General features: G+C 43.6%; 7 protein-coding genes across 7 annotated transcripts; 4 read left to right on the forward strand and 3 right to left on the reverse strand.

The window, feature by feature from the left end:
- The first annotated feature begins 8679 nt into the window (after window positions 1-8679).
- alpl (alkaline phosphatase, biomineralization associated) lies at window positions 8680-21967 on the forward strand. The gene is made up of 12 exons (XM_079297004.1): window positions 8680-8860; window positions 11229-11396; window positions 12510-12629; window positions 13822-13937; window positions 15190-15364; window positions 16919-17094; window positions 17487-17627; window positions 17761-17830; window positions 17970-18104; window positions 20043-20234; window positions 20354-20473; window positions 21091-21967. The coding sequence occupies exons 2-12, from the start codon at window positions 11324-11326 to the stop codon at window positions 21354-21356; spliced, it is 1584 nt and encodes a 527-aa protein (XP_079153130.1). The 5' UTR covers window positions 8680-8860; window positions 11229-11323; the 3' UTR covers window positions 21357-21967.
- A 15325-nt stretch (window positions 21968-37292) lies between these two features.
- LOC306775052 (guanylin-like) lies at window positions 37293-39458 on the reverse strand (the record flags this gene model as incomplete). The annotated part of the gene is made up of 3 exons (XM_079265263.1): window positions 37293-37363; window positions 38906-39092; window positions 39387-39458. 3 exons carry the CDS (start codon window positions 39456-39458, stop codon window positions 37293-37295), a joined length of 330 nt encoding a protein of 109 aa, XP_079121389.1.
- Window positions 39459-42564: 3106 nt separating this feature from the next.
- LOC306797557 (guanylate cyclase activator 2B-like) lies at window positions 42565-43227 on the reverse strand (the record flags this gene model as incomplete). The annotated part of the gene is made up of 3 exons (XM_079296894.1): window positions 42565-42623; window positions 42743-42935; window positions 43153-43227. The coding sequence occupies 3 exons, from the start codon at window positions 43225-43227 to the stop codon at window positions 42565-42567; spliced, it is 327 nt and encodes a 108-aa protein (XP_079153020.1).
- Window positions 43228-62950: 19723 nt separating this feature from the next.
- nmur3 (neuromedin U receptor 3) lies at window positions 62951-66919 on the forward strand (the record flags this gene model as incomplete). The annotated part of the gene is made up of 2 exons (XM_079266411.1): window positions 62951-63776; window positions 66501-66919. The coding sequence occupies 2 exons, from the start codon at window positions 62951-62953 to the stop codon at window positions 66917-66919; spliced, it is 1245 nt and encodes a 414-aa protein (XP_079122537.1).
- Window positions 66920-69112: 2193 nt separating this feature from the next.
- Window positions 69113-77758, reverse strand: lactbl1b (lactamase, beta-like 1b; the record flags this gene model as incomplete). Its single annotated transcript, XM_079296624.1, has 5 exons — window positions 69113-70091; window positions 71221-71326; window positions 72326-72573; window positions 74317-74474; window positions 77753-77758. 5 exons carry the CDS (start codon window positions 77756-77758, stop codon window positions 69113-69115), a joined length of 1497 nt encoding a protein of 498 aa, XP_079152750.1.
- A 33308-nt stretch (window positions 77759-111066) lies between these two features.
- ephb2b (eph receptor B2b) lies at window positions 111067-222545 on the forward strand (the record flags this gene model as incomplete). The annotated part of the gene is made up of 16 exons (XM_079297056.1): window positions 111067-111118; window positions 155236-155300; window positions 166887-167571; window positions 193059-193214; window positions 195008-195343; window positions 207078-207202; window positions 208428-208590; window positions 210524-210632; window positions 211881-211948; window positions 213518-213640; window positions 213795-214042; window positions 217521-217736; window positions 218090-218239; window positions 220131-220324; window positions 221190-221345; window positions 222318-222545. The coding sequence occupies 16 exons, from the start codon at window positions 111067-111069 to the stop codon at window positions 222424-222426; spliced, it is 2955 nt and encodes a 984-aa protein (XP_079153182.1). The 3' UTR covers window positions 222427-222545.
- Window positions 222546-261210: 38665 nt separating this feature from the next.
- On the forward strand, window positions 261211-271896 carry lrrc38b (leucine rich repeat containing 38b; the record flags this gene model as incomplete). Its single annotated transcript, XM_079297117.1, has 2 exons — window positions 261211-261883; window positions 271649-271896. Exons 1-2 carry the CDS (start codon window positions 261256-261258, stop codon window positions 271894-271896), a joined length of 876 nt encoding a protein of 291 aa, XP_079153243.1. The 5' UTR covers window positions 261211-261255.
- Between the last annotated feature and the right edge of the window lie 16462 nt (window positions 271897-288358).

Here is a 288358-nt window from a genome sequence, read left to right on the forward strand (position 1 = left end):
CTTCTTTTTTTGCAATTAGAAGTGACATGAAAGGGTGGAGCAAAGTACAACCAAACACTGAATAAGACACTGAATGAGACCAAAAAAATTCACTTAAAATTAAATTCATGAAGTGAAAACACTCGGTGAAAGGGTTAAGCGTGTAAGACGAAAAACAAGGACTACTTCCAGATCAGGCAACTCTGTTAGCGACCTGTCAATCACAAGGTAGCCCCGCCCTAAAGCATACCCTGCTTTATGGTCTATTTGACTCTAAATGGATCATAATGTACTAGATGAACATCGTGCTGTATTGAAGAAGACTTTGAACTAGAGACCATAAACTCATGTTTACTAAGGTAATAAATCAAGAGAGAAGTAGAGTCATTTTCTCATAGACTTCTATACATTCAGAGGAGTCGCCCCGCTGGCTTTGTGAATGGATGCACGCTTAAGGCACTTCTGCATTGGCCTAACTTTTCAGACCCGGAGGTTGCCCACGAGTCTCCCCTTTAAGAGACATGCTAATCCCATGTAGTTTGGGAAAAAGTCTTTACATTGCATTAATTAGGTTTGACTCTTGTGGATCAAATTTTCAGTTTTTTATGCTTGTGTTGCTAAGAAGACACCCCAGAAGATGGGTCACTCAGGTATAGTTCCATCATTGTTCAAAGTCAAAGAATAACTTTATGATGTTAGTTGTAATGAATAAATATATTTTAAAATCAAGTACATTTCTCGGGCATTTATAGTTTTCTACTGTACCGAACCGTGGCTCCACTGTATCGTACCGAACCCAACCGTGGATTGTGTGAACCGTTACACCCCTATAAACCACATAGTACATTACATTACAGTCATTTAACAGACACTTTTTATCCAAAGCGACTTACAATTCTATCACATTTCTACACCGTAGGCACAGCTACGGGAGAAATTTTGGGGTTAAGTGTCTTGCTCAAGGACACATCGACATGAGACATGAGCAGAGCTGGAGCCGGGGATTGAACCGCCGACCCTCTGATTGACAGACGGCCCTGCTATCCACTTAGCCACAGTCGCCCCTAGTAACCGTTTCATTGGAGTGAAACTTGACGTCTCTGTATAAAATGCCCTGTTGTGACGTCGAGGATGATCACAAGCTCATGAACCTTTCCAACCACAGACTAGACCTGGGGCATTCAGCGGGTGTATGGTTTTCATAGGTTTATTGACAATGAGGTGGTTTCTGAGCAGTTTCAAGAACAGAAGTACTCGCCATCCAATCGACAAAAGAACACAATTCTTACAGAAGTCCCAGCATTTAGTTTTCAATGTGGTATTTTGGAGGGATTTGTATGTATTTTCATCAATTCTCGAGTGCTAAATATTGTCAAATTTAGCATAAAATCTGTGTAACAAATAGTATCAACCCAAAAATGACCAATGGGGACACGCGAATGGACGTCGTATACTTCCATCATAATGGTCTAACCCCTTCAGATTGCCCCGTCCTGCCTAACAATAAAAGACTAAAATGGGTCTATAAGGTTAAACAAGAGATGCCTTGTGAATTACTCAAACTGAATTTCACCACACAAAAGTATTACGCGCCAAAAAGTATCCCTGATTGAATCTTGCGGTCGGTATCTGCTGGCAGAGACCAGTGTTGCTGTCGCACACACACATTCCTCAGCACACAATCGTTGTTTTTCAACACTTTCCTGGCATTGCGGCCTGTGCAGATGTGCGTGCACATGTTGCCACACAGACTGCCCTTCCCCTTTCCTGTTAATGATATCTGGTGACTAATAGACACTTCTTCTATGATGTTTTGAGTTACGGTTTCCCTTATTCTCATTATCGTGAAGCTAGAAAATAGATATAAACGTGTACAATATGACATGTAACCTGCCGCAATGGCAGGAATAATCTGTAAAAACTACAGAGCACTCTCCTCTGGTTATGTCCTAACTATCTGGAAGTCTCGCTGAATGGCAATTTGGAGCCATTTGAAACTACAAACGATGCAAGACTCGTGATAATAGTCTTTGGGCAAGCCCAGATGTCTTCCCAAATACAAGCCGACAGAACGAGGGGTCACAATCAGGAAGCGGCGCGAGGCCGCGGCCCTCGAGAGAGGCTGTAAACCACAAACATGCGTCAGCAATTCATCACTGATCCTGCGAAACCAGACGATTATGTGCAGTGCAGTCGGGGGAATAGCTGGAGCGTGTTTGGGATTGGGTGCTGCGCGTACTGTAGCGTACGGTGTCTGACAGTTTGTTTTCTGGAGAGAAAATCTGAGAAGTGGGACGAGAATTTATGGAAGAAAAAGAGAGAGAGAAGAGGGTAAAGACATGAAGCTGGCAGGACGCGAGTGATGGGAAGGAAACGGCGGGTGATTTGCAGGCGTGTTTGACGTTCGCTGGCAGTAAAAAAAAAACATTCTGCAAGATGTGGTGTCAGACCACAGAGGAACAGTAGTTAACAGGACTACACGCCCAAAACAATCGGTGGGGAAATCTAAGCCTCGTATTGTGTCAGTGGAAGTCAGTTGACCTCCGTGATTCATGTTTCTGTTTAAACACAACTTCTGCTTCTGAGTTCTCGTAACTCTCTCCGGCACGTAGAGACGACTGCAAACTTCCTCTTGAGGCTTGAATCAATCAGTTCACAGTGAATCACAAAATGAGAACACAGCAGTTTTGGGAAAACATTCCAGAAATACGACGCCAAACGTAAACATGACCACTAGGGGTGGGGGAAAACATCGATACAGCATAGTATCGATACACGGACGCCAAGTATCGATCTTCTATGATATAAACTATTAAAACAAATAGTTTATATAATAAAATAAAATAAATTACTTTTTCAGTCCACTAGATGGTGCCGAGTTATTTTCTGGTGAGGTCAGCAAAGGTCCTGGGTCAGCGTGATTGGTAGGAAGTTGGTCAAAACAAAGATAGAGACATCTGGCCTCACAACGAGGTTAAATCTGCCAACAGTAGCCGGCTCATGGGGAGAGAGCAGCGCATAACTGGCTCTCTGCCCTCGACGTCCACGCATCGCAAGTTATACTGAGTTATATAACTATTATATAAGTTATAGTTAATATACTGAGTCCACACGTTTGCATTTAGTTAAGTTGGACTATGTAGTAATACAAACAGTTCAGTTTGTCAGGTTCATGCAACATTTATGACATTGTTGGTCAGTCTGTCTGCTTGACAATCCTATTTTGCTGCAATAAAAATGATTGAAGTGAGATGAACAGACTGAAAACTGTATCTTATTAGATAAAACATGTTGACACAGTTTTCCTTTGGGGAAATCATTCGAAGTTGAAAAAAGTAATAAATCGCAATATATGCCTATGTTATCGCAATACTCAGAATATCGCAGTATCGTGATAATATCGTATCCCAAGTATCGTGACAATATCGTATCGCGGGACCTCTGGTGATTCCCACCCCTAATGACCACACGTCTTACTACAAACGAGATGGAGCAGGCGCGGCTCAAACAACGTCACCTCGCCTGCAGGGAGACCGGCAGGGAGACCACACATGGATTATTATGCGTGGGCTTGTTTACTTGCGGCGGCCATGTTCTGCCATTGACCAGTCTACGCGAGGTCTCGACCCGGTGCACCGTGCAGCATGACTCAATGGGACGGTGACTCAACGTGAAGACATTCCTAAATACGGCCGCTTCAGCTCCGACACGTTATCTTTTTTTGTGTTCAGTCCCCGCTGTGTTTCTGCCTGAAGGCCTCAGATAAGAGGGAGTCGTCTCCGGCGTTTAGCTCCTGACCTTTGGCAGCACCGCGGCTTTTCCTTCGGAGGAAACCACCCTGATAAAAAAGCTCTGGAGAAGGATTGTTGCACTAAGCCGAGGGCACGTTTACCATAATCGTAACACCTTTTGGTTTATTTTTAGTCGTGCACGTGCGCCGTTGCTTTGAACAACCAAAAACAATAATAATGACAATATAGAGCGGGGGTTTACTCTCACATGGTTATTAACACAGGCTGCAGCTCTGAAATTCTTCACATTCCTGGCTGACAGGACTCTGGAGTGACTCTCCTGTGCACGTTTCAGGTATTATGACGCATGTGCGATGATCAAATATCACCCAGTCAGGTCTCGGTATCACAGTCACGCACAAGGTCGGCAAGCCCCTCACTAGGGATGCAAAGTACAGTGAAACACACTCTATTTCCATTCCATATATATATATATATATATATATATATATGATGATATATTTCAAAAGAACTGGCATTTTTTTATGTCCCCTAAAATGTAATTCAAGAGCTCCGACTCTACTGTATTTCAGGGTTTAAAGGAGGGGCACACGGAAGCCTGCTAACAATGAGATATCCCACCGCCACGACACAGATAACAAGAGATTACCTGTTCCTGCCGTTGTTATGGCGCCCTGCAGAACACTCTGGATCACACCGAGGGAATGAATAACTGCACCAGGCTCCCCGAGCGCAACACAACCGGGGCCACCTAATGTTATAAAACCCACCGAATCGCTCAGGCTTAAGATGGGTCACTTAGGGACCTGAGTCTCTCATATTTCACACCTTTGCAATAAAAAAAAAAAGAAAGAAAGAAAAGTTCCCCCAGAGGTTTGACTTTGTAGCACCACATTTGGCCATTTTCACATGCAACACAAAGCAGGACTTGTCCTCGAAGGATGGCGAGTAAGAGGACGCAAAACGTCTGCCTGGGATAACAAGAGACTTCATGTCTTGCCCAGCTGACTTTAAAGTGATGAAATACACATTTGAGCAATAAATCGGCTTTATTAAAAAAAAAACAGCATCTAGGCATGCATCCAAAAAAAATGATGTTTTTCTACTTTGATTGCATTAACTCCCTCTTCCTCGGAAGCACTTCTGCTTTTAGAAAATGCCACATTAATTATGCTTTCTACCTCTTTTTACTGATTAACAAGACGATGCCTCATCGTGTGCTCTTGTGTTGGCTTTTGTTGCCAAGCATTACTTCCACAGAAGCCCTGACATGGTGCACCTGCCATTGTTTTTTTCTGAGTTGGTTTATGTTCAGCGCTGGTGTGTTTGCTCAAAATAAGTTTTTCGATTTATGATCTTTCACGTTCGCTGCTTACAATCTGCTCTCCAATACCTCAGATGATAAATGAGTTCATAAAAACCCAGGCAAACATGTAGACAGTGAGAGTAAATGTTATTTGTTATGCCATTAAATCAAGCAGAAAGGGGGGGGGGGGGTTGTATTGTGTTGACACACTAACTATGGCGTGGTTATGGTTGCATAGAGGCTCAACTGTTGTACGAGATGTTAGCTCGTTTGGTGGTAGAAGGGGAATTTGAAGTTGTCTATGTGAGTCACTGAAAGTACCCCGAGCAGCCTACATGGAAACCTTGAGGGTGTTTGTGAAACAAAGATGAAGAGAAAAAAATAAAAATAAAAGTCAGAGGTAGCCTGAAAGTGCAACAAAAACCATTTCTTAAAAAAAGACAACTTCTAGCTAGCAGCAAAACGTTTAGTCCCTGTTGGAAAATGACAGACTTTCATCAGTACGGCAACTGAACTCCGTGCACACCAACGCAACATACTTTGTAAATATGTAAGATATACAAACACACCGTTACATTGGTTCAAACAGGACAAGTCGTAAGCAGAACATTTAGTAAACAGCCGCAAACTAGCTCGTACTAATCAAGAATTGAACACGTGATGTTGTGTCATGCCTGAATAAAAGATGATTCCACCTAATTAAACGTTTGCTGGGTGGATTCGCAGTGTTATCCGAGTAGAGGACGCGTTCTTACCGTGCTGTCAGCTGGTCCTCTGTGACTCCGGTGTGCCTTCTGACCGGGGGACCGCAAGCGAGCCTGAAACAACCAAAGAGATGCGCTTCACTGTCAAGATAGTTCACCCCCACTACCGTCACCCTCCACTTCTAAACTTTGTCTGCCGCCGCACCCGCTACCCCGGAAATCACCTCGCGCTCGCGTCAGACGTAAAATAAAATAGAAAAACACACCGCAGACGACTGATCTCTCAGGATATCCTGTTGCTGAAGTGTGAAAAAGCTCTCGAATATGATAAAAAAAAGAGCAGCCTTGTTTTTGAGCACATTTTGTATGAACTGTGAACCACCAAACTGGAGTTTTGCATTGTTTTAAAGCAGATTTGGTGATCCATTTTGATTTCCCACCTGATATATACAGCAAACCTATGCATCACTTTAAAGCACAGTCCCACTGGTGGAAGCTCACTCTGACAGAACACTGAATCAATACAATATTAATAAATACATTAACTGACCTGCTTTCTGCCTGTTAAAATGTTTCAAAATTGGGCGTTTATTGAAGTAATGTTTCTTTAGCTACCACAATGGGGTATTTTGAAGGGTATATTTTTTCTTTTTTTCACTGCATTAGTGTACATAGGTCTACCTGTATATATCAGGCAGCTGCCGAATGTTACTTTGTCTGTATTCAAAATGTTACATCCCGTCTATGTGCATTCATCGAATATAATGTGTAGGTGCATGTAAATGAATGGATATAGACTAGCTGTGTATGTGTATGTGTGAGTGTACTTGTGCTGTTTTATTTCATGTACTGTATTTTCTGTATATTTGTGTTGAGGACCCAGCTGAAAAGGACATGGTTCATCCATCTCAACAGCTTTATCCTGTTAATAAATGTCGATAAACCGTTAACGCAGACTTTAACTTTCATCCATTAAGCGGTTTATGGGTAAAAGGCAGAACTCCACCATGTAAAAAGCTTTCGGGCAGAAAGAAAGAGGAGTTGGGTCATAGGAAAGTCAAGCCTGTTGGATCTTAAAATGATGAGACTACTGTGGGTAAGATATTCAATGACAGGCTGCTACATGCTATGCTAAGGCCCATTTGTCTTGGTGCTTGGTTGAATAATTATACGCTAACTTGCCCGTTATGGAGTTATGTACAGTAAGAAGAGGAAACAAATCAATCAAATAAAGGAAGGTTGTAGATGTTTGAGCACATTTTAGGATTGCTTCTCATATAAGCCTGTTAAGCTGCCACAGTGACCTCCACAGGAAACAGCAAGGAGCCTAAAATGAACAGAAGAATCAGCTTGTCCATAATTTGAAGCCTATGACTGTTTATGATTTAATGAATACAAATTCGTATAATTTTTAAGAGAAATTATAGTAGGTTGACTAAAACAAACGACCATTGGTTATGTATTTGGAGGTTATCAATCTGTTTTGTTTTAGTTCCTTAGTTTGTGATAAGTTGTGCAAAGTAACTGCACATTTACTATTAACTACTATTACTACCAATACAAGCACTGAGTAAGTGTATTGAACATATATATTATATACATGTAGCCGAGGGCTTATGTAGCGCATTAGGATAATAATAAAATAACAAACAGGGGGCTCCGTATTCTGCGTCAAGATGGCAGCACCTTTATTCACTTCTCACACACTTCGCCAGAACCTCTCTCCTCTTCCACTCTTTCGGTCTCATCCTCCACAATGAAAGCACCAGAAACATACACAGGAACACTGCTTTAGAGAGCGCTGAACGTACGCAACATAATAGTGCAGGGCCGAGATCCTTCTTGTGGCACTGGCACCTCTGCGTCACTCAGCGTCAGTCTGTGTCACTCGGCGTCAGTTTGTGTCACTCAGCGTCACTCAGCGGCAGTCTGTGTCACTCAGCGTCAGTCTGTCACTCAGCGTCAGTCTGTGGCACTCGGCGTCAGTTTGTGTCACTCAGCGTCACTCAGCGGCAGTCTGTGTCACTCAGCGTCAGTCTGTGTCACTCAGCGTCAGTCTGTGGAACTCAGCGTCACTCAGTGGCAGTCTGCGTCACTCAGCGGCAGTCTGTGGCACTCAGCGTCACTCAGCGGCAGTCTGTGTCACTCAGCGTCAGTCTGTGGCACTCAGCGTCACTCAGCGGCAGTCTGTGTCACTCAGCGTCAGTCTGTGGCACTCAGCGTCACTCAGTGGCAGTCTGTGTCACTCAGCGTCAGTCTGTGTCAGTTCAGCGGAAAGATTCAGCTGTGGCAGGCGAGCATAATTCGGCAATCGTCAAGAAGCTGCGGAGCTGAGGGGGCGGAGACACATTTCCTGAGACATTTCCTGAGAACACCCGTTGTTGTTACGACAGATCAGCTTCCATAAATCAGTTTTATGATTTTAGTTGAGTCACCGGAGCCCCCTGTTCTCTGTATGCATCCTTAGAGTAAGTACGTTGTACTTTTTTGTTTCTCATTCATTTTATTTAAGTATGATTTTGCTGGTTTTGCAACAAAATGGAACATAATACACTTTCCAAATTATTACTTTTATAGTCATTTACAACAATCGGCTAAAATAATGAAAATAAAAGTGCCACAAGAAGGATCTCGCTGTCTCTCACATAATATCTTACATATATATATATTGATAATAAACTCCACCAACAAAAGCTGTAGATAGGCTACACCTTCGTACTTTAACTTCAGTTTTGAATGCAGTACTTTGACTTATGATGGAGTATTTTTATATTGTGGTATTTCCACTGTTGTGGTTATAGTAGTATAAAATGCAGAATGCACTGACCGATGCAGAAGCACTGCATCGGTCGTCAGGCAGGCGGAGCTCTCGGTCCATCTACTCCCACATCATCATCATCATCATCATCAGCAGCAGCAGCAGCAGCAGCAGCAGCTCCCTCGTGGGATACAGACCGCTATTCTCAGACCCCCAGACCCCCAGAGCCAGAGTCGAACAACTGTGGCCTTATAAAAAGGACTGAAAGCAGCGACCAGGACACACACTTCAAGGGGAACGACCGAATGAACTGCACGCACATTTGGATGTAGCTTTCTGTCCCGGAGAAACGCTACTTGCAGTAAGTAAAACAACAATACAACTTTATTTTATTTTCTTTGCGTTGGTTTCACACAGATAACGTGTTGCTTTGGGAGAAACGCGCTGCCGGAGCGTCAGCTGACATTTTAGTAACAGGTTGTTACATTATGTTGATGCATCTTTCCTCTCAGCATCTCTGCATAATGCTGCCAGTCTATCCTTGTTCCGATGCAATGATCAGTAATCCAGTCTAGGTTTGTAAAGCTTTTTTTTCTTGGTTCTGTTTCATCGAGACCAGCTCTGTTTTTATACCCAGTTTTTCACCAGGATGAAGTGCTCGTCCTCAATGGGCTTTAGAAACACTGGTTTAATTCATGTTTTCATTCATGCATTCAAGTCATAGCCTAAATGATGTCATGATGTCATCTTTGAAAGCAACATGAAAGTGCTTTAGACATTGGGAGATGATAGAAGTGCTTGCAGTGGAGTCATGGGTTTCCCTGCACACACTACTAATTCCTCGCCCCTTTGATGTGTAGGAGGCTGCAGGAAAACACCCTCATGTCCCCATTTATCCGATTTTGTTCTTTTTTTAATGACAGGATGTAACATGGACTTTTTACAGATATGTTACATTTTGGGAAGTTTGTGAGGCACTATACTTTAAACTGACAACACCCAGTAAGTTTCTGACAAAGTGATGCAAAAAAAGAAAGAAAAATGTCTTTATTTGTCTAAACAGTTGCAGTCAAACAGAGAGAAAACGAGTAAGATGCCCCCCTCTCCCCAGTGTGAAATTCAGTTAGTTATTCTGTGTGCATACAAGAGGCGGGATGAGGTGGCCTGGTGTGAGAAGCAAACCAAGTTGCCTTTGGAAAAAAACAAAAACAAAAAACTGGCAACTAACAGACAAAGGAAATGACACCATCTTGCCTGCCTGAGGAGCAGGCGCAGACCGATAAATGTGGAGTTTTGACAGAATATTTTTGGAGCCCATGCAGCCTCTCATCAATCAGCCCTCCACTCCCGAGCTTAACTAGCAGCCTAATCCTCACTTCAGCTGGAGCTGCTGCCTGCTGAAGTGACACATCCGAGTTGCCCAGGGGCTTCAACGCCATGCAGCTCAGGAAGGAGCTCGGAACTTATTTGGGGCCGGGGTAAATTTCACCTCATTTGACACCAGCTGGATACGCCGGAGCAGCCAAGTGTCTGGTGACACCATGACTGAAGTGGGACTTCATGTGATCCTGACCACCGTCCTGTCTGGTGGCCTGCTGATGGCCGTGTTGGCACTGGTTTGCTTCTTTTGCTGCAGGTTGGCTGGTTCGCTGCCCCTGGGCGGACCTGGCGTCTTTTAACTAGCCATCTGGAGAAAGGTAAAAGCAACTGGCTCCAGGCATGGCCTTTCTGGATTAATACTGTATCTCGAGATTATATCCATTAATGCAATGTTTTCTTTTGGTTCAGACCAACAGGAAGTTGCTTGAACCAGTAACTATATGCCAGCTAGCAGTGAGCGTTAACTTTTGGATGTGTTGACGAGGGGATCGCTCAGAGTTTGGAATTTCAATATTTTTCAGATGGTATAGTTTTTTTATAGTATGTAGTGTGTAGTAGGCTAGGCTACAAGAATAGAAGCTTTGCACCCATCTTTGTCAATACTAAATCAAATAACACTCAGAAGCCTTCTGTCGGAATCGCACCGGTGAAAGATTTGTTGTGATAAAAGTATCTTGAGGTTTTTTTCTCCTTACTGCCGGACGTGTCCAGTCAATCATCCGCTGTTAATTGGCTTTGTTATGGCCCTTAAACCTCTCGGTGCGATGGAGCTCAATCCCATTAAAGTGACCTTGACTATGAGCACAAGGAAGAAAGGAGGAGGGTGTGAATAATCACAAATGAAAGGCTGACTGGCCAGGACCCAAAGGGCCTCCTGTTGAGACGACTTACATTCGCAGCAAGGCCTCCAGCTTAACTTTACCAAGCTCTCCTTGTGCTTCTGCTGCAAAGCCTGATGGACCCGACACTTTTACAACACACACACACACACACACACAAACATCTTCCCCCAACACGATGGCACAAAAACAGACCGACCGCTGGCATTCTCCAGCCTTAATTTGCTGTTTCTGTATTTAGAAAGCCTATGAGTGAGAAGGTGAATAAGGCAATACTACTAATGTCTGTTAAGTTCCCACTAATGCTCCAGTGGAGTTGCCAGTTCCATATCTACTATATATTGGTCACATACAGAGAATTTGAATCCATACAGCGTAACTGAGAGGTGTGTTTTTTGCTGAAAATGTACTCATCATCTGAGTAAGTACACATTAAACTGGTTTGTCAGAGTCTGTGTGTCACAAGATGACACAGACTTAATAACCAGTGTGTTCTTCTTCTCTCTCCAGCTCGTGAGGCGACGGCAGACAGGCATCCTCCGAGTCTCAAAGTGGCACATTTAACGCTGTCTGGAGCAACGCGTCAGCCGCACCGGGACGACAACATGAAGGTGACAGCGCTGCTCATCGTTTGCTCCTGTCTGATTTCGGGGAGTTTCGGGAAGCCGCAATTCCCTGGTAAGTTACTGTGCCGTCAGTCAGCAACAACAAGATAGCGGTCTGTCAGCGGTCTGTAACGCGTCAGGAGATGTTCGGCACACACGGGAGGGTTTCAAGGTTGTGAGGAGGAATGTTTGGATCCTTTGAAGGAAGTTTACGTATCAAAATAGATTTCCTGTTTGTGTCAAGACAAGGCAAGAAAATAACAGGAATTTATTGTTTAAGAACATTTTTCTCAAAAAAGGATCCCCCCCTGCTGCTCTCTAGGAGATAGTTGTGTATTTGTTGTCACATTTTATAAGAAGAGGTGAAGAAAGTCACTTTTACATGATTTGACTGATTCGGTGAGAATTAGAGCTGCGATGATTCCACAATAAGTCGATCGACAGAAAAGTAAGTTGATCGTCAAAATATCGTTTGTCCTTTTTAAGAAAAGATGCCGAAAAGTTTACTGGTTTAAGATTTCAATTGTGAGGAGAATATTTGGGGTTTTTGGACTGTTAGTCCCATAAAACAAGATATATATACGAAGACGCAATACAACAAACGCCCCGAGCCCACAATGTAGGATAAATGCCTTTATCAGTTCACTGCAGGACATATTACCGGAGTTAAAAAGTCACAAGAGGAGAACCCCGACTGGCTTCGACCCACACTGGGTGCTCCTCAGGGCGAGCCTGGAAGAGTCAACATGAGTGTCATGATTCCTTTTAAAGCCAACAAATGACCAGGAGGCTAAATTACACCAGCAACATAAATATGCCTTATGTAGGCTTGGAAAATAAGTTCAAAGTCACAGTGATGATTACAGTCAGAACAATGAAATAACTACAATAACATCAACAACAAGGGAGGGACTAAGCTTGTTTAAAAGACCTGGATACACAATAGCATCAAGTTTAAACATCCAGCATGTCCCTCTCTGAAGTAACTTAAGGCGGCCGCCACCTCTGATGGACTGCACTACAAACTTTCCACTTTAAAGATGAACAATTATGTAAATGCGATTTGGTAATCTGCTTTGTTGGTTCTCATGAAGCCCTCACCTCGGGCTGGAGGAACTGAGAACGTTTTTTCATCCTCTGACTTTCTATCCGAAGCTAACCAGACTTGTGTCTTTCTAACACACAGAACAAGAGAAGGATCCCAAGTTTTGGAATACATGGGCCCAGCGGACTCTGAAGAGCGCTCTGACGCTGCAAAATCTCAACATAAACAAAGCGAAGAATCTCATCCTCTTCCTCGGAGATGGTAAGCCACAAAATCTGTATGTTTACGTCCTGATTAATGGAAAATTTCTCCAAATGTGTAAATCCACTTCTTTATGCAGAAGGATTTGAGTTGCAGTAAGATCATTAGGAAAGACACCATTTTCCCGTTTGTTGTTTACAATGGATAATATTAATTATGGAGCCGTGCCAACAGTTTTATTGAAGCTGAAATGATGATACAGAGGATCTCGTAATCCATCAGCAAATGAATGAGATTTTTCAAATTTCTTCTAACACGCAGGGTGAATGAATAGCAGCAAACAAAACAACTGTGCTGCCACCAGATCACTGGGCTTCTGTTTGTGCTGGGCCGCTCATTGGTCACACAAAAACTTTTTATCCTCCATCTGCTCTCTCTCTCTCTCTCTCTCTCTCTCTCTCTCTCTCTGTTCAGACTATAGGCACAACATGACATTCTTGCACACTGCTGCACGCACGGTCGTGTCACATCCGAGTGGAGTGGTGGGGATGTGACAGAGTAGTTACAAAATAACAGGCACCATCTTACAACCTAAAAAAGCAAAAAACCAGGGAGTGATTGTACAACTGGAAAATGTTTCCCAGACATCGTCTGCCTTTAGCCAGGAAAACCACAGTATTCACAGGAATCGTGACTCAAATGCACAAACCGTGTCCTTTGTGTACCTCTGAGCCTCAGGCTTTTGCGGAACAGACCCGACTTCAATTTTATTTTCAGTGATCACACTAGACATGGGGCCAATGGTAACACAATTAGTTTTTCAGCTTATATACAATTCAAGAAAGGAGTGGCTTATCACAAGACGAGATCAGAACTTACCAATGAGCATTTTAAACAGTTTCTTATATTTTTCCTGCGATTATATTTAATTTCAGGAACCAAAAGAAATCCTGGAACGTTAACATCCTGCATGTTACAGATTAACTACAGATGTTCCTTTCTTTCTGTTCTTTCTTTCATCTGTTTTGTTGATCTCTGTTTTTGTTTTTGAAGTAATTAGTATCCAAGAAACAGTTTTTGCCTAACAGCAGCCACCTTGTTCTAGAATGTCAAAGAAAGCAACAATCTTTCATGTGTTGCGTACGGAGCACATTAGCGGATGAAAAGTGTTTCTCGTGTGCAGGTGCTCTGTTTCCCGCCCTGAGGTAAAACTAATGCAATCCTAATGGTGGACCTGCTTTTGGTGTTTTAGGCATGGGCGTTCCCACGGTGACGGCCGCTCGAATACTGAAGGGTCAGCTGAACGGACAGAGTGGAGAAGAGACGCAGCTGGAGATGGACAAGTTCCCCTTTGTGTCTTTGGCCAAGGTCTGCCTTGGTTATTATTATATATGTACAACATGGCCCAATGTATTGATCGTGCTGTGGCCATTAATGGCCTGTGACCGTAAACAAGGGTCACACACTGGTCTGTGTATTATGTTATAGATTTGATAAAAGGACTATTAGACGAAATTGATCATTTACACCTCAGGAATCACGAGCAGATATAGGCTTTAAATGAGTCTGGTGAAGGTCTTTATTTCTTTATTCGCATGAAAAGACAAAAAGCAATAATTAACTGGTCCGACTAACAAGTGTTGTCTGTGCAGCCAAAGCCAGAAATGATCTATAGACCTATATTGTTGTCCAAAAACTATTTAAAACACACACACGCACCTAATGCCAGCTCGAGCATGAAGTGGAAATATAAAAATGTGTGTCCTTAATACTATTTACTACTTCTATTTCAATTAGTTGATTAAAAAGGCAGCATCCAGTTAGTCCCATCGGGTTACATCTGTTAATACTATGGGACAACCAACCAGGCCTCTGACATGAACGGAGAACCTCCAGGAACAATAAGGGCGACAAACCAAATCGATTTGGATAATCCACAGGAAAACAGGGTTTGGAGATTTGCTTAAAGTACAAAAGTTGGACAGAATACAAATGATCTCAATGTATGAACAATGTGTGGGAGAATCATAGAAGAGAGATTAGAATAGGCCTAATTAATGAGGGTACCTGCTGTGCGTAACATGGTGCGCTGTTCCTGCTGATATTCAACTGAAAGAGAACTTAACACATTCTACGAACAGCTGCAACATTGAGTTGTAATAAAAATAAAAAAACAAGTAAACAAAAGCTCTCCTCAAAATCCCATATGTGACATAAAGCTTGCTTCTCATATATGCACAGAAGGACACACTGTTGGTTTTGATCGTTTATTGGGATTTGTGGGAATGAGAAGAATGAGATTTATTCTTTGACTCAGCATTTAAACATTCTGCCATTGTAGGAATTGCACTTAAGGCAAGGCAAGTTTATTTGTATCGCACATTTCAACAACAAGGTAATTCAAAGTGCTTCACATAAAACCATTAAAAGCATCAAAACATAAGGCAAAAGAAAAGGAGATTTAAAAATAATTAAGAACATTCATTGATTGCATCCTTAAGTGTCATGACAACACACACACACACCCCATCACAAACACTTTTAAGTTAACAAAGACGATTAACAATCCTGTTTGATATATTTGAATTCTGACAATTGTCAATGGCGTTTAACTCTGCAGACATACAACACCAACGCTCAGGTGCCAGACAGCGCCGGCACCGCCACAGCTTACCTCTGCGGGGTCAAGGCCAACGAGGGCACGGTGGGCGTGAGTGCAGCTGCTGTCCGATCCCAATGTAACACCACACAGGGCAACGAGGTCACCTCCATCCTCAGATGGGCTAAGGAAGCAGGTAGAGTGAGATCGAATCGCACGTAACGCAGACCGTTTACAGGGACTGGGATGCTGAATTGCAATTTTTGGAATCAATTATCAGACGTTTCATGTCCGAGGAAAACCTAAATGTTGTTGTAGTTGAATGCGGCGTGAATGGAAAGTGTGATTACTCCCCGGGGCGACTTGGATTGCTCAAAGTAAAGACTTTGAAGTGCTCTTGAAAGTGATGCGCTGAATACATGTTTTTCCCACTCTGCTCAATCCCTTTTTCAGCCTTTGAACCAAACTTATCCTCAGAGTTGACATCAACTTAACCCAAAAAGTTATTTACGGATGTATCCTCATTTAAATTACAGGAGATACTTTTTGAACCAAACTTTTTTTTGGAAAATCTCTATCTGGCCACCCCTTGCTATGAAGTTTCGTCAGTTTCTTTTTGACTTCCCTGATGTGTCTGCATCCTTGATGAAAACCATTTGCACATGTGTCTACAAGTGGCTTCAATATCATGAATCACTTCAGTGCTGAGTCCATAAAGTCAGAACACAACACACAAGACAAATCTCATGAAAAAGGTTTTGATCAAAACACTGACAGATAACTCATCTTTGCAAAGTGTCCCAAAGAATGACATCTGGTTTTTACCCTTCAAGGATACATCACGGTGTTATGCAATCTGCTTCACACCGGACGAAATGCACTACAAAGAAGGAAAGGACTGAGTTCTGTGGGGTTTCTGAGGGAGGTGGTGGGGATAAGTTAGAAGTGGGTGAGGGTCAGGGTATGTGTGGGTTTACGGGTCACAGATAATAAAAAATCCAATTATTCCTCGGACAAACACGGCAGGCAGCAGCTGACCGCCTGCACAGAGCAAATGAAAAATGTGAAAAGTTATTTCCATCATTTTACAAGACTTTCCGCTGCTGGTTTTGCCTTTAAAGTTGTACTTTTTACATCCAGAAGATTGATTAACTGAAAAAAAAGTTTTGTTATGCCTTAAGTAAAGGTTCAGTGGTCATTGGTGGACATTACTGTTACAGAATGTTGTTCAGACTGGGTATGTGAGTCTTGTGAGACTATGTAATAAAGTTGCAATGTAAAATGCATATTTTTTGTTGGTATTTGGCGACATAATTTCTCTGAGTATGAAAATTTCTGAGATGTTTTTCATGCGATGTATAATTGCTTTTACATGGACAAAGGATAGGTTTGAACTATTTGACTACAGTGTTCACATGCCCATAAGTCCATTAATAGAGTTATGGTTGCTACACCGTGCTGGCTGTGGAGCGATCCTTTCTCTGAGAGATAGGGGACAAAACCAACACTCCTTGTTCCATGCAACAAAGCATTTCAGTTCCAACCAAAGCTTACACGAAAATTCAGCACTCCGACTTAGCAAATCAAATTAGTATTTTACAAAGTTACTGCAGCTCAGCGAGGACACACTGCTCAAGGAAGCACAAAAAGGGGAATTCACGTGGGGCTGAACATGTTCTTTGATAAATAAAACTCCTCAGCCCTCATTCAGACAGCTGCCTGTGCGTGCATGTGTGTGCATCCACTTCAGACAAGTCAGTGGGAATAGTGACGACGACCCGAGTCAACCATGCGACTCCCAGTGCTGCGTACGCCCACAGCGTGGACAGAGACTGGTACTCCGACAGTGACTTGCCAGCTGAAGCGCTGAAGAACGGCTGCAAAGATATCGCCAGACAACTCTTTGAAAACATTCCCAACATTGATGTGAGTCAAAAGTATTCATCAATTTCTAACATACAACTTATTATCAAGTGTCACCAGAAAAAAAAACCTCAGAGTTTCAAGTGATGACTTTTATTTATTTAAATGTCACTTTCTTGTGTTTAGTCACCTGAAAGACTACCAACATTGGAATAATCAAATAGTGTAACCAGTTTACGAGTTAAACATTACATAGCATGATATCATGTATTTCTTTAGCCATGAAGTGCATATTTAAGACCCCTTTACAGGGTTCTTGTCTGAAAAGAATCTGCTTGAAACATTCATTCCGAAAAACCTTGTTTTCAAACTTGCATAATCAATTAGAATAATTAGCTAGCTACAGCTCATAAGAAAAGATTGCAACTTCTTATTCTGTTCTTGCGACTTTCCAGGTGATTCTGGGTGGGGGGAGGAAGTATATGTTCCCCAAAAACCTTTCGGATGTAGAGTACCCCGGCGTTGCGAAGCACAGTGGCACACGAAAAGATGGAAGAAACCTGGTGCAGGAGTGGATTGAGAAAACGAAGGATAAAGTACATTTCTCCTCTTTGTTTCTCGGCTCCCTCTTTTACCTTCACAATTAAATGTCCGTATTTAGGAGTTCAACGTGTCTGCAGTGCTGCCACTCACATTGTTGCTGTGCTGTACATTTGTGTCTTTGTGCAGAAAGGTCATTATGTATGGAACAAGAAGCAGCTCTTATCACTGAACCCTAACAGCGTGGATTACTTATTGGGTGAGTTTCCAGTCTCAGTAGTTATGAAACTCTCATTGAAGTGTAAATGAAGAGCCATACGTGTATGAATTTGCTGTAGGCTTATTTTCTGCGTTTCATATCCTATTCCTCCTTGAAACCGTGCCTTCTGTTATTCCAGGTCTCTTTGAACCTGCGGATTTGCCGTACGACTTGGAGAGGAACAGTGACACTGATCCCTCGCTGACAGAGATGGTGGATGTGGCCATCAAGGTCCTGAGGAAGAACCCCAATGGATTTTACCTGCTTGTCGAAGGTAAGTTTGTGGTGAAATTGGAAGGTCAGCTTTATCTCCTGACTCAGTCAAATCTTAGTTTCTGTTGGTGACATTGCAGATTTCTATAGTAAATACCCCTTAAGGCCTTCTAATACAGTTGCAACCCAACATTATTTTTAGGATTATTACAGAAATAGTCAAACACTTTGGGAAAAATACACGTTTGCTTTCTTTCTGAAACTGTGATGAAAAGAAGCTGATCAAGCTCATGTTTGTTGGTGATGAGAGTATTAGGAATCTTTACAAGCGTTAGAGGGTGTTTTTTTTAATTTTACTGTTGTTCCACAAAAATAAAATAACTGAATGACGAAATAACTGAATGACGAAATAACTGAATGACGAAATAAGCTACCTTGGGGTGGCTGGGCTTAAGGATAGGGTGAGTAGCTCTTGCTACTTTGCGTCAGCTGAGGTGGCATCTGATCAGGATGCACTCATGGATGCCTCTCTTTAGAGGTTTTCTGTGCATATCCAACTGGTAAGAGGCCCAGGGGTAGACCCAGAACACTGCTGGAGAGATTGATATCTTGCCTGGGAACACTTTGGAGTCCCCCAGGAAGAGCTGGAAAAAGTTGCTGGGGAGAGGAGAGGGGCCGCTGCCTGCAATCCGGCCCCCCATAAGCAGAAGATAATGGATGGATGGTTGACTTATAGCTAAATTTACACAAGAAAACGTCCTTTTACAAGGAGCATGTTTACAACAGCTTGAATCCATTTTTTTCCGTTTTAAATTGTCTTAATTTACCCATAATGTTGTACGTGAAAAATGAAAAACAGTCAAGAAGTAGGCAGCTTTGTAAACATCCTAGCAGGATGGCCCGTCGTCCTTCAGCCAGAGAGTTATTGTTTGTTTAAAAGCAGCTATTTCCCAAGTCTTTTACTTTGCTGCCAACTTCCCTTCACTTATCCGTTGAAGGAAACACATTTTGCCGCAGATAACAAATGAATACATAAAAGCCACAACATATCAAAGGCAAAGCAGACAAGGACTCAGAGGAAGGGACAACACTGATATGTAAGACAGCAATTATCAACCATGAAAACTGAGAAACGTGATAGTTTGTGGTTTAAAATATTTCTGTTGCTGGTTATTCTAGGCAGTTTGTGTAGGAGAAGAGAAAACATGAGCCATTCGCACAAAAAGTCTGTATTGGTTTTATCATTATCACTGACATTGGAACAAGTACTGAGAAATCTGTGAATGTTCAACGTCAGAACAATATGAGATACAGAAGGCACAGCAAGGTTGTGGTGTTGATAACTATGTGCATGAAGCATGATTACAGTCAAACAGTTGCAAGTACGACAGTGACTGTTCAGCCAGACTTAGCGAGACAAAAGGGGTCAGTATGTATCAAACAGAGCGCTTGTCCGATCGTTGAATACCGTCTGACGGAAGGTGAAAGAAGGCCCTCAAACCTTTTAGAGGACAAAATAGTGGGGCCATTAACAAAACGACAATCTGACAAGCATGCCCCATTCACGCAGCGGCCCGCCAGGTTTCGTTTGAACTTCCCTCTCAAGTTGTCTTATTTTTAATTCTTCACACAAATACTTTGGCACCAGCTCCAGTATTGCCTTTTTAGAAAGACTTTCTGAGTTGATCGAACAGCTTCAGCCGTGGTCGCACGGCATGTCATACAAATTACTTTATTTAAAGAATAGCCCAACATTGATTAAAGACCCAGTGAAACAGGAGTTCGGGCATCTTTAGCGGCTGTAATGTGACATGTTAACAATACTATTCAAACCGAATGTGTAGCCAGTAGTATGGTTCTAAAAAGGATTTCAATCAAATCCTCAATGGATACATCAAAGTTACCTCAAGAGATAAATGAACAATGAACACAGAAACACTGGATTAGAAATTTCACTGTGTCTTTAACAGCTAACTGGAAATATTTGCCCCTCTGTCAGGAGGACGCATTGATCACGGACACCACGAGGGCAAGGCCAAGCAGGCTCTTCATGAAACTGTGGAAATGGACAGGGCCATCGGTCTGGCAGGCCGGATCACCAGCGTCCATGACACACTGACAGTAGTTACTGCTGATCATTCTCATGTGTTCAACTTCGGGGGCTACACAGTCAGAGGAAACACAATATTTGGTACGTAAATGAGGTGCATTCAGTACTGTGTGTGTCGTTGTCGTACCACATGTTTAGTGCTGTAAGTTACATTTTCAGGTCTGGTTCTGTTGTGATGATGGGGCTCAATGCGTCCACAGGTCTGGCCCCAATGCTGAGTGATGTTGACCAGAAGCCCTTCACCTCCATCATATATGGGAACGGACCAGGTTACAAACATGTTAACGGCACCAGGGAGAATGTCTCCACTGTTGACTACCGTGAGTAATATCAATGAGGACGGATTACCATGATTCCCCAGAAATAACTTTATAATGGTAGATATTGTAATGTCACAAGTTATTTTAGTCAGACAAGGATGAATCTATTGCCGAGGAGACATTTCTAGTTTTAGTAAACATGACTTAGTGAGGGGATTGTTCTGTCTTGACACAAAAGGATTTGTGACACAAATGACGAGGTAATCTCAGATTAATGCTGCATAGCTGAAATTAAAAGGTGCCCTGTGGAGTTTTCTTATGAATCAACAAAAGTTATATTTACGTTCAGTGTTACTCACCAAAATGTATTTTCGTCTATGTTTTCTGGACTTCGAACAAATGTGTTGAATGCATTTCCTTCCCCATAAGACATTTGAAAAGCCAACTTTTTTTTTTTACATCCATGTTTACTATTGGTCTTCTTCTCCCATGCTTCGTTGCACAGCCATGTGCTAGTTACCGCCACCTGTAGATCAGTATAATCGTGTGAAACCATTGGCAGGACTGTGTATCTCATCACCTCCACAGGGAACTGTTAACTTTGGGGTGGACTTTTCCCCCTCCATGCTTCAGGAATTAAAAACAACAACCTTTTCTCTTTGCCCCCTGCCTCTCAGAGGACAACAACTACCAGGCCCAGGCAGCTGTACCTCTGAACATGGAGACTCATGGAGGAGAAGATGTGGCTGTGTTTGCTAAAGGTCCCCTGGCTCACCTGCTGCATGGGGTCCACGAGCAGAACTACATCCCCCACGTGATGGCGTACGCAGCCTGTATCGGCCAGAACAGGGATCACTGTTTCTCAAGCAGCGGGTCTGCCGGTTTACGCCCCGTCCTCTCCAGCCTGGCAGCCCTTCTCACAGTCACCCGAATTCTGTGCTGACCTCCCCCTGATAGTCTATGAATAACACTCCATACATTTTTAAGATTTCAATTTGTTGTTATTATTATACTCTACGCTATCTTGATCATAGGACCACTGTTTCTGTTTTTGTTATGAAAATGAATTGACAAAAGCATAGGGATGTCGGTTTTAGGCAGTTCAGGCAAATATGTAAAAAGACACAAAATAATTGATCCCCCTTGATGTACTGAAATGAAAAGTGGTGTTGCAGAGATCACCACAAAATTTGAGATCTCAGTTGTGATTTTTCGATTGAATAGTTTGTTTTTGTTCAGGGTTTTAGGACCCATTAAGTCTCCTTGTAAAATGTGAACTCTTTAGGTTAGATTGAATTTGCAAATATTGAATATGTTTAATATTTTAAATGTGCAGATAACATAATCTACCTCATAAACTTGCAAAATATCTCTCATGTACTTATGGTGCGTTCAAAAAGGGCACATTTCGATGGCCAAAATGTATGCCGGTAGCAGAGGCAAGAGTAAAAGGAATATATTGCTATATATTACAGAGAAAGCCCACCTACCATTGTTGTGTCCAATAACAGAAGTTGTAAAACCTCTTAACCAATAAAAGAAATGTGTTCTGATCATCTTTTGTTGCAACATTATTGGTTTTAAACTTCTCCTAAACATTGTTAAGCTCCTAAAGTCCAGTTTGTTTAAGATTAGTGTGAACACTCTACCTGGGTACGGTTCATCAATCTGTGCCCAGGTCTACTTAAGAAGATCCTTTATCAGTCCCACAGCGGGGAAATTTGAGACATCAGCAAAAAACAAGAAAATAAAAACAAAACTTGAAAGGTTAAGTCTCTTTTTAAGTCGAGTGCAGTAGAGTTGCAGAGTCATTTCTTAATGCAGGTCCCCGAAGGGTCGTTTTTCATCTCTTTCGACTATTTTTACAGCGCAAAATGTAACAATAAGAATTGCGTTTAAGAAGGAATGATGCTTTCTGACGCTAGACCAAAAATAGGCTGATCGCTGAAAAGAAGTGGTTTTGTACAGACATTACTTCAATGACAGTTTTGTGGTTTTTCCCACATGTAAAACTTGGGATTTACGATTCGTCACACGACAGAAATACCTCAGTGAACACGTCCTTCTTTCAGAGTGTCACATATGTTGTATGCTGTACTTTTCCATCTGCTCTGTTGTGTGGAATGTGAATGGACTGAAGCCACTCATTCCTTGGCTTCATGCGGTCACTGCGAAAACAGAAGGACTCATGTTGGTTGAAGCATGAAAAGGGGAGGATCAGTGTAGAACAGGGATGAAATGAGGTCCTTATGCTCTCGGTTGTACATTCTCCGTATCTCCATGGAATCTACTCAGCCCCTCGGGGGTCACTTCATGCTTTTATTTTGCTTTGCTGATTTGGATTTTTCTTCTATTCCTCTTGGCAGCTTAACATCTTTGTCCCGTAATCTTGATTCATCTCTTGTCTTCTAAATTTAGAGATAGACGACGATGGGTATCAGATTGTAGGGCATGCATATTCAATTGGGCTTTCAACCCCCAACTTCCTCTAGCTTTCAGATATATTTGTGCATGGCTCGCAGTGCTTCTTATGGTTCCTGGACAATGAAACCTTTCATTTTCTAAAACGAAACCAGGCCAAAGACCTGTACTGTATGTATGGTACTCTAAAGTGATCGCCTTGCCAAAAGCTTTGCATCCAATCGATCCATCAACGACAAGACAAGGGGCTACGATGAACAACAGCTGAAGTCTCGCTCTTCTGTTCACGTCTCAGGTCTACAGAAATGCTCGAGGGGGCCTCACCAGACGTGCAATTTTCTGGGACAAGCCATAGTGTCATATCGCAAAGCCATGTGTAAGGCTGCATACTAGAAACACTGTAATCTAGGTCTCAACCGTCTCCCCATATGGATTCTTGTCCTTTTATCCTGCCAGCACGTACGATGGTTTGTGTTTTAACAGTTAGAGTGAACTTTTTCTACCATTCCACGCAGTCATTAACCTGGTTACAGACATCTGAATCACTGCCCATGTCTGATTCAAAAGGCCTGCTGTTGTGCCAAATGATGTCTGTTTATCTTAATTAGAGAGACAACTGCACCAATCAGCTACAGCCAACAAAAACTAGTCACAGCGTGGGCGAGATTGAGGCAGCTGGACAAGCTTTTGAAAGTCGATTTGCAGGAATGACATCGCTTAAAGTCCCTGCACACACACAGTTATTTTCATCCGCGTTGGCTGATTAGACGCCTGCTGAAGTTGAAGGTGAGACGTCATCGGACTCCATTTACCAATAAGGACAATAAAGGTGTAATTTGTCTCGCCTAGCAGGGAAAATAGAGGGAAAGTCCTGAGAAGATACGTTTTCCGGACGGAGACATCACCCTCTACTCATATGGGGCAAAGCAAATAAAACAACGTCCACTCCCAACAATGAATCAGTATTAATATTAAAGAGTAGGATTTTCCTAAAAAACTATGAATAGACTCAAACAAAAGTAATCCCTCTGAATCATCACTTGTGACCCACTAAGTGTGTTGTGCTCTCTGTATCTGCAGAGACCCCGCCCTCTGCCTATATTTTCCTGTTTCGCAGTGTTCAGGATGTTTCTGAGCGTCCACCTCTATAAAAACGTGTAGCTGCCGGGTGCCAGATTGAAAGCAGGCATCCAAGAGGAAGCGACAAACAATGGCGGACACAGCAGTGGAAAAAAATGCTAATTTGGTGCCATGATACACTGAATGTGAGGTTGACGTTCTCTCGCTGGCGAGCACCCTATAGAGCGATCTCGTGTGACGTCACAGTTTTAACTGTCGGCCATGTTGGAGTACACACAAAGCCACTGGCATGCACGGCTGAGTCGCATAACCTATCGGTGGTGAACTTTTGTGCTGTCTTTGGTTGTGGCAGCAGAGCTGATAGAGACAAGAAATCATTCTTTCCATTCTTTTGCCAGCGGTCATTACACATCAAGGAAATGACACGAAGGAGCTATCCAAGCGACGTCGCGAGAAATGGCTGTCACGCATCTCTCGAGATATAAAGGAATGGAATTTGGCGTACACTGACTAGAGTATGTGCGGATCACTTTATAAGTGGAAAGTGATTTTATTTACAAATTCGTTTGTGAACAGTATTTAATAAAGGAAATATAAATTAATCCGATAAGACTACTTTGGTAAACTTGTATTTCAATGTTTATTACAAGCTGTTTCAGGTAAACCCTCTACTCTCCACGATGCCGATAATCCAGACTGGTCTCCGTCTCTAAAACTTGGACATGAGAAGGTTACCGAAGCTTCATCGGCCCGTGACAGCAGTCGGTACCAGAGACGTGTCGCGCGTGTACAACAGGCGAAACACAGAGATGCAGTTAGGGGTTAGTTTTAGTTGAAAGTGAATTCCTACACACACGCACACAATGACATGCATGTACAATGTACACAAACACACGTGTCTGTTTGCACTGAGTAAGCATTGAATATTGCTAAATATCGGACCAGATCTGTATATATTTACTCTTCCAATGACGAGATGAGAATTCTCGACGACCGTTGCTTTGACGTCTCGGACCCATCCACTGACAAACTGATTATAAGCGTCGAGCATTTTTGTATAGCAGCTGGAACAAATTGATGTACAACATATGATGCTGTCATATGGGAGTACGGTTGACGTTTTCTAACCTTAGTTTAAGGTGAAAAATGGGGAAAGCTAATGTAATCTAAGTAATATTTTATTCAACAGATTATTTCTATGAACATGAAACGAATAAATAACCTTTTCAGAACTTGCTATAGATGATAGTATGTAAAAGTAGAAGTTCTTGTAGCGATAAGAGCTTTCACGGTCAGCCTGATGGAATGGAAAAAAAACCTTCAGCTGTCCTGCTGTGGATATAGATCTTGATCGACCCTGAAAAGTTGCCATGAAAGCGTCACTCGCCCTGACACCACAGACATCAAGTCGCTCATCAAACACGCCGCCTCAACCTCTCCCAGCAGCGTGCTGTGACAGCTCGATGCTTTCCATTCCACGTCCTCTTCTTCGCCCATCTCTCTCTCTCTCTCCCACTTTGATTTGGCCACTTTTAGTGTCATGATGTCTCGTATCAATCAATCTCTCTATTTATATCAAGGACCCTCGCTTCAATCTGTGTCGTGATCTCCAGCTCTTTGATTCGCTGTGGGCATGGTTGAATAACGAGGGGGAGAAGCGTGTTGGAATTCAGAGCCTCAGACATATCAAGCTAAGAAAGCAGGGCAAGGCTGACAGCTACGCGGGCTGCTGTATAAAAGGAGCAGTGAGGCTGCAAGAAGATGCTAATTCTCCCCCTTTCAATGCAGAGATCCTTCTCTGGGGCAAAATGGAGTCGATGATGACCCTCGTCCTTTAATCGTAATCCAGTTCAGCTGAGTGCATTAAATAAAACACACAATAATCCACAACCTGACTTGCTCTGCAAAATAATTAGAAATGCAAAAAGCAACGATTATTATTCATTATATGACTGGGAATAAACCTCATTTTGATACATTTGGATCAAATGTTTGGAATTTGAAAGGATCGCTATTGCATCTTTGAATGCTATATGCTGAATAATTGCTGCACATTTCTGGACCTGTTTATGATTTCATCGTCTCTTATCGTTTCCTACTGTGAAGAGGTGAACGTAATCGCCTTCTGTCCTTTTGTCGACACACCCTCCCCAGCTCCCATCACCCCTCTGTAGGCAGCCAGCACGAGGGCGAATCACCTTTGCGGCTAATGAAGGAAAAGAAAAGGAAATCAGGCCCGAGCCCTGGCTTCTGCACATTCTCCGTTTAGTTTCGCCAATTCTCCTCCGCACGGCCTCGCAGTCATGAATGCAGGAACCTTAAATGCCCCTCAAAATGTGCTGAGACTGAGAACTGCTGGGGATGAGTGAACTTCAGAGCGAGACCAGCCGTAGTGGACAATTTGATGGGTGGAGAATTTTGCAATAAAGTCAGGGAGGGGTGTGCAAGGCAAACCTGCATATTAACTAGACTCACATGAAACCTTTTAACCTTACACAATAGATCCCAGACTGCGATAAAAATCCAGGCCTGCCAAATAATGTATCCCCTCTCTGCCCCACCAAAGTATTTTATTTTGTACTTCAGATCGCACCATTACGACGGTAGGGCAGGGCAGCATATGTGCATTATAGATAAGGGATACAACTTTTGGGAAACAAAAATGCAGTCTGAAATCCCACTATGTCTACGCTGGGAAAGCAGAACATTCTTCGTATCCACCATGTTTATTGCAAAGATGATGTGCACCAAAATAAGTTATTTTAATTACCTTCAGCCTGCAGCAGTGACCTGCTTTATTAGGATCAAAAGGTTGGTCGGCAGAGGGTTTAACATAATGTGTACTGACATGATAGCAGTACATCCGTATTGGTTTGGCTGGTGTGGCAAGGTGCTTCTCTATTGATAAGCGCCAAGCCAATGTGACATGAATGAACATGTTGCATTCTGGTCTGCTGAGGCTGCTGCTGGTGTATAAACTGATACCTCTGCTCCTTCCATGAATTCTCTCGACTTTAAAGCAAAATGGCGAGTGTAAAGATCGGGCTCTTCGCTGTGTTACAGGAACTGTCGATTGAGCCGTAAACAATGAAAGGAATTGAGGTGTAAACTAAAGTTGCGGTGCAGTCAGGGACAGACTTGTCTTCTATTTCAAAACAAAGTGATATCCGGTTCTGGATATCTTGTGATGAATGTGTCTTGGCGAAAAAAACCTTTCCCACGCATAAGAAAGTAAGAGTACGGTTGAAGGATGGGCTGGCGGTTGGTGCCGTCATCGGCACAAAAATAATAGTCTTGGTGTTGTTCAATTTACCTGATATGTATGCGTTGCGGAAATATACAGCTTAATTTGTCATTTAGAAATGAGGACTGTTTGTGTGTGTTTTTTTTAGCTTGCATTACAGATGATGCCACTGGATAAATAGCAGTTCATAACAGCAGCAACGGTTAGCAGCAGCAACAGTAGCACTGGAACAAGAGAGCCATTTGTTGTGCAGCGGTGAGCATTCTGCATGACAAAAACAATGTTGACTGCAGTAAAAGATGGACATACAAATGGAAAACACGTGTAGAAAATGAAATGACGCAATGGATGGATGCAGTAAAACAATGGAATGTACTGTGAGAATACCAATGCTTCAACCAGGCAAGAGTCTTAACGCAGTGCGTCAATGCGCAATGTGTCTAATTAAAACCATTTGTTGGAAAGAAGTCTTGGATGAGCTCACAAGTTTAGTTGGACTCGGTTCGTGCCGACTTTCCCCCTCGTGCGTTTCCTGAAAGCAACGCTTTGAATCGGAATAGAGCTGATCTCATTTGTAGTCTCCTGGCTCACACATTTCCCCTCTGCTCTCTGTTTTCAACCCTCCATCACCTTCCCCTATACCCGGCAACTCGACTGCCCTCCACAGCTCCACAGCTGCGTGCATGAGTTGATCCACATGAGTGCTGTTCCCCTAACTGTGCCTTGAAAAAACACAGTGGGCGAGAGGACGGCAAGTTAACCTTTTAATGGGCTTTTTAAACCAGATAGTGGTAACTGCAATAGTTGAACCAGGACGGATAGAAACGGGACGAGTCTTGTCAGACTCCTGTATCAGGTTCACTAGGGGGTTCTAGAGAGGATAAACTAAAACAGGGCAGCATCTTTGTTATTTTGCTTTTCTTTTAAAAATCTTGCACACAACATTTTCTGTCAGACGGGACACGCTGGCTTTAACCAGACAGCCGAAAGCAGCAAGGTGGTCACAGAACGAAGTGTTGTTCATCAAGACTCAACATCGATCTGTCCCATGCACGGATAAAAAGATTCCCAAGAGACAGGCAGGGCTAGAAATGCAATCATACAAGCCCTTCCTCGACATCTCTGTTTTCCTCTTGAGTAATCACACATGTCAGAATCCAGATCGCTTGCCTTTTAGATTTGTTGCAGCGCGTCATACTATGGACTGCCCAATTCATCCGATGATCGCAGGAGAGAAGTACTTGCCGAGTACAGTTAATATCCAATTACCCTGATCGCTGAACCCAAATCTCTTCTCCCACAGGCTGCTGCCGTTGATAATGCCCCCAATCACAAGACAATATTTTGGGTCTTTGCCTCATTACAAGGCAATTAACTGACGGTCATGTGACTCTTCATTCGAGCAGATAGCTTGTTTTCATGCTTGTTCACGGCTCCTTGAAATTCTGCTGAAACAGAGGAGTCTTTGATATGTAATGGAATGTAATGTGTGATGAGTGACTGTTGCAATCCACTCGTTCCTAAACAAACCTGGAGGGTTAATTATTACACGACTGACTGAATCCATCGAGGACAGCTTGTAGTTTACTGCAGAGTGAACTCTGGCAGACATCTGCTTGCATTTGACCACTCAGCCCCTGAAGATTTCATTTGTTTTGGACACGGCAAGATTAAGGTTTTATGGACTTCATCAAGTCTGCGTCTCTCATCAACTCCAGTTCCTACAATCTATTGCAGTCTTTGTCTCCATCGCATTCGGCTCGTCTAAGCAAGAGTGCGTTGGAAGGTAAAAGGCCGTAATTAAAAGGTGCTTAAGGTGAAATCGAGAGCGTATCTGTTGCCTCCCATAGGCTCTCAACATGGCGCCGGCCGTGCAGCTAACTGTGCTAACAGTGATTACCTGAGCGTTCATGCGTGCTGGCCCAGCTATGTAAACAAAGCACAGAGAAGCTCGGATTACAACACAACACAGAGGGAGAGCGGCTTCATTCTCTGCCCAGAGAGACATTACTCCACTACACACAAAGGAATTAGTTGATATCTAGCAGTATATAGTATCATATAAAGCTGTTCATAGTTGCTGCTACATTAATGCCGTAAATGTCGAATACAGAACATGTAGTAACTTCAAGAATCAGTTAAAACGTGTTTCTAATCAGAAGATTAAACCAAGACCTGCTATCTGTCCATCCGGCTATAAATTGGAATGAACTCTTCACTGCAGCAAAACATATGTGGAGGGAAACAGAAACAAAAACAGTGAGATATAACAACAGCAAATGTATAAAAAAAGAAAAAGACACATGTTTCTATTTTAATTTTCTGAAAGATAAGTAACATGGTCAGATTCTGGTGCTAAATCTGTAGTTTATAGCTAATTCAGCATACTTGTAATGATGCTAATTCACCAAAATAAAACCAATGTCCTCTATCCAGCTCAAAAGAGAAAACCAGCATCTAATGGCATTAAAACAGCCCATTTGATGAGCTTTTATGGGGTCTTGCTCCCCTGATGGCTTGAACTTTTTTCTGTCATCACATTTGTGTTGGTGACGTTCAAATATTTCTGTAACTTTTTTTTACTTGCTCCATTTTCACATACAAGTTAAAATGCTGCAGACGTGATTTAAATGACAGTAGGATCAGTGAGGTGATTGTTACCCCATCTAGGAAATGTGGCTCAAAAAGAAGGAAAGAAATGCAACATATAAAGAGAAAGAGATGGAAAGACAGTGAGATGCTGCTGCTTATTTTTCTTACTGGTTGTTTCAACTAAAGTTAAACACAAAACAGCTCTCTCTGTCTCACGTTGTGTTCTTCTCAGATGTCCTTCCAGCCACATCCTGTTCTGAGAAAATCTTCGCTTATTGTGAACCCTGCAGAAAAGGAGAGCAACTGTTTGCAGTGGCGTGACTTCCAGTGTGCAAGGATTGCTTTCGTTTCCTTTTTCTTGTGTTAAGGCTGTGAAAGCCATGTGCCGTAGCAGGACGCCTCAGCTGGCCAAACGCAACAAAGGTTCAAAGGTTGCTCATACCAATAATTGACAGGGGGAAGTGTGTTCGTCCGTCCTGCCGGTTGACCTGACACGTTGTTTGGATGAACTAGGTTCAATTTCTAACTTTAAGACAATGTGTGTCCAAAGCAAGGAGGAGCTATGTACATATTCTTATTCAAACAGGGAACAAAAGGGCAAAGTGCTATGAGCCAGTTCGATTTTGTGTCATTCATACACACGCACACACAACACACACACACACACACACACACACACACACACACACACACACACACACACACACACACACACACACACACACACACACACACACACACACACACACACACACACACACACACAGTCATCGAGGAGAGGTGTCTGCATTGTGTTTTGTTATAGCTTGGGAGCAAAAGTCTTTCTGAAGATTTGCTGATGCTCTCGCAAATAAGCAGCCTTCACGCCAGTTACCGTTTCCAACACAGCCAGTGACTTTGTCAGACGGCTCTGATTATTATTCAGGACACAAAGGTCCTCCTCCAGACTGGGCCGGTGGTTCCGCTGCAAAACTTTCCTATGGATGAATCTTTAAAGAGGGAGGATCGCTCCCAGAGAACAAAGCTGGCACTGATTTACTATGTTTGAGGTTTGGAATTTCAATGTTCGATGTGGATTCGATGATGTCTAACTTGGTCGCTTCTAGAAACTATAAAGAAAGGAATCTGTCTGCCTGTACTGTGCTTCCGATCCACTCCACACTCGGCAGGAGTGCCGTGCAATTTGGACAAGTGACGTGTGCTGGTGTGTTTGTAGTGGCGCTGTCAACGGTTGATAGCTGTTGATAGCGATCCCAAAACAGTTCATCGTTTTGGATTCATGTCATTTGTGGATTGAATTTTGAATTCAAACACATCATCCGTTCGATCAGTTAAAGCTACAGTACTTTTACAGGAGTAGCCCATAAGACGTGTACCTCTGTGAAAGTCATTATTTTTTCTTTATTTGTTATTTATTTTATTTGTTTATATGTTTTATTTAAAACCCAGAATGTAATTAAATGCACTAAATGGGTTTAGTTTTGACAGACAATATTAATGAATGCAATTTGAGCCCTGCATTTTTTTTTCTTCTTCGTATATTTACTTTTGCTCTTTAATAATAAAGCCAAAGTATTTCTTATCCGATTAATCAATGGAAGTATCGGTAGAATAGTCGATTACCGTAATAATCAAAAGCTGCAGCGCGAGCGGAAACTGTACGTTTCCTGTCGACACGACAAAACTGAAATGCCGTCCCTGACACCCTGACACGTCCAAGACCGGCGCTAGGGCGCTAGAGCGTCATATGGTTTGAGGCATGTGGCCTCTGAGCCTCTCGACGAGTTGAGAGTGAGAATGTGTTGGATGAGCGAAGGGAAGAGGAGGTTCAGGGCTGCGGAAAGACTTCAAAGTCAACACACAGATGTTTTCACTTGGTTTCCCAGATAGACTTACAACATAAAGTCTGCGGGTTTCAACCCCGCCGGGCCTTATAGACTTTACATGTTCTCCCACAGTCCAAAGACATGCCCGTTAAGTGAGAGGGGAACTCTAAATCTCACCGGGATACTCACTGGTTTCCCTTCATATTTAAGACAGGCTGTGGAAATAAAACACTCATTTTACAGAGAAGATAAGGGAATCTCGCTGTTTCTCATGACTCATTGGAAAAGGGAGGAGAGCAGGGGTCATCATGAACTTTGCAAGTGTGAAGATGTACGCTTATCGTGAAAAAGGTGCCAGGACATCGCCAGGACATGCACAACGAGAAACTAAATGGACACAGATAACTACAGTAATATTTGTAACCTGATTTATTGTTTACTCTGATATTGCATGGGGATAATAGATGTATGCAGAGGTTATACCCAACATGCTATGAAGTCTGCTGAATGTAGAAAAGAAAGTTTAGTAAATTGTGCCCTCTGGTGGGAATTGAGAGGAACAAGAACAATGGACATAAGTACTTGAGTATTACCAGCAAAATGTACCAAGACATCATTAGTACTCATTGTTAAAGAGGGACAAGTGTCATAGTGGTGTATTGTTATACAAGTTATACTACTGTATTATTGATATTCAGGGTTTAAGGGATATTTTAATGCTGTAGCTATTTTGACTACTTTATCTGGTGCTAATTCATGCAAGCAATGCATCATATTTCAAAGGCAGATCTTGTGATTTGTATGAGAAAATTTGAATATGAAAAGAATATGACTGTCAAACAAATGTATACAAATTATAATATTTTCCTCTGAAAGTATGACAATATACATTTTACCTAAAAACTGTAAGTACTTTACATGTACTTATTTGTTTTCCACCAAGTAATTTTAGAGCAGCAACAAATAATTACTTCCATAATGAACAGATCTGTTGAATATGTTTTAGATCTACTGCTTAATGATTTCTTAAATAAAATGTCAGAAATGTGGAAATCCTCTCATTTGAGAGACTGGAAACAGCGAATGTTTTGCATTTTTGCTTGATAAAAGACTTAATTTACTATCAGAATTGTTGTTGATTCAATAAACCATTATCATTTAATTTCAGAACCCGTGTCATTTGTTTATTGTATCTTTTTGGATGTATTTTAAAGTTTTAACTGTTGTTTCAATCTTTTTCTTTCATTTATCTAAAGTCGAACGTCTAAAGTCACCTAATTTCAGCTGTATTTTGTGTATGAAAGGTGCAATATAAATTTAAATCATTGCTATTATGTTACGTCATCAGGCGGTGGGTCAGTTGGTGGGTCAGTCTGCACAAACCAATGTTGTGTAGCTAAACACTGATCCAACCGCCAGACGTTTATTTTCCGATCAAGATAACAAAGTTTCAGTTTTCATCTGTCAGGTTCAATTTTAGGGAAATATGTCTAAAATAATAGCAGGACATCCTCAATATTTTTCATTTGATTGAATAATGCATGTCTTTGGTCTGGGATTTGAATGTTTAATTCAGGGTAATCATAATAGCTTCAATGAAGAGCAGGAACAAACTGTTAGATGTGTGTGTGTGTTTGTATTCCATTTACCTTTACCGTTTTTAAAATTATTCATACATGTATGTTTTAGCAGAGCATTTGTAGCCTACAATGTATATTTTTGCCAACCATGAACCAATAGCTTTCCCTTAGAAGTAAAAGAAAACTGAGGGCTCGTCCGGGATTTGAACCCGGGACCTCTCGCACCCTAAGCGAGAATCATACCCCTAGACCAACGAGCCAGGTGGTGCAATTCAGCACATGTTGTAAATTTGTAGACAAAAAGAGGGACTGTCTCTTCTGCATGTTTGTTTCTATTGCAAGTAACACCAGTATCATGACGATCCACGAGACGTCCAAACTGTCTGTGAAGTACAGACCACATTGAAACAGCGACATTACAATAGTTTAACATTTCCAAAGAAATAAAGGATCGCTTCAAACTAACAATTACGAAGCATAACGCGACATGTTTCAGCAGATTTACGCTCCGTTGCTATGAAGGTAGATTTGTGTCTTTATTTTTCAAAAGCAAAAAAAAGTTTCAAAAGCAAAAAAAAGTTTCAACAGCAAAAAAAAAAGTTTTAAAAGCAAATATATAAACTGAGAATAATTTATTTGTTAAAAAAATAAAAGCTTTGGTTTTGAATCCAAAAGCTTTGAAACCAAAAGTTTTGAAACCAAAGTTTTGAAGCCAAAGTTTTGAAGCCAAAAGCTGAGTTGGGTATAGTGGGCGGGGCATACGCTGCTGAATGTATCAGGAGTTTCTATCTCTACTTTTGGTTTCAAAGCTTTTGGATTCAAAATCAAAGCTTTTATTTTTTTAACAAATAAATTATTCTTAGTTTTTCTTAGTATTTGCTTTTGAAACTTTTTTTTGCTTTTAAAACGTTTTTTTTTTTTTTGCGTAATAAAGACACAAATCTACCTTCATACACGTTGCTTGCCTGACGTTACGTCGACTCACATCGTGGCTGTTGACAAAAGGTGAAGTGTTTTGTTTTTCTCTTAAAAAACAGAAAACAAATTGACCTGGTAAATGTGTATGTGTTCCTCCTCGTGAGAAGAGTTGGAAGTGTCCATTATTTCTGGAACGTTGACGTTGTTGTGATGTCGCTTAACAACCGCCAGAGGTCGACATACGCTGTGAGGAAGAGGCTGAGTTCAAGAGGTGTCACTCCCAGCTACTTCCGCCTTCGTTTATCTCCTGTTGGCAGACGTGTCTCTCTCTCTTACTGTTTCTCAGTTTATAAAATGAATTTTGTTAGAAACAAATAATTATTTTACCATTTTATTTTACTTGTATTGTGCGTAGTCTGTTTTGTTCGTCTTATTTTATTTCAAGGATTATTTTAACCAGACCTTTTGTCTTTTTGCTTGTTTCTGATGTATATATGTATGTGTATATATATACATATATATATGTCAATGATATGCCCTCAGCAGTTAACTGCAAGCTGCTGTTGTATGCTGATGATTCTGCTTTGTTGGTAGCTGGCAAAAATGTAGCAGAAATCCAGCAAACCCTGTCCTCTCAACTTGAGTCGGTGAGAGAATGGTTGATAGACAACAAACTGTCTCTCCACTTAGGAAAGACTGAATCGATCTTGTTCGGATCCAAAAGACGACTCCTGGTTAATGACACTATCGATGTAGCCTGTGCTGGTACTGTTATCAGCAGTAAATCCTGTGTTAAATACATTGGTCTGGAGCTAGATCAGACCTTATCGGGTGATCACATAGCTGATAAAGTTATCAGCAAATCTAGTGCAAAATTGAAATTCCTATATAGGCAGGCCAAACATTTAGATCTTCAAACAAAAAGGCTACTCACATCAGCTCTAATCCAGTGTCATATGGACTATGCCAACTCTTCTTGGTACTCTGGCCTGACCAAGACAAATCAGGGGAGGTTACAGATTATGCAGAACAAAATCATACGTTTCCTCCTTAATGCTCATCCTAGGACACACATAGGTCCTACTCAATTCAGACAGGTCAATATGCTGCCCATGAATCTTAGAGTTCAACAACTCAAACTCAACCATATGTTCAATATTGTCAATAACCAGGCCCCTGAATATTTATCAGGTTCATTTAAACTAAATTCTTCCAACCACAATACTAGGTCCAGCACCTTGTCCTTCGTCATTCCACATGTAAAGTCCTTCGGATCTACTTCTTTTGAGTTCACGGGTGCAAAGCTGTGGAACCGCCTCCCTAGTCACATCAAGGCCAGCGATTCTAAACCGGTTTTTAAAATCAGGGTTAAGCAATTTTTTTACCATGAAATGGCCCTTCAAGATAACAACCAATTTATTTATTATTAGTATCATTTTTTATTAAGTCGTCATGTTTGTCTGTGATTTTTCCCTTCTGTGGGCCACAATGGAAACAAGTGTTTTTCGCGTTTTTGTGTTACCCTGTATTTTTTAATGTATTTATTTGTATTATTTGTATTTTTATATTTATACATGTATTTACATTGTTTTATACAAATAAATCAAATCAAAAAAAAAAAATTCTACATTGTCTGATTTTCTGTCTTTGAAACACTTGACTGACTAAATTAAGGTACTTCTTCGAAAAAAAAGAGTGTAGCCATGAACATACTTCTGTATAAGTTTTTCTTCCCTCAAACCAATGAAGGCTACGAAGATTAAAATAACAAATAGGTCGAAACAACCTACAGTACATTTTTCTGAATTTGTCACTTTACGTATGTGGATTGCCATTCATTCTTACAATTGTTTGTGTGAGTCACTACCACAGTAAATAAAAAGGCCCAGCATTATTTGTAATGATTTAAATGCACATTATGGAGGGGAACCAGTCAGCCACAAAGGATTAAGCGTTTGTTGAGGCTGATCCCTTTAGTGTATTGATTGATCCATTAATCTTTGGATATTTTTCCCATGGTGCAACAAACACCATAATTCAGTTTTTTAACTGCAATGAATTGCATTTTTCTTTGTTATACGACATGTGCTGGTATTTATATGTGGATGCTTGTGGATTGGTCTACGTAATGGTTTTGCATTTAAATGAATGTATTTAGTGTCTGCCGATTGTTCTGTGTGTATGCCCAGGGACTGCAGATAGAAATTAGCATATAAATCTGCCATGAATCATGTCTTCTCATTTTGAGAGTAGTAGGAGTAGTACTAATAATAACAATAATGATGATAATAAACTCACATTTTAGGGTTTCAGTGGGTGCAGATAACCAGAATGCAGGCAGCAGGGCAGCTTTAAATGGTTACAAATAGGAGTTCCTGTAATGAGTGTTGACCACGTCTGCCACCTGATGGCTGAGAAGCACAGGGGTTAGGAACTGATGCCATAGACATTGACTCCTGGTGTCAGTAGGGCACATTCCCGATTGCTGTTCCATAAATGAGCTGCTCCAATGTGTATTTTGCAATTGTAGTACTTTTTGGTCGAAAAAATAAAGAAGGATGTCTGAAACCACAGCAAGAGAGAATGTACACAGACAGTTATCAGTTTTGCAACCCAGTGTGTGAATTGAGTGATTCAACAGCTGAATACTAAATCTTAGGAATCAACAGTTTCCATTCTCACTCACTTTAGTGACTCAATTTAATGGCCTTTATTTTTTTCTCTCCATTCAGTTTGAAACAGCATTGTCCCTCTGTGTGTGTGTGTGTGTGTGTAAAGGTAAGCCGCTGAGTTTGTGAGCATCACTGTATTGTTGAAACTACAAGTAAAAACTGCTTTCAAGGATGCAAAGAATACACATTTTTTATTGTCAAGAAGCGGCATCAGACTCAATAAACTAAAAGTTCAATGAAAGCAAGTTGAAGACAACAGAGTAACATCCAAACAGAACTTCTGCTTTGACACTTTACTGACAAGGTACGATGTAGCCCAAAGAATTTACCAAAACATATTAAAAAAAAGATAAACAACATAGTTTTATGTATATAGAAAAATGTATTACTTTGACCACCGAGCCTTGAGACCCGTCGGGCTTGGTTGCTAGGTGACAGGACTTGTTTTGGCAATCTTCTACACATGTACATTTGAATGAACTCCGGCGGACGACGACCCCAGAGGCTCTCAATCGATGTGCTCGTGCGTCTAGCAGATGGCAGGCCTCAGTCCAGACACCCAAAGCAGGAGGGGTTGGCACATATTTCACAACGATCCAAAGACGTGATGATTGACACTGGAAAGAAAAATATATCAACATCGATATTCATCTGACCTAAAATGTGCTTTTTGTACCACCCAAGGGCCAGCTTTCTAAAGTCCAATGAAGTGCTGCTAATATTGATAATGAGATCCGTGTGCAGTCTGTGTCTGATGAGCTCTAATGGCCTCCCAAGACTATTTGAACAGCCTGTCGTTGGCCACTTGTCGGGCGTTATCATTCCAGAGCCACTTTATGAGACACCAGTTGCAGGATGTGCATAATACCATGTGTGAACGGTGAAACCGAGGAATCCATGCAAGCAAACTCGTGGAAGCCTGCGCCTGCCGTCAGTGTCTTTCGTCTCAAGTGTGAGAGCGAGCAGCTGTTGATTGAACAGGGTTTCTGAGAACAAGTTTGAGATTGTTTACTGGATGATTTTTACTGACTCTATTGCGAACCCAACAGCTGTTAGTGTCCCATTCGAAACGAAAAGTAAATGTTGTCATTCTGTCACGTCGGTCGTTAGTCGTGTGACACGTTCGTCATGTTAACGTCAGCTACGCTCTTTCGCTAAACCTAACTCGTTTTGCTGCCTCAACCTAACTTCCTGTGAAGCGGAGGGGGACGTAGAGCGTCATGGTTTGAAGTTGGGAGTGACAGTGTGTTGACTGAGCAGGTAGCCCAGTGGAGCAGTTTGGTTATTAAAAGGAATATTTTGGGAAGTATGCTTATATGCTTTCTTGATGAGTTTTATGCTGATTTTCAGACAACTTGGAGGGCGAGGATTTTCTCAGTTGAAATTTCCAAGTTCCGACCTCCAAGTGTTCCGGGTGAAACACACCCAATGTAAACAGAAACCACCATGACAAACGTGTGTTTATCTGGCATGTTGAACTCTCAGCAGTGCAACCTCCATCGGCCTTTTTACCGTTTTCCTCAACAACCTTTAGAGGCTGTTTACCGTAACCAGCTAGTTATAAATTACGTTGGCGACAGATTCGGACATCGATCTACGTGCAGAGCAAGTTTACCATATGATAGTATGCATTCTGTGATTAAATAGAAGCAAATGCTGCCTTTAAGTTGACGGTTTACCATTGACAATGTGAGCTTCAACTGTTATGTGACTTCTAGTTTAGGAACTCCAACTTTGAGGCTAACAGGCTCACAGGCTCACCCTGTGTCCAGTCTAAATGCTAAGCTAAGCTAAGCTAACCAGCTCCTACAGTCGATGCAGCCTCTCAGTTAGAGGAAATGTTTGGTGATATTATATTATTATTATTATTGTCAGCAAATCCCATTAAAAAACAAAACTGAAAAATAACTGACAAGTATTGTAAGTCAGATACAGCTGATTCCTCTCTGCCATAGAGCTCCAGTGGTTTCCAACATCTCTTAAGAAAAACAAATCAATGACGCCGGTGATATGTTCCTTCAATATAATGGCTAAAATCGATCACACATGTTGTCTTTGTGTCGTAAATAGTCCGTATTGCACCAAATGTGTATTGTGTCAAAGTGAACCTGATGTCCTACACACATCTTTCATTCTGTTCTTTGTTTGCTCAGCCTTACCTAGTTTGGAGAACACCACGCCTGCTCCTTTCTCTTGACACACTGGCCGAAACACCTGCGGCAGGACGGGGTTAGTGCAAACGGCTGCGACGCTCGTCTCGGCGAGGTGAGGGCTCACGCTGTCGTGTAAACCCATCAGCTCCTCCAGCTGCTTCACTGCCTTCAAGGGGAAGCTCCTGTCTCCAACCTGGTGGGTGAGAAAGAGAGTGTGTGGAGGCTTGTCATGGGAAGGTAGAGAGGACTGGATAGTAAAAGAAAACACGACTAGACAGAATATCTGGTGTTAAGATGGAGTTGTTTAAGTAAGATGAGGTAAAACACATACTCAGATCAGCCCGGCAACATTTTTCCAACATTCAAAAAAGGTCCCCTTGGTGTCAACTACTGCTATTGCTAAGATGCTTTTAGAAAATACTTAAAACAACAGAGTGAAAAGACAGAGGAACAGAAAAAAAAATTGCAAAGAACAAGTGATACTCACTTTAACCTGCACACCCAGAGCTCCTCTGCACACACACAGCAGCGCAACAAGGATGACGCTGAGCACTCTCATTTTCAGATGCTGCAAGGCGCCTCTCAGTGTAGCGGAGAGCTTCTTCTGTGGTCGCTGTGCATCGGCTCTGCCTCTTATGAAGGCGTCAGGACAGGTTAGTGAGTGATTTATTAACACAAACAACTGGCAGGGTGAGGGGGAGTACCAGACAAAGATAAACCAAAGGTTTGCTCACTGCAAGCGCTTTGGATCCTCTTTTTTAGTTTATAACCACTATCCTCTAAATTTATTTATAACCTCTATTTCTGTCGTTTACTCCGTCAGCGTAATATTTTGCTGTTGACTTTGGGTGTCACACTAACGCATACTATACCTCAGGGCCACCGAATAAATCTCACCCCTTGTCTTTCTCCCACAGGCATTTGTCACAGAGCTGTCTGATAAGGAAGCAGCCATATTTGTACAAAGCTGTCCCGTCGAGGTCACTTGTTTGCATGGCTGTGATTACATGGTTGCAAATTAGGACGCTTTCAAGAAACAACAATTGTATGTGTCGGGAGAAACACACTTTAATGCAAACATTTAATAAACCCTTGAGATGCTCAAACTGTCAGTATCACCAATTCAAATGATATCACACACTGACTCACACCTTATTCCAAATGTTTGAAATGAGTGAATTAAGGAGTTCGATGTTTCGGTTAACTTTGGTGAGAAGGAGCTGCCCTTTACCTCAGTCGGACAACAGATAAGAGCCAAACGTGTGTTGTCATTGTGAGTCACAGTCTGTATCCTCACCCTGTGAACTCAGAGACTCTGTTTTACTCTGCTGAGATAAAAGAGGACGTCAAGGCTTCCGATTCCTTGTGTATTTATTGTTTTTATAGCTTTGAGACAGACTTTGCTTGTTTCGTATTTTGGGAAAAACTGTCTGCAACTAGCTCAAGAGACAGGAGATGAAATGAACCGTTATGGCAATGGATGACATAAAAGAAACAAAGCATGCAAAGATCCACTAGTAGACCACCAAAATATGAATAAATAACCTATATAATATCTAACCTTTAACTTTCAAGTATATTTTGGGACTTGTTGCATCACAATACTCTGTATATGATAAAGAAATGTCCCTCACTGTCACACACACACACACACACACACACACACACACACACACACACACACACACACACACACACACACACACACACACACACACACACACACACAATGGCTGTTAATGAAAACCTATGACGTAACTCGTAAGTATTATTTAGAAAATCCATAAGCACTAAAATACTTCCATTAATTACACATTATATAACTCTTATGAAGGTCCAAGAGGACATTTAAATACATAACGGGAAGCTTTTAGTTCATATTTATTTATGTTGCTTCTGGGAAAAATCATGTTTGGAAAAAGATCCACGGCCCAAAACATGTTGAAGATACTGAGCTGGTGAAATACTGGAAATTGTTAAAATAGAGAATGGAAGCACTATCTGGACCATTACAACTCCCAAACTAGACAAGTCCAGGATGTGCAGGACAGATTCAATTCTTAAATCGTTAATAATGGAACGATCCAGTGTGGGTTATGACATCATTTAGTGAAATAATCCCTCTAAAAGTAGATTTTTGCTTCTGGAGTAACAAAGTGAAAGACAATCTGCACAGTATGTCTTCATAAAGAATAATAAAATGATATCTTTTTTTAATGGGATGTGTATGGAATATTAGCTGAAGCTCACTGATGCTTTAAGAGAAACATTACTTCAGTATGAATCTGAAACTGAGATTATTTTTAAACCCCATGTGAGTGCTTCCCTGCATGTTTGTTATCTTTTATTCTATTTATTTATTTTATTATTTAACTGAGCATGCTTATTCTTTCACAGCAACGCCCTTTAAACAGTTCAGTCAGAAAAAAAAAATACAACTGATATAAACACAGAGTTGGAGTACAGGCTCTGTGCTCGTGGCGCGTCAACCACTCACTGGTTTCTATGTGCATTAGTGTTCAGATGACAGATGTGGTCAACAAGGGCTTTGTAGATAAATAGTACCAGTGGTTATTGTGTTGCTCAGACGGGAGAGGCAAACCAACTGCACCATATGTCTGGTGAAAGAGAAAACGAAATACAGACAGACTCCTGCAACGAGTCCTTCTCCTGCATCTGGTGCTATGTTAATGTGAGAGGCTGAGCCTGATTAGATGCACAGAAGAAATGATTCACCATATAGAACATGGACATATATAGATATGAGGCGTGAAGGCTTGAATGCAAATGAACACAGCACATTTACACAGCCATTTCTGGCAAACAACCTCTGATGTAACTGCAGACTGTAGCAACAAACCAAAGAGAGAAGGAACTAGCCATCGAGGAGCTTATAAGGAAAGATGAGCATCTAGTATACGTTTTCCAGGAGGAGACCAAAACAGAGCTAAAAGGCCAGTAAATATTGACCAGGTGTCCACAGACTCGACTCCAAATGAAGGCTGGTGTTGATCTGTGTCTGCTGGATGTGTTCAAATGAACATTATAAACTATAAAGGTCAGATGGTTGTGACTTTGTGTCTGTCAGCTTTGGTTCATTTCAGCCCCCTATTGGCCAAAACAGCAGATTTAAGTATATTTTTGAAAACAAAACAGTTTTTTTTACTTTTTTTACAAACGGCAATAAAATGCAAATAGTAACAGTAATAATGATAGTAATAGTGTGTTTGAATACGCAGGAAACAGCACAATGTACAGATTGATATATCAATGAAAGCCTTTTATTCAAAACAATGGTAATAAAAAAGAAGAAACATGCGGAAAAAAGAAACTTCTATTTTACGGTACAAAGCTTGGTAAGATAGAAATGTAACAAACAGTGTCAATTCCAAAAATATAATGTATGGTAACAAAGTAACAGTTTACAAAACAACATAGCTCAGTTTGTCTGATTTGTGTTTGGGGTATAGTTTTATGTCTAACGGCAACTTTAAAATGTATAAAGTACCAATGGGCCAGAGTCAGAGCCTCTGTGTTCAGGGAACATAAAGTCATCATCTCAACATTGCAGGCAAACATTTGAGAAAGTCCCCGATATAGTTTTGAGGGGGGAGGAGAAGAATCACAAGTCTTAAGCTGGGCAAGATGCTTCTGGCTGCGTTTCTTTAGCAGCCTGTGCAGGCAGCAAAGGCGCAGATCTCACAGACATCCATGGGAACCAAAGCTGAAATAAAGACACAAAGAGAAAGACTCTGTTGAATCGCCTGTGCTTCGATGAGCATGGATCGACGCACTTAAAAACTGCATCGCAAAGCCTCGCTGCTCCATATAGTACGGTCTCACCTAGTCTGCCGAGGGACGCGGCTGCTCCCCTCTGCCGACAGAGGGGCAGGAGCTCCTGCGGCAGCATGGGGTCGGCACAGACAGACGCAGAGCTCGTCCTGAGTCGTGGGCTTTGTTGTCCTGTCACATCGCTGCTCTCCGTCAGCTCCTGGAGCCTCCTGACGGCTGCCAGAGAGAAAGTCAAGCCGTTCTCCTTGAGGGGGGGGGGGGGGGGGGGGGGGGGGAAAGGCAGATGTTGCCATTAAAGTGCTGCAATCAAACCAAAAAGGCCCAGTTTGCTAAATATGCAAATAATGAAGTCAACAGTGTGGTTTGTCATCCACGAGAGTACAGAATGCAGGTTTGTAGCAGTCTGCACGAACAATGCCATTGTCAAGGCCAGTCAGTCACACAGAAATGTCAACACTCACTTCAACCTGCACAGCCTCAGAGGTGTAGCCGAGAGCCAGGACGAGGACAGCGATGGTGGCGAGAGCGGCCTTCATGGTGACAGTCGACAGCGGTTTTTGTCTTTGTTTGTCTCGCGATGTTGCTCAGCAGGTGCTCAGCTCAGTGTCTGCTCTCTCTCCGTCCACACGCTGCCCTTTTAAACGCTTCTGGCCCCGCAGCCCGGCGGTCATGTGACCAAATGGGAGCAAAGTTTTTCTCACAGGTTAATGAGTTGTGATGGGGTTTTACAGGGCTGTAAAAGGGGAACTCATCAATCAGTCTTTGGCCTCATCGGAATATTGTTATGGATGTGTCACTCTGCAGAATTGATCACAACTCTGGTTGGTTAAACAGTGACCGCTTGCTCCATTGATGACGATGGCGCCACACCAGCCCATTGTCAGGAAGTCCTGTTCCTCACATCCATGCAAATGATTGTTTGTTTCATGTGATGGCATGTCTGACAGACCTGTGGATCATTTTATATATTTTTATGATAGAAATATGTCATATTCAAAAGAAAATCCCATGTTTTATGTATACATGTACCGTATACTAGATTTTATACTGTTTTGCCTAACTTGTATTCTGAGTGAGGTAACTAGGCTGAAACTATTAAATATGAATGCAAATATAATTGTATCCCGTGTGAGTGGGCTGCAGAGCTCTCATTAGCTCGTAGTCTGCCATATTCAGATGGTATTTACTGACAACTGGTGGATGAGTTGACAGCTATTTCTGCCTCTGCTACAGAATACATAAAGTTCATCTTATTTATTCATTAAGCCCTCGAGTCTATCCAGATCTGAATTAATAAATCGGGGACACTTGCGAGACATTGGTATGCTACCTTTGTGCTTTAAGGCCAACAAGACACTGGCTGTGTAGAAAAAGCTTTCAGGAAACAGGGCTCGGAAAGAAGTTTGTAGATCACAAACAACACAATTACCAATAGATGCATTCCCCTCAATGCCAAAGAGCTGTCCTGTCAGCAAAAAGCTTCAGTCATGAGGTCGATAACGCTGCAGAAATCAAAACGATGTCCCTCCAGTCATGAAATGACGAATCGCTTTGCCTCTCAAGGTCAGCGGGAGGCTGCGAAAATAATCAATTGAATCTGCTTATTAGTGGAGCCATGCACGCTCCCACATACACGAGGATGTGACCGCCCAATGAAGTCTTTGATGAGCTCCTTGAATACATCTCTGCTTCCAGGGTGGCACATTACAGCTCAACAGCAGTCGTCACGCTTTCTGTCAGATATCACAGTGACTAAAACAGAACAGCTAATTATTGAGTTGTTAATGTGTGAAGTTGTGATTCATGAGGTGATTGTTGCCAACAGAGGATAAGGTGTTCATATATCTGTTTTGAACGATCAACAGTTCCTCTGAAGAAACCTAAACTAACAATGACTTGAAGTATTGAATTCATTGCTCATTGGTTTTGTTAACACTGCATACCTCTATTATTAACTTCTCTTCTGTCCCCGTCTTGTTGATGAGCGTAACATTTTATATTTCAAGCCCTTTCTTGTGTCATTACATATTTGTTTGCAAAGCAGATTTTACCAAATAAAAGTGTGCTAATTTACTTTATTATTAACCAAAGTAATCACAAACAAATGAATAATTACCAGCAAATACATACACACGACACAATTGGGTGTATATCAGAAGTGAACGTAGTCGCTGTGACATCACCCATTGGTTTGCGGACTGCAGTGTTGAGGCCTTGAGTTTGGCGTTTTGGCCTGTCAATCACTGTGTAGCCCCGCCCTAAAGCATCCCCTGCTTTATGGTCTATTTTACTCGAAATGGATCATAATGTACTAAATGAACATCATGCTGTATTGAAGAAGACTTGAAACTAGAGATTGAGACATAAACTCATGTTCACTATGTTTACTGAGGGAATAAATCAAATGAGAAGTAGAGTCGTTTTCTCATGGACTTCTATCACTTTTCTTACAACCAGAGGAGTTGCCCCCGATGGCCATTAGAAAACAGAAGGCGAGTTTAAGACAATCCTGCAATGGCTTCACTTTTCAGACCAGAAGGGTGTCTGGTAGCACAGGAAGCTGCAGGGGCTCAGCTGGGACCCACAGCTCATTTTCCTTCCCTATAGTGGTTTAATCCAAGCACGCTTGGGTTCCCGCCCACAGTCAAAGACAGGCATGCTGGGTGTGTGAATGGTATTCTGTTTACATTTTAACCCTGTGACAGAGACCTCTCGCCCTATGATGGGAAAGGCTACAGCCCCCGGTGATCCTGCACAGGATAAGCAGGTCGAGACAATGGATTAATAAATGATGAAAGACGACAAAAACGGAAGCGTCATTTGCGTTACTCAGCAGTTGCACTGTATCACACGGTCCATGCAGACGGGTGGGAGTGGTATATGACACTGAGATTGCATTGTTAATCAATAACCTTTACTTCAGACAGGTACGGCTTTGCCCAACTTTTGAAATCAGGCCGAAAGGCTGCAACGAATGAAGCTGCCCTGCCCAAAATGTGTGGGTGGTGTGGTGTGATGTCAAAGAAATTAGGGGGAGGCGATCCACTTAAATAATTAAAGTTTGTTGAAATATTCATAATTTTCGTGCTTTTGATATGATGTGAAGAAGTGTTTGTGTAAAGGTAACGGATAATGGATTTTGACATTTCACTGCACTCAGTAACCCCTGGTCACGTCAACCTAAACCTCCTCAGAGTCATAGAAGCTGATCATTTGTGCTAATTGACTTCATAATTCAAGCGCGGTATTGATTTCAAGTCGCCGTTTGTCTGCGCTTGTCAAAAAGGTCTCCAAGTCGTGGGGAGAAAGGCAGTTAGTCAGACAGCTAAGACAGATGATGCCCATGTAGGCTGGAGGGCGGTAAATCATCAGCCTGAGTGTGAAGAGAGTATTTGAGTATTTATCTAACCTCCTCTCACCACAGACATCTTATAGTCAAGTGGGTCAGCAAGCAGTGTTTCTCCCTCAGGACCCTTTTTTATGGCTTTAGCTGAGCGTGAACCTGTGACCCCTCTGAGAATAAAACCATCTACATTCTTTAAACCGGCTTTAATTGATGATTTCGGCCACTTGGCAACGAAACAAGCTCTAAACACAACATTGACACACTAGCACCTTTTAAACTTGTTAAAGTGTTGGCAAAATACTGACACGAGGCAACATTTTGGCTTCATTTGAAATCATGTTTCTGGCCACCTGGTTAATGTAACTCCAGTATTCACTCTCTTTTAGGTCGGTTTTGCTTTTCACAAACTCCTGGAGGAAATAGCTAGCAGCTAAACGCTCCACATGAGCATAGAGTCTGAGCTGTTTTGGTGAAAATGTCCTCGAGAATGAGCAGCTGAAAGACACTAAAAACCCTCAGTAGAGCTGAGGTGACATTCTTTCCCGTCACGTTGCACCTAATCATCTAACCCATTGTTAATGGAGAGTTTTAAGTCATACAAATGTGTGTGACCTGGCTAATTCTGTGCTGCCTTATTCTTTATTAAATGATAAGAAATAGTTGGAGTCCCTTCCCAATCAAAGGGGAAATCACCTAATCACTTGAACCATTAAGGCCTTTGTCAGTAGAGAAATGAAAGTGAGCTGATTTATGTTCTGAAACTTCAGCTGTAGATAATCTAAATAGATGTTCACTGAGAAAACATATATTTAACCGAGAAACACCTCCACATGTTAATACTCAGTTTTTATCACATGTGAAATGTCTGAAAACGACATTGTGTCAAAGTCATTTATTTGAATTTTCTTATATGTGAAAAGCCGTCACATGTGATTCATCTCTATAAACAGACTCTGCATTCACATGTAGAATATGTAGGCAACAGGACAAGATTTTGGTGTCATTTTGGTTGAAACGCTTCGGTTTAATGCAGGCAAACAGTCCGTGTGGAGAGCAAAAGAGACACATTGGCCATAATGCAATCTGGGAACCCACCGGCTATCGGCTGACCATGATATTTGGTTTAATGTTAGCTTGTGAAACAATCCGGTCGTCACTAAACTCCAACTCCCTTCTCACATCTGAAGTTGCTAATTGGACAATTTGTCTTGGCCCGGATATCCGCTGGCTACACCAGAACCCTAAAAATATGCCTTTGCCTTCCTTAGTCAGACCTCCCACTGATGATTGATGTGAAAAGACATATTTAGTTGTAAAAATGAAACCAAACTTAATACTATAAAACAGTGTCCAAACTTGATATCAAATGCAGCTCCTGATTTTTAGATACTTTTGGACCTCGCCATCCAATCCCTGCTGCCACTCTACAGGAAGTGAAAACATAGTGTGACTAACAGCCGTGATGACAAATGCAGACATGAGCTGCCTTATTCCCAGTAGGATAAAAGGAGACACACTGGGAGTGGCTGAAGCAGAGACATTACTCATTTTACATATAATGAACCTCTGTTCGTGAACAAGCTTGGTTGGCTCATTGTTTTAATTTGACTCGAAACGTTTATTCCAGTTTTGTTTATTACAACCATGTTGTAATGGATGGGTTAGGGTAAGGGACCAGTTTGATATTTTTGGAAGTTTCTTTCTGAGTATTAGGTGAGACGATCGACACCACTGTGATGTCTGCAGGGTAAATATGAAGCTGCAGACAGCAGCTGGTTAGCTTAGCATAAAGACTGGGAACTGGGGAATGTAAAAACACTTCACATACAACATTAATGAGTGTTGAGGGGCTGGTAGCCATAGTTTGCTACCTTTGGGCAGAGAGACTAGCTGCTTCACCTAGCCTTTATGCTAAGCTAACCAGCTGCTGGCTGTAGTTTCCGTACATGAGAGTGGTAATTATTTTCTCACCTAACTTTTGGGAAGATAGCAAACAAAGCATACATTCTAAATGTGGAACTATTCCTTTATAAACATATTGCCTCATGAAAACTGACATTTAGGAGGTACAAAATTAAATCTGAGTTATTGCACGAGCCTTTGAATCCCTAAACGTCAAGCACATAAAAGTGAGTTATATGAAATTACTCAGGTGCCACAACCTATTGTGACCTCTTCTTATCGGAGCTTTTAGGTTTGTAAAACAGACACTTGACTGTCAGGTCTGAAGCTGTAAACTGAGCAAATCATCCGTGTCAAACGCGTTATGTAACAGCACGGCAAATAAAGAGACAATGAGCTGTTCTCAAACGGCAAGATATACACTGAAATGTCAAAACGCCTGAAACGCAAATGAAGTTAACGTTTGGCTGGATTCTAGAAACAGAATAATTTTGTGACTAGTTCAACAAGACAAAACCTCCTCCTCATCCTTTCATCCTCACGATCTTCAAGTGATGTTGATTCCACAGAATTCAGCTGATCGAGAAAAAGCACGAGGACCAGCTCCCGTACACTTAACACAGAAATATTTACCCGGAGAGACAAATCTCACACCAGCGCTTTCTCAATGAAAGAAATGCCCCTTCAATCATCATTGAATTGCCTCCTCAATGACAAACAAATGCCTCTTCGATAATAAGGAAATGTGTACAAATATAACCTGCAGGTGGATATCGTTAGGCAAGGACAAACTCTCGCAGAAATTCTACTAAGATCTGCCCTGATGCAGGTCATCTTGTGGAAGGGTGTTCTTTAATATTCACTGCAGCTATAGGCTTCAGAGTGCTCAAAATAACCCTCAATCAGAAAAGCAAACGACGACAACGAAATCACGACCTGCGCTTCTAGCTGCCGCTATCTGTTGAGATGAGGTAAGAACCAGAAGGCAAAACGCCCTGAAGCCCTAAAGAAAGGGTGTCTTCACACCCTGATTGGTCAAGAGGGGAAAAGCACAAAGCTGCTATCAATTCTTAATTAGGAGCCAGACTCTACACACCCTGCACAATAGGTGACCTGAATAACCATCCAGTCAACAGCTAAAATCAATGCGCCCTTTTGAATTGAATAAATGATATATTGTCTCATTCAATGTTGTGTGCCAGTGCGCCAGCATGCACACCACCATCATTAAACCTGTGTTTTCCCTGCAATGACATATATATGTGGCTGCTGTGAAAAGGCTGCTACATACATATGATGTCAAACACGAATGCATGTCTTGTAATTTTCCGTGTTATTGTTTACTGCTTATCACCTGTTATTTCTAACCGTTATCATTTTATTGGAGTACATTTGCCGACACAGTGCAAGGAACACGACTGGGTGGGCTGCACCCATAGGTCACACAACACGACACGTACAGTACACATTGTGGGATTCAAGGAATTAAAGGAAGACACAAATTGATTTCTCATATGAAAAGTCCCAAAACATCTTTGTTATTACTGCATAATTTAGATCAAGAATTTATAGATTTCCCCGACCCGTCGTTCATATCCACATTGCTTTACAGTCTGGTCACGGCGTGAATAAATGTATGCTGTTATGGAGGGTCTGTTTAGGAATGATTAATCTCACGCTGTAATTTACACCCTAACAGACAGTGACTGCTTCACTACGAAGCCATAAATTAAAACAGATGACTCATCCAGCACCTGCAGACTAAAGCTGTGGTGATTTATTAAGACCGTCAGATTTACACACCCGGCCGATATAAACCTGGACAATAAATCAGCGTTGTTTATTTTCCCCACAGGCTGGACGTCATGCTGGTTAGTGTTGTATCTGCGACCAATGTTCCCAGCACCTTAAACTCAAATATACATGTGAGTGAAAACAATATCAATAGAACAGAGACTGAGGCATTGCACTTTCTTCTTATAAGGAAAATATATGGGTCTTACTGCATGATTTCAATGCCTTTCCAGCCAACTACTTAATTAACAACAACAAAAGTTATTGTGACATCTTTGAACTATAATGAAAGTTACAATAAGGCTGTATGCCACGTCCACATTTCAAGGACAAATAGTTTCAATTGAATGTTTGACAGTAGACATAGTTCCTTATCTCAGTTGAGCGCGATAAACCTGAGAGGTCACAAAATGATTAATGAAACTAATTATTAATGAAAATGACTTGATACTTGATTTAAAGTATTCCAATAAAACAGGCAAAATATTTACTCTTCGGTTGAACTGGTCACAAGCAGTTTTGGATTGCTTCATTTTAAATTAAAGTTAAAGAAGTTTGGGAACTTTAGAAATCACAAACATAAAGGAAATATCCACAGTCAGATCACTTTGTTTCAAATGATACGTGACACACAAAGCTAATGACACGAGACGAAAACAAACCTCCCACACAAACACGGAAGTGACGGAATTGGACACCTTGCAGATCTGGTTACATTTAAAGTGGCGTTGGTGTTATCTTATCTGCTGTGGGAATTTCAATAAAGAGTTGTGTATATGCCTTGTGTCGTGGAAAAAAAATCTCTTTAACCTCTCTGTGAGAAATAATCACGATGGCACTTCTTAAAGTATTAAAACCATATTTAATGAACAGACACTTCAATAATAATTCAGCTGAATGGATAGAGCTCTTTGCCCACGGATGGTTCGGAGGTCTAACAACAATAAAAAGACAAAACAGAGTATATATGCGCGTTATCTCGTCTCCTCTCCCTTCACCCTCCCCTCACAGATGTTGTTGGCCGCTGCAGCCACCAAGGCCAGCTTCCCAGCCTTTTCGTGGGAACAGGGTTAGGCTGGTATATGCAGGTTTAAGTGAGACTAGTTATAACTAAAAGAACCATATGATACATTTCCACCACAATTCCCCCTTTGGCCATTCGTATGGCCATTAAAGTATTTACAATTTATCGAACCATCAACACATGTTACCCAAAATGGTTTATCATTAATCAGTAAAGCAAGGAAGGTTTATTTGTACAGCACATTCTCAGCATCAAAACATCAGCAAAAGAAAATGAGATTTAAAAACAATTAAGAACATTCATTGAAACAATAAAACAGTCATTAAAACATTACAAACCCAAAGAAATAAAATGCAGCAGTAAAATGCAGAAATGCAGGAAATTGATGAATATATTAATTGAATCGGGTTCAATTAAAGGCAGCAGCAAACAGAAAGGTCTTCAATCTTGATTTAAATGAGCTGAGGGTCTCAGCAGACCTGCAGCTTTCTGGGACTTTGTTCCAGATATGTGGAGCAGAGAAACTGAACGCTGCTTCTCCATGTTTAGTTCAATGTTCAGTAAGGTTAAAACACGAGCTGTTTTTGTGAGTTCCCAGTACCTCTATGTTGTAGCAAGCTAGATGTTAACATCAACATGGCAAAATAAATCTCCTGAGACGAGGTGAAACAGACATCGGACCTCCAGCTCTGTTCAACAGTATAATAAGACAGTCAGTGAGTTTTACAATCAACAACAATCAATTTGTGAGAAATTCCACCCAAGTATGTAATAAACATCCAGAATCATCTGTCAATTCAATCGATTCCTTTATCAAATAAAAGAACCCATTTTCCTGTTTTGTGAGACTATGTTTCTAAAATAGCTATAATAACATAAGTACTACACAAAAATGTAACTTTCGTAGTCGATAGGGAGGAAAAAGTCAGATGTTGCAGAGTCGGACTTTATAGACTAAACAGTGGAATGCCTAAAATGTTTTGGATCTCTGGCTCACTCTTCTGCTGTGTGTTCTATCGGTAGAAGCAGCGGTGGTCATGGTTTAAACACGTCACAGTTTGTGTGCTGCTGGACTGTGAGCTCAGCATATTCACATCACATGTCATTACCTACACAGCACAGGTTGTACAAATCACTCCTTTAATCTACTGGTTACCAATTGTAGTTCTTCCCATTATAATTGTCTGCATTTGGTTGTACATTCTTTGGTTGCCATGGTTTATTAGGAAACACAACTATTATTGCATTTAAGAGCAGAAAACACCTTGAACCTCTTAGGCCACACCATCTCGGATCTCACCTCCTACCACACTGATCTCTGTGTGACAGCTTTGCAGTTTGGGAAACTCTGGTTCCTACCCTCCTCCCTCTCCCCAGCAACACAAAATGAGTGAGCTGATCGGCTACATGTTTGATGCATTGTCAGCAAACAATACATTTCCTACAAAATACGGAAACACAGTGCACCCTCTTGTGTACCATGCTAAACCAATAAAATGTGATGTGTTGTCATTTCTTCACTTTGTTTCCAGTAACTGTTTCTTTAAGTCTAGTCTTAACCCCTGAGGTCTACAGATAACTGATGCTCCATAGTTATTCTCTGACAAATCACGACTATATTTAAATGCCCTGCAGTATAGTATTTCCAAGTTGAACTCGGTCCCTCAAAGGGTTACAACACAATCCACAATAAATGTCTAACTTGCGCTATGATGTATATTGAAGTAGCCTACAGTTGTATTAACGTCTGTACGTAGCAACTGACTGTCAAATCAAATGAAGAAAGTTTAATTGAATAATTTCAATCATTTCAGATGGAGATCTCAACAATATTTATTGTCCAATTTCAAATTGAACTGGATGAATTATAAATAATTCATACTCTGATAATAAATAAATGTTCTCTCATTTCGAGTAAAATAAGAGATGGATAAGGACATTACATAACAAACAGAAAGCTTGAGGAAAATGTGAAAATGTGTTTGATTTCACAGAGCCAGGCTGGAACCTGGCCCTTAAAATAAAGTCCTTCATTTTAGAAAAATGTATTTAACTGAGTTGTCCTTCAGCTTTAAATTCAGTTCATTCAGGTGTGAAGTGACGTCAATCAAGAAACGATACTATCTTTTCTTAATCTTCTAATCAGAGGAAAATACACTTGTTTCAGCTCTATTCTCTCTGTTAACCTCATTGTTGGTCAGTGTATTAACGTGTTAGGATTCTCATCATATCGGTTCTTAAATCGTTTACTTTCTGTGACTTCATTCAGATGTGAGTGGGTTTGATCGAAAGAGTTACGCTTTGTCTTGTAGTGGCGCTTCACATTACTGCTTTTAATTCTAGTCTCTGAACATGTGAGATCTACTGGTCTGTCCAAGACAAAATAAATATTTATTTTTGCAGTTCTTTTACCTTCCCTAATGTCAGCTACCAACGTAATCATGTTTTCATGAGAATTTGACAGAGTAAAAGAGAGGTAAAATGTTCTTCAACATTTATACTAACTGTATCTAAGTGGTGTTCTTATTTGCTTTGATGAGGGAGTTGAAGAAAAGGATTAAAACATTATTTATCAATAAAATTACATTATTCCCCCTTTTGCCAAGTTATCTCTGCTGTGAGCTAATTTAGCGCAACAATAAAAAGAGATCACGTTGCAATTGTCTGGGCCCATATATCATTTTGTAAACTGGCTTAGATGAGGCAAATCATTTTGCTCTTATAGCCAATGTCTGTCATTCTTGAACAGCATACATCACAATGACCTGAAACATCTGAAGCGTTTGTGTTATGTTATGAAATGTGATGCTCACACTGACAGTCAGGGAGCAGTACGGCTTCTAGCAAGTCGGCCACGAGACGGTGGTGAGAAATGGGTTTGCCAGAATATGTCAGAAAGCCTCTGTGTTTCCACAGGTCACCAGAGTCGTGCACTACATCAAAGGCATACATCAAAGCAATCAGAGCCGTGAAGTGACTTATTATCTCGACCGCGTGCCCTACTCAGCTGCAGCTGCACTTGCATCAAAGTGGGGCTGATCCTGTGTTTTTGTTTGTTTATTTACTTGTTGATGTGAGGATGACCCACATAGGCAGGATTTGGGGCTGATATGAGATAATATGAAAATGGTTGCTTGGGTCCCTGAGCAAGATGTGCTTTGGATACCCCACAGTATCTTAAGAAGGTCATTTCTACAGTTGTTGTTTTTTACAGAAAAGATGAATACATTTTTACTCATAACCACTCGTACATGACAATACATGTATTCAGAAAGTCCTCTGTTGTGGTGTGAGGCATACAGGAAACATGATGTGTTGTCCTGGCTCGCATGACATTTACAATTTGATCATTTAAAAGTTATTACTCGTAATTATCAAGCGGTATAAAAGTAAATCGATTCGGCCCACAGCTGATTGATTTGTGTGACCCAAACAAGACCCAAAACACTGGTCGATGAACACACGATAGTATATTGTAGCAAGATATCCGTAGAGATTCTGCCGGGTGAGACTTTGCCTGATATGTTCGGTGTGTTGACATCGGGACAGACTGCAATGGATCTGAAAGAAGTCTGATTGAGAGATAAGAGAGAGAGATTTGAAAAATCTGTGTTTTAAGAGGAACTGCTGCAACAGTATCTGAGGTACAGATTATATTCGGGATCAAAGTGAAGCAGAAGAAGAAGAAGGAGAAGAAGGAGGAGAAGGAGAAGAAGAAGAAGAAAGAGAAGGAGAAGAAAAAGAAGAAGAAGAAGAAGGACAAGAAGAAGAAGAAAGAGATGGAGAAGAAGGACAAGAAGAAGAAGAAAGAGAAGGAGAAGAAGGAGAAGAAGAAGAAGAAGAAGAAGAAGAAGAAGGAGAAGAAGAAAAAGAAGAAGAGAAGGAGAAGAAGGAGGAGAAGAAGAGAAGGAGAAGAAGGAGGAGAAGAAGAAGAAGAAGAAGAAGAAGGAGAAGAAGGAGAAGGAGAAGGAGAAGGAGGAGAAGGAGAAGAAGGAGGAGAAGAAGAAGAAGAAGAAGAAGAAGAAGGAGAAGAAGAAGGAGAAGAAGGAGAAGGAGAAGGAGAAGGAGGAGAAGAAGAAGAAGAAGGAGAAGAACAAGAAGAAGGAGAAGAAGAAGAAGGAGAAGAAAGAGAAGGAGAAGAAGAAGAGGGAGAAGAAGAAATAAAGTCTCATTCCTTTGTAATTAGATAGTTTCATGAGTTTAAAAAAGCTCTTTCAAATGGAGATCAAGTGAATTGTATGGATTTCAGATTTTATGTGTCACTATGTCAACCCATAAAAAGCCCTGTCAGTTAATGTCCTGCGTTGCCCTGGTTAATAAAAAAACAGCCACTCGGACATAAATTGATTTGAGATTGCTGGCCTCTTAAAAAGATAAACCCATTAAAGCCTTTGATGTTTCAATCAAGGTCCATGAGCTGATGGCTGCACCACTCTGCATGATTCATTCTCATATGATTCAATCCTAAGTGATTGACCAAAAAAGCTGCTTTCTGTCATGCAGGTTTGTGCATTCATCTAATTTTATATTCAGGCAGACAATCCCGATTGTTGTGTTTTTTCTGTAAATCATCGCCTCAAAGAGCTCAGTCCTTTTGATGTATGTCCTGGAGGTTTTTTCAAAAGCTTGTGAAAACCCATCCTTATGATGAAGATAAGAGGAAGTGCTGCAAGATGTGGCCGTGTCATGCAAGATGAATGGCCCTGCTGTCTCTTCAGTGCACCAGGTGTGACGTAGTCTTCTACATTTATTACACTTTCATTTAAGTTTTAACGTGATGTCTCAGTGCACTTTGTCACATGTACTACTCTGCCTGCCATTTCTTGTGAATCATGACAGCATGGACCGAGGAGGACATTTACCGCACGCCTTGCAGAAGAAAGCATTGGAATGTAAAAACTGGGCAACGTGCTTAACTGAGTTTCTATGAATGTGCACATTCAAAATGTGTCAAAAGAGTTACAAACTTAGAGACCTCCTTAGCCTCAATAATGGGAGCATAATCCCGCCAGACGTATGCAGAAGTAATACTTTGTGGCACAAAGAACATCAATGAAAGTGGGTTACATCTCCTGCATTTGAACTTCAAATCAAACGTCACGTACTTGTTCGGAGGAGGACCCAAAGTGCGTCACACCACATATTGTTATGCTCAGTAGCATCAACACCAGGAAAACCTGCATAAATTGCACAGCCAAACGTATGTGGATACCCGATCACTGCAGCCATATGGCATGGTTAAATATTAAGTTCTCATACTTTGGGCATTACTTTGCTGCAATAACAGTCTCGTGAGTTTGGCCACATGTGTTGGGCGATGAAGCCTGCCTTCATTTCATCCTAAAGGTGTCGGATGAGTTTGAGGTCTGCCCTCTGTGCAGGCCGGGACAAACAGCCTCAGACCAGAAGTGCACCACAGTGTGTTAACACTAAAGTGTCCATCGACCTTTTGGATATGTAGCACTTTTTTCAAATGTAAATAAGTAGGGCTACATTTCAATTGAAATGCCAGACTATCCACTGATATGTTTTATCTACAGTGTTCGATATGGAACCCTGTTTTATGATTCATTTGAATACATTAATACATCTGGTCATAAATGACACTGTCATGCACACACCCACACACACACACACACACACACACTCACACGTTACTTTGTCTTGACTCTGGATGTGTGCGCGGTCTGATACAACCTGGACGTACTGTGCCCTCTGTTGGCGCCCTTAGGTGTCGAGGGCAATAACTGTGTTTGTAAAGCTGAAAGAGCACCTGCTTATTCAACCGCTGCCGTCAACGAAACATAGACTCTTGCTGACATGAGATATTGCAGGACAATGCCGTCTGTGACCATTTATTTCCCATCGTGTTTCATGACAGAAAAATATCGATCCATTTGGTAAACAGCTTCTTGTTTTTGTCAGGTCAACCCATCAATAGCATTGATGCAGTGTTGTTCTCAAAGGCTACAAATGATTTCTTCCGTCTCTTGTCCCGACATGACTGTTGAATATTCAAATTGTTTATACATGTCAATTTAGCAAGTTGTGCTCGAGTCATATACAAGTTATTATGAAGGTATATTTGTGTCTTTATTACGCAAACAAACAAAAAATGTCTTAAAAGAAAATTTCTCGCACTGCAATCAAAAATCAAGTTTGTAAGTGAAGATATATAAACTGAGAATAATTTATTTGTTAGTTTTGCTTTTGGAACTAGAATTTTTTACTTGTAATGCTATTAGTACGTTTGAAAGGAAAGGATTGGTTTAAGTTATATTAAAGAATGTTAATACTTCAACACCTACTGTACTTTATTTGCAACCCACACGTCTTTTTAAAATGTTGGCATGAAACACACAAACAGCTAAAGCCACATTAATAACTGCCTTCAAGGACTGCAGACTGGCAGCAAACTGAGAACTATATCCTCTTTAGTGAGGCAGCTTTTACTTTAGCTGAGTTGACATCAAACGAGAGTTCAACAGCAACAACATAACAACACAATTCATTCACTGCTCTGGTTTTCTGGGGGAGACTATTAAGGCTCCTGTGGGCGCTTTCCTTTCTTCTTCTGCCCTCCCAAGCTGGCGGTGGGTGCAACATTTTATTTCTCCATAGGGTCCATTCCACAATGTTGTCAGGCACTTATAATAACAATCTGAGCATGTCAGTGGCGAAAACAAGCATTCTTTTCGTGGTTGCTGCTCACAGCGTTCACGCTCAATACTGGAACAATTAAAACGTTTTTTGGTCCCTTTTAGTCACTTAACACACAAAAACATGTGAAAGTGGGTACCGGTAGAAAGCTAGGAAGGTTACCATTTAACCAGAATTTAAATGATGGTGCGTTTTAAAGTAGCTGGGGTTATTCAGAATCACAGTATTTCTATCCATCTACTGTATCAATAGCCTTTTGTTCTATACACAATACGTATCGATATCAACTTTTGGGCAGCATACGCTGAAGAATTAATTTTGGATAAGACCAAGTCCTGCAACTTTTCAAACATCTGAAAACAAAAAAACCTTCAGGAGAACTGAATGAGTGTTTCTTTGGCTAAATGCAATGTTGCATTTTGTGGATAACCGTAACTCTGCTCGTCAGGTCACATAGTCGTTAGAATGAAAAACGATCCTTCTGCTGCTGATAGAAATCTGTGCGATCCTACTTTGATTGCCTCCTCCAGTGCGCTGGATCTGTTTAAAAAGCACGGTGGCAACATTGCTCATGACAACGTGACCAACATCATCGTGCAGGGAAGAAGTCTACAGCCATTTGTCCAGACGGATGGGTTTATTAACAATTCAATTACAAACATAATGAGTTCCAGTTGAATCGTTGTTTGTTTAGCTTTGATTGCAGCTATGTTACAGATATAATGACTTTAGAAAACTAGATGCTAAATGGCATATATTTGCAGCCTCCATTAAATGGCTGCTTTAATATGACATTTCAATTTTACACAATAGATTTTAAGATGCAACTCTGGGAAACGTTCTGTGATGTCAAGCTTTCAAACTACTCCTGTAGTTCCAGCTAATTCTACCAGAGGACACACAACTCAGTCTCCACACAAGTATTCCAGCAATTCAAAATAAAGTTCTTTGGAACAGCCTTGATAAGAAATTCTGGGTTTTCTGTATTTAGGCTTGGTTTAAATTATTTAGTCATGGTATCCCTTTGCATAGCTGGAGGGCATTCAAAATAATGCAGCAAAAACTCAAAATCGGTGTCCTTGCGTGCAGGCATGTGGCCTTTTTTCATTTTGTTTTCAAGCACAAATGTGGCCATCAGTGCGCCTGTACAAGCCCCTGCACTGTTTAGGCAACAAAACTACTCGGCTAGGTCTCGAAAAAGCTCTTGGTTTGGGTTCAAATAACTATGGAAGTGGTGTTACTTTAAAGGGGCAGCAGCATAGTGGAAGCATTGCGTCCACCCTCCAGTGTTTACCCGCTTAGGTAAACACTGTTAGCTCTGTCAGCACTTTTGCCGTAGATTGCGCTGTTAGCAGCGTTAGCTGCGAGCCGTGGCCTCAGCTATCGCCATGTTAAGAGGTAACAAAAATACTCCCAATCTTGTACAAAGTGTGAACGTCACGTGACAATTCAGTCAACGCTGACTTCTGGTTCCATGCGGTACACAAACAACGGCCACCATCCACCCTGACCTCCTCCCTATGCAGACTGTGCCGCAATTTATATTACGTGACCTGCTCCAGCTTGCAATTACGTACATTGCATGTGAATTGATAACTGTGGGTGATGTAAAAAATGATACTGCATTACTTAACGTAGGTAGAGATACTAACAGTGAATGACAACAGCCTGGGAGACAGTAACATAAAGACTTTGTATTTAAAAAGACTAACTTTGGCCTCATATTTACTTTCGCTAAATTTAGGAATTTTTGGACATTTTTTGTGAGTCACATTTTTACACAGAATATACTGCAGATTTCTGGGGGTCTCTCTCTCTCTCTCTCTCTCTCTCTCTCTCTCTCTCTCTCTCTCTCTCTCTCTCTCTCTGAGTGGCAGGACGTGTGCGGAGCTGCAGGAGCGGAGTTTTGAGAGCGATAATTAACGTGTTTTTCGACATTTCTCTTCGTTGGGTAATGTTGGGTATGATGGTGTAGTGGGGTGTGCAGGGTTCACAGGTTTTGTTTGCGTACTTTTATCGGGTTTTTGGGTCTTTTTTTTTGTGAGCGGAGTGCAGCCGGGCAGCAGGTGCTGTCGGCGTGCTAACCGCTAGCATGCGCCTGACGGAGCTAACCAGGGAACACGGCGTGAAGATCCCGCCGCTGTTCGGGTATTCCGTGGAGGAGCTCAGTCTGGCAGTGGGTGAGATTGTCGGGCACAGCCACGTGAAGTCCGCAGCGCGGATGAACAGCGCTGTGGTCATTTTTCTGGACAGTATCGAACTTGCGGAAGTGGTGTTGATAAACGGGATCTCCATCGGTGAGCACTTCCTGCCCACGTATGCTCTCGCCTCACCTGAGGTGCAAGTCACTGTGTCCAACGTGCCGCCATTCATAAAGAATGATGCCATCGTCAAAGAGCTGTCCAAACATGGGAAGGTGGTGTCTACGGTTAGGAGGGTGTCCTCTGGATTTCAGTCTCCGCTGTTGCAGCACGTGTTGTCTCACAGGAGACATGTCTTCATGATCCCCAGCGACAGGAGCAGAGTGGTCAACCTCAGCTTCAAGATCACAGTGGACGACTTTGACTACGTCATCTTTGCAAAGACGAACGATTTTAAATGTTACAGCTGTGGGAGAGTCGGACATATGAGCAGAGTTTGTCCTGGGGAACAAAGCTCAAACAACGACCAGAACCGGAGAGGTACTGAGGACAGAGGGGACAAGCAGGACGGACAAGAGGGAACAAGTGGAGCACAGGCGGCGAGGGTGGAGGAGACGGGTGGGGCTCAGGTAGTGAGAGTGGAGGAGGCAGGTGGGGCTCAGGAGGGGAGGGTGGAGGTGACGGGTGGGGCTCAGGAGGTGAGAGTGGAGGTGACGGGTGGGGCTCAGGAGGTGAGGGGGGAGGTGACGGGTGGGGCTCAGGAGGGGAGGGTGGAGGTGACGGGTGGGGCTCAGGAGGTGAGAGTGGAGGTGACAGGTGGGGCTCAGGAGGTGAGGGGGGAGGTGACGGGTGGGGCTCAGGAGGGGAGGGTGGAGGTGACGGGTGGGGCTCAGGAGGGGAGGGTGGAGGTGACGGGTGGGGCTCAGGAGGTGAGGGTGGAGAAGACGGGTGGGGCTCAGGAGGTGAGGGGGGAGATGACGGGTGGGGCTCAGGAGGGGAGGGTGGAGGTGACGGGTGGGGCTCAGGAGGTGAGGGGGGAGGAGACGGGTGGGGCTCAGGAGGGGAGAGTGGAGGTGAAGGGTGGGGCTCAGGAGGTGAGAGTGGAGGTGACAGGTGGGGTACAGCAGGTGAGGGAGAGTACTGGAGGACAGGTGGAGGCAGGTAGGGAGGTGGCCATGGAAGCAGACGAGGAGCAGCTCAAGGCCCCTCAGCTGAAGAGGAAACAGGGAAGAGACAGAGGAAGCTCACAGGCGAAGAAAGTGGCAACTACAGACAGTGGAGGAGCAGCCGAGTGTGAGTCCAGGCCGGAAGAGGACCCTGAGTCGGGTTGGGAGGACTCTGAGCCCAGTCAGGAGGAGAACTCTGCTGTAAACAGTGAGCCCTCTACACACGGTGCTGGCAGCTCTCGGGGCTCTGGAGGCTACAGCGTGGAGGAGATACAGGAGTTTCTGAGGAGGAGTAAGAACGTGAGAAAAGTCAGAGTGGAGGACTACCTCTCGGACAAGGAGCAGCTCTCCAGCTCTGCCAGATCTCACATGAGGAGCAAGGACAGAGGAGGGCTCACGAAGCAGGAAGGATACAGACTCAAGAAAATAGTTCACAAAGTGAACAAAGAACTGGACAAAGTGGGCACTAAGTGAGAGTCAGATCTCAGCCTACAGACAATTAAAGACACGTTTATGTTTGCTGGACCGTATTTGTTGAACAGTTTTAAATGATAACGTATCGTGTTCTGAAACAGTTTCGGTTTGTTTTGAGTAACAGTAGAACTCTGTAAATGGAACTTAACACAAACAAATAAAGAGATATTAAACCTCTCTCTCTCTCTCTCTCTCTCTCTCTCTCTCTCTCTCTCTCTCTCTCTCTCTCTCTCTCTCTCTCTCTCTCTCTCTCTCTCTCTCTCTCTCTCTCTCTCTCTCTCTCTCTCTCTCTCTCTCTCTCTCTCTCTCTCTCTCTCTCTCTCTCTCGTACAGCTCTCTCGTACATCTCTCCGGTTCATTCTCTGGCAGTCCTCCTTCAGTCTCCTCTCCTCTGTAGCGACCGGAAGCGCGTCAACAACTTTTGCGTTCGGTGTTTATTTAAATATATTTTCTGCAGCGTTCTTCGTTTTGCTTCCTCATTTACAAACACAATCAGAGCGCATTTTAAGGAGCGGGTCGCACACCAGCAGCGTCAAGGTGAGGTTTATTTATGTTGTAAATATTTTCAACAACAACTATAGGATGATGAAGTTCATACATATACCGTAAACTGTATTAACATCTTTTTTTGTGTGTGCTTTTTCACGGATGCTGTTAAGTATTTGACAAACTGACATTAAATATGTTCCTAAACGATAGTCCTCATATCATAATAATTGACACCTTGGATTTGCAGGGTGATGCATGAAATGTGGAGGGCATAATTAACCTTCTAGAAGAAGTCAGTAGCATCTGCCGTGTGTAATGCCAATTGCACGCCAGTGTAACAGTCAGTCTTCTGATGATAATGAGTTCCACCATATTAGTGTGGCAGTAAAAGCAATGATCAACAGGCGGGGGGAATTATCATTTGCATATGAGGTTGATTTGTTTTCTTCACTGAACTTATTCTTCCTAATTCATGACCAACATGAAATGTATTTTTTCATAAGGGGCAGTAATTACATCATTGAGGTCTGATGTTGCTGCAGTTCCTGACCGCAGTGTCCTTGTTCGCTTAACTGCATATTAGCTCACAGGAAATAGTTTCTACTTTTCAAAATAGAAAAGTGAATTTGTAATGATAATACAATAATAACAATAAAGTAGTTGCTTCCCAAAATAATGTTGAAATAGATGTGTACAACATGTATTGACTGCTAAGTGTGTTTTGATAAATGAGGAATGCATTTCTACATCAGGTGATCCTCTCAAGTCGCTTAATCAATTAGAAGAGGGAAAGAAACTTTATCGGGGATTATTTCCGCAATTGATTAATTGTTCCATTGATTTCTCTGCATAAACTCCACACATTCTCTTCATTTAACTTCCCAGACATGAAGGGTGCCTGTTTTTTGACTCATATATTTTGCAAACGTAATGCATTCGAGTTTTTGGATTGATGTTTGGTTAAAACAAGGAATATGAAGATGCCATGCGTTATATAGACAAAAAGATAGGGTTCAAGATTAAAAACTTTTCAAGCCCGTAAGATATAATTAGGTTTGGGAGTTTATGTGAATCACTAAGTTTAAAAGTGGTATTTGTGAAACGAGAAAAAGAAGAATGCAATCCTCTTCTGGTGGCACTTTTTGTTTCATCTTTCTATTATCTCCTTTTACAGCAGCCTTTTACCCGGTGGTGAACAAACCCGGAAATTGGCGCAGGATGTATCGACATCTCCTCGTTGATCCTCCACTTTTCCTCTCTGAAATGGAGCTCTCTTGCGCATCCACACTGTTCCACAACACCAGTATGCCGCTAAACGCCACTGGGAATTACACCAACGACCAGTTCATGGAAGACAACCTCTTTGAAATTCTGGGTCCAAAACGATCTCCCTTCTTCCTCCCAGTCACCAGTGTTTACCTTCTCATCTTCATCACCGGCTTGTCTGGGAATCTGCTCACATGTGCAGTGATAGCAAAGCACAAGAAGATGCGAAACCCCACCAACCTCTACCTGGTGAGCCTGGCCGTGTCGGACCTCCTCGTGCTGTTGTTCGGGATGCCTCTGGAGATCTACGACCTTTGGCAAAACTACCCGTTCCCCTTTGGCGAGGGCGGCTGCTACTTCAAGACCTTCCTCTTCGAGACCGTCTGCTTTGCCTCGATCCTCAACGTCACGGCTCTCAGCGTGGAGAGGTATATAGCCGTGGTGTACCCGCTCAAAACGCTATACCTGTCGACCAAACAGCACGCCAAGCGGGTCATCGCCATTGTGTGGGCGGTTTCGATGACATGTGCCATCCCCAACACCTCCCTGCACGGGATCTTCTACCTCCCAGAGAGAATGGAGGAGTCGGCTATATGCACTGTGCTGAAGCCCCTGTGGATCTATAACATGCTCATGCAGATCACCACTGTGTGCTTCTACTTTGTGCCCATGGTGGTGATTAGCGTGCTGTACCTGGTGATGGGCCTTCACTTGTGCCGGGAAAGGCGGCAGCCCGGCGGGAACCTGGCGAGGAACTGTAGCAGTATCATTCGAAGGAAGATGAGTGGGAACGGGCGCAGGAGACAGATCAACAAGATGCTCTGTGAGTTATTTTGTCTCTTCAGAAAACATGGTTATTGCCGTGAAATGTTGTCATGGTTGGGCGGCATATACCCTCTAATCTATGATATTAATGCGAAGGCACATACCTAAAGACATGAAATCACAGAGCAAATAATACCAGAGAACTGTCTATTCTTTGTGTGAGTCACATCCTCCACTGGGGCTTGATGAGGTTCGATGTAGTTCTTACAGTCCACCTACCCCACCTTACTCCAAATGAATTAATTCCTTCTTTTCTGTATGAGGAGTTTCATTCTAGATTGATATATCCGTCATCAAAAGATTTTAGTAGGTGGTATTAAATTGCAATGAGACATCTTAAAGGACATGAAAACATATTTCCTGAATCAGTCGCTTACTGTAAGCGATGAAATCTCACATAACCGCCAAGGTTAGAGCATGCATGGTCTTGATAGGTCAGGTATTTCTACAGCCAATTTACTGTTATAAAAATAGTTGATTATCTTGCCAAGAAAACACAACTGTGAGTCACATAAAAACACAGAGAACAGACTTAAAACAAAACAGCAAACATTGTAAAGAACCAGGACTGAGCGGGGAAGACTGTCAAACCATGCTGCAGTGAAATGAGCGGTTTGCTAAAGGGAATCTGGTGCTCGCAGCTGGCTTCATCAATAAAGCCCATGACCCCCACTGACTCAGACACTTGCATCCCCAGGACAATTTCTTAGTTACACACCCTTGCACATCTTCTCTCTATTAATATACAATTGCCACTTTAATAATATACTTGTTTTAACATATTGTTCTTTTATTTTGCAACTTGTAATGTCATTTTTGAAATGATGTCTCATACTATTGCACTGTGTTTACTGTTATGCACCATTCACTTAGTCAAATCCCTTGTATACGTAACTTACTCGGCAATAAACAGTTGTGATTCTGATTCGGGAAACACTACCACCTTCAGTTAAACTTCCTTGTAGCTTTAAATTAAACTGATGACATTCCCATCAGCCTCAGCTTCTCTTGGTGTTTAGAGCTAATTGGTAAATGTTAGCACGCTAACAGGCTAAACTAAGATGGAGAACAAAGTCAACATTGTATGCAAAAACATCAACATGTTAGCATCGGTTTGAGTTTGAACTCATTGTGGTCACACTTACAGAACTACTTGCAAGAGCTCCAGCGAAGATCAAAAGTCTCCAAAAGTACACGTCAGACAGACATGAAATGTACAAATCGTCCGAGGTATTTCGCTTTGGGTTTGAATATTTCACCCAGTCTAAACATCATATAGATTCAGTGAAGAAGAGCTGGAACAAGATGAATCCGAATATAAATGTGATTCTGCCAAAGAACGTAGAATAAAAGGATTTTTTCCCCCCGACCGTTAAGCTCGACTCCAACGGAAAAAGTGAATAAACTTCTCACAAACTCTCTTGTTGGTAAAAAAAAGAGACTAAGCGTCAAATGTTTGCCACTCACATTTATAAATAGCTCTCAATGTGTGATGATGAGCCAACAAGCTCCCAACAAAGCTAAGTCAGTCACTTGATGCCATATGCCCGCCGTCATCAACAGCCAAACAGCCTGCGGCACCTCCTTCAGTGAGATCATTTTAAGATTTAAGAGAGGAATGGAAGTGCTTTGTCGCCATTATCTGCCAATAATCGTTGAGTTTATGTTTCACAGAGCCGGCCTCCATGATTTTACAGTAGCCCAGAAGGGACAAACCAAACACTGTTTCTATAGGGCCATTCGCCTTTTCACGTTGGAGAATGTAGTTTTCCTACATGCTGAGCATACAGGACACGTTTTATTTGGTTGCAATCTCCAACCTTACTGCTAGATGCAAACAAATCCTACACACAGCACCTTTAAAGGATGTGTGGGATTTTTCGGGGGATATATTGTGGCTGTTAAAGGGACACAACACTGCTTTCGTGAAACAGCAGCCACTGTGGAAAGGAGTGGCAACTAGTCAGTTGCTTCAAAGACATTAAAGCAACCTGATTGAGAGTGAGTTGAAGTCAGTGAGCAAAGGCTGCAAACAATTATTTTAATATTTGAATAATCTGCCGGTTATTTTCTCAATGAATTGATATTCTCAGTTCCTCTGTGTTGGTGTCATATGCACCTTGTGACTTTTCAAAATTACATTTTTAGATACAGGATTGAAAGTAAAAGGCCTCAGTTTTTTCTACTGCATCAGCAAATACATGCAATGTAGCTACATGACATCAATGCTCATAGCATGAGAACACTTTGCATCTTAAAGTGGTCTATCAAAACTCCTAAAAACCAACATAATTTAGACTACAACACTGTACATTGAGATTGACACTCATTCTTCTTACAATATCATCAAAAATGCAGAAAAAAATGCAGTGAGAGAACTATTTGGTCTTCCCATGGCCCTCAGGAGGTGTTATGAAGGAGTGTACTGAAGTGTCTATTGTCATTTTCTATTACGGATAAACTTTGCTCATTTGTCATATCAAAAACAGGGTGTTGCAGTAAATGTGGATCCCCACTAGTGTCCATTGTAGGATGATGTTCTTATAGCATTTAGCTCCATTGTCTTTCCAGTATCTTCATCTAATTTGATCTTGCCCATAAGGGTACCAACGTCATCACTACTCTATAAATAATTGAGAGCAGCAACAAAGAAAAGTGTTTGACATGCAACAAAAATAAATACATTGTAATCCGCCTCATTCTCTTCGGCCTGATCCTCTAGCGATCGTGGTGGCAGTGTTTGGAGTCTGCTGGGCGCCCTTCCACATCGAGAGGCTCCTGTGGAGTTCCATCAGCCAGTGGACCGATTTGATGTACAACATTTATCAGTCCGTCCACATCGTGTCGGGCGTCTTCTTCTACCTCAGCTCCGCAGTCAACCCCATCATCTACAGCCTGCTCTCCACGCGGTTCAGGGAGTGTTTCCGAGAACTCGTTTGCTCCCGGACGGAGGATAACAATTCTGTCCGAGATTCGACACCATTCCCTAAGATTTTAGTGGAAACCTCTGTCTCAAGTGGCAGAGCTCAGGCTGAAGGGAAGGACTCCAACACTTGCATCCCTTTGCTGTCTCCTAACATGACACTGAGCATGGACACTGCAATCCTCACATGTGCATTTAAAGAGACCTCTGTGTTCTAACTTAGACTAGATTTGAATAAACTCACAAGCAACAGAGAAACCATAGTTGGACAATTTGGACACAGTCAAATGAAAAATACATTTTAATGTCTCCTTATGTTAATTATTAATTTATCTCGTGTTACATGCTAAATGTGAAGTGTTAGATCATGAGTATTTTTCAGAAAGATCTCTCTTGTCTCTCTTGCAAAATGACTCATTTTGAACTGGGGAACAGTTCCATCAATGTCTCCAATAAAATGAGATTTTGCTTTACGATGCTAACCGACATCATATAAACAAGTGGTGAAGCTAGAGACTTGTGTTTCCTTCACAAAACGACAAGTCTGGGTTTTATGAGACCAAAAAGATGTTTATACACTTTGTACGCATTAAACAAAGAGATGTAACGTGTTCATTTGTGAGATTTAATTTACGGATTCATATCCCTTGTTTCCTGTCTTGATGCTAAGGTAACTGTCTGCTAGCTCCAGTGGTATTGAGATTCTCCTGTGAGAAAGTGAAGCCGTTTCTCAAAGGTTTTGAATGGTTATGTTACATGTCATTCAATAGCCTGTACGTGAAGTTTTGATGAGTTTGTTTGCTATGAAGCATATTATTCAACAGTGCCTGCATATTTCACCTGCTGTCTTATTCTGTGAGTGCTGTATGCCTCAGAAGGTCAATCCTGGGGGACACTGGGACAATCCAATCTAAATGATGCATGTTGTTCTTGTTTTTGGTTTTTTTTGTATTTGGAAAATTGATATGTTGCCAGGCAGCAAAAACAGGTCAACTGCTTCTTCCTGTGAACAAAGACTGTAATGCTTCACTGCGAGATTTTCCAAATTGTTCTCATGCACGACATTTCATTGATTCAGCCCTTGTTCAAAGTGATTGCAAAATAAAAAAAAAAAGATTTTGGCGATTGTGAAATGCCTGATTTAAAATAAATATATGTTGAAGCTGTCCACACGTAGCTATTATTATCGTGTTCTGTTTCTTTGATGACTGACATATGAATGCAGAAATCATCATGATTGTATTGTGTAATTGTTGCTTTGTGGAAGGCGTCATTTATCTCAAACAGCAAGCCTCAACAAAAACAGAGAATCAACAAAGGGTGTACTTCACATGTTAGTTTTGTTGGATTACAATACTGCATGAGCCATGATTGCACTTTTCCTCCAAACCGTCCATCAGAATAAGCTTAAATCTGTCGGCCTTGACAACATAGCATTTCATAGTTGAATGGCAGTTTCAATATTTCCATCCACAGCCAAATGAAGTGGACACAGTAGATTTACTTCTTCACATTGCCTCAATTGTACTCGCTGCACCTGGTACATTTTTAATGTCTATCCCATTTCCATCATATATTCAGACACATGATCTAATATGAGCGGTAAAACATCGGCCTTGGCCATAGGGGTTACTTCTGTAAGCTTGAATCTGTCATTTTCAGTCAGAGCAGTGTATTCTTCTTCTTGGTGTTAGAGGTTGAGACCAATTGGAGTCCATTGTTAGGGCTAAAATAGCAGTGAGTCACACATGCAACCAAAAGCCTCTCTGTGCTTTCATCGGCTCGAATTGGGGCGCCACAATATTTTCCATCTTTGTGCGTGCTTCTTGACATTAAATTAACAGTTCCATTCCGTGGCAACATCTGCATTTAAATAGAAGTGATGCATATTCATGTGGAGCTTTAAAGTCCTGATTCTACATGCCACAAGCTTAGTTAATTCATAGTACCGGTAACACAAGGAAATGTAATGTTATTTTCCCCCAAACCAATGCAATCATCGTCGAAGAATTGAAAATGAAATCCATGTAAATATTTACGGAGATAACCGCGAGAGGAGTTCGTTGTGAGCCCGTGTTCTCTCGTGAAACTCAAGGACAGAAGAGACAATGTAACAGCGGTTTAATTGAAGGCAGGAAAAACACATGCACCGTATCACCATAGTGTGAATGTTCAGGTGGGAGGCCTAATGAAGGACAGTCATACATCGTTTAGTATAAAGTCATTACTTTTCTGTGCAAGACATTTTACATATTGCCGTCCCTCTCTGTGCTTTCTATAAATCCCATCTTTCATCGCCAAAATGACCCAGACTTTATCATTTAGTCTTTAAATATTCACAGCCCCATTTTTTATTTTTTTCCAGTCCTTCACGTATCTCAAGCAAACATCAGTTGACTTCAGGCTGCAGTTCAGCTGGAGAAGGATGGCCTGCGGGATATTCTGACCACATTGTATGTGTTGAGTCCCGGTGCATCAAAACCAGGGGACAAACCGAGCTTGTCAAAGGTGTAGAAATTAAACAATTGGCCATCTTGAGCTTCCAATGACACTGAGGCCGTCCCGACTCGCAAAACACAAGGGTACTCTTTTTCAAAAACCACTCTAAACACCCGGTCAACCAGGTAGTTGAGCTTTATTGTCCTGTACTTCTCTGGAATCACCTCCTCAATCTGAGGCCCAAACTGTTGCATGATCAGAACTCCGTCGGACCCGACTTTTATCTCGTAGAAGGTGATGTTACTGTAGGTGAAAAAGCCAATGTAAGGTTCTGGGTTTGGTGGAAGATAAAGGACCTTCTTGCCCTCCCTGAAGGCTTTTTCTATGGCTGGTATGATGTGTTTGTAGGCCTTGGTGACCAAGTCCTGGTTCTGAGGTCGGCTGCCAGCCATAAGCACCACCAGACCGAGCTTCATTCTGGGTACAAGGGAAAAGGTGGCAGAGTAGCCGTCCAGATCGCCATCTTTTCGCACCATCTCGTAGCCCATGAGCTCATTCACCTCCCACGGCGTCCCAGTACGGTTGGCAAAGTAGTCCTTATCGCACCTGAAAAGCGGCGTTAGCATGATCTTCAATGAGTCTGGTTCCAGCATCTTGCGGTGGTAAGCGCCCAGCAGCATCATGCCGAGCTTGGCCAAGTCTGCGGCCGTGGAGAACATCTGACCCGAAGGACGGTACCAGCCCAGGTCGTAGAGCGGGGCTGGCTTTCCGTTGGAGTACACGCCCACGGCCATCTGGCCCTGGAGGCCCGTGCTGAGGTCAAAGCCGGTGTCCTCCATCCCCAGCCGGTCCAGGATGTTGTCTGTGATCCACCGCTGGTAGTCAACGGCGGCCACTCGCTCGGCCATCACGTGAGCCAGCAGCGAGAAGGCGAGGTTGCTGTAGTGACACCTGGAAGGTAGCAAGTGAAAGAGATGGAGAGTGTTTCAAAAATCTGGTTGTTGATGCAAAAAATGAGATAAACTATTTTACAAGGGCAAACTCAACACCTATCTTGAAGAAATAGAAGCTTGACTTGAAACTGAAAACAGCTCGCCTCGCTCCGTCCAACCTGCCTACCAGACCCTCTAAAACGTACTAACGCGGTATATGTTGTTTGTTTCTTCTGTGCAAGAACTGAAAAGTAAAAGTGACAAGTTGTGGTGTTTTGAAGGGTTATGTGGCTGGCAGCACTGACAACTTGGGTTGGAACTGCGGATGAAAATATGATTCAAACTAACTGATAAAATACATTAAATGACAGCATTCAAGTTTAATATATCACATGGTGCTTTGCAAATGGAATAAATAAAACAAAGTAAATAACCGGTGAGACTTCAGGAAGTCACTGCTTCTGGCTAAGAAAGAGTCCGGCACACCTTTAAACCACAACATTTTTAGCTGCTTTTTGTGCGGATTAAACAGACACAAATGTGATAGTTAGTAGGGCTGTGTATTGGCAAGAATCCGGTAATACGACACGTATTCACACAGGGGTTACGATTCAATATATTGCAAAACTTTAGGAAAACTGTCATTATAAAGAAAACACCACTATATGCTTAAAATCTGAGTAAATTACTTTTTTTATGCATTCAAACCAATGAAAACAAATCAATTTAAATCGAAAAAGGGGTTTTGAGATTCAACATGAACCACAAATAATGTTTTTAATTGGTGAACTCCTGAGGTGCTGGGCGATGGATTTTCTCCCCTTTGGACAAAGCAAGGCTGGCTGTTTCCCTCAGTTTCCAGCCTTTATGATAAGATAAGCAAACGGGCTGCTGGCTGTAGGTTTATGTTTACCATGCATAAATAATATTCTCATCAAAGCCTTGACAAGAAAGCGGTTGGGCATATTTCCCAGAATCTCAAACTATTTCTTTTATCAGACAGATGACACAAAATATGTTGTCGTCAGCAAATGATGAAGGCCCTCCCGTGCCAAATTTATGCATTTACACAATTTAATACCCCCAGTTTGCAAAATAAAAATGTACATATTGAAATACTGAAATCAACTCAACATAACAAATCTTACTTGGTGCCTGGGTCTGCGACAAGGACATCATCTTGCATGAGATTGATTGCAGTTTGTGTTTTTCCTTTCCAAAGCAGACTTGTGGCGCGAAGTCTCCTGGGTAGGCCTGCATCAGCCCACCGTACAACAGTGTTCAATGAAAAAAAACTTCAGCCAACAAATGAAACGCAAGAATTGTATTTGCATGCGCGAGACATCTGTTCTTCTATCCTGCTCAATGAAATAAGTCTTCATGTTTTGTTTCAGTCAGGTGGTTATTTGTAGAGTACTGGTACGAGACAAATTGGGTTCAGTTCTCTGAATGTGATCATCGTGTTCAGGTTTGATACCTTGATAATAAACGGAGACAACGGGGTATTTAAAGATTCATAGCTTGTCTTGCTGCAGGCGTTTCCCTCATCTTTTATTTGAATTCATTACACAGAGTGTGGTTTTACAGATTGAAAAGCGTGTTTATGCGCGACGATTGTAAACTTGTTTGCTGAGACAATATGTGGATGTAACTGTTGACTCCAGCATGATAAGTATCTGAACAGCTCAAATGTCTCTGTAGCAGGTATCCATTGCAGGCTTTACATACGAACGAGAAGATTCTTTTTCATCTTTTTTTGTAATAGCACATTTCAGTTTCGCCTTGGTAACGTGTTCAAATGACTGTTTTTGTCTGACCAAAAGTCAAAAACCTCTAGACATCAGGTATCAGATACTACATGAAATGTTTTGGCATTTTTGCTTAAAAATGACAATTATCCTGATCGTTGCATAAAAACATAATATATAACAACATGAATTGTTTGACTGATTGTTTCAGCTTTAAAATCAATAAATGAAAAGTAAGAAGTTGAATCTTCAAACTTCAGAAATACAAAGGAACTGCAACCTGGATGTTTACATTCAACACACATTTTGATCAGAGAAAACGGTTCGTCAAATATACCAGCAGCGTCTTCTTCTTCTTCTTTTATTTAAGTGTTTGTTTCAATAAGTCAGCTCCCTTGGGTTGATAGCAGCACCGGCATTACAATCAATCCCATCTCTAAGATGCTTTTTCACATCACAGAGGTTGGCTCTCTTGAATTCTCTCTCTATAACCTCCTGTTGTTACCTGAGAGCTGGCTGGCCATCCTGCGCAGAGTGACCGAGGAGGAGCGGATCTGAACCTCCCCGCTGTCCAGAAATATCAGGCCGTCTGTCACGTATTTCAGCCGAGAGTCTCGCGTCTTCCCCAGAGGATTTTTGATGGTGAAGTTCTCCACATATTTTTCCAGAGGATCATCCAGGGAGCCGATCTTCCCATCTTCCCACAGTTTGTACAGCATCAAGGTCGGGAAGATTTTTGATAGGCTTGCAATTCTGAAGGACAGATAACACACAGCAATGTGATTGTTTTTAACAACTTCTTATATACAGTCAATGGTCGGTAAAAAAAATAGAAATACTCATATTTGTTGAAGGAGTCAGAGCACTCAATTCATGTACCTGAGATTAGATGTTCTATCTTTTAAAAGTGAAACTCCGGAGACACTGGGGGGGGGGGGGGTCGAATCAAATATGTTATAGAACTGACTTTTAGCATTTTCGCAACATGTGTAACATTCTCGTGAGGACTTTTCGATTATCCATTTATTTCTTGTAAAGGCCACCAATTTCACACTCAATATACCGCTCAGCATGTGAGCATGGCTGTTGATCTCCTGTGGCTCGGCTGCATCAATTTGGGCCAATTCGTATTATTTCCACTGTGGTGTTCACACATCTACGTACTGATAGTTGTCCCTGCTCATGCGTTCTGGTCGGTCTGTGTGATCCTGTCCCTTTCTTTTCCCTTGAAAGGGTGATTGTTATGTTGCTTCCCTTCCTGCACTATAACACACTCTAAGTAGTTACTTTAGCCTTTTTAGAGTAACCAGGGGTAACATGATCTCCATCATGCTGGAACAGCCGTTACACATCAGTGAGGAACTTCGGTGCAGATGTATACTGGCTGAAAGATATTTACATCCCGAGCTTATGTGCCCATTATTTAAGTAATGTAATGATGCTCATCCCATAATGACAACACAATGCCTCCTCTGCAGAGCAGACAAAAAAATGTGTTTTGCGTTTCAGACTCCAGCAACATTATTCTGACAAAAAGCACACCGAAGAAGAGCCTCATCAGAGAGGAGTTTGAGGAGCGATAATCAGGGCTGGAGTGCTGCTACTGTTGAGGGTACTGAGGTCAGATGGAAATCTTGGGTTTTTAGTGACCTTGAGAGGAGTTTACATTCAACACTTGAAAAAACAATGAAGTATTTCTACCCCAGAATATTACTCCTGGCAGCGTGCAGAAAGATGAAAGTGCTTTTAAACCTTCATGGGAAATAAAGCCTGCATCACTTTACTTTACAGATCTGTAATTTCCCAGAAGCGAAATGTAAAGAACTTTGTAATGTGGTACTAAACAGGGGAATAGAGACTTATGTTACACGAGCTACATTAAATAAATAAAGAAATAAATAAAAGCAGTATATATAATTGAGTGACACATGGCAATCTTTTTTCAAAGTGTTTTATTGGTTTAAATTTACAGTTAATTATTTTATTGTTTGGTATTTTATTCTAGTTCATTATCTGTACTTTTAGCGGCCTCTATTCATTCTATTAAGCTGAATTGATTGATCATGATTTTTATTTTTTTATTATTATTATTGTCATCATTTTTATTCTGTGCAATGAATCATCTTTTTGAAGGGCCAGAGTTGTGTGAAAACATAACTTTGCTCACTCATTAGGACTGGCCAACAGTTTGATATTTGATGGGTCATATGCTCGGTGTTACAAAATGGCTTGCTTGCTTCATTTGAATGATTAACTTTCATGCTCTATGGCATTTAACAGGTGTAACATATACAAAAAAAGCCTCTTCAAATTTGGTCAGTACAATCTAAATAGACCAGCGTGCATGGGCCGGGTTCATCGCTTACTTTATACCTTATCATTACTATGACTGTTACGAGTAGTAGTCGTATTTTAATTGTATTTATTTAATACTAATTTAATTACTATAATTATTAAAATCTTGGCTGCTGTCCTGGTGTTTCATCAAGTGCTCACCGGTAAATTGTGTACTCATTGGGGGGTCCCGAGGGAGGGTCACTGCCATTCCTCTTTCCAAAGTTGCCGGTCCACAAAACGGTGTCATTTAAGATCACGATGGCCGACAGAGAGGGGAGGCTGGTGGGATTGATGCTCTGCCGGAGCACAGCGTCCACCTGGAATGAGGCCGAGCAGGACGTGAGGAGTCAGTTCAGAAAATGTGTCCACTTTAGATGGAAGTTTGTGAAGAATACGCAAACCGGCAGCTGGCTGTAGCTCACACACAAGAGCGGTCTTGATCTTCTCACACTGAAAACCTAAGTTAAGGGCCCTGGAGAAGGTTACACTCTACCTAAAATATTCAGGAGGTAATAAATCATGAACTATTATAAGTCTCCAGACTTCACAGATGATTTTATTTAAAAGAGCTTTTCCAATATTTCTCAAAAGGAAAGATTAGAGAATAGATGATACAAAATTGACCTTTTCTTCTTTTCTTCTTTCCTGTCGCATTGATCAATCTCTCACGTGAAAGAAGAAAAGGCCCCCAGACTTATCTTGTGGCCCTTTTTGTGGGGACAGGACCCCTGGGTTGGAAACCACTGGATGAAAATACCAAACCGTATCGACACAACAGTTAAAATCAGCTTCACCTCGACCAACTACAACAGAGAAATGCTCCGTAATTAACAATCCAATCATTCACAGAAGCGACTTTTCTACAAAAGCACTTTCACTTTTGCAGTTCACTTCCGTCGGATTTAAAATACAGAATTGTTTCTTGGTATGGAGTATATTGACATTGTGATATTGCTACTTTTACTAAAAATAATAATGAATAATATAAAGTGTGAGCGACGATATAACATTCAACATGACGTCAAATTGATGTTGTCATAGTTGCACAGACCCGTTAGGAATTTAGCTATTTTAATATTGACCTTAATGTTGATGGGGTACACTGTCAACATTAAACATCAAATGTAAAGGTTTTGCCCAACTCTGACACACATGTAAGGTGGGAGCTCAAACACATAGAGCTTGTTGGGAAGCTTATGTTCAGCATATGTGGTGTAAATAAAAATATATTCATTCAATGTTAAATAATATGAGCTATACTTGTAAGCAATGTTCCCTCTAAGCTGCGCGCTTGAGCAATCGCGCACTGCTCGCACATTCTCAGCGCACAAGAAAATCTATGCAGCGCATAAAATAAAATTCAACATAAACGTATTAATTAATATCTAATATTAGTCCTAATCTTATCTAATCAATTAAACCAATAATAATAATAATAATAATAATAATTTTGTTTTCTGTACTATTTTGCAACGTAACTCAGTGAGTGACAGGTGTCCAGCCAATGATAGGATTCGGTTCACTTACGCTACGCAGCCAATCATAGCATTGACACTATTGCCCTGCCCATTCGCGCCGTGCAGGTTAGCTAGCTATCAACAGTGCGGCGGAGTTACGAGACGCAAATGCTAACCCCTTATCATGGCGAAACGAACGGGCAGCGACATAAAGTCAAAGCAAGAAGCAGACGAAGCCATCAACCTGGACAAAGTGTACAACCATTGGAGAAGTGAGAAGGACAGACGTGAAAAATAAGGTAAAATTTAAGTCAGATTTGTGCATATTCTACTTGACATTTATTAAGATTTTTTACTTATGGATATTAATCATTAAATTATGTTACTACTAGATAATTTATGGGTAGTAGAAATGATAATAAAAAACTGAGTAATTACATATTTTACAGACAGAGTTACAGGAATTTACACTGTATCACAAGCTACAGCACACGTCATTGTGCAAAATGTGAATGTTTTAATGTGAACAAAATGTTATGTCTGAAAGGTGTATATGTATCATTTCTTCCAGAACAGGACCCTCACACAGGCCACAACAGGACCTCACACAGGCCAAAGCAAGACTCTTCCCATGGCCAAAGCAGGACTCTCACATAAAACATACTACACATCTCATGAACAACAAGATTTTTGTCTTTTTCCTTTAAAGTTTGTCAAATCACTTATATTAAAAGTAAACTAGTGAAAATTGCTGCTGTAATTTGATTCTTTTAATAAGCCATGTAACTTGCTATGATCCAAGGTGTGATACTGGTGTGTGGCCACAGCATGCACATCTGATGTTGCTCACAGTGGTCCTCAGTGTGCTCAGGGAGCTTGTGTGTATGCCCAGACACATGAAAAATTAGAGGGAACATTGCTTGTAAGCTTATATTGCGGAGTTGTGAGGTCACTGTAAGTAGGTCAAAAACTGCAAGCAGGGCATTCCGTCGCCTGTTTGCACGATAGAAACAGTTACAGTGGCCCTGAAAGAAGCACTTGCTTAAACCACCAGATTAGGGCAGAAACTGCCATCTTAGAGTAGGAGAAGAGCTCTTTATCTATTCACACAGAGACTTCGAAATAGCTTAGAACTGCACCCTTTTTCCGGCACCTTAAGTGTTAACAATATGCAGACACACTGACGTTCCAGAGAAGGCGGTCCGGAACTGAGCCAGTGTGGGTGAAGTTGCCCAGAGCTCCATCATGTCATCTGAACGCTAAAAAACAGATCCACCTCCTACTTTGTATTCAACCAATAGGCTTCCATCAGAAGAACCTTTAACACACATGCGCACTCTGTCTAAGCGCCTTTTAGCTTTTCATTCGCTCCTACAGAGTGAACTTTCTAGGTCCCTGCACGTTTAACTGCTGGACATAATACTTCTGTTACAAATAAACCTTATTGCTTGAATTGAGCTAAACGCCTCGACCTAAGTCTGTTCACCTGAGTTTTCTCCTCAACATGAGTTTTATTCTTAACAGTGGTGAAAGCAGGTTCAACGTTTGGTGTTGCAAGGCTTGGTATTGTTTCTTTACAGGGACATCATTAATAAAGTCGTCAGCCTTCAACAATTTATGAAATGATGTTTTCTATCAGGCCTCTCTTTGTCCGTCGACCTGCATTCATACGGAGCCTGGTCTTGTGCTGACTAATTGAAGCACCTTGAAGAAAGAGACCACAGTGATTCATTTTTTTAAAAAGAAGTTTAAAGGAGTCTTTCTGGAGTTTTGGGGGGGTTTTTTGCTAAAGCTTCCCAGAGACAGTCGACATGAGGTTGCTCACAAAGCCTTTAATTACAGTTGATTGTAACCTTCAGCATGGTTATTATTGTTTTCATAAATATCTGAACAACCATCACGATTTCTTCCTCGACAGTCAACAAATGTTCTGCCGTTTGTTCAACGAGCAGCAGATCCTGAAGGCACCTTCATATCTCCTTTATTCAGAGGCAACTTTACTCCTGAGATTATCAGGTTATCAGTTGTACAGACTGTTTGTTTTCACCTTCTGCAAGGAGGCCAGAGCTTTTAAGAGTTAGCTAAAAGGGAAATTTGGTTGGAAATGAATGAATCGTGTTTGAAACAAGACAGTCTACCGCCATGCTAGCAGCTAACGTAAATGCTAACATCAGATGATAAGAGGCAGACAGTGACAATCATGATGATCAGAGGCGGGACCAAGTCACAAGAAAGCCTCATGTCTTGGCACTTAAGCCCCATGTCCTAAGCTTTGAGTTTAAAGTCCGAAACAAGTCATAATGCACTCTTCACCAATTGTAATGCCGTTTGCATCTCTGTCTGTCATTTTTGACGCGCACATTTTGCACACTGCAATTCATTTTTTGTTGACCACGTCATAGCTTTTGCACGTGGACGAATAATGTAATCTTCTCCAGCAGCCGGTGAGTAACATCAGCTCTGCATGGTTGTCCCCTGCAGCGTCATCTGATGCTGTCAGACTGGTTTGAACAAAGAGAATTCAGCTTGGAATGAAAAGGGTTAAAGTTAGTTGATGCAGGAAATGCATTTATTCGTTGTACACTTTTTGATTTCCAGTCTTTTTAATATTTTGGCTTTTAATGGACGGTATCAAGTCAAAGTCCCGAGTCATGGGTGTTAAAGTTCAAGTATTTTTGGATTTTTTTTCCCTTCATGGCAACATAGTTTTTATAAACTGTACAATGTGGAATACAACTACAAAATACTGGTCGTTTCCCATCCAACCATTGCCAACGCCCACAAGGTGTCCACGCAGTGAGGTCATCTACAACATGTTTGGCACTAGAAAGTGCTCTCATGGCTCAGGGGGGACACGGCCATCTGCCGCACCTTCATAGCAGATGACCGCAGAGACTGCACTCATCAGCATTCGTGCTGTGGAGAAACGTTTATGCTGTCTGATTTTCCATTTATTATATTTTGCCTGTGAACTTTCTTTAATTTCTGATCCTTAAGACAACACAATGGTGAATACATCAGCAACCTCAGTTAATGCACACATCGGACTGCCTGGTTTTTACGATTAATATATCACATTCATTATTCTAATAGATTATGCATCTCCAGCAGCGATTGTTTGCTTAATGTTGAAATTATAAAAGCTGTTAAATGCACAACACTTTATCGTCTTCATTTGCCTTTCTGTGTTCTTGAGCTGATTGCTCTTCTGTCTGCTGCACTGACCCAAATGCAGAGACATCATTACAATTTCACTTCAATCAAATCAATCTAGAAATCATAATCTCCTCTGGCATTCTCCCTCGTGCCATATTTATGCTATTCACGAGCCTCCCTGTTATATTGAGGCAACGCATACAGTTTACACAGTCTGTGCATGCTGCAGAGAGAGAGTGTGTGTGTGTGTGTGTGTGTGTGTGTGTGTGTGTGTGTGTGTGTGTGTGTGTGTGTGTGTGTGTGTGATTCTGTAATGAATACCTGTGACTGTTGTGGTCTTTATCTCACCGTGCATGGAGTTTAAAGAGTGCGCCTTCACACCTACATTGTCCTGGGTTTAATTGTGCAGTTAAAACTCTCCACTGACTTATGTGATCATTATCCTCAGTGCTGTGAATCACAACCGCATAATACTCTCGAAAAGTGTGTTCATCAGAAGTAGACATGATGAGACTGTGATGAAGCTCGTGCCGACTGATACGATTTTAAACAAATGATGCAATTAGCCCGTCACACTAAATAAGCTCCAGTCAAACGACATATCAAAATAAAAAGCAGCTGCATCACTGAAACATGCCCTGTTAGCATTGTACGATGCTCCCTTGCACATGAGCAATGCGGTGATATGTAAGAGCAAACAATAATTCTCATTATTTCAGTACAATTAGTGACTTTCTGACCAGTTGGAATTCATTTCTAAATTCAAACACTGTATGTGTCCCTCTGTAAACATCAACTAGCTGCAGTCATGACAATAAGCCACAACCTTCTGCAGAAACAAATGCAATGAACAGATGTTCTACATGATGATGACGTATTCACACGTTTGTGTTTCATAGTTGATAAGAAAGGCAGAACATTTGTGAATGGAGTGATGTGCCACATGCACAGAGCGACTGGGATCAAGGCTGTGGGAAAACATGTTACATAAGCTGTGATGAACCAAGCGCCTCTTCTCGAGGCCATGAAGCATCCTACGGTGAATTGATTCATTCCTTCAAACACTCACCTCAGGTTCTGACTCGATCGACGGCTCCTCTTTTTATCACAACGATACGACGAAAATGTTCCGCTTTCGTTCCGTCCGAGTTGGAGAGCTGGAAGCAGGATGCTGACAGATGCTAGTATCATGGATATGTTAAATCCTTCTTGTATCAAACCCAGCATTCTGGATTAACAATCGCAGCCAATGGACACATCTGCCTCTGCACAAAAATGAGTGCCCTCTTAGTGTGTGTGGCATCTGTGTGTGTGTGTTTTTTTTTAATCTTTTCATGGCGTGAGGTTTTAGGAGGACAAGTTCACGAAACAAAACAAAAGCCAACTGCTGCTGAAATGTCACACAGTCCATTCATGAAGTTATCGGTTGTGGGTTTTATATTTTTGTGGAACACATCCTCGAACAGATTATGACAGAATACGAAATAAGCAAAGAAACTAAAAAGAAAAACGAGCCTTTGTTGGCATGATGGCATCTGATTGCAGGCTGATCGCCTCACTCGTTCATGAAGCCCTCTCTGGGAGCAGTTCGTGTCTTTAAAGACACCGCGTGTTCTAAAGTGTCGTTGTACTGTACATATTATGTTTATAAGTCCAACCAGGACGTTTTTCCTCAACCGAACAAAGTCGTCCCGAAAAAACGTTGTTCAGAGCAACATAAAAATATCTAGATCGATTATATTTCGTTATACTGTTGACATAACCTCAGACGGTGTGGTATTGTCTGTGATCCTGTGACGAGACGATAGATCCTACAAGCTTTCTCTCTGCTCACTGTCCTATTACTGAGATGCATATTTATTTGTGATGGAGTCGTTTTTCTTGGAACACACTGAACAAAAATGAACAAAAGCTAAAGACACTCCGACTGGATCTCTCTCTCTCTCTCTCTCTCTCTTTCTCTCTGAGTGGACGGAGGTGTGCGGAGCTGCAGGTGCGGAGTTTTTGAGAGCGAGAATTTACGGTTTTTTCGGCATTTTTCTTCGCTGGGTAATGTTGGGGATGATAGTGTAGTGTAGTGTGGAGGGTTCACGGGGTGTGTGTGCACGTTTAGGGACTTTGTTTGGGGGTGTTTGTAGCCGATCAGCGCGAGCTGTCGGTGGCTAGGCGCCGCCATGAGCCTCATTGACTTGACCAGGAAGCACGGGGTGCGGATCCCGCCGCTGTTCGGGTGTTCGGTGGAGCAAATCAGTCTGGCCGTAGGTGATCTTATCGGCCACAGCAGCGTGAAGTCCGCAGCACGGATGAACAGCAATGTGGTCGTATTTTTGGATTGCGTTGAAGCTGCGGAAGTGGTGGCGGAGACCGGGGTGGAGGTGGGCGAGCTTTTCCTACCCGCTTACGCTCTCAGCTCACCGGCGGTAACAGTCACCGTATCGAGCGTTCCTCCGTTCATTAGGAACGAGGAAATCATCAGAGAGCTGGCCAAACACGGGAAGGTGGTGTCTCCGGTTAGGAGAATGTCCTCGGGGTTCAAGTCCCCGCTGTTACAACACGTAGTGTCTCACAGGCGACAGGTCCGCATGATCCCCAGCAACAGGAGCAGGGAGGTGAACCTCGTGTTCAAAATCACTGTCGAGGACTTTGACTATGTCATTTTTGCGAAGACTGAGGGGTTTAAATGTTACAGCTGTGGAAAAGAAGGACATATGAGCAGAGAGTGTCGTGGGGAAAATGGGTCTCATGAGGACCAGAACCAGAAAGGCACTGAGGAGGAGGGCAGAGGGGACAAGCAGGACGGACATGTGGGGACAAGTGGAGCTCAGGAGGCGAGGGTGGAGGAGACAAGTGTGGCCCAGGAGGCGAGGGGGGGGGAGACAAGTGTGGCCCAGGAGGTGAGGGGGGAGGAGACAAGTGCGGCCCAGGAGGTGAGGGGGGAGGCGATAAGTGTGGCCCAAGAGGTGAGGGTGGAGGAGACAAGTGCGGCCCAGGAGGTGAGGGGGGAGGAGACAAGTGTGGCCCAGGAGGTAAGGGGGGAGGAGACAAGTGCGGCCCAGGAGGTGAGGGGGGAGGAGACAAGTGTGGCCCAGGAGGTGAGGGGGGAGGAGACAAGTGTGGCCCAGGAGGTGAGGGGGGAGGAGACAAGTGCGGCCCAGGGGGTGAGGGTGGAGGAGACAAGTGCGGCCCAGGAGGTGAGGGGGGAGGCGATAAGTGTGGCCCAAGAGGTGAGGGTGGAGGAGACAAGTGCGGCCCAGGAGGTGAGGGGGGAGGAGACAAGTGTGGCCCAGGAGGTAAGGGGGGAGGAGACAAGTGCGGCCCAGGAGGTGAGGGGGGAGGAGACAAGTGTGGCCCAGGAGGTGAGGGGGGAGGAGGCAAGTGCGGCCCAGGAGGTGAGGGGGGAGGCGATAAGTGTGGCCCAAGAGGTGAGGGTGGAGGGGACGGGTGTGGCCCAGGAGGTGAGGGTGGAGGAGGGGGGGGTGGCCCAAGAGGTGAGGGGGGAGGAGACAAGTGGGCTGCAGGGAGTGAGGAAGAGTACTGGAGGACAGGTGGAGGAAGGTAGTGAGGTAGATATGGAGGAAGACGAGGAGCAGCTCAAGGTTCCTCGGATGAAGAGAAAGAAGGGGGAACATCGTGGAAATTCACAGGCCAAAAAAGTGGCGATGACAGCGAGTGTAGGTGCTGCTGAGAGTGAGCCCAGTCTGGAGACGGACTCTGAATCCAGTCGGGAGAAAGACGCTGAATCCAATCTGGAGAAAGACGCTGCTGCTGAAAGTGGGCCCTCTAAACACGAGGCTGGCAGCCGGACAGACTCTGAAGGATACAGTGTGGAGGAGATACAGGAGTATCTGAAGAAGAGCAAGAACGTGAAAGGAGCCAGAGTGGAGGACTACCTCTCTGACACGGAGCAGCTCTCCAGCTCGGCCAGATCGCACATGAGGTGCAAGGACAGAGGAGGCCTCACGAAGCAGGAAGGCTTCAGACTAAAGAAGATCGTTCAGACATTAAGGAAAGGGATGAACAAAGATGGAGTTAAGTAAAGGGACCGGGGCCCACGTCCCCACACCGGCTGTTTTACGGACCGCTGGGGGACGGAGCCAGGACGGGCATCCAGGACGGCACGACCCAGGTCTCAGCAGCATGCTGTGACCCTCTGAGGACTCACCCGGCGGAGCAGGAGCATCCTGAACTCCTGACTCTACAGATCAGTTTCAGATCTCGGATTAAATGCAGAGCTGAATGAACTCAACGATTCGTGTACATATTGTGAAAAGACACTATTTTTGATTGGTTTTTGTTTTGTTTTTGTTGTGAAGAGTTGCTTCAAATCCATTGCCACGGCAACGATGTTTTGTTTGTTTGAGGAAAGACCAAAAAAAAAAACGTAAAATAAAGGTTTTTTTAAAAAATCAAAAAAAAAATCTCTCTCTCTCTCTCTCTCTCTCTCTCTCTCTCTCTCTCTCTCTCTCTCTCTCTCTCTCTCTCTCTCTCTCTCTCTCTCTCTCTCTCTCTCTCTCTCTCTCTCTCTCTCTCTCTCTCTCTCTCTCTCTCTCTCTCTCTCTCTCTCTCTCTCTCTCTCTCTCTCTCTCTCTCTCTCTCTCTCTCTCTCTCTCTCTCTCTCTCTCTCTCTCTCTCTCTCTCTCTCTCCCCGCTTCGGATGATGCCTGACCTAATTATCTGCAATGTTCTCATTTGATATTGAATGGGAACATGGAAAACATCCACTGGTTACTCAAATGCATTTAGATAAAAACTGATAAGGGCCGAGACCGCTTTGTTGCCTGTGACGAGATGGATGGCAAACAAGTCTTTGAGTGGCTGCAGCGCAGGAAGGACCTAGTGCTCTTGGGCAATTGCATCAGAGACCTATGTGATTGAATATGTAGGCAGCTCATATTAGTGTACAGGGCTTATTGCATAGGGTTGCAAGCTGCTGCCCTCACCGGGGCTTTGATTGCACACAAGATCGCTGGTGATATGAGGAAGGCTGCTCCATCAACTACTCACTCAAACATAATCCCTTCATCACACGAATATATTTGCTGGAGGACAGGTATGTTGTTGTGGAGGGATCGGGCCCATCGGAGGTTGGAGAATATTCTAATGAAATGAAATGTACTCTATATGTTTATGCACTGAACAATCTTCCCTCTGATTAACATCCGTATTATTATCGATACAGTCAGACAAGTACACACATTCCAGTATATGATTAAAAAGTGTGACACAACTTGTGAACTCAACCGTTAAATATCGACCTGTAATACAAGGTTTGCCACCTTCTTTTTTGATTTTGTTTTTGTGATCTCTACTCCATTTAATTCATTCTGTATTCATTAAATGCGATGTGTCGTGCATGATGAGGGCCTACTCTTTCCATCATTACTGTAACGGACATCAGTAATCCTCAGATTGGAGCATTAACAATGTAAAACTACTGGAAATGGAACAATCCAATCCTTTGTTTCCCATCAATAATCAAAGACAGTGGTCATGTGCATGACTAAAAAGCAAAGTGCAACATGTACTCGCTGCATGTAGAAGAATCAGGTTTGTTATATTCACACAAACTCTTGACAAATGTTGCTTTAAAATGATAATAACAGTACTAAAGCTTGTTTTTATTGATATTTTATAACTAATGTTACTACAAACAACAGAAGCAAAGATACAGAAATAAAAAGATAGTCCCTATAAAGCATATTGTTTCCTTAATTCAATTTATTTTTTGCTGAAACTGTATATTTGTGGGGTTAGTCAGGGGGCATCATTCACAGAATCATTGGGACGTTTATTTCTTGATAAGAGGGACAAATCTGTGATAGTTCAGTTTTATACTTTTGCTGTCGTATTAAGCTACTAGAAAACAGTCATTTGTGGCACCGTAGACCTATATTAAAGGTACTGGAATGATCCAAACAAGGTGATAGTTATTCAAGATATTCAACCGTCACAATCACAAAATAATACATGTGGCACATTTACTCTACGGCACACAATCAGAGTGTATCAGCGCTGGTTATCGTTAGTTAGTTGAGTTAGTTAAATATCCTGTTGATAGTAGCAACACCTGCCACACCTGCAACACCAGCAGCAACATCTGTTCCACAGTTCCACAGTTTAACTGACATTGTTACATCTGCGACCAGATACATATTGGCAACCTTTTATTCACCCTCACAATGACCCTGTTGAACCATTAGGACCACCTGCAGGTAATTGACATGAACATTCTTAGTTGATTGCTCATCCAGCTGGCCTTTACCCTATAGCTATCTCCTGCTAATGTGTTGCTAATGCAACTTTTTTGGCAATTATTAATTCGCTTTTTGGCCACCGTTGTGCATTTTTATCGTTTTACTCTTGTTACCTTGATTCATTGTTGTGTTGCACTTCCTGTTGAGGGACAATGCATTTGGCAGTTAACCTTAAGCCTTTATAGGCGTGATAGTAAATCTAGTTGCCTTGTTTGTGGACCAATTCATTTTAAACAACATTGGTCTAACTCTTGTTGATGGCATTTCATCTTTGTTGTGGTTCATACACCACTATCACTGAATGTGTTGGGTTCTATAAACAATAGCAGTGTTTCTAGAGGGAGTCTGGGGCTGTAGAGGTTATGTTGGTCTCTAGTGGACAATGTGCAAACTACATCTATGCCTGTGTGGTATCATAAGATGATACTCCAGCTTTAATCATAGGTGTAAAAAAACAGAAACATCTATCCGGTGTGGTCGGATATCTCTGGATTCATTTGAATGTCCCATCCTAAAAGGTTTAAAAGATGACCGAGGTGAGGAAGCTTTAATGATTCGGACTCTGGTAACTTCAAAGGAAATGTCAGCGTGAGAGAAGATTAGTTCATTTGAAATTGCTCACGCTTCCTGCAAAGCGACTTCTGGTTGTTTTGGTGCTTGGAAATCAATGTCTCGTCTCTGTGAGATCAATAGACAGTTTATGCCATCAAGGTTCTTTCATGGTTATTTATTTTCATTCTAACCTTCAACAGGTAAAGAAATTCAAATGTCTACGGCACAATTTCAAAGAAACATTTGTATTTTATTGATTACATGACTCATTTAATTCAAATAATATGTTGTAATCTGTATATTTAAGTAAAGTAGAAACACATGAAATCCAAAGGAATTCAAGCAGAGATTATATTACGTAGATTTAATCATCAAACATTTAATTTTGTCTTTGAAGCTTAGCACAGAGACAGAAACGATGTAAAGCCGCAAGCATGACTCTGTCCAATGGTAACGCATTCACAGGAGTCATTTGAAAGTTATTTGTGATACGTCGAAAGATATTCCACAATAAAATATGTTCCCTTTGTGATGTTATGGGCATGGTAAAATGTATTTTTAGGAAACAGGGCTGTTTCTACAGCTCACAAATAGGTATGTCTCGTTCGAAGCTGGTTGGCAGATTTTTGGTGTGTTTCCCAAAGTGTTGAGATATTTCTTTCAGTAATTTATCACGTACTTGTTATATTTTGTATTTTTAACATATATTTATCGATTTTTTTAGAAGCACTTTATGTGTTGAAATCATCAACATGAGTACATTTGAGCTGTGAACTCCCATTATAATAGGGAAACAAATGCAAAGGTGTAAGGTTATTAGTTTGATGTTTCTGGGTTTTATATAATAATTTATATTGTAATAGTTAAAAAATGATATATCAACTACTCAGTTATGCTTTCAGGTCGACTCTTTCAGAGCTTATTCGTCTTCAAGTCAGTCAGGCCGAGGTCATCATCAGATCATTGGGTCAAAGAAGATGAACAACAGAGAGATGACGGACATGTTTTCACAGAGTACTGTTCAGTGAAACAGAGCCGTCCAGTGTCACATCGATGAAACCTTGATGCAGAAACTCTCTTTCTCTCTGAGTGTATTTCACTACATGTTGTTGGAAGACAGAACAATAAAGAAGATATGTGGACTGCTTCAGTTTCAGGGTCCTGGTGTTGGGCCAACACAATGTTGATGTGTCATTAGAATTCATGCATGGCTTACTCCAAGACTACCGGTACTTCATTAATAAAATGTGTGTGTAGTTGCATGTGTTCTCCACTAGATGGCAATAGTGCTCCACTTTTCTTTTTTTTAAACCATCCGGTCTGAGATTCAGTTGAGCGAACCAAGCAGCTCTCAGATGACGCACAGTCACCGGTGTGGAGTTTAGAGCTGCTAAATACCTGCGACTGTCTGCTGTGCGACAGAAAGCTTGAGGGATGCATTCTCATGAGACTGCATTATAAATATGCTGCATTGTGTTGCTGTTCACTGCCACGTGTTTTCTGGCAGAGAGGAAAACATTAAAGTGAATAGCACTGGTGGCTTGTGTTGCGTCTAGGCCTCCCAGTCTTGTTTTAATTATTTCTATTTTTTTTATTTGGTATTTGTGTGCCAAGTCTCTGCAGTCTTTCCAACAGTTGACACCAACACAAAACCCGCAAGACTTTCCATCCCTGATACTAAATTGCGAGGTCCGGGGGGGGGGGGGGGGGGGTTCTCTGCGGATGGCAACAAACTGTTGTGCTGCCTGCCAGCATGTCGACCCAGGAGCACTCGAGAGGGGAAAAGTGGGAAATGAACTGGTGCCGTTTGCCAGAACGCTCACGTGACCGCAGGGCATGGGAGCGACGGTTTAGCGCGAGGACCATTCCAGCAAAACGCGCCGACATGTGGCACTCAAATTACTGCATCGCATAGAAATCCTCGGGTCTTTGGAACCCGACAAACTATGTAAACTCTGCACTGAGCGCACGAAGGAGATGATAAACAATTACAGGGAGTTCCAGGCCTGCAATTAAGAGAGAGGGGGGGGGGGGGGGGGGAATCTACCCTGAAGCATTTGAAAATGTCTCAAAAACAATAAACTGAAAACACATTTTAAAGAGGAAGGTATTTTTTGTTTAATTTCTAAATAACATATTTTGGACCTATACTTTTATTATGTACTGTCACAAACATGTGAAAGAAAGGACAAGACATCAGCCTCACGCGACTTGTAAATGTTCCTTCTTATTCTAACTGAAGAGACGACAACAAACCGAGTGTAAAACCAGACCGGAAGGGCTGAAAACCAGACCGGAAGGGCTGAAGCCGGGTTAACAGCAGGTGAGCTCAATCGTCCTGACGACCCGCTTGTGACTCAGACTCCACAGCTGTATGTAATAAGGTTAATCAGAGGAGGGAGAGCCAAACAGTGCTTCAATAAATCCAACACAGTAACTACCTATCATTGTGTATCATGGCTAACATCATAAATTGTAAAAGTAGTCCCCCCCCCCCCCTTTAAAGCTACATGCAGGGCAGGGGGTCTCCTCTGTTTCTGAGAGTCTGATGCTAATTTGACTTTCTTGCTTATATGAAATGTAAAGTCATCTTCTCTGCACTGAACAGTTGGGTTTTTAGAAATAGCCCACGCGATCCCTCCTCATGAGAAACACATTACGCTCTTAAGTTATCTTTCCATCTGGAAAGAACAATATACTGCTTGTTTGTCTTACTACTGTACATACTAGTACTGGATTCAGTTCTGGTTTTGCAGGACTATCAATCAATACACTTCTTTCCATTCGGTTCTCATAGGGAAAGATGCACGAGGCAGCAGATTTCAGTGAAACTGTGACTTTGAGATAATGATAATTTACAATGATGACGATTTTATACCTATCTTTTAAAGATATTTTTGGTCTTACTACCAAATGCAATTGTTTTGATTTTTGCACCTCAATTGTCTTCGTGAATAGCTATGGCGGACGACAACTCAGCCTGACGTTTTTGAGTGCACTTCATTTTGTCAATATTGTAATTTGAGCCTATAGTGTGAAACTGGGACACAAAGATAAGCTGTGTTCAAAATCACTCCCTCGTTCACTCGTTCATGACTCTATAACATACACTCAGTACTTTACTCTGTAGTGAGCACTACATCCAGATCTCATGGACACTGTTTTTGTAGTCTTGCATTTTTCAAGGGCACTATATGAAGCATTTAAGCTTCATGCTGCGTTCCAGACAACTTTCTCCAACCTCCTACTCGACAAAGTACAAAGATCACTCCTCAAAGTCGGACTCCCTACTTGTTAACTTGAGGCAAATCCATCTACTCCGACTTGACAAAGAAGCGGTCGTCACACAACAATGGGAGCGCATATTGTAAATACTAAGCAATCAACTGAAAGGCAACATATTTGCTTATATCTAATTAAAACAATATATACGATCATGCTGTATAGTAAAACACGTTCTGAATTTAAATTGATTTCAAAATATGACGCCGTAAAATAAAATGTTCAATGACGTCCGTTAGCTCGTGTGTCATTTTTTATTATTAGAATAGAATAGAAATATACTTTATTCATCAACAGGGTTACACAATAAAATCGAAATATTAAGTATGGAAAATGCACATTATATACAATATAATAAAATAACAGAGGAGGACCTATTCAATTTAAGAATAACTTAATAAAAATGCACAGTATGTACACTAAATAGAATTGTATCAAATGAACTAAGTAGGAAAAATAAAGAAAACAGTAGCACATTATCTCTGCCTTGAACAATGTGATTGCTGTGAGTGCGTGAGCGCCTCTGTGTCTGTCCACGGCTAATCTCGCGTTCCACTGCAGCGAGCTTGCATAACATTTTGGGCGGCCAGTTATGGCTGCATGCTCAAGGACCTCTCCAGGTTGCATTGACTCACACTTCTCAAAATGCCATGAACAGCAGTGGTCATTGCAGACACACCCGGGCGGAGATCTGCACTCTACTACTGACAGCAGCTTTCTAGTTTCTCCTCAGTTCTTGTTTTTTTGCGAGGAGGCTGCGCTGCTGAGAGTTCCCTTGTGTGTTTACTTGCCAAAGAAATCAGCGGGTCAGCCATGTTTTTTTGTTTACGTTTGGTGATGTGTATCTGGAACGCTTGGAGGTCCGAAGTTGCAAATGTTGATTGGGAAATTCCAACCGCCGGCTTTGACTAGAAAGCAGCACCACACTCCAACAGACGGGAGGATACGTGTGCACCGTGTCGTAAACAGTGAGGGGTTTCAGAAGTAGCCTGTGTAGTGCACTTGTCCTCTGAATTGACTTATACTCGACTGAGGTGGCCCTGACCTTCGCTGTGGTGTCTTGTAATAAAGCTTTATCTCACCGCCGGTAGCATAATGTGGAACACTGGGTCCATCACATGGTGTCCCAACGTGTGGCTCACAGACAAGAGAGAGCCCCACTGATGTGCAAACGCAGCATAAACATGCAGCGCTCCTTTGTTCTCCTCCACGGAGCCCGTTGATGATTGTGTGAATCCTCCTCTTTCATTGGTCTTCTCTCCTGACCTCTGACCTATTTTCACTCCGGAGCACAGAGAAGGGCATCTGGATGCAGCGTTCCCACTAACAGCAACTCAAACACAGGAGCGTATGTAGGTCAGCACATTGCCCTCAGAGCCACTTGTGCAAACCATAAACAGATCGAGAATGCGTGTGTGTGTGTGTGTGTGTGTGTGTGTGTGTGTGTGTGGTTTGGTATAAGAGTGCAAAGGACCAACTGGAGGGTTGATGTGCATTTCACGGGATGTCACTGCACTGGGGGGAAATTCCGTCTGTTGCCAATTCCACTTCGTGCTTCATGCATGTTTTCATATGGTTTGTATAATTGTTTGCTCTTGAGATGCATTACGGGATGTTCATGGTAATAAATGGCTTTGGTATTACTGAACGCTCCTTCAGGGCGACATGTTGTCATCATTTCCAGGTTCATGCATGTGTTTTGGGTTTCTACTAGAACGCGTTTACATGCTTTAATGTTTATTTTTCTCATACTGTCTGAATGTTCACCTCCGTTTTAGCAAGTTTCAACGTAATTGAGTTGCTAGAAGACATCTTGGGTCCATGCCAGCTCGTTTAAAGGCACTGTCTCTGCACGGCTGTGTGTCTCCATGGATTATTAAATTCAATACATTCACAATAACACTTAGACCAAACAATCTCACTTTTTACAATATGGGACCTTTTAGAGCGCTCCTGTTTATATTTCATGCATCAAGATATTTCTGACCACTAGGAGGCAGAAAGAACCTAAAACAAACTCCACACGGCAGATCTTAACACAAGTACCAACATTATTCAGTTTTACATTTCAAGCAGAAACAGTGTATCATTGAGATCCTTTCTGAAAACATGTCCCATAGTTACTTGGTTTAACTCTGGTTCAGTCCATCAGCTGCTGAGCTCAAATATCTTCGTCTCCTTTTAGTGATTTCACACTGTTCAGGTCGTGCACCACCGGCATGTGTGGCCTTGTTAGAAGCAACTGCTCATCATTTCTTGCTTCTTTCTCAAAAACTCAAACATAATCTGAGCCAGTATTTCCCAGACGGTTTGCCTTGGGACCCCTAAAAATCTATGTTTATTTTCCAACTCTCATATCGCATTTGTGGTTTTACCAAACATTAAAACATTAACCAGTATCCACCAGAAAACATTTGAATGAACATAATTTGGTGTGGCAAAGGTATGGTTGTTATAAAACAAAAAGGCCCAGTGTGTACGTTTTACTGGCATCTTGTTCCAGATTGCAACCATCTAAATATTTAATTTAAAATATACCTAAATATTGTTTATAGAGCAGCAACAGTTATGTTTACAACATCATGATATAAAGTCATTAATATCTCACTGGAAACAAATGTTAATAAAATAAACAACACTTCTGAGCGAAGTTTATAAAGAATGAAGAACACAGATATCAGTCCTGCCTCATGTCCTCTGAATCTCTCTGAATGCACCACGATTCTTAGTTTCAGGTGATATTACACTGATTGAAACATAGTTAAGAATGTTATATTCCATTAATCCCCCTGAATGGTACACACTCTTCCTTTAAACTTATCCTGTCAATCGTCTTGTGACCCCTCAGATTTGTGTTGCGACCCATGTGGGGGTCTTTGCTGTACTAGGTGCTAAGTATAAATATATACTAAACTACTCCTTTTCAGGAAACTTTGTGGGAAAAGTTTCAAGAAATTTGTGGAAAATGAAGTGCAAACGCCATATTGAGCTGCAAACAGTGGTGCTGAGTCCCAGTGAGGAAATCCTTTAATTCACTCATTCAGACTTCATCATTAGTATCAGAAGATATTGTTGAATACCAAAATATGATCTTCACTTCAGAGTAATGGTATACACACATGGGACTCATTGGAGCTTATTAAAGGTAAGTCAGTGTTTATCTTTGTGTCGTCCCATCCCAATGTCAACCTGCGTTTTCACACTTCTGAGGTTCTGTCGATTGTCATTCCCACAGCTTAGTGACTGTGGGCTGCCCATTGATCAGCCTCCACCAGGAGAGGCGAACAACGTCCCTCATTATTTCCCCCGGCACAGAAGATGTATCGGGTTCATGCAGTTTGACACTGATTTAGCCGGCAGCGGGGCCTCGAGGGGCGGGAGCATCGATGCCTCCATGCTTCAGCTAACATCGGAGAGTTCAGGGGACCAAACTCTACATGACCCCCGCGTGACTCTCCTGATCCAACCAGCCGTGGCTTATGGTGAGCCTCGAAGCTGGGGAAGCACAAGCACTTCACCGTCCAGTGTTGGCTGTCAACACACACACACTATTTTGCCATTTTGTGTGGCAAATAAGTCAAACAATGACGTGTATTTCTTTTCTTCAAATAACTTAAATTTATATGAAAAAAATACAAATCATGTTTTGCACCATTTGAAGGAGGAAATGCTTCAAGTTTGTCCTGTGAAATGACTTTTTATGTCTCTCTTATTAACCAGCTTACTGAATTAAACTGCTATTAAATCAAATCTCAGATCATTCTTTTATGCACCGTTTAATCAGATTGTAATTAATATTTAAAACTGTTAAAACTTCCATTTCAACAGCAGCTTTAAAAGCAACAAAAAAAAGCATTATTGCATTTCGGCTTCACAGAAATATACTGTAAAATATTATCTCACCACAGGCTTGAATATGAAGCCACACACAACTGTGTCCGTGCACTTACATCAGGAAGCAGCTGAGACTGAGAAGTGACAGGTGGGTACATGAAGACCTGCAAATTCTCTCACACTCTCCTCACCTCCCATCTCCTGCATCACACCAGAGGCCGGGTGTCCTCGTCGTCCGCCACGGTCGTCAATGTCCCTCCGAGGTGCAAAGAATGGCAGCGCCAGTGGCGTTTCTAGGATTCAAAGAAAGGGGGGGGCTTAGCCCCAAGGGGAGTGGCATGTTTGCGCGTGCAGCCCGCGGCAATTTCTTTTTGGGGCCCATTTGGGGCCGCGGATATCAATTGTTTCAGACAGTTCATAGATTGGTTCAATCAGAACGAGTGTGATTTTGCTCTGTAGTTTTGCTTGCATTCAGTATGTGATAACACAAGAGACAGAATTTCAGGGTCATAGTGAAATTTGACAACACAAATATGAACTCTTCTCAAATAAAGAGAGAAATCATTTTCCTGCTTGTAAAGGAAAGACGGATAAACTAGCTTTCATACCCGCGTCACTCCCAAATCCTAATTCTTAAAGGGACCGCACACAATGGATGGAGAATGGACCTGACAGTGTCAACTTTATATCGTTCAGCATGATGATAGGCTGTTGGATTGTCATTTGAAGGGGGAGAAAACATACAAACCAGAGCACACGCACATATGTAGCTTCTTAGAGTTATAAATAACTTGTCCATGTGAGAAACAATAGTTTAATTTAATGACGTCACCAAAAAAAAAAAAAAAGATTCTTTTTTTTTAAAAATCCAATAATGCCAAATTATTAGGGGGGGCTGAAGAACATTTTAGGGAGGCCAGCAGCAGATTTTTGTCCCACGTGAACTTGATCGGCTTTAACATCCCAAACATTTCGTCTGAAGCCATCAGTAAATATGTTGCCCTCCTATGTTCTGCTTCCAAAGGACACCCTTCCACACTCGATCCACCAGAGCTGGCTGTTGACCTCATGTCATGAAAAGAGTTTGTTTTTTACCTCAGTTTGTTTAAAGAATCAGGAATTACAAATGCATCATCCTCTCTGCTCGAGACCTTTTCAGTGCTGACCATTATATTAGTCTTCTTCACAGGAAAAGCACAGGTGTAATCAATAACGCTGATAACGACCGTACTGCATTCAGACTGGAAAATTCCAGAAATGAAACAGAGCTACTCTACTGTATGATCAATGTTATTTTTCAAAGTTTTTCCTTTGTCGCACTCTTTGGTTTTGCTCTGAAAGACATCTCTCAAAACCTTTGTTTTCAGAGAAACAGCGTCCACACAAAGCTCAGAATAATCCCTAATCCCGAAATGCAATTTATCCTTGCCGTTGTGTGCAGCTAGCTAGCTAGCTAGCAATGCTATATCATGCATGGTCAGGAAGCATGGCTATATGGTATCTGACGCCCATTCATTGCAATAGAGTGCTGCAGGAATGAATCCTAAAACCTTGAAGTGAGAAGAGCATTGCTTCACTTCCGGTTCTCTTGTCTCAAAGTCAATGGTCTGTGGTTAACACAAGCACAAGAGATTTGAACTTTTTGTTCTATGACATTAAATACACCAGTAAACATCAGGAATGTTGAAGCTTTCTTGCATCTTAAAGAAGGCGGTTGCTAACAAGTGGCTAAATGAGACTCCTAAACATCAGCGCTGTGAATACTTTGTTGATGCTGTTGGAGTAATGCGACTGTAGCGTGTCTCATTTATAACGTTAACATTTTACCGCCGATTGCATTTTATGCTTTAAAAATCCTAAAAGTGTTCATTTGTGAAGATCATCTTACTGATCAAAGCAAGTATGTGTAAGTATCATAAAGTTGCCACACAGCTCAATTTCTGCAATAATCCAAAATGGAAAAATGTGTCTTTTTTTAAGTAATTTGGAAAACTTTATCATTATGTATTCAGGGTCCTTGGTGCTGTGACAGTAAGCAAAAAACTAGTATTACGCAATGATTATTTTCATTTTATTTTTCATTTTGAGACCAAGTTATGTAAAATATGTAACTGGCTTCACGTGTAAATAAATAGCAGCTGCTGATGTATCTTCCACTAGGGTGCTTGCAGAAGTGTACTCGGTGTAATGAGTTTTTAAAGGTGGTGGGATAGTGCTGTATGTATCCCTGAAGCACCCTCGGAGGAACGTTGTTGTGCAGCGCTACTTACTGGTCTGCCCCTTCGCCTCTCTCTCTCCCTGCTTTTCCCCAGATCACTGTCTATATCCGGGCCAGCATCCTGAATGGAGCGCGCTCTCATGTTCCAGATATTAAATTACTCATGAAATATTTGCTTGGCCTCCAGGGTCAGCTGCAGCTTGCTCTGAAAACCTCCACTTAGCCCCCGAAACGTCTCGGAGTGCAGCCTCGTGTCACCTCTACGAGGAAGGTAAATTTTTCCAATTTAGAAACGGGGCATTAGAGGCCATTTCAGATTGCATTAGCCTCACAGTGCTGCTCTTGTCACCTTTTTTCCTCCTCCTTTCCCGGCGTACCTCTCTTCCTTGCGTTCGGACGGGGGAAGGCTGCTTTTCCTAAAATAAGTCGCCTGAGAGGTTGAACATTGCATGATTCAGGAACATGAAGAGGTCTGAGCCTTCACGCTGTCTGCACTCAACTGGAGCAAAAAGTTCCATCAAGCTCGGTGAACCTTGAAGACATTTTAAAGATACAGCCGCAGAGTTCAGTAGGACAACGTGACAGTCAGAAAATATCTTGACTGACGTGTTATGACTGAACCTGATGGCCACTGTTTATAAGCTCAGCAAGGCCACATTGAGTCAATTAAACCTTCATTTTAGGCAGAATCCATATATATATATATATACTCTCTCTCTATATATATATACACTCTCTCTCTATATATATATATATATATACACTCTCTCTCTCTATATATATATATGTATACTCTATATATATATGTATACTCTATATATATATATATATATATATATATATATATATATATATATATATATATATATATATATATAAAGGTCTGTATATATGTATGTATATATCATATCAGTAATTTAAAGCAAATATCAAAAGTAAATTCCAATAACTTAGTATGTAATTTAGAGAAAAACTATTCCACACAATTTTAACATTCATTGCATATTTTTCATTGCAATGACTAACATAAATAATAAAATCTTTTTTTCTTTGAGACACATATTCACAAGATAGCTATAATATTTCTAACGAGCACACTTTGCTTGGACTCGTGTTAATCATTTTGTACGACTGTCAACTTTACAAATGCTTCTTTTGTCTTTTTGTAAGAAATCATAAAGCCATTTGGGGAATATAAATCAGATGATACTGAAAGAGTGATGTCCTCTTTTATTAAAATGTATTCAAATTAGTGTTAGTACATCAGCCAAATGAAAACAACTGAAGCGTTGACGTTGGAGGACTTTGAGGGAAAAGAAGGGAGACAGGTCAGTTGCTGTGTGTGTGTGTGTGTGTGTGTGTGTGTGTGTGTGTGTGTGTGTGTGTGTGTGTGTGTGTGTGTGTGTGTGTGTGTGTGTGTGTGTGTGTGTGTGTGGTGTTCGGTATAAGTTATTCTTGTGCAACCAGACGTCAAGACCTGGTGAGCAGAGCAGCTTCAACTGAAAGAAAGGCCGGGGCTCAGTCCACGCAGGTTACTGCAGTGTAGAGTTTTGGTCATGCGGTACTCTTTGGCTACAGACACTGACACTGCAAAAACAAATTCCCACTTGAGCTGCCCCCCAAAAAGTCACTCAATATGTTGAATGACTGTCAAAATACACTAAAGCTGTAGAAATACTTATTGCAAATATGCAAGTAAAGTAATAACTCAATCCAGACTGCAGACATCACATCATATGTGTTCGATTATATTTGTGTCTCACCATTTAAATGTTTTTAAGAGCATCAAAACATGTGAAAACTGCATTTGTACTGCAGTGAGTTATATTTACATTTTCTTTTTTTAAATAATTACAGCAATTTTGCCGAAAGTAATCTGTAATTTCTTCAACTTGGAAGCACATAAAGCAACGAGAAGCAGATGTAGAGATTCCTCTGACTTCCGACCTCGAGCATTCCCGTATGGCCTCACAAGTGTTTGCGCGCCTCCATGTATAGATCTCAGCAAAAAGGTGAGAGTCCAGTCACCCGTGATTATTACCAGCTCACTCATGAAATTGCCGACCACGGGGCAGTGATGGAGCGGGGCGAGACAGTCCAGAGACCAGGAGCTGATCCCGCTCACGGAGCGCCACCTCCTTCAGCTTCCCCAACCGACAAACACACATTTTAATGTCAACAATGTGAAAGACGGCAAACAACCAATGCCTTGTTACTTTAGATTCTAACACATGAAATATTTATATTCCACTGAGAAGCTTTTCCATCTCCTCCAGCATTGTGTTCATTACTTCCAGATTAGATTCAGTGTTGTTGTTTTGCATCAGTGCAGCATGTCTATAGTGCTGAATCATGACTGAGATGAGAATTACAAGAACATAAACACAAATATTTCCTCGGTGCCATGCTTGCAGAAAATGTATGTTTTCCCATTTGCAGATCAAGGTTGTATTAATGAATTTAGATGATCCAGACCATGACGCTGACTTGACCCGAAATAGGATTTTACAGCTTTCCGAACCTCAGAAAATGGCAGCTTGTATTAAGCTCCCACATTCCACATTGCGCTTGGATCTGGAAACCCTTTACGGCGGGCACATAAAACTCTATGGCCCCTCAGAGTTCGGCTATCCGCACTCTCCCAATATACTCCAGAAACATAGAGGCGTATGAATCATTCAAATCCTATCTGTGTTTCTGAGACTCACATCCAGAATAAAGTGCTTCCCCGGAGTTCCTCGCACTGATAAGTCTGCGTGTGGTTGAAGTATGTTACATCTGTGTTCAGAGACCTTTTTATTTGAGTAAAGGTGCATTCTGAAATACAATTTATTTTCACAAAATTGGGTCCTAGAAGTCTCTCTTTAACAGCTCAAAAAACATGCTTGATATTGTTGTATAAACTTGATAGCTCATGGGAATTATTTGAATTGCTCGTAAATATAATTTTAAACTAATGACATGTTGAGAAGTCTGCCACAGAGAATGACGCATCTGTAATACAGATGTGAAACAGGATTAAATACAATGGATATCTGTGTTTGGCATTGATATATCTGTTTATGCAGCATTACCCCTCTAAAAATCCCAAATAACTCTGATATATATTGTTTATGAGAGGCAGTCAGACCTTCTTGTGGTGTACTTTACCCCCAAAACAAGTAGCATCACCAGAACAACATATACCGTACTTTCCGGACTATAGAGCGCACCAGTATATAGGCCGCACCAGATGATTTGTAAAAAAAATAAAAAATTTGTACATAGATAAGCCGCACTGGTCTATAAGCCGCAGGTGTCCCCGTTGAACAGCAAGATGCTTTCAACAGTACTAAAGTTGTCTTCTATGAACATCATAACATGTCGCTAGCTTCTAAGCTAATTTTAACATACTTATTGCAAATATGCAAGTAAAGTAATAACTCAATCCAGACTGCAGACATCACATCATATGTGTTCGATTATATTTGTGTCTCACCATTTACATGTTTTTAAGAGCATCAAAACATGTGAAAACCGCATTTGTACTGCAGTGAGTTATATTTACATTTTCTTTTTTTAAATAATTACAGCAATTTTGCCGAAAGTAATCTGTAATTTCTCCAGAAATATACTCCGCAAATGCTAACCGCGATTAGCATTCGCGAATATATAATATATCTTTGTACATCTTTTCATGCAGACATACTTGCATTACAGACTAAGGTCTCTCACGGCTACCAAACGAAAAGCAATGAGGCAATAACTGTTGTTGCTCATAGCTCTGAATAGCTGTTGTGCTAGCAGCAACTGGCCAAGCCAGTTAGCCGGAAATGCTATTCAGAGCTATGAGCAGAGAAGATCAGCTTTTTCTCAAGTCTGCCAGTGGATCCTAACAGCCCGGAACAGTGTGAAAGAATCCATCATCACCAACTGGTTCTGAAAGGCTGGGATACTATGAGATTAAGGGGACAGCGCAATGAGGAGGACAACACAAGCTCAAGGGCGGATTTGCCCCGGTATATGATGTGGTGTGTTCAAGGACCCAAATGCAGACTCGTTACTGTTAAAAGCATCTTACCGTTCAACCTTTTTTGTTAACAGTCCGAGTGAGAGGTAGGTCAAAGGTACTTCATCCATATTGTAGCGACCCTGTCAGTAACAGCTGGTAGCAGAGGGGTTGCTGGTAGCAACTGTTCTGTGTCGGGAGCTAGTAAATGTTGTGTTAGACCAGAACCGGATGTTGCGGTTGTTGTGGCGGAGAAAAGCTACGGAAAAATCCAAAATCCGTATAAAAAGCGCACCGGACTATAAGCAGACGCCTCAAAGCGTGGGGTAAAAAGTAGCGGCTTATAGTCCGAACAGTACGGTACATGTACATCATGTACATCTCTTTGACTATGAGTGACGTTTGGCAAACATGTATTTGTTCATGCATATATAACCCAAATAACACATTACACATGAAATATTTCCTCATTTGGTGTAAAATGAGGAAAATTAAAAAATGTCTTTATTTTGTCGGCTTCACTTTTCTACATATTTAGTTTAAATAAGGTCATAAGGAAAGAGTTCAAATAATGGGAAAACAATTAATATTATTTTTACGCATATAGTGTAACAGTTTGGAATCTGTAGAACCACAAACATTTTATTTAAATCCTTTTTAATCCTTTATACAAACCAGTCTTACTTAGATGGACATTTCTTTTTCTCAACAATGAGGAAGCCAATGGCAACAAAAAAACAGGGGTTGAATATAATTTGATAATAACAGAAACAAAGATTATGTCAATATGCAAAGTAATTAACATTTACTTTGAATTTTGGCACATTTATTTCTGTAAATACTTGACAACTAGCATCTCGATATAGGGTGAAGCTAAATAGTTCAGTTTTGTGTGAATATTTCTGTACATGTTCTTTAAATGAGGGTGACAAGAAGCTGCCATTCACACATTAAACAATAACTAAATTATATAAATGTAATTAATTATATATTGCTTAATAGATTCAACAATTAAAGGAGAAATATTTGAATATCTGGATTAAATATTTCGTATACATGTGGCAATGTTTGTATTTACTTTGTTATGAAGCTTTCATGCAGCGCAGTGTGTCATCGGCTCCTGAGCTATTGTTGCTCTTTGCCGATACACAAAACATGCATTGGTTGACATTTAATGGGTCAGTTCATCAACTTGCCATAAACACGGCCATTATGGTACAGTTGAGTCTGCTGATGAGATAAGCCTGAGTGCAAACCAGCTTTCCACTATAATTTATGACCCACAAGTCGATCCAGATTAGGCCTGATTGGATCGCTGGTGCCATATGTGACCTACAATCTGTGCTCCTCGTGCATTGTAGGGTGGGAGGGTCAGCGATCTCCCTGGGCAAAAGTTGCCATGGGAACGACCTCTGGATGCACCGCTCGGCTCATTGCAGCCCTCGCACATCTCAGGGCAGAATTATCCAGGATTTCTTTATGTCAGGCCCGAAATTCTTCTGCTCTATTTCCTCAGTCTGCTCTGTAGTTTCACCTCCCTCTGCTTCCTCTCTCCACACACACACACACACACACACGCACACGCACACGCACGCACACACACACACACACACACGCTGTGGCATCAGGACACTTGCATCCATGCTGACACATACATGGATACGCAAACACACACACACACACACACGCACACACACACACACACACACACACACAGGACAAACTCTCCCCCCACCCTTTCAAACACACATGGTTTACACACTTACTCGTTCAGCCAAAGGACATTTCTGCATATTGGCTTGTTGAATGCTTAATTTGAAATACTTTATAATCAGATTAAAGATAAATGACATTATGTTCTTGTTTTGGCAAGTCAACTCGGCTGAACATCAGCTAAGGATTCTTAAGCCTCCAGACAAATTCTGGTCGGTCGTGACAAATTTTTGCTCGCCTGTAAAGGAAGACTTTAGCCACAAGCTATTGGGATTGGAACGTGACCATGTCTGTTCATGCTGAAACTTCATTACTGAACTCAACATGATCTGCAGGATATATTGTAGCCTCTAGTTTTTAAGCTGGAGCATACGAACCAATTGTTTTTAGTTTGGAGAGTATGACTTTTAGTTTAACTGGATGATTTACTGCAGGTATTGAGCTGCCACCACAGACTTCAGGAAAGTACTTATTGTTCTGTAATATTGTTCATAAGGTTAAAATTTTGAAGTGGTTACCGGATAATACGTACAGAGGTCAGATAAGGGGTCCCTAAGAAAAATAAATTTATTTTCTCAAGTCTATTGAGATAAAATCTGAAACAACACTCAGAAAGCAGAGAGAGAGATTTTGTTGCAAAGTAATTTTATAGGAGAGAACAGGAGAGAACATATAATTGGATCCCCCTGGAGGTTCCCTGTTCCTCTCCTTCCTTTCAGGGTTGAGGTTAAATACAAAGGAAATACAATAAAGTGGTAATATCCCTCAGAGCAGCAAGCAAGTTAAATTAACCATTCTTTACGCCTTCCAACAGCGAAAGCATTTACATCTAGATCCCATGAAGTCATTAAACGGCTGCAGGATTTTTATTAGGTCGATATTGAACTGTGCACGTGTGAAATACCTGTGGAGTAGTTGAAGGCCAGTGCTTGTATAAAAGCACTTACTCTACATGGCTCACGAAATACTGATGTACAGACATACAGTACAAGTCATATATTAATGCTACAGCATTCCAAACTAATTCTCTTACAATTCACAATAATAAATTACTGTAACTTGTAATAATCTGAATGAAACACTACTCCAAACAAATTCCATTGTTTGTAATAAAACACAGGGATTCAAAACAAGCAACGTCTGGTCCCTATAACCAAACTATTTGATGGATAGCTCCTCATGAAATATACATGCCAGCAGAACTGTGCTGTTTAACGGGGGTTTTATTAATAAAACAAGAAAAACATTAAAATACATTCCTTAGATCCATACCGCTTCATACTACCACCACAATGCAGTTAAAAACCGCATCGAAAGTTAAGAATGCAACTTGAGCCGTTCAATAAAATGTATTATGCCGTGCCGCAAAAAACACAACGGAACCAAACTCACAACCATTATGTGTACTGTGACCAAGCAACCTCAGACATATCAAGGGTTTCATCTGTGTGTGTTAGTGGGGAGAAAACCTCTTTCATGCAGTTCATAGACATACTAGAAGAGTCAGCATGCTTCGTGCGCCCTGAGGAGAGAGAGGCAGTTCTCTGCAACGCGTTGGCACAATAAAGTTTATAGAAGGAATCGAGTTGCCACCCTGAGCCTTTTTTGCTTTCTGTGCAATATCGTATTTCCAAAGACAGAGGACGCATTCAGTGGTCTGATAAAAAAAAAAGCTAGTCCAACCTCATAAAATGTTTTAACCCATACAATCAAGCGCATAATACCACACATTCTGAGTTTTCAGAATGACGAGGTTTCACTTGCATTATCACTACCAAACTATGGGAAATGGGTGATTTGAACACAGACATAGAATTGGAGTAGAACAAATATTGAACTGTTTTTGGTGGTCATTTGACGAGTACAAAAGTAAATGGCGATTGCTGTTAGTTGGTATGGTGACCACACATCAGTGGGGCCGTAAAGTGTTGTCGCAGTTAGCCATGAAGAGAGTGGACGCGGCGCTGAGGAGATGGACGACTGGCTAGTTAGCGACGTAGCTTGTCCTCCGGAGCAGCGGCAAGTGACGCGGTGGGACCGTTAGACCCAGAGCTGCCGCTAGCCACCGGCCCGCTGTTTAGCTCATTTTATGTACCTGTAGCATTACAGCATGGTAGCCCTTAACAAGCTAGCTAGCTAACCAGGGGCCAGCTGACTAGCTAGCTAGCTAGCTAGCTTGTTAATGCCACCATGCTGTAATGCTACAGTGGTTACAGAAAATGAGCAGAACAAAGTTGTCACTCGTCTGGTGCCTCCTACGCTGTGGCAGTGTGTGGATGGAGCATGAAGTTGTTAAATTTGCTGCTTGTTTGAGTCCGTACTGCATAACCTCACCTCGGTTTAGTTTATACGGAAGTTAGCCAGCTACAATGGTACACAAAAATGGCCACCGCTCTGACCATCCTGCTGTATTGATTTCAACGGGAATGTCCGTCTACTCTTATTTAACATCTCTGTCATCTCAATATGAATAGTTGGGAGATGGTGTTCATAACCATGAAGGGGAAACACCTCTCACCTCCGAATTAAAAAACAACATCATTTAGCTAACACTGCTCTGCTCACAGAACAAACTCATTGATCAGATTCTCACTTATTTCAGGGAAAAGTCAAATTTCTGTTTTGGAAAAAACTAGTTTTATAACACAGATGTATCACCAATGAATCTGTGCAAATGAAATTCAAACTGGGCACACACAGCTCTGGTAAGGGTCTTACTGATGTACTAGACTTGACACTGGGCCATTCACGAACCGGGAGCTGGCACCTACCTCAGAGTTCTGTGTGAAATGTCAGAGTTCAGAGGCTCAAGACACTACCAGGACTTTCTAATCCCACCTGGTTGCTTATTTTAATGTCATTCACAGCGGACCTGATCAGGGATTTCTGTTTGCCAAGCAGGTCAACACGGGTTGTGGCGGGTTTCAGAGGGCTTAGCCGACAACTCTACACCAGTTCCAGTAAGCCAGTCGAGCTGGGTCACGATGAAAGAGTCTGTCCCTGCAAAAAAAATAAGAATTGTCCAGAGCGACGGGCAAAGAAAGTGGAATCCTCTTAGTGGTAATATCCTGTTGTGCACCTCCATCTGTTGCTCTGTGATGGCTGACAGTCTAGAGGAGAGAAAAAAGATCAGAACCAGCACCACATACTTTATTCTGGCTTTGAGACATGGAGTCATTTATTTACAATATTCAGAAAATTCAATCCAGCATTCCCTATATGTAATGTCTATCTGGCTATTTAGTGCCCAAAGTGTATTTTTGTTCTGCTATGTGATATCATTATTATTAAATTATGTTATGTGTTTAGTAAAACATTAAATAATAAAAAACATATTTTAGAAAATGTTGCCTATGCAACCTACACAAGCTCATACATCACCAGGTCTGAGCGCCAAAAATGTAAGAAAAAAGAATAATATAACAAATACAAATAAAATAAGGTGATTGTTGCTAACAAATGTAATTCCCCACAATGTCTACGCTAGTGTAATGTTAAGGGAAGCTCATATCATATCAAACTAAAAATGTGGTCCTTTATCTCATATTTACATATTTTTATTTACGTTTTATTTTTAGAAGCCAAATATTTTTGGCATTGTTGGTGTTCTTCCTCCAATGATTGAGGTTAAAAAATATTCAGGAGGAAAACTGATTTTGTACGGTACTATTTTCCATGAAATGGCTCGACACCACCCTAAATATTTAAATATCTGAATTTCCTTTCCCCTCAAACGTCTTTAAAACAGCGTGGGATGGACTATTTGATTATTTATTTAATTTCTTAATTATTCAAAAATATAGATATATGTAGTATCTGTGGTATAGGGATCGATGGTTTGATTGTGAACGATGTTGGTTTTCTTTATTTCTTTTTTATATTTGTATTGTATGAATTTGTGGTGTCCTGTAAGTGCATGTGGGCTGAGCATAGTATGACGCAATAATAAAAACTTCAAACTATTGCGTTCAAGGGTCCACTTGATACATGATATACATTATGTAGGAGCTGCATGGGGATTTCTAAGATACATATAATACCTTTAATCTCGACCATGAGCCTTTCTATTTGAAGACAACTCCCCATGCCATTGTGTTACAGTCGTAGCATTTTATCCGTAAGAGAAAGCAGTTTATAGCAGCTTAGATCTGCGTGAAAGCTCCTGCTACAGATAAAAAAACGACTGTGGATCATCTCAAACACCGTTTAAACTCTGTACTTATCTACAACAGTAAATCAGCGATTTCTTGAGCGGCCCCCAAAAGCAGTTCAAGTTCCCCTCAGTGAAGACATATAAAGGAACCCACACACCAACAGCTCTTTTAACATTTCATAACCGTATTCCAGTCTGTTTCTATTCAAACAAGACTATCCACATCACAGGAGAACGACTTGAACACATGTATCTATATCTACAGTATGTGTGTGGGTTCTGAAAGGCAAACCACGGCGACACCACGGCGACAACAGCGCGCAGCATCAACACACAGCGGCTGATTTATGTAAACTGTTCATATAAATTAGTTGAGAGCTTAGAGACGATGTTGGCGTTCGAAAGAAAAAACTAAAGCCGTGATTGATGACTGCCATTTTATCAAGGCATTCATTTCATCATGACTGTCAGCTGAATCACTTTTTATGGGCCTGTGTTTTATGGCAATAATAGATTTATTATGATGATAAAAAAGTGTTGTCTGCCCTCAGACAGGCATTCATACATATTTCTTTTTAAGGAGCCGGTGGCCCACCACAAACCAAGGAAGACACTGATTTCAGTCTTCACATCGCCTCATTTGTCAGGAAAAAAACACAAGTTAGTGCTGGAAATGTGTGTGATTTAATTATAAAGGAGTGAAGGGGACGGACGGACTTGAGTCCCCTTTCAGGTCCCGGCAGCGTAACTAGTGAAAGTTCTACTGTGTCTGTCAAGTTCACTTAACAGGAAAGTAAATTAAATCCTGCCAAGACTTTTGGTCTATTTAATTAAAGCTGGAGCAACTTTGTGGGATTGAATTCAATTTTTGGCAGGGGTAAACCAATATGCTGGGAAGGTGGTGGTGGGTGGTTGCAGTGAGGTGGGGTGGAGCAGACTATTCCTGAAGGATAAGCAGCGAGCCAATCAGTTTTTTAGCTTCATTGAATTTATATTTTCAAAAGCGACAAAGAATGACTTTGTGTCCTCTGTGACATGCCATTTAGCCAATAATGGCAAAGGTTCTAAGACAAATAAATAAATAAAGATGTTTAAAAACCTGGATTTTCCAAGTTAGGTTTGCTTCCTCTGAGTTCAATCTCCTCCGCCTGCTTGTGAAAACGTGCTCTCAGCTGAGGTTAATCCACGTGCAAAAGGTCTAGATTAGAGGAGTCTGGGGCTCTTTCTGAGCACAGGGTCAGGGATCACACACCAACTTCTATGGAAAGCGGGCTATTTTATTTCCTCGCTCTTTATCCAGCTGCCGGTGCCAACTGGGTGCGATACTTCACCGTAAGCCCTTTGAGGCTAAAGGTGAAACCGATTCCAGCCCAGAGTGTTAGTTTTGAATGGCTTTAAGTTTGGGCAAAAGATTCCAACGGACACGAATAAGATCATGAACTGCAGGAACTCATTCTCACCCTCGACGACAAATAAAAGCATGTGTTTAATTTAAGATAATCTGAATCAACGAGGATTATTTGTTTTGATATAAAAAAAAAGTTATAAATCCATTTATAGGTGAATAATTGAAGAACTCCAACACAGCTAAACTATGAATGTGAGTTTAAATATGAGTTTTAAATAAACTGCACCATGAATATTACTGCATGTTGAAATTACTCAGCTAGTTTTTGTTTACTTTACATTCATTTATATTCAGTGACCATAAAACAAGTAGGCCATGAAAATGAAAATAAAATGTACTGAAATATCTTCTTTGTACGAGCGGATATTCAGAGTTCAACTATTATTATTCATTTAAAAATATGTTGTTTTTTAGAGCAAGTAATCATTTTCATTTAATTTCTGTGGATAGATAATCATTTTCTAATGTAGTGGCCTCGCATTTATTAACAAAAAGAGGTTACTCTGAATAATCTCTGTCGAAAGATTTCCAGTGTATTCAGGAATGAGAATACTGAATGTTCAGCTTTTAAACTCTGGGTGGCAGTGTTGACGCAAAGGCACGTTACACGACTCCTCTTCATACTGACCAAAACATTTCAATATCATAGTTATTTTTCTGTTATGCTGGTGGTTCTGTAGGTCATTGATTTTATACAAAACATTTACATTCAAATCTCTCATTGATGAGCTGTTTGAAGTATAATATTTAATCAAATCATAAATCCCTGTATGCTGTGTGTATAAGTCTGAACAGCTTCATATCCATCACCATCCATTTATATATATATATATATATATTCCTATTGATGGATTCAATAGGAATATATAGTTTGTAATAAATTATATGGGTTCATTTCTTACTTTTAAAAATAATTTGTGATAAATCAGATTATTTTCAAAATTGTACACAATAATTTCAACATTGACACATAATAGGATTTTTCATTGCAGGTTTGAGACATTTATAAAAGTAACACATATGAAATAAACTAGTCACATTAATTATATATTTAGAACTTAGATACAAACAAATATAAATATCATAACAAACTTGCCGTGACTACCACTGGCCATTTTGTTAAATTGTTATTAAAGCAAAGAAATGTTTTCATTGTTATAATTATTAAACAAAAGGATTTTCTATAAATTGTGTAAACATTTTTTAGATGATACGTACATAAAAATGAGTTTGTGTCTGAATGTATCAAAATCAAATGTACCAGTAGTTGTGATAAAATAATAGCAAATATATATTTTGTGCAAAATAACATAGATATTCATAAAAAGATAAAATAAGTAATGACTGCTTCACATGCAGCAGTCCTAAATCTAAAAGAAAAACATGTTCTCATAATTACAAAACTATTATTCCATATGACATATAAAATGAACATATCCTCTCATCATTATTCAAATCATTTTTTTAAATAATTATTATTTTTATCATTTGTATGCTAACATGATAAAAGATGCTAACATGCTAAATAATGTCACACAAACACGGCTCTGCATTCCTGCTGCTTTGTAGCGTTGCTTCACAGCATTTAACTGGTCAAATAATCATGTCTTTAGTGATAATAATAGTGGACTGCATGCTGAAATCCATTTCTCCTCGCTGCACCTTGTGTATTATTGGGGAGTAATTTAACAGGGAATTTGTTGCATGTCTTTTGAATTGTGTGGTGTGTTGTAGACTGGTGGGGCCACTGTTACCGTAAAACGGCGCTGTTTTAACTCTGCTGTGTCAGGGAACATTATAGGTAAAGTACTGTATGTTGGATATCAGAGCCACTGAGGAGCATGAGAGGATTTATGCCCCATTCAGACACATCTCTGCTTTGCATTATATATATTTTATTACCATGCAGCCATTATAACCTAGCGTGGCAGAAGGATCTCTGTAGGCAGTATTAATATCAGTTCAGCAACGTCTTTCACTTCTCTTCTGGCTCAAGTCAATATTGAGCCTGTATGGAACTCATTAGAGTGCGGGGAAAGCTGCTTTTCTCAGCGTCTTGCCCGTTTTATTCCATCTGTGTTGTAGTCACCTGAACATGATCTGAACTCAGCCAGTCAAGTGACCTGGAATCAATACAGCCAAACTCAGTGGAGGCAAATAAATCAGCCAGGCTCATTTAAGCCACGAGAGTCTCGCTGCTGCAGTGGTGCGGCGCGTATAACAAGAAAGGCATGTTTGATGACAGATCATTTACTAGATTCTTGTTTCCCATCCAGCTTTAGTGGCTCCATACTTCATATCCACTTGCCTATCTCTCCAGGCAGGTTTACCCATTCCTTGTGTAATTCCTCATGAACACATCTGAAAGCCAGCTTCTTTTCTTCTTCTTTTTTGTCTGCCTCTCGGTGTCCATCACTTTCTTTGTACAAAAAAGCTATTTGCCATTTTTGTATACATTAGACATTTTTTTTATCATGCTTTCTCTCCAGGTATCTTTGTATTTCAAACACAGCCTTTCTGCAGCTGCTTCAGTGTATCCCGATGGCATCTGTCTCCATGCCTGTCATATCAAAACCAGCCTGTGTTTTATTCTCTACCCAGCATAACTCTGTAAAGAAACCGGGATTTTACTAGCAGCTTCTGGGGTAGGACATTTTTTTTAAATATGGCTTGCAGGATACACAGTAAATTCAGAAGTAGTTTTACGCCAACCGTCACTGACAACTTGGACCTTTTTGGGAAAAGAGTAATCCTATTAAATCAGCAGAAAACTCATAAAAGTTGAATGTGTTATGATTACTAATATGCATATTCATTCTACGCATTTTTATGGAGTGTTGGAAAAATGATTGCCAGTAATGTGGCTGCCAGGCTCCAACTTAAATCAACTTAGTGCAAACACAGCTCCATTCAAATCATTTTTGGAGATTAATTGTGACGTGTCTCAAAATACTTTGGGCCAACATCACATCAACGGTATATATGGTTTTATGATGATTCATGAACAGGAAGGAAGGTTTTGCATTCTGGAGGAAGTGATATTTCACTTTGACTTTGATTCTTTGGCTCTGTTATTGGAAAATAACTGCTGTTCTGGTTGACAGGCCTGTTCAGTCACATGATGCCTTCCTTGTGATGCATAAACAATGGTTAGCAGGCCCGCGTTTTAGCTACAAGAAACAACTTCATATCTTTCTAAAGCACCTCCAGCTTGACTGTTTAAATTCATATGAAATTTACATTATGCAAATATCAACATGGTTTACTGTGCAAAGACAAATCAATACTGCCATTATGGATTATGCATTCATTGTTAGATTTCAATTCATTTTCATGTCATGACTAGACATCTCCCTCAGACACTAACCTCCAATGGACCACTTAAGTAAAAGCATGTAGACATTCTTTTGTATTATATCTTGCCAAGTCATTAAATTGACCTAACAATTCGTTTGAATCACTCAATGGCAGTTTTGTATTGAGTAGATGCAAACTCAGCTACGATATACTTCACTTTAATCCCAGACTGCACTATTTTACAGCTGGACTAGAGTGCTATAACTGTGACCAGCCCCCATAGTTTGTAGTTATGGCCTTCAGATTGCAGCCTTCAGTATTTTCTTTATAAGCAGGACACTAAAGTACATTTAATAACTGCCTTGTACTGAAAAAGGTGGTAAAGTAGTACATTATGTATGGAAGCTAAAAAAAAGCAATCAAATATTGAATTATATATGTTTTGAAATTGATTGGGTCAGTTTAAATACACACTGACAAATAAAAATGTATTATTCTGATTTACATGTGGCATAAATCATAGTTTACATGTCAATCTCGAGGTATAGTTTAAATTGTGTAACAAACGGATAATACGGAGTGTAATTACAATCATCTATTGTGGCTAGTGTGAGCGATGGGATTAATGTGTTTGCATGCTAAACAACTAAACAAATAAAGGTTTAATTTATTTAATTCATGAAATAAAATGTAGACCATAATTATAAATTATGTTCGGATTTTCACAATGAATTTCTCAACAACAAAACCCACTGATCAACATGCAGAAAACTAACAATACTCGTATTTTATCAAAGTATACCAATTGTAATTCAAAACGTAAATATTTGCACACTTTTTTCTTCTTTTTTTGAACTACATACATTTTCCACTCAAACAAATAGCGGCATACGGACTGAGTAGAAAGACTGTAAAGTGGCAACCAATTAAACAATACATATTAGAGGTCAAATGTAGGCTAAAATAAATAGTTAAACTTACTTTAATTGTTCTGCCGTGTTCGTCACCTGTTGTTACAGCGCCAGAAGTCCCTTCATAACACATAGGAAACCTCGCAGACACGTTTCAGCTTTGTCTGACAAAATGATGACCAGTATTTCCATTTCGAGTGGTGCGGCAGTGAGATTAAGCTGCTCCATCTTTTATAAATGCCCCACATGGTCCCAAAACACTTAATTATCGCTAGGTACAGCGGTGTGGACTGTCCTCCTGCTGATGATTGACAGCGGGGAGAATTGAAGGGACTTTGAAGGGGTTGAAGGAGCCTCTTTTTCGAGCGGCTGCATCGATAATTCAAATATATTAAACGCTCCGTCATTAATAATACAGCTATTATTATTGTTTATATTCTGTAGGAGACTGACTGGATTAATTTAGCGCTAAAATGCGTAGCTACTTTTAGTGTCGCTCGGTGCTCCCCTCCGTCTGTGTTTTTTTTGGTTTCGCCCAAACTTGGTTGAGATTTGAGTTGGTTTCCTCTGCTATCTGGGCTCGCTCTATTGGAGGTGAAGGACCGCCTGTCCCCTCTCTGCCTGTGCTGTCAATGGCTTTCGGGACGTATTTTATTTGAATGTCTGGGCGATATAAGTGACCAATAATGGATATTCTATGGATATTATGGACCATACCGGCCGTAATAGCTGTTGAAGGTAAGCTAATGTCTTCATCCCGACGGTTAACGCCGCATCTTTCCGTCTTTGACTTTAAGACAAAGCGCGTGAATTGGACGTTTGGATGATAATGTTATTATAGAAGGCTAACAGAAAAGAAACCACTTTTCATCTCCATGAATATGCATTAATGTGCTATAACAATTCCGTTTATGGTGCTGGGAGTCAGCCGACGAGGGATGATGGTGGGGCACAAAAACACGCTCCCGCATCAACCGCAGGTATGCGGATGCTGTTGGACGTCATTAGCGTTAATTGGGGTGCACAATCAGCAAAACGTTAAACATGTCACGTAGGTCGCACGTCCCGCGTGTCCGTGGAGGCGTGCCACCGGCTTTTGTTTCAGTCGGTGATGATAACGTGAAAGACAAAACCTCTCCTTACACCTTTACCCCCCCCCCCTCCCCTCCCGGTATGTCCGAGACTAAATGTGCGTTTTATGCCTTTTGTAGTTTGACTTACAAAAGGCTCTCTCTGGTCCTCGCGCTCATCATGTGTACGCCACGCTTGGCTGAGCAGGAACAGGCAGCGTGGCTCAACGCACAATGAAACAGGTTGAATGTTGAAAATAATGTCTGTGTGTGTTTACAGCAGTGTGTCGTTCTCAAACGTAGTGGTCCTATCATACGTATTCAAATACATAGGACCTCTAGTACCCACAGGGACTATTATTGTGACATTTGCCATAACCTTAAAAACATTTGGAGATTATGAAAGCTAGCGTGTCTTTTAATTTAGGGGGTGTCAGTCTGCAGCTTGAATTATAACTTGCAGGTGATTTCTATGCGGCTGCACTCAGTTTTCCGTGTGACAGGGACAGCATACATTGGATACACAGTGAAGAATGGAAAGTGACAGCCCAGCCGTACATTTATTCAGGCTATTTTTATGATGCTGTCAGAAAACAAACATGTCTCCGGCCTCTGGTCAGTTGAACTAAACCTCATAATTACAGGTGGAGCTGAGAAACTATGTAGACACTCGACTCAAATGCAACCACAGGTTAAAACAACAACAAAAACGACTTTGTTTACTGTAAACTAATTTGTTGAGCATCCTGAATGTGCACAGCGAAGGTCGACGGACCTGTCAGGCCCGATGAAGGACTGGCACCGGCTTTGACAAACGTCATGCGTATTTATGCAGACTTCTACTGACTGCTGCTGTTCATGGTTACATCCAAGACTTAACCGAGCAATCCTGAAGGCTTACATTACATTTCACATTGCCAGCTTTGCAATGTGAGTCATAGCTTTGGAATTTGTGTCATAGCTTTTACATTTTATTCAAGCCTTTATCACCAGACATTGATCCAGCACACACTTGTTATTTTAGGGAATCATATGTTCAGTCTTAGCTTTAAAACCACACCATACAAATACAGGGACCATCGGGCAACATGCATTTCACAGCATCCATAAATTGTATTTCTTTTTAATATATAATAAAATATATAGTTTCAATGTATATTTTTTGTATTATAGAATATTTCGCAAGCATAAAAAAGCTTTTTAATATTATATAGAATAATTATTTAATCAATGGATATATACTAAATTGACGTAAAATGTCTTTAATAAAATTTAAAAAAAATACGTTTCATAATAACAACCTGTATATTCCAAATGTTGTACATGCACATAATAATCAATATGATTTTATTTTCTTTTACTTACTGATATCATGCTTTTATGATTACTATTACAACGGTCCGGCCTATTTATTTTTGTATTTTATTCTTGCTGTTTTGTCCAAAATGCCAAAAATAACATCAGATCCACGCCATACCGTGTTCCACTTCCCCATGTTTGTTGGTTCCCTCTAAAACACAGACATGGCCACAGTCACTGTTTGTCCACATGTAACAATCCGCTGTGAAGCGTTTGAGTAGGCTGAGAGCACACAGCGAGTGGCTCCAATACCAATCGGCACAGTTATTCAAATCCGCTAACGTTGAAGTTCACGTCTAGCTCGATTAGGAAGCTGCTGCTGATATTTAGCGTTACGCTGGATGTACAGTACGCAGGTTGCATTGGCTAGTCCCGTCATCAGCCCCCCCTCCATTTTAGCCTGTGAATCACCCAAGCCGACCATCCAATGAAGTTGCGAGAATGGCTTGGGTATGAGAAATAAAGGGTTGAAAAAGAGGTCACTGGAGCTATCATCCGAAAAAAAACACGTCCCAGCATGCAACAGAAAAGAAGCCTCGAGTGGATCGTTTTGACAGATTCAGTGCCGGGACGCTACATTTTCTCCATTGTTGTTTTTGTTTCATAGAGAGTGACATCTTTGCCTGCAGTAGTTCTGTTTTGGACTGACGAATGTTACCTGCTGAAGTACACTGCGCCATTGTGTGGCAAAATGTGTCGATCGCCAACGCACTGAATATACTTTGGGTAAACATGAACGATACATTTACTATACATCGAGTGGAGCACTAATGAAGTTTCGTGAAGTGTGCCTGATTTCTATAGAACAAACACATGAAAGGACTACGACTTGTCATACAAATAATCAATAAATCAGACGGGGGCCGTACCGGAGAGGATTAGAGGATTAAACCCGGGGGCCAAACTGAAGAAAATCCTATCTGTGTCCCGAGTGTCCGTTTTTGCGAATAGTGTCGACGCTGCACACCGTGTGAAGTCGGCATCTCTATTCAGACCGCTCTCTTGAGTGATGGCGCCATGTCGGACAACTGTGAATGCCGTTCGTTGCATCAGCAGCCATTTTTCAAAAGGCATTTAATTTACCCAGCGGAATGTGAAACGAGTGTAAATCGTTGATTAGCGTTAATGTGATCTGCCACCGATGCCACTTCTTATTGCTTCAGTAAACGGGGACAGACAAGGCTCTTTTTATAACATTTATAACATTTTATAACATTAATGGCGGTAGTACTGCCAGGGAAATTAGCCTATAGCTATGTCAAACATGTCTATGAAAACACGCTGTGGATTTATCCCGTCGTTAGTTTACCCACTCATTGTCATTAGTGCTCAGTCGACAACCAACGCTAACAAAGCCACTCATCTAATTCTGTTGAGTGGATGTTCTCGGATTCATCCCCCGCCATAAAATTCTAGTAGCCTGTATTGTTGGGAGGAGATGAAATTTACTAGACGGATCACTTGGCCCTTCCCACCCCCACCCTTCTGCTGTGGTATTACTGTTTGTACAGTGCAAACAGCAAATGCTTTCTGGCAGGATTGGTGTTGCCATGATGCAATAACAACCTCCTCCAGACTTGTATGCAAGTTGTTGTCCGGGGTCAGCAGGATGATAGATGACTTTGAGACAAATTTCTTTTTTTCTTTGAAGAAAAAGCATAACGGGACAGAAACCACAGCGGCGGATGTTGAAGTGGGGTAGAATGAGATCACAGCGTGGAGCCTTTCAGAAATGTCCAGCAGGTTTGATTGCATTTCAATATGCACCTGCATTCCTTCACCGGAGCCCGCTCAGTTTAAAGCTGCCAAACACTGGCCAAGTTGATGTTTTGAATTTTGACTTTTTTTTTTTTTTTTAATTACTTTTCGTTCAGAAGATTACATATTACATTTGTATTTTGCATATCCCTTCCTGTGCCATTTTTTCCACCTCACAAAACAAGGCACAGTACGATTGTTAATGTTTTGAAAATCCTGCCAAGTTTGGTCGAAGATGCTTTCATATGTAAATCCAGGAGCTGTTTTTGAATCCGGAATTGTTCAGTGAGGAATAGACTTGTGAGTGTAACATGGAAGCATTGTGTTTTGTGGAGGAGTAACAAAAGACGGACGGAGGTGGGCTCCGAAATAGGATTAGATAAAAGGTAAAATGAGCGACCGTGTACAATCCAGTGTTTTCTCAGTCCACCCAATGAGCAGATGCAGGGAGCCGGCCTGCACGCCAACCGCCACAGTAGGCTTTCACAAAGAATCCGTCTCTATTCAAGCCTTAATCCATGCTGCCCAGGGCCCAGGCATTGTCACTTTGCATGCAAAATTTCAATTAGTGCTGGTACCAGTTGTTTCACTTGAAGGGGGGGGGGGGGTCACATTTCAGGCATCTATGGCTACCTTTGGGGTGAGATTAAGGCAGAAGTGTCACCGCTTCGCTGAAGAAATGTCTTCCATTGCATGAGGTTACCAGCAGTGAGCTGCACTGCTTTATTGCGGCCGCTGCATGTATTAGACCTAGCCCTTGGTGAGATAATTACACCTCTGAATATACAAGGTTCATTATCTAAAAGTTAAGCAGGGGGAAAAAGGGAATGCTTTTCATTCAAACCTTCACATGTTGGATTTCATTGTTGTAGCTTTGTGTCCCAGCTGGCACCGCTAAGCAAAGTAGTTGCGTATGTTGCTCCTAGCTCCAGCTCGTTCAAGCAATTTAACTCAGGATTCAGTTGAAGACATGATGGAGGGTTCCACACCGTTTCCATGCTTTCAGCTGTTTGACTGCTGTGGTTCTCCGCCTCGAGCCAACTCTTCATTTGTTCCAATCCACACATGCTTGCCCTCTGGAGGTGATGCTAAAGTAGTGGCATTTGAGCTTGTGAAACGGACACCAGTATCAGAAATATTATCATGTTATCATGTCGCTTATCAGCTCATTTGCGCTAACACACGTCGCTCACTGCCCGATCCGTACTGCACACGTGCAAACCAGTGGTGCACACCTGTGGTTAGACACCGCTGAAAATGCTACACTGCGAACAACAAATCCATGTTGAAATGGGCAGCAGAGCTAATGTTAGCTGGTGGCGCTAACGGAGCTAACACCTACCGCACAGAGGTTGCATTGAGTCACATTATGTTGCGTTCAGGCTCTGTTTTGTAAAAGTGAGTATTGAGCAAAGATTGCATTATCATGATGTGTTCGAATGTTATCTTGTAAAACTTGAATGAATACAGTTGTTTGAAGGATATGTTTTTAAAGCGATATAAAATAGATATAATAAAGGGAATTATTTATGACCTATTTCACTGGCGTCGGATCGTGCTCGGTGTCGTCAGGTGTCGTCACCGGTGGGAAAGAAATGCAAATAATAGCCTAACGTGGACCAAAAAGGTAATCATTGGCGTATGAGAAACTGTCTGCTACTGAAAGTGTGTGATCGACAACACAACTCAGTTGTTTCCCACACATAAGTTGATTGAACAGGCTGATGAGGGCTGGTGTTGTTACTATGTCCCCAAGCACATTGTGACTAGTCACTACTGGGAACAGGACTTGGGTTCTGGTTGTTGCTGCAGCACAACTCCCCCAGATCCACATGCTCGGTTTGCGTATCATATTTGTGTCAAGTTTGCTTACACTCACCTCCATGAGTGCACTACAGAGCACAGAGTGGAAGGATCAGTTCACCGAAGTCCTGGGAAGTACTATTAGACTTTTAAAAACACAGTCGAACCTCCTCAATGACAGCCTCAGAAGCCAAGCCAGAGAGTGAGCTGTACCTAGTGGCTTAGCACTTAATATTACTATACGTGTGTGGACAGTGTGCTCGTGGTACTGTATCAGCAATTCTCACATACTGCCGATTTAGAGTGGCTTTTGTTATTAATAGCTTCTGAAAGAAGGAACAGGTGTTTAATCTTCTGTCTCTCTGGTCCGTAATCAGCCCCGTTTGGTTTGCAGAGACCAGCTGGTCAGATATGATGCTATCACAAAATGAAAATATTTTCATAATCAACAGGTGCTACGAGGCTTTCCTGCCGGCGCGTGATGTCAACAGAAAACAGTGTACCTTTAACAGTGAATATGAGGCTTTTAGACTTCCTTGGTTCATTACGAATGATATTTGTACAACGATTGGAAACATGTAACAGATAAAAGCACAGGACCTGGGGAGAAAATCAATCACACTGTGGTTGATTTATTTGTTTATCCCCAAGAAAAGTAGAACCTGAGAGCTGTGATTCATATCAGCACAGATATATTTATGGGTTCACAGCCATGAGGAGTACATGTTTTTCTTGGCGATGGAAGTCTGACAGGATCTCTTCTTCTACAATCTCATGAATCTTAACCACACAAAGATAAAAAGCTGTAACCAACCCGCTTAGACTTGGGGAAAAAACAAACACGCTGAGGTTAAATGATAGCCTTAGCATTTGATACATCCTTCTCAAAGTGCTTAATAGGTGGGATTTACATTTCTAAGTGAATTGCAAGTCCCAGAAAAATACACAAAATTACTTTAAAATACTTTCCTTGATTGTCTAAATTGTTTTGTGGCGCTCATGTTTTCCACCCACGAGTTTCTCTTAATGCTACTCCAGACTGTTTGGAAACAAACCAAATCGACATTATTAATGCTTAAAATAAGTGACCCAAATGAAGCACACGTGCATGTTGAAGAACTCAATTTCAAATCACGCTGCCAACTTGTTACTGTGTGCTGTGAGTGGTGAAAAGGTGCCTTGTGTGGAAATGTATTGTTTAGTGAGGATCGGGTGATCGGGTGATTTGGGGATCTTGAGGTTTGTTTTTCTTGCAGCGCTTTAAGGATAGGTGTGCCGTTCGATTGGAGGGCTAGAATTGTTTCAGCTTGTCGTTGGGAAAACAGCGTTGTTAAAAAAGTGAAAGAGTATGATGATGATGATGATGGTGTTATAGTGCTTAATATAGCACTCCTCATCCTAACAGTTTTAAAACTGGACAACAGATCAAACTGTTCTGAAGGATCTGCTGTGTACACCCACTCAAGTTTGCAGGCAGATGTTATAAATTAATTTCGGGAGTTGGCGACCAATGGGCCAGCTTCAATCCACCCTGTGGAACAAAGTTTGCATTTGGTGTTTTCTTGCTGATATTATGGAAGAAACTTGCTCTACCTCAGTGTAACCTCTCTGTCTGATATTTCACACAGGAATCTAGATCAAGGGTGTTCTTATATCCTGCTATCTTAATTAGCACATGCTAATTGGCAGCGTGCTGTCTCTTTGTAAGTCATATTTATCAGCCGTTGGGAATAGAAATCATTAGGGGACAGTGAAATGTATTTTCAGATATTATTCACAACAGGAAACGTGTTAGCGCTCACAATCACAATGGCCCCACGACATCGAGGCCTAATTTGCCGACTGAATTATTTTGTCCACGTCTCCTTAATTTGACAGATGTCTTTCTCCAGCCGTTGTGTGGAATCAATGTGTTTTATGTCTTTATGTTGCTTTAAAGCTCCTCTTCTCATCCTGGCAGTAAACAATATCTGACTTTTCTTTTTCGAAAGGCGGAGATGAAGTGATTAATGTGACCCCCCCCTCCTGTTCCTCTCACATCCTTCATGTGAACATTGAGCCACGCACATTAACAACATGGCGCTTGTTGACATTCAACCCAGCAATGCTACTAAGCTAGGGGGAGAAAAAAGAGAGACAGAAGGAGGAGGAGGAGGAGGAGGGAGAGTGCAGCCTGAGAGAGGTCAGACCTCGTTTCAGAGACCCCCGTCCGCACACGCCCCAGGTACTGTGACACTGGCTTGATGAGCACAAACCCAGAGGATTAGTGTCCGGCTCTCAACGTCCCCGGGAGCGGAGCCCATCGGCCGAGACAAAGCGGGGCTGATTGCGTCGTCATCTGCATCACAAAGGGAAGCCTTTTCTACCTGAGCCGCGCCGCACATCACATCTATCAGCGACTCTACACCCACGTGACATCTGCCTTTTGTTTTTTGTCCATCGCTGTCCCCCCCTCCATTCTTTCTCCCTGACCCACGCCGTCTGTCCACCATGGCCCAGATCAACAGCAGGACCCCCTCCCCCCCTCCTCCCTCATCAGTGGAAACTAGCTTCTCAGTCTGCACCGTTTTTTTTTTTTTGCCGGTAGTTATGTGCTGAGCGCTGTGCGCATCATCATCATCATCATCATCTTTCGCTGCAAAGAGCCACCAACACATCTCTCGTCTCTTTCGTCTCTGCCCCCTCTGGCTGTGGCTGGCCAGCTGTATCGCAGCTCCGACAACACGCAGTGTCCCGCTGTCAGAGCCTGACCCGTCTATCGGCCTCACTCGGACACAGAGAACACACCCGGACGAGGTGCTGCCAGTAAGCAGACATGTTGTGTCTGACTAGTGTGGTGGCCAGGCAGCCTCTGCTCCGCTGTGACTGATGACCGTTGTCTTGTGTTGGCGATACAGGCAGGTCCTGCAGCCACAACATACATCAAGCTCCCCTCTTCGGATTATCTTCTTATGCTTTTGGACCGACGACTTTACCATCAGCCTTATGTTGGCTGTATATGCTTTGTGCTACATCAACATCAATCCCCATCTTCCTTCGGTATTTTTTGACCCGAACGCCCACTTCTCTAGATCCTGTGAAATAAAGTGTTGGTTTTGGTGAAACAAAGGCGCGAGAACACTCTTTCTATCTCCCGTTCACTGTAAGACACTTTATGAATACATTCAATAGATTAAACAGGGTATGACTTTTAAAAAGCAGAGGGGGGGAAGGGAGAGAATGACTTTTTGTGTCCTAAAGTGTGAAAGTTGGTTTCTATTCACACATAATTGCATTAGCTTGGAGAATAGGGAATTAACATGAAGCAATTAGCTGATTTGGCCTTTGGCTGTGACTTGTCTGGTTTTTAGCGAGCGGCAGCTCATCCTGTGTTTTCATACATTCATTTAAAAATGGCATTCAATCAGAGGCAGCAACCTTGTAAACCCGACAATGGGAGATCCAAAAAAGTGGATATATGAAATGAGTGATTTAACATTGGTTGGTGCATGAGTAGTGTGTTCTTCTATCCATGTGTGTCATCGACTTCAAATGTTGCTGACATAAACATTACACCCTGACCTGAGAAAGGGGCATGTTGGCTGTTCTAAGCAGCTACTTATTGATGCAGTCAATACCACAAACTGATGATTCATTTAAGTGGTGGGCGTGAATAAGTGAGCAGACTCAGATAACAGATAAAATGTTGAATTAAGCATCCGCAAATTCAAATTCCAGATCAATTCATGACTGAAACCGTATTTGTAAAGGCATATTTATTTATTATTGCCTGAAGACATTATGACATTTGAAGGACTAAAAGATAAGATGGGAAGATAAACTGAGCCTTTAATGATCCCCAGAAGGGATGTGTATGTGTTGAAGCAGCATCAGGACAGAAACAAGTACAGCGAAGCAGAAGAATCTAGAAGATAATTAGAAAAGTATGGAACATAAAAATGAACTTAAAAACCATGCAAGAGCAATTCAACTGTAAATAACAAGGCAAGCTGCATACATACAGTACACTTCCAGGTTAAAGGCAACATAAGAACTGATTTGTAGGCCAAACCCTGGAAGTTAGCATCACACTGGTTCCCTCACAACAAACCAGTGAGACCTTTTTATTTGCTAAATGCTTCAAAAGTCCAGAGAGGTGGTATTTACTGATGTATTTCATATGATGTAAAATAGGTTGAAATCTGTTAAGCTTGTGTTAACCACATCGAACCAAAATCCTGTTAAAACTAAACACTAAACTGTGAGATGAGTCAGACAATGAAATGGCTCTTTGTGTTCATGTTTTGACAAATCAATTAAAGTAAATTACTAGAGGGGATACGTCTCTGCCTCCAGAGGCCGTCAGCGGTCAATATATTCCAGATCATCAGGCGGAGGCGCACAGTGAACGCTACAGTGCTTATACTGTGAGGGTTTATTTTATTTCAAACAGAGGGATCATCTGGATGCATGAAAGACAGCGTTTGTATTTTGTCCCCCTACCGCTGTAATCAGTGCACCTCGGCTTCCAGGCCCGAAATCAATAACCTCGACTCAGCAAAGATTATACCCTCATGATGGTGTTTACGGAGCCCCATCAATTGACACTTCATTGCAGCCGCTTCACATTCAGCAAAGCCGGTGATAAACGGGGGGGCAGGCAATCAGCAGCATCTGCCGCACTCGCACTTGTACGAGCTCCTGTTAATGCCACGACACATTCTCCCCCTCTTGCTCCAACAATTCATCGTTGTTTTATTCTAATTCCGAACCTGTTCAGAGATTTCCAGCAGGAAACACTCGACTCTAGAGCTGCCAGAGAAAGACCGATACGCGTCCTCCGGGGTCAATAAAACCATGTCTGGAATCACAATACGGGCCCGCGAGGTAGCGTGGCTTACAAAACAGGAGCCAGGTAGCCTATATAAGGAGATGGGGAAATGATGAGTGTTTTCCATGCCCTCCTCTGGCGGGGAGGAATAACAATGGATCAATCGGGAGGGCAGCTGGGAAATCCATAGAGGATCTCAGGAGGCCTGCTGGGCTTGTGAAATCAATACAGAGATCCAGCTGAGACCATTAAACTAAACCAATGTCATACGAAAGGTTTAAACATGTTGAATGTTATTATTCATACAGTCCAAATAGGTATTTCATCTGCGGATAACACAAGCAGGCATGGACGTCAATAAAGGAACCACAGATTGTCTTGCATTGAAAGCACCGCTACACGCGAGCAATCCATCACGTCTCTGACCCGTTGTTAGGGTGAGGAAAGACAGAGCGACTGGGAGAGTCAAATACATTGATGCGCTACTCTGTTTCGTCCTGCACTGGAGCAGCACACTCGGATAAAAGCGGGCCAACAGCCGTGGCTTTGGTATACGTTTTCCTTCCAGCTCACATCAAATCCTCACTCATTTGGAAAGAGGGCTTGTTTAAGAACTGTAAAAAGAAAACTATCAGAAACTACCAAACTAATCCAGCTGTGTTGGTTTAAATGGATGTATTAATCTATTAATTGTTGTCACAAAATAGAGAAAAGGAGGTCACAATTTAAATTTTGAATCGCTCGCACTATCCAACCAGCAGTCCAAAACACAAATATATTCAGAAATATAAGCAAATCCTCACATTTGAATATTTGGAACCAGGTAATTAAAAAAAAAATTTTGCTTGTAAAATGCCATAAACAATCAATCAAAAATAATGAATCATTCATCTCATTTGTTGCTTGAATACTCCATTAATTGGCTAAGCTTCAACATTTTGCAACTGCTGACATTTTTCTTTAGATCTTTATGGAAACATATTTCTGTTTTTGCTGCTCTGTTGTCAGTTTACAGAGCGTAATTGCTGTGCAAAACCTTTCAGCCGTTTAACACAACATCCGTAAATCAAAGGACATTGCAAGCATATGCCATTTTGTGCCTTACAGTAGCACAAGGGAACAAATACATGTGTGGCATGGCCTCAGCAGTGAAGGAACCTCTAAAAACCGGTCCACAGTCCCTCACATGCTGCCTGATTCCACCTCTTCAATCTGCTTCCCTTTAGAAATGGTTTGCAGCACCCTGTGAGAGTTGTCGGGGGGGGGGGGGGGCGCTGTTGTCAGGAGTCGCCTGTCAGTTGGAGTGATTGAAAGAGCATGTTCGGGATTAGCCGTCTGTCCTCATCTGTGTGACACCCTGGCGGGGGGGGGGGGGGGGGGGGGGGGGGGGCAGTACATCCGGGGGGTCTCGCTGCTCTCTGGGTGTTGAGAGATGCAATAGGTAGAGCTGGACCTCAGGTCTCGCGCCATGCTGACACAGCCTCTCACAATGCCAAAGACACACATGCACACATGCTGTACACAGATTTTGCCTCATGTCCTGCACATGCTAGCCAGCACACATGGTCTGTGGCTCAACCTATTCACATCGCCAGCTAAGAGGAATGCATGATGGGAGATCGTTTCCCGTGGGCACGTTGACTTCAAGAGCTTTAACACAAAGAAAGATGCAATTGTTGTTTTGACTTTGCTTCATTTTGCCTCACTGAGCAAAATGAAAAGGCTTTGGGTCATTTTAAATATGTGACTTAACTTTACTTCCCACCAGGAGAACCAGCAAAAACAGCACATGGCGCAAAAAGAATCCTTTGATCTCAGTGCTGACAGTAATGTGTCCTATTTTCTTTCCGGAATGGAAATTGAGACCCATAATAGTGTTTAGCGGTGTTCCTTCTTACAGACATGAACACGTATTAATCTGTGTTTCACAGATACTAGCATGCTCCTTTTGTGTCTCTCCAGTCCTGTCTGTGTGTCCCTCTAACACACACACACACATACACACACAGATGTATGAACACTTCTGTCGACACTGTTTCACACCCAACACCTGCAGGGTGGGGCCGTCGGTTTATGGCATTAACATGGAAACCAGAGGCCTGAAGCTGGATGAGTGGAGAGGTGTGAACACGAGGGCAGGGCAAAGATGGCCTTTAAGCTAACATTTTGTCCTCGTACTTTTACTCCTGTGCGTCTTATCGCACATACTGAAAGACAGGCGTGCTGTGTCACAAAAGGAAAGAAATGTATGTTCCTTCTCCTTCTGGTACATGTTGCAGCCTGAGGCAGGTGTCTTGAGCCGCCTTAAGTATCACTCTGTTGAGTAAAGATTACTGGCAGCTTCTTAAAGGACGGGTTTGTATTTTAGATTTTCCTTTGTCCCATTTGTTAAAATTCTCTTTCCATCCGCAGAAATCAATAAATCATACACTCTGACAAAAAGAAGAAAAAGAAAAGTAAAAATCTGGTATGTGGGGCTGTTGCAAGGCTGCTATGAACAGTTCAGTCTGGCTGAATGAAATGATTGGACGGCCCACCTGTCTGTCTACCTACCGACGACTGAGTCTCCCACAAGCCACAAACAATGGTCATGTTTGTTGTTTATCTTCTTTATGATATGTTTATGTTTGTAATATATCATTTTGCTGGGGGAAGGCCTGAAGGGACGGGCTGTCAGTGTAGCAGACTAGTGCTGGTTTCTTTTTGGATCATTTCTTAAATCTATCTCTAATGTTATCGACTCACGCTTTGAGTGTCTTGCTGTAATTACGGTTAAAACAGTTTACATCATTTCTGAATGCTCAGAAGAACACCAGCACCGGTTAGCTCTGCTTTGTCTCATAAAGACCAGAACTGTAAGTTGTCAGTTCAACAAAACATTTCACATTCGTCGTGACGAAGCATCTAGTGGCACATTTGTGATGTGGAAAATGTCAGTGACGGACCGCGCCACACGGAGGCACAAACGGTGTTTACTGAAGTGATGGAGTTAGATGGCGTAGTGCAACCTGACAAACCCCAATGTACAATTTTCAAAAGGGTCTGAAGAGTCTCTCCATCCCCAGTAAGTGTGCTGCTTTTAATGTTTCACTGCACTCCAAACACCACACAGACGGATATAATGACGTCCGGCTTACAGTGACACCCAGAGTAACAGTGAGGAAGCAGCCAGGACAGCGGGGTACTGATGGACAGCTTACTGTACGGGATCAAATATGTACAGACCTCTACAGGACACCATGTCCACTGATGCATTTACTGCCCCACCACTTCAGAGGAAGCATTTCATTATGTTTTGACAAATGGTCATTTAAGCGTGAAAGGAACCCGATCATACATTTCAGAAAGTGATTACTTCAGCACTAACTGAGGAAACAGTGGCTCTCTGGGTTTTTCTGCATTTCAACGGTTGTAAAACGGTCGGCCCACCAAGTCACAGCAGCACCTAATCCTCCGTCCGACAGAAGAAGTGTGCTGAACTCTCACTCGTAGCCGGAGGGCACTTCTCAGCAGCTAACTCATGATACAGCCTCATCGCCCCAATTACAAAACGCCATCTTCACCTCCTTTGTCGTGCTCCAGGCCCCGTCCCGTGAAAACAGCTTCACTCGCCTCTCTTCCTCCGACCGCCCGCCACCTGTCATCCCCACGCTAACGTGCACCATTAACAGCCCAGAGAGCCTGAATGAAAACGCACCGCTTCGTAGAAACACATTACCTGTCACTCTGTCTCTGGGATTAGGACTTCACCGGCGCCACATGATTTAAGGGCCTTTTGCTAGGTTGTCAGGAGAGACATGATTGTGCCTGTGGCCATAAAGAAACATGTGCTGGGTGTGTTTTTTTTTTTTTTTTTGGAGGTGTCAGGCAGGCAGTACCAGATGTGTGCGGTGAATGGTGTTGTGTTTCTTTCTTTTTTTTCTCACTTCAGCGTGTATCAGACGGAGGAAGAGTTAAGTCCATTTCACACGGAGTGAGGAGGAGGTGAGAACCAGCAGGTCTAATGGGCTGTCTGTAGAGCTTCATCACTCAATTGGATCTGATAAAACAGCTCTTATTCAAAAGCAGAGGACTTTGCTTGATTACTAATATCATGCTCGAGTATTTTACAGCAGATGTGGAGTATTGGAGCTCTCGGTAACGGCCCCTTTTTGTTTTGTTTTCCTCCTCGAAAAACCCACGTCTTTGTTGCTTTTCATCTCTATTCAATCAACTTTCTTTCCAGGCAAAAAATGTCCACTTTAACTCCCCATTTTATCTTCAAACTGAAATGTTCCTCTGAAAAAAACATCAGCCATGACATAATGTAATTAGCTTCCAGTGAAGCCTTGTTTAGAGATTCTGAAAGCTGGTGGTATTATCTTGGCAAAAGAAACAGACCGATCGCTTTTCTTGTTGCGTCCAAAAGGGGTGACACTGCATCGGAAACTACATTGAGAGGGCAACTATCTCAGTCACATTCAGACATGTCTTCATGTGTTTTCACTAGAAACTGCTAAGTACATGGATAAATAACTTAAGATTTTTTAGTTTCTTTCTGTTTTCCAAGCCTCAGTTGGCCTCAGTCAGCGCTGTCTCAACCACATCCCTCCCGAAAGAGTCCAAGCCCCATTCCTCTCTGCCTGGCTCCAGTCCCGGCTTAGTCCCGACCTTCCTCCCTGAGCTCTTCCTCTTCCTCCCACTGCGGCCACAGCCCAGATCCCAGATCTCAACTCCCAGGCGCAACCAAAAACATGCTCGGTGGGAAGGTTTCATGCACCGTGCACACACTTAAAACATGTCAACACAAGCTGTTCACTGGGAACTCGTACCGACGGCTTCTGAGCAGCACCTACCAAACCAGCTGGGAGTCGCGTTCAAATGCATCCCAACGGAAACGGGAGAGGAAGTACCCCTTGTGCATTTTAGCAAAGCGCTTTATTTGGCAACGTGACTGCTACCCTCACACTCCTACGCTCAGAACCAGTCAGAGGCTGGGGGAGCTGCAGAAAGGGGGTAGGAGGCTGGGGGAAGGGGGGGGGGTTCTTCATCATTGACACAGTGAATTGCTCCTCTGGGATGCCCTCTGGAGAAGGTGCAAGGTTGTGTCAGAAGCAAAGTGTGGTTGGGTTTAGTGAACAGGCATTCATTATATCCAAGCTTTGCAGCTGGATCACATATTTCCCAGCAACCGTGGCTGGCGCCGTCACGGAGGTCCGTCGGGGAAACGGTTAGCCTGCAAATCATCAAATCACGGCTAGACGTACAAGTATAACGAATGGAGGTGCCTGATGTGCTGAGCCACAGCACTATACGACAATACAGCATAATGCAGTGCAAATTAATAATCCATCCATCCATCCAACACAAGACGGACCGGCTGTATGCTGAAAACACAATCAGGAGCACGTCGATGTAGATGCCAAGAAAACAATTTATGCACAAATTCATAGTTGTAATTGCCCTTGCGGACTTGTCTGAAATATCAGGAGAATCTTGTTAATTTTTTGTTCATTTTAGAAATATGTTTTTTGATCATCTTTTCATTGACAAACGCAGTAGGTGGGAAAAGCAAATGATGATTAACCACTTAAATATGGCATTCATTAAGTTTTGCATTGAACCCTAATCATCCATTTGCAATTAAAACTCTGGCTCGGCGACGTTTTTTTTATCCTCAGTGTCCGGCTCTCTGACGGTGCCAGAGAGGACTCCAGCTCTCAGTCAGAGATAACGGGCCCTTTCCCTTCGTCGCTTCGCTCTACAATCAGTTTCAAAGTGGAGCCAGGCCTTTGGCACACTTCAAATGGCGACAGTTTGATTCGGCCAAATATCCTCTCGCTGTCTATTCATCCACTCCGGCAAGAGTTCGTTCATACATTCATACCATCTCAAACGGCAAGAGCGACGCAGCGGCAGATGATCCCCCATTTTAATTATCGGCTTTCCTTTTTTGTGCTTCAGTTTCGATAATTATCTCAAATACTGTGAGCAGTCGAGAGGATTTATATTTATCTCACTGCAGCCAAGATTATTCTGCGTTTTCTTTGATACGCCCTCCTGCTGTCAAGCCGAGCTGCAGGAGGAGCTGCAGAAAAATGGAAAGATACATTCATGTATTCAGCATGCAGCAAGGCGTCCATGTTGTGATCACCAAATAGAAAACAGCCCCCCCCCCCCCCCCGCCCACCATGTGGCTGCTGTCCATCTCCAGCTCAGATAGACTGATTGAGTGGACGCTCCTGTTCCAGCGTTTGTCCCTATTCTGTATTTTACATCACTTCACCAAACTACAGGCCGATCACAATCGAGGTTGATGAATCATCCCGCTGTGGGCAAGATGTTGCTTTTTAAAGGTGGTCAATAATTCAGTGAGGTGAAAACTTTCAAATAAACATGATAAATAGATGAATATAATTGGAGAAATTGGTGTCATTTTGACATTGTGAGCCTTTTTGTTTTCCTCCCGATGATCCCTGAAGTCAGTCAACGTAAGAACCAGCCGTTGCTCTTTTCTGTCGCCCTACTTGCCTCAGCCAACGGCAACAGGAGTTTGCACGGCTGAGTGGGAGTCGGATGTGATTCTCACCGACGACCATCTGCACAACGAGGATCTCTCGCTCATGCGAGCAGCATATGCTCCGGCGTGTAGATAACGGGGCCGGTAAACACGCTCGCTCCCTGAGCGAGTTAACCTGCCGTGACACGCTCACTGTTGTCCTCCATCTTGGTCGGGGGACTATGTGACAGTGAGGGGTTAATCCCTAAACCCCCACCCGTCCCCGTTAAAACACACAGCGTCACATCCACAGAGAGCAGATCCATCAGCAGAGCATGACTCATTAGTTCCTCTTAGCTCAAACAGCCTGCGCACTACACTCAGGTCTGGGATTGCCGAGGGACTCACTGCAAACAATAATCCCATATTTTTTGTCGGAGAGCAAAATCCTGAATTAACTGCAACCGACTGCCTTTTTCCTTGTCAGCAGCAAGTATTTAATGTGCTGATTATTAAAGCCACGCTTGGCAGGATGGAGTCCGAGCAATAAATTACCAAATACCTAAAAAATGCAGAAGTCAGCACGTCATTTTCTGTCCTTATTTGTGTGCTGCCTTTATTACCGAACGGCAGCCAGCCTCAGGAGATGGGCTCAGCTGCCGTAGGCTGGAGTTCATTTCCTGACACCAGAGGAAGGTGTGTGTGTGTGTGTGTGTGTGTGTGTGTGTGTGTGTGTGTGTGTGTTGGAGGTATTTTAGATGTAGGGTCATCATGGACACATCATCGCCTCTTCTCTACAATTAGTCTGGAATTGAAGGGGGTGGATGTCTGCAGGTTTTTTTTGTTCACTTGCCAGATATCGATTATTCAAAGTCAGTTTTTACTTGCTAGATTTATTCACTCGCTGTTGTGATATAACGACAAAGAGCAAAGTTATACGTCATCGTTTAACGTGTCACGTTTAATCTCCAGTAAATGGAACTGGAGTTTCATAAACTTTGTCTTCACCTGTCGCCATGTTCTGTGGTACTGTGCATGTGCAACACCTCAACAGAGATGAGCTGTCCATTTAAAAACAGAAAACAGATATTTTACAGATGAAAGAAATCCAAGTGGAAGGAAGAGTTGTTGAGTTGTTCGACCTACTGGGCCGGCGTGGCCTCTCTCTTGCCCTGGGACAGCGTGCGGCCCCTGTTGAGCCCACTGGCCAGAGGGGGAAATATGGCTCTATAAGTTCTCCTCAGCGTGTTCTAGCGTTCTTCCCTTCTGTCAATACAGTATGTGACATGTCTGCTCGGGGTGGCTTAAGGAACTCTGCCCTTGTTTTCCAGTGCTTTGCTACTTTCACATCGGCGGGGGGATTTGGCCAGCTCCGCCTAATCATTGCCCCACATCGTGCACTCCTTGGAACAGATACGCACACTTAGACCGACATGTTTATGGTTCTCTGAAAGAAAATCTACAGATTACTGCAGAGATTTGATCGGTGAGCCGCGGTATCCATCGACGGGCTCATTACATCTCTCAGTGAGAGCGGAGAGGCTTCGCTGTGCTGATTTCCATACTGTTCGGGGGAGGGGAGGGATCATCTGTAGTGGCTTCACTCGAGACCTTTGTTGTCCCAGACGGCTAATCAACAAGCCATTCAGCTGAACAGTAATTCAGCTATCTCACTAAGAAAACAGCCTCAGCTAATGTCTTACTCCTCAGTAAGAAGGGACATCTCAGGGACGACTTGTTCATTTGGTCATTCGACAAAAAGTATATTAAATGACCGTAAAAGGAAAGATCTCACTGTTTAATGAATACAAACAAGCAATTAAAGTAATTTCCTTTATTCTATCTTTAATGCTTGTTATGCAGAGATTATTAGTGTCTATTATATCCGTTGCTATCATCACTCCTCCTCTTTAGCTTTCGCCGACCCATTGATGTGGATTGGCGTGTTGTTCGGTTAACAAGTGAAGGCAATCAGGCTCTTATAGAATAATTGCTCATTCAACCTGCAATACATTCAAGGTCCTTGATTTCATTTTGTGTCCTTATTGCAATAATACACACAGGCAGTAACAAGAGCTCGGCGGACAGTGGACCCCTGACCCGACTCACAGTAGTAATGCGTGTTTGATACCTTAATTGTTTTTGCATTAAATTATTCTGGGATGTTTGCTGAAATTAATTGGATGGCCCTAGAAAATGTTCCACCAGCCGCCACTGTTTAAATGTCACAACGAACAAAGAAATGCATTAGGACGAGTTTGTGTTCTGTGCATTTGACATATTTGGTGTTATTCGGTGCTTGCTCTTTCGGATTGAAGTGACTCTAATTAGAAGTCTGACGCCGTGTAGTGGCACTCATTATCTTCTCTCAGACCTGGTGGGTAAACCGTGTATCACCATCAGCTTCATGATTGTCTGTGCAGTTCTTTTTCTGTCAGTAATACCCTTTCAATTAAAGCTTTCACGGGTCCTTTGGTGTCACGGTTTACCCCAAAAAAAGCCGTCTTCCAGGTCAAAGCTGTGTCGGAGCTCTGCTGCAATAAGCAGATGCTAAAAATATCCTCAGTGGTCCATAGACAAGAAATACTGTTTCCCTCCAGTGAGAGAGCCGTAGACGCAACATGCGCCGTGTCTTTCTTTGTTCTTTCTGGGACACACTGAGGCGGCTGGTGCTGATGTTGCCTCATGCTGACATGAACCAGCATTTGTTGAATTGTCCTTTGTCTCTCTGCAAAGTGTACTATGTAAGGTCAGGATACAGATGTGTCCTATGTGTCCTATGTGTCCTATATGGGGGATTAACCAGACAGAACAAAGGTGAAGACACTTGCTGCGTGTTGGAAATATGCACAGTCATGTTTCCAGAGGTTTCAGAAGCCTCTGATCTGCTGTACTGCTCTACACATTTAGCCTAATATTGACGTCATCTAAAATGAACATTAGTTGAGTACCTCGCTGTTACTGAATGATCTCTCCCCCCTTTTACACGCCGCCCGGTGTAATAGCTGGTATCCACAGAATGAAAGCATTTAACTCCAATCAATGGGATTTATGGCTCCTTTAAAAGGCAAAGGTGTCTTTTCTCTCTTGAAAGTGCTGTTTTGGCGGCCGTCCAGCTCGGAGCGGACCAATAGCTGTGTATGATGAATTGTTATTATCCTGACTGCCTGCTTAGGATTCACACTTATCTCCCAAGTTTGAAAGGGCCGCAACATCTCCCCGCATTAAGCGGATTTAAGCAAGAGGTTCTACCTGCCAACTATACGTCACGTCTTACTCTACAGGGATGAAACCAGACAAATATAAACCAAACGAATGCAGCCAGAGCTCTGGATTTATTGGCCGGTTTACACACATCCTCTGCGCCACGTCTCCTTCATGCACGCCTCTTGAATTCCACCAAAGTACTGTTCATGAAGCCATTAGACAGTGAGTTAGCCTCCCCCTTTTTCTTCCACATTAGCTCCCACGAGCAAAATAAATTGGGAGCAAGTGTCAAGCAGTGAGCTCTGTCTGGGTTAACAACTATTTTCTCTCTGCTCCTTCTCATGTGTACATCAAGGTTAATGCTGTGAGCTGGAGAGAGTTGTTTCATCATCCTCAGGACTCTTTTATTTTTGTCCAGTTAGTTGCGTCTGGTTAGCGTATAGATGCTGGAGAGTATTTATTCATTGGAAGAAGAGCAAAGAACAGCACTGAAGGCTTTTCTCCACGGCAAAGATGTTTTCGCTCTTCTCCCGAGAGTTTGATTGACATGTGGTTCATCCAATCAACTGCCAAGTATTTTTTTGAAAGTGCCCGCCTTCTCCAATCGGTTCCTCAGACGGTTTCCGGGTAACAAACCATCAGGTTCGCTAACTTTTACATTTTCAGCTCATGTCTGTCAACGAGTGATGAAAAGTATTCAGTCTTTAGGATCTATAAGTCACAGGCAGCACATGGTCGATGTGTATTCTGTGAGACTGAATGCTTTGAACCCTCGTTCACTGGGCACTCCATTCAGAATCAATGTGTTTGTTCCATCCATAGAAACCTACATAACAGAGGTTTTTCCTCCCAATCCTCAAAAGTTCAATCTTGCAGATCAAAACGATAGTTTCTCTGCTAAACTACATGGAAAAAAGATGGAGGATGTGCCACAAATACAATACCCAGACACTGCACATCTTCTGCAAAGGCAATGCATTTGAGTTTGACTTGGCTCATAACATACACCGCTTTCAAGGACGTTGTGCTCGGACTCCCATTGCATGCGAACACACTCATGATTTGTGAAGGGAGTCCAGAGTTCTTTAATACAATTGTACTCACTGCTGCGGTAACGTGAACGATACAAGCCTGAGACAAACGGAAACATTTGTCCCATGAAAGATAAACACTCTTACATGAATACAAGGGCAGCATCTTATTGAATTGATTTTATATTGATGACTGCCGAAGGTTCCCGCTCCCTATAGTGACGTACATCGGGGTCCTGACCTTTAACCCTCTCTCAGCTGACTATGTCACGGCTGGTGGGAATTAAAAGGTGGAAGGCGGTTGATGCTGCATCGATATGGAATCAGGCACACGGCAGACGGGATATTATTTGAAGGAACACATCTTCATGCATGGTGTTTCTGATTCCATGTGAATGCAGCACGAGGCTGTTGGAGGACCCACAGAGCTGTGATCAGCTCCACAGCTGTCTGCGGCTCAGTACCATTCTGTGTGCTGCTGTAACATGTGCTGCGGAGCTGTTTGATGGAAAATCCTGGTTGCTGGGATGCAGTCCTAGCTGGGATATGGGACTCCCGAATATGAGATTTCATTATCTGATAAGGAAAGATTGGACTTTTCCCAGCAAATGTATTTATTGTGCTCAGGAAGTAAAATTGGAAATGGAATGCGTGCAACTGAACCCAGTCTAAATGAACTTGCAATTTGTGCAATGTGGCCAATCATATAAAGATTTTTTTTTTTTTGCTTTTGACTTGCTGCTGTGATTCAAAGCCCTCTCATCTGGTCTGAATTTGTTGACAGTGTATTGTTTACAGTAAATCTTTCATTAGAAAATACACGACGGCAGTACAAGAAAATGCATCTGTGTCCATGATGGTAAACACACACGTGGTGAATACTGTCCCTGAAGAATTGAAACAAAAACTGGATCCAAGTGCCCACTTTATTATGGCTCATCGTGTATTTTGCTATACGTCTATACTTCAGACATTTTAATGCATGCACTTTATTACAGCCTATACTTCTAAGCATGCAATTGCCGCTATAGGTCAACGGTGATCTGTGATCTTCCCACAAACTGCTGCATTTCTCCTCCATCAGCCGCCGGAATAAGTGAGCAGTACTGAATTACTGCACGCTGCTTTTGAAACGACAGGAAGCGATTCCATTGATGCTCGATGATGTTTGCGATGCGTTCGGTTTGGAGAGCCTTGATTTTGTGTTCGGGGCTTTTCCCCCTCTGCTCCAGAATGTGCTATTGTCACTGATGGGAATGCTCATTCTCAATCTATCACCGAGGATTTAAGAAAGGAAGAACAAAAAAGAGGAGGATATTTTAGGAGGCACTTGCCGTGATTGTGGCTCACATCAAATCAGACTACAATGTGAGATTATACGAGGAAGTAAAATAGTACTTATTAAGTGCTTCTTACTTTTTGGTGAATGTCAGGATTGATTTTGAAAAGGGAGTGGGGTCTATCGACCTCATTTGCCTAATCTTGGGAACTAGAGTGGAAGCTGCGTATAATGAGGACTAAGGCCTGTCTGGGATGGCGATGTCGGGTTGGTGCTGGGGGGTGAAAGACATGAAGGTATTAATCGGACAAAAGAGGCAACCGAGAAGTTTATGCAGAGCGTCTGTTCATTAGTCAAGCATTTTATTATTTTTGCATTTTGACTGCCTTTGTGTGAGTGCAAATCAAAAGACAGAAAAAGAGTGAGAGGAAGGACAGAGGGCCGCGATGCTGTTAGGGTTTCCGAAAAGGCTCCTCTTGAAAACCTTTTGTCCGGGTCGGAGCAGCGGCGACGGGCTGTGATGTGCAAACGTTGGAGACGGATGACTCCTTCACGTTTCTGCTTCGTTGAGCCTAGAATAAAGAAGGAGGACCAGTTGCCGTAATAATAGAGACTCTGGTCACTTCTCTCCCACTCAGCAACTTTCAGCAGTATGAAGCAGAATGTATTAAAGATATAGGTGTACGATTTATTGCTGCTTTATATTCATGTAGGACTTTCTGAGGTGGTGTACTCAGTAGGGACGCAGCGATCCGACCTTTCCAGTCCTGATACCGAGAGCCGTACCTGTGTATGCTGAGTAGATCTGATTCATAATGTACGCCTCACTGGGGGGAAGTGACTGGAATCATTCTTCTACAAGGCAACATCAGTCTTCAGAGCGTTTTCCTGAGCTCCATTCTCCTTAAAAGGACGGCAACGTTCCAGGTTTAGAAGAAGTGAATGAGTGACACAAAACAATATATTTAGGGAAGGTACTGTAATCCTGTGTCCCCTTAATGAGCTTTCTTTTGATGATCCTTATTGTAAAGCTAAGACTCACATGGCCTCGGGGCACACACTGAGCCTCCATCATTATGCTCCAGCTGTTTGGTTTCTCTGAGTTATGCAGGTGGTGTGCCCGCGTGTACATCTGCTGGTGTATAATCAAACACCAGCTCTCACTCACGGACGTCTCGAGGGCCACGCGGCCTCCACAGACGCACTAATGCACGTCTGCCTGCGTGTATTGACACGCGGTCCACACCGGGACCACTGTCAGCCTAATTTTGCAATGATACGGGCATTATCCAGTGTAATCTAGCAGTAAATTAATTACAACCCACAATCCCTCTGCGCTCCCCCAGGAGATGGCCGCAGTCGCATTTCCATTCATCGGGCTGGATGTCGGCGACAACCGACAACATGGGGAAACATCCCATTTGTTCGTATACGTTTTAAATGTTTTGAACGGTTTGTGATACTTTGTCTCCGTACAGTAGCAGAGTGGGAAGTCATGAGATAGGAGCGTCTACAAAGCAAACGGAATCAAGAGTCACAGAAAGAAATAGTAGAAACCCTCCAACAATGTAACCTTGCCGAGCGAAAAAACCTGCTCAAATATTCAGTTTAGTTTGCATAAAATCTGCCAAAGGTGTGAATGCATTACTGTGTGGCGTCCTATCGCCAAGGTCAGCGCACATTTCAAAGAAGCCCTCAACTTCCACAAAATGAATTCAGCCTCATAAATAACAATTAACCGCAGGCGAGTTTGACTTTGCTGTAATTAGTTCCCAACGATGCCCTCAGAAAATATGGAGACTGTTGTTTAAACATGACATTGGAAATCTTATTACACCTTAAGGGTGAAAGTGATTTTTAATTGATGTGATTGCAATTATTGTCAGTTTGTGTACTCATCAAAAAAAATAGTTTGGACGGTGCCAGCATTGTCCTTCATTCAAAGGAGGCAACTTTCAATTGGATTGCTGTTTCCCGTCTCCTTCTGTGCAGTGAAGAGGGAAGAATGAATCCGTTACATTCCCCGGATGGGTCTCGGTTCAGTTTGGATGGTTTTGTGCTTTTGCAGACGCCTCGAGTTAGCGGCGCTAAAATGGGAGGAAGGCGCACGGTAATGATTTTTCCCGCTCAGGCTTCTGGGTAGTGAAACGGCTGTCTGCATGCACCCTCCTCTGAGTCAGCCGAGTAATCCAAGATTAAAATGTACATACAACTATTGTCAAGAAGGAGCGGGGGGAAGAGGCCGGGCACCCGCGAGCACTGAGCACACACACCTACACACACACACGTCACATACGCACAAGGACACGAGGTCATCGGCAGAACGTGCTCAACGTATGCAGACTCACACCCCAGCAGAGAGAAGACACGGGCACATTAATGCACACGCACACCGAGAGATAAGCGGGCCGCACGTCGTCGGGGGGGAATCAGGCCGTCCATATCGTCGAGAAAGAAAATACAACGGAGGCTCCATTCAATTTGAATCCCCTCGACAGTCTTATAGACTCTGACATTATATTTGTAATTTCTGGTATTTATTTGGGGGGGGGGGGTCTTTTGAAAATCTGCCGCTGTTGCAAAACAAAGATAACACAAGCAGCGCTTTAGCTACCTACAGGGCACTCTCACTTCAGAGAGAGGCTGGCTTTGCATACAGGAGCTGTCTGACAGGGAACAGAGCCAGACGGGCTGTGGCTGACAGGGGGGGGGGTAGAAAGAAGACGTGATAAGTTTAGCCTGGATATCGGATTGTTAGTCATTATAAGAGAGTACACTGTAATCCCTTTGGCTTGTCTCTTGTCTCTTGATGTTAAGTTTTGTGTGTGTATTTTCAGGTGGAGACTTTCAGGATGGGGGGGCGGGGGGCTTTGAGCGACAAGGCTTTCATTCTCTGAAGTCTTCTCCCCAACGAGCAATCCTGCTTCCTGATGGTGGAGGAGAGCACTTGTCCTCAGAAATTCTAAGTAAAAAAAGCGTGGAAGAATTCAACACGCAGAGGCAGAGTGGGCTTTTACAGAGAAAGCACACGGAGTGCTTTGAGTCGGGCTGACAGTGTAACGAGAGAGCTGATGTTCTGAGATGGCTGCATCATGACTAAGTGGGACATAGTTGTCCGGACACAGCCCCCCGTGTTCTGTACAGTTCCAGACACATTTGTGCGGATGTGGTTAATTACTTACTGCTTTTGGACAATTAGTGAACGAGTCTGACAGTAACCTCCGTGCATTAACCACAGTGAATTACACAGAGGGAAGGCACAGCGCAGAGCTTCAATTAACCTTTTAGCCCTCGCCTCAATGTGGCGCATGGGGCTGGTTGTTCAGAGAAGGCCCCGACACTCTCAGGTCACCGGGGAGAGAGAGGGGGAGAGAGAGAGGACTTGTCAGAGTCGGCCCCCCCCCCCAACACTGTCCTCTCCAGGCCCAGTCCCCACCCTTGGGAATCATTGAGCTGTCTGGAAATCAAGGCGACCTTTGTGTCTTGCGGTTTTCTCACAGCTGCGGTGGCCTTTATTTCCCAAGGAGTCCTGCCTGAATCCCCCCCCCCCCCCTATTTATTTTGTTTAATTTAGCCGATGGTAGAAAGCTGACCTTGCGATAACCGCCAGTACAACCCCGAGAACTCGGCGGAGCGATCAGGAGCCGAGGGGGGGCTACCTCGACCGATCTGTGATATCTTTAGCTCGCGGTGGATTGGGAAAAGCGAAAAAGACTTCGCCGCCAGCCGGTTTGGCGGGCCGAGTGGGTCTCAGAGCAAGACTTTCAAATTATTCTGTGGCTTCTGAAATGTAGTCAAAAGCCACAGAATACATGCTTAGGTTCTGGAAGCCAATTCGGTCAGAGACGTGGCCTTTTGCCGTCCCTGGTGTGGATCCCTGATGGCCGCGTAGCTTCAAGATAGATGAGTGACATTAATCTCTACCAGCTAGCACCTCATCGCCCGATAGAGCAAGACGCTAATCCACTGAGCAAGCTCTGAGGCTTAAGCATATGCGGGTGTTTCCCTTCTCCAACTGCGATCCTGGACGGGGCCTTTTAAATCTGAGTGCTTTCCCAGTCAGTCTGCTAAGTTAACATTTACCTTTGGTAACACAATCACACAGGTTTTTATGCGACCCTGGGTAATACTGTAATGCCGTCTTGATGTACCGCTCTCTTGCCGTCTTGCACTTCGTCAGAGAAGGAATGCGCCTGCTGGGCGTCGGACCAGAGACGTAATCCGAGGATATCAAATGAGCACTTTGTGTCCCTGCAGCTCGTACGTTGGGCATTTTTTACATGGAGTACCTTTCTAGTCATCGTCGGATTTACAACCTCTCCCCCAGAGCACATTGGAGAACTCTTGAGCGAGCACACAGAGGGAGAAGCACGGAGACATACTGTCCTTTCTCACCAGAAACAGACAACAGGAACCGACAGAAACCAAGAGCCGGAGACAGAGGAGGCACACAGACAGATAAATGAGGAGGGAGCGCTCTCCCAGAGATACTCCGGCACACTGCCGCCTCTGTCCCGCCTCGGCCGGTCCGGGGTTTGTGCCGTTGGGTCGATGCTGATGTTTCAGGATTGATTTGTCTGCATTCAGCAGTGAGGCACCCTGCACAAACAATGAAACAGGCATGCAGCCCTAACATGCTGCCCTCTTGTTTCCAACTGCCCAGTGGCCCTGTGAGAACCAGTGGTCACATGACCTGGCGAGTCACTGCACTCTGGGGTTGTAACCCCCCTCCCCCCTTTGTGGTCCCCCTGAAATCCCTGCTCTCCTGGGCCCACAGTTCTCTCTCACACACTACGCGCTAATGTCGTTCTGTTGTGCCAAGACACATACAGACACACGCATCATGCCAACACCCCACATACACACTCACTCATGCACACACACGCATACGTGTACACACACACACGTATCCACACGCCACCCATAACTCCTCGCACGGCCACCCACATGCACAACAGGCACGACCGGCAATAAAACACAACCTCGGGGCTCGTAGATGCCTAAAAGAACACGACCCTTTGTCATCCATACTGGGACCTTTCCCTCCAGAGGGGGGGGGGGGGGGGGGGGGGGGGGCACTATTCAAAGGCGAAACATGATTTTAGCCTTTAAACCTCCGTCCCAACACATTAAAAAGGCCCCACACAGACACTCGCACATCTAGCCGTACTTCCCCTTCTTTTATCCGCGTCATGTCTTTGTGTCTTCCACGCGGCAAGAAAACCTTAATGAGTCACGTAATCCAATGCTGGCTCCTAAAGCCTTGTTCTTCCTGTAGAACATGTGCTCTGATGGTAGTAGAGTTTCGATTTGATAAACATACAGAGAAACATTATAAACAAGTACCATTTTTTCATTCCTTAACACTTCAGCGGCCCGCCCCGCACGACTGCTCCATGTTGACAGCTGCTATTTTGAAGTGGTTCCTCATGCGATGTCTCTTTGGAAAGAGTCTTTGCCAGACCACCAACAAGCAAACATCTGATTATTACATTGAGGCAACTCACCTCTGAAGCCTCATTAGTAATCCACTGGTCTTGTTACATTGGAAAAGGTCCAGACGATCCAACCCAGTCAAATATTTAACATAAAAGACATAATCATATCAATAAATACCCAGACGGCTGTTGTATTATTTCAATTTAGCTGGCAGATTTGCTGATCTTCCACCAACTTCTCCAGTTCACATGTAAACATTGTCGATATCTTTTTAATCAAAATGGCGGCTGCACTCAGACGCCTCATTTGAGCCAATAAGAGCTTCGATGTCCTGTCCAGAGCCGACAATATACTCACAGATAAAACACACGTTAATAAATGTTACGGCATACTGGAGGGTTGAAAAGAAACCGTTCCAGATATATTGCACGTGCATGATTATGAATGTCTGTGGAAGAAATAGTATATTTGAAGTAGAAAGTATAGAAGATAAAATGTTTCATGAGAAGGTATAGTGCCTGCTCCTTTCATGTAAAGACCGAGCCATGTGTAAAATATTCATTTTCTATGGTATAGTTATGAAAGTTGTACTTGGTAACGCCTCATGGTGCTTTAGTTATCGACAGGCATTTGCTTTTAATAAAGTTCAGACTAGGGGAGGGAATCACCGAGGCCCATCGATACCATATCATCACGATATTTATGTCACGATACCATCTTTTTGCAATTTTAAAAATAAAGAGTATTGCCATCACATATATTGCGATTTTACAGTTTTTTAATCTGCAAATTACGCAGTTTGTCAACATCTGTTTTATTTAAGTTTTCACTCATTTTTATTGCAGCAAAATACGTCTTTTGGTCAAGCGGACAGACCGACCAACACTCCATGTTTGTTTTGATCAACTTCCTGCCGATGATTCACTGGACATCACCAATGATCTTGACTTGACCAATGATTTCTTCACCATAAAGAAAAAAAACACCATCAAGTGGACTGAAAAAGCAAAAGAAAGAAGCATTTATACTCTGAAAAAGTTTGGACAATTACATATCTTTACTTGGGACCTGTGTATCGATACAATATTGCAGTACTATGCTGTATTGGTTAAAACTTGCACTTGCCTTGGATAGGAGTTTAAAGCTATTTGTAGTGGGAATGGTAAGAGGTTAACACTTTTGTTTTAAGGATTGTGGCCCATTCCCTCATTTGGGCCGATAAGATGCGTGTTAAGAAAAAGAAAACAGAACCAAGTTTTTTAAACAGGCATTTTTTGTAGTGCGTGACTAGCAGCCCCCCCCACTCTTGTTGCCGCTCGGCTGGAATTCCTCGCGGATCACTGCCCGCGCCCTCTTTATTCTCATTCTGTGCCTCCTCCGACACCTGGCCGTTGCGACCCCCCGTCCTCTCTGCCCTCTCCCCTCTGCTCCTCATTAATCGGTCCTGATATTGATGGGAGCTGAATGCTGGCAAATGGCTGCCTGTGAAGCCGCCTCATACACCCGCTTCTCACCCTGCCCGCGACCACATACAGGCTTGATTAGCATGCCAACCGCGCAGCGCGCCTGTGAATCAATCCCTCTGTGCCTCAGCCGGCTCGCTCCTTCTCTCTCTCTCTCTCTCTCTATCTGTTTATTTATCTATCATTTTGTTCCCGTCGGTTCCTGTCGTCTGCACTCGTTCTTTTGGTTTCCGAGACAAGGACGTTTCACTTTTGTCCCCGCCTTCAGTGTTCCTCTCTGCCACCTGTTGATGCCTTTCAGTCCAGAGGCTTTGTGAGCTTCCTTTTATAAAAAAAAGTTTTCAGACTGAAAAGACACGGACGCATACACACATCCTGTCCCTCGGTCTTTCACACACAAACGGCAATTAAGACGCGATTCAAGATCCACAAATTGTCCGTAATTGTCTCCGTACACCCAAAAACATCAACCATAATTCTTTGAAGTCGAGTTTGAGCGTCCTCGACCAAAGAAATCCCCAAGTCGACGAACACCGATACCATTCTGTTGACTAATGGAGGATCGATTGGACAGATCCGAGTTTCTCCACAAACACCGCTTTCAATCTCGTGTTTTGTGTGAGTATACGTTTCTTTGAAGTAAGTCATTCAGCATGAACAACATAAGGAATGAATCTTAAACTACTCGGACCCTAACGACACACAAGCCCCCCTCTGAAGATTTGTACTTTTTAAAAGAAACACCCCTCTGCATGCTCCTAAAACTGTTCACTGATTTTTCTGTGTGTCTAATTATCTGCAAATTCCCTTCTAACCCTCAGTGTTTCAGTGTTTGAAGTGAAGCTGTTGTGGAATAACTTCACGTACAATTGGTACTTAGGTTTAATACCAAAGAGTTTCTGATGCAGCCATGCTCTTCAGATGGGGTTCAGGATGCTTTAAGAAAAAAAAGAGGGTTTTTGGTATTTGGTTTTTAACTGCAGAACGAGATCTGATTTTAGTTATAGTTTTTTTTGGTTTGCTGTTGACTGCAATGCAACAAAGATGGCCGTGTTTGTAAAGTAAATCAGACCCCGGAGCGTTGAACACCTGGATGGTGAGACAGTCTCAACAGGTTTATCTCCCCCACTGATAACCAGCTTCCTCTATGACTCCCCCCCCCCCCCCCTCCTTGCTCCTACAGGGCAGCGCTATCTCCACTTGGGGGGGGGGGGGGGGTGGACTCATCTCTCATTGTTAACGACACGCTGTCCATCACACCTCAGCACCCCGCTGACCGGTTGCCGTAGCAACAAGCAGTCGCTCCGCTATGTCGACAAGTCTTTTTTTCGCTTACCGAGTGCCGACTTTGAGCCGCACCGGGCGGATCAGGCAGACAGATAAATATTGGTCTCCCTGCACTATCTCCTGCTATTACTCTCCACCCTGCTCTGTTTGGATGTCTTCCTCCTGTCAGAAGGTGCTGAAATATGACGTTTCTTTTCCCCCTGTTGGAATGAACCCATAAAGTCCTTCGCAGACAGAGGTGTGCCGTGTTTTTTTTCTTTTTTTACGAGCGCTCAGTCAAAAGCAATCGGTCTTTGATCTGTGTCACGAGTAAACAGCGGTGATAGGAGTTAAACCCAAGGTTGAACAGACGCTGAAGAACACTTATATGTTTTTAGCTGCTCAGGAGATAAGGGAAACAAAGTGCTCTGTCAAGCTAAGTGGCTGTAATGGCTACAAAACAAACAGACGGAGGGCCGGTTGCTTTGGAGCAAAGAAGGACTTTGCATTCCACAGAGGACCACAAAGCGCCTCTGGACTTAACTAAAGCCAGACACTGTTGGTTTACCTCGCAGGTTGTAATGCAAACATTTATCTGAGTCGGTCTACACCTTCCTGCTGCAGACATGATGCCACACGAGGCAACTAGTGCCTGCTGTTGCACAGGACAGCATCCTAATACAGGGAATAATTGTGGTTTGTAATCTTCAGTTTAGTCAGAGCTGGCCTGGCGCACATTGTTATCTGTGGAAGAGGACAAGGCCAAACAGGCAGAGAAGTCCTCGCTTCGTCTTCGTCTTCACTTGCCTCACAATGCCTTGTGCTATGTCTTTGTGCAGCTTGAAAGAACGTCCCTGAACAAGACATTCTCACAGCGAAGAACGCTCTCACGACACATTAAGTGCCGCAGAGATGACATATTTCTTCCCCCCAAAACCAAATGACATGTTTTTATTTTGGATTTTGAATCATTGCAGACAATAAGTTTAACACGTTCATGAAGAATCTACAGCAATGAACACTTTTATGATTTGAAGCTTGAATGCAAACAGTGAGAGTAAAAAGCTGACGTTAGCCTATAAACACACTGCACCACGGTCACATGACGACATTCACGAGGCTGTGAAGAAGAACTAGTCGGCGTGATGGCGTTTCGTAGCCTCATTTAGCCACTTGCTAGCAACCGCCTTGTGAAAGCTTTAAAACACATGAGCGGGGTATTTATAGACACATTTTATATTGTAGCGCAAACTGTTTAACTCCCTTAAGCTCTTTCGTTGACCAAAGATCTTTTTTCAGGCATCTAACCAAACACTTCCTAACAAACAAACATTGACTTCTAGACGAGGGAACCGGAAGTGCAAAAAATCATTTGCAGGTTTTAGGGACTCAAACCTGCATCTCTCTATTGAACTCTATTGTTTTGAGAGCTGCTTCCACCCCCACATCTGTATTTGCTCCCAGTAGGAATATATGGATTTGTGATTGCGCGGCACTTTCTCATAGACACAGGGAACAGTTTTTGCTGCAGTGCCCTACCTATGAAATATTGATGAGCTTGTAAAAGTGTTGTGATTTAGTAAAGCAAGGACGCGAGTTGATCATCATAATTCAAAACCATTCATAAAATGTCCCATTGTGTTTTTGTTTGCGCTCTCAGTAATTCGTGGCTTTAATTTCATTGTAGACGACCTCATCTGTCCCTGAAGACTTTAAATGTCTTTGGAATACACTTAGACAACGTTGATTTGAGATGTAAGCCTGTGAGGACAGACACAGAACATAGAAACCATTCTGCTGTTCCCCCCCCCCCCCCCTCTCATAAACAGTCTTTGTTTAAGTCCCCCCCCATCCATCCTCTCTCATTCGGTTGCTGTCGTCCACTCGTTCGCAGCTGACCACCATGAAACCATTAGCTCTCTGTGTTTGTGCTCCACTGGTATCCGATATCTCCCGCTTTATGTAAGTTTGACTAAGAGAAGGTCCTTAAAGTGCTTTAAGGATCGGCCCACACGATCTCCACTGTGCCGTGCAGCCGGTGATGAAGAGCATGTTGATTGCAGCAGGGCCGTGTAGTGTAAGTGATATTTGGGTCACGCTGAGGCCTGTTGTTGCTGCTGGTCCGTGGGATTGGATGCAGTAATGGTCCCAGCAGTGCACCAGGCAGGCATGTGGCCGGGGTACTGCCTTCCACTGCCTCCCATTCCCTGCTTTATAGACCTCCAGGGGGTCATGACCCCCCCCACACACACACCCTTCTCCCCCATAACTCTTCGAAATCCACAGCGAGAGAGGAGAGGAGCTAGCTCACGGGCCTGGAATCCCACCAAAGCTCCTCCGTGAAATGTGTGGTCTCCATCAGGGGAGGCATGGTGGGGACGACAGACAGCGGTGGTGATGGTTAAACGGTCACAGCCGGTGGGAGGTACGCTCGCCTCCTCCTCGGGTCAGGGAGTACAGGGGGCGAGGGCTGGAAATGGGGAGTCTTGTCAGTGTAATAAAACAATGTGAAGGGGTGGCAGGGAGGAAACAATACGAATGAGCCACAGCAGAGGTAACACCAAGAAAAGGGAAGGATGAAACAAGGGAGATGGAACGGGGGGGGGGGGGAGAAGAGATAAATGAGGTAAAGAAGAGGCCAGACACGGCGTCTGTAGTGTACTGCTAAGTGACAATAAATCATTACTCCTCTTCCACCATTCCTACACGACTGCAGGCATTGTAAAACACACATAACCAAACCCATTAATACACATTATTACACCCCGACATCTAGCCTCTCTCTCTACGTAATAATACCGCATCATCCGTAACGGCACTATTTTATTGCAAGTCGCTGAAGCGCGTACAGCACCTTCCTCTTAGCTTTTTAGTGTGCGCGCCTAATTTATGGCCCCTCGTCTTAAGTATGACTCTGCGCCTAAAGTCAAGCGACGGGGAAGTGAGGAAATATATTTGCAGAGTACGTCACGGCATTGATTAACGAGCCAGAGGTGGGAGGTGGATGTGCCTGTGTGTGTGTGTGTGTGTGTGTGTGTGTGTGTGTAGGGGATATCAGCCCAGACAGAGAAAACAACCGATCTGGTGACTTTCTTGGCAGATCGGTGGCATCGACCCCGTGATGTTCTCTCGCACATCAATAACTGTTCACATTCCTCGGCATGACACAGAGGCAGGAAGTGTTGCACCTGGAGACGGAACACACAACTAGTCATTACCGGCTTATAAGCAGCACGGGTGAATTATTCGGGGGATGCCAAGTTCCTCTGCTCGGCATGCATTTGATTTATTTGCGGTGTCTTTTTGCGGAGGCGTGTAATTTCACAGAATGCATTGCAACAGTGGCGGGGAAATCCTGCAGCACAGTTCACATTGCAGATATGCTTGAACACATATGGACTTCTTGATTTATTTCCATTTTCGGTGAATTTAAAGTGAAAGGAAAGACAGAGATATTTTTCCACATTTGTGTTTATAATCTTTCTAACAAGATGATGTCACTTTTAAACCAACCCCACCAGAGGAAGTCAACACAACATCACACTAATAAATGAATATTCATAATCCTTCCCTGACAAACCCGGTCAGACACAACATAATGCTTTATCCAGTCATTTATTCTCAGGCCAAAATGAAACAAACATTATGTTTTATTATTTCCAAAGCACTATTGTGGCAGTTACTATAGTTTATCAATACCTCTAAGTACAATACGTTACGTTCCAGGTAGAGTCACACACACATGATCCCCAATACACAGATGTGTGTGTGTCATATTTCCTGACTGCAGTCAGTGAAGTTGCCGTACATTCTATTACAGCTGATTATTCCTTCACGAGTATACGCCGGTTTCGCCTCGCTGTGTCTCTGTAATCAAAACTAAGCCGGAGACAAACACGGTTTTGGAGCGAGAAGCGAGGAGAACGCACCTCATTTATTTAGACTGCGTGAAACATTTACAGCTCCAGATGAGACACATTTATCATTAAACACGAGGAAGTCTGAGGACCTTTCTCACTCTCTCTCTCCCCCCCCGAGCACTCGACCCAGAAACTCGATCGGAGGCAGAAAAAAGAAAAGAAAACACTGTGAAGTGTTTTTGAGACAGATTTGTTTGATATATGATGAGATGCAAAACTAATTTGTCAAGCACACGCTGCGGTCTTCAGTTGTCATTAGCAGCAGCGGGGTGTTGGTAAATCTTTGAACAGTCTTCATGGCTCTCAAGTAGAGCGGCGGAAAGTTGAAGGCTTTTGAAGGCAGCTAAATATACACACGTCTGGTTCAATGTGAGGAGCTTGAAAGTTGAGCTTTAAATGGATTAAATGCAGCTCGATTTATATGACTGGTTTCACGTCTCAGGTACCGAAAAGGTGTTTTCTAAATGTGCTGCTTTGCCAGTTAGATATCACCAACGCCGCTGTGGGTCATGCAGAACTATAGTGCTTCTTATTTAGTCTTTGTTTGAACAAAAAGGATGTTGATTTCATTTTTTAATATGTTTTACTTGCTGTTTACTTGCTTTAAAAGCTGCTATTTACCTGATTATTACCTGCATTATCGCTGAGAGACGCTTTTGTATTTAGTGAATATTCTCGGTCAAGCCGACAGCTGTGGGGCATCACAGGGCCGCTGTAGAATATCCTTTCCTTTCTTTTCCGTCGCAACGTTTCTCCATTACACCGGTTCTCTGATTTGTCGGGACATTGTGGGCTTCTTAAATGTCTCTGAAGACCAGGGCGCTCGCAGGTCAACAGTTCAGCCTTATCACTGAAACTTGAAAATGACGAGCACCCGGGGGCCTCTGCGCAGGAATTTACAGCAGGGTTTTAAAGGATCTCGCAGAGGATGAAAGGCTCTTTATAAAGGATGTAGAATAGGCCCGTAAACCAGATCTGTTTGTCAGACTCCAACCACTTGACTTGGCACAAATAATGTGCGAGGATGTAGTCCGGCGAGATATCGAAAAGAGGGCGAATCCTTCAACACAAACACACAAACAAACCTCCACACCTGTTTTTCAAGCCAAAGTTGAGCTCGTACCAGTCTCCACTTTATTCATCTGCTAAGTGCTTCTTTTTGTGTGCATCGTATCTCCCTCACGCTTCTCAGTTGGTGTCACCCACCTCCTCAATTAACCCAAAATGTTTGCCAGAGCTGCCAATCAACACTGTTGCCATGGAGACAGCTGCTCCCTTGACTACCTCAGACATCATCTCATGTAGGACAAATCAGGAGGGGGAATGAGTCCCTTTGCAACCACAGTGCCAGATGAGTGTATTTGAAGATGGGGGGGCATCTTGTCTGTTGGGCTAACACGAGCGCATCCTGGTCGTACTGCTCCTACAGGGCCCGTAGCTCTGTTATTACCCACAATGCCTGATCAAGGATCAGGGCGAGTGTGAGGAAGAGACTAAGAAAATCAGAAGAACAGTCTAGAGAGAAGTCGGGGGACCACACATGCGTGAAATAAAGGATTGCTTCATGTTCTTGCATGAGCTCGCTGTGTACATTTAGTTAATCATCCACTTTTAACGAATGGCTTGTAGGCAAGGCGTGGGAGGGCCCCGCGATTACTTCCATCAAGTGAATTAGTAGCGGTATCTGAAGAGCTGTCACTCTGATGAAAAGCGATTTGTACACGAGCTTTGCTGCAGGTATTTCCAGCGCACATCACCGTGCTCATGCGGCACTTAAAATGATTGGACGGACAGATGACTGTCATTTGTGCGACCTCTTCCCCCCCCCCCCTGTCATGCACATGTACTCTTCAGCTGCTGCTTATAAAAATGAGGGACTCTCTTTTTTACAGAATTTTCCACCGCAGAATTTGAAAGGTACCGATCGGTTAAACAGGTCTCGGTGGGTTGTCGGGGACTTGGGGAAATATGGAAAGTGTGCTTATAAATCCTGTAGCCTGTTATTAGCCAGGTTTCTTTCACACAGCTCGTGATTGGCCAGGTGACCGTTCCACCGCTCGCAATTTATTGCGTACATTGATGTCTCTCTGCTGTGAAATATGGTGTCACTCAGAACTAACTACATTTTAATGGTGAAACGGCACTAATGATACACCCACAGGTGCTGCTAATGGCAAAAACACATCACGCTTCGGGGGAAAGAAAAGCGATACTTTGGGATGATTGACGTGACAATGGGCTGTTGTAATCACAGGTGAGATAAGACAGTGACAGTTACTGTAACAGGATTTGCAGCCTTCCATTTAGAAGTGGAATGTGGAAAAGAAGTGTTCCTGCTGGCTTGTGGGCTAACTTGTTACACAGCTGTTAGTCCGTTTTATTTTGTGTGCAGCTTTTATTTAAAGAAAGACAAAAGGGATAAAACAAAGGGAATAACATGTGACATCCCAAACCAACTAACTGCAAGTGTGTTCTAAAACCCTCAAACAGAGAGTGCACATGGATGCTGACCTCAGCAGACGTTAATAACTTGAAGGTAATACGTTGTATTTATGGTCAAGTATCCTTGTCTGTTGTAGAAAATGGCAGCTCATAAACATCAGTGTTAAAAAGGGGAAGATGTTTAAAAAAAAGAGAGAGAGAATTAAAGGTTGTAGGCCAACTCTGGAAGTTCACAAGCATCACACTGGTTTCCCTCGGAAGAAAGCCGATGGGATTCTTCAGTTTCGGATTATTGCAGAAAATAAGCTGTGTGGAGAACATGGGTTTATGATACTTACACGTTCTTCACGAATGAACGCCACGAGTTCTATCATTTTTGAAGCATGAACGCAATCGGCAGAAGTAAAAAGCTAACGTGAGGCTATAAATGAACTGCACCACGGCTGCATAACTCATTTCCTTCCTGCAGCACTCTATGCTGGTGTCATCCTGAGCTACATGAGAGAGGGCATCCTCCACGCCATTGTCATGCCCCTGTTTTAACGTTGGCTGCAATTGAATTGACATTAAATGTCGGGAAATGCCGCAACAGATCCAGTATCTGCTTCTTCAGAGATACAGACTTAGAGGCAGTAACAGTCCAGTTGTTTCAACATCCTGCGGTGTTGGAAAAAAAGTCGGCCTTTTAAAAACTACTCATTGACTGCTACCTGCTTTAGATCACACTCCACTTCCACGTGTTTTGGTACAGTTGGTGTTCCCACCTGATGCGAATTGTACCCGACTACGCATGAACCGCACTGAAGACCACATCTTCAAGTGGACCAAGGGCACGGATTGACGAACTGGGCCTCAGTGCGGTGCATTGTGTTTAGACTCATCTGAAATGAACCGGACTTTGGGGTTAGGTGCACTCGGATCCGGGTCCCTGATGCGACAGCCTCCTTATGCTGCGTTCACACCGGTCGCGTTGATTTTTTGTCGCGCGTCGAGATTACATACAAAGTCTATGCACAGACGCGATGAGACTGGCGCGCCGCGATTTTGCGATGGCGCGGCGCGTTGGACGCGTTTTTGCGTTGGACGCCGCAAAAATCGCTAACGTGCGAGTTGAAATTTTTCAACTTCTGCGAAATAATCGCGTGACGCTGTGGCGCGATAGCCTATCAGCGTTGAGTTGCTCCCCCTGTCATCACTGGCTTCCTGCCGTTGTTGAATCAGGAAATAAATCCTGTAGCCATCTGTGTTCACCCAGAGCTCTACGACACCTCATATCAATAGAGACCGGACCAAACTATGTGTATACATGTGTGTGTGTAAACCATACGGTACAAACAATGAATAGACGCTGCCGTATTTACGTCTACGTAACGTTATTGAGTGCTGGTGGAGCTGCTACGATGTTAGCATAGCCAAGCACCGATCCATCAGAGCTCCATTGAGAAGACCAGTAACCTACAAATCTGCATCATTACGTAGTTATTTCGGAGTCCCTTTTTGTCTGTTTATTTTCCGTTAAATCACAGCCAAATCAGTTTATGTTGTGTTCCTACAGCTGTAGTAAACATCGACCGGTGGCTTGCTAGACACAGTGAATACAGCTCGATGAAATCTCCTCTGAACAATATTATGAACCAGATATGACGGCGTTTGGCATTCCGACGTTTGAGGGACTTCCACAACACGTACAAAGCAGCAATTGTCCTTATTCCTTTCACGGTTGAAAGCGGAAAGAAATGACGGCCAGGTGAACGGCTTCCAGTCGATAAACCACGGCCCCTCTCCGGCGCTACGCGATTTTGCGGCGTTTGGTGTGAACACGACCGGCGGCGCGTTGGATGCGATTTTGCAGTGCGTCAAAAAATCAACGCGACCGGTGTGAACGCAGCATTAGTCATAAGTCAAGTAGTATTTTTTGCTTTCTTACATTAGTTTTAGTCCCTTTTGCCTCCCTGGCCCTGCTGACAAGTTAAGTCACAGTGACTGATAACACAGCTCGGCTGTGTAGGGATTACTGTCGTATATCCTGCTGCAGGCCCCTGGGAGCGCCGCGCTGTATCATTCTGTCAACAGTTAGTGCTCCGAGAGTGCTCGACTTTACTTAGTTTGTGTGTGCGGTGCCATATTTCACACACCTCCGTCCTCTGCCAAAACAAACCTACCCAGCTTCCTACCTCATCTTTCCTTGCGTTGGAAAGCACACCGCTCTGCAGCCCTGATGAGGTGGGGGCAGACTTTGAAGAAAAAACACCCACATCGGAGCCCAAAGTCCAGAACCAAGTAACCCCCCCCCCCCCCCCCCACACACCACATAAATCTCCCTGACAGAGAGATGTCTCACCAGTGGCACACCAGGTAGCGGCCCCAGATACCCAGGGCTGCAAGCCAGCCTGCCTCTGAACAAAAAAAAAAAAAGCCATGCTTCTTGGGTTTGGGCCAGTGCCACATGGTCCACAAAGCCCTCTGTTTCATTGTATAAGCGGGATTAAAGATGCATTTAACACACAGGGATATGCTGTTCCGTGACAGTGCTGGGAGCTCTACTGCACCTTAATGGGCCCAGCTTGCGTTGACAGATAAGTTGAGCTGAGTTCCTCCGGACCGGGGGGTTCCATCCACTTCTTCCCTCTCAATGCAACAGAATGTTATTCTTTCCAGCCGGCCATACAGTAGCCCTGTCCGTCATTAAAGCTATGAATCACGTCTCTGGACTTGCACCGGCTCCCTCAGGGGGATATCATTGCCTTGCCCCTTAATCTGGGCAGATTTCCGTGCCGGGTCCACCATACGTGGGTTCTGTCTTCAAGCGCAAAGAACAGCTTGCTCGTGTTACTCATGCGGACCACAATCTTCCCACGTTTGCCGTCAAATGCTTTGGTTTCAGGTGTTTAGTGAAAGGCGAGTAAATGCACATGCGCCCTTCAGCAGCGGTTAAACGGACCCAGCGTGGGTTTTATGGGGAGAACGTTGAGCTGATTTTTAGCCCTGCTAGCTGACATTATCACAAGCGTGGAAAGCACCATATGTGGTTTGTGTTGATGTTGAGGGACTTGTTACGTACAGAGCGGAGGCTACAGTCCCGCTGGTGAGAAAGATTAAAAAAAAGAAGTCATGCCTGCGAGCTGTTTTGGAGGTCAACTCATTAAACTGCATGTCCCACATACACGCTAGTTTGTTAGAGAATTGGTTAATTCCCGTTGTTTCCGGTTTGAACTGCCATGCCAAGGTAATTTGCAGGCAGGGGTTTTTCCCCTCAACGGTGGTGCAATAAGTTGCAGAGCAATTTGTCGAATTGGATTCTTCATGCTGAGAAAAAGAGAGTCTCAAATCAGCCATTTAAAAATATGATGAGGCTCCATGAAAGTAGGTACCAGCTCTGCACTTGTGATAGAAAGGGTTTCTTTCTTTGAGATTCAGGCACTTGTTGAAGTCCCTGTCCGGGAAATAAAGGTGTCCAAGCTGGAAGGTGTATAGTTAAAGGGATTAGTCACGGCAGTGCACTTCAGAAATCGTATTATCTTATCTCATATATATCTTAAATATATTCACTCTAACTAATTGGCCATATGTCGCCATCGTAAACCAACAGAAATAGAAAAATAAAGGACATAACCACCAGCAGACAGAGAAAGTGAACGTATGAACACAGTGAACCAGAGCACGTTAGGTGGAGATGCTCTCTCAGTTATTCATTCAGCAACGCGACAGCTTGTAGATAACTTCAAGCCCTTTAAGTCTTTGTCTGTCTGCGTAAAAACGTTTATTTTCTCTCTCGTTGAAATAAATTTCCCCGTGAACAGCTCCTTCTTTGTTCCCCTCAACGAGAATGCGGTTGCGTTGTTCAGAAGGCCGAGATGCAGCACTGACCCCTCTTAGAGAAGTGGAGTGTTGTTGTAGGACCCCCCCCCCCCCCCCCCTGTCACTTCAGACAGCCTCTCACTGGAGAGCTCTCTCTCAGATCGGCTCTAAACTCTCTCCTCAGTCTCAGGAAGTGTTGGAGGAAGCACTCTCTGTCTAGCAGGCTTTCCTTACACTCCCAGGTCTCATTGCATATTCATAGCCCCCTCCACGGGCCAGGGTATCACGTTTACGACACACAAGCTGTAATTACTCACTGTAATGTTGTCCGGACTCTCTGCAATTTTAGAAAAAATATATGAAGGTTTGCACCTGAGAGTTTCATATTTAGGACAGTTGTTTGTGTGTAAAGTATTGCTGCTGCCTTTGAGCTCCATGCACGGAGGCCGTTCTCCCACGAGCTCCAACAGTTAAAACATTTCATGCATCGCTCTCCAGCGCCACACCAACAATGCAGACACTTCACTGCTGCAAGTTGGATATTGAGAGGCTGCAGTTTGTCATCAGAGCTGAGAGCCCTTGATGTGTCCTCCTGAGTGTCACACGCAAATCCATTGCAGTACAAACAGGTTCACACAGCGCCACACACACACACACACTTCATATAGCACGTGAGCAAAATGCAAGATGTTTTTATATTGGTAACACGATGATTGTCTTTCCAAATGAATAAACTAATCACCGGTAAATAGGTTGTCTTTTGTAGAGCGCAGCTCATAAAATACGTTGCTGATATTGCATCAGCTAATAAAAAGGATATGATTTGTACTTGTTATTATGTATTACTAATTGACTGTCTTTTTTGGTGAAAATAATATGAAACGTTATCAAGACTCAAGTTTGTCAAAACTTTTGCAAGTCCTCGAAATCCCCCAAACTCTTTGCAGGCCGAATGCCGAATCAATTTTACATGCAGCAAATCTTGAACACTCGTGATGCTGCAAAAGCTGCTCACCAAAAATAAAAAGTTCTTTTAGACACTCAAAAGCCGAAAACACACCAGAGAAGCGGCGAAGTGCGGCTTGCGGCGAGCTGCCGTGCTTAAAGTCTGAAACAGTTTGAAACACAGTTAACGCTGTTAAACAAAAGTACTTTTGACCCATCCACCCCCTCTCTACACAGACCTCCACACACATTTTAAACCGATTCATGATACGTCAAAAGCAAAGGTAATCCACGACTAAGTGTGTTTGAAGTTGGGGATAGTTTAACTTTTGGCGGCAAAGTGCGGCCAGACAGTAGCCTACCAGCAGCTAACCGGTACACAGAGTCCTGTGACGTTATTGACCTCAGTTACAAATAATTGAAAACATGGCACCTCGTGTGTTTTCGGCGTTGGGCAGAGGCCGGAGAAAAGCCATAAAAGCCATTATTTTGTCTGGTGTAACGGTTCGAACCTCACAGGGCCTTCCATCTAGCATAAACAATACAGATCGATGACATCTGTTCCTCTGGACCAACATGCAGTGTATTGTCTATTGTGCACACACAGTACAGCATGTAGTGAAAGCGCAGTAGGGACAGTGTGTCCGCACACATGAGCAAAAACTAACATCCACACCCACGAAACGAGACGCAAGTGATTCATGCGTTTGGAATCAGGCGAGCGGCTCCGCGTCCCCGTCTTCAGACTGATTAATGGCCGAGCGCGTCTCGCTGAGCGGCCATGCTCTGGGGTTCGGACTGTGAACGAGCAGGTGGGCCGACGGCGGTGAGATATGTGCCGCTCTGCTCCACGGGAGTTAATGAATCGGTGTGGCCGCCCGGACTGAAGTGGAGACAGCGGGAGGAAGTAAAGTGATCCGTCTTTCAGGGGGTGAGGTGTACTGCTTGTCCGGCGTGTGGGCCGCTGATAGCGGGGGGGGGGGACGGAGCATATGGGGGAGAGGAGCGGGAGAAGACGTAAGGAGAAAGAGGGGACACGCGGTCAAAGAGGAGAAAGAGTGAAGGGGGAGTTATTGAGGAGTACAGGAAGAGGCAGCAGGTAGAAGCAGAAGGAAAAGGTCGGCTTCGGGCACAAAAGAGATAAAGAAGGCCGGGTGTCGCCCACAACACTCCTTAAACCACCACAGAGGGGGTTCATTATTCTCACTTTGCTCCTCCACTAATTATCGTTATCATTATGGGGGATAATTACCATCTCTCTGCCTAACGCCCATGCAGGCTGCTCGGCTCTGAGTCACACACAAGGTTATCAATAGCTGCTCCACTGCAGTCTCGTCTGCCTAATTATACGATTCGGGCTCGCGATAACTGAAAAGGATGTGGAATCTAGTATTATATGCTCTGCGAGTGTAGCGCTGATGAGACGCGGGATAAGTCAGCAGAAGGCCCCCGAAATAACCCGGTGCGTGTGGAGCCTGTTAATTAAATGCCGAGGCTTTTCGCTGGAATATAAATCAGAGGAAATCCAGGCTTGTGAAACAACTGGAAGTCTCTAAAATACCCTTCAAGCTGGCACGGAGCGGCGAACGCACGCGAGCGTTAAACAAAATCCTGTGAGGCGGAACTTCAGATTCTCTATCTTTGAGTCCCTTCACTCACTGCCTGTAATACGTTTCTCCAGAAAGCCTTTTACATATTATCTGATTTCAGGGGGCTCTGTCCCACTTCACTCTGTTCATAATGTCTCAGCAGACTCTGCTGGCTTATGCTGAGTTTCGGAGCCGTGTTTGGGGGGTTTCTAAATCCCTCCGTGGCATTTCGGAGTTGCAGCTGACGCCTCCCGATGAACGCTCTCTCCATCTGCTGCTCTTCAACGCCGGAGCACGGGGACTGACTGACGCAGGGCCTCATCAGCGGGGGGAAATTCATTAGACCTGCCCTCTGTGATGCACACAGGGAGAAGCAGGAGGGAGAGAGGAAGGTGACAGCGCGAATGGTTCAGTAAGCCCATGACAGACGTTTGGGTCGGACTAGGCGGAATGCGTGGCGCGGAGAGGCCTCGTCGTGACGGACAGGAGGCACATTCTCTTTGACCCCAATTACCAGAGGTGTTTCTTTCCACCAGCTAATCCGTGGATCAGTGGCCCCTCCTCTGCACCGGCCTGTTTCCCCCACGAGTCTTATGGACGATGGCATAGCTCTGCGGACTTTTCGTGAAACTACGAGCAGTCTTTCCGTACCGTAGCATATGAATTGTATCCCTTTTTTTGTAGGCCTGCGGCTAATTATCATTTTTCATCATCGATTGCTTTGTCAATACTTTTTTTTTTCAAAAAAAAATCATTTAGGTTATAAAATATCAGAAAATTGTGAGGAATTTCTATTGAAACTTCCCAGAGAGAACAGTACAAAAATCTAAAACGTTTTTAAATTCTATAAAACAACAAAAAAGCAGCAAATAATCTCATTGGCGAAGCTTGAACCAGCATGTTTGCTTAATAAATAACTTTAAAAAATACAGATCTGCTTATATTCTCCTCTTGAAAATGGTCATAAAAAGCTATTGTTTATTATTTTTTTTAACTTGAGCCCTCAGCTGGTTGGTCAGACAAAATGTGAAAATGTACACAGAATGCTCAATAAACATTGCACTATTTTTCTGACAATTCATAAAGTAAACCTTTATTCTGCTGCTCAAAATATTTGTGTTCAACACTGGCTCCGCAGCGATGTTGTCTTGTTGTTGTGGATGATCTGACCTCGGTCTCCCTCTGCTTCTTCCCACAGAGACACTTATGGACTCCACCACGGCCACGGCGGAGCTCGGCTGGACGGTCTACCCCGTGTCAGGGTCCAGCGACAACAGCGTAAGTGACGGCCTCTACATTCACAACCATCATGCAGATTTAATTGAATTATTATCGAAGTAATAACATAATTGCGAGTCATTTTAGAAATGTTTTTACCGCGACAAAGGTGAGGTGTGCGACGGCCCTCTCTTTTGTTCCACATGTGAGTGCAGCTAATGTGTAAATGTGTTCAGTCCCCCATGATGACTTTATTTCTGTGGTTTGGTGGTTTGGTTTTCTCACTCTTAGGTCAGAGATCGACTCATGAGCCGGCCTCGTCCCCGGGGGACTGAGCTCAATTATTCCTCCCAAGAAAAACTGAAGGGGGAAAATCAAACTGCAAAGTCACATCTCAACATGAAGAAGAACACTTTTTTTAATTGGTGCCGAATTTGCCGATACTACCACTTTCTCTCTGTTTTGCATATTACCGTACTTCCACAAAAGCTGGAAATATACCCCGAAATATATAAATATTCCCTCCAAAAAAATGATCCCTATTTTGTACATTTGTAACCTCATGTGAACTTTCTGCTTCACTACAAACACAGTAATAAGGAACAATCGTAAAGCTGAAGCTCAATGCGTGTGTTCACATGCCAGGCTTGAAGCTCTGTGTTATATGGGCCCCGTTGGTGTTTGATGCACAGTATTTCCACACGGTGTGCCAGGGCATCGGCTCCTCCTCGCCACATGCAAGCCAGGCCCACTTCAAGTCGGCCAAAACCAGAGTCTCAGTCTCCTTCACGTCTGTCCTCACCACAAGAGTTAGACTTCTTAGAGCGAGCCCAAAAGAGAGAGAGAGAGAGAGAGAAAAAATGTTGTAGACTTATTTGCTAGTGCATTTAAAAAAAAAAAAAACACCGCCGATTTTATTCAATTATTTATGCTTCTGTGGTCGGCGTTAAAGATGGTTTGCGTTATACTTCATCATGCTGCGTCTTTTTTGAGCTGAAAAGAAAGAAAGCAGAAACTCACAGCATATAGAGCTGCCCTCCGACAGCTCTGTGATACAACTTCAAAGTTGCTCAGCGATAATTTAGAATAACTCCCATCCCTCCCAACCTGAGGGCATGTTGTCTCCTCCCTGCTAATTCCTTACAATCAATAGCAAAGCTAAAGGACGCCTGCTTTCCTCCCCTACTCGCCAGCTCTGGATCCAATTTACACAGAGAGACTCCAAAGACAGTTTACAGCACGTCCTCCTTTCATCTCTGCAGAAAACCTTCGATTCAGCAAAAACAGTCACTCAAACCATATTTCATAATCGGATTTCATACTAACTGGAAACTTCAGACCAGAATACAGTTGAATGCATGCGGGAATCCAGGAAGGTCACTGTTGTGCAGTGAAAAAGCCCCGCTCAACGTCAAACTGAAGGCCTCTTCAAGGATCATCTCCGTGTGGTCGTCCTCCTCCTCCAACTCAAACACATTCACATTTAGTTTGACTGAAAGGCTTATCTTCGAGGACTTTCTTATTTCCGTGCTCCGTTTCCAAAAAAAACACATGCAGTTGCGATATATATCCTTCTCTTTGGGGTGCAATGAAATGCAAACAAGTCCCTAAGCCGGCGGCTTTAGTCAGGTATAGGTCGGGTCTTATCAGCGTGGGCGCTGGAGTTTTTTTACGACGACACGGCAGAAAGTGCAGAGTGGAGATAGCTGGTCCCTGGTGGCCCCGGGGCAACAGGTGTGGAAACAGAGCTTGCTCTGCCTCTCGGTAGAACAGCGAGAGCTGCTTTACAGAAGCTATTGTCTTACACGCACATATATGCGCGGCTTCGTGGGCTTAGCCGGTGGATCAGTGACGTCCAGCAGAGCGCCCAACCAGCAGTTGGCTTTCACTGCTCTGTGCGGCTTCATGAAATATATCCTAACTCGACACGCGATACTTTGAGACACGGTGGAAGGCCAGTCGAGTAACAGTGTGATATTAAGTCAGAAATGTTATGGCAGTTGGTGTTATTCCACTCTATTATTTTAATATCGCCTACAGGTCTCATCACCAACTTAAGAGGGGCGGCCAGGCATCAGCCTTCGGTCGCTGAAATATGGTCATTTTGAGTTGTTGGAATGCTATGCAGTTATATATTAATAATGAAACTGCACTGTAAAATAACAGCTTTATTACAGTAACTGAACAAACCCAACAGTATCCTTTCCAGCCCAGCTTTAAGATGCCCAACACTTCCCGATTTATAGATTTGTGGGGTACACATTTAGCTTTTTGCCCTATGTTACAGAAACACAAGAATCGGTGGCCAATTAGTGTTTGCCAATGGCAAGCAGGCAAGTGGAACCCCTCAGAGCACAGCGATAAAATCAACCTCCTACAGCAGCTTTTCAGAAGGGATCCAGTTAAACTGCTGTCAATCAACTTGTATAACCCTCCGTGTGTACAGCGAGGCAGTTCCTTCCTTTTAATCATGCGCAGTGACAGCCAGACTCGCGTTGTCCCTGAGCCAGACAAGCAAAGACGTCTTCATTACTCTCGATACCGCAGCCGACAACACAGACAAGCAACGTAATATTTACCAAAGCACAGTCTTAACCCGGGGCGCTTCAGGAAGTTTGAACGTTGTGAGAACTCACGTATCGCATGCCCCACTCCACCCACACAGAGGAAGCGGTGCAGTCAGTGCAGTCGGACATTTAGACATGTGTCTCAGGGCGACTCAAGCCCATTTGCATGCATGCACAATAATTATATAACAATGCTGATATGTGTTCTGGTTCTACAGCCATTGACCAGCAGAATCCTTTGAAGAAGTAGTTTTAAGAAGATAAAAAACTACTATTGCTCTGCATATTTGCAGAGAAACTGGAGCGCACTCTAATGCATGCCGGCTAGCTGGAGCGGGGGTTAAGTGGTCAACGAGTCCCCTCTCGAGTGGAGCTGAGAGACGTGTGAACATCAGGTCGGACCTCCTGACCTGAAGTACTGACAACAGCAGAGATAGACTCACGGCCACAGGGAGCACAAGGAGCTATACCGCGCAGGGAAAAGCACCGAGGTCTCCTGCATAATGCGGCGGACATAATGAGGTGGTGTGTGTTATCATTATGGATGTGTCATAATGTGCTGTACCAGGATATAGCTTGTGTCACTTGGGGACACGCCATGCAGCAGAAGTTCTGCAGGAAGGCAAAAACACTGCAAATCACTTCCTCGTTAGGGAACAAAGTTTAAATTCCTCTGGAATAAGATTGAGATTGTTTACGTGTAAGCGTGGGGTTGTGCAGCAGACCGACAGCATGCTTATTTGTTCACGTAGCCTTTCGTGTCCTTTACAAGTCATTTGTTGAACCTATTTCATTGCATTGGACTCGCTGGGGCTTAAAGTGACCACTAATTTGTGACCGTGACATTGATTCACAATTAAACGCAGAGAAACACACAAACATAATCCATATGGAACTTTGTGCAATGGGGGGGGGGGTAAAGTATTGAATTGTTCTTCTAGTTTCACATGTTGTGCATTAGTAGTGGACAGTGGTAATTGGAGCTGACTGCAACACACAGTTCTACTTAAGTCTGTGTGTGTGTTTGTGAGACAGAGTCTCTCCTCTCCACGATAGGCCCGGTCTCCAGCAGGATTCGGCTCCCATGGCCTCTCTCTCTCTCTCTCTCTCTCTCTCTCTCTCTCTCTCTCTCTCTCTCGTAATTTAATGCAGAGAGCGGGGTGTCATCTGTCCCCTGTCCCTCTCGGGGAGGCTCTCTTGCTCTTGACAGATTTCCCACAACTGCAAATGGGGCGACTGTGCCGCCGGGAGTTTTCCACCGGCTCTCACTCCCCGCTTTCCTGTGAATAATTTATTTACTTGTGTCAGTGACGGAGCGGTGATTCGCAATGCGGCTCCGGACCGTGAAGCTAGTTCAGGTTAACTCAAACACTGTGATGACACGACATGATAAGTACTCAGCTCATGGCATGTCAAAACAAAGAAATCTCGGATTGTTCTGACAGCGCGTTTACACCGCTACTCGACTCGCGCGTCGCAATGTTCTGACCGGTTGTGGGTCGTAGGACCGGCTGTTTCCTACTTCTTTGTTGGAGTAAGTAGACCCTTTTACAGTTTAATGACGTGTGTAAGTGTGCGCACGCAGTTTGGCAACGTAAGCGCGACAGCGTTAAATAGCTTGTTGAGCTACGACAGGGCATGAACCACCAAAGAATGCAACCTAATGCAACCTAAACAAACAGTGAGCGGGTAGAATACATTAGCAAGGAGTCCAATGCGGCCAGATATGTACACTTAGCGTGTACCGTTACACCAACCAGACATTACAGGCATACAACTCACTAGACGCCTGCACCTACGTTATCTGTGGTGAGTTCATTCAGTTTGAAAATGGCCGCTACAGACACAAGCAATTAGTCCAGCGGTACTCAACCTGTTCAATAGCTTGCTGCCGTAGTTGCAGACGGTGTTTCGGTTTAACAGGTGACCTTGTTAACCGGTGACTCTCAGCTGTCGATAACACCAACAGAACATAGGCGTCCGCGTAAAAGCCTTCAATGAATTTGAAACCACCTTTAGTGGTCACATCACATCAAAATATTAATCTCCAACCGATCTGCAATTTTATTCCATACAGCACCATTTTTTTAAACTATTTTCTCCCAAAATCTGGACATTGTATTTATATATGAGAGACCTACACAAACACACACATTTAAGTTGAAATGATGAACCCTACCAACCAACTTGGGGTAAAACTACAGAAAAAGAGCTTACAGAGACTTCAAGTAGCTTACAATGACGCCATGAGAATACTTTTGAAGAGACCGAGATGGAGTAGTGCTAGTGAAATGTTTGTGGCTGCACGAGTCAATACTTTCCAAACTGTGTTAAGAAATCTCACGTATAAATTCATCTGTCGACTGAATGACTGAAAATGAGATCATAGTTGTTTTAACCAATATAAGGTTTCGTACCACACTTTAGTCCCAGCTGTGGCGACATTGGTACAGCTGTCTCTTGGTAGGGCATTGCTAGGCCTCCGTACTTTTATTGTTTGTGTCTGTCTTTTTATGTATTTGTCTCTATGGACCCTGAGTCTGAAATAAAGTCTATCTATCTTCCACCAATGTTGCTCATTAGTAATAAACTTAACAAAATCTGTCAGTCAGAGGTAGAGTAAGGCGGGTCTTTGTGGAAAAAAAATCAATCAAACCACCATGAATAACAAAACTGCCAATGGCTGTGAACAAAGTCATTTGGCATGCAGATGGGAGCACACTTCAACATTTTCAAAAACTCTCTGATACACTTATTGCTAGCGTGCCATTGGTTAAGCTGCCACAGGCCAATGGTGGCATGCGCGCCTCAGCCTGCCTACCTCAAATGTACGCCAACCACTTATATAAGTTTCTACGAGCAACCACGGAGATGCATTTGGCTGACAGTCACTCGTTGAACCAGCCTCCGTGCTCGGAAACGGTCGGGATCCTCTCGGAGTTCTGCAGAACTTGAGTCTGCTGTTGGAATATTGATTCTGACAAGCGAACATGCAACAACCAGACATGTGTTGTCAACATTTAAAGCTTGCTAAATCGCCACTTCTGTTGCCAACATTTTGATGGCGATGCCTACAGACCCTTAGTCTATTGGCTGCCATATTATAGTGTCATTTGTTCGTTTTCAACAGTTTTACAGTCATTCAAACAGTAACGTCCGTCAACAACTCTTCCACTTGCGCTTGCCAAGCAGATCTATTTACGAAAAAATAAAATTGACAGGTCGTTGAAAACCAGTGTCACTGAAGAGTGTAATTGTGGTCGACCATTTGCAGCCAACGAACTTGTTGACCGTCTGCTCGCTGGCTGCAGTTTTGCTGGTCGCACAGATGCATAGGAAATTGAGAATTCTGACAGCTTGATTGTGTTGCATGCAGTATGAACGCACACAGTAAAAGCACAGTAGTCCCAACAGAGCAATATAACGGACGACACATCAAAATCCATACACACACATCTGTCTGCAGACTGTTGGCTGCTGATGCTCGCATGACCGTCCTTGAAAGTGGATATCGTTCGACATGAAGTCAAATATCAAGGTTTCTTTCTCAGTTTTAAATGAGGATTTTTTTACGCTTTTATCTGGATTAACGGTTGGAAGTGGCTGTTAAGGCTCTAACTATAGTTAGAGTCTATATACAAATGCATGAATGATGTGTTGTTCCTTACCGTGTACCAATTAGGATTCAAATGTTGGTTAAAAATCGTACCTAATGTTGGCTAAAATCAGTCTTCGGAGACTGGCCTCAGCTATAGAGGTAACTCCAGTCTATAATTCAGGCTTTACAGATAAAGCAGAGACCATACTGTCATGGAGACGTATGGATTGCAGGTCAGCTGAACTTTCCTCTCTCTCTCTCCCAGAGCGGCAGAGGAGATATCGATTCCGAAGCTCATTCACAGTGAGCGTCGCTGAACTTCAGCGCCTCCTCGCACAACTCCAGAGGAAGAGAGGAGCAGCTTGACATATGGTCGTAGTCGAACCACCACGATCTATCCTTGCGTCGGACAGGCTGTCTTTGTCTCTCAACGTAATGTAAACTATAGACACACCACAGAGGACCCAAGGCTGGTGTGAGAAAGTAGTTTCATTAAGAAGAGATGGTGTGGCAACATCTGTAACGGTTAGGAATCGGCTGAATTGGCAAGACGATCAAAGTGCAGGAATTAGTTTTGGGAACAATGAAGGGCAGCTGCATGTTCCTGCTTGATCTAAACAGCAGGTGTGCACTCTTAGAGAGATTCAGAGTGCATTGTCTATGGAAACCATTGGCTATCAAGAAAATTAATAGAACAGCATTACTCTCCAGTGACAGTTCTTTCCAAATGGCTTGTGTCCAAACGGCATTAAACATCACATGCAGGTGTGTTCCCAGTGTTTGTAACACCCAGCAGGTTAAACCACAACCCTGGCAATCATTTGCCGACACTATTGGACCCAGGCTTATTGCAATTAAATCATGAAACAATGTCTTTTTGTTTGGAGCCAGCCACGCGTTCGGTTTCACACCATCGATTTATTTTGTATTTATCGTAAGAGTTTGTTTCTGTGTTCCCCAGAGGAAGGAGGCACATTCATTCACTGTACCATGAAAAACACATTTCTTCTGATTTACCTTGAAGTCTTATGTCTCGGGAACTTTCCCGAATGCAAATGAGCTTTTGATAATATTTGGAATGCCTTTTGGTTCTGAAGAAAATTCCTTTTGATCATCCTGCCATTAAACATCTTATTTATTTTGTGTTGTGGCGGGGCACTAGTCAGTGCACTCAGCCCTATGGCTGTTGATTTCCACACTCGGAGAACAAGAAAAACAGCATTATGCCAAATGTAACAGGATCCGGAGAGCTTTTTGTTTCCGTCGTCATCCGAGGGCAGCTCGTCGCCTTCGACTAATCCATCTTGACATCCACCGCCAGGGTTACCTCCACCTCCTATGCCTAAAACACATGACCACCCTTTTTGCAGCACTCTCAGTCAAGAGCCGGGGGAAAGAGCTGTGAAAATGAAGACGTTTCTTCTAATTTCACACTCGGCGCTTGATCGTTGGCCGTGATGAAAGCGGGGCAAAGAGGCCATGACAGGACAAAAAGGGGCCCTCCATCAAAACACATTTTGTTTGGGGTCTTTTTTAGCCCGGATCAACCCTTCCCTCCCCCCCCCCCTCCCCCCCCCCTCCCCCCCCCCCCTCCCCCCCACATCACTGCCAACACTTCCCCCTGTCTGCGTCACTCATTAGGAGTAACCCCCACCTGTCTCCGCATTCATTTTATTAAACTGCGATTGTCCGACCCCTCCGCGCTCAGTGGGAGTGGACTGCCCGCTCTTGTTTAATTGGCCCACCGCCCCCCACTGCTCCTCAACAAGTGGGAAGGTCAATGGCTGCTCCTGACCTGCGATGATGACGTCTGCCAGTACGGGCCAAAAGACAGATCCATCCTTAAAGCACACCACCAATAAGCTGTCGCTTGCACACATTTACTAGTTTTAAAGCCACTAGACAGTAAATCACTGCACTGCACTCTGATATAACATAGAAAATACTCTCGATGGTGTTTTTGCAATCTTCAACTGTGCTCATTAGGAAGAAAAGCCCAGTTTTCATAAGTGAGATGCAGATAAAACGCTTCTTTCTATTTACTCTCATTATTGTTATTTTTGGCTGCACATCAGTCTTTTCTGTTTTGGTTGGCTCTTGTGGTGGTTTGAGTTTAGGTTTGGGTCAAGCCGAGCGTCACACTATAGCTCTGATTAATTAGGACATGGGAATTAAGGACCAAAGCTGTTCTAATTCGTCAGAAAGTGTTTGATGGAATGTCGGTTTGTAACAGAAAGGGTGACTTTCTTCTCCCAACCTGTCAAAATCCTCTCTAAGTGGCACTCATTTGAGAAATTATGTCAGCTGTGAAGTGAAGAGTGAAGGGAGGGGGAGCAGCATTGGAGCCGGAGACACCAACAGACTACAGAAGTACAGTGCACTGGCCACAACAGACTGTAGAACATCTCCAGCATCTTGCTGCACACGTTGAAGGATCGAAGTTTCCTCAAGAAGAAGAGTCGACTCATCCCCTTCTTGTACACAGCGTTGATGTTGGTCTTCCAGTTCAGTCTGCTGTCGATGGAGACACCCAGGTACTTGTACTCCTCCACCATGTCCACATCCTCTCCCAGAACTCTCAGCGGTTGTGGAGCCGTCGTCTTCCTCCTGAAGTCGACCACCATCTCTCTGGTCTTGGCCACGTTCAGACGCAGGTGATTTCTACCGGCCCACTCCACAAAGTCATCCACTACTGCCCTGTACTCCTCCTCCCGTCCGTCCCTTATACACCCGACCACTGCAGAGTCATCAGAGAACTTCTGCAGATGGCATGACACCGAGTTGTACTGGAAGTCAGTGGTGTACAAGGTGAACAGGAAGGGAGACAGAACAGTTCCCTGTGGGGCTCCAATATCACTGACCACCGTATCAGACAGCACACGGCCCAGTTGGACAAACTGTGATCTGCCTGTGAGGTAGTCAGTGATCCAGGAGACGGTGGATGCGTTCACCCCCACCACCCGCAGCTTCTCACTCAGCAGCACTGGTTGGATGGTGTTGAATGCACTGGAGAAATCAAAGAAAGTGATTCTCACAGAGCCACCGGATCCATCCAGGTGCGACTGAGCTCGTTGCAGCAGGTAGATGATGGCGTCGTCCACAGCCCACATGAGGTTGGTATTCAAATTGCAGAGGGTCCAGTGAGGATTTCACCTGTGGCCGGAGGCGGGCCAAGACCAGCCTCTCCAGCACCTTCATCACATGGGATGTGAGGGCAACTGGTCGGTAGTCATTGAGGCCAGATGGTGTCGTCTTCTTCGGTACAGGAACCAGGCACGACGTCTTCCTCCTGGGACTTCCTCCTGCTTCAGGCTCAGGTTGAAGAGGTGTTGAAGGACATTCGACAGCTGGATGGCGCAGGTCTTCAGGACCCTGGGGCTGATGCCATCAGGTCCAGCAGCCTTGCCTTGGTGGAGTCTCTCCAGCTGTCTTCTCACCTGGCCAGTCGTCACAGAGAGGGGGGGGGGAGGGGGGTCATAGTGTTGGTGGTGGCAGAGCCCTTAGAAGTGGAGGGCTCTGAGTCCATGCAGCTCACCAGGGGGGACAGAGGGGGAAGTGTGGTGTGTGGAGGAGACAGATGAGGGCTGTGAGCTAAACCTATTGAAGTGACAGTTTAGCTCGTTGGCCCTCTCCAGGGAGCCCCCTGGTTGTCTGCCTCCCACCTTGAAGCCGGTTATCTGCTTCCTCCCTGACCACACCTCCTTCACGTTGTTCTGCTGGAGTTTGGCCTCTAGCTTCCTCCTGTAGGTGTCCTTGCACTCCCTGAGCTTCACCCTCAGGTCACGCTGGACTGTCCTTACATGACGACCTGTGTGATATGATGATGTCTGTTTAGTGTGACTTTGGTTGTGGAACATTCATGTCGTGTGTCCTCAGTGCTTCACTGCAGTGAGAGGAGCTTTCACTTGCGTGTCAGTAACCCATTACAGTGCGTGCTATGACTGTGTCCTAATAAGACCACAATTCTGCTCTGTTCAAGTGACTCATTGTCACGTTTCTCCAGTTTTCCATAAAGCATTACAAGATGTGAATGTTTTCCTTAGTGAGAGGGTAAACATCAGAGCTCTCTGCCTCTACAAAGCAGGGGTTACATTTTGTAACATCCCAAAATGCAATAAACCAGGCGGCAGCCTCCGGGTCTGAAAAGGGAAGCAAATGCAGAAGTGCCTGAAACTTGCATTCTCTCGAATGACCATCAGGGGGCGACTCCTCTGGTTGTATAGAAGTCTTTGAGAAAATGACTACTTCTCTCTTGATTTATTCCCTCAGTAAACATTGTAAACATGAGTTTATGGTCTCAATCTCTAGTTTCAAGTCTTCATAAATACAGCATGATGTTCATTTTGTAAATTATGGTCCATTTAGTGTCAAACAGACCATAAAGCAGGGGATGCTTTAGGGCGGGGCTACACGGTGATTGACAGGCAGCTATGTCCGTTCTGGGAGCTGTGCAATCTTTTCGTCTTACAGCTTTAACCCCAACACAGTGCGTTTTAAAGTCAATGAAAAACAATTGAACTTTTTCGGTCGCCTAAAAATGTCTTATTCAGGGTTCGGTTGTCCTTGGCTCCACCCTCTTGTGCCACTTCTGTTTGTAAAAAGTCAAGATGGCGACGGACAAAATGCGATCTTGAGGCTTCAAAACAGTAGTCCACAAACCAATGGGTGACATCACTGTGACTGCATTGGTGACAACCATTATTGCAGCTGCACATCTTAGAGGATCGGAAAAAAAGCCAATGTGATTGATGCTGTAAATCGGGTCTGAAGTGACTTGATAATGCCTTACCTGTCACAGTATACACGGTACAACGTGTCAGGTAACAGATGGCACACAGTTCAGACTCCCACTCATTCTGTAATCACAGAGCAGCTGTTCATGGATAAATGTACCTGTTGGAAGTCATTTTACACATAATCCACAAGTAGTGAACCCTAATCTGTTACATCTCACTAAAATACACCACTCTGACTATTATGGATATGTAAATACACCATATTTAACTGGAAGAGTAAGTAAGCTGTGAGTATAGTTGGTATAATACAAGTACTACCCTAAGACATGGAAGGACATGCTGGAAGGCTGCTTCTCATTTGTTCCTTTCGACTCGTCTAATTCATCCATGTCAATTGGTTTAGTGGAGATATTTTGTGTCTTTGCACCATGTAATCAAATCAATCAAAACATTGCTTGAGCTGCTTACTCCCAGTAATCAAAGTATGACAAAATATGCATGAAAACATTCTCGTTATTGCTGAAAAAATAGGTACCAGCGGGGGATTTATGGCAGTTTGTATTAATAGAAAGCACACACAGACCATTTACTGCTTTACAGCTGAATTGCACCTAATTGAGTGAATCGGGTTCACTTTGTGCCGCAATTACCAATTTTTTTTTAAAATTCTATATTTAAGTCAATTACAAAATAGTTATATGTTAACTCCTGGTTTCTGTCTTTCCAACAGTGGGAGGAGGTGAGCGGGTACGATGAAAACATGAACACCATCCGGACGTACCAGGTTTGCAATGTTTTCGACAACAATCAGAACAACTGGGTACGGACAAAGTACATCCGGCGCCGCGGTGCTCAGCGGATCCACGTGGAGATGAAGTTCTCGGTGAGGGACTGCAGCAGCATTCCCAACGTGCCGGGCTCCTGCAAAGAGACGTTCAACCTCTATTACTACGAATCAGACGGCGACACAGCCACCAGAACCTCGCCGGCTTGGATGGAGAACCCCTGGATCAAAGTGGACACCATCGCAGCGGACGAGAGCTTCTCCCAGGTGGACCTCGGGGGCCGAGTGATGAAGATCAACACAGAGGTCCGGAGCTTCGGCCCCGTGTCCCGAAACGGCTTCTACCTGGCCTTCCAGGACTATGGCGGCTGCATGTCGCTCATCGCCGTCCGCGTCTTTTACCGGAAGTGCCCGCGCATCATCACCAACGGCGCCTCGTTCCAAGAGACGCTCTCCGGAGCGGAGAGCACCTCCCTCGTGGCCGCGAGAGGAGTTTGCATCCCCAACGCAGAAGAGGTGGACGTGCCCATTAAGCTGTACTGCAACGGAGACGGAGAGTGGATGGTGCCCATCGGGCGCTGTATGTGCAAGGCTGGGAACGAGGCGGTGGAGAACGGGACTGTTTGTCGAGGTATGTTTTGCTCTCGTAATGTTTTCATCAGATCTGCTAATCCTTATGAGTCAGTCCGCTCTGATCCAAACACTCAAGGGTACGATCCACACAGTGTTTATTCCTCACTGTAAGCTGCAGGCAGCTATTCAATCCCATTCAATTGATGGTTTAAGCCAGCGATCCATGGTCATGTATTCAGAAAAACATGATGGAAAGGTATAGACATTCTGTGCATAGATTATTTAACTGGAGCTGCCATATTTCCATAAAAGATGATCAGCACCCCTTTCTGTTTATCTTCCACTGCTGAATATTGCTATTCACATGATAGTTTGATCTGAAAAATATCCAGCTGCCTTTTGAAGTGGTGATTGCAGAACATCCGTCATAAACGGATGGGAGTCGCTCAGAAATATTTATTTGATTTATTACTTTCCTTCGTGTGAACCTTGAAGCACATCTACAATTGAACCTCCAGCCCAGTCAATAATATGCAACCAGCAGCTCCATAGCCTGTCTCCACACATTCTGAATCAGAATCAGAACCGTTTATTGCCAAGCAAGTTTTCACCTGCAAGGAATTTGTCGTGGCGGAAGGTGCATAACATTCAACAACAAACAATAACATTTAACTATCAAAATAACATTTAACTGTCAAATAACACTTAACTATCAAAATAACACTTAACTGTCAAATAACACTTCACTGTCAAATAACACTTAACTATCGAAAACAGTCAGCACAGTGCAGGAAATAGAAACATATTTGAAATGTACAATAATATATGGAATATAGGATATGGAATAAAGTGCACACAAAAACAGATAACAGGACCGTAAACCAAGTGAAGTGTATGAATGTTAAAAGTGACGAGTGTGTTTAAGTAGAGAGACAGGGATGTGCAGGGGAGAGACCAGAGCACTCGTATGTAGAGTCTGTAGACAAAGGGACTACGTTTTGGTGTCGCAAGCATTCTGGTTTCCGTTTGTAGCCCGAGTAGTGTAGACCAATCACGTTCGAGCAGGCTTTGGGCAAATGCAGGAAAACAGTCTGTGCGGAACGCATTGGCCGAAATGCAATCTGGGCGATGATTTTGCTTTTCACCGGTTTCACATTAGCGTGTATACTGGCTACTGGTGAAACAACTCGGTCGTACATATTGTTGCTCACATCTCAAGTCGCTAATAGGACTTCAGAGCGTGATGTGTGCACGGATACACCAGAACCCCAGACATATTGCATCTTGCCCCCAGAGGCTCCTTCTTCAGATCGATGTGTGATTGGAGGCGTGTGCTTGTGTTCATGCCAACTGGCAAAAAAGGGGCTGTGGCAGAGAGAGTGGCCTGAAACAAAAAGTTACGTAAAGTTGCTCTTTCATTAGCGACAGATTGCCCCGCCCTCTGTCATAACTCATGAGCGGCTTGTCGTAGACAACCTCTTTCATTGATGTGGTTTAGCCCTGCCCCTGTACTTAAACCACGCCCCCTCCATTACTCGTCCTCCTCGTAGACTCTGGTGAGAGGCATCATTGGGCTCAGCAGAGAGGTCCTTTTTTTAAAGGTTCAGGGTCTGTGAGAATGTGTGTATGTGTGAGAGCATGCATGACGTAGATGCGCGTACTTGGTAGCGGCACTTGTTTTCATCGTAAAAAAGGAAAAATGAAAATGTTTCAGCCTACAGAGGAACCCATGCTTTACAGAAATTCAAAAGAAAATAAGAGCAGCAATTTTGGAGCTGTAAAATGTCCGTGCTGATCTTTTGTTAATAGAAAGCCTCCTTCCACCCAAGAGGACAAAGAGGATCTTTTTGCAAAATTGCCCGCATTTTCCCACAGATTGGAATCCCTCACTGGCAAAATCGATTCGGGCTTTTCAAAACATCAATGTGCCCAGCGGTTACCTGTGCCGTGCCCTATCCGCCGTCTGGCAGGTGGTATTTGGCCAACGTGCTCGGGGATCTCGATCACAGGGAAACAGCACGGCAGCGCGTCGCCTGCCGACTGGAGCCGTGCTGCTCCAGCCCTCTACAACAAACCACCCACCTGCGTTTCATCGCTGCCTCTCTTATGTGCGCCTGTAATTACAACACATCCCCCAGTGTGTGTGTGTGTGCTGGGAGGAGATGCAGCGTGATGGGTGCTGCCTCCCAAACAGTTGCCAGGCTCCGCTCAATGACTGCTAATGAGGACAGACGCCGGCTCCTCCTGAAGGACTACAGGCCAACGGGAGGCCGCGTGTAGACGGCTACTCTGCTGTAGCGCGTTATCACACAAATCTGCCTGTGTTTTGACCCACGTGTAATTCAATGCGTGTGGTGGATTGGAACATCTCGGGGGTGTCCTCTCGGTCACGGCGTTTTTGTGCTAAACGGGATTACACAATTGAATGCTGTCAGATTAATGGAGAAAGCATGTCGATTCGTTTATATCCTGGCGCAGCTGGGCATGGGAAGTCACCTTCTGTTCCTGGCCGCCATCAGGTTCATATCTTCTCACCTGCTGTACACTGGCTTTGTTCCCCAAAGTCCACCAGAAGAGAAGCTCTGTCCCCTCTGCATCAGGCACAGCGCTCATGGACCCTGAGGGAAGCACGGAGCTCTCTCTCCGTCACTCGGTCTTCCCCGTTCACGTGACACGCCGACTGAATATTAAAGTTTCATGAGAAAGAATGCATTATCAGAGAGTGCAGCCGTGGAATGCAGCACAACGCTGTGCACGGAGATGGATTTTATGGCTCCATGCAATAGTTATGAGCTTCAGCGCAAACAAACGGGGAAGTGTGTATTTTACCCAGAAGGAAAATAAAAGCATGACCGTTGAAGAGGATATCATTCTACGGGTACCCCGTTGTTCAGAAGCCCTTCTCTTTGACGGAAGGCCGCCACCAGTTGGACTGCTCGCTATAGTCATCTTCCTAAACACTGAAAGCTGATATCGCCACTTGAAACTGTGGTCAGCCGCCGCCTTTCAACTGCCAGAAGTCGGATAATGAATTGATCTATGAAAGATGCGCCTTTGCCTGCCGATATTATGGGGTGATGAATTGATTTGTGAGAGGTGCCCTCGGAGGGTTTGTGCACTATCCTCTTTCATAGCCGGATTATGGAGCCACAGAGACGGCGTTAAAGCACCCAAGATGAAAGAAGCTATTTGTGTCGTGATATTAAGGACGCAACCAGCGCTTTGTTCCAACATCCCCGCAACTAAACGTGTAATTACGCATGTAACAATTAAATCCTTGGCAGGGATCCCGGGCAAATAATTACGCTGTCATGAAATGTGTCAAAATATTGACAGCAGAAAGGGGGGGGGGGGGGTGCTTCCATCAAATTGCTGAGGCCTTTTTGTGCTCCTGCGATTGTCTCACAAGTGAGATTCAGTTTCAGTACGATGTGCTGGGAGTGGAGGAACCGCACCGGGGCTGTTCATGCAGAGACGGCCTTGGAGAGAGAGATCCCTCTCTCCAGCGGGGCACAATGAGAGCCATGTTCCCTTAACAACACCCATGTGTGCGCCTCACAGTAATCTGATCATCTAACCCCCACGCTATTGTGAGTTCAAGGGGTCTCGTCGGCGGGAGCGTGGCTCGTGTTAAAGAGCAGCGACGGTTCAAACGGAGACGATCTTTGTCGTCGTGCTTCTTTTGTTTTGTTGTGACGGAGTTCGGTAAAGGAAAAGAAAACAGAGTAAAACAAGCAGCGCAGCTTGTGCCTGGGACTCATAGGGAGAATAGTCAACATGGAACATCACACAGCATGACGGCGGTTAAAATAAATAAATAAAGTGCAACTGTTATATATTCTGCACGCTCCTCCACTTGTGGAGTCCAGTGGATAACAATGTGAGGAATGATCGTTGTTGACTGTGAGACCAACAGCCTGAGAGAGAGGAACTCTTAGCGTTCTTATGGTTCTTATTAAGGAAGACTGAGTGTTTCTGTTCACAATGAACCGCATCCTCACCTGCATTTGTCTCACAAAGACGCACATGCGAAGCCTTCACACTCAGAGGCTGATATACAGTGTATGTACTGTAAAAGGGACACGGCTAGTTGTACAGAACATGATCGACAGGCCCCACAGCAAGTCAGTAAGTCACATGATTGAAAAGCATTTTTGGGTCACAGCGTGTATGACTTGGAAGAACAGTTAGACAGTCAGCGGTGGGAAGTGGCTGCTTAGGAAGCGAGGCTCCTGCAGTTATACCCAGAGCAATTAGATTAAGGAGGAAAAGCATCAGCAATTCTCCGGCTAAATGTGGTTGTAGATAAAGAGAGGGGGGAGGATCAAGTGCAAAAGGTGGGTGCCGGGAAGGATTGACATGATTGCATGGCAAAGAGGAGGGGAGGAGAGGAAGTCAATGAGTCCCCCTAACCCACTGTCAGAATCCCAATTCTTGCAATCTCTTCGCCTGGAGAGGGTTTACGGGTGGAAATCAGCGTAGCGCAGACAAATCCACGGCGCTGCCTTTATTTCCCAGGGTGCCGCTGTCTTTAATGGCAGCTCTAATTGACTAACGGAGCACGGGGAGGGGGGGGGCAAACACGCTGATGACTGGACGACTGTCCTCTGTGCCCGGAAAACAAGGCGCAAAGCAAAACAAAACAAACACCACCACCACCCCCCCTCCCCCCCACCACCCCACCTCAAGGCTTTTTGCTGCATTGTGCAAACAAAGATGAAGCCAGGTTCACATTGGGCTGCAGAGCGAGAGAGAGAGAGAGAGCAAAATGTCAACAGTCTGCCTGCCTCCACAATAGGCCTCCACACAATATTATGTTAAAGTAAAAGCCACACTTATTCCCTGAGATTGATGGCTGCTGTTAGGGGCCGTTTCGTCGAGCACAAGGAATACAAATGATCGTCTGAGCAGATGTTCATCGCTGCAACATTTGTCTGTTAAATGGCATCGCAGACAATAGGCCTTCATTTCTGAACCATAGGCAATATCACTAGATTTCCATTACTGATATTTTCATGTGTGTGGCTGATGTAACAGCAGGATGCAAACAGGCGAGCTGTAAGACGTGTCATTCTGTCCGCAGAGGCCCCAGGGAGCATTCGGGGGCCTCTATTCCCTCTTCCCCACTGTGATTGGATTTCAGCATGGCCAGGTGCTTTTTTTTTTTTTTTTTCCACCGGTCTTCTTTTCCTCTGTCTGTTCTGCACCCTGCACTCATCCGTGCAGCAGGAGAGAGGGAATAAAAAGAGTGTGGTGGGTGGGCTCTAATGAGAGGAAGGGGGAAGTCTAATGAAAAAAACCACTGTACAATACAGCCCTTCTAATATACATTACAGTACAGCGAGTGCACGGATCACGTTACACTGCATGGGCACGTATATATATACGCACGGCTGTGTGCCCACATCCACTTCATCATCCTCATTTTTCACAGCACATTCATCATACGCCGACGTGATAACGTGACCTGCGATCCCCGTGAATCTCCCAAACTCAAAAGGTCACGGCCCCCCTAAGCCTGTAAACGTTTTCCACATGTTCTAGCACATGTCGGCCCCTGCTCCATATGCCCCCTCTGTCACATTCCTCATTATCCCACACCATCTTTTGAATCTCAAATTCAGGACCGTACGACCTCTTATAATCCCACTACTTCTCCCCCCCCCCCCCCTTTTGCACTATTGGTCTTCTGGTCTACTGCAGAGGCTTCCTGCTGCTCTGGTTCTTGCTTGTAACACCTATTCATGTCTCACGCTGAGCCCCGAGATACCGGAGAGCCCGATGACCACAGACGGCGTCCTGGTGTTCCTCCACCAGAGCGAAGTTGGGTGACAACCCTGAGACCTCGTGGGGTTTTTTGCTCATGATGAATTCCTCCATTGGACAGACTGTCCTCGCTCTGAGGAAATAGGAGCTGTGCCCTGTATTGTGTTGAGATCTTTCCACATGTACCTCTCTTTTTTCATCAGGGTACAAGGCCGGGGCTTTGTCAAAACATCCCACCATGTGCTCTCTCTCACGGATGTCCTCGACTCGTGTCCCGTTAGAGCTCTCCCGGGCTCAGGGAGACTGATGGATCGAGCATCTGTCTGGATAAAAAGATGAGAAACAACCGCGCTCGGCGTTAAAGACGGGAGTCCCTCTCGAGTATCGGTGACCTTGTTTTCCACTGATGTATTAGAACTCGGTCAACACCGAGAGAGAAACCGCGGCGTCTTGTGTTGTGTGCCGTTGACCTACATTCGAGCTATTCTCAAAGTGAGAGCGTGCAGGAAGCTTATCCGTCCCCGACATCGGCGAGGAGTGCCACGTGTTTCTCCGCGGCCCGCCTCGCCCCAGAGATGAGCACAGTTGTTCGCACACAGTTAACCCCTCGGTCACTCGCTAAGAGGCAGAAAGGATTGAGTCTATATTCAGCTTCACACCGGACGGCCATTCCATCTCATACGACATCATAGCATAGAGGTGCTCAACCTGAATGCGTGCCCCTAGAAATGACTAAAACATCTGCTGGTTATGTAACTCGCCGGCTGTTCATTTTATTGCTGCTCAGTTTATTTTGGATTATTTATTTGTCGTTTTATATTTATTTATTTGTCGTTTGCTCTGAGAAGACCTTTGATAACAGCGACTTATGTAACTGTACGACTGCAGTGTGCAGTCAGCGGCTCACTCTGACCCAGTTAAACAGAGAACAGGCATTTCATCCCGACTCCAGAAGTATAATGGATTCTAAAATAAGTAACATCACCCAACAGCAAAGATCTCTCGCCTGTTAAACTTCAGGTGATGAAAGATTAAACGGCTGCGAGGCCGCGAGATGGGAGGGTAGAGATGGATAAGAATGGAAAGGCAACGGGGGGGGAGAAATATTCACAAAGACGCAGAAAGAGCTTGCTTCTCTTTCTCCTCTCGTCCTCCTCTTATCACTGTGATATGCCTAACTGCCCATCAGAAATACTGCACTCATAACCACGAGAGACGGTCTCCTTTGAGCAGACATCACAGAATATATATTCATGCTATGAACGTCCTTACCCCAGCATTCTGGGATGCCAGTGTTTTGACTTCATCTCTGGGATTACTTAGGTTTCCTGATATACTGCGTCTTTCAAAACACGTTTTATGATTTTGTAAAAAGTGTGTTTGTCAAGCTAAAAATAAGGCTGCTTTCCTCAGTTCTAGAAAACAAGAACTTTTTGTCCACATTTTGATTGTGTTACTGTGAGAAAGTCGCCCTCTATCTCTTTAAACATACAAAAATGGCTTACAGTCCTTAAAACAGGGAGTGGATACTCATGAATATATATATTCACAGATATACATCTGCTGGACACTGCCAGGTCCACTTTGCTTGGGGCCATGAGTCAGCATGGCACTGTAAATCTCTCAGTAGTCAATGTATCTCTCTGGCAGTGTCATTAAGACAAAGCCCTGTGCATTTAATTACTGCGCAATCAAAGTGATTGAGATTCAGAAAGTGGACCCCGCCGCTCTCCAAGGAAAACAAAGCGGCTGAGTTCAATTAACGGTTCATTCCTGAGACCAAATAAGAAAAAGCAACAAACAGAGAAGTATCCTTGGATTGAAGGGCAACATGTCTGTTAATCTCAGCGGATCTCTACGGGGTGATCACACGAGCTTCACCCCCCCGCCGGGGCCTCTGCAGAGTGTGAGCAAAACCAACAGCCGAATCAAGCCGTTTATATTGAGATTTATTTTACTTTGGGATTTAATTCCGAATTGTTTAGAAATCCACCGGGCTAATGTCAACTCAAAAGTTGGACCCGCCACAGCCAGGTTTTCTGTCATCAGGCTCCCCGGGAGGTTTCCGGTGTTTGAGTTTGAAATTCAACACATGCCTCTAAAGCCCCCGTCAATGTAAAGCTAAGATCTCCCCTGTCGACAGCCACCGCTGCACGGTTCTACTTTGTTTTCCTTGCCAGGTTACTCTACCTTCTGACTCCTGAGAGAATCCATGCGAATAAGACGTATTGATTATGTCATTCACTATATTGAGTGTCAAGGCCCAGGGGATATTGATGAAAGAGTAACACCTGCACCTTGACTTCATACCACAAATGAGTTTGAAGACACAAAGTTTAGATCATCATCATGTCAAAACCCAAAGAGATTACAGTTCATCCTGTAAATGGCATGAATGTTAAAACAGAACTTCAGGCCAATCCATCCGATAGTTAATGAAACATTTCACTCAAAACCACATGCCAACCTGGTGCCAGAGGACAGAGGAGGCAGTGGAGCGCCAACGTAATTAGAAGACATCGTCTGGGAACCGGGAATATCTGTACCAAATATCACGGCATTCCCTCCAGTGATTTTTGAAATATTACGGTTCTGGAACCCCAGTGGTGCAATCCCCAGAGCCGTGTTGCTAGTATGGTTAAAAATAATTTAAGCCAGGAAAGACAATAATCCTTTGGTTCGACAAAAACCCTTTTCTCAGTGCTCCACCGTCTCTAATTGTCAGTAGTATTGGATATTCCCCCTCCCTACTACTGCTGCTCATCACAGTCAGTGGTGGGGATGAGCGTACTTTACTTGATGGCGGGCAGGAGAGCGGTCTTGGCTCTAGTGGCCTGGTTTAATTGTGGAAGCCTGGTTTAGGGGGATGGTGTTCATTTGCTGCGGGGGACAGCAAAGCTTTGCAAATGGACTACTTACAGAATTTTCTGGATGTTAAAACTTTTTACTTCCCCTTGGGCAGCTGCTAAGCAAATATATTACTCAATATAATGAGCCGTTCCACTCTCCTGTGGAATTCCCGAGCTCTCGGCTGAAAGGTATACGGTTCGACACGCTTTCTCTCATTCTTATAGAGAACCGGGTTCATCTAAAGGATACGGCTTTTCTTTTTTACCCACGCTTTGGGAGATGAAAGGCGTAGCACAATCCGCCAGGCTAATCCGTATCTAGTCAGTTAGAATATTCATACCAGTGCATTGTACTCTGTACCAGTGGTTTATGGGTGAGAATAATCCCACCGCGTTACTCCTCTCCCCCTGTTCTTCTCTTCCACCTCTACGTCTTTGCGTCGTGATTAGAGATATTTTCCCACAGCCTGTTAGGGATTCTGCTGTTTGTACTGGATTCATATGGAAGAGGAGGGGGAGGTGAGACTGTAAACAACAAGCTAATGAGAAGGCTGCTCTATTGTGGAAAAAATAACAATTGCTTCCTGTGCACCTCACAGCATGAGTTAAAGTACAGTGCTGGGACATCATAATGTTTTTATGTCCCCATCAGGTTTGAAAATTAGACGGTAATCACGGCGTAATTACTTTTCGATTGGCCAAAGTATATTCTTTCAATTCCGGGTAATTCTATCACCATTAAATGTGCTCTGTGAATCGTACAACCAGGTGGTTTCCTTGTATTCAGAATGGTCACTTGCAAAAATAGAATTATTTCCAGGAGAAGACTTGGCTGATACTTTATTTACCCAAAGGGTAGATCAATGTGTTCATTGTTGTTTTATTGAGCATATGCTTCTATATACAAGTCCAGTATCTTAAACTATAGTTCACAACAAGGCAGAACTCTTCAAGGAGGTTGTTGAAGATCCATCACCTTCAAGTAATGGGTTTTAAGGATTGACGTGAAAAATAGTATGAGGTACTTTTGGATTTGATTTCTTATTGACTGAAAACATGGAGCTGCTGCACAGCAAAACCATGTCTGGAATGTATCGGACTCAAAGAGAGAGTTAAGAAAGACAGGCAGTGAAACAGTGAGATTCAGTCAACAGACAAAGTCACGTACCCAATTCCCCCGGACCGTACATTAACCACCCGCCAGTGTTTACTACAAAGCCTGGATTGGCCTTGCAGCGCATTGATGCCTGGGAGCTGCTCAGTGCGTGCTGGGACCAGTGTTCTGGTGTATTGTGGCCATCTCAAGGCTGTGTGGTGTCCCCAGAGTTATTTTGGCGGTTTAGGTGGGGGAGAGATCAGCGCCGTTTTCAGTACGGCACCGTCTCTCGACGCAGGGCTCCCCCCTCCCCTCCCAATGCATGCACCTCTTCTCTGTGAAGTAACAGGCTTAAAGAGCAGTCTGGAATGCATTAGTCACAGTTATTAATGAGGTTGTTTTGATTCTGCTCTCCCCCTTGTCTTTGCTTTTTTTGTTTTCCACCGTCCAAAGTCACGACGATGTTGAGGATTCTGGCTGAACCAAAAAGACAGACCTTGTAAGCTCACAGGCAGTAAGATGTACTTAAAGCAAGACAGAAAGCAGAGATTTAGAGGAAGAGATCATGATGCAGTGTAGACCTATACTTTCCTGTCCTCTTACAGTACGATATGAATTGTCCATGGCAGGTGTCACTTAAATGAATGGATTGTGTTTGTTAGAACTGCCCAGAACATCATTGGTACCCATCTACCGAGCATCGGGGATATTGGTGACAAGAGGTGCCTGCGAAGTGCCGGAAGGACATTAAAAGACAACACCCACCCCAGTGACAGTGAACATTGACAATAAATTAACCTTGTAACCTGTTAGTGCAGAAGTGAAGCTTTTTAAGTAGATTTCTGAAAGCAGCAGCGGGAGTTACCTTTCACAAGATGATACTGGGGAAACTAGAGCTCAAGATTTAGTGTGAAAATAATCAAATATACAATTCAATGTATTTGTTTTTTTAAATCTCTTCTGATCCGTTCTGGAATTGAGGTTAAAAAAGTCAAAGTGGCAAATGGTCTAGGGAGTGTTTTTCTTAAGATGAGACACAAAAGGTAGTGTGGTTTATTGTATTGACGCAGTAGAGAATAACAATGCACCCCCCCAAGACATTTCAGATTACTTTGCCCAGTGTAGCACCTTAAAAGGTAATGTTATGACATTGACACTGAGCAGAATGTGACATTTTCAGGCACCGCGAGGGACCTCTCCGCAGAGAGAAACCCTCACCAGAGAAGCCATTTTGGAGCCATCTGCATCTGAAATCAGCAGGCCCGACTCGAGCACCGAGCCCATCCGTTGACGTCTCTCATTCCGCGTACAGCCTCGATAACTCCTCCTTGCGACCTTCTTACTAAATATAGCAATTCACGTATTGATTTGGGGACGCGGTGCATTCACAGCATGCCTCCTCCATAATGAGCTATTTCAACAGATTGCTTGTAGTTAAGTACTTTCTCTTTTTTGGTGCTTTGTCTCGAGGCTGCAGGAGGAGGAAAGACACAGCCACATGTTCTGAGCCCAGCTACACACAACATATCTTGGCAACATGAGCACATGTGTGTGTATATCGTCTATGCAGGAACTCTGTACATATTAAAGCATTGATTTTTGTTTTTATTTTCATCATTATCTTCATTCATTCACGAGAATCAGCTGGGCCTGCAAGCAGCGTGATTAAGTACGGATTATTCACAGTATTGTACCTCATTGCTGTTAAAGTGCTGCGATGGGGGAAAGGGCCAATGAAAGCTTGGCAGAAGACAGCTTGAATTCCATCTGTGTGATTACCTTGCCAGCAGGCAGGCCTCCCATTATGGAATGACTGTTGTGTGATTGAAATCATAGCTTTGACGGCTTTCGTTATCTGTCAGTATAGTGTTGCGAGAGGCATGGGCATCAACAGGATCACTGTGGTGCTACTCAAGACAGCTGAGATCCAGAAATACTGCCGTGTTTCTATGAAAACAGCCGAGTGAACAAGCCTAAACAACTCAACATGTATCTTATTGCCCATTTAAAAAAAGAAAAGTACAGCCGCCCCGTCAAAGGCGTGCTGCGAGCTGTCTGGCCTTGTCAGTCAATGCTAGCTAGAGTATGCAAAAAGAAGCTATGTATTCGAGACGGTATATCCAAGATTTCAATGGAACAATCTCTCATTTTAAACTCATTTATCTCTTTTGTTCTGCTCATTCAAGGATTTTGACCTCAATGGAAGTAATGTATCCAGAAGACTTTCATTGAGATTCTTATCGGCCACATCACAAAAGCCCCGAGAACACAAGTCCTTCCTCCCTCTTCGCCCATTCACCGACCTTCCAGGCACCGCCACAATCGGGCCTTTGTGGGCTCGGCTTGTCTGTCATCTCCCTGGTTCTGTTGATATGGGCCTCGTGCTGAGAGCGCGCTCTCCCTCATACACTGCACCAAGCGCCGGCTAATTGAGCCTGTCAAGCCAGAACCTGTTAGTGTGCTGATAAGAAGGTATTTGACCCCTTCGGTTCTCTACGGAAGAATATTCCGTTGGTCCTTTCTCAGCCAGAGGGTAGACCATGAAAACCATCTCTGTCTATGCTTGTTCTGTTTTTTTATTGCCTCGTGTAAAACACCTGGTCTGTTGGTACCGGAACGGTGAGTTGGGCACGTTAATATTAATCTGGCATTCAGACGGTGGGGCAGATGCTCATCGTGCCAGTTAGATCGGACCTCTGATACACTCATCAAAGGCTGTTGTTGCAGTCTAAGGAAAGAGCCCGTAAAAATCACCACCATGCAGGACTGCAAGTAAGACTCCTTACTCTGTGATCGATTGCTTATGCCTCCGGTTATGAGCTTATGAGTAAATACAGTAGCTTTCCCTAGAAGGTAGATATTATATTTTTACAATGACCTTTTCAGCACCTCAGCATTACCATCAAAGATGATATGTCAGATGTGCTGTACAGGAATGTGCCGAGGCGTGTCGAGGGGAGAGCTATGCCTTCAGGCTGGGTGGGTTGCATTAAGGTTATATCCGTATGTGTGTGACATGTATGACTCGTGAATTTTAGTCATACGACTAATCCAGTCTGACTGAGAGTGATTGACATGTCGGCCTCACCAGAGACTCTGCAGCACTTATTAAGTGTGGATTAATGACCCCATCAAGCAGCCGACAAACTCAACAAAGAGCACTTTCCTGAGGTTTACATATACTCTGCTTAAAACCACCGAGCTATTAGCGGGGCTGTGACAAAACAAACAATTTAAACTGTCAAGAAAGTTTACTCCGTGAAGTTGTTCATTAAGGGTTTAACTGTAGAACATGTTTAACATCACATTAAGGCTGAAGTTAATCTTTTGGCCTGGCAAGAAAAGAAAAAAGAGAAAATCCGAAATATACAGAAAAATAAACGGTTGCTTCCGCCCTCCTTTAAATCCCAGTTGGTTAAGTACAGATTGCAAACGCCTGGTAGAACACGAGGCAACAGTTCCCCAGCAGAGAGTAGAACGCACAGAAACTACTGATTAGAAATCAATGCGAAACAGTTGACGTTGAAAGCATTTTGTCATTTTAAATAACGGCATAATGCGGCAACTTTAGGTTCACCTCGGAGACTGCTGCTCATGGTCCTTTGGAACAAAGTACTTTTTCTGCCTTTTTTTTGTTTTGTTTTGTTTCAATTTTGTGGTAATTTTCAGCCAAACAAAGTGTTTGAAACAGCAGCCGTATCCGGGACAAAGCACGTTCTTCCTTGTGATGCAGTTGAGAGTGCAGTTTACTTGGAAGGTGATTTTGAAAGAGACATGGTTGCAGGCAGCCTAGACTATAACACAGATCCATGTTTATATGGTTATCCTTTGATGATTCTTTCATCTGCTCATTTGTAAAGCTCTTTGAATTGCAGTAGCGTATGAATCATGCTATATAAATAAACTGGCCTTGCACCTGCACTCTCTGCTACTATGACACAACAGCATTCCTGCTCCTGGTTCAGAATGTCACTTACTGGTTCTATCTATAAAGGTCCAAAAACTCAGCAGGTAATTTCATATCATATGAATATACATAATGAAAAGACATCCATAGGATTTCCACCTGTAGCTCATTCGCACTGACTTTTGCCATTGGCAGACACCGTGTGGGGAGATGAGGACACATCTTACCACCCAATCACTACTTCATCTACACTTAAACTATTGGAAACATGACTTATTTTGCCCATCTTTAGAAAGATATTAACATCCTCCTGCCTCTCTAGTTTCATTGTTTTAAATGTATTTGCAGTTCCATGAAGCCTGTGGAACTTTATCACGGCGATAAGGTGTCTTTAGCAGTAGAGAATAATGTATGACTCATGTCAGTGCTTTGTATGAATCAATACCTGGAATGTGTTTGTGAGGAGCGTACATGGAGAGGAATGACTGCACTGCACACAAAGCAATATTCTTATAGGGCAGCCATTTTGGCACGAACCATCCTCACGGGGGGGAAAAGAGTTGGACTCGAGGAAAATATTGGGCAAAACTCAGCAGCAGCCGAGTTGCCAAGGTAACAGAGGGCTTTGACTAACCCCAGCCTTGGCCCTATCCCTCGCCGTGTGAGCTGGGTACTTAATTTCACTGACCCCCTGGGTCTGCGCTGAACAGCCTCCATTGATTGGGACAAATGGAAGGGAGAGCAGCCAGCCAAGCCCCTCCTCTATCAGGGTCATGGAGGAGGAGGAGACGCAGAGCGGGCAGATGAATAGCTCAGGGATCCCTTGTTTTAGAAGAATCAATGACATATTTAAAGGCTAATTAGTCGATCTATTCACTCACTTTACATTTGCCGGGGCCACCACCTCACTCTGCAGCCATGATTGGGCTATCTAATGTATTCCACCTCTAAATAGCAGCCATTAAAGCCTTCAAATGAATCTCCTCCCAACAATACCAGCCTTTTCAGGCGCAGGTGTAATAGTGAAGCGAAGTGGTATTTGTTTGTATGTGTGTGTTTTAATCCCTTCAGGTTGCATCTTTGAGTGCAGATATCGGGAGCAATCCTCTTTTGGTGCTTTAAGTCTTCCGTGGCTTGTCATGGTTTGAATGAGCTTATTATCCATCTGACAAGGAAGCCTGATTCAGGTCACATGATCAGAGAGTTTACACCCGCCTGAGTGGCACACTTTCACCTAGTTTCATTCACAGCACTTTGCTCGTGCTCACAACATCTGTCGTAGTTGCGGGACAGTTAATAAAACACAAAAAGCTTAAGTGATGAAGTTATAGAAGTTATGTTGTTTAAGTAGGAAACCAAGAGGGAACCGAACTCCCAATGATTCGTTTTAACCAGAAGATACACTTTAATATTTCTTAAGTTTGTGTGCACTTCCATGCATGCGTGTGTGTGTTTCTTGGTTGCATGCGTGCGTGTGAAATTGGCGCATTACAGCTGTTGTTTCTGCTGTCTTGTGGATGATAACAGACTCCACTCAGACTCCCTGCTGCCTCATTAAATGCTTGTGGTCAGAAGAATTTATATCATCTTTAATAAATAGACTCCAGGGTGAGATGGCCGGAGATATAAAATCCGTCCTGTGAATATGAACTACTCACGCAGTCCAGTTCAGGTTACTGTTTATCTCCTCAGCTCTGTTTGAGGTGTGTGTGTGTGTATGTGTGTGTGTTCTGTGTCTTTGTATATGTGCATTAGAGGGTTACACAGGGACAGTGACAGGATTCAGCACCAGCTGCTCCTTGCAACCCCCCCACACTTCTCCCTTCCTTCCTCCCCTCTGACACCCCCTTTCCTGTGACACCCCGCTTGTCCCTACTGACTGGACAACATGCAGCCCCTTTATGCCACCTGTCCATCAGCCACACTGCACCTTAGGCAGCCTCTGTCGCCGAGCTTGGAGCTGCCACTTGCTGCCTTTGTTTGGACTCTGGTAGAGACCCCCGTTCCTCTCCCTCTCTCCCCCTCTCTCTCTCACTCTGTCTTGCTCTCTTCTGCTCTCTGTGCTGTCCTTTACAAATATAGACACACACATACAGACAAAGTGATTGCCTCCGTCAGCTATTTCTTACATCTGCCTCCAGGCACAAAACACCCCCCCTGCCTCCACCACCACCCCTCTCCCTGCTTGCGTCTCACCTGTATAGGCCTGGATGCCAGCTGCAAGGGCTGTCGTGTTGGCCGCGAAATGCCAGCTGTTGAACCAGATAGGGAAGATTGAAATCAGCATGAAGCTGATGATTTCTGTACACATTTTTCCGGCAAGCTCCGAAACAGCGAGGGCAACTCTACCGGGTGTGTGCATTTCACGGACTGGGCGGCGTAATTCATCCTGCATTGCTTCCTATCTCTGCCAAGATGAGCTTGTGGATTCCAGACCAACAGCGGGTCACTGGGGTCATCCGTCCTCTCCGTTTCGTCTGGCTTCCCTCCTCCCTCTCTACCTTTACCCTCCACCTCGTCTCATCGAGCCCCCCCCCCCCCCTGTCATCAGCAGTCTGAGGCTGTGATCAGGGCTGCGAGGTCCGGGTGCAGCCTGCGGAACGGAGCGGGGAAGCTGCCTCACATGGCAATGGCTCCTGTTGCCCTAGCAACTAGCTGTCCTTGAGAAGAAGAAAAAAAAGGCCGCATTCGGGGGTCGGGGAGGCCGAGGCAATGACAGCCCCCCAGTCAAAACTCATGAAGAGGAGAGACACATCGATGTGTGCGTCTAGGAGAGAGCGTGCAGCCCTCTGTGCCTTAAAATACATGCATGAATCAAGAGGCTGAGAGAGAGTATGAATGATGTTGATAAATTGGATGTTTTTCAAGGGGAAGAACTCATCATTGCACCCTCAGTACAATCTTGCGGTAAGTGGGTGGGTGTTGCCGGGGTTGCTGTGCTATTTGGCGCATCCTGTGGTGCAGCAGGTGATGTGTTTGCGTGAGGGTGGGTGGAGGCTGCACACATTCTTTTGTTCGCCTCAACAATGACAGCTTAACACTCTGACATCGGAGTCTTCCTCATTTCCTAACCCGTTTCAATCTCAACACGGTGTACGCCCCTTCAGGCACTGCTGTACATGAAAAGACAGCGTTTCCCACCATGGGAAGCATCGTAGCCCTCCGAGCACAGTAGCTGACACTCGCGTGTCACGTGACAGTGAAAGTTCAGCACCGGTCTCGGCTTTCAGCTCGCTTGCAATGTTAAATAAGGCCAAACTGCCTTTTGTCTGGTGGCGAAGATCTTTTCGTAACAGCATGAAGTCCCACAAACACGGGGGACATGTTTGGTGGTGGAAGGGTGAACAAGAGGCTGAGGCTGTTGTTGTTTAAACATATTTTAAAACAACATGCGATGTGGTTTAATCAAGCCGTGCTAAATTAGGTCCGCAAGGCAATTCATTGTTAATCGTTACACAAAGTTATTGAGCTGAATTAATTTGAATTAGGCTATTTTGTAACCACTGAACACCACGCATACGTCTGCTAATTCTGACCCTTATGCAAGCGGCCACAGAATTTCGACAGCATTAATTAGGACAGAGCCTCATTTGGAGGCCAGCTTAGGCAGGACCACGCCATAATTTCAAATTCATTAATTTACTTTTTTTTTTTGCCCGGCTCCGTTAACAATCTGTCATCACAAATAATGGAATACAGTGTAGCTAGTCCCCAACGCGCCGCGGTTCCCGAAGGTTGACAAGCCGTCTCAAATGGAGATTAATGCCGACAATGAGACCTGCCTCCTGCCACACCCCGGCCATCTGCAGCCCGGTGTACGGAAAGGGGGTCCGCCGGCAACCTGATTGGACCCCCACATCCTCTGGAGAGCAAGCTGTCAAGTGGTCGGCCCGCACCAAATGACCCTTTCCGCTTCATTCCCCACTACCGCCCACCGGCCTCGTCCATGTTCCTGCCCTGTGCGTGTATGTGTTGGCTCAGAAACCTGTAATTTCACCATTCCACATTTGTCCCCCCTCCCCCCCCTTTGTGCTGGAAAAGAAGAAGAAAAAAGGGAGTGCAGTGAAAATTCCAGACGTTATTACTGTGCTGCATGCATGGCTCCAGTGATGCTCTCCTTTCATCTCCGTTTCCTCCTCTATTGACAGATGGTAGTTATCAGACAGTATGGAAATACTGTGGTTAAGATAGTTGTCACTGATTCTTTTTTTTCTTTGGAATTTATGACCTGATGATCATCACGAGAGCGCTGTGGTCTTGAACAGAGGGCCGCTCTGCCAGCGTTGTTTGAATCAAGAGCGTAACGTTTGCCACATGGGAGGAATGACGCACTATCTCCGGGTAGCGAGAGTGTTCGGGCGGCGCGGTCGCTCGCTGCGCGTATGCCTGCTTCAACGTACTGAAACGCACCAGAGTGCTAACGTACGACTACGGGGATTAACTGAGTACTCGATCAACAGCACATTAATTGCCTTAAATCGCTTCAGGCATTCATCAAGCAGACATGCCAAACGTACACCACCTGCAGCTCCTCAAATGTGAACATTTCAAACTGAATCTTTTGGGAGTTTTGGACTGTTGGACAAGCAGTTTGAAGACTCGTTTACCTTTGGGAAAGTAATCGGCGATTCAATCTCAATCTAACAACAACAGTGAATATAAATATGGTTGCTTGCAGCCTGAGTTGCATATATGTGCTTTTTGTTCGCCCCGTTGCTCGCTGGTGTTATTTACGGCCAGCGTTAAGGAGATAAGAAGGAATAAGGTCAGTTAGTGGGAAATTAATTTACACCCGTTGTTACATGACTAATATTTCCCTTCCAGAGTATTTTTAGCTGCTCCTGCTCCACACTTCTCGTTGTCCTTGTAAATACCAAAGCTTGTATATGTGCCACGTATATGAGCTTAAGCCTCTGCTGTATGAGCTGAAATTGTCCTCTGGCCAGCAGCCAGATGGGGTTTATTCGGCAGCCTCCCCCTTTATGGTGCTTATTTATGTGTTGATGTACCTGTATCGGAAGAAGATGGAATTAAATGAGCTCTAGGTGCCAGCGTGTGACGTGTGCAGTGCAATGTGTTTTTGCGTCTTGTTTGTGTGTTTGCTGTGAGCCTGAGCCTGAGCCCTCCCGAGGACCCTGGAGCTCATTTCCCAGGTGTCCCACATTTCCGGCTAATCCGCTGCTCACTTTGGCTCCTAATCTGTCTCGGAGGAGCCTGCTGGGGGCGGATTTGGGGGGGATGTGAGCTCTGGGACGACTGCAGAAGAGATGCAGTTTAGAGCAGAAAATGCTGAGGGACACCGAGGGAAAAGTCACCTCCCCGATCATCTCCCTGTCCCTCCACACAAATCCCTTACCGTACACCAACACGCGTTCACACAGTGACGCACGTCTGGGTCAGTAAGTGTGTGTGTGTGTGTGTGTGAAAAGATGACTTCTGGGCGAGTCTGGCAGTCTTTCAGCATTGATTTTGGGCATTTTTCCCAGCTTGAAGTCGGAGATTGGCCACTAAAGTTAATGGAGTAAAGAATGGAAACTAATCATTAAGTAACTGCAGTGTTTTTCCTTTCATTGGGTAAGACCGTGAAAGTGGCCGGGTCCTTTTTTTTTAGTTACTTATTGAAGTGATCTGGTAATGCAGCGCTGCATCCCAGTTACAAATGTCGAACATTTCCTAGAAAAGAACCACTTTAATGACCCCGGGCTCTCCTTGAGTCAGAGAGGAGCCTGATTTACACCTTGTAGGTCATCACTGGTCACCCTCGCTCGCTGGCACTGTCCTGGCTTACAGCGCGGGAGGAGCCACACTAGAGTCCCAGACCTGTTAATTGCACCAGACATGGAAACCTAGAGGGAGATATTAATATCTCATTTGTGCGCCCGTGTGTGTGCGGGGTGAAGCAAATGCCAGTTGTCTAATAGCTTTCACACAAGCCTGATTGAATTAGACGGCGAGGAGGACCGCGGTCCTAATTGAATTGCGGGGACACTGTGTTGCAAACAGTGCTAGCTTGTGTTCCCTATGGAAGTGCTGAGGCAGATGGGGGGGGGGGCACACATACAACTCGTGGCTGCTCTCCTCTGGTTAATCTGTGGCCATGACCGTTTCACAAGGTTACGCTCGACTTAAATGTGACCGGCTCAAAGGCTGGGGGTGTGTAGTTGAGGTGGCGTATGGCGTAGGTAATCGACAGCAACTGCAAAAAGCTAACAGGTTGTCTCAATCTGATTTTTCCCCTCCCCCCCCCCGAGGAACAGCGGTCCATCTCGTAAAAAAAGAAACGTATCGCGTCACGATAGCCTCTGATCCATCCCCGCGGTGGTTAGTATAAATAACTTTTAACAGGCGGCACCAAAGCAAATAGAGGCTCGAACTTGTACGCTGTAGCGGCCTCTTTAGTCACAATGGAATACAGGGAAACACCCAGCATCCGCACACACACACACACACTCACACACACCTACACACACACACAATCCCTCTGACGCTGGCCATTTTCACCGCTTTCAGCACTTTTTCCTGCTGCGCTCACAAAACCTAGCACCTCTGATTTTTTTTTCTTTTTGTACCCCTCCAGCCTTTTCTCTTTCACACCACACACATGTCTCCCTTGGCTCTTCTGTAATGATGTGTTCATTTAATAGTTTTGGGGGGAGGGCAGGTTTGATCATGGGCTTGTTGTTGCTGTGATGCCCCAGACTGCTGGACAAAGAGTCTCTCTGTCGGGCGTGTGGATGCAGACGGTGGGTGAAAGAGACTGGATGAGTGTTGGGCTGTTTTTTTTATTTTTTTTGGGAGGGAGGGGGGGGGTTCTGCCCCTTTTCCTCAATAGGTGTGGCCTCAGGCTGGATTACCTGGTATCAGCCAGCTGATTGTCTGGTTGTGCTCGCACAGCGTCCAAAACTGCCCAGGCAGCCATGATGGAAATGTCAAATGCCCAGTCTTTGTTTGCCCTCGCTCTGCGTGTTATTTGTGTGCGTGTGACTGCTGATTTTGGTCAGAGGAGCCAGAATCACAGGGAGTGTTTCCAGTAGCCGGTCACGTCGAGAAAAAAGAAGAAGAAAAAAAGCCTCCCTGCTTCTCTTTCTGTCTCTCTGCCTCTTTCATCTGTGTCTTTGTGCGCTCCTCCTCTCTTCTCACACACATAAATAGCACACAGTCGCACTTGCTTTGCAGGATTCAGGTGCTTTTTTTTTAAGCTGCAGGTCTCGTCTTCGACGTGCTATAAATCTCTCCGGCAGTAATATTCAGGAAACCTTTGAAACAACCAGCAAATTACCTGCTGTAAAAGCTGACTAGCACCCTTGCGCAGCGACTCGCCTCTCGCGGTACTATTTTTATTCAGCGAGTCGAGTTCAACCTCTAATTAAAGCTTTTATGTCACTGTATATTATTAAAAGTCGTAAACATTAGACAGACACAAGCAGCTGGGGCGTTGGAATGTGTGCGGGGGAGGTGATATTCAGAGTTTAAGGTGTTAGATTAAACTAATGATTCTTAAACGATCAAAAAAACATTGGTTTTCATTCGTCTTCCAAATATGACATTTAAGAGTGACTATGCCTGCAGTGTCTCTGGAACCTATTTGAGGTGACCTGGACCTTTTGACACGACTACCACTGAATTGATTGTGAAGTGTTTATAAATTCTCTTCCTGTGAGGCATTTGTTCTTGACCTACTGCCACAATTTCATTGTTTGTCCCAGAATCCACGTCTTTGGTCCCCAGAGATGGTGGCACGTTTGTTTGATGATATTAATGTTATTAATAGCAGCGCGCGTGTGTTTGTGCGTTTTTATATTTCAAGTATGAGAAGCAGGAACAACAGAGGAGCTGTTGTCAATGAATATTCGTGCCGTAATTAACTCTTCTTGCCAGAAGGATTTCTGACGTTAGAGGAAACATCCAAAAACAAAACCAGCCCTCAGCTCTCGCATGTTGAGCAAGACTGCCAGGATGGTGATCAAACAGCTCAACAGCAGCAATCTGGGCAGGCAGGGAGGTAGGGAATGAAAGCGCTGATCTGTTTTTTTAATCACTGCTCTCCACATCCGACACCAGACAACTTTGCAACTCTTAAAATCTGGGGTCATCTGGGGTTATGAAGTGGAAATCCCCCGAATATTTCCCCAAAAAGTAATGACTGTGGCCGGGCAGAGAGGGCATGCCAAGACGTATATAGGGTGCTATTGAACCGGATGGTTTTCACAAATACCTTTTGTTGTTTTAACTCCGTGAGGTTCCAGAAAGCTTCGTCAGAAAGGGAAACGCCTCGAATGCCTCCGAGCTTTTAATACCTGAATGACAACACTGTTTACTCCTCTCTAAGGAACTCTGTACGATACTGTGAGCACATGTTGGAGAAAACAAACCACCAAGTACGAATAGAACAATGGAGAGTGGGATTTACCACTTTCCATTATCTCATGAATTTTGCATTTACAAGGTGTGGTAAAAGTAAAAGTAGTAAAAGATTGTCCAAATGTGGCACCAAGCGTTAAACAATCCCATTCGACATAGAATAACTTTTTATTTCTCGATTCATTTTTTACCCTAAATTAAATCGTAGTAGACGATAAATGTGCGTCTTGGGATGTTCTAGTTCGTGGTGGAAAGATGTTCTCATTGTGCCCTCCAACAATTACCGCAGCATGTTCCAGTACAACCACTGCGGTAGCAAGGCATCGTGGGGCTTTATAGGCGCTTATCAATGTCATTCATTCCTTTTCCTCCCCGCGCAGAGTTTGAAGTCACTGCTGTGTTGTTGTGCACGGTCTGCCTACTGTTTGCAGCACATACATCCACTGTGGGCACAGAAACACGCCGAGTTCCTCCGCTGCAAAAAACAAAACCTCTCCCAAACACAGCCACTCTCCGCCTCACCCCTCCCGTCTCTTTGTTCCCATCTTTACACGTCTCCCCTCCCCTCCCCACGTCTTTATGCTGCCTCCTCTCACTCCCACAGACCTCACTGCGCCGCAGAGGTCCGATCGGAGCTGTTGCCTGGGCCTCTTTCACAGACCCCCGTTGACGGGCACTGTGAATGTCCAGGCCTCATGTTTCGCTCTGCGCCCAAAACCTTTTCCTCCATCAATCATGGGAGAAGAAAAACATGTCAGAGCGAATACTTAGTGAGGTGATCTGTAAGATTACTTTCGTTTTATTTTAGAATAACTCTTTCTGCCACTGACGACGACGTTTTTCCAAAATGAGTCGATTAGTTGTTTGGTCCGTGAAATGTCAGAAAATGGTGAAAAATGACATCATCAATTTTCTTGTTCAGTCCACAGCTCAAAGATGACACAGAGGAGAGGAGGCACCAGCAAACACATTCAAGAAGGAAAAATGACTCAAACCGATTCATCTATTTTCACAATAGTTGGCGATTAATTTGATAATCGAACACTAATCGATAAATCTGCAACTGTAGACATATGTGATGATATAACAGAGATAGCAGATGCACACCTTTATGTGCTGCATGAATAGAAGTAACATTTCAGTAACTGCAGGTTTGTCATCTCGTCTTTTTCTTGTGCTGAAGTCAAAGATGTTTGACATAATTCAATTCAATTTATTTCTGTATAGCCCATGTATAGACATAACGTGCCTTTAATGAAAACTAACCAAACTACATGAGTGAAGCTGTTCTTAACAAACCCACTCTCCAGTAGTATCACATTGAACCGCTGCATAGAAAGACAGCTGGACGAATGGAATTTACTAAACTGCAGAAACATATCGGCTCATTGCTTTCTTTAAAAAGAGAAAGTGTGTGCACAGCTTTGGCATCATCGTAATGGATAGATTTAGAAGGTGATGGTGCTGAGTCATGTGCTTTGAGTTACAAAGGGGGGGGAAAGAGCATTACTCCCTGGCCTGTAGTTCAGTGATGTGTCCGTCTAATATAAACATTGGGATTGGACCTGGATTAATTCTGCTTTGTGATTTGGCCTCCTTTAAATGGGAGTTGCAGCTGCAGATGTTTCCATATTCCAGATGCTACAGTTAAGTTGTAATTGCCTGTGCAGCCTCAGAATGAAATAGTGTCTGTGTTTTTATGACTTTACGATGTAGAACACTGCGGTCATAGTAAGTTTTTAGAAATGTACAGAAAATGGGAGTGGGGGGGGACTGTTCCCACAATTCTCTAAATCTGCTTAAAAAAATATTCCTGTGAAGCTACCAGCTTTAACTTAATAAAAATAATAGAAATGTATTTGGAGAAGTATCATAAAATCATGGGAGGACGGCTTCATTTTGTTTCCTTTTATCGAACGCAATACGATCTTGTTGTTTTTCCAACAACAGACCTGAGGGGTTTTATTCTCAGATATACGCAGTGGGTCCCGTGTGTGAATGTTTCGTGTTACTGTACTTCCAACACCTCTGTCTCAACACCTCTGCAGCTTCTCTTTTATCGGTGCGGGGCAGGTGTGTGAGCCGCGTTACCTCGGGCAAAACCATAGCTGCTTTGGCCCAAGATAGATAAAATAAAAAAATAGCTCTTGACATGGTGCAGGTGCAAATGCTGAAAAACAGTTCCTTCTTTGGTAGTGAAGGTTGAGGCGCTTTGTGACTCAGGAGAAGATGAGGGGATTTCACGCACAGCAAAGCTAGTTTGTTTATCGCTGCACTGATGGACGCTCATGGCAGACGTACAAACAGGTTCTCCTCCCCCACACGCAGCCAGATGATGCATGCGCAGCATTTAATGGCAGCTGCGGCGTGTCTCTAGCATGAATGTGACTTCCCTCCCAGGTTTCCACAGTTGCCTTTAAAAGGGCTCTTAACAGAATGAAGGGTACGTGGAGATATCTCCAGCAAGTGGAGCATGGTGAATAATTCACAGCAAACTGACAACATGTTGCCAGGGCGCAGAGTTGCCTCACATGCAAGGCTTCACTGCTGTGTGTTTATATGACTGCGCTGATGTATATGTTGGACATCTCTTGCAACACCAGGAAAAAGGAAAGAATGGAAAGAATGTCAAACTTTACATTTCACTTGCTTGTTCATACAGTGTGAATACACACAAGTTACCACATTTAACCTGCTGCCCGTTGTGTGTTTGTTTATTTTCTCATTTTACACCAGAGAATGAGCCTTTTTATTATTTCTCATGAATGAGCAATTCATCAGTCGATTGACAGACAGCTCAACATAAAATGTATCAGTTTCTTATTTTGTATAAATTCAATATATTTGGGTTTTTTGGATTGTTGCTCAAATAACAAGGAATTTAGAGACGTCTCCTCGGGTTCTCACTTATTTTCTGAAATAATTTATTTGTCGGTCGTTTTTTCTGAAGGAAAATAATGTCCCGATGAAGACAGGACGGCGATTAATCAAAAAAAAGAAACCAGCAGTTGAAGCCCTGATACCTTTACATTGTATTGTGCAGCTGCTGTCGTGCTGTGAATTATGTCGTTTGTTTTTGATTTGATTGCAGTCCGACGCTGACATTATCGTGGTTGACCTCCGAGCATCTTTCATCCTCACACAGCACCCTTTACGTTGCCTTGGTACTTAACCATCCCTCCATTTCATAAGACTTTGTCCACTGAGCTCCACTTCTCTGGAATAATCTCCCGCTGCACAAGGTTGATACTTTAGAATCCAGACTGAAAACACTGCTTTCTGTTCACAATGACCTCTCGCTACCCCAATACAGACAGAGATCAGACAGTATCTGTAATGAACTAATCTCATCCTTGTTGTCATGTTAGCATTACTTTCTGTGTGTGTGTGTGTGTGTACTTTTACATGCAAGAGCATTTGTTTTATTTCCCTACTGACTTGTTGAGTGTACAGAGACTCTCTGGGGGATGGGCACTTCAAATAAACAGAAGATCATATGAAGAAAAGCATTTACATTCTCTGTGCTTTATTCAGAATCCTCACGTGTGTCCCCCTCTTTCTTTCAGCCTGTCCGTCGGGCTTTTTCAAGCCGACTCAGAAAGACGAACCCTGCATGCAGTGTCCCATCAACAGCCGCACCACCAGCGAAGGCGCCATGAACTGCGTCTGCCGCAACGGATTCTACCGCACCGACTCGGATCCTCTCCAGATGCCGTGCACAAGTACGTAGTATAGCGCTCAGGCTCTTAAGTGTGAACTTTAACTCGCACTTCGAAGAAAATAGAAATACAACCCACAAAGTACACGGACATGAACCCACAAAGTCTTTGATTTCAAATATGAACTTTTTTTGGCACATACACGTTTCACACCCGCAAGCAAGAAGAGGCCCTGGAGATCAAAGTGTAGTCTGTGTAGCTCCAAACAGAGAAATCCTGTCAGAGATGTCCCTCACACGAACGCGACGCTGACATGCCCATAGTGTGGCTGTCCACAGATCCGACCCGACACACAGGGCTCGGCTGCCCCTCCTCAACATCACACAGCCCGCGCCCCCAGCCAGACCAGAGGTTACTGGGCCAGGGCGCGTTGTTCTGTGAGGGGCCGGCCTCGGAGAATGAGCCCGGCCTGAGAATCTCTCTTGTCATGCCAATGAAGCTGTTTGAATTTGAATTTGAATTTGAGGCTGACACCGAAGTTCAGAGAGAGAGAGCGCGAGAGAGAGAGGCGGAAGGATAGACCAAAGCAACAGTGAGTGAGGGAGGAGGGGAGGAGGGGGGGGGGGGTGAAGCATGAGGGAAAAGGAATGAAGGAGAAGCAATTTGAGAGGGATGGAGAGGGGATGTGTGTATGTGAGAAAGACAAAAGGATCAGTGCATAGAGTGTGGTCTTACTAAAACAAAACAGGGGTGAGTGAGAGAAGAAGGAAAAAAAAGCTCCTTTCAACGTTTGGGCCGTGTTTTTTCTCTCACTCTCCCTCTCTGCCTGTTGAAAGGGAGCGAGGAGGGAAAAGATTTGATGGTCTCCAACAAAGGAGATTTGCATAAGCCTGGCTCTGGGAGTCGAGCAGCTGTTGTGAATGAGAAAGCAGCAGCGTCACGTCACTCGTATTAAGCGCAGCAGGGCCCAGGCCTGATTAAAGCAAGGGAATGGGCCCATCAGAGCCCGCCAGCTCATGGGGGGCCAGCTCATCCCCCCCATGAAGGAGATGCCAAGGAGGAGTTATGTTTCCATGTATGAGAGACACCAAGAAGGGCACTCCAACGGGCCTCCTTTCCAGAGCCGGAGATCTGTTAATTGCTGCCAATTAAAGAGGAGGTTAACGAAGAAGTGATCGACTCAGATTTCGGATGTTGTGGGCGGAGTGGAGCGGTTTATCCCATTAGTCCCGGAGACTACGACTTCCATAATTAGGCGCACATGGTCTGTAAAGGATAAACACTTCTCATTGTTTGTTTGTTGGGCCCGTCACTCAACATGCTGCACCATGTGGGAAGTTTCCACCCGGCCATGCCTACAGCCGCTCAGAACGTCTCAGTGGGAGAAACGCTGGGTTCCCCTCCGCTGCAGTAACTCTACACCACGCTCCATGAGAAGGCTGTCAGGAGTAGATGCTAAGAAAACAGAGTGACACCAGCGTGGAGAATGAGAGTGTGAACGGGCGTCCCGAGGGAAGCTCACACGTCTGTAAGAAGCCTTTTAGCCAGCGTGTGGAGTTTCTCTTTACCTGTCATTTGAGTAGAATCATGCCCGCTGTGTCATTAAGTACGCAGCACAGCGTCCATCATACAATCACAACAATGCTATGGAATGCAGTTGATGCTTCCTTTATATACACATTTAAAGCAGCTTTAATCTAAGTGTATAACTTAACAACAGATCACGTGATAGGGGGCCCCTTGTAGTGACGAACCCACAAGGGAATCATCAAATTGACCAAGTACAGTACCTGTGTACCGTTTGAATCACTCAAGAGCTAACTGCAGAATGTCTCTTGTGTCTTGTGTCTTTCCAGCCGTCCCCTCAGCTCCACAGACCGTCATCTCTAGCGTGAACGAGACCTCCGTGATGCTGGAGTGGACGCCTCCCCGGGACTCGGGGGGCCGCGAGGACGTCGTCTTCAACATCATCTGCAAGAGCTGCGGCGGCGGCCGGGGAGGCTGCACCCGCTGTGGGGACAACGTTCAGTTTCTGCCCCGTCAGCTGGGCCTGATAGAACCCCGGGTCTACATCAGCGACCTGTTGGCCCACACGCAGTACACGTTTGAGGTGCAGGCTGTCAACGGGGTGTCGGACCAGAACCCCTACTCCCCTCAGTACGCCTCAGTCAACATCACCACTAACCAGGCTGGTAAGTGGCCCATCTGTCTTTCTCTACACTTTATGTTCCCCATGTGGTCTCCTCTCCTCTCCTCTCTCTCGTTTTTTTCTGTGTTGCTCCTCTGCTGCTGATGCCCCTCTTCATCTCACTCGTTCCTCTCTGAGCACATAATGCACAGCGCATAGACCTCCGCTGAGTTGGCTCCTCTCCTCTCCTGCATGGTGATGTATGCAGATTGAGGGCTCTAAAATGGGAGGGAGAGCGCCGCTGATGATGTGACAGACACAATGTGATGGCCTGCTGGTCTCAACAGGGTGACCTCATCACACAGGCTTGGTGCTGCCTCTCCTCCACTTCATCTGCTGTTCAGTGATTACAGCTCCATTTCCATCCACCTACTTGATTGTACAATAGTGCTACAGTGCATTAGGAGGATTAAAAACATAAGCATAGTATATATAGGTGTATGCAGGGTATGCGCTGCCTCGTCAAGTAAACACTACTTTAAAGAAGCTAGTGTTCCAGTTTGTTCCGAGGTATAATGAAAACCAGCTCCTTCTTTAATCTGCAGGATCTTCAAGAAATACAACTCAAAATTTATTCTACAACTTTCGGAGCTTTGCATTCTTTCCACTGCGTGACCGCGGTCGAAGTTGGCCGCATCTCTAATTATTCCAGAGGCAGCAGCATTGATTTGCTCTTTAATTGTCTCTATGAAACGCATCATTTGGCGTGCCAAGCTTTTCTTCCCAAGCGCTGATGAGCGGGGGGGGGGGGGTGTGATGGGGGTGGGGGTTTATCTTTGCACTGGCTTTGCATCCCATTAGTGACGTACGTAAGTGCCTGTCATGTCTCTTCATCCATTCCCCTCCACTGAGGGCAGACTGCTACGGCTGAGCTGCCTAAAGGAACTGTTTCTGTGGTTTCATTGCAGCGGACATGTTGGGTTTGGTTTTACTGCACTCTCCCTCTCTCATTACTTTCCTCTGGAATTGCCAGATGTCCAGATGCCTCCATACAAGCAGTCAAATGGAAAGGGTATACAAGTTGGATGACAACATTTAACAGGAGGTTTCTACACTTAAAATGACCCATTGTTGCAAACTTCAATGTTTACGGAAATGTGTGTGTGTAAGAGCTCCATAAAGCACTCGTTTACAATGCCGGAGCTCCAAGTCGCGCTAGAATGGAGGGCCTTTATTCAAACGGCGACCTCTTTTTATTGTCTGTTTTGATTTGAGTCACTGGTGTGGTGGGTTAATGAGGGCCTGTGAGTGCAGTTAAACGTTGTAATGAGGCCCCTGCCCCACTCTTTCTCGCTGGGCCACAATAAGTCTGCCACCCCAACCCTTTGGCTTCTCCTGCTTCCCCCTGCCGTGGGGTCCTGACGGAAATTGGGGGGCTCTGCGCCCTCTCCACTGAAGTGCCCGTCACTTTGGATTAGGCAGCGAGGGCTCCCGTCAGAGGGAGCTGTGAAAAGAACTCAACTCTTGCCTGCGCCCACTCCGCCCTCCCACCTTTCCGCCATCACCCCGCGAAACCAGGCTCACCCCTGGGACACGGCATTGCAGTTTGGCAGGGCTGGGGTCACGGGGACCAGGAGCCCATAATTGCGTCTGGTTTGTTAGGCTTGGAGGTTACATAAACATCATGTCATCACTAATTACCTCAGGCAGTTCTGTGCCTCGCTCTTACACTGAGAGGGAGTTAGATGATGAAAAAAATTAAAAAAAATACAAAGTAAAAGAAAGTGTTTGATTAACACAACATACAGCATTTCAATCTCTCAGTAGGCTGTGGCCAGAGGCTGAAGCGCTCCATGAAAGCAACGAATAAACACGTGAATAGAAAGTAAGTCCCACATCTTGTGTGGACGTCCGTCCTCAGCTATGACTCGTTGGGGTGGGGGGGGGGGGGGGGGGGGGAGTGGTGTGAGACGGGAGCAGAACTTCTCACTCGCCACCATGCCCAATCAAGCACCCACCACACTCTATTACCCACAGGGCTTATCCTCCCACTCCGTAGGTGGCTGCCGACAGTTCCTCTGCGATAAAAGGACGTGATTGCCCTGGAAAGTGCGGCGCTTGATTACACACTGTAGTGCCACACAAAGGCAGATGCCGCGCTGAATGGTGCTCCAGCCCGTTTTATAAGCATCTGACTAACTCCCCAAAACTTGTGCTGTGTTGATTATGTAGAAGCCTTGAAATGCCCCTCCAAGCCTTTTTTATATCTACACATATATATATATGTACATATAATAATGAGTCACAAGTAAGCCTTTGGCTTTGAGCTGTCTATAAAATGTTTCTCTTTGCATGACATTTAATGAGCGGAGGGTGCTTTCTGTTAGGGACGGAGGGTGAAAACCATAGTGTGTGTGTGTGTGTGTGTGTGTGTGTGTGTGTCTAGGTCTTACAATGATTTAACTGGTCTGACGGGTGAGAGAGTGGTGACTCAACAAAAGTCGCCACATTACAGCCTCGAAACTCCTGGCAAGGTGACTCACTGTCGAGTGAGGCTGTTGTCGAGCAGCGTGTTCAGGTCTGGTCATTGAAACAGCGTAGAGTACCCCTCTCTGTGCTTGAAGAGCCTGAAGTACCGACGTCATCTCAGAGCTTTCTAACCACTTTCCCTTTTCAACCCAATTCCTGCGATGTCCTCCCTCGTTCTCCCCGTCCCCTAACCGTAGCCGGCCTGCAGTGCATTCGTTATTAATGTACGAAGACCATGTTCCCACCCAGAGGTTTAATCCAACCTCTCTGATGAGCGGCAGTATGTGATTTTGTCTTCACACAGTCTGAGACATGTGGCTGGATGGACAGCCTACAAACACACACAAGTTCTATGTAAGGTCCTTCCCGAGGTCTTTGTACACCGGAGTGCTCGGAAATAAAGCCGTCACGATATACAATACTAGAGAGAGAGTCTGTAACCACAACTGCATTCATAAAATCATTTTAGAGGCGCTGGATTATTAACATGACATCATCATATGCACAATGAACTATGTGAACAAAAAAGTCCCTGTAGCATTACAAGCTAGCATCATTTCCAAAATGTACCATTTTAGGAGGTGCAAAAGTGTAAATCGAGGTATAACTTTATGTCTAAATCCATAGAAAATATGTGTTTCAGAGTTGCTAGTATTCATAGAGTTCACAATGAGAGAGAAGTATCTGATTACGCTCACCAGTATTGCTGATTGCAGCTTTCTGCACAACAGCTCATCCAAAGGACTTCACACTCGACACGGCGCCTCCTCGGGTCAGACGCCTCCAGAGTCTGAGGTCAATCAGGGGAACGTTTGTTGAGGAAATCGAAGGCCAGACATACAAATATTTTTCGTTAAATTGGAGTAAAGTTTCGATACATTGAGGTACTTTGTGTTACTTTTGTGAAATGAATTTAAAATTGTCAAGATTTACATCTCGACTTCATTCGTCAAGTTGCAGCTCAGATATTGGGATTCTCTCCGTCTCATCTCTTCACTCTAAATGGGTCAAACATTTGCAAGCTAGCATTTCTTTTCATTTCTGTTCAGTCCTATGTAACAGTTACACCTGACTTACATGGTTTACAAATATTTAGTAAGATCTAATCTCTATATATAAAACTAGCTTGTGTGGTGGAAGCAGTTTTAATGAGGTCATGTGTGAAACACTGAGTAAACACTTATGTTAGAAAAAGCTTCGATGCAAATTGTGTTTATCGCTAAATATCATTCATATGTACATATATGAAGGCAGTAGAGTCTATTTAAGACTATTTTAGTTTTTTTATAGATTACAAAATAACTCATCTAAGTCTGTAGCTTTAAATCAAGAAGACAAACACATACTCGCTAACTCATGACGGGACTGCCAGTTATTTGCTAGCTTACTCCGGAGCCGCTGTATAATCTATCTCAGTGCACAGAGGTGAGGTAATTCTGAATTGCACAAGAGATGAGTTCGATCTCTCGATATGCTCATGCCATATTGCATTCTGTAGTGGTCGGGTGTATTAGATTCCAGAGGACGTGTCTGTGGAGGCATTTCATTAACTCAAGGTGAGCCACGCCGTCTGCTGCTAATGCCATCGAGAAGCAGACGGACTGAATTGGTTTCTTATCAGGTGAACTGGCCAATTGTGGAAGTGAACCGCATTACTCAGAGGATGCGCGCGGTGGAGTCGGATTTTCATGTGGTCGAGGGGGGGGGGGAGATTTATGACTTAATTACCGGCCAAATTGCCCAGGGCCAGAGTAACCAGGCCTACCGGGGGCTCTGCCGCTCCACCGGGCCGTGGTGCCGAGCCAGGTGGGACTGCCAGAATGTGTCCACGCACCAGCCAGCCAAATGTGGCTACTACACTGTTGACTTCAGGCCAGTGTCACCGGTTGAAAAAAGAGCAGATTATTATGTGGCGCAATGGCACATTCATGGCAATGAATGCAGGGGTGAAAATATCGACCCATAGAAAGACAAGTCCCTGTACTATAGCCTATGTAAGAAAGACAGCCACTTAAAACAAGTACATTCTCTCAGTACATGAAGTCATTGGTAAAAGATCATTATGGCAAAAGATGGATTTGACCTATTGTGAGTGAATATATATGGACTTTTGAAATGAAGCGACATGAACAAATTCAGGCTGCTGCACCATCAGCAGCATTCAGCTCTCAATGCGTGAGAGCGATGAAGAGGGGTGAGAGACGGAGAGTCAGACAGGGACCACCAGTGTACATGACGTGCTGTGTGACAGCGACAGAAGGCGTTGAGAAGGACACATATGGTGGGTGCTGGTGTAGGTCAGCCATGGCAGACAGACAGAAGGCCCCAGCATGCACCTGGAGCCCTGCACTGACGGAGCCTTGAGACGAGGCCGCACTGGTAATCAGCCAGTCACACACACACACACACACACACACACACACACACACACACACACACACCACCTGCAGGCTGCCGTCGATACGAAGCAACCTGTTTACAAAGACACGGCCAGAGGAGCGCTGCAGCAGAGAGAGTGAGTTAAGCTCAGCGATGAAGTGTGCAGTAAGCAGCCTGAAGGGGTTGGACAGTGCGGCTCATCAGATGACTTTAAGTAACCTACGCATGCAATATGAATTTAGTCACGACTCCCCACGAGACAATTAGCACACGGATCGTCAAAATGAGGTGACTAATTGATCACTGATTAGTCATTCAGTAACCTTACTTCCTGTGCACATCATATGGATCTCTTCCTCCTTCAGGAGGTGATCTGCGGGCTCAGGCCCGTGCAGGGAGGAGAGGAATAGAGTATGCACATCGCCTGCGTACTAATCTAGTTTAAAAGGCCACGATCTCTCGCCCCAGTGGGCTACAAGAGGGAACATGATATGAACCTACATTTAATTACAGTTGAGTGCATTAGCTGTGGATTTAGAAGCCCCAATAATTGGCCGCGCTTCCACGCAGAGTCATGTATTTACTCTTTACATACAAGAGGACAACGGTCACAGAAATGAAAAAGGAGATAATAAATAAAGGTGATGAAGCAAAAAAGGGGTCTTTCTCTCCCGTTCTCTTTGCCAAACACACTCTTGAAGTTCAAGTTCCTGTGGTGACATACAGATCAAGTATTCCTTTTAAGGCGGATGCAAAACAGGGACGTCATTGTCGGGGTTTTTTTCTGGTTTCAACACAACGAGCTGCCCCCCCCCCCCAGATGTCACTAGTGCCTCTCATCTTTTAACGGAGCCTCGATACACTCGTTTAGATCATCTCGCTGATCATGCGATCTTCGTCCACCATCATCCTCTCCAAGGTTTTCAAGGAACTTTATAAGCAGAGATGATCTTTTATAATCCTTGCCGTCGTTTGCCGCAACCTCACAGTGCGTGCGTAGATGAACACGACTTCGACGTTACGCCAGAAGTCATCTCTGGAGCAGATGTGCTACAGGCACCTTCCTCGTCTTGATGTTGTTTGAAAAATGTTACTCTGGAGCTGCTCAGTAGCGACAGAAGGAGGTGGTGGGACTCCTAGATATGACATCACTAAGTATAATACTCACGCTGTGTAATGAAGTGTGTATTTTAAAGTAACCTTCAGCAACTGTTCATATCAGAAGCTTTGAGACGTACTTTTATAGGTTCATTGAATCGAGGCAACACCACACACTTTCATGTAGCAGCACACATTCTTGTTCGCTTCGCTCGAATCGTCATGTTACATGGACTGAATCAAGTCCATCCACAGTTATGAAACAGCTATTCAGCTCCGGTCTGCTCTTGTCAGCATTCTACTTTTTCTTTTCCTCGACCAGTTATTAACTCGATAAAAGTCAACATGTTTTCGCGTGCCACTGACCAAATCAGAGGAAAAAAGAAAGCTGTGGCCCGCACTCGTCTTTCCAACAATGTGAAATATTGACATGCAGTCCGTGGTTTGTGGACTTTCCTTCTGCTCGCAGATGCCAGTTTTTGAAGTAGTTTAAATGCAGAAAAACAGCTTGCATATTAAACAGAATCCAGTCTCCCCCAGAGCTGTGTGAGTGAAAACCCTCATTCCACATCAGCTCAAACATTGTGTCTGTTCAGCCCCGAGAAACGAAGAGACGACAGCAGATTGTTGTGTCTTTGTAACAATCTGTCTTTCACAAGGGGTTTTTGAGAATTCACTTACTTTATTGTATTAAAATAAGCGTTTCAAGAACTATAATCTGGTCCATGTTAGACGATCACAACATTTTTTTTGGTTTGGTTCATTGAAAACTGATATATATTAAATACAACATATGGACGGGATGGACAGAAGTCTTTTATCAAGCTGTAGACACTGTGCAGGTTCTTGTTAGACGTTTTGACCACAAGAACCATGTGTTTCTGTGTGGAAGTCCCGATAGCATTCACTGCAATAAAGAACTAAAGAATGTACTGTTCAATTATTCAAAGATGATTTAAAAGCTCAAAGTGGCTCACATACTGAGGGTTGTATTCAGCAGCATCCACCAACAGAACCTCGAAGGAAGCGTATGTACTGGATTGCATGACCGCTCAGTTGCTGCAGAGTAACTCTCTCTGCAGCGTTGTCTCCGTACATACTCATCATGGTTTAGATTTAAGCCCCGGCCTCTGCAAGCATCTGAAAACTCTTCAAGCCCCTGAAGTGCCTGTTTTATAATTAGCTTATGGTGTGTATACGAGTGTATTATAGTGCCCAATCTTTTCCAGTGCAGATGGTTTAAAGCTTGATGAACTGAAATCTCACTTTTCTAGCTTTACTGCACTGGAAAATCTTCATAGATGTAAAAACCCACAATCCCTTGCAGCTGGGGAAACAGGGCAGGCTGCCAGCATGCTAAAAGTGCATACAAATACGGGCCTCTCCCTTTAAGGCGGCTCGATGTGCCGCTCATAAATGGACGTCGGTCGGGGAGAGCGGAGCAGCGGCAGCCTGTTTGGGAGGCTGCCTGGTGGAGAACCAGCTGGTTTGGGCCCTTCGGGAGAGGCCGCGCTGTCGGGGAACCGGTTTTCACAATGAAAAAGGAAAAGGGGATTTACAAGCCCTGACCTGTTGTCGCTACCTCCCCCATCTTCTCCAAATCATAGCGCTGCTCTCTGCACCAGAACGTCTAATCATCAGAACCACATGGTTGTAGACACATTAGGATGTTAGAAAGAGACAGATTAAAGGCCTTAAACATCGACTTTCTCAGAAGCAGGTGATGCATGCGACAGCAGAAGTTGGTGGTTATTCCTTCTTTCTTTTTTTAACAGAGTTCCAAATCATGAGGTGGTGTTGTCTCACCTGCAGAGAATAAAAGACACTATTTCATTGCCGTAACTTCCCCACCGCTGCTCCTCTGAGCACGGCTCGATGTGACGGTTACTGTTGGTGTCTTCAGGTCCTGGAGCACCTGAACAGTAGAACTCCAGCCAAACACAGGAACGGTCAGAGAGGAAGTGGAAAAGCCCACCAATAGAGTGTCGTGTAATAAAAGATAAGAGGCATAAATGAATGGGACGGATGAAAGCCTTCGCTCCCGTTCAGCAGAAGCACGGCCCATTAAATCGGCTTGGATTTAAATGAAATATCCCCGTACACTCCATCTTTAATTGATTAGGGAAGTCACTAGGTGTTCAAACACAACACGGAGACATCTATTAGAGATGCTGAGCAAAACAGAGCCCTTTGTGTTGCGTGTTGTTGGGCCAAGGCCAGAGCGACATGCTAGAATAGACTCCAAAGCAGCCTTTCATATCAGATCCCAGGCTGGGTAATGATGTGGGGTCCGAAACCTAATTCTTTGACAACAGCTGGGGCCTCCCATCCTCTCACAATCAAGCCATGCGATACACAACCTTGAAGGTTTCAGATGGACACCGAGGCCCCCCTGTCCTGGGGCCCCGGGCATATTAAAAGCCTTTATTGTCTTTGCAGACATGGACATATTGGAGAAAAGAAATCAAACACAATCTTTTCGTTGTTGGACTGATGTGTCTGGGGGAGCGGGGATCATGAAACACCTTGTATGAAACATCAATAATCATCAGTGATGCATCTCCAGCTTTGACATGAGAAATTATGCCTCCTCCTCCTCCTCCTCCTGCTCCTGCTCTCTCTCTCCTGGTGGTATATGGGAAACTCCTGTTACAGACATGTTCATCAAGGCCATTTATCTTTCGATTTCAGCCATCTAATTTAATTCGGTAAACTTACAATCCCTGTCTTTGTCATCGTGACCGCTTCATTGGGTTTAAGGACATGAATGGAGCATTCATTGAGGAAACCTATAAATACAGCGTCCCGGTGAAAGTGGAGCTCGCCCACTTTGAGCAAATGTATCTGACTTGACATGCTTTATGATTAGTCGGTCTCCAGTATATAAATGACGGGGAAAACTTTCTTACATCTTTGTTTTTAATTTCTAATTGTCTTTAATGGGGTGCAATCCACCACGCGGTTTAAAGATAATCATTGTAACAACAGAGAAAATGTCTTGAAACAACTAAAGCATGCATTCAGCGGCATAACTCTGTGAATAATGTTGACACAATGAAAACCAAGTGTTTACTCAAGCCTGTAAATTATAGATTAAGTTGGGGGGGGGATGTTAGCTACACTTGGAGTCTAGGAGTACAATGGAGAGCTGTAGATTACTTAAATTAGATGCACGAAAATGGTTTTCATATGCGAGACGTTGACTCTGCGTACCACTGCATTCCACAGCCAATTGGTGGAATGTCAGCTTAGCTTGAAATGCATGTGCTGAATTGACTTGAAATACTCAACACAGCTGGATTGCGATTTACTCTCCAAGTCGAATGTTTCAACGCGTCGTGTTTTTGCTGAGTATTTACTTTGCACTAAAAGCCCACGTCTTCATTTTAATTTAATCCCAGTTTGTTTTTCCGTCGCACCAAAACCTTATCGTGACATGGCGACTGCCACCCCCGCTGTCTGGAAGTTGTTCTCTCGCAGAAGAAAAACCAGTGTTCTCCTCCAACAGCTTTTCATGTTGGCATGCGTCCATCCTCTGCACATGAGTACATGAGCTGCCTTTGTTTCCCTGGCTCTGTATCAGGTTACTAGGCATGGCTGCACCGTGTGTTTAATGGAAATGCTATGCAGGAAAAGGCCATGTGGCAGTCTTGGATATGTGTGCATCCGTAATGGGATACTCGTGAGCTCCTCTTAGAGTAACTGTTTGCCTTATTAGGCTGTCGTCCTGCGACTGCAAACAAACTAGTGTGCACAGTGAGATGGAGGGGATTCCTGAGGCCGGCGCCCCGACTGGATACTGTGTACATTACCGTACCTCCGGCTCCAGGACAGCGCCGTGATGTATGTTCTGCTGCAGAGTCGCAGGCCATCGTGCTGTAAGTGCTTTGGCTGAGATGAAATATGGAACGTGTATTTATTATCTGCTGGCAGCAGCACACGAGGACATGCTCCGTCTCTTGACCATCACAGTTTATATGAGACATCATAATTTGTTGCCTGAGGTGGAAGCTTCTGTTTGGGTCACAGGGCATGCAAGGCAGTGCTGATTAGCTGATGAGAATCATTGGCTCTGACTCACCGTGGTCACTTACAAGCTATATTTTCTCCCCTGCTGGAGGACAGTAGTTGCATGAACAGCGTCCACATTACATACGGAGGATTTTAAACCCACATGCAGCCTTAGAATCTCTCATTAGAGAGGCGTGGCCGTTTGTAATTTCCCAGTCAGTGGTTTTTCCGTAGAGAACGTGTGCCGGCGGAGGGACTTCACACATGAATGTGTGTGCAGCACGGGCCTGTAGGGGATGAGTGTGGGGCTGGGTGTTCATAAATCCTGGCCAGCACTCCTCCTTCTCCGACTACTCCACAGCCCACCCTACCCTCTCTCACACACACACACACACACACACACACAGCTCAGACATAGAGGCCTGCAGGCCTTGCCAGGCTCCCCAGACAGAGCTTTTTATCTCCGGCCTCTCTTAGCTTTACACTGACCCACGGCACCCTGAACTAATCTTAATGGTTGTTGGAGGACGTGAGGTGATCACTCTCCCCTGACCTTAGTGTTGTGCTGAAAATAATGTACCAAGTTTTAGGTCCCGGGGCTAGTGTGGGCCACCCTGAATTTTTCTTGTTTTCTCTTGTTTTAAGAAAATGTATGACCAATATAAAGTCACCCAGTACTAAAGGAAAAGCTGCTTTTTATTTATTTATTATTTTAAGACAGATATAATGAAAGCAATGTTGGCTTTTGTTAACAGGACCATACCAATGGTGTTAGATTTTACCAATAATGTCACGAAAAATGTTTTCTTCACACTGCAGCCCACAGTTTTCCATTTGCCTTTAGTTTGATGTTCCGTCTTTGAGAGCGAGAGATTGTCTCCGTTGCATTAAGAATCAACTTGCAGAGACTTCAAAGTTGATTCGTAAGGAAATCCATTCCAGACTCACGGCTGGTTTCATCGTGAAGTCGCGTTATCCGTGAGCGGTACTGCTGACAAATGCGGATGGTGTAGTTTGGGATGCCAAATGTCACAGCACTGTTAACTTGATTTTCAGAGCCCAAGTCAATCTCACCTGTGGACATAAATAACGCTGTTGTGTTGGCCGCTCCACACAGAGCCAGTTGAAAGTCCAACGTGTTAACTTTTATATCTTCCTCAAAAGGCAAAGGAAACCAGCGTGTGCCTGGGAAGTGAAATTGGGAAAAAAAATAAATGTTGGCAGTGATTTAAAACATGTGGTTTGTAGCATAGAAAACCTCTGCTACGGCCCTTTAAGCTGTCATCTTACGTTCATAAACAACTCGCAAAGTCAAATTATAAAGCGGAGGACAAAAACACTGCACCGAAACGATGTGTTGCATTTTGCGTCTTGTGATTTGCGCAATTCGTTTTGTTTAGTTTGTGCGGCTCACACAATGGGCTTCCTGCATGTAAATGCACGGTGGTCTGGTGATCTCAACATCATTTGTTTGGAGACGGCGGTCTGTTATAAGCGGGTTTGTCAAGCGTAAATGAATCACGTGAAGATCACAGTTGACACTGGGAAGTCCCGTGAGGCTGCTCGTGTGGTTTAGCCGGTGTTGTGAGTGCACGTCTATGCCGTGAGACTGCAGTATATTACATTGACTTTATGGCATTACGTAGTACACCTTTGCAGAACCCGGTGTTTGTCTCTGAGATTAAAGATGCTGTAAAACTCTCTGTGCGTGACTTGTGGAGTCTGTAGTGATTGATTGGCCTCGCCCCTTTAACAAACTCTCTTTGTCTCCTCTCCTGCAGCCCCATCCACAGTGTCCATAATGCACCAGATCAGTCGCACGGTGGACAGCATCACCCTCTCCTGGTCCCAGCCTGACCAGCCCAACGGAGTCATCCTGGACTATGAGCTGCAGTATTATGAAAAGGTACCAGCGATGCAGCAACACGTTGGTCCTCCGAGCCCTCATCGATCCATACTAACACAACTTTCCTGAATAAACGATGTGCCAATGGTACTCTTTTGTTAAGTCGTACATTTAAATTCAGAGTATCCCCTCACGCTCGTTTGCATAACAGCACATCCTAGGAGGCGGGCAGACAGAGCTTCTGAACATTGCTTAGAACTTCTGCTCGTTCTCTTTCAATTATAATCACGGTCAGTCACCGGAGAAGGAAACCGCTCTCAGCCCTGCAGCGGGGCCGCAGGGGATTGACGAGCAGAGACGTGCGGTTGAAACAATGGTGCGCCGACTGCTGTAAAAATAGTATTGGAAAGGGCACGCTCCCGCCGAATCGGCGCACTCTCTCACAAGAACACTCGCAAATACCACGTTGACTCAATGCACAGTGATCACTACAACAAAAACAACGCACACAGCCATTGGCAGACGTAGGAACACAATCACACACACACACACACACAGTGTTTGTCGAGCTTTCGTCGACACGCTGAGCCGTTCCACTTTTGAGTCTAATTCCCTTTTCTGACACTGCTGGAGAGAGCTGTCAAAACAACTGTCCCGGCCCCTGCTGCGGCTCAGAAGTGCAGCGGGTTGAAGGGAGCGGCTAAAAGAGAGCGTCTCGGTCCTCCGCTGCTCTCGGACCTGAAAGCAGTGAAATGCAGCTCTGATCATCAGAAGGCGCGGCTCACAAACGCCGCTGACCTGAAACTGCCACCAAATCGACCTTCTTTTTTTTTTTAACTGCATCTGTGCCGGATGTGTGCCTCGCCCCAGCCCTGCAGATTCATCAAACACAATGCTGGCACATCATTCAGATTATTCCATTGTGGTTACTAATGTCGAGATGAGCGTCGCTGCTTCTTCTCTGTACCATGTCTGCTCTCAATATTTCAGTTCCAGTGCAGAACAAGATCCTAGTAGAAGGTTTGATCCGTATGCTGTTTGGTGCATTTTCTGCTTAGTAACAAAGCACTTAAAGTATTATGTCCTTATAAATGGCTAAATGATCTATAAAATGACTAGATACTTCAATGAAGTGCTGTGTTTGCTGATACCGTTGCCTCGTTCGTTCTTCCTGCTCTACTATGTAATTTATTGACGTGGCACTTCATAATTGCTGGCCTTTGCAATTGGACTGTAATTACTAACGTGCACAAATTCAACATGTCGTCTTTTTTTCCTCTCCCAGGACCAGTCGGAATACAACGCCACCGCCATCCGGAGCCAGACCAACACGGTGGTCATCCGCGGCCTCAAGCCAGGCAGCATCTACGTGTTCCAGGTCCGGGCCCGCACCGTAGCCGGCTTTGGACGCTACAGTGGCAAACTGTACTTCCAGACCATGACTGAGGGTGAGAATTCAGCTAATGTTCCCCGGAGCACGCAGAGCTGTTAACGCCTCTTGTGCCCGGGGCCCATCGACACGCCCTGTAGTGTAGCATGGATGCAGACAGCTGCGGGAATGAAAGGAAATCTTGTTGTGGCGTAAACAGTTACAGACGAGTGGGAAACATACCCACGCATTACACTCGTAATTATGTCTTCATTGATATTTCAGCATTCATGATTTCTGTCCTGTCTGTGGTTCACAAATGTCCCATTTTTTCGTTGCCTAGCTGTTTGCTAGTTTGCCTTGAAGTCAAGGATGAGGTGGAACTTGTCTTATCTTTGTACGGTGTACGGGTAGAAGAAGTAACATTCAGTAAACATCAGTCGTGGAGGTTAATGTTAGAGCTACGGCCTGGGTTTTCCCCCCCTCTGAACATCTCATTTCCTTCAGCCTGCAGCGCCCAGGGCCATCATTAGCCTGAACCTTTGCACCAACGTCCCTGATGCTGCCACATGCACAGATCCCAGCACTAAAGATACATCACAACTGACTCACAGCTGTAAATATTCAGTAAACCCACCGTGCATCAGGCTCAGTGTTTTCAGTTTGTGCCGATAATTGTTTCTTTTCTAAAAAGAAAAGTAGACCAGTCCAGAGGGATTTTCACCTGGATACGATGTGCCGATGCAGCCAGAAAGTAGTTTCCTGCTGAAAGAAGACACTGATTACCATAGTTTGATGTAAACAATGCACCTTTGTGATGAGAACAGCTCTGAAAATGCTGACGTGAAGGAAGGAAAAGTTAGCAGAAAGTGAAAATAAGTCCCTTTCACTTAAGGTTAAACCAGTGTTTTCCAAACTTTTCTTTTGGGGACCCACTTTTAAAAAATGACAAACCATCACGACCCAATTCATAATAGGCCTCATCTATACATTCTTTTGTTACCGCCATTTACATTCCTGTCTCGAATAAAATCACCTTTGGGTTGCAACCGAGTCTTTGGGAATTACTGGGTTGAACTACAGTCTTTGCACTATAATTACAAACAAAATCTGATTCCAGTATGAAATGGATTTGTATGTTTTTTTTACCCAATGTCGACTGTTACTCATGACTCATCATTTCGCCTATTTCTTTTGAAGTACTGTGCTGCTGGTACTTCAGACCTGCAGTACTTCAGGGTTATAAACAGTACAGATGAACAGGCATGTGATAAACCAGCAGTCCTCAGCAGAGCTTCGTGCTTAAAGACACTTTAATAGCACTATATCAATATTTCATGAATGTTGTTAAGGGTAGTTAGAATGTAGTTGGTAAAAAAATATATTTACGTATTTGTCAAATACTAAGACTCTTTCTGTGGCCCCTCAAGTGGATTCTGGTTTATAAACAAATAGTAATTTAACATCGTAAAACACAGTTGTAATTGAATATGTCTTTAAAGGAAAACAACATTATTGAGTATTTTCAAACACTGAATGTTCCCTCCATGCTTATTTACACCATCCACAAGCACGTAGAACCACGGGCATCTCACTGACCCGTATCTGGCAACCATCGTGCAGTCGTGTGTCATGTGCAGAGCTCAAGAGAAGAGCCTGGCTCTGCCTCCATGTGCCCATTCAGGAGCTGGATTCCTGCTCTTGGCTGCCCGCTCAGTCTGGGCCTCACCCAAACATGCTCTCTCCGCTCACTTCACACGCTTTCTGCCAGATGATTTGTCCATATCCGCGGCGTCTGAGCACATTCAGTGGGCTTTGGGGAAAAAGGGTCCATGCTGCCAGTCAAGATGCTAAGATGATCAGTGGTTCATCCAGCCGTATGTCTGTCTGTCACCCATTGCTCCCTCCTTATGGAGTGGCTCAGATGCTTCCCCATATGTTTCAGCGCGTGTGTGTGTGTGTGTGCGCATGGCACTTTGTTAATGTACGTATTTATTTTGTCCTTTCTATAGAGGAATACAACACCAGTATTCAGGAGAAGCTTCCACTCATCATTGGCTCGGCAGCTGCCGGCCTGGTCTTCCTCATCGCTGTGGTCGTCCTCATCATCGTCTGTAACCGGTGAGTCAGTCCTGTCCCAGTCTTTTTCAAAATGAGCCTTTGAGCCAATAAAGCAGCTGCGCTAGCTGCTAGAGAGGACTCCTCTCATTCTTTAGCTGCTGTGCTTTTATTCAGTGTAGTTGTAGGAGGTCTCTTGGCTTGCACTTTTGTGTTCTTGTTTACAGTTTGCAGATGTTGCCTGCTTGACTGTACATATACAAAAGTTAAATGATTGGTCTTGTTTGTAGCTGTAAGTCTATTGCCATCCATCCTCCGAACATTGCTCGTGGAGCTGTGTGCAAGTCCACTGAGAGCAAAGAAGAAAGTCAGATTCCTCGTATGTGTACACATTCTTGGCCAACAAAGCAGATTCTTATTAAAACTGTAGATGTGAGTTGCAGCATCTGAAAGCATCTGGTTTCAAAGATATTCATTCTTTATGAATTCCAGTCTTTCAACAGAAGAAATAATATATAAAAAGTCAACATTGCTAAGATTAAAGTTCTGTCGGTGCTCCTGCTCAGTGGGTATCAAATGTGTGTAGCTCTGCCAAGGCCAGAGTTTCACTTCCCACCGGGCCACTGCTATTAACAGCAGCTCCTTTACTCTGATTCACACAAGAGGTTGTACCAGATGAATTTCTGACGACTAGCAGAGCACGTAGATTCCCCTCCAGTAGATTTGTTTGGTGGACAGTGACGGCTTAATGACACAGGTTGTGTGCTGCATTGTGGGATGGTTTGGGAACGTCGCCAGGGCAACATTAAAGAGCCAGTCGGACAGTCAAGGAAATAAAAAGCTCCTAATGCACTGTGATGGCCGTATCGCACAAGTTCAAAAGGTATTTTAACATGTCCTCGTCAGGCTGCTCGCCAGTTGAAGCTTAGCTGACAAATTGTGTATTTTACACACATTATTTTGACAGTAATGTTGCCAGACTGTACCACAATGCATCACACAAAATCCCATCCAAATGGAAATTGGTAATAATTACTTGCTCACCATGTTTAGTGTGAATGTGTGAGATGTAACCAGCTGTGCACCAGAAAGGAAAAAGGCATGTTTGTGTTGCGTGTGCTGTCTTCCTTTTCCAAACAAGGAAAACAGAAAAATGCTTTTCCCGGCTCTCCATTTGATCCTTGTCGGTGCATCTTTAGCGTAGGTAGACCTGGGGGGGTCTGTTTGATGTGTGCTGCTGCCCCTCCCTGCTGCTCTCTCTCTCTCTCTCTCTTTGAACCGGAGCTAGAGTTCTTTGTCTTTCCCCCCCAGGAGGCGTGGCTTTGACCGGACTGACTCAGAGTACACAGACAAACTGCAGCACTACACCAGCGGCCACAGTGAGTACACCACCACTCCCCTCCTCTCACCGCTGGCCCCCCCCCCTCAGCATCACGCACACCTGTCTCCATAACGACCATCTCACACAGTCGTCTCCGCCGCTGCCTCACACACCTGTCTCCATGGCTACCACCTTGCACGCTGGTGTCCTTGGCTACGGCTCAGCATAGCCCCCCCCCCCTACTTACTAGTAATCCTGCCTGTTGTCTGACTCTGCTCACTCGGAGCCTGGATTTAACCACATCAAAAACCAATGCTCAAGTGTGTGTTCTCTGCATCATCACATTTCATAGTGAACTAAATCCATTGTGGTGGAAATAGGTCAGTCGTCACTCCCGTTAACGCCATTAGCATGCTAATGCCACACGAGTCATCTGCCATTGTTAAAATATGTCAAAAGACTCGGTGGCTGAATGGAATCCCTCGATGATGTTCTGTCTTCTTAGAGTACAGTTGCGTATAGAGAGATGAAAGGACAATAATGCAGACATGAAGAGCAGAGGACTCGTTTCACCGCGGCTCCGCCTGAGATATTAAAGCTAATCCATCTTTCTCCTGCATGGTTGGAAGAAACGCAGATCCCACATCAAGTTCATGACCCCGTGGGTTCATTTGTTTATTTCATTGCGTAATTACCACCCCGCTTCATCCTTTTGATGTTAATTCCCCTTCTAAAAAGGTGAGAGCTTCCCCAATGTAATCCGATCACGCTGTGCAAAGAAGTCCAGTCTGTGATGCCAGTAAGACATTCTGCTGTTTCACAGCTATTAGCATCCCGTCTCAGTGCAGGCTTCTGCCCTTGTGTTTGGTGGTCTTTGCCATCGTAGGAGGGTGGTCTGTTGAACAGTGCTTCAGCTTGGGAAGAGATTTTAGGGTTTTAGTAAAGGGGGGGGGGGTTTGCCTGGTCAGATCCTCTCCATCTGTTCATCTCTGCGGCACGTTTCTTCAGCGTTAGCGTGCCAGGTTTTCAGACGGTGCGCGCATGCTCCTCTGGCTCTGCAGCAGCCCGGCCATGTGTTTAGTATCCATTGAAATGGCCTCAGGCCTGATGTGGAGGTGAGAGCCGAATAATCGGATTTAAAACTCAGGACACTTAAGTCCCCGAACACTCAAAGGCCACCTTAAGCCAATTTACCTGGCATCAGGGCTTAGGAGAGCCAATTTATTTCTTGGAGTGGAGCTGAGCGATGCTGATATAGGGTCCAGGATCCTCTCCTGTTAATGACAGTTAATGGCACTATGACTCACAGCAGACGATATATCTACATATATATATTAACGTGCTTTATCACAGCTAAGACGACTGCAGGTACCACGTCCTTTGCCGGCTACACACAGTAGCCACGAGGCACTACACACAACTGTAACCACACCACCTCCTCATCTCTCAACCTTCACCGTCTGAATGTCACGCCAGAAAGTCACATAATTGTAACAGTAATGTGTGAATGCAAGGTGAATTGATTGTTAATGTGGCGGAATGCTTTGGACCGTCAAGCCCGCAGGAGTGTATATAAGCGTGACCACAAAAAATCATACATTACAGAGCCGCTTTCCTTTTTTCCAAGTGACTCCAGGAATGAAGATTTATATTGATCCGTTCACATATGAGGACCCCAACGAGGCTGTGAGGGAGTTTGCCAAGGAGATTGATATATCCTGTGTGAAGATTGAACAGGTCATTGGTGCAGGTAATGGAAAAATCTCAGCGAGACGTGGACGGAATGTAACACTGTAAAGTAGCTCGGGTCTTAGTTGATTTGTAAATACAAATGGATGAACACAAACTGCTGATGGTACTCACTCATGTTGCTTTGAATTTAACGGCACCATTGCTCTCCACAGGAGAATTCGGAGAGGTGTGCAGCGGTAACCTGAAGCTCCCGGGCAAAAGGGAGATGTTTGTGGCCATCAAGACCCTGAAGTCTGGCTACACTGAGAAGCAAAGGCGGGACTTCCTCAGCGAGGCCAGCATCATGGGCCAGTTCGACCACCCTAACATCATCCACCTGGAGGGCGTGGTCACCAAGAGCAGTCCTGTCATGATCACCACCGAGTTCATGGAGAACGGGTCTCTGGACTCCTTCCTCAGAGTGAGCAACCGCATAAGTCTCACCTAGAACACGAGCTATTGTAGAAAACATCACACAACCAATTCTGCAGTTTTAATTTGCAGTGGTCTACGAACAAGATCTGATTAAGAATAAACTCAAACTCAGTTGGTTTCTTCGATAGAGTCTGAAGATTCTTTCAAAGTGCAATTTTGACATAAAAGAGATGAATTGTTCTGCCAGAGCAGCACTTACCTTTAGTTATTGGGACAGCTGACAAACATGGATTCATATCCTGGTTGCACACAGACACACACACACATTTGTCCAGTAATTTGACTTGGTTGCTACACTCATGCACAGTAATCCCACTTCAAGGAAACATCATTCACAGAGTCTTGTCAATCACGAGTTCCTCAGAGGTATTCTCTGTCTATGCAGTAATGCTTCTTTATTAACACTCGGATGTCTGTTATCCCCTTGTATTGATTTATTTCATGTTCTCTGTATATTTCATATTTTCTTCCTTCGTTTGCTCGTTAGAGTCCAGGACTTTATGATTCTCTTTGATGTGTCCCTTGTTTTTTTCGTCCACTGCTGGTTATGCAGCACTGGATATGGATGCATGTAGGAAACACACACTCGTTTTCCCCCCTGACAAGAAATATGCAGAGATCACAAGTTCATAGGATTTTAAATTTTCCTAATCTAACCAGAGAGATATATTCCAGTGAAGCCACCATGCTCCCCATTTATGACCCGCATAAATAATTTAAATAATTTAAAATGAGATGTCAGATGTTTAAAAATGAATCTGGCTCTAAGATGAGATGTCACACGGCCTTTCACCATCCGTCTTGGGATGTTAGAGAAATATAAACTTTATTTTTATTTTTTTCTTATATGACTTGTTGGTATGCTTTCGTGCTCACTAATTGCTCTCTTCACATTTTTGGAAGGAGCAGAAAATGGCCTCTGATTTATGGGAATTGGGGATTTAGTATCTGGCAAAAATAGGTCTATTTTTATTTCAACTGTAAACGATGGGAACTCTCTACTTAATGTGACAAGGAGAGTACTGCATGCCAGTGTAGTGCAGTGAGAATGCCACATTATAAATGAACTGAAGCCATTGGCTTTCCTGAAGTAAAAAAAAAGAATTATAGTACAATCGCACTGTACAATCGAAAGTTCTTGTTTTTGGCCACGTATGTAGCAGACAGTGAATAAGAACCATTACATTTCATGTGAATGACTGTTATCAGGCGATTTAATGATGCTGTTCAGTTCTTCAATTACAGTCTCTACCTCGTTCAACGACTTCCCCCGGTTTAATACCCACCGTGATAGTCGGTTTAAGCCCTCTGCTGCAAGCCTACATCAAAACCATCCTCCAGAAGAAGACACGCAAGCTCCCGTCAGCACACTGTTCAGACTCTCCGTCTGTATTTGCATTCTGCCTCCGACCTCAGAGACACAAAGCATCGGCTCTTTTCGGAACTTGATCTGGCGGTGAAGGGTGTTTGTGTATATGTCGATGTTTGCTAAGCATATTTGACAGCGCATAGTATTCAAAACAACGGGGGGAACCTCACGGTGACAGTTTATGACAACAATTGCTGACAGTGTCGAAGCCTCTGAACAGGGTTTGCCTATTCTCTGAGGTGATTGGTGGGCGGTTGTTTAAAATGGTCGCTGGAGTCTGTGCTGAGCTGCCTGCCGAAAGGATCGTCTCCCCCTGCTGCCTCCTGCAGAAAGACCTGCTGGGTACAAAGAGAATAGATCGATGGGAGCTGAACTGCTCTCTGGAACAGACGAGAAGCAGCGACAGAGAACTGGAGCTGTGGGTTCAAGCCCTCGTTCTATTCCCAAAATACAAAGGCAGAAGGAAGCGGCTTCACAAAGCTGGTTTGATTCTGTCTAAAGGAGTGAGACCAGTCACAACCTTGCTTCATCATCACAATGTATGAAATGTTTCAATCGCTTCATTAATAATATCCAGCAAGTTTGGAGATGTTTTGGACAAACTGTCACAGATTTGTGGTTCAATTTGTGCCAGACCCAAGTACATGTTTGGAACTAGTGGCGCCCCCTATTGAGAGATTTCAAAATAGTTTCACACACACGTGGGTCAACAGTGTCATGAAACATATCCTGTTAGCTTTGTGTTCATTGGACAAACAATTTATGATTTATAGTCTGATGTGTGTTGTGCCGCACTAACTTTCCCCTCGTGGTTTTGATTTTGTTTTGTGATGATTGGCCCAATGGTTGTATGACTTGACATGAGAATCTTGTTTACGCCTTATTTATAAGTGTTTTTGCTCGTTAATTACAGCGCCACCCCCTGGCCGATTGGAGTCATATTTCTTGCACATCATTTCCAGTTATTGGACCAAGTTTCATGCCTTTAGCTCCTTCCAGCTCACGACAATTTGAGCCGCTGCAGAACACAACAGATAATAACGAAGCAACACAAATGCAATAGGGTTCTGCCCCTTTGGGACTTAAACCCTAACGGAAGACCGTCTTTGAAATAAAACACTGTCGACATACAAATAAATCATGCTAGACCTGTATTCACACAGCTCTACAAATTCCTACGTTTTTTTCTTCCTCTTAACTTGACCTCAAAGACTTTGGAAAAATCTTTCCAATTAAAATAAATGCAAACACAGCACACAGATTACTCCAGGTTGCAATGTGTATTAGTGAGGACAGTGTCATGAATAATGCATTCTGCTTAATTGCTGCGTTACACGAGGAGCAGCAGCTTGACGTGAGGAGAAGCATCCGCTCCGTTAATGAGCAGCAGTGCGTTTGAAGAGGAAATAGGCCGATGGAGCGGTCGTGCACACCGTTGACACGGCTGTGCTCGGGGGGCGCTGCTCGCCTGCCCTCCCACTTTCCTGTCGTGGCCGTTCCGTCTGTCCACACCCGACCACCCCCCCGAGCTCCAGAGCCCTGTTCTCTGGAATCCCGTGTTCTCCGGGTGTCGTGGTGGGTGGTGGGGAGACTGCAGGTGTGCACAGTTGGAGGCACAGCTGCACCACAGCTCCAGACGCTCCCCATGCATGGGGTAAAGTGGAGGGGGGGGGGGGGACAGCTGTAGACAGCCAGACACAGCTTAGTCCTGCCGAGGCCAGTTGAGCCCAGCCCAAACCTGGCTGTTAGTATCCTGCAGGGCCTCTTCACAGAAACTCATACTGCAAAGTAACCTTTCTCCATCAGCCACACACAAGGTTGGGTTACAAGCAGACAATGTCGAAAAGAAAGATTTACAATTTGACAAAAAGGGAATCATTCTGTATTAATCATGGCACCTTTTGTTCAGAGGGGGTGCGTAGAGTTCTAAAGAATATTCACAAGAAAGAAAGTCACTACATTGTATTGAGTCAAACAAAGAAAGCATTTTAGATATTTTGTCTTAAAGCCACTTTGTGAAGTGTTTGTGTCATTGTTCAAATTCATACGCCATATGTAAAAAAAGGCATTGTAACACAATGTGTCTGTTTTGCAGCAAAACGACGGGCAGTTCACGGTGATCCAGCTCGTCGGTATGCTGCGCGGCATCGCCTCGGGCATGAAATACCTGGCCGACATGAACTATGTGCACCGCGACCTCGCTGCCCGCAACATCCTGGTCAACAGCAACCTGGTGTGCAAGGTGTCCGACTTTGGTCTCTCGCGCTTCCTGGAGGACGACACATCGGACCCCACCTACACTAGCGCTCTGGTGAGACACATGCCAGTCTCGCCTACAACAGAGTCAAACAGCCTTCTCATATGCGTCTGTTGAATTATGCTGTGAATGACTCACCGACCCGATTGAGAATGCCATTCGTCTGAAGTCCACCACAGTGCCCTCCCTATCGATACAAACGTCATCCCTTCCTCCTCCTCCAGTATTTCATGTTCACCACTTTACTCTCAGGGGTTTTCGTTACATCCACCTCCCAGTTTGGATTACAGTCGGCCATTGTTGCCGTGAACGGTGTTTCTCTCTCTCTCTCCGGAGCCGGGACACCGTGTCGGTCGGGTTTCGGTCTCGCTTCCCGCTCTTGAGGTTGTGCTCTTTGTTGTTCGTAGGGAGGGAAGATTCCTATCCGATGGACTGCACCCGAAGCTATCCAGTACAGGAAGTTCACCTCCGCCAGTGACGTGTGGAGCTACGGGATCGTCATGTGGGAAGTCATGTCGTACGGAGAGAGGCCTTACTGGGACATGACCAATCAAGACGTATGTATTTACCTTGCCTTTAGTCTTTTTCGGTTTTAAAATGAACCCCCCCTTAAACATTTTTTTAAACAAGGCCTCACTACACACATACATCATCTCCTGGCTGAGTTTCATTGCAGCCTCAGACTCCTCAGAGAAACGGGTTGTCATTGTATCTGCTCTCCCGCAGCTAAACAGCAGCTTTCACTCATGGGTTTTATATGAAAATCCCCCCGCACTCACCACAGAGACATAATCAGATCATTGGAAATGCACGGCAGTGCTCAGCGGACAATTCCTGCTCTTGACTGGAGCCTCCATTTCCTATCTCCCTCTGGGTAGCGCAGGAGAGAGCAAATTATGGGGAGAGAGATAATGAAAATCGTTTCAAATTGAAAGTGAGAACACTAATGTGCTGAGAGGGACCGAGGTCCTCGACGGTTATCTTATTAGCAGCTCCAGATAGTGTTTCTGCTCCATCGGGGTCCCCGTTCGGAGGTCTCATGAATGAGATTAATCCGAGTCTGAATGGAGCTCCTTTAATGGCCCCGGTAATGAGCAGGGGATAGTGCGTCCTCCTCACAAGTGTCCTCCGGCTTGTTTCACTCTGTTAACCGTGCACCACCTCCGCATGCCCCTCGACCAGCAACATCACCGGTCCAAGCCGGACACAGTTTTAATGTGAATTTGCACAGAGAGAGAGCATTAAATACTTTGTAAAGGCCGGACGTGAGGTCACATCTGGCAGGAATGTGGAGTTGGTGGAATAAGGTTTATGCTCCTAATGACCTAACTGCTGTTTAACAACTCTACACAGGGAGACCTAATGCGGTGATTTGTGCACAAATAGATGCAGTTATACATTTATCTGTGTTTAAGTAATAACGTTAATGTAACAGTTCTGAGTGTTCGGCGGTAACACACAGTAATGACTAAAGCAGACTAAACATGGTGAGAGGAACAGATGTTCCAGTTATAAGTTCATCAGAAGACCGTTCACTCCATCACAGCGTGTTTATTATAGCCCCGTGACTTCCATACAAGAGAGGACGTTTATCAACCGGACCGCTTGAGTAATGGCAAGAAACTCAGCACAGTTATTCATACTGTATGTGTGTATATATATATATATATATATATACATGTGTATATATATATATATATATATATATATATATATACATGTATATATACACGTATATATATATATATATATATATATATATATATATATATATATATATATATATATATATATATATATATATATATATATATATATATATATATATATGTGTACGTAGTTTGAGGTACCTGTACTTTACTTCAGTATTTACATTTCATATCACACTTCTTTCTGACAGCTACAGTGAATTGTCTTTCAGGTTACGATGATAAAAACACTTAATTGTTAAAGATTAAACCAGTGGTTCTCAGTTATTTTTGGTTTGTGACTCTTTATAAAGTGTCTTCATGAGGCCCCTCGTCACATTCCACCCTCTAAACTTCTCACATGGTTCCATTTCTACAAAGTAAGAAAAACAAAGCTTAGATACGAGTCTCAGTATTAATTTAACACTTTTTTTCCCTGACACAAATCAACTCACGACCCCTCCGACTTATCTTGTGAACCTTTGGAGCAACCTAACAGTGAATAAAATAATATAATGAGCTCCATCTCAAGCAGATACTTCTGCGTCAATTCATTACAATTAACAAATTGTTGCAAATGCTTTTGTACTTTTTACTCAAGAAGTATTTAGAGTTGAGGACTGTATTTGTACTTTTGCTGAATAAAGAACGAGTACTTCTTCCACCACTGTATCGTACCGTCTTCTCTCCTCTCCATCGATCCATCCCCTCTTTGTAGAGCCTCATAGCAACCGTTAGAGATCTTTGTCTCCCCCCGCAGGTCATCAACGCCATAGAGCAGGACTACCGGCTGCCCCCGCCCATGGACTGTCCCAGCGCGCTGCACCAGCTCATGCTGGACTGCTGGCAGAAGGACCGCAACAACCGGCCCAAGTTCAGTCAGATTGTGAACAACCTCGACAAGATGATCCGCAATCCCAACATGCTGAAGGCCATGACCCCGTTATCTTCAGGGTGAGCGGCACGCAGGCTGTTGATCAAATGTGTTGTCGTGTGATTTACTCGTGTTCGCTTTTTGTCCGTCGGTCTCAGTCGTAGTCATAACACACGGTACAGGCTAGTGTTAAAGAAGCGTGTTCTTCATTATCCCCCCCTGCTCTGTGTGCGAGATCGCCATGTGTGTTTTATCTCGTCTCCGCAGGACAGGCCTCCCACACCTTGAACAACATAATGCATCTGATGCTCAATGTGAAGCCTTTCCTCTTCCTAACAGGAAATCCATGCTCCTGCCAAAAGTGTCATCCGTGACACGGTTGCCTCCCCCCCCCCTCCCCCCCCTCCCTCTCCCCCTCCCCTCGATCGCAGTGTCTCTTGTTTCCCGTGGCGCCGAGCGGTTATGTAAATGAAAGCCTTTCGGTTCGATAGATCAAATCCGTTCCACCAATGCTTCGGACGAAACCTGGATTTGAAGCAGTTGTGCGTTGCTCGAAAAACAAAACATTGTGCAGCGTTTCGGCTCTGGGTGTTAGTTTCCTTTGAGAGCGAGGGCTTACTGATCTCCATTATCCCCCCCCGTCTGTACTTTCATTTGTGGTGGCGGGCAGGACCGAGAGCCAGATTTTCCACAGACACTGACTGGATACATTGGCTCCTTAAAGCCTATCACTTCATTTGGAAAATACACTTTGTGAGGAATCAGTTTGGAAATATTGGTTCATGGATGAGGCCAGTGGGATCCTCCGAGTTCTGTGCTTTTGAAAAATATAATGTAATAATTCACGATTGAATTACATGCAGGTGGTCCGGGGCTGTCTATGACTTGAAACCTGCCATTTTGTATTATCATTATTCTTCATGGCCCCTGCTTGTGTCCCCTCAGTGTTCACCTCCCTCTCCTGGACCGCAGCATCCCGGACTTCTCCAGCTTCAGCACTGTGGACGAGTGGCTGGATGCCATCAAGATGGGCCAGTACAAAGACAATTTCGCCGGCGCTGACTACTCCACATTTGATGTGGTGTCCCAGATGACCATGGAGTAAGCGCTGATGACTCCTGCCGTTCTGGCTCTGATAACCGCGAGGAAAACTATCGCATGATCGTTCGCCGAGTCTCATTTGTTGTCCCTAAAACCTGAAAAGCACCAGACTCTGCCTCTGGCTTGTTATTAAAGGACGCTAGCTGCACTGCGTGTAATTAGCGGATCGTAACGCTGCAGTTACGAGGCTCAACAGCGGGCACAATAGCTCAAAGCCATAACATCGCCCTTTATGCTCTGCCATGTGTTCAGCAGGCCTCTCTCTGACCTCGGTTTAAGGATCGAGAGGCGCCACCATGATATGCGGAGGCAGAGTCTGGTGATATGTCGGTTAGCCAGAATGCTCGCAGAACAATCCTCCTTTACGAGATATAATCCTGTTAAGAGTGCCACCTGTAGAGAAACCGATAAAAATCATTTCCTGTCTCTGGATAAAAGAGATTAACCCGCGGCGATGTCGAGCTTCAATTCTTAGAACAAAACAGATTGTGATGTGTAATCCAATAAGCGTGATTACTGTTGAGATTCAGCATTCGGAGAATAATGGATTAGAAAACTGAAGCCGCCTTGATACAGACGGGAAGTTGCTGTTTATTTCTGCCGCTTTGATGTTGCGTCTACAACACACTCGAGTTAATGAGATGTGAATTTGTAATTCTTTGCTTTTCTTCTGGTGGTATAACATGGGGGGGGGGGTTACCGCATGAGTCAGTAGTCAAGTAGTCAGTACAATTTTTCTGTGATCAGAAAAGCTTGCTGGCCTCAAAGTCGGATGAACGCGCAGCTGTTTCCTGCCCGCTACGTTGCCGTCGTCTCTCACTTTTCAGCTGCTCTCTCCCTTCTCGTCATGCTGTCTGTTGCGATACGATGGCGATGATGGACAGAATGCATGGCTACTACAGCGTAGATGTATTCGGCAGGAGTGTTTATCGTCTGCGGTAACACAAGCCTGACATCTGTCTCTCCTCACAGGGACATCCTCGGGGTCGGTGTGACGTTAGCAGGCCATCAAAAGAAGATCCTCAACAGCGTCCAGATGATGCGGGCACAGATGAACCAGATCCAGTCAGTGGAGGTCTGACCCTCCAGAGCGGAGCACAGGAGGGGGGGGGGCGGTCAGGATGCAGGGCTCTGGCTGGCGGAGGACAGTGTGGATGGTTTTTGGGTTTTTTTTCTGCGTTACAGTGTATCTGGCCTTCCCACCAGACTACCATTCACCCCCCCCCCCCCCCCCCCCACTTCCCTCTGTCCTCTGGTCCCCCTCACCGCGACTCTGCCTCGCTGCATCTCTGGGATCAGCTGTGGAGAGTCGTGGAAACTAAAGTCAAAGTGACATAAGAGGGACGCAGCAGACCCATCTATGGAGCCAGCAACACATTTTTCAATCTTCCACCACTTTTTTATTTGACGTTGAACTTTCTTTTATTTCTTTTTTTTTTTTGTTGGTTTCTTCTGATAACTTTGTAAAGAATTTTTTAAAAGAAAAAAAAAGAAAACGGAGAAAAGGCGAGGAGTTTATCTAAATGTATAGATGGCATCAGCTCGTACACCAGACGGAGTGAGTAGGAACGCTTCCCTTTAAAAGGGAAAGAAAAAGAAAAGAAGAAAGAGCCGGGGAGACGAGGCCGTCCTCAACAAGGTGTGGATATTGTCTTTGCATCTTTTTTTTAATTTTGGACATCATGCGGAAACGGCTCTCGGCGGCCTCCTGAAAGGCAAAGCAGAGAGGAGAGTGAGGGGCCCGACGGGGGCCTCCGCAACATGAAATGGACAACATGTGGCACAGACTGATGTCAAAACACACATTCATTCAGACTGACAGTTCACACAGTGAAATCAACACTCAAGAAAAAGAAAAAAAAAATTACAAGTCATTTTCTATATTGTGTGAAATTTTTGTGATGAAGAATTCCGTCTCACCATGCTTCCTCTCACCACGGACAAAAGGACGAGTTTCTTTCATTTTCTCTTCCAGAGTGAAGTATTCACAGCCTGCCAAATAGAACTCTTCCCCTTTTTGCACCCCGATCATGGATCCTGTACTGTACATATCAGATGCACTTGACCTGCCATTACTAGAGGACTCGGAAACAGTCGGGACTGAACACAGGGAGGATTTACGTTGTTTTCAACATCACTTTCTTTTGTGAAAAAGTAAAGCTTGCGGAGCAAGAGGGGGGAAACAAACAAAACAACATCCTACACAGATTCACAGAAAAAGAAACAGGTTCTACTGTTTACATCAGAGTTCACACACACACACAGTAAGTCCCGTTATAGCATCCTCCTCCATCCCCGACGCCGTCTGTGCATACGTGCACATGTCGCACACACACACACACACACACAGACGTGCACAAAGAAGCAGTGGCTCCCGAAGCGCCGGGGCTGGTGTTTGATAGCATGCTGGGTGAGTGGTTAATTTCACAGTGCTTTGATTTGCTGCAGTTACTAGAACTCTGTTTGGAATAAGAGCTTTGATTTGACACACTTTACAGAGTATAATGTTCCTGCATTATATCCCGTGTTTCTTCTTCTTCTTCTTCTTCCAGTTTTCCTTTTGAAAAGACATTTTTACGTTTAAAGTATTCAAGTTTTGATACCACACGCAGTCATGAATAGACTTTACAATCAGGAGTTTGTCGAATTAAAAACAACAAAACGTGTTATATTTTTGCAATTTCTGTATGGATATTATTGAGTTATTATTATTACCTTTAGGGTTTGTTGTTTTTCTGCACCGAGTCGATTGTTTGACTCCAACAAACACTCTGGATCTTCCATCAATACTTATACATTCATTATGAAACATGTAGATAAATGTACGCCCCCGTCCCCTGTGAGCAACACCGCCTCACGAGTGCACAGCTGTCGATCATCGTTTGCGTCGTCGTCTGTAACCTGGCGTAATGCCGGGATTCCCTGGAGACAGTGAAGCAGGCGTGGGTCTGTGTACACAGCCATTAACTGATATCAGCAGTGCAGAGTTCCTCCTGGGCTCGCGCTCCGAGACCTGACAGGCAGACACGGACGTCCAGCTGTGAGCTATCGGTCAGATGTGTCCGGTCACAGCGGGGCGGCCGCACCACCGATCACAGCCGCTCTGTCCAGGCACTGATTCTCCCTCCCTCTCCCCTTGATCACATTAATGCCCGTCAGCCACCTGTCTGCCGCCCCCACTGATCTCCACACAGCCGGCTTCCAGCAGTTGTCTGGTTTTGTCCCTGCGACTTTATAAGCATCCACAGCAGCAGGCGAACTGACGGTCATCAGTGGAGCAGTTGTGTCTTGTCTTGTCCTGATGCTGCATGTCACTGAAGTATGTGAAAAGAAAAAAAAGAAGAGACTCGACAATGCTTCCATGTTTGCTTGAACCAAATCCTCAGACTTGACCTGAGTTTTTGTGGCGTCTCTAAAGAGCGTTACCTGTCATTGTCCCCGGCCTTCCAGAGGATTCAAGGACATGAGTGGAGGGATTCTTTGTTCTCTTTCTGCACCCACAATCCTCTCCTTGCTTATTTCCATCCCCAGTGCAACACACGACAACCAATATTTCCCTGGAAGCTTTTCTAAAATATGAAAACTGGGAAGAGGACGATCACGAGAAGTGACGCCGTGACCTCGATGCCACCGATGCCAACATGCAGTTTAACTTTACAAACTGAGCTTTAGACCCGTCTTCCCTTTTCCATTTCTCAATACTTCACAGCTCATCAGTTTTATTTCGCCAGGCCGAGGTTGCGCGTCTTCTCACGGTACGGCAAATACTCCACCGTCAGGAAAAACGCTTAATGTTGTTCAGGAAGTGGGTCTAAAGTATACAGAAGGCCGGCGAGTTCCTGCTCCGGCCCCATTAAAGCTCATTCGGATGCTCGTCCACGGACGCTGCCAGGACGTTCAGTTATTAATCAAGCAATTATCCTTCAACTTTTGATTCAAGGAACTACTTTAAAAACAGGGCGGCATGCTTATTGCGAGACATAAAATAGTGCTGAAGTTGGCTTCATGTTGCACACTGTCAGTATTTAAAACTGCTTATGAAGGGTGAGCTTGTTCACTTTTATCTGAAGGAGTTGTCAGAAAACCTTTTGATTGAATGTGGAGTGTGCATTAAGTATTTATGTATCTTATGCTTTTGATAGCTTGAACTGCAGCAGTGTCTTTTTCTTCTTTGAGCCGAGCAATGATAGCGGGAGAAGTAGTTGACTCACTTATGTCAAGTGGTTCCGACTCCACCGAAGCTCAAGCTGTGAAAAAAAAGACCAGATGTCCAAATTGTAGACTTTAGAAAAATGTATAGACATTTAAATGAATATCTGGTTACGCTTATATGGAGGGCATGTTTCTTTTATCGCCGACGTGAAATCAAACTCAATATTTCATTCAAGTTAAATTATTTTCCATTTCTGTCTTTCACAGTAAGAAGCTGAACATTGGATCAGTGGGAAATGTAAATCCACTGTATGTCAAGTCAAGATCTGTATATACAGAAAGGTATTATTGCTCTTTAGGTTACATTCACTTGCTCAACGCCCCTTCAATGCAGTTCACTTTACCACAAACAAAGTGTATTATTTAACTTTTCTGATGCAGTTTTATTGTACATTTTTAAAAGCACCAACAATCGGCCACCCACACATGCTGACTCCAGCTGCTCTCGTTTAAAAAACTAACTTTTGAAAGTTGTTTTTTTGCTCTGGAAACTGAAGTAGATGGCGTGTGGTCGTGATGCTGGTGAGGGTTTCGCACAGCGTTTGCCAACTGCAACTTTCAGCAGAATCGACCTTCTACTCTCTCCTCTTATATCTGTGAAGCACCGTGAACACCACTCAGTCCTGCCCTCGCCGCCAGCGTGCCAATTTTGTGAAGGCCGGAGGAAACGCGTTAAGTCTCAGCATTCCTGTTACATGAGAGTGTGCATAAACACGAGCCGTGTGCATAAACACGAGCCGTGCCAGCTCGTGCCCACCGGGCCGCGTTTGAACGCCGCCCAACGACAGCACGGTCAGAGCGAGAGGTCTGCCTCCTGTTGTGGCGGACAGGAAAATGGCTCCCGCGTTTTTTTATTTTCTCTCCCCGGGTGCAGCACGAAGCGCCACAGCGTTGGGTTGAAATGTTGAGGTGCAGAGAGTCCAGGACACTGCTCAGAACTAGCCCGTCTTTCCCTCTGTTGGACAAACTTTCGGACCACTCCGCCACCTGTGTCCCCCCCCCCCAACATGACCCCGTGTCTCTCTCTGTCCCCCCCACTACCACTCTGGCTGTAGGCAAGTACAGGCAGGGGATCGCCACGTGTTCCCCGGTCCTCTAAAGCCCACATTGTAAACCAGTGCCGGTTCAGACCACTGTGACTGATGTGGGAGATCCTGTATTTCTGTATAAATGTATATTGACTGTAACCCTGTGAATGATGTAACAATTTCATTATTCGTAATATTGTCATTGGTTTATTTTCTAAAAATGGAAAGCCCAACTTGACTCTCCTCAATAAAAAATAAGATCTGTTATAAAACAGTGATGGGTCGTCTGTTCATTCGTTGTTCATTTAAACTATTGTATTTTATGGTGATAGTGTAGCCACTGCTTATGTTCAGCACCATTCAAATAGGTGACTCATGTTTGTTATTAAAGAACCAAAACATATCTACATTACAGTCGGACCTGACTATTTTATATCAAAAAGGACCATTAATAAATGTTGCTAATAACATTTTTTTGTAATTTCATTTTAAATGACCGAATGATACAAATGTAAGTAAATGTAACATTATTTTTTAGTAATAGCCAAGATGCAAAAACTCAGTTTGGTCTTTTTAAATTGTGTTAATTGTTAACTGCTTTATTGTTTTTAAATAAATAAAAATGTTATAATGTTTGCGAAAACTGCCTTTTAAATGTGCAGTTATTACAAAACAGAATGATAAACATGTCTGAACTCTGGTTGTTAATCTGCGCACTAGAAACCACACTCATGGAACTCTGCCACAGAGAAACAGCTGATGGAAGAGGGCTGCACTGCATCCAAGCTAGCTGGTGAGCCTTCGTTAAAGCTTCTTGTTTTTCCTCGTTATTATCTGTAAATGTACATTTTGATGAAGCAGCATCTTGGTAAAAACTAATTCTCCATCATAACTAAATGTTATGTGATGTTATGTTGTCAAATCAAATCGGGACGGAGAGAAGAAACAGCTACGCTCCTTCCAAAGCTAACAGGCACTGACAGTAGCTGCCATTTCAGCTTTTGACTGGTTAAAGCTTTATTTTACAGATATAAATTCATTCAATTGTGAATAAATTTGTCTTATTGATATAGTGATATTGTTTTTTAATATAGAGACAGACACACTGCATACGAGATTTAATTCCCATGAACTACATGCTGTAAACAATAAATAATATTATAAAAATACTCGTTGAAATATACAAGAAAGGTGACAGAAGACATTGGTTTCCCTTGTATTCTCTGAGGATTATGAGGTGCAGCATCTGTTTTTTAACATTGTTATTTTTGGTGAAAAATAAACCTTTAAACCCATTTTTCTCCATGTCACTGCTTCAGTTGTAATTTCTCTCTCGCAGAGTTGTATTACTTATGCTAGTTAATTAAGATTCCTATCATTTCAAAATACCCAACTTCCAGTCTGGTCTATGTCTAAAGAGATTTGAGATTAAACTAAAGAGTTTGAGCTGAAACTCAAGAAACAATCCAACTTCTCTGAAAGTAAACAATGTTTGAGAAACAGTTAAAGATGCTGCAGCTCTCGGATCTTTGTTCCGATTCATATTCTGGTGCCTTAAGTACTGAAGCTAAAGGTAGGCTAGAGTTAACGAGTAGATCCTTTATCGAATCGGTACCAAAAAGCAACGTAGACAACGTTTGAGATCAGTCTGAGCCTTTGAGCGAACGTCACTTCTCTCAGTGTATCCTCGCGTCCAGACTGCTGCACATTGTTCTGCGGTTTAATGTCAGAAGTGATTTGACCAACAGTGCTGCCGTCTCAACGCGGCTCAGCTTCTTGAGTGGAGGTCAGACTCCCCTCACCTTGCTCGGAGATTTTGAAACCTCATTAGCGGCTGACGTGTGAAAGGCTGGAAACCTCGACCTGACCCGGCGGAGAATGGCGCGTGTTAAAAGGTTTACCCCGTGAAGCGGGAGGGGGGGGGTTCAGGAGTTCAGTGGAGGGGGTGGACCCCCGCTGGCTCACCAAACCCTTTCTTACTTCCAGTCCACCCGTATGTCGTCCCCCCCCCCCCCCCCCCCCCACACACACACACCTCCACACACCTTGATGACCCATGGGAACCAACATGGAGAAGCTCGTCATCTGAGCTCTGAGGGTCATAATGTACAAGTGGGGGAGGAAGAGTGTGTGGAGGGGGGAGAGGTTACAGAGTGTCATGTGACTGATTAAATGTCAAACAGTGGCAATATGTTGAGGAAAGGCCCAGAACGTCATCGTGTCTGATGAGCGGTTGGTTTGAGTTGCAGGCAGGTCGACAAAGGCTGCGCTGTGGTGGTTTGAATGGCGCTGGATTAGAGGGAGGTGTAGAGGTGCCTGCAGTCACCGCCTCTGCACACGGCCCACGATTCATAGCTACAGCCCTGTGACCATCTCCTTCTGCCCTCCTTTGAGCCGGAAGAGTGGAAACAAATATGCTATAAAATGTTATGATCAAAGTCTTCGGTATAAAGATGATTCAGTGATTGGAGCGTCCTGGCTGCTTATTCAACCATGAGCCTCTTTTTCTTTATTAATGTAAGGATAAAACAGAGTTATAGAAGCTTATGCTGATACTCATTCGCCCATCTAAAAATACTCCGATGCATCAGTGTATGTTCTGATGCATAAGCTCTTACAACACAATAAACAATGGCTGGCTGTATGTATTTATTTATGGTTGAATACAAGTTTCCTTTCAAAAATGTCATCAGCATGCAATTTTTTATTTTGCCCCCTAGAATAAACTTTGAAAACTAATTTATTAGTGTTGTTATTTTACAATGTTCAGTTATAGCCGACTGTCATACATGAATAAAGTCCTCAATTTGCTAAATGTATTTTGTATTTATTAGATGAAGACTCTTGAAGAATTAAGTAATGCTTTAAAGTAAATTGAACAGAAAATCCCCAAAACACTGAGCTGCTGTGACGATTTAGAAATGCCTGAGCAACACTGTCAACCTACCGTTTGATGTGAAACTGCAGTAATTGGCGGTAAACCACCGACTCGTTTACCGTCAGTCGTACCTCTTCTGCAAAGCGTCTGCAGAGCATCTGGACCAAAACAACTCAAACATGAGTAATCCAATCATAAAGAGTTATGGGGTTCTCACTCTCTAATAAACCACCCAGTCAGCAGTTGGAAATGTTAATTAGTTGTAAATATGGATTTATTTATTTATTTTTTGTCCAGATGGTCTGCAGCCATTTCCCAGAAGATGAATGGTCCGTTAGCTGGTTCTCTCTCATGAATTTAAAAGCAGCTAAAAAACAAGATAAATTAAGCTGGAGGAGGATAAACAAAACATTTATTTTTATTTCTGGCAACCCAAACAGATGTTCATAGAAGGCCTTATTACAGATTTATGAACCTTTAATAAATGCAAATGAACTAAATTGACTGAAACAACTTAAAAGATATTATAAATGAATAGATTATAAACTCATATAGATGTCAATCAAGCAATGAGTAAACAACAAACATGCCTCGTTAGAAAAGATCATACATGTTTTAGCCCTCGTTCACCGCTCTGCCTGGGAGGGAGGAGGCTCGCTGCACATTTTCCCAAAATGGCGGCTGTGCGATGAGAAACTGTACGTGGCCCACGAGGACATTAAGGCCAGCGTGAGCGACGTGGGCTCACGCTGGGTGGAAAGACCTCCAAATGACTCAGAACTGTCAGAAGCCATTCCCATCATGTCCCGCTCCCGAAACATGATGGAAAGTGGAATTAGAATGAAATAAGGCGGCGTGATTTCTCCGGGCACTGGAGGAATGGATCTGCTTACCGTACGGCTGCTCTTAATTGGCAAGAAGCTCAAGAGTTCGACCCCAGGAGCCAGATTTTAAAGAGAGTTACGAGACAGTGGCTAATGCAGCACAGACTGCTCAAAGACCCCTTTTTGCCTGGATCGGTGAATTAATGCGTCCGAGAGAATCTGGCCATCTGGGCTTGAGTCTAACTGGTCTGACTGCGCTTAATACAGCCCAGCAGCAACAGTAAATAAGACGGAGAGGTTCACGCGGGCCTCGCAGGGGCCTCGGTTGTAAATAATAACCATGTTTGATCCACACGGTTCTGGGCTTGGAAGGAAAATCAAGAGACACTTGTAAGCAGAAGCCGTCACAGACAGCCGCTCCGTTATCGGTGTTAATCATCATTTACTGCCATGTTCTTTCCTCAAGAACTTTCAGGAACAAAGTATGTTGCACTGCAGGTGAGGAGTGTTTATACGCAGAGATAATTGCAAAGAAACAGATTATAATTCGTATTCAATCCGTTTAACACAAGGGCAGAGGATGCCACGGGGTTGAAGCGGGTGAAAGACGGGACTACCTACAACCCCAGACTGCAGGACCAGAGTTTATATCGTGTCAGGGGAATCATCAGTGGGACCTGAGTCTGGTGTGTCAGGCTGCAGGAGGTGATCGGCTGAAGTAGCTGCAGCTGTGTGGCCATGGGAGGCGTCTGGTCTGACAGGGATCCTGACGCCATCAAAGCCTGTTAGCAAGTTGTACTGGATTCCTCAGACCACCCAAAGTGTAATAACTGATCTCCCACTGTTATCTGTGCAGCTTTCATTGCTTATTGTATGTTATACATCCTCTGATTAAGCGCAGGTCTGGAAACCTTCAGTCAGCTGGTGTATCAAGATGATTTTGGCTCAGTAAGTCTGAATTGTACAATGAGTTCTCTGAAGCTATTACTTATTGAACACGCATTGTCACCATGATATAAAGATTGATTCGTGTTCGTAGTAGATCAATCAAAGCACTTTCTCACCGTTTGTTTCTCCTTTTAGTATTTTGTGAACAAGACTGAGATTGACGACTTCCCCAGCTTTCAGTTCAGGGGACTTTTGTTGGACACACTTCACGTCACTATTTACCAGTGAGGACATTTTGAAAACTGGTAATAAACAGATGACAGAACCTGAAATTCAGCCTTCTGTTTTCATTCAGTGGTGCTAACATATATCTTTCTTGTTAGGATGCAATGGCCTCCAGTAAATTCAATGTGTTTCATTGGCAAATTGTGGATGGCCCCTCCTTCCCTTACCAGAGCCAGACCTTTCCAGACCTTTCCAGACCTTTCCAGACCTTTCCAGAGCTTTCCAGTAAGTCTTGCGGATGAAGTAATGAGAACGAACAAGCCACCTAGACTTATGAGCACCATCATTCTGCACGTTCTAATTTGAAAATCTATCAGCATTTTAATGATAATAACTTGGTTATTTTACATTATCCTACATTCTTAACTAGCCTACTGCATGTGGATTCATGATTTGAAATGCCGAAAAAGGCGTTTCCTCACCTGCAGGACTTTCGCTGCAAGCTTGTGAGGTAATTTACCATTTCTATCCAGGACGTGGAAAGAGCTATGGGCTGGCATACCTCAACAAGACACGGGGCACTTTTTCACATGTTTACTTACTATATTCTGGTGTTTCTGCTTCCCTTTCTCCTCAAGGCGTGGCATCCGAGCAGAGCCACTGTATGTTGGACAGTAAACATGAGTACCAAGGTGTTTGAAGATGTTGGATGGATTAACACTGAAAGCTTTTTCCCAGGGGATTAAGTTCATAGTTGCCTTCTTTTAAAGTGGAACATCTTTGATAAATTGTGTCTATAGTCTTAAATACAGAATTTGAACTTTAAAATGCTTTCCCAGGGACTGATCTCATATCTATAATTTCGCTTTCTCCTTTTTTGTAAAAACTATAGTCATTTAATTGGTCTTAAATTTTGCATATTTAGCAAATCACAACATAGAAATGTTCCCAAACACCTTGTTTGGAAGAACCTGAGGTGCTTCCCTGTAATGTCATGTTGAATTGTACTTGATGATGGCAAAATATAGAATGTGGATTTTAAATTTAAAACTTGTACTCTTGGACCGCAACATGATACAATAATGTTGTGCAGATGTTGGCATTTCTTTCTCTGCAAAAACAACTTGCTTGAGACAGATTGCGAGCCTAATCCCAACGCTAATCTAATATAGAAGAATAAAGACATTGACAGCCTTTTTCCACACATTCAATTCAATACAATTTATTTTTGTATTGCCCAAAATCACAAATTTGCCTCAGAGGGCTGAACAATCTGCACACATACGACATCCTCTGTCCCAAGACCCTCACATCGGAACAGGAAAAACTCCCTCATGAAACCCTTTAACAGGGAGAAAAGAGGAAGAAACCTGAGGGAGAGCAACGGAGGAGGATCCCTCTCCCAGGATGGACAGAGGTGCAATGATGTCATGTGTACAGAATGAACAACAACAGAGTTACAACACATTCAATGCAAATGACAGAATCACGGCAGGAGGCAAGACCAGGGTCCAGTTATGACCAGCATCCACGGAAACCTGCGAGGCGAGAAAGCACACACTCTACAAACAATTTCACCGTAAATAACGATAACTTACTGGTAGCAGGGATGCCATTTTTACTGTTTTATCTCGTCCATTTTCTTGTTTGGACATGTGAAAGACATTTAAAATGATAATAAAGTGATTTAGGATGACTGATGTGCCCTCATAAATAATATATATATATATATATATATATACACACACACACACACACACACACAGACAGACAGACAGACAGACAGACAGACAGACAGACAGACAGACAGATAGATAGATAGATAGATAGATCGATACATACACATATATACACACACACACACCACTCTGATTCAATGGCATATACCACTAATATGAACTTTCAAGTGGCACCTGCCTTCAGGAAATGGTGTAGTTGGAAAAGTAGTGGCATACCACTCCAGGGATCGGTACCGACCACTGAACAGCATACCATAGGGAGACTCCGGTGAAGAAGCAAAGGGTCCAGATACAACCACGATCCATGGAAGGATCCATGGAAGGATCCATGGAAGGATCCATGGAAGGATCCATGGAAACCTATGAGGAGAGAAAGCACAGAGACTCCGGGGAAGAAGCAAAGTCAGTAATGCGCCCATAATGGTTTCGGAAATAGAAATAATGTCAGTGATTAAAAATGGTAGAAGCAGTAGGTGTCAGTAGGGACACAGCATGATTTCATACAATTTTATCAAATATAATGGCTGTTATGTGACAACTCTCTAGTGGCCAAGAAATACTCCAAAAATATACTTTTGTCAGAAAGTATTTCTTGGGAAGATGAACACAAGAGAGACCTTCTTCCAAGGCTTCCAGGTGTCTTTACAGCGACAATAACAGATATTTAAACCTATAAAATTAAAATATAATGGCTATTATGAGACAACTCTCCAGTGGCCAAGAAATACTCCAAAAATATACTTTTGTCAGAAAGTATTTCTTGGGAAGATGAACACAAGAGAGACCTTCTTCCAAGGCTTCCAGGTGTCTTTACAGCGACAATAACAGATATTTAAACCTATAAAATTAAAATATAATGGCTATTATGAGACAACTCTCCAGTGGCCAAGAAATACTCCAAAAATATACTTTTGTCAGAAAGTATTTCTTGGAAGATGAACACAAGAGAGACCTTCCAAGGCTTCCAGGAGTCTTTACAGCGACAATAACAGATATTTCATTGTCATAACATTTTCAACAAACACAGCTTTCATTACACTCTCGTGGACAAGAACGATTCATCGATACACTGTTCACGTCCTTTTTGTGAAAGTGAACTCTTCTTTTTTTACCTTTTTTGTGAACAAATATAAACAATGAAACATTATTTATTTTCCGAATCTGCTCTTTTGATTTACTCAGTATAAATTTACAGGGCAAACATTTTCAGATTAAATGTGCAGACAAAGGCTGTGATATTTGTAAATCATAAAACAATTTTTCAACGATAGAAAATTCTATCTATTCGAATATGAATGGCCCACAATTACGTAAGATTGCATAGTTTTAAGTCAAAACTCTTACATTTTCTTGAGGGAGGACTCCCAATCCCAAAATCTCCTCGTCTCTTTTAGTCACTGAAAGAAAATCGGACTCTTTTTCGAGCTCCATGATGTGATTGAGCATCCTGACTAGAGACTGCTCCTAAAACCAGAATGTATATTTCTCACGCCTCAGCTTTTTATGCAAACCTGCATATAATATATTTAAGAGCAATACTACAGGCTACAAAAGCACTTTAAGTATTAACACTATGGGGTACATTTACAAACCACCTGAACCCACCAATGTGTTCCATTCCTGTCTTCCAGAATGGAAGACAGGAATGAGTCATCAGTACTCATGATGAACTGAACAATACCTTTGAATAAAAAAAAAATTATGTTTTCTTTTTTTCTTCTTTTTTTCTTCTTTTTTTTCTTCTTTTTTATTAAAAAAAAACAACCTTTATTGATGAAGAGCCACGTTCACTCAGGTTTAGTTCCATCATTGTTCATACTAAAATGATGATGGAGAAGATGTAAGTAACAATACTACATAACATTAAGGAGCAGTTTTTGTTTTTTATGCTTGTGTTGCTAAGAAGACACCCCAGAAGATGAGTCACGCAGGTATAGTTCCATCATTGTTCAAAGTCAAAGAATAACTTCATGATGTTAGTTGTAATGAATAAATATATTTTAAAATCAAGTACATTTCTCTGGCATTTATAGTTTTCTACTGTACCGAACCGTACCGAACCGTGGCTCCACTGTATCGTACCGAACTGAACCGTGGATTTTGTGAACCGTTACACCCAGACTATTCATGTGTAAAAAGACACTCCCTGTCATATTTACGGTTCACAAATAACCAGTCTGTAAAACAAGGGACATTTGTGCTACACATGTGGAGACAATAACTACCGTCTTGCCGTCAAACTAAGAGCACAACCATCAAAGTGCAGAATCAACATTTGCACTGTGATGCAGAGAGACATGTGAACCCTCCGTGACCGTTAGTCCCCAAACCTCTGCTCTTCTTAATTCCCTTCCACTTGAGTTACACAAACCCACATATGCCACATCGTGTCGGGCAGAACCCAAAGGGGGATATCTCTCCCCATCTCGAGGCGAAGCGCTCACTGGGTTTTTAGGCCGAGCTCCATATCTGCCTCGAGCAGCAGGAGGGCGGCAAAGCATGGAGGCAAGACTCAGCGAGAGGCGGTGAGATGGATGGGGAGGCGTGCAGCTCATCTGTGCAGCTCATCTTTCACTCACTGGGAGGAAAAGTGGCAAGAACACACTTTAGGAATGTACCAAAAGTACTCATCATGCAGAATGTCCCGTATCAGAACAATATACATGATATTTACTGATGTATTAATGTGTGTATCACTTTAATGCTGCAGCTGGTAAATGTGGGGCTGATTTTAACTCCTTAACTGCCAGGTGGCTCTCTACATAAAAATGCATCCATTTGTTTGTTGATTGTATTAATAATCAGACTCTGTAAAGTAACTTGTAACTAAAACTCTCAAAACATATTTCGAGTAAAATAAGTGCAATAATCTGATAATGCCACATAAAATGGAATTTAGCGTTATCTGTGTATGAGTTGGTTTTGCAGACAATGTTTGAGTTTGTGCGGTTCAAATAAATCGGTGCAACTCGGAGGCTTTTAAAAGAATAGATCTCGATCGCCATCTAGTGGCAAAGATACAGCATTACCGCATGTCTCTTATCTTCTCCTTTGACTGTATATTTTCAAATCAAGTCAACTTTATTGAAAATTCACAAAGAGCTGTACCATCTGTACACGCTGCTCAAGTAAAAGTACAGAAGTATTATCAGCACGATTACTGCAAAAGCCACATTACTCCTTATGCTGACGTGCTCCTTTCAGTGTGTTGTAGAATTCTGGTTTTGAGAATACATGTAGGAGCCAGTTTGAGGTACTTTATGTACTACTAGGTGTATTAAAAGTACATAATATGTAAACATGTGTTTTATGTAAAAAGTAAACTAGTACGACTCAAACACATTCAGTGGAGCAAAAAGTACAATATTTCCCTCTGAAAAGGTAGTAGAGGTAGATGTTAGCAAAAAATGGAAATATTTCACTAATTTACAAGTATTTAAGCCCAGTACTTCAGTAGATGTACTTGGACCCATTCAGAAAAATAATCACTACCATCGATGAAAAGAGTATTAAAATAACAATATAGAGAAACAATAATAAAAAGGTGGATAGATTATATATCAACATTTGCAAAGATTGCCAGGCTTCCTCATTCAGCTCCATGTCTAATAAGGTTTATTAATATTCAATAAAAAAAAAAGAAAAGTCAAGGTACAGTTGTGCTCATAAGTTTACATATACCCTGGCAGAATGTGTAACATGTGTACTGTTCTTTAAAGAAAACATGAGTGAGCAGTCAAAACCCATTTCTTTTATTGTCAACGGGATTCAAACCAACTCATAAGGCCTCACAGAAGAGCACAGCCATTAAAGAAGACATTGCATTAAAGCCAATAAAGAAATTGTCCCCGTTCAAACGTTTCCACACCCGTAGTTCTTAATACTGTGCACTGCCCCCTTCAGCATCAATGGTGGCTTGCAGTCTTTTGTGATGGTTGTGGATGAGGCCCTTTAGTTTCCTCAGGCGGTAAAGATGCCCAGTCTATGCAAAAAGCACTGAGGTCCCATTCATTCTTGGGTTGTCTGACATGAACTTCACTGATCTCCCCAAAGTGGCTCAATGGTACTGAGGTCAGGAGACTACGGTGGCCATCTTGGCCTCGTGTTTTGGATCAGTCATGTTGGAAAGTCCACGCGTGTCTTATTTGCAGCTTCCGAGCTGATGAACGCAAATTGTCCTCCAATATTTTCTGATAACATGCTGCATTCATGTTGCCATCACGTTGGACTAAATTCCCTGTGAAGTTAATTCAAATTTCTCATCTTTCCGAATGAGTTGTTCCAGAAGTTGTGAGGCTTGTCTCGGTGCTTGTGAGCAGGGCTGGTTCGTAGTGTTGGACCAGTAACGACTTTCATCCTCATTGTGCATCGTGGTCTACCTGACCGTGGCTTGGTATTAACAGAACCACACATTTTCCACTTTAAATCTGAGTTTGAACACTACTGATTTTCAAATCTTTGAATATATTCCTTGATTTATAAAGTTCAACGTCCTTTTCTGACAGCTCTTTTGACAGTTTCCTTTACTTTCCCCAAGGCTCAGCAGTCAGTGTGAAGGCACTGCAGTTGTTCATCTCCATGTGTCACAGAGACCTGAAACAGCAGATTTCGGTGATTACGCGTCCCTCTGTGTGTGTGTGTGTGTGTGTGTGTGTGTGTGTGTGTGTGTGTGTGTGTGTGTGTGTGTGTGTACAAAAAATAAAAAGGCTCTGGCACAGGTTTCATACAGTGAAAAGATTTGAGGAGTTTCATTTTAACGATCAGTTTCTAAAGAGATGCGTCTACAACCTTATTTAAAGATATTTAGCCCACAGAAAATGTCCGTCAACATGACATGTCTGCATGGGGAGCGGGTCCTCTTCATGGCGTCAGCCATGTTTCTACAGAAGCCCAGAACGGACAAACCAAACGCTCGCTCGAAAGAGAACCGTTGACTGTTTTACATTACATGAAGGCCGCAAGTTAGAGTTAAAGAAGAAGAAGCGTAACAATTGAATTTCAAATCATATTTCACAATCGGAGGTTTATTTAATGTAGAAATATGCTGCTGTAAGTAGAACAAAACACTGCTGCTCTACTCCCTTTCCAAGACAACACTGCCTGAAAGCCTTTGACTAGTTTGTCCATTCTGGGCTACTGTAACAACATGGCGGACTCTGAAGAGGTGTTGATTGGTGTTGTGAGGACCCTCCTCCTCCCATGCACTCGGTGTCCCTGTTGTGTTTGGTCATCTGTTGCAGGTGCTGATTGGAGCGTGGTCAGCTGGATGAGGGGCTCTGCCTCCAGTCTTCATTTGGCTGCCTCGCTCTCTGGGAGAGGAGATCCTTTCAGCCACCAGCGTCACACTGTTCTTTTGGGTTTATCGCTATACACTGCCACACGCATCCGAACATGCACTTCAGACCTGACAACTTATATGATGGAGAAATAAAATGCTTTTCTGAGCAGCCAGCTCGCTTGTGTCCCTGTCTTGTATCAGTCTCTGAGCTGTGACACTATAGTAACAAAAACACAACTATTCTTACTTTCAGGTGATGTAGTTATGGATACTGTATTCAAAATGCTACATAATGCTCCACTAACTCATTAATTACAGAGATGATTTCAAAAGTTCTGACGCAATTAAGAAATGGCATCTTCACACCACACAGCGCTCATAAACCACTATGTGTCACGGTTTGAGGTTTATGTTTGTTTCTTCCATTTTATTTGGACTTTCCCTGCCTCTTGTGTGAACTTCATTTCCTGTCCTTGTCCGTTTCCCGCCTTGGTGATGGTCTGCCCTTAATTGAACCTGCACTTTCCCTGTGTATTGAACCCCCGGGTGTCCCTGTCTCATTGTCGGTTCGTCGGTGGTGTATCCTGCGCCCTGCTCTGCTCCCTGCTTGTTTTTTTGGACAATGATTCCTGGTATGTCCCCGGTTTGATCCCTGCCATTTTTTTTCTGATTCGTATTTTCGTTTTCTTGGACGTTTTTGTTACACATTTGACTCCCCTGCTCTACAGTTGTTGTTTTTTCTCAACATTTTTCTTGGTAATTAAAGCCACCATAATTCAACCCTCTGTTTCACTGTCTCCCTGCTGTTGGATCCGTCCGCATTTCCGCTTGGGCCTTTAAAACCTGACACGATATTCACATGAACAAATGATGGCAGAGAGTGGAACACCAAACAAATAAGCCAAGAAATACAGAAGATACAGAAACGTGAAGGGAACTTTCCGAATGGCTTTCAACCGCGACTATTGAGTTAAAGTAAGGTTACCGAAGCCTCGGCAGCCTCTGGTTGCTCAGTGAGCCCCTGGTGGCAATGTTTATTGTAAACAAGAGGCGAGCTCGTGAAGTCTCTTTAAAGTGTTCCCATAAAAAACTGGTCTTTTGCTACAAATCACTAAAAAGTACTTCTCTCCTCTTTCTGACAACCACACATATAAAAGCACATTGCATGCTGTAAGTGAGTTTGTATAGTTCCCTCCAAAGCGGAGTAACAAGGGGGGTATTTATTCCCTTGATTCACATAAACACTTCATCCAGGCATTTCTGTAGATCCCCCAATGGAGCCCATCATGATGGAGGACATCCAGCAGGGTGGATGATTAACAAGTGCCTTTAAGGCTTTCTCTCTTAATTCTTCTCTGATGCTTTCCTGGAAATACAGAGAAGAGTTTGAAATAAACTCATTTGTCCCTCACTGGACATCAGATTCGTGGAAAAACAAAGATCTTTCCTTCAAGCCTCTGCTAATGCAAAGCTTTTGACATCCAAACGCACTCTGTCAAACCAGATATGACTTACTGTATCTGTTGGACCTGTTGGACACCTGCTTTGAGGATGGTTGTTGATCCAGTAAAATTACTCAAATATGGATTCAAATGTTTTATGGTTAGAAGTTTAAAGAATTACGTGGCAGAAATCCCAGATCTGATCTTTTTTTTAATATCCAAAGTGTTTTCTTGATGCTGTGCAGCCGAACATGGTCTCAACCATAAAACTAATTTCTGATCTCCCAAAAATGTCAGATTCAGTTTGGGGGAATGTTTCCATTTGTTGGAGTGGTGCAGCAACGAAAAGCATCAGTCTTGGGTTTGAACAATTTACCCAGAAGATATTTCATCAAGAAATACATAATAAATATGACTATTTAATGCTACTTGAGAGGAAACAAAAAAAGGTGAAAACGTCATGTTAAAGGGTTATGAAACCGGCATAAACGAAGGCGATTAAGTTGCACAGTCAACATGTTTCACCACAGGGGGGCAGTGTTTGACAACTGGTCACCCAGTTGTCACAATCCAGAGGACAAATTCCCCTCCAAGGTCTCTCTGCCTGTCTAGACAATGTGCAATTTTCCCCTGTTTTATGAGAGCAAGCGAAAAGAGCGTGAACATTTCGACCTGAATGCTTTAAAAACAGACAACTTCCCAGTTTATCCGCTGTTGTCTTGTCTGAGCTGATGAAATTTGTCAACAAACTGAATGAAGAGCAAATTGGGCTTCAAGGAGAAACAAGAGGCAAACGGGACATCCGTCAAAAGCGGTGTGATAAATGTCAGCGACGCACTATCTTCTCTCTTTCTGGTCAGGTGGAGACATTGAAATAACATTTTAAGATGCAGCGAGGTGTGTCCTCCTGTCTCAGCAGATTATCGAGTCCGTCTGTAATCCAGGAGAGGTCGTAGGTCGCCTTTAATCTCCTCCCATGTGACATTGCACGAGCCGTTATCGCTACACTTGCTCAAATGATCGATTGGGGGACATTATGAACATGGCAGTCACACCGTCCCATCTGCTCAGGATGGACTGCAGATGAGTGACATCCGGCTGATGATGTTCAGGAGATTAGCTGTGACTGCTGTGAAGGCCTCGCAGGTGATAGCGAACTTTTTTTTCCCGCCTCAGTTACAGAGTTATAGCAAATAAAGACTGACAGAAGGAAGTCGTGCCACAACCATGTTAAACTGGTAAATGCAGCACATGACTCATACTCATTCAAATGTTCTCTTTCAGAGTTAATATAGCAGTAAACTGCTATTTGCTGTGTAAAGATGTAGTGGAGGATAGTGTCCTGAGCAGAGAATGAAATCAATCTTCCGCTCAGTGCGTGTTGTAGTTGTAATCAAAGTTGTGTTTGTACAGCCTGTCGCGTGTGCCTTTTAGTGCATGTTGGGTGAGCCTAATATCGACCGCACTAACCGGGACACTCCAGTGCACCGCACCTTATGTTTGCTCGCTCGTCACATGCAGTCTCATTTCAAAATAAACTTCCAACAAAACTACTTTATTAGGTTTAGGCAACAAACGTACTCAGTCAGGCGTAGCGAAGGATAACAGTTTGAGATAAAACTAGTGCCGATACTAACTGCCTGCTATGAGACACTATGAGAGTGAGCTGTAACGCTCCAAGCAGCTGAGAGGAACGGAGCACTTAGTTGATCATTTTCTGTAGCATTGTGACTGAGTGACCTTTCAAACAGAAGTACGAGCTCCTTTGCTAATGTAAAAAAAGATTGATTGTTGCTACTTATACAAAGTGGGTTACACAGCAGCATACTGAACAGACTCGCAGTCAGAAATCTACTTCTCACTACCTCCAGATACAAATCTGACAGTTAAGGCTCTCTTGATGACATTCAGAGCATTAATATGGCAGCAAACTAATATTTGATATGTGGAGTAAATGGCTACCCGAGTAGAGAATGAGCAGTGTGTTGTTAAGAGTTTCTCCGTGCTTCCTTTGTAGTGCACGTGAGCGTGCACCACTGGCTAGTTAACGGCCGCCGCTCATACGGTAGCACTGTTACCGTTAGCCGAGAGCCGTGCGGAGGCAATAGACATGCTATGAATTTCATATTGAGCACCTTTATTTAAGTGATTGGACTATTCTCTGGAACTCTCTGGAATGTGCTGCTGGGCTAAACCCCGCCCTCCTGGTACTCCACGTTTCCACTCAGGACTGCGTCTTTCATGGAGTAGGAATAAACAGCAAGTGGAGTCCATCCATCACACTCTTGATGGCAGAATGACAGACTGAGTGGAGGGGGTGAGGAGGATGAGAGATTGAATTGCTTTGACTAATACGGGCAGAGGGACACGTTTCACGGGGGCCGTCCTCTCCACCATCGCCATCCTGCTGCCTCCGAGTCACCGCTTCAATCCATCTCACACTCAGATGTCTCAATGCCCCCTATTCTCACACACACACACACACACACACGTCTGTTTAGGCTATGACATGCTGACATTTGCCAGGCAGGAAGGTTGTTGTGAATGATAAGGGAGGCAGGAGTGATTGCTGAACGCCTTACTGTGGCTCGCTCGGAGACATCCATTCGATTGGAGGAGAATTGATGGGGACATTTGTCTTTCTGAACTGAGGTTTTTCTTTGTTGGAGCTCAAATCATGTGGACTTTCAGAGGAGGGAGCAGCAGGGGTTAGACATATCCTGTGTGTGTGTGTGTGTGTGTGTGCAGCATCTCAGCCCGTGTAGTTCACAGACTTATCTCTTAATGAGGCTCTCTGCTGCGTCCCTTCCTGTCCTGTGTCCTTGTTTCCTGCCCTGTCCTTGTAGGATGTATCACGTCTTGACATAAATGTGCCTCTTCTGCAGTTTGGATATAAACGTTTATATCCACAAGAGTGTCTGCCATTACTGATTAGATAATAAGTTTGTGTTTAAATCTGTAGCATTGTTTTCTTAAGATACGTTTGACATTAATACGATGATGTAATGTCAGTCCTTGTTTTCTGCTCTGTCAAGCTTTGTTAAACATGGATTCAAATCTGGATAGTTCATGTTTAAATATGCCCCCAAAATGCTAAATAAAAAATAAAGAAATGGGACTAAATATTTGGTAATATTAGTGTCTGAATGGCATTGTCACCACTTGGTTTCATAACTGAACTACCTGCCTTTGTGGTAAAATGCATTTATTGTGGAGCATACACAGCAGTGGAAGGTGTATTAGCATTAGCATTAGCTCACCACGGCAAGTGAAAAAAGAGAAACGTTCACCTGTGGCCAATTATATCATCTGCTAAATAAAGTCAATATCGACGTCAGACAGGTCGATCCCCACAACATTAACAGCCTACATGTCAACGTGTTGTGATTGTCAAATTATAAATCTACAAGAAAATGAATCATAACATACAAGGTCAAGGGGCAGGGGTATTATAATGTGGTGGATCTGCATCTACAGCAACCCGGTCTCACTCCTTAGATACAGACGTAGATGCAGAAGGCACCCTTTAGCGTCTGTATGAGACGCACCAGACTTTCAACGAACTCCAACACAAACCCATGCGTGTCATTACTAGACGCTCAGAGGACTTCTCACGCCCAACGTAGTGTTAGTCCGTTGCTCTAAGGGCTGGTCGAGCAAACTCAGGAGACGGGGTTCATGTCCGGAGTGATGTCACAGGCTGTATGTCATGTGACGCTACGCCACAGAGTCACCCGATCACCTACTTCCGTAGCTCAGGTTACATTACAAGTGTAAACATTTTATTAAAGTTGATTTGTTGCCAAATTCTTGTCGCTCCCGCTTTGACAACGTGTCACGATATAAACCGTATCGCAAAGTCAATCACGTGGCAAAAATATGACGAGGTAGATATTAATGTGCAGGTTGTTTTGATGGAATCTGTCCATTCAGTTACAAGTAATTTCATGGATACAATCACTGATCTACAGGGTCAAATGAGTTCGTGTCCTTTATTGTGTAACTCTGCAGCACCGGACAGCGGGGGAGGACACAGTCCGGTTAGAGCGTGTGTGTGTGTGTGTGTGTGTGAGTGCCATTGTGTGTGTGTGTGCGTGCAACACTCATCTACCAAATGAAGTAGCGTCTCTAAATGTCACTCCGAATCCATACATTGCCACAAAATATGGCTTCCTTGGCTGATTTAGGGAAACGGTGACATGCCACACAAAGCTCAAATGTCATCACTCTCCTCCAGTGTGTGTGTGTGTGTGTGTGTGTGTGTGTGTGTGTTCTGTGTGTGTGCTGAAACATGATGTCTGACGTTGCAGGAATGAAGGACTGAGATGCATTGGAGGAGAGGAGGGAGGAATACTAAAATGGAAAACAAAAAGAACAGGCGGTGACGCAGAAGTCACACCTCATGCTCACAGGACTTCTCCTTGGCAACTATCTCCGCCTTCTATTGAAATGTCTCCATCTCCGTGTTTCCATCTCTTTCATGAGCTTTCTCAAAGTGAATGTGCCTTTGACTGACATTATGCATTCTGTCTGAGTGCCCTGTCTTAATTTCATCTTCCTTTTGGACAGACTTTAAAAACAGAAGCACAGAACTCACGAAGCAGCAAACACTGGCAACCTTGGATTTCAACAACATCCCTCTTGGACACAACCGAATGCGTTTGGCGGGATCGGGCCAGACAAGATGTGATGGCGAAGCGCTAGACGGAGAGAAAGAACGTGTTTTCCGTTGGCAGAGAGGAGGAGGCAGAAATTCACACCGGTGTTATTTTTGGCCCCCCCCCCCCCCCCCGGCATGCCCTCTCACTGCATCACGCTGCCTAGTGGCACTGAGCTAATGATGTCATCATTTCAAGCCATCTTCTCAGCTGGACCTCTTGACCCCACGAGCTTGTGCCAGGGACGCATTAGTGATGATGTGTGGTGGGCAGCTGGGAGATGACGAGAATGCCTGCATACGAGTGGAGTACAGTCGTCATGATCGACGTTGGAACCGCATGCCGTGCAGACTTTTCGACAAAAACTGAAAAACTTAAGCATTGGTCTGCTCCGAGCTCAGGGAGAAAAGACTTCATATTTGCCGCCTGAGACACAAATCAAAACATAGCTGATGATGTATAGCTGGGTTAAAACACAACTTACTCCCTTGGCCTCAGTCGTAGCGGATATGGCCAGGAGGAGCTGACCTTTGATGGAATAGCTGTGATTTGTCTTTGGCTTGACACAACACAAAAGCGTGGTGGTTTCCTGTGATGAGAGTGGTGACTGGTCCACGGCAACATCTTGTGGGCTGTCCCCTCACATCCTCAAAGACACCCTGTCGTGACGATGAAATACGCCGGGACATTTCTCGTTCCGATCCAGGGGAGAGATTATTTTTGCTCCTGCTGCTAGGTTTTTGGGAGGCAGCTGTCAAGAGCGAAACGACCGTCAATCAACCCGTCCCTGTGGTAACTGACAGGGTCATTGGGTGTCACGTGACTTCCATCTACGGATTACTCCTCACTGTCTTGTAAGAGCTGTACATGCTGTGTTTCAGACTTTATTCTCTGGGGACCCTCTTTTTAAAAATGACAAAGCATTGCGACCTGATTCACTGTAGGCTTTATCGATAAAATCACTGCAAATGTGTGACTGTTTTTACTACCTTTTCCGCCTCACTTTGTATCATGAAAAGGTAAACCAGCCATTTGGAAGAGATGCACATTTTATAAATCACTATTTTGTTTTATGCACGAGTTAATATGTGCACATGTATATACTTTCTAAATGAGACTAAATATATGCATTTATGCAGAGTAAACATGTTTCTCATATTTTTAAAACAGCAGAAATAAACCTTTTTCGGTGGAGCCTGAAGGCTGCGTCGTCACAGGCAAGATGGCGACGGTCCGTGCCGCCGACCTTGAGCTTCACAACGGCTCTTCAGAAGCCTTTGGGACTTGCAGTCATTGGTGGGCTACAGCTATCAGAACAATCTGAACAATCAGGCTCATGTGGCTCAAAGATGTACTGCAGCTAATGTTAAACAAAAAAAATGTGGAAGACATTTTGCCAATTTATTTGGCGACAGAAAAACACACACACACACACACACACACACACACACACACACACACACATTTTTTATGATTTTTATGTTCTGCTGCAATAGCACGAGAAACAATAAATCCCCAAACCTAAACGAAAAAATAGGCCGCTTGTCAAAGCAACCTGTAACAATCTGTATGTTGAGTATTTTACTGACTGATGTTATGCAGACCAGAGTCTCTGCTGAAAAGCCACGACTCCTACTTTTTTGCAGCGTTAAAATTTGACAGTCTTCATAATGACAATGTATGGATACGTATGACAGAGAGCTGACGAAGACATTTGATGAAAGTGAAATACTTAAATTGAGATTGAAATGCATTTCCTTTAAAAGCAGTTCAATTATTGGCAAGAATAATTATATCAGACATTATGTTCAAATGCCTGCATACCTGTAAAAATGTACAACCACCACCGTCTACATAATGTTGGAAGGTCAGCTTTGTAGTAGTTGTGTTGTTTCCAGGTAAATAGTTACATGACAAACAGATGCTCACTTAATCTTAGACTCGCGGCTCCATCTGTGCCTCCTGTAGTATTGTCCTCTGTCATGAGCGGCACTTTTCTTTTTTTGTTTCCAACATCCTCACAGTAGCCAGACCGAGGGCAGAACGGCAGAGACTCCGCTTCCACTAGCACTGCTCCACAGAGGCAGAGGGCTGCCGGCTTTAAGAGGCTGTCCTTGGTTTCTGTTCCTCTACAAATCCATTGTGTGTTTGTGGATGTCTCTGAGTGAGAGTGTGTCGTGCGGGAGGGAGAGAAAATGGGTGGAACACTGCTAGGGCACTCATATTTGTGTCCCAAAATTAAAAAGGGATCGCACCATCACTAAATGAGATGAGACCGGGGAAAGTGTGTACATGTCATCATTCACTTATTCATACACTGATGGCAGTGGCTACCATGCAAGATGCCACCAGCCCATCAGAACTATCCAACATTCATACCCATTCGGGACGACCCTGCTCTACCGCTAAGCCACAAACACCCGGTGTGGCCCCGTTAGAAAAAGCACTTTTGGTCGGTCACCACTTCCCTCTGGCATCACCATGAGCCGACCGTGAAATGTCTCGACAACTACTGGATGGATTGCCATGATATTTTGTGCGGACATTTATGATCTCCAGAAGATGAAAAAAATAAATCACAGCCTCAAGCGGCTTATTGCCTTTTTTTTTTTAGAAGGGTTAGGCCTACTACATAAACCTGGTAAGGTGTCACAAAATGAAGCACAAAAAATACCACCCTCAATCAGAAAAACAAAAGGTCACCAAAAATTCTCCAAAAAAGGGCCAAAAAGACCAGAGAGGACACCAAATTGCTCTCACTTAAAATTAGGAGCTAGTCCCCCCACCCATATATATATATATATATATATATATATATATATATATATATACACACACATACATACACATATACATACATACATATACATATACATATATATAAATAAATATATATATATATATATATATATATATATACACACACACATACATACACATATATATACATACATATACATAAACATATACATACATATACATATATACATATACATACATATACATACATATACATATACACACATACATACATACATACATACATACATATGTATATATAAATAAATAAATAAATATATATATATATATATATATATAAATATATATATATATATAAATAAATAAATAAAAGAGAGATTCTCAGTCTAAATGTTGCAATGTCCAACTAAGCTTTTTCGTCTACAAGAACACCTAAAACCAATTTACTAGAGACTTAAGTGATGGGTACACCATCTATCTTTATCTCTACAGTAATTATTGTTTTTACAAAAGTGCAGTTATTTTTTCTTAATACTGAGAGAAAGCTTAATAACATGAAAACAATTTTCAACCCTGGGACATCTGTGCTAATTACATCCAGCTGAATTTCTAAGTTTTCATGAGATAGAAATACACTGGCATCATCAGCAAATACTGTTAGGAGACAGAGGCTGTGTTATTTAAAATAATGAGAAAAATAAGGGCCAAGGATTGACCCCTGTGGGACCCCACACTCTGATTTCTTTATAAGAAGAGCACTTGTGATTAGAAGTATACCGTTTTCTTTTCCGTAAGTTCTCACGTAACTGTAAGTTCAAACCTTGAGAGCCATAGGCGCTTCATACTAATATTTCACAATTAACTGGATTGAAAGCGTTTGGAGGTTTTATAGGTTTATCAGTGTGTTCATTGACATCTGGCTGATGTAATTTTACTGATAAGTTGTAAAATAGCCATATATGACCTGTGGTTTTGCAAACTCCATGCTGTGGCTCACATAAGATCTTATTATGTAGATGTTTATGTAACCTCGTGTAATATTGAAAGGGTTTAAAAAAAGGTCAGTTGGTTATCTCCACCACATTTGCCATTTCACTGAGAGCCTCATCGATACGCATGCCCTTTGTAAACAGCCATTCACACTGCCAGTCCATTGCTTTTATTAATCCTCAGACATAAGACGTGACACTAATTCTCTTTATTTTAAAAGATTAGGCCTTGCGCCCTCTTGCTGTTGCCAATTAGATACCGATTCCCCAGCTCTGATCACAATGACAAAAATGCCTCATGGCAAATGAAGAAAAAATGCTTTAATCATTGAATGCCTTTTTAATAGAAGTAAGCGTATAAAGGGGGGTTTAGGTAAAATAAACAAACAAAGCCTCCCGGCATTAAGCAAGCACAAACTCTTCCACAAATAGCACCAAGATCTGCCCTGATGCAGGTAACCGATGGAAACATGTTCTTTAGTATTCACTCAAACTGTGTTTCAGGACTGTCAAAATCAACCGCAATCAGAAAATCAAAAGACGGAAAATAATTCTCAAAAGGGCTTAAATACCAGAGTTGCTGGCTGCATATGCTAAAATGAGGTCTGCATTAAGTCAAGGAAGGATCAGAAAGCTCTGGGTGTGCGGTCCCCGACCTCTATAAAGGCCTAAAGAAAGGGTGTCGTCACACCCTGATTGGCCAAGAGGGGAAATGCACCAAGCTGCTCTCAAGTCTTAACTAGGAGCCCGTCTCCACACCCTGCACAACAGGCCATCGGAATAACCTCCAATCAACTCAGGGGAATTGTGACTTTCCACTAAAGTGAATTGAGAAAATGGAAATGACAGCAAGAACCAAAATTTTAATGACTTCTACAAAATTAAAATTCTTTAGCCAAGTTGCCAAGCTAAGCACAGACGTGGAACGCACGATCAAAGATCGGGCTGTTTATTGACATTTTTTCACTATTTATTGTGCAATTGTTGAAGAGTTCTTCAAGCACTGCTCTTTGCTGGCACAGTTGTATTTTAATTGCACAGTTCCAGAAGTAAAAACATTTCATCTGCATCTTCTCTTGCTGTAGTTTGGGTGCCAGTAGGATGATTGACATGTGTGCCCGGTCTCTTGCCTGTAGGCCAGCACCATGAGCAAGCAGTGGTTGGTGCAGATTGTAGCAGTGCTGCCTGCTGTACAGACCCGTGGCGTCAAAGAGCTCAAGGCAGTTCACCCACGTGGGCCCTCTAGTATACCTAACGATAGGAGAACAAAACAAAAAGTTCTGATCAAGTTACAGTTACATCATAACCACATATGTATCTGCAATCTACAACTATTAATTGCAAGCTAGCTAAAGTCCTGGGTTGACGCGGCACACTCTTCGTCAAATGGCAAACAACGTGAGTGGAAAAAGCGAGGGAAAGTTCTCCGTCTATGGTTTTATTCTCCATGGCGCTCCAGACATATTTAGGATTCCCTCTCTCTTTGTGCTTTGTTTTCCTTTTATTCTCACCTGCTTACCCTCGTGCTGAGAGATGACACTCTTCGGAGGCCGTGGTTAATCAGAGCTTATCTTCGGGGGAGGAAGGATAGCTGCTTGCTTGATATGGTTTCTCTTTACGCCGTCTTGGATTTCTGCAGCGCTGGACTCATTCTGAAATAGCCGTGAGGGATGGAGACCCGTTGATGAGTTGATGGAGAGTAATAAGTCATCGTGTGTGCCGCCAGGGTTGGGTTCAATTAACTTTTTTACAGATTCCATATTGAAATACAGCCTGCAGTTAATAATGTAGCTCCATCATCCCACACAATGACATTTCACACCTACGATTTATAACAAGGAGTTATGGCTGTGTCCCCTTAAGAGCCCTAGTGTTTCCTTGTCAGTCTCCCTCTGTGTTTATGTTTGTTTGTGTGTGCCGGCGTGGGCTGCAATCAAACAGTCTAAAAATGTTCGTCCCATGTCTTTTCCAAACCAATTTTCCTCGACCTCGATAGAAAACATCATCATGAGGTCAAAGACATTTGTGATTCTCTGAGCACTGTGGATGTCTTTTCCTAAGTCCTTCCAAATTCTCTGTGCTTACACGACAGCGAACGGATGTTTTATTTTTTAAGTTTTATCTACTTGATAACTATTCATCCCACATAGAAATTGAATTGTGGAACGGTATTTTCTCCTTTCGTAAAGGATGGTCCATTGTTGTCTATGCTAAATGTGCTATGCTAATGTTTTCCTTAGCATTAGGGAACTCAAACAGCATTCATCTGCCACTTAGATACTTCTGGATCATTTCACTCATCATCTGCAAAATAAAACCTCTTTTCTTCTCTTCTTATTTTTTTGAAAACTCTTCTAGTGCCCCAAATCAGCACACTTCACTGGTAACGTAGAGTGAACTGGGAGTGGTTTTGTGTCCACACCCCAGAGTTATTGCTCGAGGGTGTTTAAAGCTGTCGGTCCATCCAGCGCACAGAGCTTTGATTCAGTTTGTTCGTCTTCAGTCATGGTTCTGTTCCCCCTGAACCACTGACAGCTGACATGGACACAGTAGATGAAGCAACAATGACCGGCGATAGCTTAAATCTCACATTGCCGTTTCATAACACCCCTGTCAACAGACCCACAGGCACACATCGAAACAGCTGGTTCTTAAGCAATGGGCTTGGGGCCAATCACTGGAGCGGCTCTGCAGGGTCTCCAAAACGAGGAAGTATTTGATTGCTTTATTGATTTACCAGAAATATGTGTTAGGACTGACCTTTTAAGAAAAAAAGGTACCCTGAGGAGTTTATTTTTGTAAACAAATTTATGGAATCATTCCTCATGTTGCATTGCCCATGTGCACAAGATATTCCATGTTCCATAGTGCTCCTAGCGTAAAACATAGCCACAATCCTTTACCCTGACATGCAGTGTCTTATGTATGACCTCTATTTTTTAATGGCCCAAAAGCTTACAGCTGGCCGTGTCTTTATATATTGTGGATCTATGACACTGTGGATGTTGCTAGATTTAGGACAAACAGAATGCCATAAGACATGATGTCATGTGAGGGGAACATTGTTTTTGTCCTTCAGCTGCAGCTGTTTGTGAATGACAGCTCAAAGGACCTTGTTTATCTTTTAGGACCAACATTTTATTTTGCCAGTTCTTAACTTACTTTGACTACTAACTTTGTGCTTGAACATGGATATGACAAACACCAGAGGCGGGGCCTTACTGAAAATAGTTTCTGTCTGTCTGCCACTTCACCGTGTTTCTAAAGATAGCTGCTTCTATCTTGATGAGGGCAACACTTGAAATGGTGCTCTGACTGATTTCACTTTTATACAATGCACAATATGAACTGAAGCCTCATGGCTTTCTCTAAGGGGAATGAGATCATGCCACTTTTCAATTGAAATTATTAGAGACATCGGAGAGCGATAATGTCAAAGTTGATCTGACAAATGGCAAAGCGGCACAATGAACCAAATGGTGAGTGTTTTTGTACATATTAAATGTTAAATGTATCTGCAGTTAGGGTGGAAAACACTTTCACCTTCTTAATGCCTGCTGAGTTTTACGCACTACCACCGTTTTAGCATTCTAATCGCAGCATTAAAAACACTTTGAGGAGGGAGATTTATCTGACTTGAAATTAAATTTTCAGACTAAAAAAAAACTACCGAGCCAGTCAGCCATCTCCTCATCCCGGTGAGCTGCAACAGTACAGCCCCACTGACGTGTGTTGTCACCATAACAACAAACAACAATCAACATTTTCTTTTTTGTACTACTCAAATGACCACCTCCATTTTTTTCCAAAACAATAAAAATGCTTTTTTTCAAGCGAACCTGAAACTTTTCAATTTGAGCTGTATGCCATCTTCATTTACTCTTAACCAGTAACACATACACTGCTATTTACACATCTGAACAAATCTCACAAGTGTTACCTTTATTATAACATCAAAATGATTAAAATTGATCTTGTAGTTGCAGAAATACACTCTTTAGTATGGGTATGCAATTTTCGAGCAGAGGCCTAAACATAGGGCTAGGGTCCAGAAGAGATTACTGATTCTGCGAGCCTTATCTCCTCTGGCAGGTCGTTCCAAAGCCGAGGGGCCCTGATGGAAAAAGCACGGTCACCTTCAGTTTTCAGCTTCGACTTTGGAACAGCCAGAAGGAACCCACCTGAGGATCTAAGGCTGTGAGCTGGCTAGGGGGTCAACATTTCCTCTATATATGTTGGGGCCAGACCCACACGTGCTTTAAAAGTGATCAGTACAATCAATTCTACGGGGAGCCAGTGAAGAGAAGCCAGGATTGGGGCGATGTGATGTCGTCTGTTAAAACCAGTGAGAAGCCGAGCTGCTGCAGTCGGAACTTTGCATCACTTTGAGGTTCATGAAAATCTGACATTAAAGACTGCGTGTGTGCAGTGTTTTGCACGCTGACTGTGTAATCTAAGTGGACAGAGTGTTTTGATTGTTGGACCGAGCAGGAAGTAACACTACCCAGTGAGCGCGGACCATTGTGGGCTTTGACTACACTCAGAGAGCTTCTGAAACAATAATAACTCTGACTCACTCTCACTCAGCTCCAGCTGGTAAACTTGGCAGGAAAAGGAACCCTTCCCACAGCCTTGAGAGGGCCAGTTAGTCATGCAATAGTGATACCAATATTGCTGATATTTGGCAGTGTAGCACAATTGTAAACAGAGCTTAAAACACAGTTATGTGGCTGACATGGGGGCACATGACAGATGAGGAGAGGGAATATTAGGTGTGGCTTTGTCAGATCATTCTCAGGTGTTCTGCCCTTTCATTTAGCCTTTGAAGTTAGGTCATGAGAAGGTTGCGAGAGTTCAATGCGGAAAACACTGTGTTAAGTTACAGTAATACGGTCTGGTGTTACTGCGACGATGTGGTCGCAGCGATCGTCCCAGAGCCCTATACCTTCCACTGTGCCCTTGGCTGATAAAGGACACCCCCTGTCCTCCATCCTGCTTCCTGTCCTCCATCCTGCTTCCTGTCCCGGCTGCTTAGAATCCCAAATGTCAGCGGATGGCTTAAGAAATGACAGCTGCCGCTGCATCTTGAATGTCCACCGCCACATTCCGGGAAGTGTTGAAAAGGACGAAGTGACATTTGCGGCAAGGTTCTCTTAACATCCTCTTGTTTCCACCGTGCCATGTTTCCTGCCCTGCTGTAACCATGAAGCTACATCGGATACTAGTCTGCGTACCAGGCCAAACATCATGCTGTGTTTGACATTCATCATTTATTGATGGGCTGCACTTCATTTGCAGCGGGAGAGTGTTTGGCTTCTCTGCTCTCACACTGGCTGATCCATGGGGAGGGCTCTCCCACTGAGGGCCCACATTTACTCCGGCGTGCTGGGTGCACCGCTGTTGACTTATAATGGTTGTGACACACAAAGAATAACGTGCAGGGTGGTGTTTTTTTTTAGTCCTCTTTCCATTTTGTGAGCATTTCACTCTCCGTTTACACTTCTTCTTCCATTCTTGCTCTAGAGGCAGAAATAAAATAATGGAAGCGGAGTGAAAGAGAGCTCATCAGAGCTTCTTAACCGGAATATACAGCTGACTGCAGCACATCTACGATACAGAGATGTGTTATGTGAAGGGAAATCCAGTGAAACCACAGTCTGTTTATCCACGTGTGTTGTGCATTTAAACACAACTCATCAAAAGAGTCTGAACCCTGTCTTGTAAACCTAAACTAATCCCTTCATGCGTTTCGTCCTGCAACCACTCACACAGGACTATATCCCCGTTCTCATATAATCTGAATCTGGCATGGGATTAATTTGCCTCCATATGCAGCTGCAGCTGGTTCATTTGAGCTGTAAGAGAGCTGTGATGGTCACCATTTCTAATGAAAATCTAACATTTCCTTCTGACGTCAATGACAGGCTTTCTTATTTTTCCAGGGATGCACGGCATGGCACAGGTAAAAGGCCTGTATGCATACTCTATGTTCATGTGTGCAACGTCTTTTACTTATCCTTGGAAATGTGAGGACGTAACCAAGTCCCCATTAGAATGATGGCATCTCACTTGTGAATCTGCGAACTGCTTTTGTCACAAAATATATCAAGTCGATTCTGTAGAACCAGCTGTGTGTTGAGTATATTGAATCTATGAAGTCTCACACTGTCTAAAACCTACTCTCCATTTCTTCGCTGCATAGAAGATAAAATAAAGATGAGATAAAAATAGTTTCTCTGTTTTACGATGGAAACCACGATTTGCAAGTTTCAGTTATAAATTAGGCAGCATCTCAGGCTGCTCTGATTGTTGCTGGACCCAGATGATACCCTGAGGACACATCAGTTGGGTAAATTGATGCTGTGTCCCCACTGACAAGGTGACGAAACCCTCCAGCACTGGCTTGTTTCCCCCTCATTGCACATTTACAACAATTTTAACGCTTCAGTGACATGCCATTGCTGCAAAGACTAGAAAAATCGATTTGTGCAAGCGACTGATGAGAGAGCAATACTCTCTGTACTGTCTGTTCCTGTTGTGCTATAAAGTTCTTTCCCCCTGGCTTTCAAGAGAGACAACAAACTGAAGGAAAACAAGGAATCTCAGTCTTCTCATCTCCGGAGACTTTGGGGCCACACGTTATTTGTAAAACCTGGATAAAACAGGAGGCTGATGCTGCTTTCAGAATAGGTTTTTCTTTGCCCTGAAGCTCTGTAGCTGAAGGACATACATTGGGTTCAAGCCAGCCGGGTTGGACATCCTGGTTTACTTTTCGCTCAGCCACACAGTGCACGACATATACAGTCCATCCTGTTCTTCAATGGCTTCATAAATCAGTTAATGCAAGAGTCAATTTCACCTTCATTTTCTGGATAGATATTCTCGAAAACCTTTTTTTAAATCAATATAAATGTTTGAAACAACCACTTGGTCACCACTTTTCACCAGCATCAGCTGAAAAGGCTGGAGAACAGTCAAACAAGTTTAACAACTTAGGTTAAATTCTGGTTAAGTTGGAGAGTATCTGGTTAACTAGCTTTCAACGCAATGTTAAAGTTGTTTGTAATGAAAGTAGAACTGATAATTACTAAAACAGTCACAGCTTGTAACAACATTTTCTGATGTGAGAGGTTAATTTTTGGGCAAAACGTCACATAAAAAAAATGTGCAATGTGCAAATATTGGTGAAATAATCAAACGTCTCTTGATTGTGCACGATATCGTGATTAAGAATGTACAAAGGCTAAACATCCTACAGGGTATAGTTTTATTTCCAAGTATTTGTGAATGCAGTCCTGATATGCCCGGATAACTAACTAGCCGGCAGACTAAAAGGTCCACCCCCATACAAACACATTTGTTTAGGGCTGTCAAGAGACTTTTTCCGAATCACATTTGGGGATTGGACATCTGCATGACTACCCTTAGCAACAAAGTGGCCATTATGTGCGCCAGTGGCAGTGCTCTTGTTGCATTTCAATGTGAGGCATCTCCATTTTAAGCATCTCTAAGTCCATTTCATCCGAGCTGCTTAGCGGTTAATCAGCCGACAGAAACAGGGCAGAGGAAATGTTCCCTTTTTTTCCAAGAAAACATTTCCCTGTTGTTCTGGCCTTGCAGCTGTGAGGTATAAATACAACAAGGGAAAAAAAACTTTCGGCTGAATGACGAATTAACTGAGTGACATTAGTGACTGAACCAGATCTACGATGACAACGGGACCTGAACTGTACATTTTGCATGCCCACCTCCACGTCCCTTATTTCAACAACGATCTATGTTGCTGTATCGTTTAAAACAGTTCTGTTTACACCTTAGCGTGACTCAGTCTGCTGCAGTAGGATGTAGGATGGACATCTCATCTTACAGTAACACTGGATCACAGATCTGGTACCCAGAAGCAGACTCGGGAGGCGGGACAGGTGTGTTTACTTGGCAACATCGAGCAACAAGAAAGGAGTCTGACCAGACAAATGAATCAGAAGGGGTAATAATGAAGAGGCGTAATGGTAATCAGACCAGGTACAGACGGAGAGAACACAATATGGTTGTGTGCCGGTTGTAAATGAGAAGTGGCTTTTGTAGATGACCTGGGTCAGGTGACTGAGGCGGGGAACTCACGAATTGCATGTCTGAATTAATAAGTGGTTTATATGCACAACAAACATAAATCACATGAGACATAAAGGGGAAAAACACTGAGATACTTGTCACCATATGACAGGTCGCAATAGTAATCCACATTTACAATCGTAACTGATTGAAGACTACTATATTTGCTAAAATAGTTTCTGTGTCAACAATAAAAAAGGGTTTTAGAAACAAATGGTAACGCTTCATTATAACCCCCCTGCTTAGCATTTATAAGCATTATATTGTAGCTGATACACAGAGCAGATTAAATAAGTTTAACCAAGCAAACACACATGAAACAAGTAAAAAAAGAATTCCATATCTTTATTGTAAATACACTGACATCTTTGCCAATCACCACAGAAAAAGGTTGATCAGAGATGAATCTTTATTGCAGCAGTGATGCCAGGACGGGCAGAGATTCAAGCGGGCTCTAAAAATGATTTATTATCTTCTGTTTTATAAAGTAAGAGACTCTCCTTCACATCGGCACATCATTCTCTAGAGATCAGTTACACCAAACAGCATGAAAAGGATGGTTTTTATTTTTAGAAAAACATCAAACCGACAGCAAAATATTCAAACGTTATTTGTAAAACAGAAGCTCAACCATTGAATTATTATAGCAGGATGTAATCTGTGTTTGCAGGAAACAATTGAAGATATCTCAGCTTTTAGTGTTTAGATGATATGCTGACTGATTAAAGAGCTGCTCTCCTCTCAGTGGCACAAAGTAAACATCACAGAAGCTGCAGACTTATCGGACTGGAGTGGACGCCTCGAGGAAGAAGTGGTATTATTAGATTACCTGTGATGAAGTGAGTTAGATGTGATTTCCATCTGCCTGGTCGTTATGAGCTGCAGGTGCGTTCAGTTTCATCCGCATGTGCACCTCAGCATGTGTGCAAACTTATTTTTTAATGCATGCAATTTGCATCGTGAATATGTTATCTTCCCGGGAAATCCACAATTACCATCCACGGCAGCACGACTTTCTCAGAAATTTCAGGCTTCCCTTCGTCTTCACGGGCCTAATTCGCCGTCCCCCTGCAACAACCTCGGTCTAATTGCATTTACTTGTTGGAGCAAATCCCATCTGGGAAACTTAATACACATTCTGAATTAATCGTCTTCCCTCCATTATGGACTGAGTCTAATTGCACCGCTGTTTTCCTATCTAACATATTCAGGCCATAAAAAACATAAATGGAAAGGCAGATCAATTGGAGATAAAACTTAGCTGAATTTCAGGAGCAGGACCACACCTCAGCCACTCGCCCACTTCCGGCCACACTCCTATAACTACCTACCCACTCTAAGCCTCGGCACACTCCAGTTTTCTGCACTCGCAACCGGAACACCACGGCAACCGGAACACCACGCAGAGGACGCCGCCAACCGCCATCAAGAGGGTCCGGGCAGCCAAACCCGCGATCTCCACCTCGCCGACCAGCTGCATCCACCCGCCAGGATCTGACAATACGAAGAGATCTGACAATACGAAGAGATCTGACAATACGAAGAGTCGGACTCACGGCCGTCCTCCTGCTACTCACATCTCGGCGGCAGAGGGAGACCCGCTACCTCCTGACGTAGACAACGGAAACGGAAATCCAGCTCTCTCCTTCTTCGCTCGCTCCAGACCCAGCTCGGGAACGAGCCTCCGACGAATCTGGCTGCCCGGCACGCAGCGCTCAAAGACGCCCCCCCGCGCTCCAGCCAGGTCCCCCATCGAAGACTCACCAGCTGATCGAAGACGCGCCAGCTGATCTCCAACTCGACCACAGACCGCCTGCTAAGAGCATCGACGCAACAAGCAAACCGTGCCAACTCCTCACAACTTTCCCAAAGTCACGTTAGGGACTCCGCCCCCCAACCCACAAGTTCCGGGTTGCCAGGTCGCAGCGCCTCACCTCTCATCCCCCTCCACCACCAAAAAGAAAAAGAGAAGAAGAAAGGGAAAAGAAAGAGTCGACGCAACAAAGCAAACTGTGCCAACTCCTCACAAACTTTCCCAAAGTCACGTCAGAGAAAAAAAACAAAACACAAACGTACCTACATCCACAACACACCTGGGTAACGCCAACGTCCGCGACGCCACCACGCCCCCCGAAACTCTGCCCCCAACCCCCAAGTTGCCAGGTCTTCTTTCTGTCCCCCTTTCTAAGCTGTCCCCCCCTCTAAGCTGTCCCTTCACTGTTCTCTTACACCACCTTTCTTCTGCCGTACCTAGGCACCGGGTTGCCAGGTTCCCTCTCCTCTGTCCCCCTCCCCTATCCTGCTTTTCCTACTACGCATACTCTTCCCTCTATGCAGATGCCTGCATAGAGTCTTCTTGCCTCTGTCCCCCTCTCTAAGCTGTCCCCCTCTCTAACCGCAACAACGCAACCACCGAACGCAGCAAGCAACAACGAACCGCAGGACGCCAGCGCCCCCCTACTTCCAGCAACCACAGCAACTTGCCGGGACACCGGCCCACCCCGCCCACTTCCAGCGATGGACCCACACAATTGGCCAACAATGATGCCGCTCCCTCTGCCGTCTTTTGGGGGGGGGGGGGTTTCCACGACGGACGACATTGCCATAGACCAGCCTTGGATCTTGCAAGCAGATGCCAAGTTGTTTCCCCTCATGCTATGAAATCGGACCAATAGTAGCCACAGCCATCACGTGGGGCTGCGGATGGGCCAGCAAGTCCATTCCTTAAACTCCTGACAACCAGCAGTCGGTTACCCAATCATCAAATGACGCTGCGACACCCGTCCGCCAAGGGCGCGTCCTCGATGCAGCTCACGTCTGGGCCACCGCAATGCCATGGCTTTCTCGTTTCCCATTCCAGGAGTTCAGCCCTCCTGCAGACACCCGTCCAACATCGGTTCGGCCATATCCAACGCTGTCTTTAAACCCACAAATCCTCACTCGATCTTGCCGACCAGCGCACAGGCTTATTTTGGGGGTCTGCAAGGCCCGGGAGCCGCAGTGGATCCTCAGCTAAGCCTCCCCCAAACCGCACCAGGCCAAATCTCCATCAACCATTTCTCAACACTCCAAACAACCGACGAAGGCTCGCTCCGGCCGAGGTGGGGGCCTAAGCTCGTGAATTGGAAATAAAACTGAGCTGAATTTCAGGAGCAGGACCACACCTCAGCCACTCGCCCACTTCCGGCCACGCTCCTATAACTACCTACCCACTCTAAGCCTCGGCACACCCGAGTTCTCTGCACCCCACCCTCCCTCCCTCTTTTTTAATGGTTATCCCCTCCCTCCCTCTTTTTTAATGGTTATCCCCTCCCTCCCTCTTTTTTAATGGTTATCTCCCCCCATAGTCATCATGCTCCTATCCCATGGAGATCGGGGGTCTGCAAGGCCCGGGAGCCGCAGTGGATCCTCAGCTAAGCCTCCCCCAAACCGCACCAGGCCAAATCTCCATCAACCATTCCTCAACACTCCAAACAACCGACAAAGGCTCGCTCCGGCCGAGGTGGGGGCCTAAGCTAGTCAATTAATATAAAGAGGAACCAGGCTGGTGATCTGTTATGGCATTTTTAGCCCACACCAAACCTCACAGTGCTAATGATTGGTTTGCAGATACAAAGTAAACACAGAGGGATAAAAGCTAATGGTGTGTATTTAACAGTTAACAGTTTTCCATTTGCAGACACGACTGATGCTTCTCCAAAGGGCTCAAACCAGTGAGGCGTACTGTGGTAGCAACGGCTTGCTATTGTCAATAGATTACAAGCAGTTGAATAGATTAAAAACAAATGCATGGAAGGAAAGTGACAGCATCAGAAATGTCTTCCATCGTTCAGATCTTTCCAGATACAACCAATCGTCATTTCTTCACACTGTGGGAAGTGACATCACATGTTGACAGCATGGCTCAGGCACGCCTCCCTGGAAATAAGGAGAGGGGAGAGGGCATGAGATAAACCGTGGTGCATTCGGAGGCATTCGTTGGACTGGCATGGCTGTGTGCAGCTCAGCACTGCGATCTACATCCACGAGGCTCCTGCCTGGACATTTGCATTCCCTCTGCACGGCAACACAGCCTTGATACGGCGCTGGACAGAGCGACGTCGAGCCGTGCTGTGCTCTCACAGCATGTTGCAGGGCATTGGGGAGATAGAGAGGGAATACTAGGGGGGGGAGGTGGGGGGGGGGTAACCTTACCGCACACTTGAGCGATGTTGAGTGAGCTTCTCGCTCTCTCTCTCGTTTCAGACCGTCTGCACAGGGACCTGGGACTAATGGAGGGATGCAATGATGTTGCTCTTCGCTTGTCATGCTTGAATCACAGCTTCATATATCCTTTTGTGTCGGAGACCTCATTGTCTTCATCCGTCACTGCCGCCAGATCAACTGTGGGGTAGCGTGGCGGACAGAGCCCCCTCCTCAGCCCCCCTCTCCCTTGTCTGTGCCCCTGGCTTCTCATCACTCCCGGCTCGCTCGTGTCTATTTACCTCTCTCGAGCCCTCCCCTCTCTGTTGCGCTCCGTCTTTCTTGCTCTCCCGCTCCCCACTGCTTACTATCTCCCTCTCTTTGCTCATTCAAAGAGGGCAGTCCGCTGTTCCATCCAAGCAGCTTGTTACATGACCTCCCGGAAAACTGTTTTTGCCGCTGCTCTGCCTCCTCACAGTTCCTGAGCCCTTCCAGATTTCCATCTCTACAACGGCAGGATGTTCCTTCGCGAGGATTGATCCCCATCAACCCCTCTTCACTTTCCCCTTCCCCTCCCTTGTCCTGATCTCCTGCCCTCTGACCCTCACCCTCTTGTTCTCTACCCCCGCCCTCCCTCTCCTATTCGCCCTTACCCCAAGCCTCTTTCCCCCTTAATTCATTTCACCCCCTCGACCATGTTGCCATGTGTCGGCTGGCTCCAACTTATCCTCATCTTGCTGTCCTCTGTCTTATGGACCCGGGGGGAAAACTGCCCAGCAAACTGCATGTGCCCGGATCCTCACACTGTGGACTGCAGCGGCCGCGGGCTGACCCGTCTACCTAATCAGATCCCCTTGGATGTGCGCAGGCTGTTGCTGGCCGACAACTGGATACCCCGCATCCCCTCGGACTTCCTGGTTCTGTACAGCGACCTGGTCTACCTGGACCTCCGGAACAACTCCCTCTCCCACATAGAACCGGGGACTCTCAGCACCTCCTCCAGGCTGGTCTTCCTGGACCTGGGCAGCAACAACCTGACTGAAATCCCCAAGGGGACTTTCGGGGAGTCTCGGAGCCTGATCAAACTACGGCTGGGCAACAACCCGTATCTGAGCATGGTGAACGAGGATGCCTTCCTTGGCCTCACCTCTCTGAGAGAGCTGGAACTGGAGCGTAATGCACTGTCTACGCTACAGGTGGGGGCACTGAGTCGGTTGCCGTCCCTGCGGGCGGTGAGGCTGGAGGGCAACCCCTGGGTGTGCAATTGCAACTTTGCCAGCCTGTTCACATGGCTGATGGAGAACAGTCACAAGCTTCCAAACGGTAAGTAGCATCTAAGAAGCATTTGCTTTCCATGTGCTTCACCCAAATAATGCGTATCTGAGCACAACATACAACGGTATTATTACAAATCCAATGCAAAAGCACTGCTCCGGTCTATTTATGTTTTCCCTGTAGTAGCGGGAACCCCCCTCCCCCTCCCTTGTTCTTATTTTGTCTCTTTCTTCCTCCCCTCCCTTCTCATATAATGTGTGAGACTAACTGTGTAATATGAGACAATATCACTGGTTTTAAAGTGAAAGGATGCTTTGTTTCTGAGTTAGATTTATTTCAAAACACAGAGCAGGGAAATTCAAAATGCGGCGTCTAATCTGGAACAAGACACAAATCAACTCATATTAGGACGTCTTTGCTTGCAGTCTCTCTGGTACCACATTCCACCATGCATATAAACATTGACCTCTATCCTGCGTTGTATTGATCCATTTGTGGCTTATATTTATACAATACGTATTTATGTAATATCAGCCATTTGGTCGACGCTATAATTCAGCAATATCATCAATTATTTTCTTCCTACACCAATGAAAATCCAACCCCTTCTCCGCTCTGTCCATGTGAATGTTCAGGCCCGTACTAAAGACCGTGATTCGGCCGGAGGGTAGAGTTAGATAACAGGGCTGAAGTTTTGGTGTGCTCAAGTGAATGTGTGCACGCTTATCTGAGGAACAACACAAGAGAAAGGGGATCGCCATGTCCCTGTAGAAGTATTCTACGATCTGCTTACATGGAGCTGATTGGTCTAAACATCCCAAGCTTGTGAATTCTAAAAAGGTTGCAAGATATAAAACACAAACCCTCACACTCTCTGCAAATATTATTCATGTTGAGAATCTTAGACACTTGTCAGAAGCAATTTATTCACAAATCAGTATCGTGTTTTTTTCAGAGGAAACCACTGACGGTCAGCCATATGTATATTACTATTAGTGCCCTTACAGAAGGACACAGACAGCTCTTATCTCAAGTGCAAGCCAGCGTGTGGGAGCAGAGTAAGGACACGTAAACAGATTGGACAGTTCAGCCACACATGACCAGTAGCTTGTGCCGTCATCACATTCAGACCAGAGTGCAGATTTGACGTATGACGTGATTTAGTGTAATCTGAGAATTTGATACGATTGTGGACATATGCCCGTGGCTGTTCAAGGTGCATCAGTTTGTAAATACAGTACACAATGTTCGGGTGTTGTGTCTAAAAGGTGTACAGATTAAGAGTGGGCACGTTTATATCTGACAGTGTTCCAAGGTTGTTTGGGGGTGTGAGATGTTGACCTGTATGTACAAAGAACAGTTTTGGTCCAAAACATGACTAGCAGTGGAGTAAACTATTGTATTGACATTATGCAACAGATTTTTTCAATTTGCTAATTTAAATTAAAATCTTACTCTGCGTCACAAAAGCTTTAGTTCAACTCTCTTTGAAACTGTTTAGCTTTTGCTGACAACTCAAAAGCAAACTTCCTGTGTACATTTAGGTCATGGTGTTCTATGCCACTGATGCTGCTTCTGCGTTCCTCTACGGGCTTCCTCCATTTGTCCCCGAAATCAGACAAGTTTGGGCCCGTGAGGAAGCAAAGTTGATAAACTGGCAAGAACGCCTAATTCCCCCTGGTAACGCGCTGCAAATGCATTAATCACAGGTTCTAAGTGTCGTCTAACTGTTAGGCACAATGAATTGCATCAGCAGCGCTGGCCAGGCAGACATCAACAACAAAGAAGAAGAAGCCGAAAGGCCTGGCCAAGCTGCTGGCGTGGCTGCCAACTGGCCCCAGCGATCACACTTTCTGAGATTGAGTCAGTAATGTGTATCTCACTTCATGTGCAGCGCCATCAGTGGCGTTTGCTTTACGACCCCAGAGACGGGTCCACCGGCTTTGACACAGAACACGTCTTTGTATGGGACATCTGAAGTGTATGGGACATCTGACGCAGTCTACATTAAGTCTTTTTGTGTTATTGAATCATTTTCATTGGCCATTTAAAAAGGGTGTCTGGGATGTACTTTGTGGCGCTAATGATGCAGGGGAATTGGATGACAAGCAACATTTTAGAAAAAGGAATAGTGATTGTTCTTCTCTTCGAAGGTCATGAAAAGTAGTTCTGTAACAGGTGAGAGAGGACAAAACATACCAATGAACCGAAAAGTATCTTCTAAAACAAGTTTTTGTGTCCTATTTATAGAATAGTTGCTCTATTTTTACAGGCAAAAGTATGACAAGCTATCGACAATGGAATATGGTGCATCTCTGTTTGCTAATATTTGTAACTTTTACATATTTCGGACACTGTCGCCGCCAGTCGACTTCTAGTTTGTAAACAAAATGATCAAAATGTAAGAAGTCCTAACCACACAACCTCTCAAATACCGGTTTTGACGCTACTCTTCCTCTACTATGTTGAGTTCTGCAGGGACATTTGTGCTGTAGTGTTGCACAGGCCGCTGTTAGATAAACACAAGGTATCAGGGAGGATTAGAGCAAGTCGCATGCTACCGTTGCCTTCGTCCCCCTAAGTGCAAACTTACAAACACGGCTGGTTCACACATTCAGGCGTCATGCTGCCAGACCTCATTAACATAATAACTGAGCTCTCCATCGCGGAAAAGTGCGTTGACCTATTCCCTGGAACGGTGTGTGGAAGCGGTTACAAAATAACAGATGGGCACTCATTAGTGAATGGGGTCGACTTGATAAGCTTTTCAATATGTATCGACTCCGACCAACATCGTGAGTGTGGGTGCTTCAGCTTAATATCTCATTCATCATAGAAGCAATCAATCGGAGAAACATGAATTACTCTTTAAAATGTACATCAGTTCGCTTTTTCCATCCGTGTGGGTGTTGCATCCTCATGTCTGAATCATCATACAACAAATCATTGACCGCGCCAGAAAATGACATTTTAAATATTCAGTGAATGTGTCCTCTCTGAAAGCCAAGAGCTCCACTTAACTTCAAAACACAGAGCGGCTGAAGCGGCTACAAACGATCCCTGTATTCCTGCTAACTCCCCGTGCTGATTCAAATATTATTCTGGATGCGGTGTGTTGAAACTGACATGGTGATGTCTGTTGAAAGAACATAAAAACTAAGGAAAAATTGTATATAATAATTATAAACTCGAAAAGCAATTTAGAAAACGAAAGAAGTAAGAATCAAATCTTTAAAAAAACAACGACTTTTGCTGTCGTTAAATTAAACCTAAAAGACAGTAGTGTTCCAAAGCAGCATCTGATTTATGGCCTACGTCTTTCATCATCTCCTTTTAGCACTAAATACTATATTCATGTCTTCTATACTCTTTGTAACAAATGTTTATTATGAATGTAGAATGGATTTGGGACACAGTATGGCAGGGACATGCGTTTCATTTGACCATTAAAGCCATCGTGGCACAAAGTACAGGCATTGGGAGTCATCTGACCAGCTAAAAGAAGGGGTGCACAGAGATTCCCTCAACATAGCGTTCATCTGTCTGACGTCAGGATTTCAGAACTTTCAGTGACCAGCAGAATAATTAAACAGAATCTTAAACTAATTTTAAAAACAGTCAATACAACACAGACAGAACTGTACTGCTATTTTAGAAGTCCTCCTGAGACACATATCCATGGTTCCCTCTGCGATGGCCTGCATATTATAGCAGCTGCAGAGCCCGTGCTGTAAACCCAATTCCCATTCCATTTTTCACTCCCTGATTTCCCCTGTGATTTCAAGTCCGCAAAGCGGCACACTCTTCTGTTGGCATGCGTTTGATTACTGCAGGTCAGCATGACGAGTGGGTGGAAAACGCTTTCAAATTCTGGACTTGTTTTTGGATAGTAAAGAAAGAACACATCGAGCTGCGTCAGGTATTCATTTTGAGCTGCGAAGGATCAGACAGAAGTGTCGGTTTTTAAACCACCAATCAGGCTCATAAATGTTTCAATTGCGGGATGAATGTAAACATGATCCACTGCTGTCTCCAGTGCTCTTGGGTTAAGGATGAACAAAGGCCATGTATAATTCAGAGAGACACAGTTCTGCGGCACACTGGCCGGGGTAATTGGAGCCAGAGCTGCCTACAGGGCAACACAGGCCAACTCCCATGAGAGACTCAGACTGAAGCCCAGCTTGGCATTTCCATCAACACTTGCCATGAGCTGAACAGTGTCACTACAACGTGGCAGTTCATGTGACGGGGTCAAAGTCAGATTTTTGTTTTTTTTACCCTCGCACCCGATCGAGTTTCTCCCCAGAGACCTGTTAGTGCACAGCAGGGGGCGCCTCTGAAAATACAAGCAGCACTACATGTCACACAGGTGATGCTACGCAGCCCCACGCAATATTACTCGCTATATCTGTACGAGCGCGTGAGGAGAAACTATCTGTTTCATTAACACAGGCTGACGGCTTATTTTATCTTGACCTACTTTGATGCTTATTTAAAGTTGGGATGAGAGAGAGAGAGAGAGAGAGAGAGAGAGAGAGAGAGATGGCAAGGATGAGCAGAGTGTGGATAGGTGGACAGAATTACACATGTGATAGCATCAGCTGCTGCGTGCACAGAAGCAGAGAGAGATAATCTGCCAGTGTCAGAAATAAAAGGTGTAAAGCCAACAGGGTTTGTTTCACAGGCAGCGTGCAGCGTCGTGGATGATGGACACTCGAGTGCGAGGCCCAACTTGCTTCGACATGCATATTTAGCACTTTCATCACAATCAATAGTTAAGTGTTTTTTATTGATTAAAGACGTGAAATCTACACCTATTCACGTTTTAACATGTCTCTCTCATGTTTGGGAATCAGCTCATATCTATGTGTGAATTTGTTGCTTTAGCGACGAGACGTTCTGAGCATGCCCACATGGTGCGTGGATGTCAGTGAGTCTGCACACAGAAGGAATTCCCCCCTGAATGATTCACCCTCGCCTCACTGTCGCACAGATGCTTGTCATTCTGTGCATTCGCAACACACATTCTGTTCCTCTCCGACTCCTACTCTTGCCCTCTTCTCGTATGAATCGCACATCATTTTCCCTTCAGATTTCCCCTCAGACTCTTTCTTCCTGCGATCGCAACTGAATAATTCGTCTATCTCTCTGTAATTGTGTCCGCCTGGTTCTTTAGAATTGGACCTGAGTGGCACAAGAGAGGGGACAGCTCTGCGAGTCATTATCCCAACTGGATTATTTCGTGTCTAGACACTGGTGGCTTTTGGGAACAAGACTTTAAGCATGAATGCCGACTCCTGCAGGAGTCTGCAGATGTGAGATTGTGGAGATCCTGCCTCGGGGCAGAGATCAATCTGGACAGACAGTGTGGTGTTGAGGGAGGGAGGAGATACAAGCCTCCAATATCAGACTGTCACAGCGAGGTAGATCAATCACGGCTGAGACGGCAGATAGCCTCTCCGCTCGGCTGGCTGTAATCCTGAATGTAATCCATCAACTGCCAGGAATGTAACATAGCTGTGTGGGCCGACATACCCGATAGTGTTTGGGCATGATTTGTGTTCCATCACGGTGGCTGCTCTGGCCACACTTTGGTGATCACAGTGGTGTTTGGGGGTGTTTATGAACTCCGAAATATTGACATCTAGCTTTTTATTAAAAGCTGCCGTCCACGGAGAGGACTTCTTCTAAGTCCTCTTTAGCTGCGGTATTTATTCATGTACATATGTGTGTGCTGAAAATGTGGGTACTGATTGTTATTATAATAACAACACTATTAATATTAATATAATTATTTGTATTGTTATTATTTTATTTATTTATGTTTTATCCAGTGGGTTTTATTTTCTGTTTCAGTTTTTTGAAGTTTATGCATCAAGGTTGTCTCTGCCACAGTCAGTGGGATGAGGTCTAAAGGTCAAATCACATGTTTTCTGATCGAGGTAGCCCACCGCAAACTGACTGGGCTGTCTTAGTTTGTAGGTTGGTGGCACTGCAGATACTCAAATGTACGTGCACATGATCCGTTCCCTTTCATGTACTGCACACTTGTTTGTTGCTCAGACAGTTTGACTGAGCAGTTTTCTCACACTAGGCTATGAATTTGTTTTGATGTTTGATCGCCTTACAATCCATCATGCCAGGAACCAGAGTGCTCTTCTGTGGCTCCACCAGGATTGTTGGTAGAGGCTCCCAACCAGTTTGGAGCCTCATCCTTGATGCCGACTCACTTGATGTGATCCCGATCCAAGTTGCCTGAGCTTTCTGCGGAGCTTTTACAGCATGCAGTTGCTTCATTCAAAAGCTCAGCTCGTGTCAAAAATTGTGAAGGTGACTTGGGAATTGAACACATTGTTAAAGGAAATATGTACAATGCCCCCCCCCCCATCAGCACCATCTATCTATTGACTCGACTCATTTACTCTGGCTCTCTCTGCTTCGTAAAGTTACTCCACTGCTTATTTCAGGTATTACTGGCAGAACCTCACCTCAGTAAGTTCACGACTTGCTGTACATTGGTTTAGTTTATACGGAAGTTAGCCTGCTACAACAGTCGCAAAGGTACGCATGGAAATGGCCGCCGCTCTGGCGATCTTGCTACGTTGATTTGAATGGGAACGCCCGTTCTATTCCCATTCCATTTCTATGGTGAATGACATCTGATGACGGGAAGACGACATTGACCCAAGCTGTTACCTGGCAATGCAATTCTGTTGAAACGCTCGACTGAGCAATTTATCATGGTTGAAATTGAAGTCTCGCAAAGAATGTTCAGAGCCAACGCACACAGCCACAAGTCAAGAAGGTGCTGGATGCAAAATACTGTGAATCATAAGAGATCAAAACATCCCCGTGCTCCATTGCAAGTACCTACTGTAATAGTATACAAATAGTTTATTGTCAAAGCTTTTGGTCACACAGACCTTCATCAGAAATAAGTCTACAAAACAGGCAGAATCATTTCAAAATGATATATAATAAAAACAACCTGAATTGGCTTATTGATGTGTGCGTGTGTATCGTGTGTGTATCGTGTGTCCACTAATTGGACGTTATAGGAAATGTGAGAATCTGTATCTTGTATTAAGGGATTAGTGTCACTTTTATCAAGCTCTTAAAGAGTTCAGTTACAACCCTAATTAATACTGTAGAGCAGGAGTGTCAAACTCATCTCCACTCTGGGCCACATCAGCATCACGGTCGCCCTCAAAGGGCCGGTTGTAACTGTAAGACTGTACAACTAACTTCTCCTAACCTATTGTTAAATAACTCTCTCTGCATTTGATTATTGTTTATTTAAGTGTAAAAATATTGTACATGCAGTTATATAAATGAAAAATGATATTTAAACACATTTCTGTTACTATAACATAAATCATTTTAATTGAGGGTTAAGAAACCCACATGACTCTATCAAAGATCAAACTATTAAAGAAAATAACAAAGACAAATATCAAACACAAGTTATGACATTAACTTTGTTCAAAGCTGTTTGTGTCACCTCTCTGCATCACTAATGTTCCTCCCTGTCGTCGTCCTGTGCATGGCAGCTACATCCAAGAGCTGCTCACTGAGAGTCAGGTCTGATAAACATGGATAGATGATGTATCCGTGTTGTCTGTGCTTTCATCAACAGTTCATTAGAAACACAAGTACCTGCTCGTCTCTTAGCTGCTGTGTTGTTAGATTGCTGCTAGTTCATGAACTCGGTCTGCGATGGTGTTTCTTCACAAACTGCCATTTGTAAAAGTCTGTATCTGGTCGGAGCTCTGCTCACATACCTTTAGCATGCACTGGGCTGTAGCTGTGTAAATATATTCTGCTGTGATTGCAGTCTGCCTTTTAATTCTTGGACAATTTGATGTTTTTCTTGGAGGCTAAATTTAGCTCCGTGTTTGGTGTTCCAAAATGCCGACGTTGTGAATTGTATCCTTCATCACCGACACGCCTCATAGCACAGAAGACAGGCCTGTTTTTCTCCTTGAAGCACAAACATGTATTCGCTTTCCCATCTTTAATTACATTTTCTTCCCTCTGCATCAATTTTTCTCTTCATGGACATTTTGGGATTATTTGTCGATCTTTTTCAATCGTTGGAAAACCGCTTTTCGGGCTGTTGCCTCTCCTGTCCACCTGTTGTGATAGTTTTAATGTCGGTACACAGACAACATGCTATCTCATAATTTCAACTTTCTATCCCATAATTCCGACCATGGGGACTTTTATTTTCAAGTCTAACTTTTAATTATTTTTCCAAAAACAAAAAAAAAAATCTTTTTTTTATTTTTATTTATTTTTTGCTGGTGGATTCGTGGGCCACATAAAATGACGTGGCGGGCCTTGAGTTTGACACATGTGCTGTAGAGAGTCAATCGGAGGAGCATGGAAACCAATTCCATGCCTTCACTAATGTCCATTATTTCTTTTTCCATTGTCACTTAAAACTTTTGACGCTGGTTCAGTCTTTATTCTTTACATATCAAGGGACTGCAAGCACATTATTTCATTGTTATTTTATTCTTGGAGTTTATTGATTTTAATATATTTCTATTGTTCTCTTTGCTGTAATATCTGATGACTCATTCAAACAGTTTCAATTCAGAACGTTGGCAGTTTTGTAGCAAATCAAATAAGAGAAGCCATAACATTTGTATTATAACGAAGTATGTTGCGAATTGTGCTGACTGTTGAGCAAAGACTTGATGTACTGCCAAGCGTGTGCATTTGCATGTGCAGTATCAGTCGAAGCAGCCACCCACATTCAGCTCTACCCACCTATAAAGCGAACATTCACATCAATACATCTAGTTTTTCCATACAGTCGGTGCAAATATGAAGGTAGCTACTGGCTGCATGGATTATGGTGTGAAGTGCTTGCAGTGCAGTAAGCGTCACAGATTGGTGTTGCGTCTCTAATGAGCTCTTTAAATCAAACTCGAAGGTTGACAAGATTGTCAGTTAAACAAGTTGAATCAAAGAGTCTGTAAGCTTGTGGAAGTGAACTCTGTCCACTGCAGCTTCAGCAGTATCAGTGCCCAGACTTTAACATGTAGCAGTGTTCAAACTACCGAATGATCCAGCCTCCATCTCATAGTCATGTGTTGGAAGAGAAGACACACTGGAAGACTTGCACCCTTGAAGTACAAAAGATCCACGTCCTCGCCCATTAAAATGATCACCCAACAAAACACGAGGTGGAAGTGACCGGGACACAGAGAGCAGCACTCTGTGATTTATTGTACTTTCATTGTGAGATGACTTTGGTCAAGGTGCCCCTGTCTCAGACTCTTAACTGTTACGTCAGCACATTTCTGAGATGCAGCCAGGAGTTATAGTCAATTGGGAAGTGAATTCTTAAAGATGTGCCTTGTGCGGCTGAACTTAAAATGATTTAAATGGTTGCAACTCCTAATCTCGTAATTGAAGACGTCAGATTGACCTTACCGTTATCAAATCAGCTCCCACTCTTAGGACAAACAACTGCATTGTGTCTTTTACGACACAACACATTCTGAATTAAATACTTGAGCGCAAACAAGACACCTTGCAAAATACGCACTCTATCTCCAACCACTTCAGAGCTCTGATCAGGTACGAACGAGCTGCGCCTCTGATGAGCGTATATGCATCACATTCAATTATCTTGGAGGGAAATAAATGTCTTCGTACATTTGTGGAGCACGTATACGCAGCTGCACTGTGTGCTCTTATGATGTCATTTCTGAGTGGCTGCCGGGCAAACACATTTATCTAAATGTCAATAAATGTGACTGCTCGTAAATCTGTCTAATCGCATTTCCGGTTTCAATGCAGGGGTGGAGGGCATGGAGTGCTCCCTCCCCATGGATGGCAGACGTGTTTCCCTGACCCAGCTCTCCAAGGACAGCTTCCGCGAGTGCCAGGCCACACTGACTCTGACAGACCTGCTCATCATCATTTTCTCCGGCATCTTCGTGTCCGTGGTGGCCATCATGACGAGCTTCTTCCTGGCTTCAACCGTTCATTGCTTCCAGCGCTGGAGCAAAGGCACCAAGGGTGACGAGGAGGAGAGTGAGGAGTGAGGAGGGTTGAACTTTAAAGGACCCCGCGTGGTCCTGGTACGTCAAACAATGAGAGGACACCGCAGACAGTGCGACACGTTTCATGCCGTCTCCTCCCTGGTGCATGTCCAGGACTGTTCAACGGTAGGATGTCGCCCTGGTACGGTTGCAGTTGTTTCCTTTGCACATAAAATATGGTAACACAGGACATGAGCCAAAGTCCCAATAAATATTAGCAGGTGCCCTGCTCCACTTGCAAAATGATATTATAGAGATCGTATTTTTGGCTGTGACAGCCTGGGGTCGTCTTTTACGGCTGCTGGCTCTTGGTTCAATGTTGTAGGTTGACATAGATATAGTGAGGCTAACACCTTTATAATAGAACAGTGAAGGATCACACAAAAAGACGTTGCTGCTAGGGGTGTAACGGTACGCGTATTCGTATTGAACCGTTCGGTACGAGGCTCGCGGTTCGGTACGCATGAAGAACGTTTGAAAAAAAACCTTTATTTAACCAGGTAGTCCCATTGAGATTAAAAATCTCTTTTGCAAGATGTAAGTAACAATACAAGATGTAAGTAACAATACTACATAACATGAAGGAGCAGTTTTTGTTTTTTATGCTTATGTGTTGCTAAGAAGACACCCCAGAAGATGGGTCACTCAGGTATAGTTCCATCATTGTTCAAAGTCAAAGAATAACTTCATGATGTTAGTTGTAATGAATAAATATATTTTAAAATCAAGTACATTTCTCTGGCATTTATAGTTTTCTACTGTACCGAACCGTACCGAACCGTGGCTCCACTGTATCGTACCGAACCCAACCGTGGATTTTGTGAACCGTTACACCCCCAGTTGCTGCAGTGCTTTCACATTAGTACTAGACAAGGTGATAACTTCTCAACATGTAATCACTTTAGATTGAAATCCTGTAAAGTGACGTCAAAAGTTTTAGGGCAAAGTTTTAGATGATTTTCATGGAGATTTTTCTGTGTGGGGCAGAATCTGTAACCCCGTAAAAAAAAGGATGTCATACCGACCAATGACCTCAGTAATTAACTGCCTATACCGTGATATGCTGGCATATCCTGCCATTTACAGTGTCTTTTTCTTTTCTCCGGAGCCTCACTCACATTCAAAGCCACTACTGTCGGCAAATACTGTTGTTCCTTCTGCATGTGAAATTAAACGAGGGGCAGAGGTGGCAGTCGAAGAAGGATTTGGATATTAAGATGTTACTGCAGGTAGCTGATATATTGTAGGCAGGAATAGTTTCCAGTGGGTCTACACATTCGTTCAGCAGTGTATTCATTATATAATCACAAATATATGTACAGAAGAAAACGATGTACACTCAAACCAAACATTTAAATCAAAAGGATGTACTGTATGTTCCTTAGATTGATATCTGTGACCTGTGTAGAAAGATAAAATAAAAGTATAATCTTAAATTACGGCAAATATGGTATTAAAATAGAATTTACGTAGAACTATAGCGTCAAATAGCGCACTTTATATGGTGAACCTAATATTGGCAAGCCCCTAATTACACTATGTGGACTGGTTTTGTCTTCATCTGCCAAAGAGTAGGTTTAGTGAGGTGAGGGAGCGATTGCATCCGAGGACTTTGTTGTGGATCTGTGATTGTAGTGAGGTAGGGAAGGCAGCACTAGCCAAATCACGCTTTGTTTACACATATTATACTCAAACAGTCATGGTCTCCAAAGATGAGCGTTTCCTTCTAGAACCAGCTGTATTACTCTGCTTCACACATGTGGAGTCTTCACCTTTAACAGGGACTTTAGAGCAAATCCAAGGTTTGTCACTTGTAGAATCTATATTTTTTGTTAACTTTAAGATATCCAGAATTGATACATCATGGACTCTCAGTCAGCTTTTTCTCCTTTTTAAGGAAATATCTTCCAATATCTTGTGGTGAAGATGCAGATTTGATGTCCTGGAAAAGTCTCATAAAAATCGACATCAACGGCATCAGCATTCACAAGAGCGGCAGTACAGCGCAATCTAGATTAAATAAAGCTGCGCCCTGAACGTTATGGGTTCCGGTTTGTCATTTGCATCCTGTATGTTTAAATCCCCCATTAGCATTTGGAAGGCTCAAAGCTTTAAAAAGGGTATGTTGTATTACTTCCCACATTCTTGTAAGGCATGAATAAACAAGAGTTGTACTGAATGAATGTTTTGGATCTGCCAGAATTCAAACAGCTACTGATTTGTTTTGAAGACAAATCTATTTGAAGGCACATTTATGGGCTAAGCTAATGCTACATTTTAACATAAAATTAAGTGCAGTCCTAAAGGCTAATGCTAATGAATTTCAGTATTTATTCAGTTTTCAGACGACAAATAACCTAGAAATTCACATGGAGCGAATGAAGGTTTGGATGGGACGTTTAGCAGCTCCACTCCCAATTAAAAAGGTACAAAACCATTGTTGCTGTTGTTGCAGTAGAGGGAGCAGGTTCTCATTTTTGGAAAAAGAAAACTATTTGAAATCGAAATACCACAACAATAGCCAAACGGAATTCATGAAATGTATTGGTTTCCCCTCCGCAGGTGAGAAACTGCTTTCTTAACGGATATCTGGGGGTGCAGACGTCAGTCAAGGAATCAAAGGGGAAGTTTTTATACATGTCATTATCATGTCCAACTACTGTGTAGTTACTGTATAACAACATTGTTATGTCAGCTTAGCTGTTAGCATGAAGCATATAGCATGACACTTTTTTCTTTCTCTTACTCATTTTATTAAGTAACATTAGAGCATGCACTGTTGAGTTATCTACAGTATAAACTTCAAATTTATGTCTATTTTTCTATTAAACCTTCCAGAATGAAGAATTGATTTACATGGTCAGTCCCCAAAGTCATGTTCTGGCATCGCACACCCTGAGAAAGAAGCTCGTCTCGACATTGCTTAAAATACCAAAATCCATGTCACCGTACGTTTTGTCAGATAAATGTCAGAATGGCTCAAATCGAAATGAAGTGACAGAGACGAGTGTGACGTTGTTGCTGCAGCTGAATGCATTTCCAAATGTCAAACAGACCATAATGTGTAGCTGTATGTATTGATGTTTGGTAAAAAAAAGAATGACAATAAAATCCTTTGTTTCTGTCTTCTGGTCTGAATTTGTATCTAGCGTGTCTAATAGGCAGGGTGATCATTTATTATTAACGTGATATGTCAGCATACATCCTGCACATAGCTGTGATACACACCAACCTGCTGGAAGTCATATTTAAATAAAGGGCTGCCCTGCATGCAGAGACTGTGACAGAAACAGTAACAGTGGGAATGTGATTCTCACACCCTCGTCATATCTACTGCTTAGTGTTAATAATGACTCGATAATAATTCAGAATCTTCCTCTCGTTTCCTGGATTTTGTCTCGACACAGCAGCAAATGAGAGCGGGCTCCTCAGTAAACACGGCTCAGTGTGTCATTTCACACAACACTGTTAATCACACTGCAGGTATTCAAATGGCTGCACTATTTTTGGAAGGGGTGTTGGAGAAAGTAGACTTAAAAATCAAAAAGCACCCGCTTGCATTACAATTATCCGGCCTTGTTGGGCTCTGGCCTATGGCTTAAACATGTGCTGTGGACAAAGAGAATCGGGCCTTCACTGTTTCAAGCACAGGTCTCATCCTGACTTGTAGTTTGATGAGAACAAGCCTCCTCTGGGTGAAATTTCACACTCAGGTGTGAATTCCCCCTCCCCCCCAAAAAACCATGGTAACCGCTGCAGTCTCATTGGCCGAAGGCCAGGAGACCCCAGGACCCCTGTGGTTCAGCCGATGTTCTATAAAACTGTTTTTAGTTCACACTTCTAGGCTTTCCCCCTTCGACCTCGGTTGAGTTAGGGAGCACGCATCCGCTCTCTTCGCCCGGACCCCCCCCCCCCGTCCAGGCCACAGAGAATCCAGCTTTTTCCCGTCGACCTCGGTTGAGACAGGGAGCACACAACTCTCTCTCTTCGCCCGGACCTTCGTCCTGGACGCATGAAGACACATCGGCCTCTCCTCCCCCCCCCTCCAGCACGACGGAGGCCACGAGGAAGCAACGGCCCTTCAACCCTACTCAAACCCTGACAAGCCGTTTCGCTGGATGAAACAGCCCGCGATAACGAATCTGCTTCAGCGATCAGTTCAGCGCTTTTTGCTCCTTTTTCTTTTGGTGCACACATTCCGGCGAAGGAAAGACGACAACGCCTCCCTCCTTCACCGACGATTCCCGGTAAGACGCACGGACCACGCCGTCAGCCGAAGTTAGATCACCCTCCCTGCCGCGAGGACAGATCACGTCTGCGTTTGCTCCAGAGCGAGCTGCGCCACGACAGACCGAAACAGCGCCAGCTCAACGCCGCGCTGAGAAGCACCCCCCCCCCCCCTTCCTCTCGAAGAAAAGGGACAACTTTGCTCACGAACCCTTCAACGTTGCAACGAAGCATCTACAAGTAAGATTCTTGGCATTTGGGCATAGCTTAGCTTAAATTAACTTAAATTTAATTCAGGCCATTCATTTATATGTTGATATTCCCATGTTTTTGTGTGTTTAAATTACTGTCGCGTGATATCGAGATATTACGCAATCATTACGGAGCAGAGAAGCTCCGCTGTATTGGTGTATCAACTATGACTGTTTCTTTGGGATTATTTTCATTCATTGTCTTCCACTCCGTGTGGAAGTTCTCTTTTCATTAACTCGACTCGGTGAGTGAGCTGAGGTGCGTGGTTTATCACGGCATAAGTTACCGGCAGTTCAAAGACGACAGCGGTATATTTATGCATGATAGAACCAGCAAGCAGGCTCCCTACCACATCGCACGCCGAAGCGTGATTCACTTCGAGCTCTCGCTCCTTTTTTCTCTTTCCTCCTTTCACGAAACACACACACACACAGCTCCTAGTTCTACCCCTGGGGAACCTCGTTCAAACGAGCCTCACATCACGTGCTGCCCAGGCACACGTGAATTACATACAGCAGCCTAACTGCCATTTTGGTCCGCGTCACTCGACTCCGCCATCTTTGTAGTTTTTAGCTGTAGTTCTTAAGGCCCCTCCCCTTTGGCCAGCGTCACTCGACGCCGCCATCTTTGTAGTCTTTAGCGTAGCTGTAAGACTCCTTCCTGTTCACCCACAGACCCACACACACACATACACATACACACACAGACATACACCCTCATCCATTTTATTCATTCTTTAGTTTAGGCATATAAAATTGTATGATAACGTTTGTTGGTTGCAATATTAATTGATTTGATCATTTATTATTTTGATTCAATAAACTCTGTTATACTTTCAGGAGCAGTCGTCTGTGATTACTTGTGCATATGTATTTGATAAGACTGTATGTAGTAGCCTGTGCTCGAACTTAAAACCCTTCACTGTCACTGAATGTATAGTCATACGCAGACTATTGACATTATGAGTGACTACTAATTATGAGACTTAGTTTTATCGTTTGGTTATTGGTCCCTGTTCGCAGGGTGGTGCCCCGTTTATATTAATAATCATTAATAATTGTTACATACATCAATAATTCTATTGATGTCAAGAATTCAGTTTCTTAAATGCTGATAACCCAAACACGCTCCTTTAGATCCCAACAGGCCTGTTCACAGACATCGTCTTACAATAAGAGTTGTGTGCATTAGGACAATCTGCATTCAATGAATTGGCACCCAATTCCATCCCTCAGCACGTGGATATTTGTTCCCTGGCTGCCACCAGTGTCTCTTTATCTTTTTGTTGCAGCGTCATGTTCTTCAGCTCACACGAGGCGCTGCTCTGAGGATTCACTTCTTCGGTGGACAGAGGTCTGCGCTTCTTTATTCTTCCCTCATGCTAATGATTCATTTCTCCACACGAGGCGGTCTAACACGATGGTGTGCTTTTCTCCAGAAGTCTGACATCAAAAGAATCACAGGATGAAACCAAACTTCACCCTCAGGGTATCGAGAAAAAAAGAAAGCAGTCAGGACAGAGAACAATAAGCATAGAATCATGAATGAAGATGTTTCAGATTCCAAACAGGAATTGCCACATTTGGACCGCGAACAGCATTCTGAGAAAGACTTGCACATGCTGTGTAAGTGCACCACATGTGAAGAGGCCTGTGAGGGTGGTGGTCGTGATGAGGATTCTCCTGCAATCATTTACCTCATTTGGTTGTCATGGCTACACAGCCGGAGGGCCGAGCACTTGGACGCCGAGGCGGGAACAGGGAGAGGGAGGGATGCTGGGAAGCATGGCCCTCACAGTGAGGCTGCCTCGCCTCTCTTTCCACGCATCAACTAACTGGACCTGGCATTTCAAAAACGGAAGAAAAAATAAAATGTCCACACAGCTCTGTGACCCTGTGAACCCATCTGTGACTTTCGCATCCATCCTCCCACTTTGATAGCTCAGATTAGGATATTTTGCTCCAAATACAATTGGTTTATTGTAGCTGCTCATAAAAAATGGTGAGAGATTAAATCAAACCAGGTCCCTTCATTCCTACAAAAACAAAAAAAATTATTTATAGTTTTAGTTAGTTCTGTCATATGCCAGACACTGAACAATGATCATGAGGTAACCAATAATTGTGTTTTGGAAAAAAAGACGATTTATTTATTCATTTATTTATCGACGGCCTCTTGTTACCGTCTGTTCCTGACCTACAAAGACAGGAAGCGAGCAGGACAGAGAGGAAAGCAACCCACAGAGAGGAAGCTTTGAATGAATAATGGCCTGGTGGCTTACAGTGGGATTAGGGTTTGGGGAGGAATGGGCAGCAGAGGGGGTCAGGTTGCAAAACTCAAAAGCAGCCACACCTGATGCTTCGCTCTCTCGCTTTGGGTAACTGACAAGCAGAATGCTCCCTGGTTTCAGAGAAGTGCATGGGATTTGGTTGGAGTCCAGATTGGGCTGTCTTCACCGACACCACTTAACCTCCCTGCTTCTCGTTCGGCCTAACGTTTTAACACCTATTCACACATACAGTAACGAACAATTCCTGGTTGTCTGATATCAAAAGAGCAAGAGTGCAGTGACTTTCAGCAAACATACGTAAGAGTATTAAGTCACAAAGGGAGAGCACTCGTTTCAGAAAGAGTGCTCTGGTCTACAAATAAACCCATCTTCAGTGCGCATTATCTCTTTGGATCCGGCGATCCATTTATTCACAGTTCGACATCAACGTAGCGTTATGTAGACAGCAGCATTGTCCACATGCCATCTGCAAAATCAGCAGAATCAGATTTCAAATGTCGTTCTCCTTTAGCCAGCCCAAGTGAATCAGTAAATATCCTGAAATTTCTCCAAACATCTCACGAATCTGCTCTGCATGAATACACACCTCAGAATGTCCCACTGTCGTTTGAATTGAATCCGCGTTGCTCGGAATAATGAAGACGAGCATTTGCCACCACCTGGTCACAATTTTCAGCAGGAGAAATATCATTCGCAGCAGTGAGGGCGAGAGGTGGATCGGGGACACAGCAGCCGTGGGCAGCCATGAGCAACACATTCTCACCCCAATTCATCAAGTACTGCAGCTGGACGTACCCCTCTAGCATCGGATTTGGACGTGTCAGGGATGGCATGTCAGTCTCCACTTGCATCGTCTCTTCTCAAAATAATCTCCCGTCTTCACAAGAAGTTTAGGTTGAGGCAACAAAACTGCTTAGTCAGGTTCAGGAAAAGAGCGTGTTGTCCTTAACTACCAAGTTGCAAAAGGGTCATGTGACTAGCGACTCACAGGTCTAACAACTGACAATTATACATATATATACACACACACTGTATATATATCCAGTTGCACTGAGTGTATGATAATGACGCAGGTGTGTTTATCGGTGTTAGTTGCAAGCCCGCTTGCAGACACTAACGAGTGCCTCCATGCATCGGTGTCAGACTTCAAAGAGCACTGAGGAAGCTGCGGCAAATGACACATTGGAAGTGAGAACACGTCGGCCGGAGATTCAGATGTCAGACATCACGATGGATGTTTATTTCGACTGAGCGGAGTAAAACATAAATCAGACGCTGTAGTTTACAAACAAAGCATTTGATAAACTACAACATCAAAGCGCCACTTCTTATGTTTAGTTTATTTACCCATGTTGATATCAAGACAATGAATTCATGTTTTAAAGCGCAAGAGAAAACAAATCGGGGGAGAAAGTGTTTACTGTAATCACCCAGTGGGAAGTCGTATCATCCTGTGATTGATGTGTGTTGAACTGGAGAAATTAATCCGGCACAGCAAACGCATTAAAGATGAATGAGGGAAGAGCAAGCCGGTAACACCAAGATAAGCATCGCTCACACCGACTCACTCGAGGCCTTATGAGGTCATGTGTATATATGCACCGCATTCATCAAAATCCAAGCAAAATCCTACATCTGTATGAAGAAGCTCTGAAACAGTTATGGCCTGGAGGAGGCAGTGAAACTCAACAATGGTTTAGAAACATCTGGATGCATCTTCACCGACACTCATTTGTCATGTTACAATAATCATCCTTTATAGAACACCACTAAGGCACTGATGTAAGATGCTCTATTCAATAATACAGTAGAGCTATATTACTGTATGTTATATTTGAATAGATAAATAAAAAACACCCATGATGCTGCAGAACAAATCACTTCACATCCTTTTGACTTATCCTCTTTGATTACTGTTACAAAATGACAACAGAAGATAGAGCATCTCTCACTGTTGAGAGCTGACGCACATCTCAGTTTGTACATCCTTGATTCCTTTCATCGCCTTGATGCCTCCTCTCCTCTCGTCATTGCCCCTCCTACCTGAGATGCGAGCAGACGAGGCGAAGCAGAGACACAAGGAGAGAGGAGTTGAGGCAACATGTATTTAACAAAATGAGACATCCGTGCTTCGGAGCTGTCATTTCATAGGGATGTGCATAAAATATGACGTGAGGCACAGCTGCACCATCTGTCCATTGTCACACCTCTTATACGTCACGGGTACCAGAAATACTCCGGTGCATCCTCCCTCATAGCTCCTCAGTCATCACATTCTCACTCCCAATTCGTCAAATACTGACGCTTGACCAGTGGCATTGATCTTCAAACATGACGCTCTATGAACCCCTCTGGCGTCAGTTTTGGACGTCAGGAACAGCGTGTCAGTTTCCACTTGTTCCATGCATAGTGTCTTTTCAAAATAAACTTCGGAAAAGAGCCTGGTTGACATTAACTTGACTGACTAACGACTCACTTGTCACATGACAAAATGTCGACTTGCTTTTTGTTCGACTCATCCCGCCCTGTGTGGACTATTTCACTCTTTATAGAACATCATTTGCTCTGGCGGTCTAATAATGACGCGGGTGGGTTTACATTACGTTAGCTTAAAGTACAGTACTGTCGGTATTAGACGAGCAGGGAGTGATTGATTAAACACATCAAAGTGTGATTGACCAGGACATCTGGAGAGAGGAAATACATTCAGAAGTTTGTCGGAAACTATTTATAAATCGCAGCGAGAACAACTTATTTTAGTGATATTCTCTCCATAAATAGGCTTCTGTTTGGCCTACTTAAAAAGTTCGATGATGGATTGGGTTTAGTCAGCGACAAAGCTCTGGAAAGTAAGTGGAACAAAAGGAGATTGGAGACAGGTCACATTTGTTCTCCTCTGCGCTTCACTCGGTGGAAAACCCTCACTGTTATCACTTCCCTTTCACAACATCAGAGATGTCAAGGCAAAGCCTCAGCTGTGACAGTGTTCAAACATACGGGCTACAGCCTTTTCCATACTTCCATACAGGGCTGTCCGCCATGTGAAATCACTGAGATGAATTGTTGCTGATGGATAAAAAAAAGATTCCAGAGTTTCCTGAGAGCTCTGAGAGCTCTGAGAGCTCTGAGAGCTCTGAGAGCTCGTGCACAATAAAGGGTGCAGAAATGAAGACAGTTAGATGCAGACACCTTGGAAAGGTGAACCTTGTTTAACCTTGTTTCCTGGTGTCCGGAACAATTAATACAGGCTAAGGGAACATGTGGGCAATGTACCTGCCAGCGGATTGTTTCTGTAGCGCGTGATGAAATGGGAGGTGATGATGCAGATGAATGGATTCATCAATAACTGGCTCAACAGCACCTGTGCAGTAGATTCCTGACTAAACAGTTTATCAACCGGCAGTTTAAACCTCAAACGCAAAAAGTGTAATCTTGAGTTTTCTATAAATCAATCAATCAATCAAGAAGTTAGAAAACAAAAGCACAAGTAAACATGACAACCCAACCACTGTTGTCAGGCTTCATATCGCACCAAATCATTGGTTTACAACACACGGGCAGTAAAATCTGGATCACAGGACATGATGGTGATTGAGTCGTTTCACTGCGGCGTCCGCAGGGAGAATGTCATACCCCACAGATTCCTGTGCATGTCTCATACCCCACAGATCCCTGTGCATGTCTCATACCCCACAGATCCCTGTGCATGTCTCATACCCCACAGATCCCTGTGCATGTCTCATACCCCACAGATCCCGTGGGGTCAGAGGCCGGGTCTCAGCATTCATTTAATAGCTATTTTTGATTAAAAACCTTCGAAAAGTCTGCATGTTAATACAGCAAAATGAAATATCACTTAATTAAAATGTATTACAGTTAATCACTGAAAGCCCTTAATAAACAATAACTTCTAAAAATATATTCACGTAACTTTCATCAATCTGCCCTTTAATTCTATCAATTATAGCGAGATTTAAGATCGTAAGGATTTACTGACGCGTTTCACATACAAAAACTGGCAAAACACTTGATTTTAGATGAGTTTAACCTCCACCACATCCCTGATTGCGGCTGATATATAAGGACCATAAAGCTGGATGGGCTGTTAAATCCTCTGTATCAGTGTTAGAGATCGTATACAGAGGGGATAAAAGAGGACGACCAGGAGGAGGGGCAGGCAGGGGTCCAGATGTGAAGGTCTGCCCTTCTCAGAGAGTGCTGGGACAGCGCAGATGGTACTCTCTGCTATCACAGGCATGGTTGAGATTAGTTGATGTGAGGAGGGGGGGGGGGGCATTGAAGGAGGTTCACATCTGTTTGGATTATCAAAGCACAGAGGAAGCTGAGAGGGCTGCATGGGAGCCCAAAAAAATAAGAAAACGTCATTCACACGCAATAAACCGCAGCTAATGCTGAAGAAAAGGTGAAAGACAATTTAGCTGGTGAGATGACCAAAGCCTGCAGATACAGACTTGTTACAAAAACAAAAAAGAAAACACCAGAGCCCTGGGAATAAGGCTGCCCACAAAGCCAAAGATGACAAAACCTTTATGACTCATATTATGGGGAAATGTGTCATCGTCTTATGCTTTAGGGTTAAAGAATGTAAATCTTTAACTGTGCAGGCACCAAACACTTTTTCAGTAGATGATTCTATCAGTTTTGCATCCAGGTGTCTTGTTATTTGTTATCTTGTTATCTGGTTTCCTGTGCATTGTTTCTGTCTTCAAAGACGGAGACACACAGAGGTCTAGATTACGGGACTTCCTGATGAGCATCAGCTGAAGGGCATGACCCTCTGTATGCATATGTGATGTGTGATGGTAAAACAGGCTTATTCCGTCTCCGCAATACTGTATCTTAACTCTTTGATTAGGTCACAGTGACCTAATCAAAGGAAGCACCTGGCTGAGTATACATGTCCATGCATCTGACTGTGGTGTCAGAGCACCTCCTGCAGATGACGGTGATGTGTCTGTGAGACTGTGTTCTCTTTGCTTGCAAGCAAATAAATTGACTATTACAACTTTGATCGTTCATCCAGACTCTGTTTCATTTGACATTGATTTGAAAACACTTTACACTCTTCTCCCGACTATTCATAGTAATATTCCACAACACTCATTCGCCCAGAATAAAGAGAAGATGTGTCAAGTGTTAACCCCCCAGGTTCAGACCCTTTTATTTAAGGAGTGATTTCCACTCGGGGCGATCGCTCAGCTAATTGTGAGCAGTTAACACCAGACAGTGGATGCTTGTCCAGCGATCACTGCCAGTTATCCTAAAGAGGAGAGGACGCGCTGGCCTCCAGGAGCAGCAGGTTGTCACTGCGAACAAAGGCTTCTGTCCACGACTGGCAGTGAGAGTGGAAGTGACGTTGTGCACAAGTCCTGCTGTTGTAATCAGCAGATATTTCAAGCACCGTCAAAAATGTCCAGAGCCACAGAATGCTTATCATTGTTGTATTGTTGTATAAATATTGTCCTCTTCGAATGGAGCATATGGAAATGAAGCGTCTCTTCATAAAACGCTCTAAGCGCTGTCATGCTGCTGCCCCCCCCCCCCGAGTCTCTTTTGCCATCATTCTCCACCAACATTTCATTCTCCACCAGTCTGATGACGATGCAGTACACGCCTATTCCATCATTTATCCGCATGTTGTGTGGTGGGCATGCATAAGCGTGCAGCGTAGCCTCGGCCCCCCTCGGCCCCCCTCGGCCCCCCTCGGCCTTTTCTTGCCTTTAATCCCAACTCTGCTAATTAGAGCATCAATCTGAAGGCACGAGACATGCTTACAATCATAATAGAGCAAGAGGAGATAACGGGAGTCAGTCATTTGAAATGTTGAATCTGAACTTTTTTTTAGAAGTATTTTCACCCTTTAGGCATGCCATGATATTTTCACCCTCATTTTGTTACTGTATGGAGCCGTTCTTCACCGTCAACTGTCAAACCCCTGAAACAAGAACTGAAAATAATGGATATATGACACCACTGTATCACATCTAAAAAAGTTTACCTTTCTCAGTTATGACAGTTTCATCAAGTTTTCTTTTGTCTAACAGATTTTTTTAATACCTGAACAATCGTACTCCAGCTATACTTTGTCTGTATGTCATAAAAATAAATAAGAGCCACCAGGGGATCAGCACGTGGCGACTTCAGAGCGGCACAGCGCAACAACTACTTTCGGTCAGTCGTCTTTCTTTCACTTAGAGGAATACATTATAACTGGAATGTCCTACCAAACGGATATAAAAACCCAAACTGATCTGAGAATATTTAAACGAAAAGGTGAAACAAAACCAAACCTGCGATGAACATCTCACACATTAACACAGAGAAGAACATTCACACATTAAGGAACATACATGCACACGGACACACACACACACACACACACACACACGTAATTATGAACAGACACGTATACTGCCATGAATTGGCAAGCATGCACACAACATGTGATTGTGATGTATTATGATGTACTATGATGTACTGTCTGTTTTTATGTAATATGTCATTTGTATTTCTTAAAATCCTAACCAGGGGTAAGGTCTGCAAATTGCTAGACTTTATTTCAACATTTAATGCCAAATAAATGAACACATAAAGATATTCACTGCAAGCACATTATTAGAACGCAATAACAGTCACTTCATTGAGACAAAGAAGCACAAAGAAGTGATAAAGTCGCCAAACAGTCGCTGCTGTGGGGAAAATAGTCTGTCGAGATCCTTTCATGCAAATGCTGGCGGATCATTAAAATGGGCCTTAAATAATGAAACGATGCTCAAAAAGTCACCTGAGAGGATACGGATGATTTCATCTTGCAGAGGAACTGATATGCATACCGTGACAGGGAATCCTGCCCGTGTGATGCAAAGTAATTGCACGGTTACTCAGATTCACTCGACTGATGAAATGCATACGTTTGACTTTGACAAACCAAACAAATCAAACAATGGAGCTCAAGTGAGGTAAGCGCTGCGATTGATGGTGTGTCTGTGTGGGGGGTGGGGGTTGGGGGGCAATGACTTCTGTGGAGCTCGATGAAGAGGCAGGACTCTTTGTCAGAAGTTGTTAAATCTACAGCCAGCGTGAGGCTGGAGATTTACTGACTCAACTAAAGCGGCTGTCAAAACACATCATAATTGTGAGCCGACAAACTGAAAAACTACATTCACAACCTGCAGAACTCAGGCAGTTTTTACGACTGACGTTTATTTTTATACATTTCCAAATGAGTACAGTTTTATGAACCGTGAAATCTGATGGCAGTGATTTGTCCTGTTCAACATGTCCACACTTTCTTTCCTCTTATTTGCAGCATCAATAACAAACAAAAGCAAGACCTGTATCAGCGTCATCACACATTTCTGTACACAGCAGGTGGCCGAGGTGTGCGTGACCGAGGGTGGAATTGTAATGATTGTTTGCTTCTTCTTCTTCTTTGGGATAGTGGCATGAATATGTACAGTTTTTCCTCGTAGATGTTTCGTATCAATAAGTAAACGGGCTGGGCCAGGTTTACACAATAAGGCCTGCGACTATCATACTGCACAACACGATACATAATGAATCACACGTATGAAGGTACAAACATAACTCATCACCTTACCTACAGGAAACACCTGGTCCATGCTTATCTTGTGAGAGAAGGGTTATTATATCAGTAACATAAGGGTAAAGACAGTAACGCACCTTTGTCTGAGGGACTTTTATTATGACAACAAATGTTACATAATGTTACATAATCTGAAATGAAGCCGATTTCAATGTGTCAAACAATTCAGCCAGGAGGAAATGACACATTTGTTACCTCACACTTGCACGAGAACAACTCGTAATATTAGTTATCATTGTCACTCTGGTATCACCCAATGCACGAGGGTAATCATTTGTTTAATAATCAACAGGGATAGGGTAATTAGCATTGTCCCACTATGATTGATGGAGTGAGTCAGTCAAGGATTGCCATCTAGTGATAGTCATATGTCATTGCATCTGGCCTGCAATTTCAGCACCTTATTCTTGTTCTTTGTTTTGAACACTGCCTGTCAGAGCAAGGGGAGTTTAATCGGTTAAAGCTAGAACTATAAGGTGAGGTAATCCACTCGTCATTCTAAATAAAAAAAGGGAAATAAACCGTATTCCTGGTGGTCTCAGAAGAATATTAACATATTCAGAAGTATCCCTTCCCGCCTGTGCTTTTGTTGCAATCTTAGAAGATGGTGCATCAAATAACTTGTGTTCTCCACACCTTTTTCTTTTTTTTTTATATTTTGTTTATCATACATTATGCGTCTTGCGTTTAGTGAAAAATTTAATCAAAAAGCCTATTTTTAAACAAAATTTTTAAATGTGAAAAAAATAGTCAAGGCCAATCACAAAGAATTGTCATCGCTACATTCCTCAAATTAGTTTTTTGTTGGACCTCTGCTCCGCTTAGCTCTGGGAATATTATGTTAATGTTTATGTAAGTAAGAGGTTACTTTAGTTCAAGCAGACACATGGAAAGGGGGAGTGTTGTGCAGACGACTGGAGAATTGTCAGTGAAGATATTGCAATTCTCACAGGTCACCAGCAGAGGTCAGCAGTCACCAAAGCGCCAGACGTTATTGCTCCACGCGGGAACGGTGGTAACTCACATTCACGGCCATGTGCTGAATTAAGTCGGCTTATTCCAAAGCAGCATCTTATCAAAACAAAAGCCGAAATGAAATGTCGTATTTGGGATGCAATACCCGTGTTTCAAATTTTTCTCATCAGTTCAGGAGGTTAAGACCGCCGACTGAGACAAAGAGTCGCTATTCTCTCCCCTGGCTGAGAGAGCAATCTTCAGTACTCCTACGCGACGCAGAGGATCGTAATCGCTTGTTTTATTTCATTTTGTTTGGGTTCCTTCCCCTTTTCTTTTACTAACCCACACACACACACACATATAGCGTTGAGCTAATCTAGCTACGTGCTGAACAGCTGCTACCACATGTAGACGCCGGGTCTCCTGGTTGGCTATCCGCCATTTTGGGTCTCACGCATGAGAGACGTCACCACGTCCCAACTACGTCACACGTCACTGTACCACTGTACCACGTTATTTTAAAGAGCAGCTGTCTGTGATTACTTTGTGCATGCGTATTGTGATAATAACTGTATATGTGGTCTGTGCTCGAACTTAAACCTTCACTTTCACTCCGAATGTGTAATAGTACTCAGACGATTGACATTGTGAGTGAACACTAATTATGAGACTTAGTTTTATCGTTTGGTTATTGGTCCCTGTCTGCAGGGTGGTGCCCCGTTATTATTAATCGTCATTAATAATTGTTACTTACATCAATAATTCTATTGATGTCAAGAATTTAGTTTCTTAGATGCTGATAACCCAAACACGCCCCTTTACGTTCCCAACAATACAAACGTATGAACGCTATATTCAAATCTAAAGTTGCAATGATAAGCTGCAATCAGAAAAAAATAATGAATGGTTTTGATAATTAATAAATAAAGTAATTTTACCAACAAAAAGTCAAACAATGACTTATTCCAGCATTTAGATTGTGAGGATAAGATGCTTTTCACTGTGAGAGTAAACTGATTATCTCTGGTCATGAAATGTTGGTGTGACAAACATACAATTTATTAATTATTATTTATCATTATTTATTTCTTCTGGACTCCAGCCGGAAGCGG

The sequence above is a fragment of the Melanostigma gelatinosum genome, assembly GCF_949748355.1.
Source record: "Melanostigma gelatinosum genome assembly, chromosome: 3".
NCBI classification, from domain to species: domain Eukaryota; kingdom Metazoa; phylum Chordata; class Actinopteri; order Perciformes; family Zoarcidae; genus Melanostigma; species Melanostigma gelatinosum.

Coding starts and splice junctions, on each gene's coding strand:
- alpl (XM_079297004.1), top strand. CDS start 11,324: ATGAAGGTGACAGCGCTGCTCATCGTTTGCTCCTGTCTGATTTCGGGG. Junction 13,938..15,189: donor CCTTTGTGTCTTTGGCCAAG/GTCTGCCTTGGT, acceptor TTAACTCTGCAG/ACATACAACACCAACGCTCA. Junction 17,628..17,760: donor TTGAGAAAACGAAGGATAAA/GTACATTTCTCC, acceptor GTCTTTGTGCAG/AAAGGTCATTATGTATGGAA.